The sequence below is a fragment of the Myripristis murdjan genome, chromosome 6 (assembly GCF_902150065.1).
Source record: "Myripristis murdjan chromosome 6, fMyrMur1.1, whole genome shotgun sequence".
NCBI lineage: Eukaryota > Metazoa > Chordata > Actinopteri > Holocentriformes > Holocentridae > Myripristis > Myripristis murdjan.
The window spans coordinates 20,900,745-21,186,688 of record NC_043985.1 but is presented as its reverse complement, the minus strand read 5'-3'; the positions used below and the strand labels follow the sequence as shown (position 1 = coordinate 21,186,688).

The 285,944-nt window shown below is 42.5% G+C and overlaps 15 protein-coding genes across 22 annotated transcripts in view; 9 read left to right on the top strand and 6 right to left on the bottom strand.

Moving 5' to 3' along the window:
* Positions 1–1,790, top strand: part of iqsec3b (IQ motif and Sec7 domain ArfGEF 3b) — a 31,826-nt gene extending 30,036 nt beyond the window's left edge. Inside the window, exon 16 of the mRNA XM_030053551.1 lies at positions 1–1,790. This exon is cut by the window's left edge and continues 1,369 nt beyond it. The gene's annotated coding sequence lies outside the window, so the exon portion shown is untranslated.
* Positions 1,791–2,414: 624 nt separating this feature from the next.
* On the bottom strand, positions 2,415–52,561 carry ptprq (protein tyrosine phosphatase receptor type Q). Its single transcript, XM_030053550.1, has 64 exons — positions 52,440–52,561; positions 51,816–51,882; positions 51,445–51,570; positions 51,160–51,304; positions 50,706–50,990; positions 50,376–50,593; positions 49,484–49,664; positions 49,005–49,379; positions 48,594–48,905; positions 47,632–47,925; positions 47,209–47,508; positions 46,460–46,590; positions 45,964–46,093; positions 45,700–45,853; positions 45,424–45,530; positions 44,768–44,865; positions 44,072–44,240; positions 43,581–43,841; positions 43,295–43,455; positions 40,765–40,876; positions 39,698–39,803; positions 39,284–39,395; positions 37,320–37,389; positions 36,984–37,183; positions 35,991–36,219; positions 35,640–35,768; positions 35,397–35,543; positions 35,039–35,202; positions 34,318–34,837; positions 33,951–34,109; positions 32,679–32,858; positions 32,452–32,559; positions 32,023–32,304; positions 31,630–31,911; positions 31,051–31,171; positions 30,787–30,941; positions 27,170–27,315; positions 26,894–27,065; positions 24,122–24,448; positions 23,704–23,976; positions 18,932–19,083; positions 18,432–18,573; positions 17,642–17,917; positions 17,130–17,501; positions 16,301–16,410; positions 15,535–15,721; positions 15,183–15,424; positions 14,878–14,947; positions 14,346–14,504; positions 13,790–14,072; positions 13,558–13,631; positions 13,358–13,457; positions 9,575–9,703; positions 8,536–8,580; positions 7,750–7,776; positions 7,464–7,545; positions 7,243–7,333; positions 5,781–5,857; positions 5,363–5,497; positions 5,083–5,208; positions 4,200–4,345; positions 3,845–3,980; positions 3,031–3,154; positions 2,415–2,946 (listed from the first exon to the last, which is right to left on the bottom strand). Exons 1-64 carry the CDS (start codon positions 52,559–52,561, stop codon positions 2,909–2,911), a joined length of 10,953 nt encoding a protein of 3,650 aa, XP_029909410.1. The 3' UTR covers positions 2,415–2,908.
* A 1,254-nt stretch (positions 52,562–53,815) lies between these two features.
* otogl (otogelin-like) lies at positions 53,816–81,358 on the bottom strand. The gene is made up of 58 exons (XM_030053976.1): positions 81,286–81,358; positions 80,939–80,981; positions 80,566–80,611; positions 80,233–80,311; positions 80,007–80,099; positions 78,432–78,586; positions 78,048–78,169; positions 77,536–77,741; positions 76,753–76,877; positions 76,206–76,312; positions 75,915–76,021; positions 75,238–75,363; positions 75,027–75,135; positions 74,887–74,933; positions 74,609–74,754; positions 74,291–74,417; positions 73,956–74,133; positions 73,758–73,882; positions 73,266–73,475; positions 72,555–72,723; positions 72,326–72,400; positions 72,077–72,120; positions 71,707–71,872; positions 71,123–71,230; positions 70,766–70,904; positions 68,837–68,971; positions 68,563–68,709; positions 67,808–67,927; positions 67,368–67,484; positions 66,426–66,582; positions 66,169–66,195; positions 65,462–65,641; positions 65,098–65,376; positions 64,884–65,001; positions 64,712–64,791; positions 63,317–64,284; positions 61,720–61,897; positions 61,352–61,494; positions 61,238–61,261; positions 61,014–61,106; positions 60,718–60,907; positions 60,194–60,411; positions 59,951–60,092; positions 59,640–59,825; positions 59,272–59,484; positions 58,832–58,936; positions 58,598–58,705; positions 58,352–58,453; positions 58,161–58,265; positions 57,945–57,985; positions 57,800–57,863; positions 57,302–57,480; positions 57,042–57,146; positions 56,778–56,897; positions 55,923–55,968; positions 55,023–55,094; positions 54,201–54,280; positions 53,816–54,016 (listed from the first exon to the last, which is right to left on the bottom strand). Exons 1-58 carry the CDS (start codon positions 81,356–81,358, stop codon positions 53,816–53,818), a joined length of 7,968 nt encoding a protein of 2,655 aa, XP_029909836.1.
* Positions 81,359–83,482: 2,124 nt separating this feature from the next.
* Positions 83,483–87,797, bottom strand: syt1b (synaptotagmin Ib). The gene is made up of 8 exons (XM_030053774.1): positions 87,644–87,797; positions 86,513–86,694; positions 85,905–86,018; positions 85,588–85,755; positions 85,269–85,436; positions 84,641–84,758; positions 83,937–84,070; positions 83,483–83,689 (listed from the first exon to the last, which is right to left on the bottom strand). The coding sequence occupies exons 1-8, from the start codon at positions 87,795–87,797 to the stop codon at positions 83,483–83,485; spliced, it is 1,245 nt and encodes a 414-aa protein (XP_029909634.1).
* Positions 87,798–91,021: 3,224 nt separating this feature from the next.
* Positions 91,022–95,549, top strand: bbs10 (Bardet-Biedl syndrome 10). 4 transcript variants are annotated; one of them, XM_030053576.1, is made up of 4 exons: positions 91,022–91,104; positions 91,936–92,134; positions 92,225–93,178; positions 93,277–95,549. In XM_030053576.1, exons 2-4 carry the CDS (start codon positions 91,944–91,946, stop codon positions 94,061–94,063), a joined length of 1,932 nt encoding a protein of 643 aa, XP_029909436.1. In that variant the 5' UTR covers positions 91,022–91,104; positions 91,936–91,943; the 3' UTR covers positions 94,064–95,549. The 4 variants fall into 4 exon arrangements, with proteins under 4 accessions (XP_029909436.1, XP_029909435.1, XP_029909437.1 ...); XM_030053575.1 differs by having other exon boundaries at positions 91,044–91,104; positions 91,933–92,134; XM_030053577.1 differs by lacking the exon at positions 91,022–91,104 and adding an exon at positions 91,132–91,361.
* On the bottom strand, positions 95,363–102,021 carry cd9a (CD9 molecule a). Of its 2 annotated transcripts, none has more exons than XM_030053579.1 (8): positions 101,810–102,021; positions 98,994–99,096; positions 98,626–98,723; positions 97,991–98,065; positions 97,473–97,574; positions 96,961–97,050; positions 96,499–96,582; positions 95,363–96,392 (listed from the first exon to the last, which is right to left on the bottom strand). In XM_030053579.1, exons 1-8 carry the CDS (start codon positions 101,876–101,878, stop codon positions 96,327–96,329), a joined length of 687 nt encoding a protein of 228 aa, XP_029909439.1. In that variant the 5' UTR covers positions 101,879–102,021; the 3' UTR covers positions 95,363–96,326. The 2 variants fall into 2 exon arrangements, with proteins under 2 accessions (XP_029909439.1, XP_029909441.1); XM_030053581.1 differs by lacking the exon at positions 101,810–102,021 and adding an exon at positions 100,473–100,913.
* A 1,588-nt stretch (positions 102,022–103,609) lies between these two features.
* Positions 103,610–127,406, top strand: vwf (von Willebrand factor). 2 transcript variants are annotated; one of them, XM_030054586.1, is made up of 53 exons: positions 103,610–103,886; positions 104,025–104,076; positions 104,274–104,417; positions 104,778–104,880; positions 104,982–105,190; positions 105,472–105,593; positions 107,267–107,483; positions 107,579–107,701; positions 107,786–107,897; positions 108,022–108,068; positions 108,160–108,296; positions 108,478–108,616; positions 109,461–109,561; positions 109,657–109,852; positions 109,948–110,163; positions 110,349–110,595; positions 110,732–110,829; positions 111,139–111,290; positions 111,390–111,493; positions 111,573–111,711; positions 111,851–111,985; positions 112,059–112,205; positions 112,312–112,452; positions 112,555–112,653; positions 112,759–112,915; positions 114,036–114,203; positions 114,327–114,462; positions 114,562–114,871; positions 115,097–116,252; positions 116,336–116,440; positions 116,510–116,653; positions 116,754–116,897; positions 117,060–117,224; positions 117,386–117,432; positions 117,587–117,764; positions 117,966–118,207; positions 118,577–118,766; positions 118,872–119,213; positions 119,310–119,548; positions 119,755–119,857; positions 119,997–120,068; positions 120,583–120,687; positions 120,787–120,992; positions 121,087–121,236; positions 121,363–121,479; positions 121,781–121,961; positions 124,659–124,699; positions 125,155–125,271; positions 125,569–125,667; positions 126,409–126,537; positions 126,642–126,681; positions 126,839–126,936; positions 127,082–127,406. In XM_030054586.1, the coding sequence occupies exons 1-53, from the start codon at positions 103,881–103,883 to the stop codon at positions 127,265–127,267; spliced, it is 8,553 nt and encodes a 2,850-aa protein (XP_029910446.1). In that variant the 5' UTR covers positions 103,610–103,880; the 3' UTR covers positions 127,268–127,406. The 2 variants fall into 2 exon arrangements, with proteins under 2 accessions (XP_029910446.1, XP_029910447.1); XM_030054587.1 differs by lacking the exons at positions 108,022–108,068; positions 108,160–108,296; positions 108,478–108,616; ... (5 more) ...; positions 111,139–111,290; positions 111,390–111,493.
* Positions 127,407–127,837: 431 nt separating this feature from the next.
* ano2a (anoctamin 2a) lies at positions 127,838–147,624 on the top strand. 2 transcript variants are annotated; one of them, XM_030054590.1, is made up of 29 exons: positions 127,871–127,959; positions 129,554–129,656; positions 131,862–132,031; positions 132,291–132,596; positions 134,959–135,054; positions 135,263–135,435; positions 135,938–135,992; positions 136,119–136,170; positions 136,312–136,367; positions 136,638–136,685; positions 136,901–136,965; positions 137,064–137,198; positions 137,328–137,488; positions 138,460–138,542; positions 139,114–139,125; positions 139,786–139,857; positions 140,090–140,146; positions 140,774–140,848; positions 141,284–141,485; positions 143,003–143,114; positions 143,320–143,377; positions 143,472–143,572; positions 143,686–143,852; positions 143,991–144,143; positions 144,412–144,464; positions 144,798–144,976; positions 145,307–145,412; positions 145,652–146,237; positions 146,373–147,624. In XM_030054590.1, the coding sequence occupies exons 3-29, from the start codon at positions 131,885–131,887 to the stop codon at positions 147,029–147,031; spliced, it is 3,969 nt and encodes a 1,322-aa protein (XP_029910450.1). In that variant the 5' UTR covers positions 127,871–127,959; positions 129,554–129,656; positions 131,862–131,884; the 3' UTR covers positions 147,032–147,624. The 2 variants fall into 2 exon arrangements, with proteins under 2 accessions (XP_029910448.1, XP_029910450.1); XM_030054588.1 differs by lacking the exon at positions 129,554–129,656 and having other exon boundaries at positions 127,838–127,959.
* Positions 147,625–148,858: 1,234 nt separating this feature from the next.
* Positions 148,859–154,526, top strand: cers3b (ceramide synthase 3b). The gene is made up of 11 exons (XM_030054693.1): positions 148,859–148,999; positions 150,531–150,707; positions 150,800–150,917; positions 151,422–151,540; positions 151,714–151,771; positions 152,237–152,287; positions 152,382–152,474; positions 152,769–152,897; positions 153,834–153,940; positions 154,036–154,189; positions 154,367–154,526. Exons 2-11 carry the CDS (start codon positions 150,535–150,537, stop codon positions 154,484–154,486), a joined length of 1,122 nt encoding a protein of 373 aa, XP_029910553.1. The 5' UTR covers positions 148,859–148,999; positions 150,531–150,534; the 3' UTR covers positions 154,487–154,526.
* A 739-nt stretch (positions 154,527–155,265) lies between these two features.
* Positions 155,266–159,872, top strand: cfap161 (cilia and flagella associated protein 161). Its single transcript, XM_030054694.1, has 8 exons — positions 155,266–155,337; positions 156,316–156,405; positions 156,897–157,114; positions 157,374–157,455; positions 157,852–157,887; positions 158,041–158,163; positions 159,054–159,127; positions 159,612–159,872. Exons 1-8 carry the CDS (start codon positions 155,266–155,268, stop codon positions 159,796–159,798), a joined length of 882 nt encoding a protein of 293 aa, XP_029910554.1. The 3' UTR covers positions 159,799–159,872.
* A 5,777-nt stretch (positions 159,873–165,649) lies between these two features.
* LOC115361313 (high affinity choline transporter 1-like) lies at positions 165,650–174,115 on the top strand. The gene is made up of 9 exons (XM_030054727.1): positions 165,650–165,749; positions 167,811–168,090; positions 168,195–168,308; positions 169,109–169,264; positions 169,372–169,520; positions 169,619–169,765; positions 170,592–170,745; positions 170,966–171,183; positions 171,317–174,115. The coding sequence occupies exons 2-9, from the start codon at positions 167,907–167,909 to the stop codon at positions 171,830–171,832; spliced, it is 1,638 nt and encodes a 545-aa protein (XP_029910587.1). The 5' UTR covers positions 165,650–165,749; positions 167,811–167,906; the 3' UTR covers positions 171,833–174,115.
* A 7,199-nt stretch (positions 174,116–181,314) lies between these two features.
* igf1ra (insulin-like growth factor 1a receptor) lies at positions 181,315–258,813 on the top strand. Of its 2 annotated transcripts, XM_030052797.1 has the most exons (21): positions 181,315–181,459; positions 189,983–190,543; positions 236,671–236,971; positions 238,114–238,250; positions 239,161–239,305; positions 242,523–242,731; positions 242,962–243,088; positions 243,356–243,591; positions 243,733–243,900; positions 244,012–244,219; positions 247,710–247,999; positions 248,137–248,279; positions 248,505–248,670; positions 248,778–248,880; positions 249,115–249,185; positions 249,282–249,511; positions 250,424–250,528; positions 251,258–251,417; positions 251,656–251,785; positions 253,380–253,514; positions 256,391–258,813. In XM_030052797.1, exons 1-21 carry the CDS (start codon positions 181,366–181,368, stop codon positions 256,908–256,910), a joined length of 4,239 nt encoding a protein of 1,412 aa, XP_029908657.1. In that variant the 5' UTR covers positions 181,315–181,365; the 3' UTR covers positions 256,911–258,813. The 2 variants fall into 2 exon arrangements, with proteins under 2 accessions (XP_029908657.1, XP_029908656.1); XM_030052796.1 differs by having other exon boundaries at positions 249,115–249,511.
* A 3,919-nt stretch (positions 258,814–262,732) lies between these two features.
* On the bottom strand, positions 262,733–263,884 carry pgpep1l (pyroglutamyl-peptidase I like). The gene is made up of 5 exons (XM_030053548.1): positions 263,854–263,884; positions 263,699–263,751; positions 263,486–263,602; positions 263,141–263,367; positions 262,733–263,060 (listed from the first exon to the last, which is right to left on the bottom strand). Exons 1-5 carry the CDS (start codon positions 263,882–263,884, stop codon positions 262,886–262,888), a joined length of 603 nt encoding a protein of 200 aa, XP_029909408.1. The 3' UTR covers positions 262,733–262,885.
* A 1,563-nt stretch (positions 263,885–265,447) lies between these two features.
* On the top strand, positions 265,448–273,809 carry synm (synemin, intermediate filament protein). Its single transcript, XM_030052798.1, has 4 exons — positions 265,448–266,356; positions 267,615–267,739; positions 269,578–269,657; positions 269,881–273,809. The coding sequence occupies exons 1-4, from the start codon at positions 265,559–265,561 to the stop codon at positions 271,899–271,901; spliced, it is 3,024 nt and encodes a 1,007-aa protein (XP_029908658.1). The 5' UTR covers positions 265,448–265,558; the 3' UTR covers positions 271,902–273,809.
* A 78-nt stretch (positions 273,810–273,887) lies between these two features.
* Positions 273,888–285,580, bottom strand: ttc23 (tetratricopeptide repeat domain 23). The gene is made up of 11 exons (XM_030052800.1): positions 285,263–285,580; positions 284,735–284,900; positions 284,296–284,419; positions 283,711–283,867; positions 283,408–283,533; positions 277,960–278,125; positions 277,692–277,797; positions 277,125–277,252; positions 276,225–276,374; positions 274,323–274,405; positions 273,888–274,170 (listed from the first exon to the last, which is right to left on the bottom strand). The coding sequence occupies exons 1-11, from the start codon at positions 285,319–285,321 to the stop codon at positions 274,053–274,055; spliced, it is 1,383 nt and encodes a 460-aa protein (XP_029908660.1). The 5' UTR covers positions 285,322–285,580; the 3' UTR covers positions 273,888–274,052.
* Between the last annotated feature and the right edge of the window lie 364 nt (positions 285,581–285,944).

The following is a 285,944-nucleotide window of genomic DNA, read 5'->3' as shown; positions in this document are numbered from 1 at the left end:
TGTGCCAGACGTGCGTGAGCAGCATCTTATTTGTGCCTGACCGTGAGAGCATGTGCACAAGGATGTCAGTAAATTTATGACCATGAGGATTGAGAGCAGGCTTTTCAGTTCCACTTGAAATCTGTGATGTTCTGCTCTCATGGAGCTCAGGAAAAGATGTGGTTCACATACTGTAACATGTAATATCTGCGCCTCTGAGTTGTATGGAGAAAACTGCGCTCATGTGCTGTATGTACAGTCTGCATTTTAATAGATGGCAGTGAGCAGGACTGGTAATTTATCCAACACCAAATTGTCTGAGATACTGAAACAATGCTAATTTAAGAGCCAAAGGACAGATGAAGTCTTATCTTTATGTTTACTCTTAAATGGGTATAATTGCTACTCTTGGATTTGGCAATATCTCTGTCCAGAAGAATCTACTTAGACTTGAGTTAATAATAATAATAATGATAATGATAATAATAATAATAATAATAATAGAAATAGTTCCACACAGGGTAAATGGTAACTCATGTAACAAAAATATCTTACCCCTTTCATGCAGTGTTTTCCTCACACACATAAAATATTATAAAAGCAGAGATGAATCCCATTACTGAATGTTACATCATTAGGGAAACTTGAGATGTGCATTGAATATTATTGATTTCATATCATGTCCTCTGTCCATTGTCCATATCAGAGGTGGCTCATGTTTGGGCCAGTTTGTGTAGAAGATCACAAGTCATCTACTAGAGACACACTGAATATGTGTTGTACCTTTTGCACCACAGAATATATTGGATATATTGTAAATAGATGATATAGATTTATTCTGAAAAAGTGATTGGTTTGCCAGTGTGTGTATCTACGTATGTATTTGTACAGAGAAGATCTAGTTTAAAAGAAAAAAAAAAGATATAGTTACTATAGTTATTACTATTCACATTTAATATCAGGGGGTGTCCTAAATCCTGTTGCTATGAGAGATGAAAAACAGGCAGCTTTTATAGAATACAGTCCAGTTACCATGGCAACACACACTGATATTATTACAGATCTACATTATCATTAAATTATCTTCTCATATTATTAAAAGATTATTAAAAGATGGCTGTGTCACCTGTTAAGGTGTGTTAAGGGCTATGCTGTATTGGTAACTACAGTAGATCACAGGTCTGTGTGCATGCACATACATAAACACACACACACACACACACACACACACACACACACACACACACACACACACACACACACACACACACACACACGCAGACATGCACCCATATACAAATGCATACACATTCCACACACACACACAAACACAAACAGACACACACACATGCAAGTAGCTGCCAAAGCCAACACAAATCCTGCTTAAATTCACCGTGGAAATTGCTTGATTTCTCAAGTTAGCAACCCCACTTTGTTTACTGTAAATTTTGGCCACAAATGGCTTGACCTGTACAAAATACAGCATGATTTATTTATTTTTTTCATTTATAGCACATGGGAAGAGTTTGATTATATCTTTGTATCATTATTGTCAGGGCATGTTGGGTTGATTGATGTCATTTCTTCCCTCTCTACTTCCTCCCACCCCTCTGCCCTACCCTGTACCCTCTCTGTGGTTGTCATGGAGACGCACCAATCTGCATCCTCACTGTGGAGCACTGTCATTAATTTGTGCACCCTCACACAATGTTTCTAAAGGAGATTTCTAAAGATCAACATGTTTACTAATGGAATATTTCTAAAGTTTTATGTTTGGAGAGAATGAAAGAATAAAGTAGTTTTTACTCTGTCTGGAGTCTCGGATTGTGGGGGTGTTATGGTGACCCTCGAGCAATGTCAACGTCAATATCGTCTCCCCGCCGCCTGCATCTGCAGCACTGCCTCACTCTCTAATGAAAGAATCTGCACCAGGTGTGAGAGGTGGATGGTGGAATGAATAAGCCTACAGGAAATCAGTCCACACTGGTGTTCCTCTATTCTCACAGCATACCAGGTCTGAACTCATTCATTAGAGAATGAGAACAGTAACTGAGGCAATATTGACATTGACAGTGCTTGTGGTATGCCACTGTGTTTGCATGTGTATGTGTGTGTGGGTATATGCAATACGCTGCACATACTCTCTCATGACTCATAAGTCTTATTTTGTCCTCGAAACAAAAAGAGCAGCAGGATAGCAGTGCGTCATTTCATATAACAATGTCACAGCAGCTATGTTTGCCAGATATACAAACATAATGTGCGAGATTTTCGTGGGGAAGACAGATAAGTCCTCAAAAGCTTCACCGCAAGTAAGCAGGCCAGAAAAAAATATGAGTTGCTTTTACTCCTTCAAATCACTCTTGAGAGAAGATACACAAAACATAAAGGCATTTAAACACAGACATAATAACATACACACCAAAAAACATAATACCATTTGGCTGAATACATCATGATCTTACAAAAACAGACTGTTGTAACTAAGTTACACATAAAACACACTGAAATTGTCCGTGTGAGATACCTGTAGGCTCTCGATGTGACAGAGCTCTCACTTCATTTCTCTTTCACTCTGACGTTCTCCCCTGTGTTTCTGAAATGCTTTGTCCCTCTGCCCCATTTTTTTCTCTCTCTCTCTCTCTCCCTGTCTTTTCAAAAATGTGGACAGAGGTGCTGTAAGGGAGGACTGTTCAGAGAGTTGAAGTGAAGCACACTGGTTCAGTTTGGGCTCCAGTTGACAAAGAGAGACTGACTTCCAGTTCAATTCAGACTGCTCTGTTCATTTCCTGTTTCTCCGTTTTTCTCTCCCTCTACGCCTTGCATGGTAGAGGAGGTCCTTCCCAGGGTCCGTGCTCGGGATGTGGTGCCATGACCCGGCAAATCACAAGTGCTCCTCCTCAGGCATTGGTATCAGTCAGTTGCCTAGTTACATAGTGGTCTCTTCCCATTCAAGCTCAACATCACCTGCAAACATGAGCAAATGAGTGGACTGAGCAATAACTGGCATGTTGTGATTTTTGTGAATGTGTGCGTTAATATGAGAATTACCTTCCATGGCATCCAGTGAGTCCATCTTGTCCAGAGCAGAGTAGTTTACAAACCAGATGGACTGGCTGTTGCCTTTGCAGCTCAGCAGCTCCAAGGTACTTTGGTGCAGGAACATGTACTGGGCCTGACAGCACACACACACATTGACATATATTCCATTTAAAGACTGCAATTGTTTTATATACCGTGATGGACATCCTTGCAAAAAAAAACAAGTCTTACGATGTGTGTTTTTCCTTAAAATTAATGAAAAGTGAGATAATTTCAGTATGGGGACCAAACTGCTGCCAGAAAGGTGATGTCACTCGCTTCAAGCAAATGTTTTAAACCAATATGTTTGCATTGAAAACAGCTGAAATGATCCTATCCAATTTGCTGATTTAACCCAGCTTGTTTCAATAATGTTGCTAATAATAATATGAAATGCTCAAAAAAAAAAAAGGAAATGCTGAAAACAGCCTTTTTTTGTTGTCCCCACTCATGTATATCCTGTTTTAGTGCTGCAGCAGTCAGGGCAGCTCTTGCTTTCTAACATGCAATAGAGCTGAATTTGCATACTCCAAATTAGCTGCTATTAATTAATCCATTGCCAGCTAATTCTCGTTGTCAAAATGTCTTTTCTCAAACTGCTGCCTCCTGGGCTTGAGATTATAGCAGGACAAGAAATAAAAAGTAGGACATCTGCTCAGCCATTTGTAAATCTTTTATCATAACTTGAGTGCACTGGAACAACATAAGAAACATGATGAAACGACTTGTTTTTTTTTTTTCATTCTCTCTAGCTGTGGCCAGGTGAAGAACTGTGTGAACTCACCAGATTCTGTACCATACACATCCTCTCGCTGCGCAGCTCAGCCACCAGGCCGTAAATATCCACAAAGTCGTGATCACTCACATGTTGAATGAGGTGGTCAAGGGCGATAAACACACCTGTCCTGCCCACACCAGCACTAGGACAACAGGAAGGGAACATGCAAAAGGTAAATCTTAAAGGAACATTGTGTAAAAATAAAGGGACTCTGATATAGAAATATGGGGAAAAAACAGTACTTTGTTGTTAAATTGGTATATAGTGTAACATTAACTCACAGGAAAAAATCAATTTTCAAACTGTGATGGCAGTACACTAATGTCATTAAAATCACTAGTACCACTCGTTGCTGCCATACCTGCAGTGTACCACTATAGTGGTGTTTTCATTCCTGTTGGCCCTGATGGCTTTGACAAACTGGATGAGAGTGCTACTGGACTGTGGGACTCCATGCTCAGGCCAGGATGTGTAGTTGAAATGGTGAACCACCATGTAGTCGCCATGCTACTCAGAAACACAGACAGGAAATAAGACAGCAAGTCAGAATTTTATTGTTTTCAGAAGCTGGGTTCCCACCATTTTTGTGCAAATGATGGTGTTCAGATTGTTATGATCAAATTGAAAAGGCTGTTCCTGCAACTGTACATGTAATAACTTCCCATCAGTGTAAAAAACATCAATTTAATATCAATATATAGCTGATAGTGTAATAATCCTCTTAATGTACTGAATTTTGCATTAAGGTCCTAAAGATTACATATCATTAAGGTAAAATAAAATAAAATACAAAAAAAAATCCTCTTAACGTCATTAATCATTATTGGGTTTTATTACAATGACAGGAAGGATTTTAGAAATCAAAGCCACTTGAAAGACTAAATATGTCTTCCATAGATGAAAAATGAAAAATGAACATCTCAGCAATGTAAACTACAATATTTCAAAAATTATTAGATCAACAGGACAAAAAGGTATGAGGCAACATTTACTACATTAATGGTAAAAGTTTATTATATTAACAGTATTATTGCAGTTATTATATCAATGATTTATTCCATTAATGCAGACATTAATGGTTGTACCAGGCTGGATGGAAATGGCTAATTTTGATCACATTTCTTCAACACCCCCCCAAAAAAGTTCTTATTGTTGTCTAAAGCATAAGTTATTTGCTGAAGTTATTTGCTGAATATAATGATGATGGTGCATATTTGTGCATGAGGAGTTGGTAGCCTGGTTACCCGTTCTACTTTCAAAGCCCTGACAGTCCAGTCAGGATAGCAGTCCTCTGTCAGTTTGGTAATGATGATGTCACCAAACACTGTCACTGGCTTGTTGTCCTCTGGCCAGTACTGGTGACACCGGATCTGAAATGTCACACACACACACACACACAAACACACACACGCACACTTACATCAGATCGTGGTGTCACACCAGAGTTCAAACCAAAGCTGACCCGTCCTCTAAGAGTTGTCGCTAGTAGTGTTTCATAACAGTATTAAATCTCCCATGACGTACCCTGCCTTTCTCATAACACTGTGTGAGCATGGCGATGGTGCGGGTTCCTGTCTCCCAGATCATCCTCCAAAAGTCAGCCACTGTGCCAGGGAGAGGACCCTGGGTGGCTATGAACTCATTGGGACACAGGTAGCCCTAGAAAGAGAGAGAGAGAGAGAGAGAGAGAGAGAGAGAGAGAGAGAGAGGGAGGGAGAGAGAGAATGTATTTAGCTTAATGTTGGAAAAACAGATGGACACAACACAAGATGGACTGAGAGAGAGAAGAGGCAGAGGGAGAGGGAGAGAGACTAAACTCCTCTAATTACAACAAATGGGTGTCATGACTGCATAACTGGTGTCATGACCTTCTAATGACTCAAGTGGAGGCAACCCTGCAGGTTAACCACTGGGCTTTTAGCAGCAGATAGCTGGTACTTACTGAGATGAAGCTGGCATTGATGTAGTCAGAGCCTGGCATGCCTGGTTCAGACAGCAGCTTCACTCGGTTGTTATTATCTGGGCACAATTTAATGAGAGATGAGTGGCAACAATGTGTGAAATACAGCAATGCAAACAATGTACACAGTATATATTACAACTACAATAAAGCTATAGATATTCTGCAAGTTAACTTTACATTTTACCCTCTGTCTTGAGGGAACCTTTCTATATTTTCTCACACTCTATCACAGCTGTGAATTGGGGGGATACAACAAATAAATAGCTTTGCTTCTGTGGCTCCTTATCACAATCAAGCAAGATGGCAAAAAGATTCTCTGCTCGGAGGGCCTTAGAAATGATTTTTTAAGAGAGAGAAACGACGAAGAGAAAGAGTTCTCAGAATATCAGGATCACATTTCTGTCAATTCAGAGTTTGGCAGTGAGTTTGAAGAGGAGGACTAGATTGACCTCATTTCATATTTGTTTTTTTCCATCCATATCGTGACTGTAATTCATTGGGCGGACGGCAGGGGAACACCCTGGACAGGTCGCCAGTTCATCTCAGGGCAGACAGGCAAACAAGCACATTCACACCTTGGGGCAATTTAATATATCCAATTCCAATTCCTGAAACCCATGCAGACACAGGGAAAACATGCAAACTCCACTCAGAAAGGACTCCAACCAGCTGGTTGGGAATCAAACCCAGGACCTTCTTGCCTTGAGGTGACAGTGCTAACCACTGTGCTACCGTGCTGCCAATAGTGATTGATTGTAATTAATTTTGTAATTAATTTTTAATTAAATTTTATCACAAAACCAAAAAGCACATATATTAATAAATGTGATCTAACAGGGGTAAATTGCAATTATCAACCATAAATGAGGTCTGTATTGCTTTTGACTGGGCTGAAGTAAACATCTGTTAAGCATTTTTATGTAAATTGTTATTGCAGTATTGATTAAAAAACCCAATAATGCGGTGGGTGCACCAGACCCATGAACATTGGCTGAATAACAAAAACATGAACACCATTCAACGGTTGAGTAGTTTCAAAACTATTAAAAAAAAAAAAAAAACTCTCCATATTACTAGACAATGCCACTTACTTATTCTGTATCTAGTGGTTGCAATGCTTCATTGAACTTGTACTGAGTGAAATATTCAAACCCAAGGTGCCATTATTTTATGGCTGCATCGTTCCATCAAATATAAAATATCTAACTAACTACATGTCTTGTGCATCATTTCATACACATTTCCCCCAGTAATTCAGTGTGACTTTTTGTATTTTCGCAAACCTTGGGATGCACTCTAGAAGTTAAAATTAAATTCTGCGGGTTGGACAAAGCTCGGCTGTGCAGCACGCGTTTGGAATGACGAACCCACCGACAGGATCGTCAAGAGTTGAAGAGTTAACAACACGTTAACAGTTTTACTGGATAGCAGCTGCACTTACAAGGTTTGATGTTGGTGAAGCGGTTCTTGGATTGGTTCCAGGGTAGGTCAGCGTCTGAGGTGGACAGGTCGTGTAGCAGCTTGGGGAGGTCCTGGGGAGGTGATGCCTCACATGTCAGTACGCACATGAACACACAAACATACATACATACAGACACGCAGACACAGAAATGTTCACTCTTACACACCAAGGGTAAAATATCAGGCTTGCGGGCTACTTACAGCAAACTCTTCATGGAACTGGGCATTTTCATTGGCACACAGATCCTCCACATGCTGCAGAAAAGACTTCTTATTGACAGGCCTGAGAGAGCAGAAATGTGAGAGATAGAGAGAGTGAGAGAGAAAGAGAGATAGACAAAAATGTACAAAAAAATCCCAAAAGCAATGTGTTAATTTCTGTAAATATGTTCCAGGTTATAATATGTAATGCCTGTAAGCCTGATAGGCCTACATACTGAGCTGTGCTGCAGCTACATAAACACATTTTTAATGCTGGGTGACTTACTTGAGTGATTTTCTGTAGCTGAGAAGCCTGGACAAAAATAGACAGCAAAAAGGAACCATGACAATCGGCTATAATTGTTTAACTATTACATAGAAGGAGCAAAAATGAAATAGTGGCATAATAAACAAATTAACTCAATAATCATGGTGTACGGCGCAGTGTTTTTGCCCATTACAGTTAAATTAATCCTCATTTAAGACAGCACTGTTGTAGTGGATGTTGAAGAAAGGCAAGTTTAGCTTTTCCACTATGATTTATGATTTAACTCGGGGAGAATGACTTTGATGTTTTCCTCTAAAAGGAAGTGTAAAAAGCAGAGCTAAATGAAGCACAGTGTGGCTGACATTTCTTTTCAAATTGTGAAGATCAGCAGCTCGGCAGATCCTCAGCAACAGATAAAGCTTAACATTTGTGCCCTCCACCACTGCCAAGCATTGCAAGTAATTTCAAGATAGCGAGTGGGTAAACAAATTAAAGGGATTTCAAGCAGAGAAGTGTCAGTGCAGATCTGCAGTCTCTGGCAATGAGCGAGGAAACAGAGAGAACTGTAGGCAAACCACTGAACTTACTTATTCATTCCAACTACAGCACAAATGATGTGAGCAGCATTTTAACAGCACACTCCAACAACAAGAAATCACACAGATGAATGACTTAATGCAAGCAGTCATAAATTAACATGATGATGATGGTGAAACACATACTGATGGATGGAATGGTGGTTAGAGCACACACCCAGGTGATGCACAGCAAAACGTGGCACACACAGACCAAACGCCAACTTACTGGATGACATATATTTCTTTCCGCCTAAAGAAGAAGGAAGAATACCTGGTGGGAGAGAGAGACAACCTGCGAGCTGAGTGAGAGGGAAGCAAAGCACAGGCAGCCTTGGGCTCACCAGTGTGTGTGTGTGTGTGTGTGTGTTATCAAGAAAGCACAGGCATGGCGAATTTGTGTTATTGAGAACAGTTCATGTGAGTGGGAAGGTGAGATATTAATACTTGTAACTGCTATTAACACCATAAATTCTTACAAAGATTGTATTTACATTTGAAACGTTTCAAATCACAATGTTATATATCCATTTTGGAAAACACACAAATAATAAAAAAACAAAAAAAACAAACAAACAATACTAACCAATAATGTGCATAACTGTCATGCAAGAAGGTAAGGTGCTGGGTATCCAAGGAAGTCAAAGCAGAGCAGAAAGGCAGTGGCACACAACCCAGTCTGACTAAATTCACATCTGTTGAAAAACCTCAAATCTCTGCACTGTTCGCATTAAACAACCGTCTGACGCTAACGTAGTGGAACGCGCGCTTAACGATGTGGCACAGAGGGGGGTCCTCACATTAAAAGATTATTCGGTTGGATTTTGTCGTGAGGGACCTCGAGCCCCTCTGTCTCACCAAAACAAAAATAAAACGGGGCTTTTGAGGGAAGAGCAGCTTGTAGTATTTACTGCGTGTTGTTTCATTTGGACAGAAAAGGGAAGGAAAAAGAGCTACACACCAAATCTGTAGGATATAATGGTTGGGAGGATGTAGTTTTGGCCTCCTCCTCCTCATTAGCTCTCATTGATTATCGCTGCTCACCATTCTCCAAACTTCATTACATGCCTCACACTACAATAGGATTGCAGATTTTGTGGTGATAGCCAGCTGTTTTATATCACATCACATAAAACTAAAGCAGCCCTAAAGCCTTGTAGTGCATGCTCAACTTAAACAGCAGAACATCAGTTTATGAAATCAGTGTTAAGGTGACTAATGTGCACACTGTGTGAGTCAAATGCTTTGACTCAGACACACAGACTAACCGGTTGAGCTTCTCTTCTTTCAGCTCCAGGTCAGCCACATTGATCAACTGGTCCAGTTTATATTTGGTCTCTATGATCTCTGCTTCTCTGGGCGAGTAGGTCCCGCCCTCGGTCTTACGTTGATGGATCCTGACATTTGATGGGGAGCATCAAATTTTGTTAACCGTACCTTTATTGATATTTTTTAAAGGATAAAATTCACTTGAATAATAAGTCTAGACATTTTCAATCAGGAGAAATCAGGAGAAAAAAAAGGGAAAAGAAACTAACAAGGCAGCCAGATATAAAATGTGTTACTTTGTTAGTATCCATTGCATATGCAAGATCATCGCCTTCATATGTTTCAAGGAAATAAAAAAAAAAAAAAAAAAAAAAAAAAAAAAAAAAATCAAAAATGAGCTCCAGCACCAGTTCTGGTTGACTTCTTTCACACGGTTTTCTCTCTTTCTCTTTTTGTCTCTCTGTCTGTGCTCAATGTTTGCCTGTTTACACATTATGTGTGCTCTGTTTGTCGTTGTCTCGAACCTAGGTCCTTCTTGCTGTGAGGCGACAGTGCTCGCCACTGTTCCTGCCCTGTTCTCTGTGTTCCCACCTTATTTGCTTGCCCTGCAAATCAGCTCCCTGTCTACAGGCTATATACAGGAGTCACAATAATCTCCCGGTAGGTGTGACAATGGCATATTTATTCCCTCTCTGTGATGAGAAAAAAAAAATACCTTTCCAGCTTCTACCTCTAAAAGTATTTAATTTTTCACCATTAGTAAGGTTTTTATCCATTTTACCTTTAGAGACCATAAATGGGGTGTCTCTTGTATGAGGAAATGGGGTAGGGCAGTATACTAATTGCAAATTGTGGGCACACGCATGACACATGGGGTAAGTATGAAACTGTGTGGTTTACATGTACTAAATCTGGTGATTATTGTGTATGCCCTCTTCTTCTGTGCATTAACTAAGAAGATTTCTTTGCACATGTCACTTAATCTGGTCTACTGATTTTACTCACTACCTGAGTCTGCATTTGAGTCCTCCCAGGTGAGTGACAGAAACGCAGAGTCATCCCTTTCAGCCACTGAGATATTCTAGGACTTTCTTTTTTTCCCACAAATGTGCTACGTGCTGTACTAAGGAAGGAGTTAACAAAGAACCATCAATTTTTGTGATTCAAAATCCGTTTGGGTGGATGTTTTGATACAATGTTTGAGTTTAAGATAAACGTCTTTACCTATAATTTGACTGACTTAACCTTTTCCCAAAGAAGCACAGTGCTTTGGATCATTACCACATGCAATGAAATATTGTGTCTTTGTTAAATTTACACCTAACACACAGAACATTGGAATACACTTGTGCACTAGTTATGTATTTGTATTGCAATAACTGAAGATGTATGTTGACAACAAAATCAGCAGACACAAACAAAATTTCACCAATTCAGAGGCGGCATTTTGACACTATAGAAGAATTAATATGGACCCAGAATGCACAGTTAAAAATCAGCACTTTAACCAATGTTAATTTTTTTTCAAGGCTAGAGAAATGTAAAAACATTTTACTCCCAACTGCATTTTGATTACCTGCATAGGAAATAAATGTACTATACAATTCCAAACTATTCATTTCTATTCTACTCTACAGTTCTATGCTACAGTGAAGAGAATATCTTGGTTGCTTTATGCCATATTTTATTTTTCAAATAGGTACTACATGAACACATTAACATACATTACATTAACAGTTCATGTTACAATAAGGCACTTTGTATGCTTTATCGTTGGCATTATTGTGTTGCCTATAAAAACTCTCAACTTTAATCTGGTCTGGAGCAAACTCAAAATGTGCTATATTTCTCCTCTATACAGTGTGTATGGAAGTCCTCAAGTTCAGACTCACTACACTGCAGGTTATATAAGCTACCACACTGCTTCTGTTTCTAGTGAAATTCTTCTTCTGGTTAATTAGCTTTTTACTATCTGCTGACATGTTGATTTAAGGGCACTGAAATTGGATTCTACCAATATACAAACAGGAAAATAATCTCCAGCAAAAAACATAGCAATTCTAAATTGTACTATCCAGTAATATCACTTTGAATTTGGTAGTTGTAACCCTCTTGGCATGGCAACTAAATTAATTATCTCCTAAATTTAAGTCTCTTGTTGTTCCAAAAGAAATTTGTGAATTTTTTTTTTTTTTTTTTTTTTTTTTTTTTGACAATTGATTGGAAAAGCTGCATATTCTTTGACAAAGTTGAAACTTTGAAATCTGAGCATGTACAATCATGACTTGGTATATGCTTAATTACAGTGTCTATAGGATTACTGTAGTGAGCTCGATTCATTTTATTGAGTGTAGAAATTATTGTAATATTAAGGTATTTAAAGTGATAGTTCATATAGTCCAGGGGTTGGCAACCTTTACTATCAAATTTGAGTCCTCTCCATATTTGCTGAAAGTGAACAAAATAAAAAGGAGCACACTTTGAAATAAATAAAATATGTAGCTGTGGGCCTAATAGCTTAAATAGAGTAAACATAAAAAAGGGTCAGTTTGTATTTAATTTCTCGCCACATATGAAGCATATAGGTAAACTAGCATTGCTGACATTGAGGGCAAATCTGTCCACGCAGAATTAAACTCTCTATTTTCCTCTTTTTTACTCTATTTTTAGACTTTTTTTGGATTTATCCATGATTAGCTTACCAAGGGCCGGGATGAGGGGTCAGAAAGTCAAGACTAGCCATGTGCAGGGAAAGGTGCGGGGATGTAAAAATTGTCCACTGTGCAAGAAAAATTAAATAAAAATGTTTACTGTTATTATTTATTTCCATGTTATGTTTTGTCAAAGCTACAGGGAGCCACTCCCTTGACTTCCAAACTAACAGATCCACTTTCTTTCCTTCAGCTTCCACTGTATCACTACACAGTGGTGCTACATCCCATTGCCATTCACCTATCTGGTGTTTACTCATGGCAAATGAATAAAGACTGTTGATTAGTGATACAGTGGCAGTTCTAGGAAAGAAAGTTATTCTGCTAGTTTTGAAGTGAGGGGGGCAGAAAGGGTATTGATAATGAATCACACATAAACCTGCGTTGCTGTGTATCCTTCAAAACTATTTTTCAGTTTTGGGTTGCCACTCAAAATTGTTTTTGTTTGTTGTGCAGGATCCACTTGTATTCATTTTAGAGAAGGAAACTCCTGGTACTTGTTCTTGCTACAAGGACGGGGTTGTTGCATCAAACTTGGATGATCTATTACACTCGTATGGAGTAGAAAAAATGACTATATGGGGCAGAGCTCGAACTATCACTTTAAATCCATGTCCTGAAACTGTAAAAGGTGTCTGAAATGGGTAGGTGGAGACTTTTATTCTCAAAAAGATGCAAAATGATGCAATTATCTTATGCCTCAAAAACTCAGCAACTTCTTTTTTCCATATGAGAAATTGTAGCCATAGACTGTTAAAGTTAGAATTTCTTTTTTAAATATATCATCTGTGTAAGGGGCTACTTGTGATCTGATTTCCAGTACCTGTAATCTGAGCATATTTATGGATTGCCATGGCTAGAGGCTCAGTTGCCTACATGAAAAGCAGTGGGGATAAAGGACAACCTTGCCTTGTTCCATGGTGTAGATGAAAGGGACAGGTATTATATAAACAGACATTGGTTAGATTTTCAGAGGATGTATTGGAAATAATATCTTGGAACTAAGAACACATAATTTCATAATTCCCATTCTTCAGTTAAGTTGTTTTGTGTGCATGCTGGCAGTCTTACTTGACTGAGGCACAGATGATGATGATGAGCAACACTGCCAAGAAGAAGGAGAGGAGAACTCCCAGAATGATCTGCTCGTCTCTGGTCAACACCCCTTCCGCTGAAGAAAGAGAGGGAGGAGAAACATTACATAAAGTGAAAAAAATCAATCCATCTATAAATCTGTATCTATATCTATCTATAGGGATAGACGTATTTACCTGCAGTTTTGACATGCTCAGAGTACTCTGAGTCTGTGTATTGGCCCAGTATGTTGGTGGCTCTGAACTTAAACCTGGTGAAAATATAACAGTTGGGGCAGAATGACAACAGTATGCACATATATACAGGGTTTGTTTTTAATTGGTAGGTGCATATGTGTGTGTGTGTGTGTGTGTGTGTGTGTGTGTGTGTGTGTGTGTGTGTGTGTGTGTGTGTGTGTCATATACTCACACATAGACAGTATTAGCTTTCAGAGGTCCGTTGCAGAGGTGTCGAGTGTTATTTTGCTCCATACAATCATCATTCGCTCCAATCACATATGTTTCTGCCTTTTCTGCCTTTGCCTCATTGCGCCTCACAAGTGAAAGGCCATCAGGCACACTACGTCCATTTCTGAGGCGCATTTCTCTGTCCTTTGGACAGTTTGGGTTGGGGAACCCCTCATCTGTCAGGTAAGGAGCGGGATGATGGAAAAATGCATTCTTCCAATTAGTCAGGTTCTTTCCATCCTTTACTGTGACAAGAAGGAAGTTAGAGATGGAGGAAACAACAAGGTCACTGGTTTGAATTTTTGTTGATATTGTGCTACTTCAGACTGATAAGTTTTGCTATTATATTACTGATAATTGAGTAATTAATAATTTTGCTCTTTTATGAAAAAAATGACAAAAAGATTATACTTGAGGTGTAACTTTTTTTTTTTTTTTTTACATTTTTAAAGTCTGGACTACTAGCCAAGAACATGAAACTAAAAGTTATGATTGTGAGTTTTTTGGTGGAATCATACCCCCTGACTCGGCCACGATGACCTGAATGTTTCTGATTGGTCCATTGTGGTCGCTATAGAAACAGACAGGCATGCGGATGGTGATGCTCCTATGAGTTACCACGGCAACTCCTCCATGGCCAATCACTGCCTGGGGTCTTTGGGTTGGCTTGGCTGGGGCTGGGACACGTGTGTGAGCACAGAGGTACACACACACAGACACACAAACACACACACACACACGAACACACATACATACACAGAGGTTGTGTTGAGTTTTGTGCGATGAGGAGGTTTTAGCACTGACAAACTTACACAACATGACCAGTTATGCTCAGAATAGTTATAATAACATTGCACCTCCCCAAGATCAGCACAAACCTGATTCAATTCAGATATCTATATTTTCACCCTAATGTACTGTGCAGTAACACTGTTACTGTGTAATAATAATCTTCCATTTATTGCCACAGTGGGATATGGAGAAACACTTTACCTGCAGTGCAAGTGTCATGTACACAATGGCCATATAATGTTGGCAGAGAAAATTTACCTTTAATCCCTGTTGTTATTTGGACTTCTGGGCTGGGGGGGCTTTTGCCAGCCCCGTTCACTGCTGCAATCTAGCAAGAGAGAGAGAGAGGAGCAAGATGTCAGAGAGATAAAGAAACATTGAAATGGATGAATGAAAGAGTCTGAATTGGTCAAGGTTACAGGAACTGCAGAGAGCTAGAGGGACTCGCTAGAGCTGAGGAACTACTATGTTGACAGAGGTGTTGACATCTGAAGGTGTGTGACCAATGACAGTGAGTATGACTGTGCATTCCTGTGTGTGTAAAATACGTGTTTGCTGCTCACCCGTATGCTGTAGTTTTGCCCTCCCTTCAGGCCATTTATGACAGCGGTCAGCGTGTTATTCTGTTTTTTGGTGATGTTAAGGTGACTGATGGTCATGACCAGCTGACCCTGGTGGTAAATCTGCACCAGGTAGGAACTGATGTTTCCATTGGGTTCCTCTGGGGGGGTGAATTTCATAAGCACATGGGTGACCTCCTCTGGAATAATTTCCAGGGTAACGTTCTTGGGTGGGTCTCTGGGCTCTGGGAAATAGAGTAGGAAAGGATACTGGTGACTATGGCAGAGTGGGAGGGAAAGAGAGAGCTAAAGATTTGGTCTTATTTACAGCAGCAAGAGAACTATTGTCACATACTCTCCTCAAGGGTTTGGATGAGGGTGATGTTACTGGCCTTCCCATCCCTAGTAGCATTCTCAAGTGGCCCAGTGAAGGCCGTGACCATCACAGAGTAAGTGGTGAAGGCGGTCAGGTTGGTCACAATGACATCCTTCAACTCCCCTGGAGCGCGGACCACAGAGTGGTTCAAAGCTGCATCATCCAGCTGACAAAAGAGCACAGTCATGCAGTGCAGCACAGTACATGGTAAAGATTAATACTTGTGTGTGCGTTTTGTGTGTGTTTGACTGTGTGCGCGCATTTTGCATCATTTAAGGTCTTCTACTTTTTGAGGCACCTTACATAAATCTGCTACAGGATAATATAAGGCAATAATCACAGCAACATAAGAATCATAAGCAAAAACTATTGAGGTCAGTAAGTAAGCTATTAATCTAATTTCTTTGCAAATAAACAGTTTTGTTATAAGATAAATATGATTTAAGAAAAAATGAAACTCTCAGTCCCATATTGACATATGGCATGAAAGTTAAATCCCTTATGTCTCAGCACTGAAGTTAGGAGTAATTTAAAAATGCTCACTTATAAAATAATTCATTTTCAAAACATGATTTTCAGATATTGCTGGAAGAATTTCCAGCATGTACCATAAAACCAGTCTGACTGGTATAGACACATTGATTTGTTCCTTAATATATCTAACTGTTTTTTTCATTTCTCTAGATGTATATAAGCATATATGCATTTTGTACACATGTGTACTTATGCTACTCACTGAGGTGACATGCACAAGATAGGAGGTGGGTCCAGAGAGAACAGCAGGCGCCTCCCATTGGATACGCAGGCTGTTGGAGGTGGGGATGATGTGTAAGCTATGGGGAGGGGCATCAGGATCTGAGGGGAGAAACAGGTATGATTGTATATAATGCCACTGAATGCAGAGTGCTACTGTGCAAAAAATTACAGCATATTTAACTATTCATATTGTTATTTAATGTACTTCTGTCTGACTAGCTGAATATCCATAAAAAAAGATATACTACTTTAAAACATGTGGGTTCCAGATAATGGACAAACACACTCTATAGCCCTCTCTGGACAGCATAACCATCACTAGGGGTTGTTTTGTTATTTGATTCTGCCCACGCACATCAGCAACATTAGCCAGCCATCCAGAATGTAAAATAATTTACTGAAGGACACGCCTGTGTGAATGTGTCACACAAAGCCAACCACAGAATAGCAAAACAGGCAAAACTCAGTTGAAGTGGTTCCACATTGTCCTAAGAGTGATGCCGCTCTATGCAGCCAGTGGTTATAAGGCCCTCGTAATGGAAACTGTCAGGTGGACATGTCAGTGATGTCATGAGACACCAGACATCCATCCAGACAGGATTAAAATGAACCTAGGACAGAGTTAGCTCAAAATACTGAAGGTAATTTCAAACATAATATTTACTGCTGTAGGCAGAGAAAATGAGACTGACATATTTGTTTTGAATGGGATACAAGTCCTGAGGTCCTGAGGTCCTGAGGTAATGATTATCAATTACCAGACCCACCCTGACAATACTAAGACCATCCAGAATGGCGTATGATAGTGATGTTCTTACTCCCAGCCAGGGTGCGTATATAGATCCAGGATGTGTATTCCCCTACTCCAGCGTTGGTCAGAGCTGCCAGTCTGAAGCGGTAATATCTGTATTTAGTCAGGGGCTGGAGTGTGAAGTTGTGGTTCCCGTCAGAGCCATCAGAACCATTCACTGACACCATCACATCAGCGTCAACACAGTCAGAGTGCAGTTCCTGCTCTGGGGCAGGCTCTGCAGCGTTTGGGATATCTGCTTCACATGTAGTCGACAGCATTTGTGCAGTGATGTGGTACTCTTTCAGCAAGCCTGGAGTGGAGAGTGGTGGAGCCCAGTTGAGTGTCACACTGTCGGGTGTGACCTGAGATATGGTCAGGAGGCGAGGGGCACCTGGGACTTCCAAGAGAGATAGTAGAGATTGAAAGAGTGAGTATTCATTTCTGTGTCACTGCTATCAAATCCGCACACATCACAGGACACCAGAATATAGTGCATGATTCAAAACAAAATGATACACAACGCAGAGGATGAGCTACCTGATTCAGGATGAGTGGAAGCAGTGCAATTTATTTGATCTCCTGGTCCTGCAGAGTTGACCGCAGTCACAGTCATTGTGTACTCCTGGCTCGGTGAAAGCCCAGTCACTGTGTATTCTGGTGTGTAAGCCTGGTGTGTGTAGTTTTGAGAGTCTGATCCCACTACAATTTGATAATAATTTATTTGTCCATTGGGGTTGGCCGGAAGGTCCCACAACAGCTGAATTGAATCCCAGCTCACCCCTGTGCAAGATAGGTTCCCCACTGCATCGGCCACTGTAGACAGGGAAAGAAAAATGTGAGGGAGAGAGAAAGAGACAGAAAGAAAACATTTTCAGTTTCTACTGACTGAAGAAAAGAACAAATTTCAAGCGTCTGAGCTGGTTATCATCGTACTTACCTACGGCAATTTCATTATACAAGACTAAAAACTGCAGCTATTCTGCACGTATGGTGTTTGTACAGGAATAACTGAAAATTGGAAAAAGTGTAATCCCACGAACTGCAGAATTCTGCAACCTACAAATAATAATGGTTGTCCAGATACTAATACTGGTTTGGCTTACTATAATCACTTCATTAATTACTTTCTTTCCCAACCTTCATTTCCTTGTCACTTTTCTTCTGCTATCAACACCTTAATTCTTTTCTAATGTAACAACCCAGTGTTTCCCCCAGGAAATCAAGGTTATCTTATCTTACACAATTGTTGATTGGTTGAGCAGCAGTTGAGGACTATTAGTAGCAACTTAAATCAGTGTTAGATAACCTTTGTGAAGGGAAAGTGTACCTGACTCGTTGGTTGTGAAGGTAACAGGGCGGCTGAATTGGTCCCCATGGCCGGCTCTGGTGTAACTGCAAACACTGATCTCATAGTCACTACTGGGCCTGAAGCCTGATAGATGTGCAGTGGTTGATGGACCAGAGGAATTCTACACACACGCACACACACACACACACACACACACACACACACACACACACACACACACACACACACACACACATACACAAATGGTACATTGGTCTAATCAAGAGATTAAATTATGGGATCATGAAAAAAATAAACCATGAAATGTGATTACTGCCATAGATAATGTCTTACTCTATCAGGCTCCACTTGTTGCACATGTGTGTATGTGTCTGTATGAGGGTATAATGTCACTGCTGAGTGGTATGTGGGGTGTGAAATTAGAGGCACTGTGTGACGGTTATTATTGTTATTGAGTGGTTACTGGAGTGTGCGTGTGTTGTTGTGGAGTAACTTTTGGTGTGTGAAATTAGCAGTACCTGGTGTGAAACGGTGCCTCTGATGAGCTCTCGGATCCTAAAGCCATAGTGTGTCACCACTCCACTGGGCTCTAGAGAGGGTTCCCAGCTAAGCCACACAGAGAAGGCCGTATGGTTATAAATAGTCAAGTTACGGGGAGGAGACATGGGACCTGAAACACAGAGACAGACACACACATGTGGTTTGATAAATAAATATGATCTTGTCAGGATACTGAGTCTGGGCCCGTAATCACAAAGCATTTTGGAGAATGAGAGAACAACGTAATTTTGGCCCTACTTTTACACTGAGGAGTAAGAGCTTTCAGTAAACGTCCTGACAGATTCCCATTGGTGCCAAAATCAAAGTTAGTGTAAACCTGTGGTCTCTAGCAACTACAAAGATGCAACAATGATGAAACAATGACATTTGAGCGTTACATGAATCCTTAAGTACCTCCATTCCTTAAACTTAAACAGTGCTGACAGCTCCTCAAGTTGTCTGTCATTTTCTTGAAATTTCCAACAACTGAACGCAGATGAAATACAGAGGTGTACTAATGCGGATTGCTGGGTTGTGTGTTGTGGATGTATGTCACTGATGGGACACAGAAACCAAAATCAAAGCTGTATTTCATTTCTAGAGTTATTCTGCAAACAGATATTTCTATTGCAAAATGCCATATGGAGATTAGCTAGTCCTGTCGAGTTAGTTTGCAATTACCAGCTGCTACCCTGTAATACTATAACCCACAAAATAAAGCAAGTTTATTACTCAGCAAGTATCCAGGAAGCAGAGGAGCTGTACTAGCTGTGGTATATGCTTTACTACCTGGTGTCCGATAACAGCAAATGCTGACTCGTTTTCAACTGCTCCTTCACGTGCAAGGCAAAGAGCAGGGAACATCTTCCGTCTGGTGGGACCAAAGCTGGGGTCCTCACTCCTGCTGGCAAGCACCGAGCAGTGGAAATCTGTGGAATGTTCCACCAAGTCTGAGGTTCTCCTTGCAGGACCTGCAACCCAAGGAGCCCTTGGATGTATTTGAGTAGCAAGTTGTCCCCCTCCAGCACCACTAGCAACACCTGCTGTGCCACCTTTGCCCTCTGGAGGCAAATGCTCAGACACAGTGAGCCAAAGGGAGCAGTTTTGCATACAGCTGGTAGGAAGTTGTATGCAAGGGAAGCAGTCTTGTATACAGCTGGAATGAAGTTGTATGTTGACAAGTACCTCTGAACACCATCATACTGGTTTAGGCGCAGACCCTGGTGGACTACTTAAGAAAGCTGTTGGTGCCAAATGGCTTCAAAAACAGGCAGTGGTCATGCAATGATGCTTCCATGGTTAGCTGTCTGCTGAAAGAGGAGAAATCAGAAAGTATAGAGCAGTGGAGTAGAGTTTCAAGTTCCAAGCAGATCCTCAAGAGCATGCCCTTGAGCTGGCCCTGTGCTCCAGACACCATGCATACTCACATACATAGTCATTTGGCCACATTAGCGCTAGTTTACCACCAGGTCTAATGTGCTTGTGCAACACCTCTGGGCAAATGGGAGAGAGTTGGATGACAGTTCTCACTTCTGAGCTCCTGTAAGCATGGAAGATTTGGGAAGGTAAGATTGAGGTGCAAGGTGCTATGTGACATCTGTCCTAGACAGAACCAAAGTGACCAGGGACCTGCGTATCTTGTAATGCCGGGAAGGCAGCCTATTGATCTGTGGCATAACTTGACAAGGAAAGTGAGCAGAAGCGGGTTTAGCAGTCTTTCATACTCGCATTACTGTGTCACCCTGAAAAAACAACTTTCCGGGCTCTAGTTTCGCAGACCAGGCGAGGCGGGGGCGTAGCGCAGATGCGCTTCGCCAACTGGGTGTGGCCAGGCGGATTTTCAAGTTTGGCACGCCGTTCTCGGTGGCGCAAGTACTCCGCCGTCCCTCCTACCGGCGGAGAGGAGGAGAGAAGGCGTGGAGTGGGTTTGACACAGCCGATTCACATTTAACCAATCAAATGAGCCCCTGTCCTTGCCTTTAAAATGCGCTGCGTGAAGGCGTAATGAAAGTTTACACAGCTGACATGGAGGTCTATTGCCGCAGGTGGAGCGGAGCTCAGGAGACAGGCGCGGAGCGGAGACCGGCGATCAGTGCGGACACGTCACCAAAACCTCACAGGCAGGCTTCCGGAATGTCAGACACATGAACAATGCAATAAATACCGAAAAAAAAACACTATTCAATGATACGATCACAATCAGCACATACATATATCTCCATATCAACTGTCCCGTCACAGCTGATGTCAGATCAAAGGAGATTGGCACCGTTTGTGCTGATTGTGAGGTTTTGGTGATGTGAGCCAGGCAGCCAAACTTCCACTGCGCCAGCTCCGCTCCGCCTTGCGCTGAAAGTAGACGTGGTTTCAGATGCTTTTGGCGCACCTCGGCGAAGCCTTTTGGCACGAAACTGTCACTGCGCCAAGCCGAATCTGTCGGCACCTCCCCCCGCTGCGCCACCACTCCCATCTCGGCGAACCTCCGCCTGCGAAACTTGGAAACTGTCCGCCTCTGCCGTTTCGCCGGTCGAAACTAGCTCTGCACAGGGTTCGCCTCACTGCGCCACCCCGCGCTGCGCCGGGAAACTAGAGCCCTTAATGTTGAAGTTAGAGCTCAGTTCCTTCCTCACTGGTGCTCAGCAAGCCTGCCCACTAAACAACAAACTCACTGTGGAGATCAAGAATATATCCTAATGGACAGACTCCACCAGTGCCCTCACATAGCTGCAGTCTGAAACCTGCAGATTCTGTGATTGTGGGAACTTTGATTGACCAACTTTTGAGGCTTTACCATGATCAACCCTTCCTCCTCAGGTGTCAGCTAGTGCTGCACCTTCCAAGATCTTGAAAAGGTGATTTACAGGTCACTAGATGAGCAGCTGCCTCATTGTGATGTCCCCAGAGTTTGACACTAGCACATGGTAAATCCATGTTGGGGGGCAGCCAGGGCACACAGAAACCCTAAGCATAGACTTGGTGCACCCAATAGTACTTGACCTCAAATACCCATTGACAAGACACCTGGTGCAGCAGTATAACAGCAAGCACTGACTGGAGTGCTAGAAATGGAGGGTCAAACAAAATGTGCACAAGACGGCCAACCTGCCCAAAGTCCAGCTGCATCTCCTGAAGCTAGCTTTCTTCTCCACAGGAGTAGATTGTTTTGGCTCCAATTCAATGAGACAAACACAAAGCACTGAAAAGGGGTAGGGGTAGTTTTTAAGTGACTTCACAGTGTATTCGCGTCAGCTTGATGGGCAGTGATTATTTCCTGTCAGATGCTTCGCTGGACACCATGGCACCCTCTATTGTACACAATACTGTCCTGTCTAGGGACAAACTTTCATGGAGGAGTTAAGAACTTCAAGAGAGGTTCACAGCCATGAGCGCCATTCTGCAGCCTGAGCTTTCCAAGCAGAGGAGCAAGTTCACATAGCCTAAACTAGCAGACAGAACTACACAGACATATGCAACTTGTTACAGCTTGATTTGGTTTCTAATAGGTGGTGCATCCTGACACGCCAAAGTGTTTAATTTTGTCAGCGAATAAGTTTACTGGGATTTCAAACCATGGTTACAAAGTCTGTCTGTTGCTGCTGTCATGTTGTTTGACACGAAATGAGGTCAGGTGATGAAAGCAAAAACAGGTTGTAAAGAAAACCTTAGAGCTGTTCTAAAGCAGTGTTCATTTTGACAGGTACTTGAAATTTAGTTTTAGTCTTCGTCAGATGTTATACATTTCTTTTACATTAGTCTTAGCCACAACGACTTCAGGTAATTTTAGTCACAGTCTTTGTTGTCAGTTTAGTCAAATGACTGGACAGTATTCTAAAAAAACTGTTGCATTATTGAGCTTGTTTGGCTTATTGGTCTGGTGAGTCCCCTTGCTTGCATTCAAGTGTAGTGCTTGCTCTTTACTGATATTTTATAAGTGAGCATCAGTTTTAACACTAGATTAACCTTACACCTGAAACAATACAAAGGCTAAATCATGCCTCAAGTGTGTCAACATTAAAGCTCATAAATACATTATGTCATCTCTCTTCTTAACTAATTTAATTGTTAAGAGCTTAAGAGCATTACAGGCAAGTTTATACCAAAGATTCATGACGACATGAGTTTAAACTTGCAACTGCTTGCAAAAGAAAGTCAATAAGTAGGGTCTGATCTCTTCCTTAGTATTCCCGTGGAGGAAATTGAGAGTACCTTCTTCTTATTAAAAGCATTAATTTCTCCTGAGGTTACAGCATGAGTGTTGTGTTATCGCCATGGTTAGAAATTTACAAAGGGGATATTCCTCAGTCAGACTTACCATGAAAGCAGCTTAATTGTCTGTTGGGTTCTCTGTCTTGTTGATGAAAGGAGGGCAAAATTCTGTTTATTTGTGCCTGTCTACTAGCCTACCTTTGACATTTTCACATCATTAATTTTAATTGGGGTAAAAAAAAACCAAAATATTTCATTTTCATTTTCATAGAGCAACTACTTAATGTCATCATTTCATCATGGTCATGTCAATGACTATTTTTTGTGCAAAAATTTGTTGACAAATTCAAAACTGCTCTAAAGGGAGAATACAACTCCCCACTCATAATTAGACGAAAAGGTTTTATGAATGAGTCCCAGCTGTCACTCTTAAGGAGGTGTTTATTTCCCTGAACATACCTCAAATGCCATTTCTGAGGCAAATTTTGAGATGCTTTATGAATACACACCAAGGTAACATGGATTTTTGAAACCCAAAACTAACCTGCTTCATCAGTGTGTAGCAGCAGCAGGAGGGCAGGCCCTGAGCCTTTACGTGTTGCAGCGGTGATGGTGAGATTGTAAGGGGTGTATGGAAGTAGGTTAGTGAATATGAACGAGGTGTTAAGAGAACGGGTGGTGTTGGAATCTTCCGGGCCAAACAGCGTGAGGGTGTACTCTGTTATCTCCCCGTTGGCCTCCAGGGGGGGCTGCCACACCACAGCGATAGAGGTGGATGACACGTTCCTGGTGGACACCAGCACCGGAGCACTAGGGACTAAAGATGCATGCACAGACACACACACACACACACAAACACACATCAGTGACAAAAAGTGAACTCACAACAAACACATGCCTATAGTCAGGCCTTCAAGTGTTGCTTGAAGGCCTGACAACGCTTTGTATGTACATAAACTCACTGCCTTCATCTGTTCTTAGATGCAATGTGCTTGTATGGTTGTAGGCGGGGCCAGCACCGGTTGCTGGGGTCACAGTGACCACGTAAGGGAAATACGTCCTGAGTTTGACAAAGAGGTAGACGTTTTCAGTTGTGGTCGTTTCAATGGTCTTGTTGACAGCTGGAGGCCTTGAGCTGAGCCCAGGTGGGCTAGGAGGGATGCCCGCCTCCTGCAGGGTGAGTAGGTAGTAGAGTTGACCATTTGGCTCCAGGGGAGGTTTCCAGCTGACTACGATGGCTGTAGAGCCGTACATTTGAAAGCTTAGGTTGCGGACTGGGCCACCGGGCACTGGGAAAGAGGTGGAATTGAGTTAATAGTACCTTGTGCCACTGACTTAAACTGATTGAAAACTGCAGCCGTTTGGATTTGGGTTTATAGTACAAGCCAGTAAATTGGGCCATCACTCAACTATATTACACTCTGACACTTGAGGGAAAATGAACGGCACACCAGTCATCATCATAATCACAATCATTATCATCATCTGTCACAAGCTCCGTTATAATCATTGCCAGCATCTTTGTAATTAGCACCATCATCAGCAGCCACAGCACACATAAGGGAGAAAGAAAATGTCGTGACAATCCTGTAGCAACACAGAAAACACAACACAGTGTAACAAACCAGCATACAGTCAGAAAAACAAAATTCTATAAAGTTACCAGTCCATTCAAAGAAATAAAGAGGCTTTCAGGAGGGAACTTGAACACTAGGGTTGAACGATGAGTTAAAAAAAAAAATCACATTGTGATCAGTTTCACAAACAATGCGATTGTAGTATAATTCACGATTTTAGTAGGAATTATAATTTTTGCATTATAACTTTTATTTCCGCTGGATAAGCTCGATACCTAACAAACATGTATTTTTACATTTGGAAAATACAATTCATAGGCCAGGGCACCTCTGTAGCACCATAACATTTTATTTACAACAATGTTGTCACACATTCTACCTTTATCAGGAATTGAAGCTCCTGTGATTTTGATATTGCACTTTTGATAATTTTTCAATTAATTGTTCAGCCCTACTGAACACCAAAAACCTTTGGTCTGCAAGAGGTGAAGCAGAAGATACTCATCCTGAACACACCCACGTTTGGTGTTCATCCTCTCAGCTCCTCGGCCAGTCAGTCAGCCTGACCATGCAAACTGAGAGAGTTCTACACGCCATCGTACACACAGTAGAAAAGAAAGATTAGGGGGAAAGGAGTGATTGAGACACTTGAGAGGCCCATAAGATGGACGGGTAGATGAAAGGGGCCAGGTGTGTGTGGGGGTCTGAGCCCAGGGGTGTGTGACCCTGCTGGGCTTGGCTGTGCAGGAGAGTCAGGGTGCAGTGGAAGTCCGGTGCTTTGCTGGGAGTGGAGTGGCTAGAGCACAGGCAGAGATACAGAGTCAGTATAAGCAGTAATCTGACAGAAACAGATATATACACAATATATACACTGTATGTATGTGTCAAAGTTAATGGAGGCTGTTCGCACCATTTTTCCCAAAATCACATAAAAACATCAGTGTGATACAGGCTTCACTGTACAACCTCTTGCACTGAAAAAATCAAAACGTTCAGCTATAACTAAATAATATATGCCAATGATGGTTTTCTTGGAGAGGGCAGAAAACAGGAAGCACCTCAGTTTTTCTGTGTTTACGTCATTAAGTCATAAAAACGTTTCTGCCCTGCCCTATGCTTTTTTCTTGTAACTTTCTTCTTGCTCAGTAAAAGGAAACACAAACTGGTTGTCTCCAAGGCACAGGGTCTCAGGAGGACAAAAACAGAGCCAGTTTGTTGTAGTTGTCTCCTTTCACGTACAGGTTGAACGTTACATCTTCAACCGCAGAGTTTTTATGTAATTTTATGAAGCTGAAGAGTTTGGAAAAAAGTGTGCAGACTCACTCCCAATAAGACCGTCAGTGTAATGCCTGTCTGGTCTCTGGTGTCCTATTTTTGTACAGTTTTGGGGAAGTTACTTTCAAAATGTGATTTAGTACTTATTACTCCTCATTTAAATCACTCCTTTCGATACACAATAACTTCTTATATTGTTACTTTATTACCTTAATATTGCTTCTACTATTGACTTATGCTGACAAATCTGAACTCTCTTTGGCTTTAAGAAGCGAAAGTCCATATAATGATTTAATCATAGCAGCAAATATTAATAGTATGGCTAAAATGCCAGTATGCTAATATGCCTTTAAACTTAAATGTGAAACTATAGAACACATGATAAAAATTGATGTGTAGGCTTAATTATTTTGAGAGGTGCTTATCAAAACAATAACAATAATCAAATTAAATATTGACATCACTTAAGCCAAAACATCTTGCAATCAGCGCCTCAACAACATAATGAACAGGCTGCGGTGCTCAGAAATAATTAACAGAAAGTAATCTCATTGAAACCTACCATAAAGATGAATAATGGCACTACATCTAATCTTCACAGTCACTTAAGTGTTAGTTGTATCTCATTAACAGCAGCAGCTTTACGAAATATTCGTTTGTCAGTCGCTGTAAATATCGTGCATTGCTCACAACTGTGACTGTAACATGACTCTATTACTCCATTATATTATTCCATTTTAAAAGTAACTCTGCTTTAGTCAGATAAGTGATAATATTATGTGTTAGGTTACGTGTTGCCCCCAACACTGTCTATGTGTGTAGTCACATTATGTAATGTGTACTGTTGTACAGTATGTGCACCTGTGTGTGTGTCTGACTGACCATTGTCAAGCGTAATCAGGGTTTGGGGCTCGCTCCTGACCCCTCCATCCCCCTGTGAAGTGCTGGAGGTCATCCATATGGTGTAGTTGGTGCCCCCAGTCAGCCCAGTCAGAGTGTAGGAGAAGGGCGAGTCAGGAGAGGCAGGGGCAGGTAAAGTTGAAACTGGTAGTCTCTGTGGAAAATAAGAGAGTTGGGGTACTTTCACACATCATTGCAAGGTGCTTTGAATAAGAGCTAGATGCCTACAATGTTTGTTTTAAATCTCAAATGTCTCACCTGCTCAGCGACAGTAGTATTGTCAGAGTAGTAAATGGTGTAGTGCTCAATGACTCCATTGGGTTCACTGGGTGGATGCCACAGCAAAGTAACAGAGGAGGAGGTCACATTTGCAAAAGACACATTCTGCGGAGGGCCAGATGGCTCTGGAGGGTACGCGGAAGAGAGCTCTGAAGAACACAGATACAAGGGACAAAAACACACCTATTTAGAAACTGGTGTAAAACTGCTGGTTGGTCTTGAGCTGCTGGTCTACTGCTGTGGGTCTGGTGCTCTCTGTGCCAGCAGGGAGGGCATTTTGGAAAAACTGGCAAGTTCACACAGTCATGGTTAACAGAATATGCGAGTAAAAGTGATATCTTCGACTATAGACTTTTAATGAAATTTTATGAACCTGAAGAGTTTGCAAAAATAGTTCCCTTTTATTATAGACACATGACTCATCACAGTATTCATTCATTCATTTTGCAAATTGGTTCTCCCAGTTAGGGCTGTGGGGTGCTGGAATGTATCCCAGCACTCATTGGGTGGAAGGCTGGGAAACACCCCAGACAGGTCACTGATCCATCACAGGGCAGACACACAGACAGACACATTCACATCTAAGGACAATTTAGTATCTTCAATTCACCTGAATTGCTTGTCTTTGGACTGTGAGTGGAAACCGGAGCAAAGACTGGGAGAACGAGCAAACACAGAAAGGGCCCTGGCTGGCCGGGCTGGACTCAAACCAAGGACCTTCTTGTTGTGAGGCAACAGCGCTAAACACTACCACACTGCAGCCTACAGCTAGTCTGCATCCACTGTTGTTTACATTCAGGAGTGACTTATGCTATAATTGTGAACATGAAGAAAAGTAGTAAAATATCTGTGTGTCTGACTGACCATCGTCAAGTGTAATCAGGGTTTGGGGTTCGCTCCGGACCCCTCCATCCCCCTGTGAAGTGCTGGAGGTCATCCATATGGTGTAGCTGGTGCCCCCAGTCAACCCAGTCAGAGTGTAGGAGAAAGGCGAGTCAGGAAAGGCAGGGGCAGGTAAAGTTGAAACTGGTACTTTCTGTGGAAAATAAGAGAGTTGGGGTACTTTCACACCTTGTTGCAAGGTGCTTTGAATAAGAGCTAGATGCCTACAATGTTTGTTTTACATCCCAAATATCTCACCTGCTCAGTGACAGTAATATGGTCAGAGTAGTAAATGGTGTAGTGCTCAATGACTCCATTGGGTTCACTGGGTGGATGCCACAGCAAAGTAACAGAGGAGGAGGTCACATTTGCAAAAGACACATTCTGCGGAGGGCCAGATGGCTCTGGAGGGTACGCGGAAGAGAGCTCTGAAGAACACAGATACAAGGGACAAAAACACACCTATTTAGAAACTGGTGTAAAACTGCTGGTTGGTCTTGAGCTGCTGGTCTACTGCTGTGGGTCTGGTGCTCTCTGTGCCAGCAGGGAGGGCATTTTGGTTCAAGTTCACACACAGTATGTGAGTTAAAAGTAACATCTTCAAAAACTGTGAAACTATGAATACAACTGTGACTGTAATATTACTCCATTACTCCATTATACTACTCCATTTTTAACTAAGTAAGAATATTATGTGTTAAGTTGTGTAACTTGCTGCCCCCAACACTGTCTGTGTGTGTATTCACGTCATGTAATGTGTACTGTTGTACAGTATGTGCATCTGTGTGTGTCTGACTGACCATCTTCAAGTGTAATCAGGGTTTGGGGTTCGCTCCTGACCCCTTCGCCCCCCTGTGAAGTGCTGGAGGTCATCCATACAGTGTAGCTCGTGCCCCCAGTCAACCCAGTCAGAGTGTAGGAGAAGGGCGAGTCAGGAGAGGCAGGGGCAGGTAAAGTTGAAACTGGTACTTTCTATGGGGGAAAAAAAGAGAAGAGGTCATTTTCTGGGGTATCATTGTGCAAGTTGCTGCTGATTACAGCATCAGCTAAATGCCTGTGATGTTTGCTGTATATCCCATGTCTCACCTGCTCAGTCATATGGTTGGAGTAGTAAATGGTGTAGTGCACAATGCTTCCGTTGGATTCACTGGGTGGATACCACGACAGGGTGACAGAGGAGGAGGTCACATTTGCTAAAGAGACATTCTGCGGCGCGTCAGATGACTCTGAAGGGTATGCTGAAGTGGGCTCTGAAGAGCACAGACAAAAGGGACAGAAAACACAACTGAGAAAAAACTCAGCAGACTCATACACAGCCACAGTGACAAGAGCATGTAAGTGGAGTGAGTTGAAACTTCACTCAGTATTTTGCTCGTGTGTGCACACTCTACTCTACTGCTACAAGCCCAAAGCTCCACTCCACTCTGTCTTGCATTAACAGTGTAATTGCTTAAATCAAGTATAAATGATATCTTATTTTTGATAATGAGATTTGTTTCATTATTGATAGACGGTTGTTCCTTCCTTGCCCGGTATCGTATAACTGTGTTTGTCAGTAATAACAACATCAACAATATTATTTCTGACCATTGATCCTCATACTTTTTAGCTTTATTTTTATTTTCCATGTACATATCATTTGCTAATGTGGTGAAATATTGCAAATTCCATTTTGAATTCACCAATAATGATAACACAGGCGCAACTACCTATTTCCTCATGCAAGACCGAATTCAGCGCCACCCTCCAAAAAATCTCATGGATAAAAGACTTAGGTGTTCATGTGCATGTCCTCATTTGTGGAGGAATATTTTAAAAAAGGGTTCATGTTTGGTCTTACCTGCTCTCTTTCTCCTCCTGCTCAGCCTGCCTGGTCTCCAACTTCGGCACCACCTGCTCCTCCCTGACTTCTTTACTATGAGTGAATATTAAAAATAACATTTAGGTTCCTGTTATTGGCACACTATTCAGCAAGTTACCGTAACACACCAGCAGTTTTCAGGTTTAATAGTTCATATGTGCTATGTGCTCCTATTATACATCATTTTACTCAGGTCTACCATAAGGTGAACCACAGGCAGTTACTGATGGTCATTGTTACCACCAACAGTGCGTCCGTAGCCACAGATTTAAAAGCTATAGCAACTAACCACAAACACCAGTTTATGTTCAACTAGATGATGACCACAGGAAACAGTTCCATGACCATTCTGTTCTAATCAAGTTCTAGTTAAGATCCAAATGTAGGCTAAACAAATAGGGATTTGACAGCAGAATTAGGTCAAAGTCTGGTATAAGGCTACATTTAAAAAGTGACTACATTTAGTAAGTGTCTGTTTTGACCTTGGTTCAGTGAATAGTGGTCTGTGATGTAGTTTTTAAACTCTGATTATTTTTTTCTATGAAATAATTACCGAGGCACAGACCTTGGTATCCTCAGAGCTGCCTAAGGCCTTAAATATAACCCTGCTTCAATACGGCCTGGAAGTTATGATAGTAGCCTAAATCATCAATGTGTCCAAGCACAGTTAACACTGCAGTAGCAGCATGACTACATTTAAAAAGTGCCTGTTTTGAATCTTCGAAGCATGTGTCGAGTAGTCTGGAAAATACTGCACAAGGTGACTATCGATGATGTATGTCCTGACACTGTGCTACACTCAAATGCTCTGTTAGTGAGGGAGATAGAAAGCAAACAAGTATTTATCGAGCACCTGGATCAATGGTAGTAAAACCGACAAATGTCATGGCTCCTCCATCTTCCAGTTTGGTGGAGGAGAACACAGTGGCGTTGTAGTGACTCTGTGGGTCAACTCTGATTACCGCTGATGTCTCAGTCACATTCCACCACAATTTAGTCGTCTCATTCCTAACACAGACAACAAACGTTTATGTTAAGTAAGTTTTAGAATGCCTGCTTTCTTGAGATTATTCAACGTAAATTGTCAAGCAGACCAAAGTGGTTTAGATAAACTCACCAAATTGTGATAATGTAGTAGTATTTGTCTGAAATGGCTTCAGGCAGATGACTCCACGACAACTTTATGTCATTGTCTGACAACTTCCTGGCATGGAGGAACTGAGAGGGTGTGTCTGGGGCTGAGATGTGGGAGAGACACTTCCCAGTTGATACAAAACACACACTAATAAATGCTGCAAATCCAGAGGCTGGATTGGATTGTGCCGGTGTTGTTGATTCATTCCTTTCAAATCTGCACTGCACAAATGAGGAACTGAGGAAGCCATCAAAAACATAACACAAACATAGATTTTGAAGAAAAAAATAAGAGAAATCAAGTGGAAAAACGGGTTAGTTCTAAGGATCCCCTTGTTTGCACGTCTCAGGCGGGACGGGGGGGCACACGTGACATAGATCAGGTACCTGTGATGTAACGTCATTAGCATTTCCTGTAACTTAAGATGATAAGACCAAAGGAAAGTTAGATTTAATCAGATGCCCTTCGAAGTTGATGGTGAATCGTGACGTAATCTCAGCAGCCTCCTGAAACGCTGAAAACAAACACTCCCTCACCCTCTTTACCCCCATGCCTCCTCACCATCCTCCAGTGTGGTGACGTTGAGTACTTCGCTGCTGTAGTTGCCTGGCCCGACACGTGTGTGTGCCTGCACCTTGACGTGGTAGTTGGCATACGTCCTCAGAGGCTTGATGCTGATGAAGTTAGTTAGGGAGGTGAGGTTGAGGTAGTGAGTGGAGTTCCAGAGGTCCAGGCTGTAGTGGGTAATGACCCCGTTAGGCACCAATGGGGGCTGCCATGTCACATTCACCTCGCTGGGACTGAGCGACTCATAGGAGAGACCGTACGGAGGACTACCAGGGACTAGAAAAGAGGGGGAAACACAGAGGCTGTACGACACTTTGAGCAGTAAGCTACTGGTAATGTTTGTCTATATCTATGTATCTATATCTATGTCTACATCTATGAACATACCATCCTCTCCAGATAACACTCGTAAAATCTCTGACGATTGGTTGCCATGCCCATAACGTGTGTACGCTCTGACAGACAAGTTGTAAAAGGAGAAGGGCCTCAGGTTGGTTAGGGTGGCTCTCGGGGAAGAAGTCTTCATCTCAGCAGAAAAGGAGTCGTTCCCATAGAAGACCTCATACTGTTGGATCACCCCATTGGCTTTCTTTGGTGGAGACCATGTCACTGTGACCGTGGACGGGGTGCTTTCTACCACAGTGAGGTTCTCAGGTGGGGAGTCAGGCTCTGCGAGTACGGAGAAGGACCATGAGAATAAAGACAGAATTAGAGGAAGTGTGTGGCTTACATTAATCAAAAGAACTGGAGGGATTCCAGTAGCTGCTTTGTCTGTTGTGTGTTTGCGCATTTCCACAATTTGTGACTAGCACACACCGTCCTCCAAGGTGTAAACAAAGATGTCATCCTCGTCAGACAGAGAGCTCTCCCCTACAGCTGTTGATGCAGCCACGCGCAGCTTATAACCAGTATACTTGTCCAAACCTTCAACAACAGAACAGAGAAAATAGACAACCAGTGATGTGACTTGTATAGCAACAACTTGCCGAAAATTGCTCAGAAAGAGTAAATGACGAAGAGAGTGCAGAGTATATGTAGTCTACCTGACAGCAATATGGTGGTGTTTTCAGTAGCCCAGTGCAGGGCCTTATTGTTATGGAGGTTGAGACCATAGACAGTGTAATGTGTGATCCGTCCATTGGGGTGAAGGGGTGGGGTCCAGCTCACCAGTATCGAAGTTGAGCTAATGTTCTGATAGGATACATCCAGCACCGAGCTAGGGACTAAACAACACATGCATTACAATATTATCAACACGGGTGATATCACAGGATTTAGCAGCTGTTTACAGCAGGGGCGAGCGGTCATAATAAACTATAAATGCAGCGCATGCCCAAGCCCTTCAATTAAAATCTTTAAAATGTTGGTCTCCTAGTGTGTCCTTTTATAATATACCTTATTTCTATCATTTTGGTTGCAAACCGCTACACATATCTATCTCAATTTGCTAGCGAAATGCTGGAAAGTTGACAGCTTGACGTGCACATGCGCTCTGTGATACCGAGTATTTACAGTAGTTTTGTAGCCAGTGTTTCCTGTACGTGGGCGTTTTCAATGGAAAATAAGCTGCTTGTGAATCTGCTTTTCAGAAGACGCATGCGCAACACGAGTAGCTACGTAGCAAGCTCGCTTGAAATGTTCAGCGGCAACTGCAAGTCATTCACTTGACAGCTACCGTTAACGTCGTTAGCTGGCTAGCTAGTACGGGAACGTTAACGTTAGTTTGTTCTTTCATCTGCATCGTGCCAATCAAAACAGGTGAAAATATAACTTCAATTGAGTAACCTGGCATGTTTCATTGATTTAGGCTATTGCAGGTGTTATGAAAAATAGGTGTTCTCTGACGTTTATCACTTTGGTGCGTAGTGTCATTTCATTGACCATGTAGGCTAGCTGGTGACATTGTTGTGTGTTTGCATCACCCCGGAGCACATGCGAATAGTTCCGATCTCATGGTAAATTCCAACATTTTGTTGGTAACATTGTGAGCATGTTCATGTGTCATTTGCTTGACTCTGTAACTGGTTATTACTGCATCATCTGTCCGTTCTAATAATTTCTGCTTTCATTTACACCGTAAATTCCAACACATTGTTGTTGGTAACATTGGGGCAAAATGCGCACGCGTGTCTATCAAAATCGAGTTGTCAAGTTGCTATAGTATAGTTAAAAACTATGCGTTTTTATTAATAAATAAATGCCCAAAAATTTTGGGATCATGGCTACAAAAAAACGTCACCGCTCGCCACTAGTTTACAGTATGTATAGTATATCTTATTAACAGTTAATAATTACTGCAAATGATGACCACCCACCCTGTTCACTGGTCTTCTCAGTGATGTATGAGGCAGGGCCTTCTCCCACAGGGGTGGAAGCAGTGACCTTGAAGATGTACTCTGTGAAGGGATTCAGATCTGACACCAGGTAAGATAACTGCTCAGAAAGATCCTCCACCACCTTTTTCACCATCACACCTGCAGCACGCACACACAGACAGAGACAGACACACACAGGATTTATAAGCATTTCAAGGATCTAATTCTCACCATTTGTGCCAGCAAAGTGCACACAAGGAAAACCAGGTCTCCCTTTTTTTTTTTTTACACAACATGTTCTTCCAGCACTCTATGAGCAGCGCACCTTTAAAAATATTTCAAAATAAAGTCATGTTTAGGGCTCTACCTCTTGGTGTACCAGAAACAGTCGAGAAGTAGCCAGTAACTGCAGCATCGCGGGTAGACATGCGGGGCTGGCCGGGGGTGAGGGTCAAGGAGGAGGGGTCAGAGGTGATATCCCTGATCTGTGATTGGTTTTTTAGCCAGGGTGGGAGTGTGGCAGGTAACACAGAGGTCAAAGAGAGAGCAGTGGTCACTGAAGCTGCAGGGTCAGTGTCTGCAGTCTGCGCAGAGGCTTTACTGATTCTAGTGCCGCTGGGATTCTCAGTGACTGACGTTACAGAGTCAACAGCAGAATTATAGTCTGGGTCAAGTTGAGTGCCAGTGTTGTATTCAGAGGCGGTGGGGTCAGAGTTTGTGAGGCGGGAAGCAGCCATACTGGTGAGCTGTGTGCGATCAGAAACGGTGGCAGTGAAGGTTGGCGGGGAGGTGGTGAGGCTGAGCTCAGCTGATCTTTTACGCCGCTGTGAGCTGTCATGATCAGGAGCAAACGTACCGTCTTCGATCAAACCCGCCTCATTCAGACTCTGATGGGAGGAAACATGCATAAACATGAGCAAAAGCAGCTTGATGAAAAATAATTTGAGTGCAGCCATGAGTGCAGTGAGTACAGACATTTGCATTGGCCTGATTCCACTGAACAGGCTCAGGCTTTCAAAATAAATTCTCAACAGTACTGAGTTGTGATGGGACAAATATATAAACTTACATACACAAATATGGCCTACCTGTTCTCCCATGATGGTAATATCCTGCTGGAGGGTATCGCCAAACAGGACCTGCAGTCTGTATTGAGTGATTGGACCATTGGGCTCAGCAGGGATTCTCCAGCTAACACGGATAGAAACTGAGTCCTCAGCTACTGCCCTCAAGTCTTGTACTGCACTGGGTGCTACACACACACACACACACACACACACACACACACACACACAGAATAACAGAAATAAAGATTCAGATAAAACACAGACGGCAAAGACAGATATTCAGAAACGGTTCATAATGCTTCTTAATGGCCTGAACGGACTACACGTGAATATAAATAAAGTTGTGTGTTCTGCATTTGTTTGTGAATGTCCTGCTTACCTTCAGCGGATGTGAGTACACGAGCGGTCACCTCTGGACCCACTTCTCCTGCAGATTTGGCTCGGACTGCCACTGTGTACATCGTGTATGGGCTCAAACCAGTAATGACAAACCGTGTGTCTGCCGTGTTGTTCTCATAGATGTATCCTAACAAAAAACGAGAAATGGAAAATGTTGATGTTGGTGTGAATTTAGGGTGCATGTTTTTCGTTTGTGTGTGTGACTGGATGGATTTTAAATTACCTGTAGGTCCGTAGAGATAGATAACATAAGTGAATCTTCCTGTCGTGATGGTGGGAGGATCCCAGGACATGGAGATTGACTTAGATGTCACATTCCCTATAGATAAGTTTTGAGGAGGATCCTCGGGGGCTGCAACACACACACACACACACAGAGAGAGGATAAATATGCTGACAGTTCTCATGTTTACAGCTCTCATAGATTACTGTGACATAGTTGCAAGTGTGTTCAGTACAAGCCGACTGAACAAAGGTTTCTGTAGCTCAAAGATTTGTTTTTTTAAACCCTTGAACAAATAAACAAAAATCTGACGCTGACGTTTCTATACATTTCTACATGCCATTCATATACCTGACTCTGGCATGCGGACCATAGTTGATGCTATCTGGCCCTCTCCATCGGAGGTGAAGGCAGACACTTCGAAGACGTAGGCTGTGTAAGGCCGCAGCTGATCAACTCCTACTGATATAGGCACAGTCCAAGACGCTGCGGGGGGCACAGCCGAGAGGGTGATGGGGGGAGAAGATGCTGTTACATCTGAGGGACTGGGAGTCCCCCGAGACAGGATGTCGGCAGCGTCCTAAACACACACACACAACAGAGTCATATATAACACTGAGAGAGACAATGAACAGAAAAAATGTGTTCAAAGCCTTTACTGTAGTTACTGTTGCGGGATCTAATAATACCTTAGATGGACTGACTTTACATAAAAAATATATAAATATATATACTGGCTCAATGCTGGATCTAAGTCACCCACTTCCCAACCTGGTGAGAAAAAAATGGATGAGGATTAAATAAATGTAAGGCAAGCCAGACAAATGCAGGGAGGAAAAAGTGTGAGGAAAGTTGGTGATAATAACAGGAAACAAAATAAGCAATGGCGAAAGGGGGCGGCAGAGGAAATTACCCGACAGAATTAGAAATGAGGGAATTGTTAAATGTTAAAAGATAGCGGGAAATAAAGCAGGGAGAACAGCCCGCAGTTAAAATATTTACCAAATCATCACTGGGTATCTCGGAACCAGAGGAATAAAATGTACACAAGAACGGGAAACTTCTTTATCATTTATCTCTGTTAGGATGTTTTTTCAGTTATTTCCTCTGATCAGTGTAAAGACTAAATACCATAGAAAAGGTGCTACCCAGACCTCAGATCTGGATTTTTTGCAGGCATATGCAGTGTAAAGATGGCTTAATGGTGAAGAAATTCATATGTTGGAAATAAATTATTGGAAAAGAAAAAATAGACTCTTCGTCAGAAAAGTAAAGGCAGAGAAAACATTTCTCAACAGGAATTCAGTCAGGAAGCGAGAGGACGAGAAGTGGAGAGTGTAATACATTGCAGTGAGGTAGCACTCCATTCATGATGTCCTCAGCTTTGAGCTCCAGCATACGGACCGACTGGCCCGTGCGAGCATGTTTAACTTTGACCGCAAACTTGGTGATGAGGCCGTTGATGCGATGCGGCAGGAACCAGGTGACCACAACGAAGGAGTGGTTCTGAGCAAACGCTGTCAGGTTTGTCACCAGGCCAGGAGCTGGATCACACACACAGACACACACACAGAGACACACACACACACACAAATTTGAATTTGAGATCAGAATGCACGAGGGTGTGTGTGTGTGTGTGTGTGTGTGTGTGTGTGTGTGTGTGTGTGCATGGATACTCACAGGCTTCAGCGGTCTTGATGTATAGAGATTTGCTGTATTCTCCAACACCACCTTCAGTTTCAGCTGCTACCTGGAGAGAGAGGGAGGGAGAGAGAGAGAGAGAGAGGGAGAGAGAGAGAGAGGGAGAGGGAGAGGGAGAGTCGGGAAGGTATTACTTTTAATGATTAATTCATGTCTGGTTCAATAGGGCAGTCATCAGATCCAGATTAAGTGCTGATCTCAGGTACTGATCTGTACTGGAACAACACAATGTTGGAATCACTGATCCCTGTAACAACCACAGTACACACTGTGTGTCATCAGAGAACAGCAAATACACTTTAGCCAATATGGTGGCACGTGGGAATGCACGGAGAGTACATTTGAATGGAAAATAATCACTTAAATTAAAAAAAAAAAAAAAAAAAGATATATTTGTCCTAATTTTCCCGTTCCCTTTTATACTATGCAGGTATGGAAACGTATGTGCACTTGCCTCAACGCTTCAACAAGTATGCATCATGTCAACATGCAAATATCAGAAGAAAAGCTCGCACAGCGACAAAAATCCACAGAGGTTCATCAGATGACAAAAACCAATTCATAAGAAGTGAAAAGTGTGACTGGGTGAAAAGAAGTGAATTACAAAAAAACAGCACTGGTCAACCTTGTCAGTTGTTGTTGGGTGAAAAATCTCCAAAATGTCAACATTTCAGGAGCTAAGAAATACAGCTATGTTTTGAGCTTGACCATTATGCATTTTTCAGTTGATCTAATTGGTTAAATAATTTATAAACCCTGATTTTGTAGAATTTTCTGACAAGGAACATGTCATCCTTCAACTGAAGTTAAAACATTGTTACTATACAGGTAAAATGGCCAAATAAATAAATAAATAAATAAATAAAAAAAATCAGAAGTTGGTCATAAGCTCAGTTCCATATACGGTCCACACAGGGTCAGAGGGAGTAATATGATACACACACACACACACACACACACACGCACGCACAGATACATGCAGGAATAATCCCTCTGTGTGTGTTGCTCTCATAGTCCATCTCTCTATGAAGGTCACTGTGGGTTAATGAATTCAGAAAACTAATAAGCGTGATCACATTCAAGCTCAATGACAACAGAGAGTGGAAAGAGCCAGGGGCGATCCATATATCTGTTTACCTGATCAATAATTCAATCAGGATCAATTATTCAGCCAGATCAAGAGAATAGAGCCTGGTCCCATGGGATCTGCTCTAGCTGGACACATCCACGCACTGTGTTATAAAATTATTACAGCCTAAATGATAATGGATTTTGGATCTGATATCAACATTGTTTGGGAGCAAAACACCTCCCATAATAATACATTGAACATTTTTTTTAAATGATTTTTTTGCAAGGCCCAAACGCCCATATACATTGAGAGGTACAAGTCCCCCCCAATGTTCAGGCCCTCCAAAAATGTCCCCCCCAAAAATATTGATGGAATATATTAGCAATTCAATGTTGTTCAATGTTTGGCCCTGTTTTTTGGCATGTTTGCTTCAAATGGTACACACTCTACACTCTGAGTCCCTGGGACACCCCTGACATTTTTTATATGTGAAAACACACATTTATAGCAAAGAATAATCAAATTTGGCAATCATATTAAACCTTTCAACATTTTAACACATCTGCCATGTGCTCACCATGTGCTCAGCTATGATGCACTTCTCTGCCAACTCATATGGCTGCCAACTCATTTTGACATATCAGCCAAAATATACACTGGTACTAATATACTTGTGATGAGCTGATATACCAGCTGATATATAGCATTAGTCTCAACAGTCATATTACAGCACATTTTCAGTGAATATTATTGTTTGGCACGGAGTTGATTAAGATTACCTGTATATATGTGGAGTAAATACACATAACTAAACTAAGACACTTTATGTTGTTTTTTCCTTTCATTTGTCACCTGTATATCTGTATGTTACCTGAATGCTGTATGTAGAGCCTGGGGTGAGGGTATTTAGCAGGGTCTCTGGTGCATCCAGATTGGTCACAAATGTGAAGTGGGAATCTGGGTAAGGACACACCTCCTTGTACCTATAAAAAGAAATCAGATCTTATCTTTTGCTGTGTTTTGTAAAGCGTCCTTGGGTGTTTTGAAAGGCGCTATATAAATCAAAGTTATTATTATTATTATCATTATTATTATTATTGAGCTGATCTAGCGCCTCCCATGATCATCAGGATGAAGGAGTTTTAGGGAGAATAAAAGCACATGGCATAGCACATTCTGCATCCAGTTCGATTCAGGTCCAAAAGTACATCACTGGAAGAATTTGAAAACAATAACATTCATTGTCTCAAACAAAGAGATACAGACAAATCCTGCGTCAGACTACCTTATGACATATCCCAGAATCTTCCAAGAAGTATCTGGCATCATCCAGGAGAGAAGGATGCCATTAGAGCCCACGCTCTCTCCTTCTAGGCCTGTAGGTGGACCAACTGGAGGAGAGGAGAGGAGAGGAGAGGAGAGGAGAGGAGAGGAGAGGAGAGGAGAGCTGTTAAATACCAGGGATATGAATATCTGTATTTATCCAGGTACCTATATATAGTAAATATGTTTAAAATAAGTGTATACTACCCATCAGACCTCAAGCAAACTGGTGTCTCAGTGGGCTAAAGCACATCCCATATATGTGTGACATGAGGTTGAATCAAGTTAACAAGCATCCTCCTTCTCTTCCTCTCTCTCTCCCTTTCTCTCTCAAACACACACACAAACACACACACACGCATACACACTGTATACAATAACATCAATAAGGCATAAATTCTATGTCAATCTTTTATAAAAGCAACAACTGTCAGAACTCAACTAAGCATCTTAATAGTGCCTTAAGATGAACAGTGTTGTTGTCTGCAGTGGCCTAATCCTTGGTATGTGTGTATGTGCTATGTGTGTGTGTGTGTGTGTGTGTGTGTGTGTGTGTGTGTGTGTGTGTGTGTCTGTGTGTGTGTTTGAGACCAAACTCTGATGAATAAGGCCTCACACAGCAGTGGCATTTCACTGACATTCACTGCGGACCCATTCATCCTGCGGTTCAAAAGCCCAGGCTAAAGTTACCTCAGAGGAATTAAACGGGGAAGGGAAACACACACACACACACACACACACACACACACACAAACACACACACAAACACACACACAAACACACACATGCTTAAATGAATGTGCACTTGCATACACACACACACAAACACACACATACACAAGCTGAGGAACAGGAATTGGTACAGATGTCTGTGAGTGCGTGCATGTGTGTGTGTGCGTGTGTGTGTGTGATACACGGAGAGTGAATTTAACAGCAGGGGGCACAAGAGAACACCCAAACCCTTTACAAGTACAACACACAACAATAAGAACTGCAGATCGCCTGTGCATGCGTGTGTGTATATCTCACCACCCTCATTGTTGTCAACCATGCGGCTGACTGCGGGGCCCATTTTGGAGGAGGCAGCTGCACTGACGGTGACCATGTACTGTGTTCCTGGACTCACACTGACCACATCAGCCTGGGGAACAGCAACCCACGGAAACACACACGACATCACAAACCTCAGCAGTCATGCTACAGTCGAGGGCAATCCTTAAACCTTAAACCTAACGAGGTCACATTTAACCTATGAGGCACTTAATCTTCACTGTATTAAAACTTGACCTAGACCTAGAAGTCGAAAAACCCTAACTTCTGGTAGCAATATGGCATCTGGTGACTGAAGTTGCCCAGAATGGACAGCAAGTCACTCCCTGTCAGTCTGTCAGTGTGACTGGCAGTCTTACCCATGCTGCACCGATGTCATGTCAAAATAAAATGAAGGCTTTTCATCTGAGTGCATGTCTGTCTGCAACCATCTGCAACTGTTTAAAATGCTTGAGATATCAGGTATTCCCCTGCACCTATGATAGCTGCATGCAGACTGATAATGCATCAGACCTGTCATATTTTACATCTCTTTACTTCTCTACGTATGCATGCCGTTCATTTTATTTGGCAGCAGCCGCAGCAACTACACCTACAATATGTGGATATGTGAGACAGGAGATTAAACTGACTTCTGTGTGTGTGTACTGCGTGCCTATCTTCATCAGGGTGTCTGCAGGTATCAGCAAGTTGCATTTAATGCTTTTTTGACTTTTTCAAGGTACAGTTTAACAAAATTTGAGACAATTTTTTGGAAAAAAAAATCAGCCTATTCAAATGGGTATTGCAGGTAAGCGTAAAGGTAAGTGTGATATATTTGGTCTTGTGCCGAGGTCAGTTTCAGGTAGAAATATGTTTGGTAATAGACAATATGATTTTAACAGACTGTTTTTAGCTTAGATATCTAGACGCAGGTAGAAAAAAAATCAGTTAGGCTGAGTCCATGGATATTTGTGGATTTCTCTAATAATTTGGTGTTTTATGTGCATATAAACATACATAAGAATGTATGAAGTGAGTAATCTGCAAGAGGCATTTTCCCAAGTGGTTAAGTGTAGCGTGTCAATATAAAGAAAGGATTAGGTTCAGCGGCAGGTTCAGTGTTTTGCAACATCAGAAGTGTTAAATTTCACACATTAGAGCTTGTCAAATTTTAACAGAAAGAAATGAAAAGATAACATGTTTATGTGGAATGGAAATTAAGGAAATTGTGGAAATTCAAATTTAAGACGTTTTAATGACTGTTAAGGTGTAATATACACTAAATAGAATTTAAAACTTCTTACGGATATGCAGACACCCTGCTTGATACGCCTCCCTTCAGGTAGACGCATCCGATGCAGAACTTCCCACTTCAGGAATAGCACCTACTCACAAACCAGTCAGTATTTGAACTCAAGCACTGAAGCACACAGACCTTTATGTTTTATGATCTATTTATTGGTTTTACAGTGTATTTATTTATTTTTTTCTTCAGCTCTTGTGGGTTCTTACACATTTGTGCATATTTGATATCCTGTCCCCAGATGCACTAAGACAAATTCCCATCAACTTTATCTTGGCATACCAATAAAGTATTGAATATCTGAGCGTATACCTGAGTGAATGCACACTGATGTCTGTCTTGAGTTCTTACCTGTGCGTGTGCCTGTCCCAAGCAGAGTATAAGAAGCAAGGTATGAGAGAGGGCCATGTTGGACAGCAGAGTTAGATTTAGTTAGACACAGCAGGGCTCAGTAACAGAGGCCTGGCCAGTGCTGATGGACCTGCTGTTAGTACATGTGGGTTAGCGGCGGTATACAGGTTAATCCAATGAGCTGGATAGAAGTGATCCAGAAGTTAACAGGCTGGCTGGTTAGTGGAGACAGTGTACGTCACGGGGTTAGTTGTCCGGGCAAAAGATGATGGAGAATCTTGGTCTTGAGATATATTCCATATATTAGTGGTTAGCCAGTGAGGGCCTCTTCATCCTCTCTTTCTCTTCCTCTTTCTCTAGGGAGAGCTGCTTAACCAAATGAATGATTCAGACTTGAGCTCATGAGGCCTGCCTAATAAATAATGAGTTCTATTACTCAACTGTGTGCTTTCTATGTGTGTATGTGTGTGTGTGGTGTGTAAGGTTACACTGGGTGGGTATCTGACACCTGATAGCTGAGAAGAGTCGGTATGAGGCGGGACTTTGTTCAATGGGAAAAGAGACCATGTTTGTGGGTGTGTATGCACATGTGTTCCCTATCATAACTAAATCTACGGTATACATCGTGGGCTCTACAGTAGCAGTCCCCTCCCCCCATTGTCCACACCTCACTGATGGCATTTATGTGTGTGAAGGCAACTGAGGCACAGACGCTTAAACTTGACATCATCCCTCGAGGACTACAAATATTGCCGGTTTCTATGCTTAGTTTATTGGGTTAATGAGTAATAATGTTAATCCATATAAGCCCTTATTATTAAAGGCAGGTAGTGAACATTTGACTGAGTATGGTTTGTAAATGTGAGTGTGTACCTGAATGTATCCATCATGTGTGGAGTGCACTGTGACATTTCCCTGGTTGGGCCACAGTTTCACTTGGTACTGGTTCACACACCCTGCTGACCGCTCCCAACGTAGTGAGAATGCACGTGCAGACACATTCACTACACGCACTCCCCGCACACGAGCTGGCACTCATGACAGACATGGAAAGGAGAAATAGAGTGAGAGGTGGAGAAAGTTTCTGTAACTCAATGAAGAGGCAATCAGGCCAACATAATGAGGCGTTGACTGTTGCAGCCCCGGCGCTATCGTCTACCTGTGGTTACAGTCAAAAAGGCAGCGCTCCCCGACAACTCTCCTCTCACTCTCTCAGCGCTCACATTGTAGCTGCAGCCGTCCTCAAGACCCGTAACCACGGCAACCCGCTCCTCCTTGGGGATGGCGAGTGTGCGTGTGACTGATGCGTTGGCCACAGTGACTCTGTGAAAGTCGAACTCACCCAAAGCATTGTCCCAGCTCACAGTGGCAGAGGAAGAGTTCATGCTAAGCAGACGGAGGACACATAATCCTGCTGGGCCTGAAAACAACAAAACAACAAAAGCAATTTTGTAATTTAAGACACAGAATAATATGTTTTTCTCTCTATTATGTGGGCGCTTCATTGTGATTATGGAAGCACTCAAGATTAAGATCAAAAACAGCTTTTTCTGCCCACCTATGGGTGCATGAGAAAGACCGTACAAGAGGCCTGTGTGTGTGTGTGTGTGTGTGTGTGTGTGTGTGTGTGTGTGGCTGTGCGTCTCTCACGTGTGTTGAACTCTCTGTAGACTGCTTGACTGGTGTCTGAGCCGAGTACGCTGCAGATGCTGACACCGTAGTCTGACCCAGGAATCAAATCCTTGATTTCATAACTTGTACCCTGGACAAGCACCTCATGCCATGATCTCCTGTCTGCCGACAGCAGGCCAAACACCAGCTGAGAAGAACAGAAACATGCCAAGAAGCACAACCATTTTTTAGGGTTTCAAAAGAATAATTCAAAGTCAAAGTGTTGCCACAGAAAATATTGCGCTATTTTGGTTTCACATATGCTGCACATCTAGTATAAATGTATTTATTTTATGTTGCGGGTTTGCATGTGTGTGCGTGTGGAGTGCTTAGTCATTTTTCCTGGCCACGGCTCTAATGAAGTCATACATCTTTAAAAGGCCAGTAACTGAAGCTGTGCTGTGTCGACAGCGGTTGCTAGACAACAAACAGTTAAGAGAGTTCATTGGGAGCTCACAGGTGCGGGTGAAACCTGACTGCTTCCTTCCTGAAACAAAAAAAATCATTTTGAATATGTATATTTATGTGTGTTTGCATTTGTTAGTGCGCATGAAACAGATGAAATCAACACGTCATTAGTGCCTCTGTTTGGTAGTTAATATGATAAACTAATTTTAAGGTTCTACTGTGAATGTTAGATTATTAAGGTGGAGAATGGCTGCACCAGTGTCCTACCTTATACCCCTCCACCTGCCCCGGGGGTGACCGCCAGCTGACAAACAGAGACGTCACAACCTGCTCTACAAGGACAACTTCCTGTGGCGCCTCTGGAACTGAACAGAAACGCCAAATATCATGTAACACCATCTACTGAAGCATTATTTCCATCGGTCATTCTGGGTAACATGTATTTGAACATAGCTATGAAAGTTAACTTTTTAAGGAGTTTATGTATTCCAGGAGGAAAACACTGAAGCCAAAGACACATAAACATCATTTCCTCTACTTTGTGGTTTAGCCTTGAACTCCTTATGAAAATCTTCCAGTGAAAAAGGTTTTATTTTATACCACTATCCTACTCTAACACAACAATGTAATAAAATGTTATCACTAAGATAACACTGAAACCAAATACACATCAACATAATTTCCTGAATGACATGGTTTAAAGCTTGAACCTGCGCCCCTTATGAAAATCAAAAATGTTTATTTTTAAAACATTACATTACCGACCACAGCCCACAGACCACTGCTTTACTTAGTAATAATGATTCATAATTTCCAGCTACATGAATTTGTGAGCCAAATCAGCCTGTCTCTGTATTTCTCTCTCACACACAATTAATATTTGGTGTGTGTGTTCTGTATGTGTGTTAGGAACTTTAACTCACTGGTATAAAGGACAATAGTCGTAGGTTTACTCCTCTTCTCTCCACTGGTGCTCATCATTTCAATGGTGTATTGGCTCCCAGGAGCGAGGCCTTCAAAAGTGTAAGATCTGTGAACATAAACAGTTCGTCTAATCAGTGTTTCTGTAGAGGCACAAATAAGTAATCAGTGTCATCGCTGTTACAAAAGATTGTTTGGATCATCTGAAATTCATAAGATTGTAATAGTTACCCCTCATTAAAACGGTCATTATATTGGTTGATGAAAGTGGCACGAACCTTGACTCCTGTGCGGAGAGGTTCAACTTTTGATTGGAGGTTCTGTTTTTCATTAACAGGATGAATCCACTAACAATTCCCCTGACCTTGCTCCAACCGATGGCTATGGAGGATGTTGTTTTATTGAAGATCAACACCTCCACTGGGCTGGGAGCTGACACATAAAAAAAAAAAAATAAATAAATAACCTGCTTGGCAACCAGTGAAGAAAAGTGGATAAGTGTGTGTGCATGTATTTGTATGTGTGTGTGTGTGTGTGTTTACCGGCAGTGATGTTGACAGTGGCGGGGGGACTGTCTGCGAAGGATTCCTTCTCTGTTCGTACTGCGAAGTGATAGAGTCTTCCTGGTGTCAGATTAGAAAACACTGCACTCTGACTGAACGTTTTCTGCACCTGTACCACACCACGCATAAAAAGACAAAAAAAATTCTTAACCTTGAAAATGACCAAAGAATCATATTACAATTCTTACAGTGACAGCCAGCAGAAATATTTACACTGATGTAATTAATGTAAAAACAGTCTTGACTACATGAGCAGCCGGTGATTAACTGCCCTGTTCAAGGACAATTCAGTAGACATTTCTATGGGTGGGAGTGTTTCTCATTTCCTCCCTCCACTCATATTTTCCCAGCTGGTCAGGAATTTGGATCCAAACTTCAATAAGCCTACTCCTCAACCTTCAGGCAATAAATGAAACTTTCACATCAGACTGGGTTACGAAAAACAGTCTACTTTTTTAATGAATTTTTAGGTTACCATGAGTGAATGGTCACAGTTGAAGCAGATGACCTCGTAGCTGTCAGACTGTCCTTGAGCTGGATCCCAGAGAAGCTCAGTGGAAGTGTCCGTCACCACACCCTCCCTCACATTGCTGGGAGGGGCGAGGCCTACATTCGAAAACCATATCACACATCGCATACTGTAATTACTCTTCAAACAAATTGAACATACTACTCAGCTTTGGTTTAACAATATTTAAAAACCATGTGATTGTGCCACGATGCCTGACTTCCCTGAAAATAGAATAGAAACAACTGTTAAATTTCTATAACTACAATAATAACAAATCTTATTTACACTCTTTTAAAGAAGCATACACCAAAGTGATTTAACAATCAAATACAGGCAAAATCTGCAAGCACTCAAACCAAAACTCATGTAATCATAAAAAAGAAGGCTCCACAAAGCAGGACAATGAGAATGGAAGGTAAAAATATCAGTGAAAACAAGCAGGGGAAAAAAAATCACATTAAAGCAAATCTATAAAAATGCTGATTGTGAAAGTCTGGGTGTAAAGAGCTGAATATCTTTATATCTTTGTGTTGTCAGTGTAGCCATGTTTACTAAGGATATAGCCAAATAGGAGTGTTAAGGTGGACCCTCTGCGTAGGGAGCTGCTCATGTAGTCAAGACAAGCTGTTATGATAACGCCTGGGAGTTAGAGGTTGGAGGCATTTGCGATGTGTGTGAATGCAGAAGTGACTTTATTAGCCCAGGCAACTCACTTGTTCTGAAGGGCTGGGCGTAGTACGGGGGTCCCGTCTGCTCTTGGCTGGTGCTATACACCCTCAGTTGGTATTCTGATCCTGGACTCAGGTTGCTAACGGTTACTGTGCGAGTGCCGGGATAGAGGCTATGCCAGTCACACCTATAGTCGCACACTCCATCACACGCATCATTACACACTCCTTGACACACACACACCCTCACACCATCAACCAGACCAAGCTGTGGACGCTGGACATACACTTGTGCAGAGTCTGTGCCCACTGAAAGAGGGATTGCGACCTGCACTGGCCATGGTTCTGCAAGCAGGTACAAACACACAGAGAGAGAAAGCAAGATGGACAAGGACATCAAACCAAAAAAGCATGCTGAAAGAAACTATTCAACTGCACTGATAGAAGCATTATGTGTGTTTGTTCTACCTGTGGTGTGTACGATTCTGGTCCCCTGGCTCTTGTCTTGTCCTTGCAATGACACCACTCCCACTTCATAGGTCTGGCCTGGAGTGAATGTGCCCAGAACAACACATACAGACCCATTTACCCAGAGTGCACTAGGATTCGACTGGTTTATCCACAATGCAGTTGTGCTGGGGTGGTTGAGTGGGTGGGATGTGATATAATAACCATCTGGAGGGTCATCAGATGGACTGGTCCAACAGGCTGTCAGGTTTCCCCCAGCGCTCCACACCACCAGACCACTAGGGGGACTCACCGCTGACAGAGACACAGAGCTCATTATCAGAGGTCAGCTGGCCTTGTTGTTTGTTTCAGTTTCAACCTTTATCATCATTTATCACAATTTTAGTTCCAACAATTATTAATTGTAGAATACAGAATCACTTATACTTTTAGAGTGATGTAACAGCGTAAGGTCACTCTGGATGGCAGCTAGTTTAAGTAAGTTTAATAGTAAAAGTGAAGATGCACAAAGAGGAAAATAAAAAAAATGCTTCTCCTAATATTGGAGATGAATAAGATGAATGTGTAATTGATAATTGTTATACCTAGCAACATAATCCAGATCATAATTATAGCCAGCATCATGCAGCCCTACTTGCAATCCCAGATGAGTGAATTTGATTACACAGACAAGTTGTAAATCAGGTAACTCAACTTTCCTGTGGCTGTCTTTGCAATTCAGACCAAACCTTATGAATTCTTTGAAAACACTATGCGAATCCATGTGAAGTTGCCAGTATGTTATGAGAAATTTGCCATCACTCATATACTGAACATGCAGCAATGCATTTCAGAACCTAAAGAGGTGAATTAAAACTTTATTTTTAAATATATGTTTGTATATATTTGTAGGAAAACAATAAGTATAAGTATATGCTCTCACAGATGTACTCCTCACAGTGTTGTTAACATGACTTGTTTACCAGTTTGTACGGTCAGAGGTGCCTGTCCGCAGCTCTCAGTCCCATGCTGTGTGATTGTGAAAACTCCAACCTTGTACTTCCTGTAAGGCTCCAGCCCTCCAATCACAGCGGTGTATGACTGAAATCCACCGGTTCCAGGTGACCTGGAGATGTTGGCCATCCCAACTATCCTCTCCTGTCTTGACATCATGTCCATATAGCGTACAACGAAAGTCCATCCAGTGAAATACTGGGAGTCTGGGAGCATCCATTGAACACTAACATGATTGACTGTAACAGGACCAACAGTGATATTCTGTGGAGGGAGAGGTCCTGGGAGAGACAGACCGCAAATGTATGTGTAAATTATATTTGTTTTGTGGAAAATGAAGGTTATTGTTTTTACTGTGGGTGTCTAAGTGTGTGACTCACTAGTATAGGCGGTGCGAGTTGGACCAAGGCTCCAGGAGGAACCAGAAAGGTGAGAGGCTCTAAGGCTGAAAGAGTAGACACTCCCAGGGGACAGGCCTGCCACAGTCACACCTCTAGATGAGAGGGACACAGGAACACTGCTGTGCCTCTGTGCCCCCTTTTCACCCTCGCTTATTAGTTTCCTATTTCTCTTCCTGCTTCTATCCTCCTCTCTTGGTCCTGGCTTTCCCCTTGCCTCCTCTTGGTACTGGAGGAAAATCTGAGAAGGAGAGTGGTCAAGTGAGTTCAGGGGTGAGAGGTCACTCCAGCGAAGCTCTACTTCTTGCTCTGTGACCTGAACCAGGTCGAGGGAGAATGAGGCAGGAACGAGGGGGACTGTAGCAGAGAGACAAGCAACATCAGAAAATGATATGAGAACAAAATGCAAAGATATGTTCACATATAATATGGTTAGTTAGTGTTTAGTCTTGGTTATTTACTCTTGTACTGGCAGATGAAGGGTAAGGGGATGTTACAGAAGAACGGAGTGAGAAAGTATCCTGGTCCCGTGGCGTTCTTCTGAAAGGCATAACAATCCGTCTGATTGGCTGGCAGCAATGATGTCACAGAGCTGGTCAAGTTGTAGGCCGAGCCATCAGTCCAGTGAGGTTGACCCTCCTCCTGTGGAATAACAGAGGAAAGAGATTATGTGAACACACACTAACAGACAGTATCAGCTGCACAGTCATCAGATTTAAAGTATTAAAAACAAACTCCTCTAAGCAGTAACTGATGCCTTGGAGCTTTTCCTGTTTATAGAGTAAACTCCACATCGCAAGCTCATTGCATTCCAAATAAACACCACTACTGCTCATTAGGACTTCAATAGCCACTTTTCCACTGCTGTGCCCTGATGGATTACCATCACACAACCTGTCTCTGGCACTGTGTCAAATCAAGTTAAAATAAAGTTGAGATTTGTTACGTTGTAACAGAGGAGATTCCCAGCTATTACATTGTTTCAGATTTAATGATCATGTGCAGGTCAGAATAATACAGACAAAATCAAATACCACAATATATTTGACCCAATACCTCAATATCAATATTGTGAAAACATTGTAAAGATGTGTATTATTGCTTTCAGAAGACATTTACATGCAAGATTTTTTGAAAAAAGAGACATTAGTAATGGGGACATGATGAACAATCAAACAGAACTAGAACAGTCTAAGAAGTTGCATTCTTTACTGTATTGCAGTGTTAAAATAAAGAAAAGACAGTTATATCATGACATCCAAAATCCATGGCGATACTGCAGTGTCATATCATTTTATCAATATAACACTGATATATCGCCTAGCCCTAATTATGTGTCTGCTGCAAGGCTACCTCTTGGTCATTGAGTCCAGTCCAGAGCAGCAGCAGGCTGTTATGGGTGAGCAGGTGTGAAGCCATAAAGATGAGATCTTCCGGGGTGTGCAGGTCAGCCAGGTGACCTCCTGCTGCCAGGTCTCTGCAACTTTGCTGGGCACTGCTCCAGGCCAAGCTTCTCCTTCTCAAAGTGTAGCAGCTCCTCCAATTTGCTAACCAGCCAGCTGGGCAGTGAGCTGGAGACAGAAACTGGATCAGAACAATTTCCGCTCCAATAACAGTCAGTCAGTCCTAAAGTTGATGGTCAACTTGTGGTTAAGTGTGTGTGAGATTGTGTGTTTCTTTTACCTGTTTCCATGCCAATAGTGAGACTCTGTATCAAGGTTACATGAAGGCTTGCGAGGGCTGTGGTCACCACAACTGTGGCTTTGTAGCGTGTGCCGGACTGAAGACCTTTGACTGTGTACTGGGACTGAGTCTCTGATGAATTTATGTGGAGGATGTGTGTGACGGATTGTGTGTGAGTGTTAAACAGGCTGAGTGTTGAGAGGTGTTGTCCGCTTTGAAGTTTCCAGGTGAGGACGGCAGTGGTGGTTGTGGTGTATACATGGAGGGAGGCGAGGGAGACTGGAACTAGACACAAATTCAGAAACAGCAGAGGATAGGAGAGAGCAGAGGAGAGGAGTCCTGTTTTATCAACCTTAAAAGCTCACTATGAATCACTCTAATCAAGCATGTCATTTTTCCTTGTCGTTTTTCACCACAGGCATTTGCTATTCAGGGTCAGAGGTCACAGACTCACTGAGGTGAAAGGTTTTTGCATCCAGTGTGGTTTCATTTCTGTTGGCTCTCAGTGTGATGTTATATCCTCCTGGATCCTCAACCAGTTGCAACAACAACTTGCAGTCAGGGGAGCATGCTGAGTGATCAATGGGATCCACTAACACCTGCAGAGTTGGCGTGAGAAAGAGAGAGACATGAAAAACGAAATAAAACCTCTACCCCTCAGAACTAATCACACTCAGACCAGAATAATTTAAACTCTGCCATAGTCCCCTTACAAATGCAGCATAAATTGTCTACTGACCGTATAGCTGCTTGGAGTCCTGCAGGAGACCTTGTAGACCTCTGGATCTTGACCAGAGGGGAAGGGCTGAAACACAACCTCAACCACAACAGGGACTGAATTCTGTTCACAGGTGAGCAAGACCACCTGAGGAGGGAGATAAAGGCAGATATTTGTTGAACAGGCCTAAAGGGATTACATTTTAGTATTCCATTTCTAATGCCATGTCACAGAAACCAAATTAAATGATTTTTTCTGCCATGTGTGTCTCAGCTCTATCAGGTAGTGTTACAATATCCCGTTCAGGATAAATCTTAGAGTTTGGTATTGCTTGTGCAAATGTTGACCTATAAACTGCTTTGCCTCAAGATTGAAAGTAATGCATTTCTTACCTGACATAAACTCGCAAGCAACCACAGGTGCTCTGTTCCGCCCATAGGAAATGTGAGGTCACTCCATCTAAACAGACTGCGAACGGTATCAATACGGTCGAATCCAGACAAAGTAACAAGTAATCATAGCGGTGTATAGTGCCATTAGGTACAGGAAAACCCCAAAACATCCATCATGGAAAGTCCCACTTGGTTTGGCACAGACCCACAACTGTGACTTGAGGTTTGAAATCAAGACAACGTGTGGAAAAACAATGGCTGGGCTATAGCTGTGATAAGTGCAAGTAGATTTTTTACCGTGCATGTCTATCTTCAGTCTTAATTTGAGTGGAACTCCAGTTTACGCAGAACCTGGGCTTTGAATTTAGCGCGCACAAGAGTCAGCGTTCAGTGGCACTTTCTCGAGAAGCGGAGCCTTATGTGGAGGGCGGGTGGTATTTGTGTGTGTGTGTGTGTGTGTGTGTGTGTGTGTGTGTGTGTGTGTGTGTGTGAGTGAGTGTGTGTCTGCGTGCGCACGCGCGTATGCGTGTGTATGTGAAGGGTGGAGAAAAAAGTGAGAGAGAGAGAGAGAGAGAGAGAGAGAGAGAGAGAGAGAGAGAGAGGTTGTGCACGTTTGCCTCCAACCCAATTTGTTCTGGCTCTTTGTTGGGATAAGAGCAGGTCGCCATGACAACCTGGGCCCAGAGCCACTCCAAAGCTGGGCTCCTCAGGACAGGAGAGGTGGGGAGACTGGGGATGTGGGGCATAATGAAGGGGAGAACGGAGGGATAAGGGATGAGACTGAAGCTTTGAGAGAAATTGAGACGTGCTCTGTTGACAAAGTCACCAGCTTCATGCGTCTGGACAGCCAGTCAACCATACAAGATCTTGCTTTAATGTGCTCCTCTTTCCCCCTGTGATGTGCATGCGCTCCAAACTGATGATCCAGGTCGAGTGGAGTGTGTGTGTGTGTGTGTGTGTGTGTGTGTGTGTATGTGCGTGCACGTGTGTGGATTGGTTGTGGGGTGTGGTGGAGCCACTGGCCCATGCGGAATGTGAGGAATGTGAGAGGGAGAAATGATTGACAGACAGAGAGCCGACTCCAGCAAGGGGTGCTGTTATTAAGAAGTGACTCCCACACAGCAATAACCTTGCAGAGGTGCAGCACAAACACGTCAGCACTATAGATGCTGAATCAGGAGTGTGCATGTGTGTGTGTGTGTGTGCTGTAGAAAATGATGAATTGGGGGAGGCTGTGTGAAGGAGACATTACAGGTCATGGGGCCACATACAGTGTTGTCTTTCCATGGTGTAAACTGAAGCTCTGCACCATATTAAGTACTGCAGTCGCAGACAGTAGAACATGAAGTCTTACAATCTCGAGACAAACAAAGACACTGTTGAATCTTTTATTTGCCTATCCTATTTCAAAATACAGATACAATAAAGGGCAAGGATCACATATTAGTAACTGATTAAACTTCCCTAAGGGGACAAAGCATTACATAAAACTTTTATTTGTACAAAAGCTATATTGTTCTGCTAGAACAAACCATTATGCACATACATTGTTTGCACACAACTGCAGATATAAAAATAAAACAATGGCCTGAACAAGCTGGAACAAGGCGATATAAAGTATTCATATACAGTAGAATAGTAGGCTAATGGCATCCTAACATTCAGTCGAAAGCACTAGACAGCAGACTGGGATGGCACAGCAGGTCTGAAAGATAATAACATTTGAAGTGCACACATAACTAGTTGAAAACAATCTCCCACTTTACATCTCTCTGTTATGTATTACGTCTCTCCATTACTATCACTCAAGGTCAGACAGGTAAAACGTACTACAGTGATACACACAAAATAGGACATGGCTGTTTTTTTATGCTTATCCATAAGTACTGTACAATCCTGATCCCACCCCAATCTTTTTACATCCCAAATCTCTCTCTCTCTCTCTCTCTCTTTCTCTCTCTCTCACTCACTCACTCTCATTCTGTATCTAAGCCCTCCATCTAGTTCCACTGACACGTACAATCCAGAGGCTCTTGGAAGTTGTATTCCACCACCGTGGCATTGCGTGAGCAGTAGAGTGTGATCGAGCGGGTTTGCAGTCCACTCTCGCGGCAGCACTTACAGAACCTGGCGTGACTGTTGATGTTGAAGTTGAATATAGTGGCAGACGGACATTTCCCATCACAAGAATACACTGTTACCTGAAAGAGAAGTGGGAGAGGGTAAAAACAGGGAGAGGAGACTTCACAGTGATATGTGATAACTCATAACTGGGCTTTTCGAAAATCTTTTTTTTCTGCAATTGATTTCTTATCCTTTCCCATCCTAAACCCCAAATCACTCTCTCTCTCTCTCTCTCTCTCTCTCTCTCTCTCTGTCTCTCACCGGTGCATTGCTCCTGCAGTCGTCTTTTCGAATGGTTGTGCGGATGGCCACCCGCTTGCACGTCTTACCATCCTCTTTACCTACATACATGTTCACACAGAATAAGATGTACACACAGTAACACTCAGAAATAGCTTATTAACACACCATACCTTGCTTATACCACCAGAAAACATGGAGATACGTGCAAAAACACACACACTTTGATCATTTCATAATTTGCCACGGAGGCCTGTCACTCACACACCCTGAAAGGCCTATTGAGCCGGGCTCTTTGTTGCCCAGCAGTAGGGGCTTGCTTTGATTGACAGCTGGGTGATGGGGGGCGCAGTTCTCATGCCAGAGATCCGGCTGTCCTATTGGCTACTGACCTAAACTTGACCTTACTTTTTAACCAATCAGAGTTAGTGAATGAAATGCCATGTAGGACTGGAATGTTTTTTTTTCTTTTTTTTTTTTTCTTAAGAGCAGTAAGATGGTGTCTAGCTTCTTTTCAGTAGACCACTGAGTTGCACACTGGAACTTGTTCTGCCTCACAGTTGGTGTTAACACTTATATTTGGTGAAGACCTTCACTGTGATTTAACATCATATACTGCCACATATAAAAGGTTACACGCTGGAGAGATAGGCAAAGTTCAAGTGTTATGATATGTTTTTGGGCTTAACCAACAGAAAAGTAGGAATTGTGATACAGACACACACACACACACACACATACACACACACACAAAGAAACGCACAGAAAGCTGAACAGTGAAAAGTGAATGAGTCAGTGAGTGCGAGAGTGATTGTGATTGCGAAAAGTACAAGGTGGTGGTACCTGTGTCACAGTTAGTACTACCAGTGGGGGTTACGGGATTAACGGTAAATGGTAAAACACCCACTCCAGAACCTGGGAGCATCGTCAGGACCGCAGCCGTCCGGTTAAAGGAACGCCAGGAGAACACACACAAGGTTACGTTTGGTTTAGAAAACACAGTTCACAAATTCACACACAAACACACAGAGGATGGAATCAGTGCAGCTGGCATGCACACAGATTTCACTTTTTTTTTTTTTTTTTGTTTTTGACTCTGGACAGCCAGTCAGTGGAGTCAGTTATTTGATGTACTACAAAGAGCAGCTCAGCAGGGCAGACTCTAACCCCTGCACCGTCTCACATCCTCAATGGTCAAATGCTCACCATGGAGCACCCCGATTGGCCAAACTGCAAGGTTGCTGCTAAAGCGGGCAAGCGGGCGAGGCTGCAATGCCAAATCCACAGAGAGAGAAAATGTCACCATTATATGTTTATTGATGCAGTTAAAAAGCACAGTTCACCCAACTTTCTAATGTCTTATTCCTATCTATCTGTAAAGTAGACACACAAAAAACTACAGAATCTTGAACCAGAAGTTCAGGAGGTTATGTATTGAGTTAGAATTTACTATTAACTGCTGAGTACAATCTTGTTTTATCCTGCTCTTCATTTATCCTTTATATGATTTCATTCGTTATTTCCTAACTTCATGACTTGTGTCTGAGCTATGGTGGCTCTCAAGGGACTCTGGGAAATGTAGTGATTAGACCAACGACAGGCTTTTGCTCCACCCTCTACGGCAGGCCACACCCCCAACCACTCAGCCAGTAAGCCCATCCACTGCCAGGCAACAAGGCGCTCACCCCTCTGATTGACAGCTGAAAGCGTTTTGAGAAGCAACTAAGACTTTTGGTGACTCACATGTCCTGCAGCAGCCGTCCACGTAGCTCTGAACCACACCACCACTCTGTAACAGCATCACAGCATGTGACAACAACGTTTATGGGAAACACAACGCAAAAGGCTCTGTTTGACTGGCCATCGCCTATAATTGACCGGTAAGTGTTCTGGAGGGGTCATTGGTTGATCACTGTTTCAAAGTCTTGGTCAAAAAACAGCAACAACTACTACATCAACAAAAACATCAATGGTGGCTTAAGGAGCTTGTAAGTGACATGAGAACAGAAAAAAAAAACTGAATTCCTAAAAATAGCCAATTTGTGTGCACAAGCTATCAGTTTGTGATATAACATGTTACCACAAATTATGGATCCTGTGGTTTTGTGCTATATTGCATTACTGCAACTTATAGACTTCATGGTCTCGTGGTCTAAGTCTACAGCATGAAATTTAATATATGGGAACAACATCCCATACATTATGGCAACGTAATTAATCGACTTGAAACCAGGCAGTCTGCAAGTTGCGTAGTTATATCTAAAGGCAACAAACTCATTTCTTTTGCGCACAAATTTAGTTACTTGTGGGGATGATATTATCGGCCTTGGCATGTCACCTCTGGGGCTCCATGGAAAAATAGTCAAACAAATGCTGCTCATCCATGTAGCACGGACAGTTCATTTCTTACTAAAATGTGAAATGTCAAACAGCATTCATAACATTGACTCTTTCATTAAAGTCCTAAAAAAACTGATATGGCCCATGAACATCTGATTTGTGCATTTTTAAAACACAGAAATACACACTAAGGCTGCAGGGTACTTTGAATGTTTGTCAATGTAAAGTCAAATGTACAGTATAGGCAGAGGTCCTGACCTGAATACACTCTGTGTCATTGAAAGGTGGGCAAACCACCCCAGAGCCAAGGACCACTGCTCCCACTGCTGTCTCCATACAGTCATAGCGTGTGCAGTTATCCACCCAGGAACTGCCTGCCTACAAACACACACACACACACACACACACACACACACACAGACATAAGCATGCATGCCGCATACACACACAATCAGAGTAGGCACTGATAAGAGTAGGTACATATACATGAGTACAGATGCATGTGAATGTGCTTTCTCTTACAGTGAAAAGTTCTGTGGTTCCATTCTCACTGGTGAAAGTGCAGGAGATGTTTTTACAGGAACCACAGCACACCTGAGGGTCAGTGGATGCAACGTATACCTGGTGCTGAAAAGGTAAGAAGAAAAGCAGGATAAAAAATAGGATTGTATGGAAGATGAATGCATGAAGAAAAACAATATATACATGCAAGCAACATGCATTCACAAGCATGCTTCTCAACATCTGTGTTTCTGCTCCACCAAACGGTGTTGCATACATACTGGTTCACATTTCTGAGAGCAGTTGACAGACGAAATGTCCATGGTGTAGAATCCAGTGTCTGGATCTTTGTGGTGCAGGCAGTGGACGGTGTAACACAGCTCTCCCTCAAAGTACTGAACCAGAGACTGGCCTGGGCTCAGCACCGTCATCCCCTGGAAAACACACACTTCCGCTTTCTCTGTACACACACACATATAAACATACACATATAAATGCATATGACAAATGATCAGTAATCATCCTCTAAATGACACTAATATAAGTGAATTTCCTTCGGGATGAATAAAGTATCTATCTATCTATCTATCTATTGAGGTTTTAATGCAATTTGGAAGTGCTAGTGAGCATGAAAAATATGAAGTAACACGCAGAGTAGGAAAGAACTCCTGTGTCTCTTAGCACACTGTTCTCAAGTGCAGGGTGTGTGCATGTGTGTGTGTCCGTGTGTGTGTGTGCGTGTGTGTGTGTGGGCATTTTTCTGTATGCATTACACGTACGGCATTTATGCAGAGGGCAGCCACAACTGGTGCTGCTGTCTGGGATCTCCACCAGCACTTCCCCCTGAGAGAAAACAAAAAGACTTAACTAGCTTTTGTTTTCCTCAAACAAAGACTGTGATGCAACTATCATTTGTTGACTTACCACCTGACAGACAGGGTGAGAGCTGTCATCACATTGGCATTCTGAGCGAGATGCAGAGGAAGTTTAAGAGAGAAGCAGAGTAAAGATTATGTTCGCACATGCATACATAATCATTTCTGAGACCAACTCAACTTCACTCAAAACAGACAGGGAATTAATACCAATGGGAACTGTGCATGTGTGTGTGTGTGCGTGCGCATGTGCGTGTGCATGTACCACAGTGGTGCTGTGGGCAGCAGTGTCCAGGGACAGCAGTTTGAACCAGAGAGAGACCAGGTGCACAGCTTACAGATGATTCAGGACACAAGCTGGTATCACACACTGCAAATGACACAAAGTATAAACATGACTTTGAAGACACACATACACACACACACACACACACACACACACCTCACACCACCTACCACAATGGTACCGTGGACAGCAGCTGCTGGTGGTATTCATATCCACAGCCAGGATTTCTCCATGTGAGCAAGTTGGAACAGGCTCAATGCACGACTCACACACTGTGTAGACAGAAAACAAAGACAAACCAAAATATTTGCTGCTGTAATGGATGGAAGGGCCAATAAATATGTCATGATGGATGCGCTGCCCTTGTATTGAAGTCTTCATTTTAGACAGACAGGTGATTGACAGTTAAACCTTACCACAGAGGTAAGAGTAGCAGCATGATTTGTCCTCTCTGACCTCCACTAGGAACTGATCTTCTCTGCACTCCGGGACAGAGACAGAAGGACAGGCCATGGGGTCACACTCTGACGAAGACCGAATACAATACAGTGAATGTTAGCGAATGGAAAAGAATAAGCCAACCACAATGAGTTTATGCCATGTTTGACAACTCCACAGGAAACAGCAGGAAAATGTAAGATAGGTCTCACCACATCTGTACTCCGGGCAACAGGACAGGGCGCTGTAACCAATCACCAATCTGTTTCCGTTATCACAGGGAGGAGCCTCGCTGTCACAGATGGTCATGTTGCACTCTGGGTGACAGGGCAAAGAGAACAGGAGAGAAATGATCACTGAATGCATCCAAAGAGCAAGCTAAGGCCCTAGAAATTCAAGAAAATAAAATATTACATATTAGTGTACCTTTCAGTACACTAGTTTGGTAGGTCTAGGGGACAAATGAGTACTTGCGGTGTAATTGTATTGGGTGTGAAAAAGTAGATATGGAACAAATATTTCAGGACAGGAGATACTTGAGGATTGTGTTGGGAGACAGTGCTGTGCAAGAACACCTGGCAGTAAGTCATTCTGACACGAAATGATTCACCACTTCAAATGCATAAGAAGTTAATTAAACTGGTAAACTCACCACAGATCTTTTTCGGGCAGCAAGCTCCTTCTTCCAGCACATCTAGTACATACTCTCCCTCCCTCTCACACAGTGGGGTAGGGACAGAGCTGCAGTCTGGTTCAACAGCCACCACGGAGCCATTCTCCATACACTTGTACAGACAGCAGCCTCGGGCTGAGCCATTCCACACTTCACCAGGGGCCCGAGGGTTGCCCTCGTTATCTGTGCACACTAGATAACCCAAAGCCAAGTAAATATGCTGATATCCAATATAGCTGTAGGAGGATCTAACACTCAACAGTATTAGGAATAATGTAAAAAGCAAAGTCAGACTCTCTGACAGTTTGGCCTTTGCTACATAGACACCTAATCCCTTCGTCACTCACCACAGCGATCCTCAGTTACACAGTATGCAGAGTCAGCCCGATGCAGGATGGTTCCACTTCGGCACACGCATTCCTCCCTGATGTAGGAGCAGGTGGTCTCCTCGTAGTACTCTCTGTTCTGACAGGTGCGACTGGTGCAGGTGCTCACACATGGCTGATACTCCTTACCAGGGGGACATCGCAACGCTACAGGATGACAGGCACTTAGCAATGCATGAGAAAATTAAAAACACCAGCGAATGCATCTGTTTACGCGTCTGACACGGTTCTGTGCGAGTGTGTCAGTGATTTCTTTGCTTGTGTCTCCTTACGGCAGAAATTGTGTCGTCTCCAGTTGATGCAGACTTGGTGTGTGTAGCAGACAGCTACGTACGCCGCCAAGAAGTCACACTGGTGATCCTTGTAATGCAGGTCCCCCGCCCACATTATGTCACAGAACTGCTCTGGAGACACCTGAAAAACAAACAACCAACCCCAAAGTCATGACAAGAAACCATATACCTGCTCTAAGCTACAAGCTTATAAACCAAAGCAGTTTTGCATTTTGTAGCTACATGGCTGTGGCAGGGTGTGAAGGCTCTCTGGCGAAGCATGGAGAGGCAGGTGGAGCAGTCCCCGGTGGTGCAGTTGTCTCCAACCCTGCGCGTGTGTTCGGCCTCATCGGTGGTGTGGACCCTCCAGGCCTGCAGAAACAGCCCCATGTCTCCCACCTCTCTGATCACCGTGCCATTGGGCAGCTTCAGGTCATCTGCTGGGTTCCCATCACAGCAACCTGTCAAAACAGGCATATGGCAAACACAGGCAATGTCACATTGACTGGCAGCTGTACTTGCTGCATAGACAGTGTTTCACTAAAAGACAGAGTAAGATAATGTGAATGTGAATCTCTGTAATTAAATCAAATGGCTCTCACCATTACAAATTGACAAAAAACATAATTACTTGAATCAGAGAGACGTTCCGTGTTACCCATTACGCCTTTAGATGCTGATAGCATGTACTTACATAAATGAAGCCGGCGTTGATGTAGTCAGAGCCTGGCAGGAGTGTGTATGAGTGTGTTTGTGTATTCACTCACCACACAAGCCTCGGGTAGGTGCAGATGCATTATGGATAGCAGTGTACTGCAGTACCATGATGCCAGTGCTGTGGTACCACTGGATGTTGACCCCTCCAGGTGTATGGATCAGGTACATACTGCCTGTGTCATCCACATAAAGAGACTGACGGGAGAAGGGAAGCCTGGCAGACCTGTAGTTCACTGACACCTGGAGACAGGCACACAGACACAAACAGATTCATTACTTACTTGTGAATACACTTAATTGAGTTGAGGTGGAGCTTCTGTCATTTAAAAAATGCAAGGAAGGTCACCGTGCGGTCCAGTCGGTTGATAATGATTCTGTAGGAGGAGGTAGTAATGTTCAGCTTCTTAAAACACAGACCAGAGGTTCCACCTGAAGGACTCTGGCAGAGAAAATGAGAGAAGGGGCCGACACAAGAGAATGATATTAAATGTATTTATAAAAGATTTTTCCTGTGATGCAAACATAACAACCTCTCTAATGAACAAGGCAGATGAACAGAATGGTACTCACAGGCCGTCTGATCATGTTTACACTCTGCAAAGAAAACGTAACACTTTTAACTGACAGCGTCTAATAGCATTCAGCTTGATTAGCACAGAGTCCATTTAAACTTTTATATGGTACCTGGCTGGTTGGACATTTCTCCACAGTACCGATAATGGTCTCCCTGGGCAGGTGCACCAGGATGTAGGAGCCGTTGTCATACAAAGCCACGTTGTTACCATCAAATGTGATGACACGCAGGTCTGACATCACAGAGCAGCGACCTGGTGTAAACAAGTAATTTAACATAGTTGTACTACAAAAGACCCTGAATGGTCGCAACCATAATTAGGTATTATGTAGCAAAATGATTCAAGGGACACAAAATGCATAATTAATCACCAGATCTGAGTTCATCCAGGTAAATGATGTTTTTTTTCTAATGACTCGGTTAGCCTGTTATTGAAGTATTAGACAAAATGAGTCTTTAATTTGTCATGTGTACTTACAAGGGCATTGCCACTGTGGGCAGCAGGGGTCTGTGTTGATGAGGACAGGCAGGCCCAGTAGACTGCAGTGGGGCTGGGTGGTGTTGTAGCGACAGTGGAGGGAGGAATTGTGGAGCAGCAGGTCTCCGTTGAAACAGATCAGCTCAGCACATTCATCGATACGGTACGAATATGGGGGCTGTGAAGCAAAAAGGACACTTTTTTTTACAATGTATGTCTACAAGCCACAACACTTATGCATGGCCTTTTGTAGTCATTTTCCTGTGAAGCATTTGCACGACATGCTTACTCCTGAAAATTAACATATCTGCTTTAATTAATCTCATATCTCCCTACTGTTATAACAGGACAGAAAGAATAGAAATCTTGGTTACATTTTCCCATTATATGGATGTGTTTCAAATAGCTTGTTACTGAATATTTTAGATATACTGATATTTTTACATATTTACATACAGCACATATGTCATATTTACTAATCCATATGTAAGAAAGCAGTTACAGCTGAATGAAACTTGTAATTAGCAGCCTCAAGAAACAACTGTATGTAAATTTGTACAGGTACTATAATCCTTACTCTCCCATACTTCCCACTCAGTCAACATGTTAAAATTTATGGGTGGGGGAAAAATTGATTCAGCATAAGATCACAAATCTTTTTTCCCACCACAACAATTTTTGATACCCTGATGCCAAGAATGGATCTTTTTATTTACATTTCCATGACTTCACTGACACAGACATTATGAAGTTCAAACCTTGGAAAAAGCCAACAGTGTTCGTCATAGACTGTATAGAAAATGCTGATCTGAGATACAAGTTATTTATTATATGTATTGCTAAAATATGTAAAATGCTGAAAAAGCCACTTCAATTTGTTGCTTATTGTCATTTCTTTTCACCATTAGGATTAACACGACAGGTCATTCTAATTGTATTTACGTAGACCTAAAGGAGATATGGTGGATAATTTGGATTCCACAAAACAGAGTATGGCGCTTGTTCTGTTCATCTATACAAATAAACACACAAGCATCACAAATGGCAGTTAATAACTGAATCCTGATCAACCCAAGAATTGTGACTAAATCGAACCATAAGATCACTGATTCCTACCAATAGTGAAATTATTTGTTTTTACAAGCCTAATTGTTTAGAAACTTTTTTACATTTAAATTCTATTTTTCCTCACTGTATCCTATTACCTCTGCTGTAACAACATCCCCATTTCCCAATGCTGATGATTAAAGTTTAGTTCTGTCCAATCCTGGCATGTCCTGTCCCACACCTTCCCGTAATGTCCTGTCCTATCCTATATTGCGCTGACCAATCACACACAAATGGGCAGGGAATAGCAACCAAAATAAAAGAAAATAACCCATCTGATATAGTAAAGGCCAAAATGCCTCAGATCACAGATCCAATCTTCCAACACATTCCGTTGTTATCTCCTCTGGAATGCTGGGGGAAGTCTAAGTCTGTGTCTGGGCCGGCACACCCACTCTTGACATGTAGATCCCAGGTGTGTGTGTGCATGTGTGTGTTCGTGAACTTTGCAGCAGTGTGCTAAAAGTCTGGCTAAAACAAACACACTCACTGTGCATGGGGTAGTGGGCCAGACGAAGGCAGGTGTGGTTGACGTTTCCTCTGTTGTAGGAGTCGTGGTGGGGCTTGTGCTCGTCTCTGTGATCGCAGGCTCGGTGGTGGTCGACTCAGTGGTCTCGGGAAGGGGTGTTGTGGTTGTCATGGCAACTGTCGAGGTCTCCATCGGTGTGGTGGTCTCAGTGGTGATGGTTGTATCGACTGGTACTGGCTGAGGAGTGGTTGTGGTGACGGGGATGGGGACGTGAGTAGGAGTGGTGCTAGGGGTGGTGACGGTGGTGACGACTGTGGTGGTGGGTGGCTTTGTGGTGGGGGTAGGTGATGTTGGGGGTGGTGTCGTAGTTAACGTTAACGTTGAAGTGGTGACCGTGGTGGGGGCTGGAGTAGTGGGTGTTGTGGTGGAAGCGAGAGTAGTAGAGGGAGGAGGGGACGTGGTGGAGGGGACAGTGGTCGCCTCGGTCACAGTGGTGGGTGTTGCTGTGGTCACCGCAGCGGTGACCGTGGTTACCGTGGTTTCGATGGGTGTTGTTTCAGTGGTACTGAGAGTGGTACTCGTTGTCTCCGGTGCGGTGGAGGGAGTGAGAGTTGTAGATACAGGTGTGGTGGAAGGTGAGGGCGGAGGAGGTGACGTGGTGGATGGCAAGGAGGTGACCCGCTCCGTGGCTGGCGCTGTACTGGGAGTAGTAGTGGGAGGGCGGGTGGTGGTGGTTGCTGTGGTGGGTCTGACAGTAGTGGTGGAAGTAGTCGTCCTTCTAGTAGTGGTGCGAGTAGTGGTGGTAGTGGTGGTGGTGGTGGTGGTGGTGACAGTAGTTGTAGGCCTTGTGGTGGTAGTAGTGGTAGTAGTTCTACGAGTAGGTGCACGAGTTGTAGTCGTAGTGGTTCTAGTTGTTGATGGCGGTGTGGTAGTTCTGTTGGAACGTGTCACATATGCAAATGGGGTCGGAGTTGGAGGGAGGGACACACCTGGAGCAGAGAATATCAGTTATAAATTGTAAGCTGTTATTGGTAAAATTCACCCAAAATCCAAACTATTTCCCGTAACCCAAAGGAGTACTAACTCTCTTAGACTGATACAGTTCTTTGGCAGGACACAGTTCCCAAAGATTTTATCCCTTAATCGAGGGCAGAGGATCATGATGGTTATCCATGTCATTGTTTTTGGAAAGAACTATTCCAACTGAGTTTTTCACATGTACGTTTTTGGCTCCACAAATGCGTAGTCATCTAGCTCAATGGCATTGGGGTGCCAGGAGACAGGTAAGATTGCAGGAGACTGGAACCCTTGCCAAATCACACAAAGACTATCTGGATGGATAGTGTTAATCATATCTGTCTTTTTTGGGGGTGGTAAACAGCCCCTTTTCTTTGAGACAGCATGAGTTGTACTCACAGTCCTCTGTGTAGACACATCTTCTGGTGACCTCATCAAGGACCATATTCTTAGGACAACGTGGAAAGCAGCCCTCCACACTGTAACACATACAAATACATTTTATATATATGAATGTAAATTAAATTACTCCAGTTGTATTGAGAGTCATTTCAAAAACCAAGTCTCTTACGGCGGTAGGAAGTGGCAGCGTGTGGCATCTGGGTCACTGCAGGTGTGGACACAAGGGCTTGCACAGGCCTGGTAGCGCCATTCACACATCATACGGTACGGTATCACGAAACTGCTCTCTGGCAGGGGAGAGAAAAGCACTTGATGAGTCAGTGTATTTATGTGTGTATATGAGAGCACGTGTCACTGTATGTGTACATGCATGTGTTTCTGACCCTCCAAGGTGAAGCTGCTGCTGGTTTTGAAGCCTTCTGAGTTATCATATCTCTGGGCTCTTGCTGCTGTACGTGTCAGCGTTAGAAAGACTCCAGGTTGGCCGACAAGTTCAAAAGAAGTGTGACCAGGCAGAAACAACCCCTGGTGCTGGATAAAGGTTGCTCTCCGACTAAATTCCTCCCCTCGACTCCAGCGCTCCAGCTGGAGCTGGCTGCGACCCGTCACAACCAGGAAGTAGTTTGGTCTCTCCGCAGACTCCAATGACACCACAGGGACACCTAGGAATATGAGTGAAACAGGGGTAAGGTTACCCCAAAGAGTGCAGTAGTGTCACTGTGCGACTATGTGCTTCTGAATGCTCACGTGATGTGCGATCTTTTTGCAGGCCAGCCGTGATCATGAAGTTGAACAGCAGTCCTGGGGCCGGCAGCTGCCCTGCTCTCTCCCTCACCAGGGGAAACAGTGAGCTGCTGGTGCGATTCACCCCGAACATGGTGTCATTATAGACAGCACTGACAAAGGTGAATGGGCCGTCACCCAACTCTACAGGGAAGTGACACAGAGGATGAGAGTGAGGGTGTTTGACGCAGTTTATACAGTTTGTAAATATTAAACAGCCTCTCCACACTAATGCTGGGAACAGATCACCCAAATTCTGACCTAATTTTGTCACCGCCAACAATTTTCCAGTGTTGTGCCTAATTATGAATTTTACAGTTCAGTGGCTTTAAACCAAGAATTGACATTTGTCATCCAGGATGGCCATAATTTATGAAAAAAAAATAGGTCTCACAGGTCACAGGCTTTTGTCAATTACTATGGTATTCCTATGACATCTGGACTATTATACTATTAATTTCTTCTCCCCCTCCCTATAATCACCTGCAGACATCCTGTTAATAAGTGAAGATGGCTGAATGGTTGGGTCAAAAGTGCAGTGTGGCCATTCTCTCAGCCAAGACATTGCAAGAATTTATGTCACTATAAATATATAATCTGGTGTAGTGACCATCCCCATAAACAGAAATACTGCATCATCTGATCTCGGGATAACACTCAGTCAAGCATACCTTGATTATAGTATTCACAGTCGTAGGCTGGAAGAGAGCAAGATAGTTCAAAAGTTACAAAGATGTTTGAAACAAGATATTATAAACTATGGATTACAGATTGAGATTAGATTATATAAAATTGTGCCTTGCTGCATGTTAAGATAGATGCTGTTGGAAGTGGGTCACAAAGGTGAGGGTGGCAAGGGTCACATCTCTCAGACCAACACAGAGTTGACAAATGTAATATGAGTGTGTGTGTCTATGTGTGTACTCACGACAGACAGAGGGCGATCTCCAGTGTATTGTGACCCCCTGCTGGCAGCATTTGTGAGCATAGGCGGCGATGGAGGTACAGAGACACTCACAGTCACCACCGCGGTTACAATTACAGGTGTCTGTTAAGCAGTTCCTGTAGAACCAGGCCACGTCCACCTGGAAAGGGCACACACACACAGACACGCACACACAGACACACACAGTAAACCAGGCCAAATCTCACTGGGGGAGGCTGGGGGAGGTCCTGTTTGGGGGGTTGAGTAGTTATCAATAATTCAGTCTGGAAATGAATGATGACATATGAGCACAAAGGAATGTGGGTCAACCTCTGGTGCAGAAGAGATCAGATGAGAGCCACGCCAGACAAATCGCATCAACAATAACTTGGTTAGTCCAAAGACAAGGCTAATTGGGCTTCTGGTGTCTTTTGGCACTGGCCGCTGAAATGCGGGTCACACTGACAGCGCAATTCATCACAATAAAGGAAACGCAAGTTGACCTCTACTGTATCCTTTTGACGATTTGAAAAGCACAGAAATTGTAGAAGAAGAGGAAGTGCACTGAATCCTGTCTATGGCAGCTTGCAACCTGCAAACTCTTAAATGTATATATGGCTCCATCTACTGGCCACACAGGGAATCTTGCATTGAAAACAGTAGCATTACCTGTGGATAATGCTGAGATTTGTTATAGAACATTTGGGTGTGCACTGGTGTGTGCATCGGTTTGTGCATGTCTGGCATGTTGTTGTGTTAATCTCTGAGGAGTAGCACTTAATCTCTGGTATCAGATAGGAGCGGTTCCCATACCTATTCACCAACACTTACCCACTGTTGTGAGCAAGATAACCTTTCCACAGCTGCACAGGACTCACTCCATACTGAAATTTGTGTGTGTGTGTGTGTGTGTGTGTTTGTGCGTATCAGTTTGTATGTACTCACCACATTGTGACAGGGTGCAAAGACATCACTGTAGAGAAGTGCACACTCCCTCTTGGCATACGGCTGTCTCCCTAAGTCCCCTTCACACGGTCGTTTAACGACATAGTCACTTTCACACTGACTCAGACGTAACACACACACACACACACACACACACAAACACACACACACACACACACACACACACACACACACACACACATACACAAAGAAAGTGATTGAGTGTCTGATTACTCTTAAATATCACGCTGGACTCAAGGGAGATGAGCACACAGAAATTAGAGGGGGAAACTGAGATCTAGAACGTGGATGAAAGAGTGAGTGAGAGAGAGAAAAGACAGAAAGAAGAATGAGGGTGAATCAGAATTAATGATGGAACGAGGCAATCAGACATTAATGCAATGAAGGAAATGACTGACTTCAACACAGCAGACTGGTACCTGTCCCAGGGCCCAGCTATCTCCGAACGTCTGTGCGTTGGTGACTTCCATGTGGCTGGAGGTGGTCATGTCGTTCGCAGTCACACTGTCAAAGTTTCCACACAGGCCAGAGAGCAGGCCCTGGAGGAAAAGGCATGTTTCCTTTCAAAATAACAGCCCAACTGAAGATAATCTCAATCACTGTTAAGCTAGGTTTATTAACACAGTCCTTTAGCAGGACTCAAATCCGGTCCAAATCAGGTGCAAGCAGGTCTCAAATTTACATGTCATATACACTACTATTTCACTATAAGCACTACATACTTGATGCCTTCATATACTGTATCATATACCTTACTACACCGAGACACTTGCAACACAAACAATATGTTTATGCAAAGTTTTAAAGAAGTGAAGTGTGTATTCAGTAAGATTCCTGTTTTTGCAGTGGTATCATTTCAGCACTGAGAACTGTGAGATGTCCCTGGTATTCATATGAATTACCAAAATTCTGGTGTTGTGACACCTTTTTATATACAACAAGTGCTATGTCACATGCATCATATACTGCAGAACATGCCATACTACATAAACACACTCATACTTACTTTAGACTGTGAGAGGAAAGCCAGTGGAACACATGTCCAAACATGCAAACTCCATACAGAAAGAACCAAGGCTCAGATGTGAACACAATGCCTCCTTGCTGTAGAAGTTGTGTCTACTAGTTTAAATTTATGTGCCTATAGCCTAAATTTATAGCAATGGGTCCAGACCTTCCACTGAGGTCCAGCTCTGATGTGCACAGTGGTCTTGCGGTCCCAGAGGATGGTCAGGTCCTGGTTGGCGAAGTAGACCACGGTGTAGTAGCCTGCCTTCCACAGCTCAAACTCTGACCCTCGACCCACAACACTGGACGGGCTCTGAGGCAGAACAAACAAATTAGATGTTTCATAGCAAGAATCACTCAATTTCTAAAGTGACATACACGAATAGCCAGATGGACAGAGAGAAAGACAGAGAGAGAGTGTGTGTGTGTCTGGTGCATACAGGGTTGCCAGAGTTGTCTGTGAAGTAGATCTTGGTAAGCCCCACATGAATAACCAGGATTTTCATACACACAATGCCACTCTCATAGCAGTCCTTGTTTTGGGCAACAATGGACACCTCGGTTTCTCCAATACTCTGCAGAGAGGAAACAAGAGTTACATATTGATACAGAGTTATATTCACATTAATTACTCATGGTTACACGTAATACTGTGATAATAACCTCTATCTGTACAGTAATTTTCAAAACCACAAAGTGGTTTTACAATGTTAAAATCAAGTGAAGAGAATAAAAACATAAACCAGAGAAGAATATTTGTTAACACTTTACAATAAGAGTACAACAATTAACGTTAGTTAGTGCCGTAATAAACATTAAGCAACAGGTAATAAACATTAAGTAACAGTTAACTAACCATTAACTAATGTGTCTAAGAATCATGTATTAATGCTGTTCATGCTAAGGTATTAATTTATATGTTATTTAGGGGTTATTGTAGATATTATTAACATTAGTAAATGCCATAATAATCATTAACTAACAGTTAATTAACCATTACGGCATTAACTAACGTTAATTGTTGTACTCTTATTGTAAAGTGTTACCAAATATTTTCAAGTAGGCCAAATGAAATTTTGTTCAAAACCTTAATGAACACGCACGGTTTCAGATTGTTTTTTAAAGCAGTGAGCGAGTCATCAGCTGTCAGATCAGCTGGGTGGGAGTTTCAGCGTTTGGGGCTATATTAACCGAAAAATGACTCCACACAATTTAATAGTGGTAGTTACAAACAGTGTGATCTACATATCAATACTGCAGTGGTATCCTTCACCTTCTCAAATCACAGTTTCATTTTTGTTTATTTGAAGGGTCCATAGCTGCCTGCTAGCCATCTCTTCTCGGGCTCAACAGATGTTACACAGAAACTGATAACGTGTAAGAAAAGGCGAACGCCACATGGCGGATTTGAAGTGGGAATCTGATTCTCCCTCTTCAGTTAAACAGTGTCAATGCAGATGAATAAGAGGTGACAAGTGGAGGAAGCAATTCTAAGCGATTAAGATACAGCCGTGACCTGCTTCCTCATTCTTTGGAGGTCTGCATGGTGGCTGGCAGGCGGTTCGGTCCTGAATTGGAATTTCTGTTCTGCTAATTCTAATTCTATATCCCTGGGAGCGCAGGAGCCCTGGGGTTTGTAGTGAACACTGGCCCCTTTGTGCCGCTACAGCTTTGCACGTCTGCTAGCATTACCTAGGCACTCACTCACACACACACACACACACACACACACACACACACACACACACACACACACACACACACACACACACACACACACACACCTCAATCTGCTCTAATTAAAACTGAACTCTTTCTTCCAAGATTAGAAAGTGAGCTTCTTGGATATGCTTTCCCAGATCCCAATCAGTTTTGGCAGGAAAACATCCAGGATGCTCCTCCTTTGCCCTTAAACACATACCACGTCTCACACACACTCCTCTGACACACTCTAGCACCTGCACTCTGACACCATCTGCCTAGCATTTCGGTGTCCCAACTGAATCCATACCTTTGTCGTCTGCAGAGGCAAAGTCAGGGACTGCAACAAAAAGTTTTTTAGAGTCTGATACCGATATCCAGTATCTTTACACCCATGATGGCTGATACTGGTATGTATTTTGTAATAACTGTAATACAAATGCAGGAGCAAAACAGGATAAACTTCTGAAACTGGACTGTCTTCAGATAATAGTTACTTAAACAAAAGACCGTCTTTAGTTTAATCTTAATCTAATTTTACATCTGTATTAGGTGACACACTGCTTTACAGATACAGACAGAAGCTGATACAGACAGTCTGCAGATATATCTGGCTATCCCTAGGACACACAGGCACTCTCAGACACTCACACACAGCCTTCACTCACTTTGAGCAGGTAGACCTGGCAGTCAGAGTGGTAGTCATACTCCAGACCATCAAACGTGTGGTAGTGTCTGTCGCTGTAGATTGTGCACACAGCTGGACACGGTAAATAGCTGCAGTTAAAATAGCCACGGTGACACACACTAGAGAGACGGAGATGTGGATGCCCATAAGAAAAGTGGACAAAAACAATAGAGAAGGGAGGAAAATACAGAATCATGCTGTACAAATTCAGCAATGTGATACACGCTAAACACAGTAAGAAACTGCATTATGTATAATGTGATTATATCTGAATGTCAGGGATTTTTAGTGTCCAAGGGAAAAAAAAACATTACGGAGCACAGTATGGGGGCTATACCATTTGTAACATGGACTGTCCACAGTTTCTCCCGGCAGATACTCAAGGCCCAACCAGGCACAAGGACAGTTGTCTGGATAGTAACACTCCCCACGGTGCAGCACCAACCTTCACAGAAAAAAGGTATATCAAGCAATATGCACCTAAAATGTAGACAGCGTTTGGATATAAACAACTTGTCCCTATACTGTGAGTGTAATCTACAAGTTAGAAAAGCATGTTAGTGACCAGAAGTCAAAATCCTGGACATACTGGCACGATATAGTTTCAGAGAGAGAGAGTATAAAATGCTCTCCCCTCCCTCAACAATTACTGCCAAGTTGCCAAATAGGAAAGCACTCAGCCCCAACGCTACACCCTACAAAAGTCTCATTTAGTATTCAGTCTAATAAAAAGATTTTTAAACAAGATATTAAGGCTGAAAAACAAAATGACTTTAAGATGAAAATCTTTTGGCCAACAACAGAAGACTGTGGTTGTACTGGGCAGCACACAGCACATGGTCAGTCACTCTTCCACGGATAAATAACAGTTTAAAATCTGACCCAGCAATCATTTTAGAAGGAAGCGAGTACTTGTATTACCCAGGAGGGCAGACACAGCCAGGGATGCACGGTGTGTTGGGTGGGCAGGTGAGGTTCAACATCAGGTTATGGCAAGTCGGCTGACAGGCCAAACCTCCTCTCTGCTCAGTGCAGCTGTGGTACACCTTCCCCTCAGGGCACTCCCCCTCATCTATGCTATCTGGCTCTGCAACACACACATGTACACACACACACGCACACATATCAGTCCCCAATAAACATCAGCCACAATAGCCAGCCATGAGAAACAAGTTCCAACATCAGACATAAAGTTCTTGATTTCAGCAAAAGGGGAAAACAGTCTGACACGACTCTTAGGCGCTGGAACGAGAAAAAGCGCAGGAACTGAAGGAAGGGTGGAGGGAGTTACCTCTTTCTTCTGGCATACACTCCATCTTCCCATTTTGGCAGAGACTGATGGAGCAGACAGGAAGGGAGAGAAATGGGGTGAGTTCACGGGAAAGGAACCAACATTATCAAACACAAGGTTACTTAAAGTTCTCCACGTCTCACTTGAAAATGTAAGCCTATTAGAGGATGTAACACTGTGTGCAAAACCGAGAGCAAGCAGAATAAATTTTCAGGCTGTCGGACTCGGTCAAGGCCAACTGTGACGTACCAGGGGCCAGAAGCACTGAAGGTCACCTCCCCTGGCTGCGACACACCACCCATGGAGTAACAATGACACTGAGACCTGAGGATACACTTATTATTTTAATTAATGAGATTTACTGATGATGATGATCTGTGTGTGGATGTGTTTCTGTGTGTGTCTGTGTGTGAGGGTTTCTACCAGATGGCAACTGATGACCATCATTATGATGATATACAAAGTGATGAAGCCTTACAGCTGCACGCAGCGCTGGCGCACATCGTCATAGTAACTGCCCTCCATGCAGCCACATCCCTCAGCACAGTCATCAGAGTCGCACGTCTCCGTGCTGGAGAGAGCACGACACGACCGGCCACAGGACGACACACAGGAGTGGTACAGCATGCCTCCCAGACACACCATCCCTGTACACACACACAGCCACACACCCACACACCCACACAAAGTAACAGACACTTTATCATACCTATGTCGCCACTGAGTCTGCCCACATGCATGCTACTGCTATTAGGTGAATACTTTATATCTTTTTTTTTTTTTTTTGGTAAATTCCAGCTTTTCAGGAATTAAGAGAAAAACACACTATTTCTTGGTGGCCATGCATTTTTTGAGTGTGTCAAACTGGTTTAGAAAAGTGTTACGGGATCTTCTAAACTGCATGTGATTCGTCAGTTGAAGTTAAAACATAAAAGCACCCAAACTGGAGTTACTAGATTTTCACCCAGCAGCTCCATGGGCATATTATGGAGCTGCTGGGGTTAGATTAATTTCCTTAGTTTTCACTTGATGTCACAACTCCAGTTCCAGGCCCAGTTCCAATTCATGGCCATTTTGAGCATCCATTTCAGGTCCTTTCAGCAATATTTATAACACAACACAGTGTGAACCACAGGAAACATTACTAACGATTATAAAAACAAGATGTAAAGAAGAATGGGAGACTCACCACACTCAGAGATGTGCGATCTGAAGTTAATGTTGACCCCATGTCTGGCGCAAAGGTAAGCATAGTGAGCCAGTGCGGTGCACAGACAGCTGTTCCCGCAGCGACAGGCCTGGTGGCGACACTGCTGCTGGTAGACGGTCGGGCTGACGTAGTCATGGCATGGAGCAAACAAATTCCCCAAAAGCACCTCACACAGAGACGCATAGAATACTGGCACACACACATAACAGGGTTTAACAGATTGTATCTATACAGTTCTGTGCAGTTCTGGTCTGAATTAGTCGAGAACCAAAAACCAGCATATCTTACAGTCCAGTAATGAATAATAAAGATGTTACTATATACAGTGCCGTCTGTCAGAGTTCTGCTGCTCAGTCTCAAGCAGTTTATCCTCCTTAAGGGAGCTGTGGGATTCATACCAGACTGTGGCAAATTCTGTGTATCCCAGCAAATGTCTTACCAGTACCAGACAAAATACAAACAAGAACATACCATTGTGCTGGTTCATCTCACATGGGTCTATGATGGGCAGGTTGACTGGAGCCACACAAGCTGACGACACCTTCCAAGCATTGGCATGGAGCTGAGGAGTACCCTCTATCATACCTGCTGGAGACCTACACAAACAAAAAACACAATTACATAGTGCAAGTTCCAACATTTACTGTTAAGTGTGAAATATTTTCTTACAGGAAGTCATCTCGCAGGTTTCCATTGAAGGTTCCACATAGGCCAAGCGTCAGTCCACGCCATTGGCTGTCCAGCTGCAGATAGACCCGCCCCCCTTGGCCATCATAATGCAGCCGCAAACCAAGCCCTGCCTTTAGTTGTGTGAATACAGAGGTCAACTTCCGTACCTCCACAGCATCTGTTACCCAGAACACAACATAACTCATGACTACACTTGAAACAACAGTATAAGAGATGTCAGTCCTGAGAGAGTACATTTCTTTTGATGCTATCACCTTGAGTTTCTGCATAGAATATAAAGTTATGGTGATATCTGAGGCTTTTGTGATCCCTACCGTCGAAATAGGGCAGGACAGGTGCTGGGTTGACCCCGATAAGCACCTCCCCCTCTCGGGTCAAAGTGACCTGGCGGCTCACATCCTCGTCCAACACCACCGTCACTGACTGGATACACACCTGCTGCTGGAGACACACAAGTCAGACAAAATAGGAAGGTTATCTCTTTATATGGAATGCCGCAGTGTGTGTGTGAGTGTATATGTGAGCGTATAGGAATATACTTGGGTACAAGCAATGTGTGCACAGTTGGTGTACTGCGGTGTGTGTGTGTGTGTGTGTGTTTGTGTGTGTGTAGACACAAGTGTGCACACTACCTCTGCACAGGTGGTATACTGCAGTGTGATGGTGAATCTGCTGCTGGTGCGGCTCTTCGCCAGGACGTACTGACACGCCCCTGGCTGGAGGAACATCCTACCATCAAATGTCGTCACAAAAACATCTCCTACAACAGAGCACTCCACTAGGGAAGGAAACACAAAGAAGAGAGGGAAAGTTATTCATACAATAGAGAAAGAGCGTGAGAGATGTCCTAATGATTCTAGAAACTTCCCTCCTGGAACTACTTGATCTGAACAGGAAAGGGTGAACTCACCTGTGCAGTTATTCTCAGTGCAGTTCCACACTCCCCCCATGCACACACTAAAATTAAAAGAGCACCACATACTGGGTTAACAGCACAAACAGACATCAATTGCGCTGTATGCTCACTGTGAAATGCAGATACACACTAACCAAACACTGCATCCCTGCTCGAGCACGTGCCCCTGTACATACGATGTCCCGTGGTACACACATGGACACTGAGAAGCAGCAATACATGTTCCATTCTGCAAGATAAGGCCTATGGGAAAGAGGATCGGAGAAGGAAAGCTTACTTGGAGTTCAACAGACTAAATACAGTTGACAGAAATTATGAGGACTGCATGCTTGTCTTTTTAAATACCATCAGGACAATAGCAGCCATCCAGGCAGTGCAGATTGGTTCCCAGACACTCTTTCTCAAATGTACAGGTGGGTGGACAGCAACTGATGCAGTCTCTATAGACAAAACTGTCCTCGCAGCCATCATCTACATATAGAGAGAAATACCTGTGTTTAACACTAAAGACAGATTATACCGGCATGAAATGACAGTAGTCCAACACTGATTTTGCCTGTTTAACTTGATTCATTTATATCTTCTGTGAACTAAAATACTGAATTCAAAAGGAATATCTTCACAATCAAATTAAACTTCTACAGAGACATTTAACTTAATCTTTTGTTGCTGGTTAATGTCTGTATACGAATACACCATTTACACTTACACAAATATATGTCAAAACATCTACCAGCACAGCACTATTAGAAAATGTGCTCAATATGCAGTATATAGAAAAATCAGAAAATGAATTAAGAAATGATGTTCTCTCAAAAGCATTTAAATGCACACTTAATCAAAGGTATGTTACAAATGTGGTTCCCATTGTTAACAGACAATATGTTTGTTGTTGAGACAATATGTTTTATATGCTGTGTAAATGTACTTTTGTATGCTTATGCTGTTGAATGTCTCTATTAATACCTGACTGCAATTTTCTTAATTTAAACATAAGTCTAGGAAATGTTTTAGTTGCTTACTACAGGAGGGGAAGCTGTCCCTCCACTCTCGCACTGGGTAACCAACATGTGAGCAGGCTCGGGTGTACTCAACCAGGGCTCGACAAAATGTTTCCTCATCATCAGACCTGAAACAAAACAATGACTGAGCAGGGTTTTTGGGGACTTTGCCTCTAGCCGTGCAGCCACTATTTATTATTCTGTGGAGTGTGTGTAACTGGGCTCCCAACTACAGCAATAACAACACTGGCAGAAGACAGAAGACACAAATGTAACACTCCAACACTGACACTAACAGGAGTTTTGACTTACACACACAGGTCGGAGACACAGCTGGCCACAAAGGGGTTTGGGTCAATGTTTTCATGACAGGACAGAAATGGGAAGAAGAGGAGTGCACTGCACTTCTCTATAGCATCCTGAACACACACACACACACCCATTAAAAATGTCAAGAATAAAAGGAAAAAAAAAAAAAAAAAAAAAAAAACTACCAGAGCTACAGCATAGAGGAACACAAACACTGTTTCTGTCACAAGAACACATGAGTCATTCTGGACAATGGAGATGAGTTAAAAATAGCCTGTGATGCTATCTGTCCCTACAGTATGACTTTTAGCATGATACAGTCATCCAGTCTTTATTAATTCATGTATAGTCTATTATTAGACAACATGGAAACAACAGTCAGCATGACTAACATTATGAGTGGTTGGCAGAAGTGCAAAACAGATCTCAGGATTTGATTCGCTGACTGGGAAGCTGAAAATTGAGAAGCTTGTTTTTTTTCTCTGAGCTTCAATAGTTGAACTCAGAGTAGAAGGCGAAACGGCAAAAATCGTGTTGCCATGTTTCTTACATCCATGTCTGACTCAGACTGGCACGGCCCACTGAAGTCCAGGTCTACTGAGGGACAGGCGCGTTCATGTGGCAGGTCCACCGCCCAACTGTTACCAAACACTGCAGGCTCGTCTGTATGAATGCCTAAAACACCAATTCAACACACAAAACACACACCCAACACATACACACACACACAAGTAAAAAAAAAAAATGCACATACACAGCATGAAAATACATTAATATGCAGTCCAAACATGAATGCTGATGCACAAACAAATACATTTCCTGATTCTCAATAGTGCCCTGATTCTCAACAGTTTGACAAAAACTAGCCCGATAAAAAGTCAACCAACAAGAAGAAGCCAAAAACTGGGTGTTTGTGAAAGCAACATGTTTACAAATTCAGAAGTTTATTTCTTTAAAAAGGCACATGGCACATTAATACATATTCATAAATGTGCCAGATTCAACCATTTGGGCTCGTTTTCATCTGCAGTTATGTAAACCAGTTCACTGCAGCTCTAAAACCAGAGTTGTTCCAGCCGTTGTGTATTCTCTTTCTCTGAGCTCATCCCCACTCTATTGGACATTGTGCAGTTCAGATTACTGGTCATCCGAGTAAGAATTCTTGCTCCTTCCAGCCAGACAAACACAGTCTATCAGTCTTGCCCCCCAACCTGAGGCACTCCATTGCTATAATTGGCCCAATACAGTGTTGAGTGTATAATAATAATAATTGTGGTGGGTGGGTGCTGATAGAGGGGATAAGAGGACAAGGGGCCGGTTGGGCCGGTCTTACCACGAGCAGTGGTGAGGTCATCGCTGGCCAGGTGGTTGAAGTTCCCACACAGGCCACAGGGGGCACCCTGGTGCTCCTCGCTCATCTTCAGGTAGACACCCGAGCCTCCGTCCCAGGCCAGAGAGAAGCCAAACACACTCTTCACCAGGAGGTAATCAGCCAACCGCTCAATAAACACACCGCCTACAGTCTGTGGCAGACTTAGCCTGACATTATATACAGACACAAAGAGGCACATTCACATACACACACACACACACACACACACACACACACACACCGTATAGTCATTTAAGGGAATGATCTGCAAAAAAAGAGCCCTATTGCTTTCGGTCATTCTTGTGTGTGTGTGTGTGTGTGTGTGTGTATACGTGTGTGGGGGCTGATGTGGTAGCGTGTTAATATTTTAAGGTATTTTTACTATTGTTTCCTCAGTTTCGCTGCAAGATGTATCATCAATCTCAAAAACCCATATCTGTCTTTTCCTCCCTCTTTCGTCCCAAAACACACACCTACGACCGCCCTGGTGGACCTGATACCCCGAGATGTGGATCTCCTCCTCGTTCGGGAAGAACAGGCTGAGGGCTCGTGGGCACGAATACACACTCCCCTCACAAACCCTGCTGTTGTGGACCTGGGAGAAGAAGTGAGGGTGAAAGAGTCATAGAGATAAAGGCACAGAAATTCATTAACAAGGATTAGCCAGTGGTGGGTAACTTGAACTAGCATTCCAAAACATACCAAATCACCATTCTGGTAAAGGGATTGCCACATACAGCCACCGAAACTTATCTGGTGTCTATTCTGACTCACCACAATGACTCTACTAACTGTGACTGCCTTTATCTAAAACTTATTACAAATGGGTAGTGTGTTTCCGATCTCCGTGCTCTTACCCACACTGTGTACTGTGGCGTGGCTGAGTTGCAGTCTTGGGCCAAAATGTACGAGCAGGTTCCAGAGAAGTAGAAGTAGATTCCATCAAATGTTTCATAGTGGTGCTGACCCCACGACCTGCAGATCCCGTCTCTATCCTGGCCCTGGTTAGGTACTGAGAAGCACACAGGCAATACCCTAAAACATTATGTTACAGGACATCAATACTGTTTACAGGCACATTCAAGGACTGCTATTCAAGGACTAACCCTAACCCTAACCCTAACCCTAACAGAAATTCAACCGTCCTTTGATTCTGTCACACCAAAAAAAAAATTAAAAATTAATTTTTTTTTACCCAAACAGGCCAAAGGGTTGTCACCTAAATTAGTCAATTTTTGTCCTTTCATTACACTGCATGCACATGCATGCCTTTGAAATGTTGTGTTTAGACGACTGTAATGTCATCAACTGGAATCTGCCTTCCACTGTCAGATGTTGTTGAATCTGTCACTATTTTTAAATCATAACTCAAAACACATTTTTATGGTTTGGATTTAACTGACTGCACTTTTCTGCCTGCGTAAGGTACTTTGTAAGCTTATTTTTAAGTACTAAAAGTGCTATCCTTAAGCTCAGACACTGTCTGACACATACCACAAAACCATACAGAGAGGAACAGGGATAAATAGTAAACCACATCTTCTTCTGATTACAGATGAAGTGTCAACAAAATCTTTGTAATGACCAGTGAGCTACTTGTCATCATGATGGTAACTGATAATTCCGGGTTAAGCATGATACCTTAAGGCTGAAACCCATTATATCTTAAATAGATGCCAGTCCATTCCAAAACACATTTTGAGCAAGGAGATTTTTCACCCTGATCTTCCAAACTTGTAAGAAACAAACTTCTCTCTTGACTTGACATCTACTGCGGCGAGTGACCTTGACAGTATGTCTGGCATTCTTTGCCTCAAGAAATTGTGTGCTCTTGGCCCTTTTTTATGCAATTCTTTGACTTGTTAGTTTCACTTACTTTTTGATTTTTTAGTTTCACTATGACTAAGTATAAATAAGAGAGAGAGACAGAGAGAGGGACAGAGAGAAAGGGACAGAGCAAGGGAGGGAGCAAGAGAGCGAGAGAGAGATATGGGGGAAATCTGATTATTAATGCTGGAGTGTATTCAGGTAATTAATGTTTGTTGAATGATTGGAGAGTCCGATTCTGCCTAATACCGTCGATATAAATGTGCATACATGTGCGTGTGCACACACATGCACACACACACATACACACACACACACACACACACACACACACACACACAAATAGCTTCACATTCACCACATTCCAATATCACTAAGGGTCTTATTGTATAATGCATTATTAAATAGTTGCAAGCTTGGTAACAAGCTGATCTGTTACATAGCAGGAATGGAGTTTGTCATTCAACCACAAGGCTTCTTTGACTTCATCACTGTGGATGAGACTCCCCTCCATATGACATATCAGAGAAAATCAGAGCTGACACCAACGGCAGATATGCCCCCGTGTCCGCGTATGTCTGTGAACATGTGTGTGTGTTACTCACTGATCTGGCAGCGGTCGCCCAATGCCTGGAACTGAGCACAGTCACACACACCTCCCTCCTGACACCAGCCGCCATTGAGGCAGCCACAATATTCTGGGAAAGACACACACAAAAAGTCAAACTCATTTACCCCAACTTTACTGGATAACGATAGTGTTAAGGTTATGTGTGTCCATTTGTGATCAGTTCATGAGTAATATGTGTGTGTATGTATGTGTGTGTTTACCTGAAGAGGCGTCTCTGGCTGTGTAGTTGTGTAGGACGCTGCGTGAGAGAGCGCCCTCGGACAGAAGTGGCCTGTATGTCTTGGAAAACGATGAATAAACACTTAGAGTACATCCTGCAACATATACTTAGATTTATCAGTCACGCTGTACTGTACTGTACTTTCGGTGTACATGTCCCTTTAAGTTAAAAGTTGCATCAGTGTGTCTGAGAGAAAGTACATTTTTAGTGAGTGTGTGTCACTCTCTACAAAGACAGCTTTGTGCCGGTTAGGGTGTTGTGCGCATGTGGGTGCCCTGACCTCCTCTGGTTCTCTTAGGTGTAGTGTACCAACCTCCTCCCCGAGGAGATCCCGTTTCCTCCGAAGTGCATTAGCCCTTCTGCACACACACAAACATGCACATTAGTGGGAAGGAACAGTCAGAGGGGAGACTTAAGTGCACTTTACACCACTCGAATTTAAACTCCAAACCCCTCTTTTCTGAACCCTCACACGCACACCTCCAAGTGCATGTACACACACATTCACACACACACATCCACACGCACACTAGTGACAGGAGCAGCAAGTGCAAATACTCTAAGCCTATAAATCATAGAATGACCACTACAACACGTAGTGTTTTTAACAGATGTTAAAATTAAAAAAATTTGCTCATGATATTGATATTTGACTGTCACTAATTCCCCTTCTTCCATTTAGTTACCTCTGTAGTCTTCCCTCTGCCTCTGAAAGCTGGCTGTGAGCTCCTAAACATAAAAATAAAAATATATATTGCACAGGAAAATCATTATCAAACAGTTAAGTTATTTGCCCAAATTAAGTTGATTATAATTTCTGAGGTACAAAATCAGTTACACACACTATCCAAGGGTCATGTTAAAAGTGTTTCGTACTGAGTTTATAGTGGCCTTGTCACAAGATTACAGGCATCTTTACCTCCTATGGCATCACAACATTCCTATACATTATTTCACACTTTTTATACTTTGCTGTGACATTTGTGTACAATATTTTTGGATTTATATTGGATGATAGAGTTGTCAGACTCACCCTCAAGTATCAGCAAGTGGGAGACTGAAAACGACATAAGAAGAAATCGTTTCACAGTCCACTTTACGTTCATCTCAGAGTCCGAAACGAAGCTCCACCGAAACGTTAACGGTGCATCGCAGTGGCCCGGGGAGGGAAGGACTGAGGATGTTTGCTCGCACCAGGACGATGCACGGTCGCACCTGAGAACCTACCTGGCGGCGATAGCCTCCTGAGCGGATGACGAGAGCACCTGTGTGGGCAGGTAAGCCTCCGTCACTCCAGCATCCCCAGCCAGTGACAGCAGATAAGTCTGGTAATCACCTGTGTATGTGTGTGTGTGAAGTGTGAGAGTCCGCAAGGCTTCAGTGCGGAAGTTTTGCCTCACTAGTATCTATGACCGACCACATGACTCGGGTGGGAGACTTAAGCGGAGTAAAACAGCACAACTTTTGAGCAAGGGAGGGAGCAGGTGACAGGTGTGCACCATGTTTTAGCTTTTCCTTTCATGAGCGTAAGGATTTGGGATTAAGCTTTAACGGTAGGCTGCACCACAGCTTTTTGCATGCATTTCTGTGTGAATTAATTTCCCTCAAGTAACTGTAGGCCGAAAATAATTTTTACGATGGTAATACGGCCAACTAATAATAAACTGCATGCTACTATACTGTTGCCAAACCATACGACTGTCGGACCACAGGAATTTGATGCAAATAGCAATATCAGGGCAACAGCTTTCAATGGTGGGGAAACACCACAATAACTCCCAATATTAATAACAACTCGCAGTGTTATAGGGGGGGATGATAGTCATTCACGTTAATTATTTAATAAACCCACGAAGCAAGCACGACATCAAAAATATACCCTTCATTTTCACACTTGCTGGTATGAATCATTGCTTCAGTTTTGTATTTCAACAAGGCCTCCTGTTTACTTGTAAAAGCAAGTAAAATCAAGAAAGCAACCAAAAACAACCTCCTTGTTGTTTTTGTTTGTTTGTTACATTCTTTTTTCTCCCTAACCTTTCCCCAACGTAGGCTGAAGGCTGTTTCATATGTTTGCAGTTTGTCATATTATTATGAAATTTTGTCATTTCAAAATTACCGGTAATCTGCCATCCACACTGGTCACTCATATGATCGCATACTTGTACACCAGTTTTTATTTAGTTTATGTTGGGCATTGTGTTGTGGGGCTGATGCAAGTACAAGACACACTGGAACATGTGGCTATAAATGGGGTGTGATGTCTCCTAAAGCATCTCATTGAGATGATGAGTAAAACACATACCTTCCCTCTGACATTGAAAAAAAGAAAAGAAAAGAAAAGAAAAAAGAAAAAAAAATGCCTGATGCCCCTTAACTGCCTATTTTATAGGATTATGTGGGATAGAGAATTTCATTGTTTTCTATTGATGTTCAAGTTAAATTTCTAATCAGCAAGGTGTAATATTACTGTGCTTACATTAGTGTGCTTAATAAAACAACTTGATAAAAAAAAAAAAAAAAAACTGAAGGGAGAAAATATTTGATTGTATTCCTGCCCTATAGGTCTTCACTGCACACAATGTGCATATAAACTGTGATGCCAGACACTCCTGAGTCCTGATATGGCTTCTAAAACTGAAATCAGTGTCACACTTGTATGGCCCAAACCTCAGATGGAGGATGTTTCTGAGCAGGAATGATTTGTCATATGTAAAGAGGTTGTTAAAATCAATAGTGCATGTGGGGATGAATTAAGAAAGTAGGAATAATTAAGTAAGAAAAATGAATGGATGGGACAAAATGTCATTCAAATTAAGGTCTTATTTAATTATTATTTGGATTGTCTCCCTCTGCAGGTAAACCATATCTGTATCAGGTGTGACTAGTATGCCGATGAACAGTACTGATTTCATCACAACCAAAAAAATAAAACACACTCATGAATAATAATAAAAAAAATCTCATCTTTAATAGTACTGTACATACATCTGCATTTAAAACAGTAGTTTGAGTAGCAGCAGCACAAGGAACATGTCAAAGGCGTCAAGCATCAGGATCAAAATAGTGACGGGGTAGTGTTAACGATGTGATTTGGGATTACTGGGTAGCTTTACGTGGTGTAGCATGATATGAGTGTTTTTCAGGAAAATTGGGAGAGAGGTAGGAACATATCTGTAGACGTAAATGGGGGCAAGGTTTTCATAGGAGAACTGCTGGGAGTCACAAGGTCATTTCTTGTTGGACATCAGAGCGTTGACCTCATCCTCCGGTTTCAGGCCGTGCCACTGGGCGATTGGTCGCCGGGGGTTGGCCAGCATGTCCGACCAATGGCGTAGCTCAGTGCCAGTGCTGGTACCGCCCAGCAGTACCTTCCCAATGGCATCATTCTTGCCAATTTTATCGTAGTCCAATACGGTCACTGCCACCTGCACCTTCTATATATGAAAACACAGACAGACAGCACCAGTGACGAAGAGACAAAAAGTACGACTGTATCTTCTCTGAGAACTAAGTGAACACACACACACACACACACACACGTTTGTTTGGTTTTTTTTTTCTTTTTTGGCATGAACCAACATACACGTCAATATGTGATGAGCTAATATCAACCAGTAATATCAGCTTAGTCGATACATTGGTGGGACTCCTATTTATTTATGCACAACGTAACAAATGTACCTCTATTTGTTCACATGGCACTTCAAAGCTGAAGGACTCATTGTAATAAGGGTTCAGAGTGTTCTTCTTTATGCTTGTCTTCTTCTTCTTTAGTCTTTTCCCATTCTGCATCAAGTGTATCTTCACATAGGGGTCTGATAGAGAGAACAAGGAGTTTTTATGTCGGAGCGGCACGCCAACAGCCTGGCACAGATGGAAGAGCTCCATCAGTGAAACACAACATCTATTGTACCAGTCAGAGTTTCCCCTAAATAGAAACTACAGCAAAGTGGACGGACTGCAACCAAAATGCGGGGAAACTTAATCATCAGGCCTCAAACAAAGCACATCTCAGGCAGTTAAATTAATGGTGCAGTTAGTCATAGTCTACTAAGCATGATTTAAGTATATAAACAGGACAAAATCCAGCACCAACAGTTGGCACAACAAAAGAGTAGTTTTTGCATTTCATTTACAAACTGATATCTGCATATTATTTGGTGAACCATCATATCTATTATATTCACTTTGCATTGTCAGTCTGCTGTGCGGCACTCACTTTTGTTATGTGTTGTGCAGAAAATGCCAATGTATTTTTTCTTTTTTTTTTTTTCATCTGTATTGAAAACAACTCCACCAATGTGCTTGTGTGGTTTAAAAGCTTGACTTTCTGGAAATAACCAGAAATTACAACTAAGTATAAATCCCGGCTGTCCTTGACTCACCTGACAAACCACCTACATCCATTTTCTTCAGGTTTTTAGCCTCCAAAACCACCACTGTCAGCTTCCCAGCAGTTGGCACATACCTCAGGGATAGGCATATATCCCCAAGGCGCTCACTCTGACACAGAGAGAGAGCAAGTTTAGCTTATTATTAGGTGTCAGTGATTCCTCAGTAACTTCAGGTAGGCCTCCACAGTTGCAATCAAAAAAGGTTGAAGTTGCAGTATATTGGCTGTTTGAATATTGAAATCGCGAGACTGCAAATTTTTCTTAGAGCGGACGGTGTTTATGCCAGCCTGCAAAAAATTATTCAATCTTATGGTGCTCTGCCACATCCCTTGCCCTTGCCTTAAAAATTAAAAAACAGAGAAGATCTTTGATTCTACTCAAACCAAACAAATCATAATCATATGAAACCTTTTTCCTTCTTGAAATGCAAACATTCTTGAACAACAGCACCAAGCAGAACAGAAATGAAAAAAAGAAAAATGTGTAGGTAATGATTAAACGTTTGTTAAATTTTTGATTAATGATTCCTGTATTAATTCAGATAATCTCATGCTAAATTGCCAGTTTAGAAAAACAGTTATTTTCGCTCTCCTGCTCTGCTCTTTGACTCGGTTCTCACCTCCTCCTTCTCTGCCTTCTGCAGGTCCCTCCACTCCTGAAGAGACTGGCTGAAGTCAACGCTGCTCATCGGCACCCTCACGGCTCCTATAGCGTCGTGTTTCGAGAAACGATCAAAGTCATACACTGTCATCACCAGAGTTTTGCCGCCCAGCTCGGTGTATGGTGCCTACACACACACACACATGCACATACACACACATCAAAGAGTACAGTATGAGACATGATGTGATATGTGTTGATAGGAGCCCCAAGGCAGTCAGCAGCAGTAATTATGATTTATATAGCTTACACTTATATCCTCATAACCTCTGGTTTACCTTAAACGTGAACGTCTCATTGAATTTCGGCTCGAGGGTCTTCCTGTGGACTTTGGTCTCAAACTTTTTCTTTTTGTCCGGGAGCAGGTAGAGTTTAACGTAAGGGTCAGAGCTGCCTCCTACATCCATGGCAGGAAGCTCAGTGGCCTCCAGAATACCTACTACCAGCTAAAGTGTTGTTTTTAGAGGAAGTGGAAAATAAAGAGAGAAAAACAAGATTTTGGTTAACTGAGAGGAAGAATAAATAAACTAAAACGTGGCATTTTTGAGTTAACAGAGTGAACAAAAACCTCTGAATGTGAATACTGGCGTCTCACCGTGTTCTCTGTGAAGTTGTAGTCTAATGAGAAATGTAGCCTGCCCAGCTTCTCTTCCTCCTTGGGCTCGTTATCTGACAGCTCCGTTTCTTTGTTACCTTCATCCTTCAAAGGCTATAATACACACGGGCACACACAGGCACATGCAGAACAGGCACACATCAGATTCAGTGAAAAATATAGCGTTACAAGCAATCAATTAAGGCCTTGTGTCACAACTTGTGGAGCAGTTGCTTAGCTATTTGTGCTGTGTGCCTACGTTGTATAGTATTACACGGCCACAGGCACTTAATCAAAGCTAGTGTTACCGAGCTAAAGTTTATATAATGCTTGAAAGGAAGAGGCAAATCTCAAAACACCTTTAGTGAGTGCTCCTTTGAAGATGGTGTAACGCCCCAAAATAACTCATCTCATACTTCAACCTATGCTACAGCACGAGCGATGTGCAAACACTCCATCAGTCTTAACACACACTGACAGTTTTACTAGCGCTGGGTGACTCCGGAGTCGAGACTTTGATACATTGCAAGGACAATGCATCTGCAGGGGGAGAGTGTGTGTGTGTGTGTGTGTGTGTGTGTGTGTGTGTGTCTGTGTGTGTAGCATACCTCTTTGTAACCTCCATCCATTTCAGTGTCAAAGCCTCCTTTGCCCTTCTCTTTTCCCTTTTTCTTGTCCTTTTCTTTGTCCTTGTCCTTCTTTTTCAGGCACTTCTTCCACACACACACGGCACATGACAGCGCCAGACACAAGCTCACAATGCACAGGGCCGCAACAGCCCATGATGGCACTGCACATACACGAACACACACACACAGTACACACACACACATTTAAACAAGTTCAATTTATATATTGCGCTAATGCAAACAGTATTGGCCATCCAGTTAGGAAAATTTGATTTTTCAATTTATGGTTTATTCTAATTTGGTGATCCGGAGATCCCGGGACCTCCAGGAGTCCTTGAGGGTTTCCAGGAGGTCCTCAGCAAAATAAGGAATAGTTTAATTTCACTGTAATTTAATTTACTAGCAAATGCTATGATACAAAGAATTAAGGATGCAGAATATTTGTTTTTTTTGCCAATATCTGATAGGCTGAACTCTTTTGGCCGACTGATGCTGATACTGATATATGCACTTTTTTTTTTCCATCTGATTGCAGAGAACATCAAGTCTCTCCTATAGTGGAATTAACATATCATTATGCCCAATCTTATTGTGATAGCCTCTGGTAGATGCAGACATAAACTACAGTGCTTTTCAAAATATACACAGTCACTGGGCAAAATAAAGCAAACTAATTCAACTTCGGTTAAGTGAAACATGCCATATTTATTGTTATACATTTTTCTTTCAAACAAAACTGTTAGATTCCTTCTAATTAAACAGGCTTGGATGATGCTCTCCCCTCCTCATTTTAAAGCTGATATTGGCCTTTAGTGATGACGTGCTGATATTATTGTGTATCCCTAAAAAAATATGAGTGATTATTTTAACAGTATGTTTTAATCTCACAGCTTTCGATCTATTTGTCAGTGCTCAGGTGCGACATTTAACGTTTAATTTAATACTTAACACAAACCAAAATATCTTTTCATCATCCGGCCCCCTTGGGCAAAAGCACTTCAAATGGGGGTCCGTGGCTTAATGAAAGTCAATTTGGGTTTGGGTTTGAAAACCTCTACTCCGTTTGGGTGAGTGCTGTTATTTGTCTGCTCTGATAGGTTACTAACTCACTGTGTATGTGTCGCAGCTCACTCATAAACTTCTTGGTGTTGTGTCCTTCAGATTGTTCCTGGCCAGGCTCCGGGGTAGCCGTGGCATTTGGTGAACTGGTAGGGGTAGCTGGGTTGCCTCGTGCCGCTGGGGCAGCTGGAAGATTCCCAGTCATTATGTAATGGGTGTGAGTGAATCCAGAATTAGACTAGAAGAAAGAGAGGGAGAGAGCGAGAGAGAGAGAGGAAGATGGATGCTCCCATAAAAATCACAGCTTGTGCAAAATATGAAAAATTGCAGTTCAACAAAAGAGAAAAGGTCACACCTGGATTTGTCCCCAAAATGCACAAAGAAAGAACTTTGAGACGCAAGTAACCATCCGAACACCACACACATTCACACACACTAGAGCAGTTTCCATAAATGCCATTGATCAGGTGTATTTGATGTGCTTATGGTCTGTGTATGATGATCAGTGTCAGATGGCCTCTCCTGTTTCTGCTGGCCTGGCACTAAGTCTTGAACACAGGATATGCAAGCCTGCTGTCTCTGCCAAAACCTGCTGACAGGGAGGGGAGGGATGGAGGAGGAGAGAGGGGAAGTGGAGTTGAAGCGTCATGTGTGTATTTGCACTTGTGCGCTGATGTTTTACAGTATACCAGCTGCCAGAAGTGAGAACATGCTGTGTTCAAGGTCACGTTCACTCCGGGATACCGGGCTATGTGATAACTCCCTCTGCCAAAACTTGCTTCATAATTGCAAAAAAATGGTTTGATATGTTGTTTTCTATTCTGCAGACGTCCTAGGTATTGAGTATCTGTGTCTGACTCAGCAGATGTGATCTCACACCCAGACGCACACTGTCCTCTGTACAGTAGATCTCTGCTTTTTTGGGATTATTCACCAGCTTTTTTTCCTGTAAGGACAGTATGAGCTGCAATGAAAGACACCGATGTTGATTTACTAAAAACTGCAGGGGTAATTGGAGATATCAAGGAAAATTAAGCGGAAGGGGATAGTAAAGTTGAAAATGGAATTGAACCAGTATGCTTTAAATGCTATGCTCTGATGTTAACCATTTTTTTCCCTTTTCAATAACAAGAACATGTGAGCCACATACGCATCCCTGCTTGCTTCTTCAGAATATTATTGCATGATAGTGACTATTATGAAAGAATCAATTAGTTCTTTTATGTTTTTCTCAAATACCATTATAAAACAAGGATTTGACAAAACTTGTTTAAGTGCAGATAAATGTTAACCTCAGTGATTAACTTATGATGTCAACACAAATAAAACTATATACTGTGAGACTGATTCACACCTAATACAACATAACAAGTACACCATATAAACAAATAAACTGTCACTCAGATAAAAGGCATGCATCTCCAATATGTCCACTCTTCAGGAACAGACTTGTTTTGAGCTTGACAACAACGCATTTACGATTTTACCCAACAGGTTTTGAAAGACTTTCGTAAAACCAGGAGGTCAGAGAATTTATGTCAACCCCTACAGCAGCGTATAATCTTTCAATTTCAGTTGGAGTTGCAAGGTTTTCACATGATATCTCCGGTCAGGATCCTGTATACAACAGATAACTGTGATGTATCACCCTTGCTGATTGTACCGCACTCTAGTTAGTGTCCGGTTAACAGCATGACCTGCACAGACCTGATTAACATAGGTAATTTTTTATGCTTTCATGGCTGCACATGCAATTAATATTCATTGACCTCAGTCAGGGCAGAGAGAGAACATGAAAGTAGTCCAGATGGAGGGTTAGATAATGGAATAGATAAAGCAATGCAAAGAGACATACCTCTATTCAGTCGCCCCAGTGCCAGTGTCGTCCCAGGCTCACAGGTACTCCTTTGCCTCCTTAGACAGAGAGGAGAGGAGGAGGAGGAGGAGGAAAGGATGACAGGACTGGAGAGGGCGGGAGAGGCGGAGGAAAAGAGTGAGGTAAGGAGGAGTGGCAGTGTGTTGTCCTTTGTTTTATATCTCTCATCAGACTTTAGAGATCAAGACGTGGGGCACAGGTGTGGAGAAAAAGTTAGGGCAGGACCAGGTGGAGTTGGGATTCGTCGTCACATCTCGGTAATCACATGTGCCCTGTTTGTGTGTGTTTGAGTGTTACGTGTCGGTGCGAATGCGTTCATTTCTGCACACTCAGATCTCAAGGGATCGCTTGTCCCTGTGCTTGATGCCCCACCTCTTGTGACCTCTGTCCCATTCCTGCAGGTCACCCTCACCAGGCCAGTCATGAATATTCATTCGTGTAGTGACATGGCTTTTTAAAGGCTCGTTAGCATAGTGAGACTTCAGCAATAGAGGTCATTTACATTCAGAGTGGACAGCTCTGTGTATATGTGTGTGTTTGTGTGTGTGTGTGTGTGCGTGCGTGCGTGCCTGCAACGTGCGTGTGTGTGCATCTGGCAGACGTTGCAGACCTGTCTCATATTGTCTATGTATAGATGATGTTGCCTGAATTAGAACCTTAGGATGTGGTTTCTGCAGCAACACGGAGATCAAGTTCTGGCCCCGCCCAGTTCACCTTGAGATCCCGGAGATGAACGGAGATACTGTACAGCGGCAGGGACAACGGGACACCCAGAAGTTTGCCTCAATCACATAACCTTTCCCCATGTCATACAAATGAAAAAAACACACACTCTATCTGTTCTTTTCTCACTGTTTTTAAAATATTTCGCAGAACATCTTCAGTGATTAATTCTGTAAAAATGTTTGTTATTTAGAAAATGTCTTGCAGCCTGGATAGGGTGACTCCCATTCAGCCTCAGTGCTTTTATATCCGTCCCACCTTTATACAAGCAGTGCTCAAACAGAACGAACCTGAGAAGAACAGCCTGTTTACCCCCAGATGTTTATTTGTAGTACAGCTTGAAGAAGGATATGTGTGCAGATAATATACCATTCTGCAGTGAATCTGCTTTTATATTTCTTTAGGTGTATGTTTGCATGTATTTGTCCTGCAAAGGGGAAAATATAACAAAAAAGAACATGAGGCATCTTAAATTTCTTAAATTTTGCTGTCCACATAAAAACCACATATATGCAATTCTCACTTACTTATTCACTGATACATAGCATATGTAAAATATGGCAAATGTAGGCTACTATAAACACCCATACATAAATAGAGGTTATAACACTTTGACATAAATAGGCTACACATAAAACACTTGTGAGAAAAAGAAAAAAAAAACAGCAGTGCAAAGCCCTACTTTGTCTCATAAAATAAATAGACGAGTGCACTGTACCATACTGGAGAAATAAATGACTGTGTTTTCATTGATTTATGTGGGAGAGACTGGGACCACGGCTTCAGAGACAGAGGTAAGTCTCTCCTCCAAACAGAAGGTGGCGATGTGGCGCATTGCGGATCCATAGTGCACGCACGCAACGACAGAAGAAACGTCGTTGCTAAGATACCAGGGGAAGAGTTTCTATCGCTGGTGAGTTCTCACAACATTTTGTTTTTGTTTTTTAAAGGCTGCCTTGTCTGTTTTGGCATTGAAAACACCACTTTGATAATATCTAGTGAAACTGAAAATACAGCAGCTAAGGAGCTCAGTCCGTCGGCTAACGGTAACGTTAATGTTAGCCTGCTAGCTGCTAAGCAATACGCATCGCCGGTCGAAATTCAACAGCAAAAACAATCTATATAACGCAAGCACATCGCCGTCAAATATAATTCAAAAGTGTGATAGCGGTGAGTACATAGCACTGAATTTGGAAAAATAATGTTAGCGTATGCATCATTCACTCAAACCAGATGCCATACACCGTAGACAAAAGTATTGGGATACACCTGGCAATCATATAAACAAATAAACTGGAGTTCAGGTGTTTCATTCAGTCCCGTTGCCAAAGGTGTAATGTGTAGGTTGCCCAATACTTTTGTACATATAGTTTAGTTTGCGTAACATCCATGTAAGGGTATAACACTATTATAATGTGAAAATAAAGTATGATTGATTGATTGATTAAAAAAAAAACAAAAAAAAAAAAAACTGCTGGTTAAATTTGTTTTTCCGTCAGGGATCGCACACATACTCGCTGAAGGTCCAGTTTGTTCAGTTAATTTATGGAATTGCTAAAGAGTTTTTAAATTATGCTAATGCATGAAATAGAAACACACAACAACACATAAAATATTTGTATAACAATGATCAACTAATTTAGCAGGTTCATGTTTTCTAGTTGACCAGCCCTGGCAGGTCAAGACTCAGTTTGTTTGTTCGTACAGTTCTTGCCCAACCTTTCTTCTCTCTGTGCCTCAGCAGGTCTGTGGATGTCGCATGTGGAGCGTCCTCACCTTAAACATGTCCTGCACACGGTGTCCGTGCTGGAGGCAGTGGTCCTCCGCAGCTTTGGCCCTGATGGGGGTCAGGTGCTGTTTACGCGTGATACCGGGCAGGTAATGTTGAGCCGCAGTGGGACACGCATCCTCACAGCACTGCGACTGGAGCACCCACTGGCTAGGTAATGCGCAGACAATTTTAATTTAATTTTAAATGCATTTCATTTCAGTCCCTCTTGTGTTAAATGTGTGTGTGTTTGTGTTCATTTTAGGATGGTTGTGGAGTGTGTGTGGAAGCACACTGCTGTAACAGGGGATGGATCTAAGAACTTTATCTTGCTGCTGGCATCATTATTACGGGTGATTCATACAGCGGCCTGCAAGAGGTGCAATGTATCTCACACCTATAGCTCCAGAGAGGCGATGGAGAATGCCACTGCCAGACATTTGGCTGACACACTTCTGGCATTCGGATTGGAAGAGCTTGGTGATGTCATCAGCACAGGCGTGGTCCCTTACGGAGGTGTTCTTTCTTGGGAGGATCCATCTGCACATGCAGTTCCAGCTCACACCAACAAAGACATGCACACTCTGCAAAAGCTGTTGACAGCCTTCTTTCACACTCGGCTGGGGCACACCTACTGTGACTTCTTCAGCCGCCTCACCTGTGAATTTCTCTCCTGCTGGAAATGTGAAGACAAAGCCCCTTCCTACTTGCTCCATCTCATAGATGACAACTTCTCTGTGTTGCATACACCCGTATCAGGCTTCCCTGTAAGTTGCTCACGTGTGATTGAGGGACAGGTCATTCACAGGGACTTCTCCACACCTTTCTCTTGGACCAACAACCAGCCAGTTAAAGCTGTTGTGTTTTCTGGGCACCTGCATCCAGATGCGCATAAAGCAGGAGCAGTGCTGGAGCTACGAGGTGGAGAGAGAGGTGTTCTGCGATACACTTCCTGCACAGAGAGGTCACTGGAGTGTGTGATTACAACCTTGCAGAGTCTGGGTGTCTCCCTGCTCCTCTGTGCAGTGAAACAGTCTGAGGCTGTTCTGGCTTTAGCTGGACTGTCCGGGATGTGTGTGGTGGAGTGTGTCGGTGAAGACGAACGTTCTCTTTTCGCTCAGCTAAGTGGGGCAGTGCCTGTCTCAGACTGCTGGCTCATTGAGCAGGAGCATGTTGCTACACTGACCTTCTGCCGACCAATACTGCTAGGAGCCCACAGGTTTGAAAACACAAATTGCTCTTTTTCACATACATGCACTTACACACTTTGATTTGATTCATGTAAAAAATTGAATTTAAAAGTTTTCTCTTCCACAGGTATATCCACATGTCTTTCCATGACTCTGAGATCAAACCCCACAGTCTGGTGATTTGTGGCGCAGGAGAAGGGCAGACCGACCAGTGTGCATGTGCATTTCAGGATGCTCTCCGGATGCTGCATACAACCTGGGAGCCCATGCATACCACTGCAACTACAGCAGCAAAGAGCATCTTGCACTCAGGCAAAAGCAGATCACCCAGCAGCAAACCTCCCTTGCAGAAGAATGTGTTGAATCCAGGCTGTGTCGTACCTGTTGGTGGGACATTTGAGTTTCTGTTACACCACGCCCTCCTACAGCATGGCCACGCTCACTTAGACTCAGATCCACACGCTCCTTTTCACACAGATACGGGCATTCCTGCTCTTTCCCGTCTGCTGGCGGATGCTCTGCTCTGTGTGCCCCAGCAGATTTACTCTCACAGTCCTCGACGCTACCTGCAAACTCAAACCCTGGTCACGAATTATATGCAAAATCGTAGACACCCTTTCAGCCCCATGTGCGAACATAACCACAGAAGCCCGCAGAGTAATAACGCTCTGGAGGATAGCGAACTACGCGTGGGCCACTGCAGAAAGGTTGACTTTAAATCAGATGTTTTTACGTTGGACTCCGGCGTTGAATCCGTCTCCTGTAAATACAAACTGATTCTGGCCGTGCTGCAGTGTCTCAGTAGTCTTTTACGGTTGGACGCAGTACTGCACACACACACGCCATTGCACAAACAGGCATGCAGACACTCCAGCAGTTCTCTTGAGGACACAGAGGAAGGGGATGAGGACTGAGATTTGTGTCTGGAGTCAAATACCATTAAAATAAATTCTGTCAATACTAACTCAGGTATATCTCTAAAGTTGGAAAAATTAATTTACCCTCAGAATGCTACAGCAGATGATATATATTTGTTTTTTTTTGTTTGTTTGTTTTTTTTTTACCTCAGTGCAATATTATTTGTAAAAAATAATTGTTTATAATACAGGTATTCCATACTCCCACACACAGAGAGGAAATAAATAACATTTCATGGCAGTGCTCCCGTGTTGTGTAGTTTATTGGCCTGTAAAATGTTTAGTTGGTGCTGTACCACCCTGTCCTGAATCAAGGCTAGGTTTGGCAAAAACACCATGAGAGAAAACATCGAATGACTCAGAGATAATGTGCGTCTCAGTCAGAACATGCCTTTGTTATCAAATAATTTGGTCATCTCCTGCTCTGTGATCTATTGTGTGCTAATGTGAATTTGTATGAGAGTGTGTAAATGTTTATATTAGCTTGTCTCCTCTTGAGTTCTCATCGCAGTTCTCTCTTTTTTTTTTTGTCAGCATTCCATTCTCTTATCTCAGGTTTCCTGGCCTGTTCCTCTGGCCAGTACATACTCTGTTATATAAATGGCATACACACAACAACTTGGACACAGCGTCTCACAATGACACACACTCTTTTCTATAATCAGTGTTATCTCCGTTATTGAGGTGGAGAGTCATAAAGGGCAACACCCAGCTGTCAGCACCTCAATCAGAGTTCACTTCCTGCTTTCAACCCCTTCGACTGAAGTGTCAGAAACACTTGTCCAATCAATGAACTCTATAATGAACCCTCACTGGGGAAGCTGTGACTCATAAAAAGACTGTTCAAAGCATAAATTTGTCCTCATACAAGTATGCACACGATAAGTGGACGTGTAACTTCAAACAGTAATTTTCCATAAGTAACATCACAGAGGTGACAGTCCCTGGCTTTGTTTTTGTTATGACTCCACAGAAAGAAACGGTAAATAAGATGATCAGAAATAGCTCTTGAGAAAAAACGGGGTAGTGGAATCACAGTGTGGGCAGGTCGTTCTTTTCCACTGAGCGTGGAAAGAAACTGGAAGTTGTTTTTAGTCTATCGAAGGCACTCCAGGATGTCTTTCACATCCTATTTGATAAACCTTTCACAGTGGCCACCTGAGGATAGACCTTGTGAAAAATGGCTGTTGTTCGTTTGACTCTCCTGAACTGTGCGGAGTGCTGCAAAAACCAATAACATGCATGGCAAAAAAAAAAAAAGAAAAGAAAAAAAAAAATCATTTCTCATACTTAGTCAGTAGATTGTGATTTATTTGGCTTTCTTCGTAGCATCTTTGTTTCTGTGCAACATACAAGTGCATACGGTATAAATCAATCCAATTTCTGTGAGATGAAAAGGATATTATAAAATACATTACATCATTCATCAAACTGCATGTACCGTACAACCATGTACATTTAGAAATTGTTTACAAATGAAAAAAAATACAGTTACAAAATGAGTCAGAAAGTTGAAGGCGTTTTTTTTTCAGTATGGGCAAATGGGGAAACAGAAATAAAGAGAGGAGAGAAACAAATGAATTGTGTTATTACACTGAAGGAACCAAGATGCTACTTTAATACCAAGCTGGGAAAATCCACATTCACCCCAGTTCACAGCCAGGCATTTCATTGGCTACTAGTCACCATGGTTTGATTTCGGTGTTATTAGAGAAGGAAAAATAGAATTGCATTGGTTATTTGCTGCATCGTGCTGAAGTGGTGGTGGTTGTCTTTTTTTTTTTTTCTTTTTTTTTGGCCCTGGACCATGACTCCTCTTGCCAGTGGGTGACCCGCAGTGATGTCAGTAGAAATGTGCATAAAATACATTAATATGATCTTTTGTTTAGATAATTAGCAGTTCACAAACACTAATTTCAATCAAATGACCACAAATTACACATTTCTGTACTACATTTCCATTGAAACACAGATGGCACCCATTTTATAGTTGGGTCTATCAACCACATCACATCTATCTAGTCCAGGGAAGTTGGCCTGAGCGTCGAGTGGTATAGTTACACCTGACGTAAATCATTCTCCTCCACATTACTCAGCAGGTCTGTGCGGTGTAACAGTCAGGGATATCTGTACCGAGCCTAGCTTAGGTTATTCCTCCTGAACAAGCAGTGTTTCTATTGGCAGTGGAGAGTCATGTGACTCTGGGGATGACATCATGCACATTAACAAGGACTTAGGGGTGTGATGGTGGGGGTCATCATCACACTACCTCCCGAGACTTCCTAATGGCGCAGCACAGGAGCATGCTGAAGATCATCCCAAACACCTGCAAGAGAGGGAGGTGGAGTGACAGCTCTGCCTTTCTCTGTCCATCTTCCATGTTTGTATGTTGACATTGCATGACATTCTAAAATTAACCATCAGAGACCTACCATAACAACCCCGATAGTGACGCCCACTCCTCCAATGATGTGTAGCTTGGAGTCAAACACCTCATCGATGGCGTCACGACACCCCTGCAACACACAAGCATGATTGCTGTCATTCTCTCTCTAAACCAATATCAAACATGTCTCATGGCACACACAAGAGACTGCCTGTGAGCATGCAGTCGTCCGCAGGCTTCAATAAACCATTGTTGCCATAGTAACCCCGCAAGGAGGGAGATGGAATTAGTCTGCAAACGGAGGACTGGTAAACTTGTGACACAAAGTGCAATCATTAATGCATTGACAAGACTGCCTTTCCTCCCGAGGAGCCGAAGCATGTCTGCTAAATTTTTGATCTCTTGGATCGTCTCTGAACCTGAAAAATCATTTTTCATTCTGCACCTCTGAGCTTAGGTGTTTGAGTCTGTTGGCATCCATTCAAAAAACACATGCAAGATAACCTACCTTGGTAATGAGCTCCTCCAGCAACTCTCGCGGCGGACAGGTTTCTTTGGCAGAGTCTACGACAGTTCCAGTCGGACCACAGCAGTTCAACTGCAAACAAACACGCATGCAAGATGGGCTGTGAGAAGGAACTTGGTTAACGGCTAATCTCATACAAAATGAGTGTTTCAAGGTGAAATTATTAAAACTACAATTGCTAGATATCCTGGGCATTATAATTATTTTTTTTAATATGGCCAATATCAATAGCCTTACATAACTGGCTGACTTTGTAAAAATATTTCACTTTCATCACCTAACAGTGAGAAAACAACACAAAACAAAACAGTCTACTTAATCACTAATTATCAACTTCCTTTTGGACTGCATTAGCCTGGGAATACCTTTTTGTGCTAAATTATCTTGATCAGAATTGACTTTGAGTTCAGAGCAGAGTTGACTCATAGCAGCCTGAATCAGAATTAAAGCACAAACTTTGTGATTCAGTGTGTTTCCGCTGAAAGATGGCTCACCCCAGTTTGAATCACCCGCAGAGTCTCGCGGAGCCGTTCATCTCCTGTGCTCTTGTACTCGTTGTATGTCTCCATGTAGAATGTGGTGATGTCGCTCACTATCTGCAGCACATCATGAGACATGTAAGATTTTAACATGACATCAGGAAGCAGATGAATGTAACTTCTCTTTTCATAGTATCTTTTTATTCACTAAAGCTCGTGAACAGACAACACTTCAAATTAAATTTGATTCAGAGTTTTTCTCAACTCTTGTGGTTTCTTTTGCTGTCATTTCTGCTTTGTCGTTTTCGGTTCTGATTTTCTTCTGCTGAGTTCTAATTGTTTTGGGCGTTTTATATCTTTTTATACCCTGTTTTATTTTTGTTTGTTTTTCAGGGTTTTTTTAAACATATTTTATTACATCTGTTTCACTTCCTTGTCCCCGTGGATCACTTTATAACTTTGCTGAAACATTCTGTATAAACAAAAATTGTAATACTAATAATAATGTAAGATATCTTGCCTATGTAAATTACCTTGCTTTGGTTGGAGAATCCCCAGATTCCTGCTGCAACTTCAACAGCAAATATGATGAGCAGGAAGAAGAAGAACTGCACAAGAGATAGATAAAATCATAGTCAGCTAGGGATGTGTGTGTGTGTGTGTGAGAGAGAGAGAGAGAGTGTCAGCGTGCGTGTGTGAGTGTGAGCGTACGTGTGCATGCATGGTTTTGCATGCGTGTGCGTGCATGAACAAGTAAGGTCATTTAACTGCAGCTGCCCCCACTTTACATAGGCTCCTCCTCCTGAGAGATTTAGTCCAAGAAGATTAGAGACAGACGGGGAGGGAGGGAGCAAGTGTGAGGCAAACAAGAGACACTTCTCTGGCCTTGAGACTGTCCAGTAAACACTGATGAAGAGAGACATCTCATATTTCTCATGTCGCCGAAGGTCTGTCCACAATCCACACTTGCTAAAGCGGGAAAGCATGAGCCTAAGTACAAGATTTAGCCAGTGCTGCTCGGTGACAGCAGTGGTACACTTGACATTACTCACCCCAAAGAGAGTTAAGCTTCAAATTAGAAGGTGTGTAAGAGTATTTATTATGTGCTTTAAGTCAGAAAAAGTCAGAGGAAGAGACAGTAGGATTAAAAATAATAGGTTGTACTGACCAGTCCCAGCATACAGGGAGACTCCTGGATGGCTCCACAACATCCCAGAAAACCCACCACCATCATCAGTGCTCCAGCTCCTATCAGGATATATACACCTACACACACGCACGCACGCACGCACGCACGCACGCACACACACACACACACACACACACACACACACACACACACTTATTAAGGATTTCATTTCCATAGACTTGACACTTTGCACAATATTGAGCCTCCATGAACCCAAATCCTTACTTAGGCTGTTACAGTAGCATTCTGTTCAAGTAAATATACCAAGTAATGAATAATTATTCCCTCAAGGAAGATATTTTAAAGGGTTTTAAGACTCAAGGACACCGGGGCTGAGAGCACCTCACCTGTGTAAAAGACATATGGAGAGTCTGCTCCTTCAAACAGGCCTTTGGTCTTTGAGTCAAATCGTAACCACAGGCCTATAGCCAAGACAGCTGTGCCTGCAAGCTGAAGCACAAAAACAAACAGAGATGATCACATACAGCACACTAATTCAGTTCATTTATTGTAAGTACTTGATGTATAAGGTGTAAGTAGAATAAATATTTAGACAGGCCTTAACCCAATGACAGCTACTATTGATGATTTCAGTCACAACAGCAATGCTACATGTTTTCTACTTTTCGATGAAGAAAGAATGGCATTTTCATTCTTAAATCCCTGCAAGGGCAAAGCTGCACTTTGGGCAACCCCTGCTGCCTTCCGTTTTAGTAGAAAAGCACATTTCCAGCATCACATGTCCAAGAACCCCCCAAAAACGATCTCACTCAGCCTCCCAACTCCTGATAAGGATAAAACTTAGTGTGCAAACTGAAGTAAACAGGTAGCAGAGAGACAGAACCTACACTGCAGTAAATGCACTGTTTTTACCAATCCAGTGGTTTAACATACACTGCAGGGGCAAGCAGGGTATGATGTAATGTCTGTGTATTTTGTGTGTGTGTGTTTGTGTGTGTGTGTGTGTGTGTGTGTGTGTGTGTGTGTGTGTGTGTGTGTATGCATGTGTGTTTCTGTGTATGTGGGTGTTTAAATAATTGCACGCCTGTGAGTGTGCTCTTGATGATGTAACAGCCCAGATGCAACTAGACCAGAGAGCAAGACTAGTCTCTCAAAATCAGGGAAGATGTAAGGATGAGAGAAAGACAGCAATATTCCTGGGCTTGTTCTGCTTGTGTATTTTCATACACATTCCCTGGTTCAGCATCATATGTCCTTCAGGCTATCAGTGTTTTGTCATGACATATAAACAAAGTAGCATATGAATGCATGCACATAATGTACACGCATTATCTTATTCTTGTGCAACATCATGTATATGCAAAACAACCCTTCCGCTTATTGAGCTTCCTGTTTGAAAATGGCATATGAGCAGAAATGGAACAGGTCCTCCACACAAATAAATGTGTATGTTGTAATACTGTGTAATGTGTATACACATGCACATACTCACTATCTTGGTCAGCACATAGACGGGCCAATTAATTATTAACTAAGCCTGAGAGCCAAACTGAGAGAGGGTGATCTGCTTCACTGTGTCTGCATGTGTTTTGTGTGTAAGTTTGATTGACCTTTTCCCTTTTTACTGTGTTTATTCTCTGCTGTATAATCCTTTTGTGTTCCACTGTTTGGATAAAATTGCAGACTGGAGCAAAAAATCACAGGTACAAGCCAGTACTCCTAGTTGAGGAAGTATGCCCTTCTTCTCACCTCTCTCTCTCTCTCTCTCTCTCTCTCTCTCTCTCTCTCTGTCACTCTCTCTGTCTCTCTCTCTCTCTCACATGAGCACACCCACACACAAATAATAAAAAGTAAAGTCCACCTACCCAGAAGACGAGGTTGAAGGCAAACATGAGATATTTCACACACTTGATTCCCCCTGCCACTGCCATACTGACTGAGTTCAAACTGCACCACTAGCGTTTAGGAACAAACTCCTTTACATGAAATGAGAGCAGAATTGTTGTTGGTATAAAAAATTCAGGAACAGAGGGAAAGAAAGGGGAAGTCTGTGTAATACCACGCCTTCCTACAGTCACCTGATGCAGATATGGGCAGGGAGTGGCACTGGTTACATGAGAAAGTGCAGTGTTGCTCCTCAGCTTGAGAACCTGTATAGTGTATGTGGTATTCATTACTGTTTTTTTTTTTCTCTGGCCGAGCCTGTGTGAACACATAACTGTGTGCAGGATGTGTGGGCATGGTGTGTTCACACCTGGCATGCAGCAGCACAGAGGGATCTGCTGAGGCATGCTAAAATATGACCATAAACTACCTGCTTACACACACACACACACACACACACACACACACAAAATGGGAAAACCCTGTCTGCCCTGTGAGCAACAGTTACCCCACTGGGTTATTTCTCTATTTATAGTTGTACAAATTAGAGACATCCACAACTGCTGGAATAGTCCTCTGAAACCACACACACAGACACACATACACATACTAATCATATACAAACAGACACAGAAAGACACACCCTGCAGGCTCAATAGGACATAAATAGTCTACATGGGATATCCAGGAATCATTCTTCACACCCAGTAGCTGGCTCCCAGTCACTGACATGCGCAACTCTTCACACCACGTGACGGAGCAGAAGTATAATTATTCTATCAGACAAATTCGCCCCACACCGAAATAAAGCGACCCCCTCCCCATGCCAATTATTAAAATGCCGTGCGCGCAAACTCCAGAGTACGCTGTGGAATTGGGTCACTCGGCCACTGGGGATTATTCTGCCAACCCGGTTGGTCTCGGCACGCATTGGGACACTTCTTTGGCATTTAGTGGTGGCCAGTGAGAAAATAAACACTCCAAGATCACCACTGAAAATAACAACCAGTGGCCGATTGTCGCGCGTTTCAATAACTCGAGAGAGCGTGTACTAAGGTTGACAATGTGCGTTCAGCATGATTCTGCATATGGGACAGCCTCCTTCATTCACTAGTGGCCTGCTCACATATGAATGCGCATCTACACACACCACGCGTGCACACACACACACACACACACACACACACACACACACACACACACACACACACACACACACACACACACACTCACAAAGAGAGGGGGGGGTCACAAACAGGATGCATTATTTTCTACGAGAACAATAACTTAAACCATAGCCACGCTTCTGTAAACTCACCCAGAATACCAGGTTGAAGGCAAACATCAGGTATTTGATGCACATTTCTCCTCCCGACAGCGCAGCCATAGCGATACTTAGACAGTAGCCGACACTTTTCCTTTTATCACCTTTTCAAACCGACGGCCGAACGGAAAGAGGAGAGCTTCCAACAGTATGCAGAATGAGGTTATTCCCTGACGCGCCGGCACTGATACGCGCTTCGTGCTGTGCGCGCCTGTAGTGGTCCGCCCCCACAGTATACCGAGATAACGGACCGCAAAGGCAAAGCCTCCTGCTTGCATATTTCTTTCGCTCCTTTTTCACTTTCTTTCTTTTTTCGTTCTCTCTTTCCTCCTTTATTTGCATTTTCCATTTTTAACATTATGCTACCTTGACGAAAAAGCACCTGGCTCATAATATTACCGCCCCCCCATTCCTGTAGTGATTAATTTTAAGTTTGTTGTACTCAAAGTGATCTGATGACATTGTTATACATTACTATATCATTTTAATATTCTCACTATTCCTATAGCGACTTGTGGCTACAGTGGACTTATTATGACTTAATAGTATTTTTTTGTGTGTACTTGAAGGTTTATTTCCTTAATTTCCTATCGTATTACTATTCCTATAGGGACCGAGATATGTGCCGTGATATTTGCACAGTGCCCCATATGTAGTCTATTATAGGCTTGCTGGAGCTATTGCATCCCTGCATGAAATGGTAAAAATGCATGAAACAATAGTCTACTGTGAGCTAGGCTATAAAATAATCCCTGTTGCAAGTTCCCCAGCACCCTGGGCAGTGCGATGACGTAATCTCCTAGAATAAGGAAAGCGCGTTCACGGATTGAATATACATGAATGAACACAGTGCACGAGCATGTCTTCGGTACGCCGTTCCCATAGAGGCCGGCTCGTTTCCAGCTTACACGTGCACGCACAAAGTCAAACGCGCGCACGGACACACTTAGTGGGCAATCTCATATTACTGAAATTTCCAATATGATCTTTTGTAGTTTTATTTAGGCTGTGCTGGTAATAAATTTTTCATGGGTGCTGAGGGTTTTGTTCTCTGCTGCATCCGAAAGAAAAGAAAGAAAGAAATGCCCCTAAGTTGTCTGAAGCTGCACACTGCTTACATCATTTCACAGCCTGGACTCAGAGACAAGGTTATAATTTAGTAGTCTTTTGTGTTAGTTTAAATTGGCAGCATGTTTAACGATTTGACAGAAAACCGGAGAGGGCTGTGTGGCCTCTAGGTTAATATTTATGTTGGTGAGATCCTGACACTGTGTGTACGTGTGTGTTTGAGTGTGTGCAAGGCGATAATATTTCTTTTCTCTTTCTGTCTGTCTTCCTGAATGATCTGTAAAATTTACACCTGAGACCCTTGATAGGGACAGGTTCCCATTGTTCGTGTGTGTTTCTCTGCATGTGATACTAGTATTTTTGTACATGAGTCATGTGTTTGTGTGTGCATCACGTTCTGCAGTGTTATTGCGTGCAGTATCTCCAGCAAATGTGTGTTTTCCCCATGAGATGTTTGTGTTGGCATTGATACACATGCGTATACGTAGACTAATCATTCAGCCAGGCGATCAGCGGGCACATCCTGGTATTGTACTACAGGGTGTGTGTGGTGGGGTTTGTCTGGAGGGCACAGAGTGGTGGACAGAATAATACTCTCTCTCTCTCTCTTTCTCTCACACTCACGCAAACTCTCTCTCTCTTTTGGCTTAACCTGGAAAGAGGAGGGGTGCAAGAGGCCAGGACTTTCAGGGAAAACCAAAGGGGCAGACCTCAAAAAGTGCACACACACACACAAACACACGGTATCAAAAGACATGTGATAGCAGGGCTGGAGTGCTATAAATCAGAGCTTTCAGTGTAGTTGAGTCTTTGTGTCTGCGCTTAAGTGTTTTACCCTTTCCTCCGTTCAGCCTGTGTTTGACAGAAGAGATTCCACTGTTCACCATGCCTTGACTGTGCACAGTCTGAAAGTGCATCCTTTGGATTTACCCTTCTCCAGTTTGGATTTTGTTTTGTGTTCTCTGGCCAACTCTGTGGATTAGCTGCTTCTGGAGCCATGGAGGTAGGGGGAGGACGAGGTTCACAGAATAGGCCAAGCACTCTCATACGGCTGAATAAGTGGAATTTGAAGATGGATGATAAAGTTTGCGATGATGATAGATTATGTTATTGACTGAGAGCATATTTGTGTGTGTTACAGGTGTGTGTGCGTGGATGTTGGCGTGAACTTTGGATTCTCCTGCATCTGACTGGCAAGTATTGCATCAGGGTGCATTTATATTCTTTATCCAGCAAGGATTTAGTGTAATCAACTTTTTTTTTGGTCAAATTTCTGTTGACATCTGCAAAAAGACATGTTGTTATATAGCTCTTAAGAATGTGTGATGTGTTGTGAAGTCAGCTCCAGTCCCACTTTTACACCGTATACTGCTGCATTTTGTGTGTCTAGCTTTTGTAACAGGCATGACTGGGAGATGCAGTCTGTTTGGACGGCACCACGTTCACACATTTGATGGTGTTTTGTATGAGTTTCCCGGAGATTGCAGCTACTTACTGGTAGGGGACTGCAACCATCGCTCCTTCACACTGCTCGGTGAGTCACCCGCAGACTGGCACAAAGAAACAGATTTGAATTATAATAAGTGGCCAGTGCATGTCCTGCTTGGCATAGCACTAACATGGCCACTGTCAGGGATTTGATGCTCTTTGAGACCATGCATGCAAAAACTGTTTATGCACTCACAGCATTGTATGGTACTTTGGACATACCTGTCAAGCAAAACAGCATTTTTCTTTTACGCTTCCATTTTCATACGCTTTAGAGTCAAAAACTAGTGTATGTTCATATAGTCATTTTTTTTTTTCTTTAATAAACCAAAATTCCAGTTTAAGCTCAGTTTTTGTGTAGCAATGCCAGAGTGGTACAATTACTAAATGTGTGTTGTATCTGCAGGTGACTTTGTCCATGGGAAACGGAGTGGGGTCACTCTGTTTTTGGGGGACGTCTTTGAGCTCCACCTGGCTGTAGATGGACGACTCTCCCATGGAGAGAAAAGGTAAAAGAATATTTTAGGGACATGATTGTTTTTGTGATATGTATTATAAAAACATAGCTTAGTGCATCATGACATTCTACTGTGTGTTCCCTTCTGTGCAGACTCTCTCTGCCCTATGCATCCCATTCTGTGTTTGTGGGTTCGGAGCTGGGTTTCTATAAGATGTGGAGTGAAGAGTTTGGCTTCACAGTGACCATTGATAATGCTGCCAACATTGCTGTGACCCTGACCAAACACCATGCCAACCGCACTTGTGGCCTGTGTGGCAACTTCAACTCTGTATCTGCTGATGAATATACTGCCCAAGAAGGTACATGCATCAGCAAAAATGGGCAGAGTATGGGAAAAAAGTGTGTAAATGCTAGAGTGCAAAAGGTGTATTTGTGTGTGAGAAAGAACAGAAGGAGACAAAGTTCATTACAACTGGAATTTAGGAAATGATCTGAGTCACCACCACTCAGCAGCAGGAAGAATAGCAACCCCAAACAGGAAAAGATAAGAGGGAAAAAAGAAAGGAAGAAAAGGAACAGTGGTGGGAGTGAGATTAAGAAGAACTTTGTTATGATTGCCTTTGATATTGTGTGATTTCAGGATTCATAACAGAGGACAGTTATGACTTTGCAAATTCATGGGCAGTGAAGGGGGCCGGGCAGTCATGTCGACGAGTCACAACTCCCAGCCAATCCTGTAACAGCACAAAGGAGACTTCAGTGGTGAGAGGACAAATCACGGTCTTGTGTGTGTCCACATGTGTGCACGCATACATGCATATGTGTATGAGTGCGTGCATTATAACATTCAGCTGTTCATCTGTTAGGATGTCATTACATTTAGTGTGTAGCTTACCAATATAAGAGTGCGGGGAAAGTTTAGCTTTCAGAGTATTTACTGAAAGAAGCAGCACAAATAGAGATAGACAGACATTAAAAAGGGACAGGATCTGAGCCTTGGATGTGAAAGTATTTGGCATCCAGCGAATATTGTTTGTACTGTGCAACAAGCCTCTACACAGCCTCACCCACCTCGCTCTTGTTTAATCTAACCTCTTCCTCTCTTCTTTCACTGCATATTTCTCTCTGTCTTCTCTCTGTCATCCGGCACTACTTCACAACATTTGATATGAGACTGCACTATTAAGGAGAACATTTGGACCTCTTCCAGATGGTATTTTCACAAAGGACAGACCCTTGCCCAGCAAACACAGCACACAAGACAGACGCAATGTCAATCTCGCTGTCAGTCTCCTCATATAGATTGACAGAGTTTTCATAGAGTCAGAAAATACTCTTCCCACGTCCTTTTTAGTAGTCTGTCCACAGTCCCATATGTTTTTGGCTTTGAGAAGTGTCAGTAGAATTGATCCTCCGTCTGTATACTCATTCTTCTATCAATGTGCCTTTCTCGTCAGACTATTTTCCCTGTAGATTTGTTTTAGTCAAGGCAGATGGTATTCCAACATGGGAACTGAACACAATCTCTCTCTTAAACATGAGCAGTCTCTGTCTTGGTAAGCATCCAGATCTAATGAATATGAACACACTGCTGCCAATCCAGCCGAAAAAGCCTGTAACATCTTTGGGTCTGTGTGGGTGGGGTTGGATATGAAGAGACGGGGCCCGTTTCAGCAACATTAGTCTATACTTCAGGACCATGTATGAGGGAATTTTAAAGCTGAATGCTGGTGTGAAAGCACTGCATTTTATCACCACCTCGCAGTACTGGGCAGCTTTGATACATTGCCTGAATAACCGTCAGCTGTGAACAAACAAGCGAATAGATTCTGTTCTAGTCGGTAGTCGGGTTTCACGTCGTACCTCATGGAGTGTATGTTAGTGGGAAGTATTTATTTGGAGAGGAGCAGATTCTTGGTACAAACTCAACCTTTAGTAAGTGCAGTGCAATGGGAGTGGCACAAATGATTCTAATAATTACTTACAAGATCTTCGCAGGCAGATTCCATTATTTTTAAAAGCTATTTTTTTCCTTTTCACTGCAGGATTTAATCATTTTCTATTAGTCTTACTGAAATTGATTTGTCATTTTGCAAAAAACTGTAAAAAACAATGTTTTCCATCATGATGTCATTGGTGCCTGTCATTGTCGTTGAAATATATTCCCCCAAATTAAGCACCTCTAAACACACCCACCCACTAAAATGTCTCTCTAGAATCCATCATCCTTTCAACCATAAAATATGTTACTTCAATCATCATTTATCAATGTCTTTTTTATATTGTTACACATGTTAGTTTTATTTTTAAATAATGAAAACTGGTAGCTGTGACGGTGGTAATGACAGACTTGAACTTGACTATAAGCTTTGAGATGAATCTTTTTTTGCTGAAATTGTGGACTAACCACAGTGTGTGTGTGTGTGTTTGTGAAGATTTTGTCCGGCTGCAGTGTGTTGCAGACCTCCGGTGTGTTTCTGCATTGTGCCCACCTGGTTTCCCCTGAGGCCTTTCTGTCACTGTGTGAGGAGGAGGTGTGTCACTGTAGGGGGGACGGGCCAGACTGCTACTGTCCACTCTTATTGGAGTATGCCCGCACATGCCACGCCCACGGGATCCTTCTACAGGGCTGGCTGGAGGAGAGCCAATGCTGTAAGTCAGTTAATCAATAATGAGGTGGTGACTGACTATTTAAGTCACATTCATAATCATATTGTGTGTGTATGCTTGTGTGTGCATGTATACAGCCCCCAAGTGCCCAGTAGGGATGCAGTACAGTGAATGCAGCAAGTCCTGCTCGACAACTTGCCAGAGTCTCAACATCCAGGAGGTCTGTAAGGAGGACTGTGTTGACGGCTGTACATGCCCTGGTAAACCCCAAACTCTGTCTCTGTCCTTTGTCCTATGTATCCCTGTCTGTGATTGCAGTTAAAACATGTAAATGTGTGTTTCAGTGGGTAAGGTGTTAGACGGTGATCGCTGTGTGGAAGTGTCCCAGTGTTCCTGTGTGCACATGGGGCGGCATTTCCCTCCAGGATCCAGTATCTCTCAGGACTGCAACACCTGGTGAGTGGGTAATGTACTGTACATTTCCTGACACATCAATACATTCAACATGCATGAGTCACATAATGCAGTAGACACATTGTCATACGGAATGTGTAAGGTAGGATCTGTCTCTCCTCTACAGTGTGTGCCGCCATGGTTCCTGGGAATGCACCAATGAAGGCTGTCCTGGTGGGAACAACTCACAAATTCAGTTTAGTAACCACTTTGCTTGGGTTGATCATTTATGACTGATGAAAATGCATTTTACATTTGTTTGCAGGTGAGTGCTTGGTGGTTGGCCAGTCACACTTCAAGACCTTTGACAACAAGTTCTTCACCTTCACTGGTCACTGTCAGTATCTGCTGGCAAGAGACTGTGCAGAAAGTCAGTTTTCTGTCATCATTGAGAATGTACAGGTAATGGCATCCAGTGCTGCTTTTTTATTGTATGATCAGCATTTTTCTTTACATTTCTCTATTTGATATTACAGCAATTCCATGCATGATTATCTATACTTTTTTTTTTTTTTTTTGTTATGTTCATTCCACTCACGTCTTTGTCCACTACGGTAATTTGATTGTTGGTGCTTTGTTTCAGTGTGCAGACGATCAGGATGCTGTGTGCACGCGCTCAGTGACTCTCACTCTGCCTACTCTGGAGGACATGACAGTGAAGCTAAAGCACGGAGGGGTAGTCTCTGTCAATGGGATGGACATCCAGACCCCAATGCATCATGGTATGCCAGTGACTTTGTGTGTAACAGCATAAAATATGTGGAGGAGGTCTATTGTTTACAGTGCCTCCAGGATTTTGCAGAGTTGTGTTTTTTTGCAGTAAAACTGCAGGATAAAAACTGTCAAGCCAAAGGAAAAATGGTACTAAGGAGACAATAAAGAGAAACAGTTTCTTTACAACTACCCCTCCACCCCCATCCCGTTTAGTGAGTATTCATATGTAATCACTTTGTGTGATAATATGCATATGTCCACAGCATAACAGAGAAACTACAGGAAATATTTAAAATGTTTTGTTAAATGTTAAAACAAAGGAAAATACCTTTTTTGTTTTTTTATACACACACACACAGACACAGACACACACACACACACACACACACACACACACACACACACACACACACACACACACACACACATATATATTTAAAGACACATAGCCTACCATCAATTCAGTATCAGCATAGTAAGCACATTCATTTAAATACTGTATCTTTCATCACTATAAAACTGTTATGCCCAATCTATGTTTGAACAAGACATTGTGTTTTTCTGTGTAATACTATACAAACCAATGGCTCAGGTAAAATAGAAGGCATAAAAAATTAGGTTAAATGAAAAACAAAAAGTCCACTTTTTCCACCTGTAGAGGGGAATAAAACGCACATTTGAACCCTCTGAACTACCTGTCCTCTGAGTCATCCTGCAGGCTCCACTGTGGAGTCGTTGGTTGCTATCTAACACGACAAAGTTGCATCTGATTGTATTGTAATATGTGACATTTCACAAGCCATTATCTGTTTCCTGTGTGTGTGTGTGCATGTGGGTATGATGTTTTTACAGGCCGTCTTCGAATCCAGAGGTCTGTTCTGTCCTCAGTGCGTGTGAAATTTGGAGATGACCTTCGTCTGGACTGGGATGGGCGCGGCCGTGTGCTTTTGAAGGTCGGACATGAGTAGCTGATAAAGAATTTTTTGGAAAACAAATATGTAAATGCTCGAAAACAAAGTGAAATTTTGAATTCTGGCCACTTCCCCAGCTGGGACCAACATGGGCAGGACGCACCTGTGGTCTCTGTGGTAACTACAATGGTAACCAAGGTGACGACTTCCTGTCTGGTGCTGGACTGGTTGAGGCGGAGCCGCAGGCGTTCGGGCAGTCCTGGAGGATCAACGGAGACTGCGAATCCACCCATAAACATGAGACCGATCCATGTGCAGTTAACCCCAAAAGAGGTACATAACCTCACGGCCAACACACAAATACATACACATTCAAGTCATCACAACACCTCACTAAAACTAACCTCCAACGTTCGTCCTCCTTTAAGTGCGTTTTGCAGAGGAGGCATGTTTGGTGATGATGTCAGAGGTGTTCAGCCCGTGCCACTTCCTGGTGAACCCGGGTCCGTTCCAGCGGTTCTGCCGTTACGATGTGTGTGCCTGTGTGGACGGCGAGGAGTGCCTCTGCTCTGCTCTGGCTGCCTACGCTGCTGCCTGCTCTGCCAGAGGGGTGCTGCTCAACTGGAGATCTCCCTCCCTCTGCGGTAGTTCAACACACACACAAAGGCTCTCACACACTGAAATAATGTGCATGCAATCAGCCATAATCCACTTATATATATGTAACATATATAACCCCTAGCCCTATATATAACATAACAGATCTGGTACATTTGTCTTATAAAGATTTGTGGGTCAACATTTGTGATGTGTTTAACACTCCTTGCAGACCTGGAGTGCACTGGAGGCCAGGTGTACGAGGCCTGCGGGAGTGTGTGTGACAGGACGTGTCGCTCTTTGTCTGGAGCTGAAGCGGGCTGTGATGGAGAGAGGGTGTGTGAGGAGGGTTGTTTCTGCCCTGTCGGACAGTACCTGAGCGACTCTGGAGAGTGTGTGACAGCCGACCTCTGTACCTGCCTGCATGACGGGCAGCTCTACCAGCCTAACGATGTCTATGCTGATCATAACAGCATCTGGTCAGTGTGTGTGTGTGTGTGTGTGTAGAAGCTAGTTTGTACAGTATATATACAAAGACATATCTTGTTTCTTGAATGTGCTTTGAACTTTTGTGTTTTTTTTGTTTTTTTTTTTTGCTTGTGTGCATATGTGTAGTTACTGTGAGAACGGCTCCATGCGCTGCAGCTCCAGTGAAACGAGTGACACCATGCTGTCTGACCTCTTCTATGATGATGAGCTGACACCGTCCAGAGGTACAATTTGAGTAAAGTTCAATGATGTGTGTGATGCTGTACGTGCCATATCTCAAACTGCCCCCTTTGTGTTGCATGTGTAACCCTGTTGTCCTTGTACCTATGCACCAGTATGTACTGAAAAACCAATATACTGTATGTGTCTGCACCACTGCTGCCAAAAGTTCTTGTAAATTTAGTTGGCAAATAAAGTCAATCTGCTTTTGTGATTCTGCTGAATACCAACAGTTCTGCGTTTTAGGAATTGCCCTTCGCTTCACCTAACTGAACTGCATGTTTGTGTTTGTGTTTGTGTTTGTGTGAGTGCAGAGAGGCGGTCAGCCCCCTGCCCTCCTCCGCTGATCCGAGCAGAGTGTGATGCAGGAGGAAAAGGGCTGGAGTGTGCCAGAACCTGTCAGAACCTGGATCTGCCCTGCGTCAGCCTCGCCTGCATCCCTGGCTGCCTCTGTCCGCCTGGCACGGTAGGCATTATTTGTGTTTTCCTGTGTGTGTCTGTATACGCGTGCCTGTTAGTGGACAAAGCACCAAACCTGTACAAACCTGTAGCTGATTGATTTCAGGTACGCCACCGCAGAGAATGCATCGCACCAGAGCAGTGTCCCTGTTACCATAACAACAGGCCTTATGCGTCAGGACACAGCATTACTATGGACTGCAACACCTGGTAAAGAGCCTGTTTATGCACATGTTTGCAAAGGTGGATACACACGCTGCACTTGCTAAACAGGCTTCCTCTTGTACAGTGTGTGTGAGAACAGGAAATGGCGTTGCACAGAGAAGGTGTGTGATGGAGTATGCCGCACTGTGGGGGAGGGGCATTACATCACCTTTGATGGTCTGAAATACTCCTTCCCTGGCCTCTGCCAGTACGTCCTGGTCCAGGTGAGAGTCAGAGACATCCGAAAGGACTCTGGAATCGACCGCAGAATACACTGTGGTGTCAAAACAGCAAACGACAATAGCATTTCCTTTCTCTGCTGCTCTCTGTCCTTCTCCCTTTTCACTCTTGCTTTACGTGCAGGATATGTGTAATGGAGAGGAAGGTTCATTCCGTGTGATGGTGGAGAATGAGGCCTGTGGAATTGTGGGTCATCGCTGTGCTAAAGCTGTCACAGTCTTTTACAAGGGAGGATTGATTACTATGCAGCATGGAGAGGTAACACACAAACACACAAATAACACACACACAATTCAGAGACATTCAGTACTGTAAACTTCCATTCCTATAGGTGAGGATGAAGAGGCCAGTATTACAAGGCACAGGGGTGGAGATAGTCCGATCTGGTCAGTTCTACATCCTGCTGCTGGAGAAAGACATTTCCATCAGCTGGGACCAGGGCACCCGTCTCCTTGTCCACATCTCAGCTAAATACAGGGTAATGATTTAGTATAATATTGCCCTTGTAGTAATTACAACCATACAGCACTTTCAGTTTATCTTTAACATGTCCTCTTATGTTGCATGCATTGTGTTGTGTGAAGGGGCGGGTGTGTGGTCTGTGTGGTAACTTTGATGGGAACGTCAACAATGACCTGATGAGCAGTAATAACCAGCTAGAGGTGGACTCCTCCCACTTTGGGAACTCCTGGAAGGTCAAACCCAGTTGTGCCGATGTAAAACAGGTAAAATCTGGTCATATATTAAATACTAATTCTAGTCCTACTATCACAGGACGGGATATGTGATACTGATAGAGACTTTAATAATTGTATGTGTGTGTGTAGTTGCCTGTTCCCTGCAGTGATAACCTTATGAGGCTGGTAACAGTGGAGCAGTCATGTCGTGTGCTCACTGGCTCACTCTTTAAGGAATGCAACAGCCAGGTGAGACTTAATACAGACACATTATGCATTTTAGCAGCCATAGTCAGAGGCCCTGTTCATTTTATTCATTTAGCCTTCTTTCTCCCTCTCCCTGTGTGTTTTAAGGTGGATGCCGAGCCCTACGTAGAGATGTGTGTGGAGGCAGCATGCTCTTGTCCTTCAGTGGGCGACTGTGTGTGTTTCTGTGATGTCATCGCGGCATACGCTCAGGCTTGTTCTGAGAAGGGTGTGAACATCAGCTGGAGGTCCAATGATCTTTGTCGTGAGTTTTGAAGACATCCTATTGAGATTATAACATTTTCAGTGCCCTGGGGAAACTCACAAACTTATTATACGACATCATTTCCTTTTAAATGTTTTTTTAAATGAATGTTGAATATTTGAATATACACATATATAAACAAAATGCATGCACATACAAAAATTAAAGCTGAGTGCTACACTGAAAATAGTCCATGGAATGTGAAGAAATAGTCTGCACACTCGAATTGGTTGGTGTTTTACTGTCAATAACACCAAAAATGCTGTGAGAGCCAACTCTAGTGTGCAGACTGTTTATTTATTTATTTATTTTTTTCACATTTCTAGGTTTGAAAATGCACCATGGCAGTCTGGCCAAGCTAAACCTTTTGACAGTGTCTTATAAATTGGCAAAATCACATGGCTGGGAAAGTAAAAACAAAAACGAAGCCTTGCTGAATATTTTAGTCGTAAACACAGACGTTTAAGGTAAACATTTTTGCCATGTGCCTGACCAAAGAACACACAGTACACTACACGACTTCTGTACCGCTTTCTTGCTTACCTCTAACTTGGAGTTCATACGCTCACCCAGCATGTAACAATATATTGTAACACAATATATTGTGATGGAAAAATTCACAGCACGTATCACATAGCTAAATACAGTATCACAATATCATTGATCTCCTGTGGATATGATCATATAAGTAAGTAAGTACAACAGAAAAAAATGTACACAATCCGGTGTCACAGCTTCACACCCTGCTTTGCTGATTCATTCATAACTTGAAGGAAGAAACATGTAGCTTGAATGAAACTTCTTCAGTCACAGACCACATTTATCACAGTTTCTGTTGTATTGTGAGTCCATTGTTGTGTATTGAAAAATCGTCAATTCTTGTAGTTCTGCCAGCTGAAACATCAAATTGTCTTTAAATGTTTGTCTCACTCTTTAGGTTCAGTTGTAGTAAGAAATCATAAATAATATGTAATGGCATGTAAATGTATTCCAAATATTCCTCAGTGAAAAACTTTTTATTCATTCCTCTTTACTTGATTATGCAGGACACAAATCACGTACAGTTGAAGAAGTAAGTGTACATACTATACATCCTGACCTATTTTTGTGTGTTTCCTAGCTATGAGCTGTGAGCAGCTGAATGCTAAAGACCCAGTTACAGGGGAGGAGCTGTGTCAGTGGAGGTACAACACTTGCAGCCCTTCCTGTCCCATCACCTGCCAGCACCCAGACCCCCTCCACTGTTCGCTCACTTGTGTGGAAGGTTGCCATGCCAACTGCCCCCCAGGTGTCAAAAAAATATTGTACCTGTTACATGCAAATCTATTCAATGAGATTTTATTTATTTTTTCTATGTCTCAGACTGGATGCATGCAAGGGTGAGTTTAACCTTTAGCCTTGTAATGCTTAGGCCAACTCTTGGATGAGGTGACCATGCGTTGTGTAGAGCCCTCCCAGTGCCAGGTGTGTATCCATGAGGGTCAGAGAATCTCCCACGGCAACAAAGTCATCCTCAACCACAATGACCCTGAGCACTGCAAAATATGGTAATACTGTAGACTACAATACTCACACACTGCCTGTTTTTCTGTCAGCAACACATTTGGATATTAAAGACTGGTTATTCTTGCTTTTGTTTACTGCAGTCACTGTGAAAACAACACCCTGAGCTGTGAAGTTTGTACGTCCTTGAGCATGTCCACCACTCCCACGCCGACTCCTCCTTCAACTACCCCGACTGCCCTTCCCTTCTCCACCATGATGCCTGAAGGCACCTGTGACCGTGCCATGGATCTGGCTTTCTTATTGGATGGTTCAGCAGCACTGAGCGAGGATGAGTTCCAGGCAACCAAAGAGTTTATCCTGGGGGTGGTGGAACGCTTCCGGATGGGCTCGGCTCACACTCGAGCCACAGTACTGCTCTTCCACTCTGGAGTCAAAACATACGACCTGCAGGTAGGTAGACATATACTTCACATCATCTTAGCATGCATGCATTCATGGATGAATATGCAGTGTTGCATTAAGTATTCTGTGGATTAATACTTTATTGATCCAGTGATCTGCAGAAACTAGCTACATTGCTGACATACTGAAACTGAAAGTCATGGCAAAGGTCTGTATCTCTCTGCTTGATCCCTACTCTGTGTCTCCCTCCTCTCTCCCCAATTCTGCTTGTAGGTTCAGAAGTGGTTGTTTAAGAAGACTGTGCGTGAGCTGCATTACACAGGAGGAGATGCAGCATTCCTGGATGAGGCTGTCAAATATCTGGCAATCAACATCTACGATAAGAACAAACGTGAGAACGCAGGCCGTGTCGCCATCATCTTGACAGCCAGTGCCAACCCTCGCCCAATCCGTGCCACCGCCAAGATGCTCCGCAAGAAGACCATCACCACCCTGACAGTAGCTCTGGGTCCTGGGGTTAACATGGGGCAGATTAATGACATTACCAAGGCCAACCCAGAGAACAGGGCTTATGTGCTAAGCAGCACCGAGGAGCTGCCTGATCGTCTCCTAGAGCTGACAGATTACCTCTGCACCCTGGGAATGGAGCCTGAGGGGGCAAAACCTCCTCCACCCAAGCCTACGCAGGGTAAACCTCAACAGAGTACAACCACCACTCTCCAGCCTCCTCGCCTGGAGCCCAACCCTACACAACATCTCCCCAGTACCATTAATCCCACCTTGCCATCTGGCCTGTCTCCAGTCACCACATCTTCCCCCTCTATCTCACCAGCCAAAGATGTGACATTTATCATTGAGGGCTCTGATTCAGTTGGTGAGGTCAACTTTAACAAGTCCCTACTCTTTTTGGAGGAAGTTATCTCACAGCTGACAGAGGAGGAGGAGTTAATTCGTATCACTGTGATCCAGTACTCAGTAACCGTCACTGTGGAGATTAGTCGCTGGGAGTTGCGTCGGCAGAGGACCGTGTTGCTACAGAGACTGAGGGAGATTCGTTGGAGAGGTGGAAATAAGACAAACACAGGCACTGCTATCACCACAACCCTCCAGCAAATGGCTACAGTGCAGCCTTCCCCTGGTCCGACCCCTCCTCAGCTAGTCTTCCTTGTGACTGAGAACCCACCTACTGATACAGTGACACGCCCACCAACCACAAGCACACAAACGCATGTCTATCCCATTGGAGTTGGACCAAAGGTTCGTGAATTTGACCTGCTACCCTTCAGCTTACCCCAGCGCCCACTGATGGTGGATGACTACAGTCGTCTGACATCTATTGTCCAGCGAGTTGTGAACATCACACACACCACACTCAGGCCCCTCTCCCCTACACTTCCACCACTTGTCCTTCCAACCCTGCCACCTTCAGGTACAGCAGACACACTGATTTCACTTATTCAGCCTGCAATCAGCCTGTAGCTGATTTTCATTTGTGAATATGTCTTTGAATAGTACCGTGTAAGAAGCCCTTGGATGTGTTGTTCCTGCTGAAGGCTGGCGAACAATTTGAGGACATGAAGACATTTGTTAAAGCCTTCATCAACAATGCTGACATAGGTAAGGCTCAGCCCTTAAATTTTTTAGATTAATTTTAGGAGTGTACTGACTCTTTGTTTTTGTGTGTAGGGCAGAACGGTACCCAGGTTAATGTGGTTCAGTACGGAGACCGCAGCACAGCAGAGGTCACCTGGAAGGACGAACAGAGCAAATCGCACCTCCTGACCCTGGTGGAGGGCATACACAGCAAGCCCAGTGCACCTCCTGCCCTAGGTGTGGAACACCTACACTGATGCAAACACACACACACACACACATACACACGCACATAAAGACAAACACTCACGCTACCGTCACTGTTGTGTCTGTCCAGGCTCTGCACTACGATTTGCTGTTCAGACAGCCATTTCACCAGCCAGTGGTGGAAGAGCAGGCGTGCCCAAAGCAGTGGTGATGCTGGTGACTGACAGATCAACTGATGACATCCAGGAAGCAGCAAATGAGGCACTGGCAGCAGGTAAGCCATTGTTTGACATGATTAACATGGGCACTGCTCTTCTGCTACAGTTTAGATCAAATGGTATGCTGCCCTCCATCCTCATTTTCTCCAGCATATACAGTACCTCAAGTGGTTTCATTCATATGTCAAGGAAGTGATATGATTTATCTCTTCCATTAGGTGTATCAGTTTTCCCCATTGGAGTGGGACCAGACTATGACAAGACTGAGCTAAGTGTGCTTGGTGGCAACGGCAACCAAAACAACATTCTGCACTTGCAGAGCATAGACCAACTACTGATGCTACTGACTCTGGACCATGGTTACACAGAGAGGATCTGCAGAGGTGCTTACACACACACACACACACACACACACACACACACATGCACGCTCATGCTGCCTCAGTGTTCCAGGAAAAGTAATTGGCTACTTTTTAAATTATACTGTGTCAAGGTTGTAATGATGATAATAATAATGATAATGGTGATTTGTTTTGGCTCTCAGCTGGTCCACCAGGTGTGTGTGTTGATGATAGTGGACATGAGAGAAAGGTGAGTAATGTCTGCTGAACTTGTTTATCTTGACCTATTAAAAGTTGTGATAGAGCTCAAACAGATCTTTTACACAGCATTTGTCATAGCATTACCTGTGTGAATTGTGATGTGTGCATTTGTGTACGTGTGTGCCTGCTTGTCTGCGTTTTAGCCCGGTGAAACATGGCTGCTGGAGGACGGATGCCACTCCGTCCTGTGCCACCCCAGTGGGGCAGTGACAGTACAGAACCACAAAGTCAGCTGTGACAGACTGGAGCCTCCAGCCTGCAGAAACAACCTGCCGCCTGTCAAAGTCCAGGAGACCTGCGGCTGCCACTGGGAGTGCCCTTGTAAGTACATCAGATGAACTAAACAGCTTCTGAAGTCGTCAGGCATTCACTTTAGCCTTTCTCTATTAAGTGAGCATCACTGTGCCCTTGGGCTATTAAATATAAATGCTGACAGCTATCAGCTGCCAACATTAATGGGTCAAATGTTGACCTTGCTCATTTACAAACACTTGTTTCTTTCTGTGTGGTGTGTGTTGGCAGGTATGTGTATGGGTAGCTCCACCAATCATGTGGTAAGGTTTGATGGAATGGCTCTGAGGCTGGATGGGGAGGGTTTGTGCTCCTACACACTTCTCACTGTCAGCAGAGGCATCAGTGCAGGGTCAGAGGTCAAACTCCACAGCGGTCCCTGCCAGGGCTCAGCCAATCACAACCAGGTCTGCATGAAGTCGATGGAAGTAATCAATGGAACACATAAACTGCTACTGAAAGATGACATGACGGTAAGCTATGAGTGTTATTGTGTTTTGTGTGTGTGTGTGTGTGTGTGTGTGTGTGTGTGTGTTTGTATGTACAATATGCTGCAATAGAGCTCCACTGTCTGATGCTGATGCTTTTTTTTTGTGACTGATACTGATATTGACATATTGCTGTATAAATTAAGGATTGTAATAAACAATAGACTAACTGTTTAATCATAACACTTTAAATTATCTCAAGTGCTCTAACTGCAGTATTTCCTGTCTTTTTTGTATCTTGGCCAACATATATCCAAATATTGATTATGTCTGTGATGCCAAAATCGACCAGCTGATATATCACTCAGACTCTAATGTGTAAGCCTCATAATAACTATGTGTGTTCTTGAGTAGGCAGTTCTTGATGGAGAAGTGCTGGCACTGCCATGGCGTTTTGGTGGACTAGAGGTGGTGCGTTATGGAGGTGTGATGCTGCAGCTGAAATCAGAGAGTGGCTACGTGCTGGCTTTCACTCCTCAGAGCAATGAGTTCACCATCACACTGCTCAGCTCCATCTCCACCAGCCACACTGCTGGACTCTGTGGTAACATACATCCACTCCAATGCATTACAAAAACTATGCATTTGTATTGGAACAACTGTTAAATAAAGCAGCATGCAAAAAATTCTCTATTTTCCTTCCTGTCAGGTGCTTGTGGGGAGGAAAAGGTTAACGACCTCACCCTTCGTGACGGTACCTCAACCACCGACCAGCAAGCTTTCATGTCTGATTGGACAGTGGCTACAGATGGTGGTGTGTGTCTACCAAGACGGAAGGCAGTGTGTGTGTCTGGAGCAGCGCTGGGATGTCAGGCTCTGCGTTCTGAGGTGTTCGAGCCATGTCATGCACATGTTCCCATCCAGATGTTCCTTGCCAAGTGTGAGGAGCAGGCCTGTGAGGAGTCAGATGTGTGCGAGCTAATCTCTGCTTATGCACACCTCTGTAGACAGAGAGGGGTGTGTGTGGACTGGAGGAGCCCTCACCTTTGCCGTAAGTCAGTGTTTGATGTGTGGTGGTATGTCTGTGTCATATCGTGTGTAATAGCAGAGCCTTGACCTAAACTTTTGTTTCTTCTGTGTGCCGCAGCAATACAGTGCCCCAGCTCCATGGAGTATGATGCATGTCGGACAGGGTGTGTGGAGGACTGTGGTAGCATACGAGCGTTGCCAGGCGACTGGACGGTTGCCAGGGGTAACGAGTCATCCTGTATGGACACGCCTACCGAGGGCTGTTTCTGTCCTGGAGGAACTGTTTTGCATCATGGAGCGTGTGTATCACCAGATGCGTGTAGTCAGTGTGTCGACCAGCATGGACACACACACATGGTGAGGCAAAGAATATGTGTCTTATCATATGAGGGAGCAGCGGCAAATCTAAAGCAACTTCTTAAATAGCGGACGCTGATGAAGTCAGTGCAACCATTACTTAAGGTCCCTATAAGCTAAATCATGCTGTGACTGCCCTCTAGTGGTTATTTTTTAATATAACAAAATGCATACACTGAAGTAGAATGTGGTTTGTGTTTGTACAGTATATGCAGAGCTGGGTACCTGATGAGAACCCATGTTTGATTTGCATGTGTTTGAACCAACAACACATCAACTGCACTGCCCGGCCCTGCAATGATGCCAAAGGCAAGCACCCCTACTGTTATTGAAACTTTTGTTTAGAGTATCTACAGCTAATTATTCTGGTTATGCTAGACTTAAATATTGCCAATGTTGCATTTTATGCTTTGACATGCCACATTTACACATGTATCTTTGTCTGCAGCCCCAGTTTGTGGACCCTGTGAGATCCCGAGGGAGAAGAGAGAGTCCAAGTGCTGCCCTGAGTATGAGTGTGGTATGTACCATATCATCATTATAGCATCATTATTATTATCATATCATTCATATCATCAAGAAAGGCAGAAATGTGACAGACAAAATATCCACCTAAAATATTTAAATATTAGTATGTGTTGTTGAGTGGATGATATATTGGTAGTGTTATTTTCACAATGAAAAGTAAGAGCTAATCTTAAAATGAGTGAAGCAGACAAGCATTTGAAAACAGCCTCTTTTGACACTGGTACCCCTATATTTATATATGTTTATCTCACCTATCTCACTCACCTAAATACTATTTTATAATCATAGCGATTTTTTGCACAATTATTTTCCATCACATTGCAACAGAGCTGGGTATTATTTTATTATTTGCCCACACCTCTCATGTGCATTCTGTAATGGTGCACTGATTCAAGTGAGTGCCGCTTTAATCCGTATGCTTTGTGGTTATTGTTTGGCATCCAAACTCATTGTCAGTAAGTGAGTCAGTATAGTTTACAGCGGACTGTGACACTGTGACTTTATAGTGTGTGATCTGGTGAGCTGCGATCTGCCTGAGGTGCCCCGCTGTGAGGACGGACAGACTGTGGTCCTGAAAAACCCCGGGGAATGTCAGCCCGTACATGAGTGTGGTGAGCCATTTACACACATACATCGAGGCAAGGATGGGAACATACTTCGTGATTGCTTCTAGATTCTCTTATTTAACCACTGCATCTTCTCTCTCCCAGTTTGTAAAAAGGAAGAGTGTGCCCTCCAAGCTCCCCCTGCTTGTCCCGCTCACCGACGCCTGTCAGTCAAAAAAACAAATTGTTGCGATGTGTTTGAATGTGTGTGTGACTGCCAGAACTCCACTCACACCTGCTCTCCTGGGTTCATCACCTCGTCCTCTACCGATGATTGTGGCTGCACAGAGACAAATTGCCTGCCAGACAAGGTGTGTGTGTGTGTGAGTGAGAAAGTGTGTTTGCATTCATGTTTTGGTGCATATGAGCTTTTTGCAGCTCTCTGATTACTGTGTGTGTGTCCAGGTGTGTGTGGTTGGAGGTGTGGTGTATCCAGTGGGGAGCGAATGGGAGGAGGCGTGTCAGAAATGCAGGTGCACCGAGTTACAGGACAAACACACATCACTGCACGTCGCTCAGTGCACCCCGCCTGTCTGTGATCAATCCTGCCCCCTGGTGAGACACACGCACACACATACACACACATACACACACACACACACACACACACACATACACACAGTGATTGTACTTCAGTGGTTGTACTTCAGTGGTAATGGGAGTATATCTCTTATATTGCAGGGCTCGTCATACACCCCATCACAAGGAGAGTGTTGCGGGAAGTGCACAAAGACCAGCTGTGTGGAGTCAGAAGGAGAGATGCGAGGGGACACACTGATTGGAGGACAGCTGAGACATGTATGTGTGTTAGATGCCAGGCTCGAATCAAATAATATCTGCAATTAGCTCTTTGTAATTATTTCTTTCCTGTCATTATCTAAGCTTTCTGGCTCTGACTGTAGCATTTAGCATAAAAAACCCTATTCACCTGGTTCTCCAACTGGTTTACAGTGAACATAAATTATTTATAAATGCTATTTGACCTTGGTACGCCATACACAACTGAATGTGGCTACAAATCCAAAAAGATAAATTTCTTACTTTGGTGCCTCTCTTCCCCTCCTCTCTGTCATTTTAATTCCCATCTGTGTGTGTGAAGGTGGGTGAGGTATGGCAGTCCCCACAAGATAAATGTGTGTTACATGAATGCATACGTGTGAATGGTGAGGTGTTCATCTCAACGTCGAACGTCAGCTGCTCAATGATGGACACGCCGTCCTGCCCCCTGGGAACCGAGCTACGCTGTGACACGATGGACTGCTGCCCCAGCTGTCACTGTGGTAAGCATCATACATAGATGGATGCATTCAAAGCACATGTAGTGCAAGCAAAACCACACCGTCCAGGAGTAAGGAGACCACCCTTAAATCAAACTGCTTGGGTTCAGCACCAGCGATGACATGGGCCAAAGGAAAAGCAACTTTCCCTTAAAGGACCATCAGTTTTCATCAGCAATCGTGATCATATTTGCGTGTCAAAAATATTAGATGCACAAGTGTGAACTGAATATGCTTATGTTGCTTAGAAGTCTGACTTAGTGGCATAGCCCAATTTAGTCCCATTCATGTGAAAATAACGTGGAAAAACTGCTCCATGAAGTTGCCACACATTGGTAACTCCATCTCATGAATACTTGGCTGGCATATACAGTACAGGCCAAAAGTTTGGAGACACCTTCTCATTCAATGCGTTTTCTTTATTTTCATGACTATTTACATTGTAGATTCTAACTGAAGGAATCAAAACTATGAATGAACACATGTGGAGTTATGTACTTAACAAAAAAAGGTGAAATAACTGAAAACATGTTTTATATTCTAGTTTCTTCAAAATAGCCACCCTTTGCTCTGATTACTGCTTTGCACACTCTTGGCATTCTCTCGATGAGCTTCAAGAGGTAGTCACCTGAAATGGTTTTCCAACAGTCTTGAAGGAGTTCCCAGAGGTGTTTAGCACTTGTTGGCCCCTTTGCCTTCACTCTGCAGTCCAGCTCACACCAAACCATCTCGATTGGGTTCAGGTCCGGTGACTGTGGAGGCCAGGTCATCTGCCGCAGCACTCCATCACTCTCCTTCTTGGTCAAATAGCCCTTACACAGCCTGGAGGTGTGTTTGGGGTCATTGTCCTGTTGAAAAATAAATGATGGTCCAACTAAACGCAAACCGGATGGGATGGCATGTCACTGCAGGATGCTGTGGTAGCCATGCTGGTTCAGTGTGCCTTCAATTTTGAATAAATCCCCAACAGTGTCACCAGCAAAACACCCCCACACCATCACACCTCCTCCTCCATGCTTCACAGTGGGAACCAGGCATGTGGAATCCATCCGTTCACCTTTTCTGCGTCTCACAAAGACATGGCGGTTGGAACCAAAGATCTCAAATTTGGACTCATCAGACCAAAGCACAGATTTCCACTGGTCTAATGTCCATTCCTTGTGTTTCTTGGCCCAAACAAATCTCTTCTGCTTGTTGCCTCTCCTTAGCAGTGGTTTCCTAGCAGCTATTTGACCATGAAGGCCTGATTGGCGCAGTCTCCTCTTAACAGTTGTTCTAGAGATGGGTCTGCTGCTAGAACTCTGTGTGGCATTTATCTGGTCTCTGATCTGAGCTGCTGTTAACTTGCGATTTCTGAGGCTGGTGACTCGGATGAACTTGTCCTCAGAAGCAGAGGTGACTCTTGGTCTTCCTTTCCTGGGTCGGTCCTCATGTGTGCCAGTTTCGTTGTAGCGCTTGATGGTTTTTGCGACTCCACTTGGGGACACATTTAAAGTTTTTGCAATTTTCCGGACTGACTGAGCTTCATTTCTTAAAGTAATGATGGCCACTCGTTTTTCTTTAGTTAGCTGATTGGTTCTTGCCATAATATGAATTTTAACAGTTGTCCAATAGGGCTGTCGGCTGTGTAGTAACCTGACTTCTGCACAACACAACTGATGGTCCCAACCCCATTGATAAAGCAAGAAATTCCACTAATTAACCCTGATAAGGCACACCTGTGAAGTGAAAACCATGTCAGGTGACTACCTCTTGAAGCTCTTGAGAGAATGCCAAGAGTGTGCAAAGCAGTAATCAGAGCAAAGGGTGGCTATTTTGAAGAAACTAGAATATAAAACATGTTTTCAGTTATTTCACCTTTTTTTGTTAAGTACATACCTCCACATGTGTTCATTCATAGTTTTGATTCCTTCATTGAGAATCTACAATGTAAATAGTCATGAAAATAAAGAAAACGCATTGAATGAGAAGGTGTGTCCAAACTTTTGGCCTGTACTGTATGTTCACAAAAATTAGCAGAAATCCATTAAATCCATTTTTTTTTTATCTGTGTCTGCAAAAACTGCTAATGAGGGTGACCTCAGTTTTTTCAACAAGACAAAAATAAAGGTTTGAAAACGTTAAATTTTACACATTTAATAGGATTTTTTTTTTTTTTCTAAATGCATTCAAATTCTGGCCAACAGTTCTCCTTTGGCTTTGTTGTGAGTGGTTATGATCGATAACATGAAGGGGAGAACCCAAGTATAGTGGACCCAAATACCTCTTGAATCTCCCCTGAATGTAAAGTGATTACAGTGAAACTATATATTTGACAAAAGTAATTTTAGCCATTGTATTTGCTCGCCAAATATTCCCAAAATAGAATTACCTATGAGTAGTAATTTTCAAGTTTCACAAAACAGTTTTTCACATTTTTTAAGCATGAAAGGCAGTCATTTGGGGTAACTTACCTTTGACTCTTAAGCTACCAATGCATATTCTGGACACAAATGTTAGTTTTGACGGACATAAGTCATATCTCTCACACTGGTCATCATGAAATGCAGCTTCAGTTTCTTGCCAGCAGAGGGTATCAGTGTCAGGCCTAGTGCTAGTGCTGCTGACCTGATGTGACCCTAGAAAGCTTCAGGTTTTATATACTGTTGAATGTATGGTAATAGAATTATCCCTAATCTTGTTTGTGCTATTCTCTTACAGCTCCAATGGATGCCTGTGTCCTTAACCACACTGTGATTGGAGTAAGTCATGTAACACTAGGGCTGAGTGATATGTACAAAATCAAATATCACAATATTTTTTGGCTGAATACCTCAATATTGACATTGTGATGATATTGTGTGGGTTACTGCTGGTGCTTTCACAAAATGTTTACACAAGAGATTTTTGATATATAGTCATCCGTGATATGAATATGATGACTAACCAGGTAGAGTCAACTAACAGAACAACTAGAACATTTTAATAAGTTCAGGAAGTCACATCCTTTAACTGTTATGAAGCCTTTAAAACTAGGAAATGACAACACATATGCCGTAACATGATACGGCACTATACAAAATCGCAGACATTTTGTAGTCTTATATCAATATATAGATATAGTATCGATACATTGCCTAGCTCTATTTAGCACACTGTATATATACTAAATATATTCATGTCTGTGCTGTCACTCAGTGTGTGTGCTTGCTTCCAGGTGGGCGAGAGGCTGATGGTGGATGTGTGTACACACTGTGAGTGTCAGGCGGAGCTTGGAGCTGTGAGGAAATACAGACTGGCCTGTAGGAGAATCACCTGTCCCACCTGCCCTGAGGTAACTTTTATCTATTAGCAATAATAAACACCATTATTATCATCATCATCATTGTCATCACCACCTTCATCATCATCATCTTCCACTGTTTTCATCAAAGCCTCTATCATCTTACAACTACATTCTCACCCAACCCATTACCAAGTTCCGGTCACATCATTTACTGTGATTTGCTTCAGTCATCTTGATGGAGGTAACTAAGTTTAGTGTCATTAATTTTCATGAAAGGGTCATTTGCATTGACAGCATATATCCTCTTATATGAAATAATGTGTGCTGCTGATGACAATGTTTCAGGGATACACTCTGGAGAAGGAGCCAGACGCTTGCTGTGGTCGCTGCGTTCCCACAGCCTGCATCATGCAAAGGCTAGATGGACACGTCATCAGTCTGCAAGTAGGTGCTACACGGAAAAGATGTTAATGTAATGAGGAGGCGCCCCTGTGGGTCACCTTAGAAGTGCACATACCACCTGTTAAAGCTTAGTCCTGATTGCAGCATCCAGGGCTCGAAACTGACCTTTGACCATTTGTTGCATGTCGTCCCCTCTCTCTCCCCTGCCCTTCCTGTCTCTCTCTACTGTGACTGTCAAATAAAGCAGGAATGCCAACCCAAGCACATGCACAATACTTGCTGCAGAAAAAAATAATTATGATTTTGATGTTTTTGCTAATTTTTTTTTTTTTTTTTTTTATCACATTAACTTGGGTATCAGGGTGTTGGTAAGGGGAAACAGTCCATCAACTTTGGTTCAGTCCATTTTACAGCAAGAATCCGTCCTGCTGAAGTGTCCTTGAGAAAGATACTGAATCCTTAGCATTAGACATTGTGCTCTGCAGCTAACCCTACAATTTGACCTACCTGTGGAGGGGAGGTAGGAATAAAAGAAATATCTCATTTTTCCTTTAGAGATCAAAAGAATTCTGTCACATAAAGACATAATCCTCTATGTGCTAAATAAGTTTTTGTAGGAACAGAGGGCCGATAAAATGCTTTCAAAAACAGCTGGGTATGAATTAGAAACTATATTTTTTCTTCACTGCATGAGTAAGGATTTTTATGGCACCAGCAACAGAGATACATATCATGGACGCACACATGTGCATGCATACATCACTCCTATCTCTCTTTCCCCAGGTGAACACTACTCACAAGGATGGCTGCAACCTGTATAGTTGTGGTTTAAATGTAAAGGGAGATTTGGTCCTGCAGACTAAAGTGACTACCTGCCCTCCCTTTGATCGCCAAGCCTGCCTGGATCATGGGGTACGGTACAGCCAAAGTTAAAACTTACATCCATCCGACCACTTAAACCTGTAGCTACAGCAAACTGTTCTTAAATTTCTTTTTCTCCATCTATTGTTTTTCAGGGGAAGGTCAGCCAGATTGGGACCAGTTGCTGTGAGATGTGTGAGTAGCACTGTGTCCTATAAGTCTGGTGTATTTGAGAATATCTGCTTGCTCTGATTATAATAATCTCTCTCTCTCTCTCTCTCTCTCTCTGTGTGTGTGTGTGTGTGTGTGTGTGTGTGTGTGTGTGTGTGTGTGTGTGTGTGTGTGTGTGTAGGCACAGAGCCAGAGTGTAGGAAGACAGCGGGAACCCTCAACTATATCAAAGTGGATGACTGCCAATCAGAGCAGCAGATAGAATTGCACTATTGTGAGGTGAGATACTACACACACACACAGCCACGCCCAACATTTAAGTGTAAAGGTTCATAGTTAATGCCCAGGTTGGTTGGCCTGTAAAAGTTCAATGAAAGTTCTCTGCCCCACCCCTCTGTTCTCCACCTGTGACCGTGTCCTCCAGGGGAAGTGCCGCAGCAAGTCCATGTACTCCCTGGAGAGGGCTGCAGTGGAGCAAGAGTGTGTGTGCTGCACTGCCGTGGAGACGGAGCCTATCAGTGTGCCTGTGCTGTGCGTCAACGGCACCCGTACCCACCACACGGTCCTGTCCGTCACTGCCTGTGACTGTCTGTCCAAACACTGCACCTAGTGAGAGAGAGAGAGAGAGAGAGAGAGAGAGAGAGAGAGAGAGAGAGAGAGAGAGAGAGAGAATTATCATGTATTTTGTGTGTATCCAAATAAACATGCACCCTTATAAAAATAAACACTACAAATTTCTGCAAACACTATCATCTTGTCTGTGTTGATTTTAAAAAAAGGGATCTATGCATTCAGGAATTTTGCCGTGATCGTCGTATAGTCCTTATAAAAAAAATGTATCATATAATTCCATTTTTTTCGTGTCACAAGCCTGCTTGGGCACAGGTGTATTTATTTGAATTATTTAATTGTTTATTTATATGTTTATTTATTTTGCGTCAAATCAGGGGCCTGCAGAGGGTACACGAGGATCAGATTCAAGTCCGGTGTTAAGCTCTTTCCTCCCTCTCTGGTGTACACACGCCCACACACACACACTCACACATACAAACACGCACTGGCACTGTCTCTTGCATCGATAATATGCAGCACACCTTCCTGTCCTACCTTATGGAAGGGTCAGGGAATTAGCCGCCCTGAGTGTGTGTGTCTGTGTGTGTGTGTGTGCGCGCGCGCATGTGTTAAGCCTGGGGTTCCGGGAGCGCGCGCGGATTGTCCACCATCTCAGCCCCCGAGCCTTGTGCGCCTCGCGCGTCTTATCATCCATCTCCAGAGCGACGACCTGATCCTCCACGGGAACTGGTAAGTAGGCCGCACTTTTTTCACTGCTTTGCACCTCCTTACACCTAAAGTAACCTTTCCTGAATCGAAAACACATTTCCAAAGGGGGCTTGACATTCATCACGACTATGTAAATACTCCGGTCACGCTTGTTGCTACATCTTATCAGACTTTTGCGCAGATTTGATTCGAAATGTCCCGACTGCGGCACGGAAACTGTAGCCTACCTGCGGGGCTTGACCTTTCTGCTGCTTTTATTTAAATTTCCTTGTGACCGTTGGGATTTGTATCGGATAAATATGGAGTTTTACGTCAAGTGCGTGGGGACAACTGTTGCGCCGGAGAGCATTTAATAAACAAAATATTTATCTACAATAGGACGTTTGCCATTTAACTAAAAGTTAATTGGTCAAAATGGAAATTAATAACTCCACTTAATGTTAAAATGCTTATTGTATTAGTATCCAAATAGATTTCTAAAACTTGGAAGCACTGTTTGCAAGTCATGCGTGTGTTGTTAGTGTTGTGTGTGTGTGTGTGTGTGTGTGTGTGGGAGGGGAGGGGGGGGGGGGGGGGGGGGGGGGGGGGTAATGTTCTCTAAATTATGGCATTCAAACAGCTGTTATAATTAGCGATGTGCAATCTGCTGTTTTCCTGGAGAGACATTTTTAGATCGCCTCAATTCTTTTCCCCAGTTGCTCTGCCCTTTTAATGTGTGGGTACCACTGACCCTGTAGTGCCTGTGGTGTTGAGCCGTCAGCAGGCTTACACACCCTAAGCCCCGCACTGGCCGATAGATTGCTTTTCTTTAGAGGAGAGAGGGAGACGCACGCTTATCGTCCGCACTTGGACGCACATGCACTTTCTCTTTCTATGTTTCTGCCTGCCTCAAAGGATACCATCCCTTTAATGTTGGCCTTATGGTCTCCTGTCGTTTTAATTCAGATTTTGCCCAAATTGTTCATTTGGGTTTACCAAATTTATGAAATGACAGAGAACCCAATATCTAGTGGCTGCATTGATTTTTAAATAAGGTAATGTTAGCTTATCACATACGTTTTAGAAGGTGGTTAGTATGTAATAGTGTTTATATCATTATGCAAACTGACAAGAGCTGGGTTATCAGTATGCCCATATTGTAAAACTAGAAATATCTGATAGACTGAATGATTTGATCGGGTCAAAAAGGTACAAATATACCTACATCCCAGAGGATAACACCTAAAAGTAAACTCAGCGTTTTATTCCAATTTGGACCTCGATAGACCACAAACCAAGGCCAACAATACATAAAACAATAATTGTAAAATATTGAGCTAAACAATGTGGTGCATTACTTGGCACATTACCAAGTAATGCACCACAATGTAGAGTCTGTGGCCAGCAATATACTAAAACAACCTCTAGCTGTTTCTGAGAAAGCAACTGGCTAATACTACATGTGTAAATATAGAACATAATTGAATAGAACACCTTTACTGTCATTGTGCATGTGTGAGATCTGGTTTGCAAACCCCCAGCAGATGCTTAAAACGCACATAGATTGAAAAGAAATAATAAGCGAATATGTATTCCTACACAATAATGGATATAAATATGTCATTCTGTGTGCCAGGTGTCAGTGTCGTCCGGCGAATCCGGAAAATCTGATAAGTCACAGACTGAACGTTTGACCTCTTGAACTCTAACCAGAAGGCTATATTCTCCCTTTCCATCTGGGTACTATGTTTGCTAACACAGGGTAAACTGGGATTACCGTGGACGTGTGTGGATATGTGTGGGGAGTTCACTGTTACTGTGTTAATCAGTGTTTGTTCAGGAGTATTTACATATATGTAATCTCTGCCGCTACCTATGGCTACTATCGAGCAAGCTCAAATGGATGTTTGAGTGATTACCTATGGCTGTTGTTTACATGCTTCTTATTTTAATCAGGATATAAGAGGACTCTTCTTAGAAACATGTATGTTTTCCTAGTGGCTCCATCAGCTACATTATATACCCTGAATCCACAGCCTCGTGGTTTTGAGTCTGTCCTGGGACCTCTGTTCCATGACATCCCATGTTTCCCCTCTCAGCCATCTCATTTAGTCATAAGAAAAATATGTATGAAAGACAAAGAAGCTGCCATATTCAGTGATGGTGAATTTCAATAAATCTACATATAAATTCTTAAACACAAGAACAAAACGGTATTGTTAAGGCTGAATAAGTGTGCTTGGTTAGGAGTGACAGTTTCTATTCTTTCTTTTGTTTTTTTGCATTAACATTATATTCTATTTTAGGAAATAGTGAAGGAGTCATAATAGGGAAAGCTGGAAGGATTCAATCATATGCTAGTGGGGACATGTGCTTCCAAACATGGTTAACGTAACCACTCAGCTGTCTCTGGGCACTTTGTTCTTCATCTCAAAGACTCCAGAGTCCAGTGACAAAATTACCCCAACAGATTGTAAACTGTGCCGCTTGGATTGCAGTGTGAGCTTAATCTCGGCAAATAGAGCCTGCAGCCTCAATTGAGAAAAAAACACACAAGACAGCTTAACTTTCACCGCCAGATTTGATGTGTCACTCGCAAACAGCCATCACAGTTTACTTTTCACATCATATTTGAAGTGAAAATCAAACTAAATGTTCATATGATGCAGAAACCTACTGTTTCTGGTCATGTACACATACTGGTATTTGATTATTCAGGCCACAGGGCTTTACAAACTCCTGTGTAAACCAAAAGAAAATCTGTTCATTTTAAAGACATTTTATTTATATGGGAAATGTTAATTTAAGGTACATCATGCAGAATTGCTGACTGAAGGTAAGACCATTTAGACTCAGCTGACAAAAAATGTGGAATATACATATCATCTTTTAGTGTGTTGAGTGACAACTGTGTAGCATCACCTATTAAATTACATGCTATTCTTTCTTTCTTTTTTCTTTTTTCTTTCTTTCTTTCTTTCTTTCTTTATTGGTGTTTATTTATTTATTTTGTCAGTTGAGTCTCAATTGTCCTCACTTCAACAGTTTTGCATAGTATACTTTTAATTGTTACCTGAGCCAAAAAATATGTCCAGCTGCACTTTTTTTTTTTCCAGAAAACCTAAAAATGCCATATGGGGGAATTAGACGCTCACATGTAGATCATATCAGGCATTTATTAACGACCCCGGGTCATACAACTATACACTGGTGTGGATAGCATGAGAATGACAGATATAGAGAGATAGATAGAGAGAGAGAGAGAGACTTTATCTTATGTCACAAAGGCAAACCACATCTGATGACTTTCAGTCATCCTAAACACACGTCAAAGACATTAACTTGTTACATATGAAAGCGATCATATGTAACATGTTTTCCAGCTGGTACTCGGCTACAGAGTTGGGATAACCATATTTGAACATGGAAACATCATGACCCTATGAACTCTGGAAACTCACGTCCTACAGTATTATAAACTGGTTATACATTGATTATAAACGCATACTATCAGGCACCAAAGTGAAGTGTTTGCATTTTGAAAGCTGTTGTTCCCATAGAGCATATTGGTTCTATCGGAATGTAAAGGAATGAAAAGTAAATTTTGGGACAGAATGTCCTGGGCTTGACAGTGAGTCCCGTGACAGCCCAGGTTTGAGCCCAGTGTTGTCAAGCATCTGCACCGCCAAAGTGTCTTTGAGAAAGTTACTGAATCTATACCAGCTGCAGGGGCAATGTGGGTGATCCTTTACTCAAGCTTTCTATAGAGAGAGGGCAAAAGAAAAGTTGATAGATTATGTTAATATTAAACTCCGGTATTCAGGCCTGATTGATGTTAAATAATTTCAACATTTCAATTTAGTGTTGTCATCAAGATGACCCAGTCATCCCAATTTTAAGACAATGAAATCCTCTCTGTCCCTTATCTGTTGTTTTTCTAACAGAGGGATGGAACGGAAAAGGAAGTATGCCTGTCACCACCGCAATGAGTGAGCCATCGTCTCATCACTCGGGGAGGCTTGCTTCGTTGGCCCGCTCACTATCTGGGCTAGGGCTGGATGCCGCCAATGGAGGCCTTATCAACCTCTCTAATGATGACGAGCCTCCTCCCCCGGTACAGTATCCTGAGAATGCTGACACTCGCTTGTCGCTATAACTTGCAGTAATATGTCATCTCTCACACCTGTGATATAACCTCTTTCCGGTGTTTCCAACCATAAATGCCATCTCCTCAAACACAGCTTAATAAATCATGGGACAGACACTATAGAGAACTCCACAGCTGACACATACACTTACAATATATCCTGAAATCTCTACCTGCCATCCGTTATCCCTCTGCTCATTAATTGTGCTTTTGTGTGTTTCTTTAGGAGTCTGGCATTGAACTAGGCCCTGGACTGTTCTTTGCTGATGGCAGGCGAAAGGTGGACTACGTTCTTTGCTACAAGTACAAAAAAAGGCGAGGATCCAAGTCACGCCTTTCCATTTCATCCAATGGAAGTATACCAATATCAGTCTCAGGTCGTCGGGATACAGAACCGGAGATCGCAGAGGCAGGCATGGTGGCCGCGGATACGGAGGAGTCAAAGCTGACGGAAGAGGAGAAGGCCGTTATGAGGGAGGAGTTTGAATCTGGCCTGCTGGAGGCTGGGCTACAGATAGAACGTGATAAGGAGGTGTGTGTCTGATTATCCTGATATTACGTGCATTTTGGTTTGCGCATGTCACATTCTTTGTTTATTGTCGAGAGGAGCTCACTCCACTGTTTATGGTGTACACATAAAGGAAAAACTAGATGCTACACATTTTCAAATACCGATTTGAAAATGTGTAGCTTCTATTTTTATATTTTTACATGCCAGGAAGTCTGTACGGGCCAGGGCTGTCCCAAAGTAATGTGACTACAAATCCTGTGATTGAATGGCTGCCATACAGGTTGAGAATAATACCCTGTCCTGAAGCTGGAGGACACACCTGCTGTCTAATTAAAAAGAGAACTTCCCTATTAAAGTTAAATAGAACAAATGAAGTCTAGAGCAATAATGTAACAATAACAATAGAAATACAATATGTGCCCTTTTCTGTGTGAATGTGTTTGTTTTTGTGTGCAGTTGCATGTGTATACATGTGTTTTTGAATGTGTGTGTTGTTTTTGCACATGTGCAGGGTGTGTGTGTATGCGCATGTGTGTATTTGGGTGAGAGAAGGTTGCGTGTTAAATCAGCTGCTGTTTTAGTTGCGGATTAAGACCGCTGACAGTAACTGTGAAGCCAAAGGCCAGATTAGGGCCTTATTAGAGAGTGATCCACTCCTCAGGAACGTGCCTGCAAATGGAGGACAGTTGTTACGCTGATAGCTTTAATTGAGGTTGAATGGGAAGAATGAAGACGTGAGTGTTAGTCATTGTGTACAATATCAGTGTGAGTGTCTGTCTGTGGCGGGATGTAATTAGATTAGGTGATGATGTCTATACACAAACTAAACTTCAATTCAGTCAAAAATATCTTGCAGAATTAACAAATTATTAGAGGTCTAAGGGCCAAAGTTGCTGGTGCCCTTTTATGATTGCTCGGATTATTTCTGTTTCTTTCTTGCTTCTTCTTTGCGTCAAATTCATGGTTCATTCATTGGTCATGATTTGTGTAAAGAGGCATGGTTGACTATATCAATATTACAGCTTGCACTGCAAGCTATAGTCAATTCAGAAGCCTGTCATTCTATATTTCTTTTATAATATGCGAATTGATTCATGTGTATCTCCAAAAGCTTTCTTTCAAATGCTCCAAAAATTGACACAGACATTCCTCAGATGGTAGATGCCACGTATTTAAAATAGAGTTCAGATCGGTCAAGCAGTGACTCTGCATTAAGATTCATTTAAAACATTTAAAGTGTAAATCAATCACAATACCCCAGTTTGGCACATGTGATGTCATTGCCTCAAGTTGTAAGAAAGTGTATAGCAAACCTCCCCAGTCTCCCCAGTCACCTTATCCAGGGATACAAAGGTCTAGCGTTTGAATCCCCAGGCGACCAAGCCCTACTTGCCACAATGTGCCAGTTTATGCATGTGGCATGTTTTCAAATTCATCTGAAGGTGATATAAAGTCTAGTGTCAGCAAGGTAGTCTTACAGTTTACAGGTGATGTGCAGTGATCTCATGAATGTGCAGTCATTTTTGTGCAGACTCACCCTGCAGTCTAAAAGTGGAGTTTTGCTGCTTTGTACTGGTAGAACAATGTACCATCTTAGAAAGCAAAAAAAAAAAAAAAAAAAGGCTGCCCTGTAAGTATTCTTATTCTAAGCCAAAGCTGGTGCTATTGACTGTCATGCTCAATGGTAGAGGAGTGTCTGGTACACTTGAAAAGGCTGTAATGAGCCTTTAATGCCGTCACTGGTGTAAAAGGGTTAAACTGCTTTCAGGACATATGAAATTCAGGCATGAGCAGACAACGTTAAACCTGTGCACTTGTATGTGCCTTTCTCTAAGGACACTTGAGGAACTTTATAGTCATTTTGTATTCCAATTTTCCAGAAGCTGTAAGTGGTGATGCACTGATTTTTCAGATATTGCACATTTGAGATGATGAAAACTGATAATTGACAGGTTTATGGTCAAGTAACTTTCAGCTAGCGATCCCACTAGTTAATTTTTATCTCTGTATTCATACCTTCTAGCTTCCAGGACTGTGAGGTTCTGGACATGGACAAATTGGTTAGCCTACAAAATAGGGTCCTTATCGTACATTCTTAGTATTAGTGCTGGCTCAGCAGGCTGTACAGGGACAACTTGCAGGAACAATCAAATGCAAAGACAGAAGGAGACAGAGAAAGAGACTGGCAGACAGATGCAGGTCACAACTGTCAACTTTGGCTCAGGAGAAAAGGCAGGGATATGATCTGCTCAGTTTGGTTTATTAAAACACAAGCCTATGATAACTTTGAATTAGCTTAATTAATGGGAGCTTGATGTGATCAAATGATGCATGGAGGGTTTGTGTTCACAATTCATGTCAATATGTGTTTTTTTGTTTGCAGAAATCACATGGTATAGGGTTTATTCGGCTGCACATCCCATGGCCAATACTCAGCCGGGAAGCGGAGCTTCAGAAGATCAAAGTTGCTGTGAAAAAGGTCTGCTTCTTTCTGTACTTCATTACACATTCTGATCATTGTTATTCCTGTTTCACACAGAATATATTTTCTATGTAGAAATTTTTAGCATTTATCTGGAATAGTGACAGGCAAGATAAGGTTGTGTAGTATGTGTGGAATGGAAAACGATGTATTACGGAGTAGATTTGATCAAGTTTTGCATGCCTTGTATGCTTTACTTGAGCAGAAGTTTGAATTGCGGGAACGGACAGGCGTCGCTGGATTGTGGGATCGCATGATGACCCATATCGTCAAACCGTTTCAACCTGACGTTCCTGATTTTGACATACACAAAGACGCGCAGACACGCGTCCGCCTCAAAACCCTCAAACACCCCTTTATCAGAGACAAGCTCCACCTGTGAGTACTTGTGCTGTCTAATACATACGCAGACACACACACATACACAAACATGTGCCTTTAGTGGAATAGTAAATGTAAATAAATAAATAAGTAATGGCCCACTTGATAAGAATGCACATGACCTTAAAATAACTCCAGGCTAAGACATAAATCACTTTCAGGCAATGTGCTTCATCATCATTATCATAAACTGGTGTCGCTCTCATGTAACTGAAGCAGCCACGTTGATGAAAATATTGCCGTTTACCTAAGATGACTAACAGTAACAGTAACTTATGTTTGTTTTAGCACAAGCACAAAAAAGCAAACCTAGAATTGGCGAGGGTGCGTTTATACAAAAATATATTGAACAGTGACCTCAATACACACTGAATCAGAACCACTTGTACCCTTAGGATTGCAAACACACACACACACGCACGCACGCATGCACGCACACACACACACACACACACACACACACATTTGGTCAGTAACTGCTCTTTGTTATTTTCTGCAGGTATGACATCAAGTCAACAGAAACCCTATTTGACAATGCCACACGCAGCAGAATAGTGAGTTCACAGAAGAAATCTGATGAGAAATATTATAAAAATATTTGTAAATCTGCTGAAATAATTTGTGTTTACATTTTAGTGCCGAAGGTATGTATCATACGTTATTTATTTTTTTATTTTTAGGTTGCTGAGATTATGTCTCGCACTACCTGCACACAAACTTGCCAAACCACTGGTGAGCTCTGACTTTTGCTTTGGTTTTAGTGTCTTTTTCAAACTTGTATGCATGCTCATTTGCTCACATGCATGCCATCACTCAGATTTCATTCTATACATAACATTGTGCTGCACTGCCTCTTTGCCTTTGTCTCAACAGGCATCACGTCATTATTGGCTCGAGGTGTCTACGACTCTGCCTTCCCTCTGCATGACGTGAGTATAATAGCAGTGTCCAGACAGCAAGGAAGTACATTTCCCATATTTGAAAATGCATTTATTAGGGATTTTTCTGATGAAGTACTTCATTCCATATATTGGGATGTAAATTCTAAACATTTACAGTTTTGAAGGTCATGGAAGTAAATGGAAGACTCGTAACATCAGATTTGGCAGCAAGAAAGGAAGAAAAAAACATTATTAAAACCTGATGATTATGAGTAAAATATGTCTTAAGGCAGTTTTGTTCATATGTTATTTTTTCAGGGGTCATTCACAAGGAGAGGGCAGAGAGATCAACGAAATGACAGACAGGTGAGGTCTACGATAAAGGGGTCAATTCCAACTAATAAAAACTATAACATTTGCAATAAGACAGCTCTTGTTCATTATACTAGCAAACTGTCAAGGTTTACTGTGTTCATAGCTGAATTAGTTCAAAATGATATCTCCTATTTACAGCTTGAAATATTGTGCATCATGTATAATCCTTTAGGTATTTAATTGGTATATGTTTTGGTGTCTTTTAGCTCCTTCATGAGGAATGGGCCAACTATGGGGTCATGCATAAATACCAGCCCGTGGACCTGATCAGGTATGGCGCAGTTAGCATTAAAAAAAAAAAAAAAAAAAAAAAAAAGAATCACAAGCAAATCCCAGCAGTATGCTGATACATGAATTTTGTGTTGACAGGAAGTACTTTGGAGAACAGATTGGGTTATATTTTGCCTGGTTGGGTGTCTACACCCAGCTCCTCATCCCTCCGTCTGTACTGGGGATCATTGTCTTCTTGTATGGCATATTTACTGTCGACGCCAACGTGCCGAGGTAGGTAGAAATTCATAAAATATTCTTCAATCTCTTTAGCTGCTTGGCTGCTGATATCCATTTTCGACCGTTACCTGTTTGTTTCTATAAGTTTGTTTATACTTTCTTTTGTATGCATGTGTATTTCAGTCAGGAGACATGCGATGTCAATGTGAACATCACCATGTGTCCACTGTGTGATGGAGTGTGTGACTACTGGCTTCTGAGTTCGGTGTGCTCGTTGGCCCGAGCATCATACCTGTTTGACAATGGAGCCACTGTCCTCTTTGCGATTTTCATGTCTCTATGGGGTAAATATGCACTCCAGCTCACTGCCCTGAATTCTCAAAACAAGGATATACAGATAGACTTATTAAACAGCCAGACTTTGGAAGTCGGTGGGTCTTTTTTTTTTTTTTAAAATGAGCTCTGACCAACAAAGCAGCATTGAAAGTTTCACCTTAAGCCATAGCATCCCTTTGAATTGTTGGTTTAGCAAAGTACATACACATACATATTTACACATACAAACACTTTTTGCACCCACTGCAAAAACTGTTATGCACGTCACTAAATTATTTGTATACAGTTATTGATAAATTTCATCTTGGTAATATGAAATGTACTATGTACATATATGTATGTACTAACTTGAAAATTTAAAAAAAAAAGTTTGGTGACTAAGTGTCGTGTAGGTCTGATAACAGTTTGGCACCTTATGATTTTGTGGGTTATTACCTTTCTTGTATACTGTGATTTCTGTCCCATATTCTTGTCTTTGTGTACTCTACACTACATAAAACAGGAGCAGAACTAACAAATAAGCTTTGAGAAGCTTTGAGTTCTGGTTTGAATTATGGGAAGTGGCATCTTGGGTTTGAATTTGAGCATTATTATACATGCATACCATGAAGCCAGCTCTGAGCATAGTCTTTAAACAGCAATCACTATCAGGCGTCTGGGTGGTTAATGTTTGGTATATACAATGTTAACATATATGTCTTAAAAATGTTACTTTTGTTGCATTTCGTTTTTAAGTGATGATAGCTGCTTAGGAAGGACTGTTTCATTTTTGCTTCCCACACACAGATTATTAACACTTTGTAACACACTCAAGGATACTTCACAGAAGCTAGTTCTCAGGACTTTTTCATTGATTCATTTTTATATACAAGATATTTTTCCTTGCTTCTAATCAAAGACACTGTTGCGTTGTGTGTGTGTGTGTGTGTGTGTGTGTGTGTGTGTGTTTGTCCCTGCATGTGTGTACATATACGTATAGCTGCCTGTTTCCTTGAACACTGGAAGAGGCGGCAGATGTGTCTGAAGCATGCTTGGGACCTGACAAGCTTGGATGTTGAAGAGGTATAATCACAAGAACCCATCCATCCCTATATAAATACAGCACATACATACATAAAGTAGTGCACACACACAGTGCCTGTACCACTTTTTCTTTATGGATATCTGTCTTTGTCACAATCCTTGTTTCCATAATCACTGTTTTTTAAGTGCCAAGCAGTAAGGGTGAGCGTTTTTACCCCAAGTCCTGGGTCAGGTAGAAGGGCAGAGATCAGGGTGATGTGTAGCCTTGTAGATTATCGTTTCCCTCAAGCAACACCCCATACACACACACACACAGTAACACATGCCCCTGACCCATGCATACATGCACTGACACTGCCCTTTAGTCATGACTGTAATGGGATTGGGCTTTTCTTAAAGCAGTGAGCTTGCCGGATGAAGCAGCAGCATCACAACACACGTACCCTGAGACTAATACAAGTCTAATTCTCTCTGTCTTCTTTCTCTTTTCCCCTCACAAACCCAAACACATGCACATACACACACACACACACACACACACACACACAAACACACACACACGTCTTAATGTGGTAATGTTTTTTACTGTTTCTCTCTGTGCTGCCTGAAGGAGCGAGTCCAGGTGGGTGGCTCTCTACACTGCATAAGTGTACCTACATTTAAATCACAAGTGAATTACACTGTGCTCTGTGCAGCTGTAGCTCCCAAGTGGTGTTGTGTTATGAATTGCATATGACAGGCACAGGACAAGTAGCCTTTTACACTCTTGATGGTCATCTTGTGATAATATAATGAATTTGTGACAAAGCAGCCTGTGCTACCATACATAGAGTATGTAATTTGTGACAAAAATATAACTTAAATTTCTCCATAAAAGAAAAGAAACAGTTTATCTCTCAGAGTTGTTTGCCATTCCCAGTGTCATCCTGTTATGAAGCTAAATCTTAAATAACTACATCCCCAAAGTAGTGGTCTGCGGCACTATCATCCATAGAGGTATGAGGACATTTAACAGTAATTCATGTAGGCACATAGGGAGGACCAAGAACTTATACAAATATTATGCAACTGCTGTCAAGGATGTTGCGCAATGCAGTTGTGTGGTGTTAAGTCAAATTGTAATTTTTTAAAAAAAAATGGATTTTTTTTTATTTTTAATTTTTATTTTGTGGCTCTAACTGTAACAGTAAGTGAATCTGTCTCACAGTGCTTGAGTTTGTGTGCACCCATATTGTTTAATAGGGTATATAATATATGCATAATGTTTGTATGGCTGTTGCAGGAGGAGCTAAGGCCTGAATATGAAGCTGCCCTACAAGAGAAAAGAGAGAAGATGAGAGCAAAGAATAAAAAGGTAATGGATCAGAGTGTGGTCTGTGTGTGTGTGTGTGTGTGTGTGTGTGTGTGTGTGTGTGTGTGTGCTTGCACGCGCTCCACACAGCGCGCTCCTCTCAGAGGAGAGCCGATCACTTAGAGATTAATTAGCTCATTGTGCTGGAACACAAGTGATGTTGCACAGGTGTAATTAAACTAATAATACTCCTGCCTAATAAACTCTGTCTCACTGCGTTTGACCTCTCCTGCAGCTGAAGCAAACTGCGGCTGGTGTAGACGGAGAAACAGACAAGATGCTGGCCACCAAGGTAGCACTGCACCTCTCTCTCTGTATGAGAGGTCACTACATGGTTAGAGTTGTTGTGGGAGAAGGGCAGGGGAGAGGCAGGGCGGGTAGAGTTAGGTGATTTAAGCTTGCTTCATGGAGGATGTTAACATGAATCTTCTCACTTTGCAGCTAGTTAGGTTTACCCCAAACTGTAGGCAAAACAAATGAAGACAGCCATTAGATTACAGTCTGTCTGAGTCCTTAAGCTACATTCATGTTATTCAAGATTAACTCTACGTGTTTATGTATGTGTTTGGGTTGGTACATAGAGAGGAACCCCCCCCCCCCTCTTCTACTGTGAGTGGTTGAGTCCAAAGCTGCTTACCTGCCTGAGATTAGCCCAGATTACTTATGGAGAAAGAGAGGGGGAGGGAGAGAGGAAAGAGAGGAGGGGATTTCTGTCCTCTCAGCTGGCAAACATGTACCTGCCGTGCAGAAAGCACATGCATGCTAATAAAACATATCCTCAACATTTATTAGCCTGAGGACACATATTGTTCATACTGAAGCACATAGCAATGTGTGTGTGTGTGTGTCTGTGTATATGTTTGTATGTGTGTTTACTTATGTTTTTTTTTTTTTTTTTTTTTTTTTAATTTCCTGACAGCGAGAGCCAGAGTCCCTGGACATTGAGGATCACCTGTCAGGTTACCTCATTAACGTGTCCACCCTACTATTTCTGGTACAGCATTCATACTCCTTCATATTATCATTTTTCCAGTCTCTGTCACTTTATATCTTTTGATGCACTTATTACACTTTTATAACGCTGTCACACCACAACATCTTTCATGATTCCTGTCATTTTCTTAAGGATATCAGGCAATTAACAGCACCAACACTAAGTCACCAACAATGATTTTTTTCCTCTGTATCCTGATTAATTCCATCAGTTTATTCCCCTTATTATTATTTATTACTATTTATATATTATTTTTCTGTTGCCATGATTGTGTCCTTCAATTCCATCCATCCATCTACACTGTCAACACCAGTGGCATTAAATTATCACAAGTAACTTTATACACTCGCAGCTGCTGTTTTGTATGATTTTAATGTTGTTTGTATGTGCTTGTGTGTCTGTGTCTGTGTGTGAATGTGCGTTTGCATGTGACAGATTGGAGTAACCTTCTCAGCAGTGTTTGGGGTGGCAATGTATCGCATCTGCATGTTGACCGTGTGGTCCATGAACCCCGATCCTGAGGCGAAGGCCAGTGTAAGGATGACCGTCACCACCACAGGCATCATCCTCAACATGTTGGTGGTTCTGGTGCTGGAAGAGGTTTACGGAGCGATTGCTGTGTGGCTGACTGAACTGGGTATTGCTATTCTTTATATACCACACTTCTGCACTGTAACATAATGTCTCTAATGCAAAAACACCAGTGCCATCACTTACCACTTACCACGTCAATGCTGTTGTTGATATGTGGTAGCATGCCTTTTGCCAAAAGGCCAAATGAAGTCATTGTAATGGTATAATAATAATTAATTTGATGGGCAGTAACATTATTTCTCCCCTGGTTCTGCTCAAGAGCAAAATACAGAAAGCTACACAAATACACTACATCTAATTACTTATTCATAACTTCTCTATCTAGTCAATCAGCTAAACTTAGTCATGGTTAGCATAACAGATAAGTATCTTAAATTTTAGCAGTGCCATGGCACTGCAACGGCAGAGAATATCAGCAAATGCAAAATTAGTCATGTTAGCTCTGTATATATTACTGCAAACACATGAATTATTAGATGTGGTCAGTCAGGCTAGACTAGAAAACAATCAGTGGTAGAAAACCAATGTTAGATTAAGTAAATTGTGCCAAAACAGCCAACTTGAGATTTCTTTCCTTAGGTGTCAGGTTCCTCCATGTTTTACCATAAATGCCAATGACTATTCTTGTTTTTGACCTTGCTTTATCAAAGACAATTCGGGAGGCATAGGGATTTTATTAACGATTACCTCCACCATAATTTGCACTATTCTCCCGCTAAACCTCAATATTTGTAAGTGGCGGGGGTTCTCTCAGCTACAGAGTAGTTCTCATATGACCAAAAAATCATACACTGAGCTAAATGCGAGGCACAACAACAAAACAAATGGGGAGCAAATGAATAAATGAATTAGATGTTCATCCTTCCACCACATCTTTAAATGCACCAAGTAGAATGCAGGGCAGAATAAAGTGTTTTTTAAGTGTTATTGTCCTTTCTTTTTCTCGTTTTCACTTGCATCTTTTTACAATTTATTTTGCAGTAGGTTTTTTTTTTTGACAGTGTGTGGAATATACTTACTGTTCTTTTAATCTAAACTACAATTCATGGACCTACTCTAATACTGGATAAATAAAACACAAACAGCATCTCTCTTTGTGCACAGGCTACCTTCAAACTTTTAACTTCTACTACACTACCATAGCCCATTCCCTCCTGAAAGAAAATGGTCTCACACCTGTTTCTGTATGCTGATGACTATCTTCAGTAGCTGCAACCTACTGAAGAGAAAAGTCATATAGGCTATGGCTGCTATTAACAAACATGTGTCCCGTAGAGAGGCTTGGGCAAGGATTGAACGTTTGACCTGTTACTGGGAGGGTGGAATTTCTAGCCACAAGGTCGCTGACCTTGTTGAGAAGTAGGAATTAGTCAGGACAATTTTAGCTTCACAGCACCACTTAATGTTGTTTCCAAACATATCATAATGTTTGGTGTAGTGGCTGCACTGTTTGTAGAGATAGTTGCACTTTCAGTAGCCGGTTGGTTAATGTCTATGTTGTGCTCCGAATTGAAATTGTGTCTTATAATGACCGTATTGTTGGTGTCTCCTTTCCATCAGAACTCCCTAAGACAGAGGAAGAGTTTGAGGAGAGGCTCATCTTCAAGTCTTTCTTCCTCAAATCCATGAACGCATTTGCACCCATTTTCTATGTGGCCTTCTTCAAGGGCAGGTATGAACAGTTTGTTTTTAGTTTTTATGACCCTGTTAATAAACTGTAAAGAGCTGAAACACAAGCCAGATATCACACCATACTGTATATGAGTGCATTTCTCTTATGGTTTAAAGTATCATTGCTTTTTTTAATATTCACTCATTCTTTTCCTTGTACCTCCTTTGTCTGTCTCTACTCTTGGATTGGTATTTTCTTCATACAGGTTTTCTGGACGGCCTGGCGATTATGTTTATATCTCTGGGGACTATCGCATGGAGGAGGTGGGTTCAGTTACACACACCACTGGTTGTTGTGTGCGTTTGTGTATATAGGTATGCAAATGTGTGTCTAAAACACATTTTAAATAATTCACAGTGTGCTCCACCGGGCTGCCTCATCGAGCTGTGCATCCAGCTCAGTATGATCATGCTAGGGAAGCAACTCATCCAGAACAATGTGTTTGAGGTTCTCGTACCGTAAGTATTTTAAGTTCTAGCATTCCTGACAACATCGTACTGCTTACTAGAAACACCGTTTATTCTGCCATCTCTGTCTTGTTCACCTCTTTTATTATTTTTTTTATCTCCAGAAAGCTGAAAAAGATGTACAGAACGATGCAGGAGGAAAAAGGAAAGAAGAAAAGAGCAGCCGAAGGTGAGGGGGGTGACATGGAAGAGGAGAGGCCAAAGCAACAGTTCAACAAAGATTTTGCCCTGGAGCCCTTTGAAGGCGTGAGCCCAGAATACATGGAAATGAGTGAGTCTCTTTCGGACCGGCTTGTTCATTCATTTAGTCACTTGTTCATTCACTCAGTTACTCACTCACCATAACTATGAGTGTGTTTTTTCGTTTTTGTGTGTGCTATCATGTGTGCGTATGTGTTCATATTTGCAGTCATTCAATATGGATTCGTGTCCCTGTTCGTGGCCTCCTTCCCTCTGGCACCAGCCTTTGCTCTGCTCAACAACGTCATTGAGATTCGCCTCGATGCTGCAAAATTTGTCACTGAGATCCGGAGGCCTGACGCTGTGAGGTGTAAAGACATAGGTACAGAACACAAATGCATGAGAGCATATCCAACACCGTCTGTGTGAGCGTGTAATGAGCTGTCCTGGAACTTTTACTCACTTTCTTTCTCTTTTCCCCGCTCCAACCCTCCGTTTTTGTCTCTGTCTCAATATCTGTCTGTCTGTGTCTTTCTTTCTCACACACACAAACACACACACACACACACACACACACAAACACAAACATGCATGCACACAACCACTGTCCTGTCTCTCTTTTTCTCCTTTCATACACACGCGTTCTCCAGGGATTTGGTACAACATTCTCTGTGGAATCAGCAAGTTCTCTGTCATTACAAATGTAAGTGTGTGTGTGTGTGTGTGTGTGTGTGTGTGTGTGTGTGTGTGTGTCTTTTGTGTCCATAACCTTTGACCTTTGGCAAACATTGGCCAGTTGAGCCAATGTACCACACATCCTCTGTTGGATGTGTGGTACAAGCTTTTATCTGCTGATAGAAATCTAATAGTCTATCATCACAGTTACATCAGAGCAGAGGTGTGTAGAATTCACAACAATTTTGAATTGACACTATACATTTTCAAGTTAGTACAAATTAGATGCTTTCAGTGCTATTTAGTGTTATATTATTTATATGACTGTCTGTCAGTTCCATTCATTGCTTTTGTCTCCTAGGCATTTGTCATCTCCTTCACGTCGGAGTTTGTTCCAAAGATTGTGTATCAGTTCATGTACAGTGTGAACGGCACGATGAACGGCTACACAGAGCACTCGCTGTCCTACTTTAATGTTAGCAACTTCCCAGCGGGAACCGCCCCCACAACCACACTCTTCACTGGAGTCTCCATGTGCAGGTCAGCAGTAAAGCTAACGCCTTAACCTTGACAAACCTTGACCCTCCTTTAACTTTTAGAGTCCTGCAGCTAATCTCCTGTGCTCACTAAATCCTGAACTCTTGCTTTAACTGCAAAAAAAAAAAAATTGCGCAATGAGGCACCATGAGCACGGATTACAAGGATTATTTGCTATGCTAAAATTTGCTTACTAAATATAATTATTTAAATTGTTGAGTAAGCTTACAAAACATGTCTTTAATTTTTTTTATTTTCTTTTTTTTTCTGTTAAATGTGGAATAGACGCTGTTTCCTTGCTAACACCAACTTAATCTGTTTTTGTGTCATCAGGTATAAAGACTACAGAGACCCTCCGTGGGCACCAGAGGCCTACACCTTCTCTAAGCAGTACTGGTCTGTCCTGGCTGCAAGACTGGCCTTTGTCATCTTTTTCCAGGTATGAGGCAGACAATAGCTTTACAATCCTGGTATATACCTCCACTTATAATGTAACAGTGGCAAAATGGGATGTATTTTTGCTTATACTCCAAAAACTCATGGTGCACAATGAAAAAAGGACAGGCAAAATTAGGTCCAAGCACACACATGTAAACGTAATGATACACTGTAAGAAAAACATCAGGAAATCTTTAGAAGAGTGTGTAGTTATTAATTCCCCTGTCTTTTGCCCCATAGAACCTGGCCATGTTCCTTAGCATGCTGGTTGCATGGATGATCCCAGACGTGCCGCGGTCTCTGCGGGAACAGCTAAAGAAAGAGAACATGATGCTGATGGATTTTCTGCTGAGTGACGAGCAAGCAGGAAGTGGCAAACCTGGTTCCCAACGACGTACCACCGTGTGCTTCCCAGCAAACATAGACATTGTAGTGGAAGAACCCCTGGAAGAAGCGAAACAAAAGCAAATAGAAGTGGAGGCAGAGGCAGAGGCAGAGGAGGAGTTGGTGGTTGAGATCGATGTGGACAAACCCCGAAGGACCAGCAGCAGTGATCCCGAACTTGAAAAGTCAGTCGAAAAATCTGAAGAAGACAGAAAAGGAGTCGGAGGAGATGAAGGTGGAGGACTAGAGGAGGGAGAAAGGAAAGAAGATGGAGAAATGACTAAAGAGGATGACAAAGGTGACAAAGAAGAAGAGGGAGAAGAAGATAAAGAGCACGGAGGAGAGAGAAAGGAGAAAGAAAATGAAGCTGAAGTGAAGGCAGAAGAAGCGCAGCATGTCACTGTTGATCTGGATGCCTTCATGAATGAAATGGGCCTGTTAGGTGAGAGGAGTTAACTTGTATTTTCCTTTTAGTTATTAAGCTTTTTTCATGTAGAATTGAAGTATTTATCATTGTATGGTACTGTCTAGGCATGCAAATGCATCATGACTGACTTTTGACTTTTTTTTCATGTAGGTGAGGAACCTTCATCAAGCACAACTAGAGACACAGAGCTGCCTCATTCAGGCTCCAAAGAGGAGTATCATGTTGACCACGAGCTCCCGAGACCTCCATCTAAGAGAGGCTCATCCCAGAGTCTGAAATCCAAGGCAGATCACAAGCTCTTCTCACTGATTGGTCCTCCGCCTCCCAGAGAGCCAGGTTCTAGGACAAATGCCCGCTGCTCCACCCTACCTTCTCGCCACAGAGGCGTTGAAGCGACATACAGCCTGCCACGCCCCAGCCACTCCACCAGCCTCTCTAAGGTCCAGCAGATGGCCACGTTAACTCCCGTCCGTGTTTCATCCTCATTATCAGCTTCAACTAACCCATTCTGTCCGGCCGACACATCAGTGTCATCCACATCCCCACATCCCACACAGCCCCCAGCTGCCCTCCCTGATCTCCCCCAGCCCACAGCCCCCTCACGCAGTGAACTCTTCATGCTCAAAGGCCCTCCACCTCAGCAGCCACGCTCCAGGGCCAAAGGCCGCTGCTCCACCTTGCCTGCCCGCCCCAGAGGCCCCAGCACTGAGGAGTGCTCACCCAAGCCAAGCCACTCCACAAGCTTTTCAAAGCTGGGAGACCGCATCCCCCCATCCCCCAGTGAACTGAGGCGTGACACCCAAGTATGAGAAGAGAGACAGCGAGGGAGAGGGAAAGAGGGTGGCACAGGGAGGGGGAGGAATATCCAGATTAGCCTCACCTTTCTTTGTGCCTGGAGCCTCACCCCTCCCTCTGCCCTCCCTGTCTTCAAACCCATTACCTGGGGTCTACAAAGGGACTGTCCAGATAAACTGAACTTTGTTTTTATCATGTTCATATTTGTGACATTTATACTGTTCAATGGTTTAGTATTGATCTGGACAAGGGGAGTCATGGACAATTCAGAGCAGCACTGCAATGCTCTGGAGCTCTCTTTGCCATGCCTGAAGAAAATACCATTGAAAATCAAACTCTTTCTACTTTTTTGTTTGTTGATTGATTGGTTTGTTATGTATTGGTTTGTTTTTGCCCACAGCTACAGCTCAGTATCCACTGCTCCTCTGTTAGTCTCAGTCCCACACATGCAGCAGTGCTGCCCTGTAGACCTGAGGCAGATGGAAGCTACAGTATATACAGCACAACTAGTATCACTTATGCTTGCATATCTACTATTTATTTTTAGTGTTTTGATATATAAAATTGATACATAAAATGATAATAAAATAAGGACATGTTTTTGATATTTGTTTTTCCTTGTGAACTTTGAAGATCATGGGGTAGACTTTTTTGATGGTGTGCACTTCAGTTTTCTTATTTCTGCCACAAGTACTTAGATAATGGAAAGGGATGGTGAAATAACAGGAAGTCCCACTACATGCATCGCATTTTAGATTAAGAGCTTATCCAAATCAAATGATTAAGAAGTGAGAAACACAACACATACCCAAGAAGTGTTTCTATTCTGAGCCGGTGAGCCAAAACATGCCGAGGCGATGACAGACAGCCTTGCCTAATCAGTTCTCAGGACAAATCTCATGTCCACTAACAGTAAACATGAGACTAACCACAGCATTAACGTCATCTCACCATTAAGTCCTGGTATAAAGATGGCGACAGAATCCACACTGGTACTGTGTTGACTCTGTTGCCCCCTTCTGGTTTATAGCAGAACATTATTATCCTGTGTCTCACATTTAACACATGGGTGCTGAGAGATATGTTGCTTTACTTTTATATTGTCCTGAAAGCTGGAACTTTCATTACAGTACAGCACAGCCACACTTTGTCATACACATAGCTGCACTGGACTCTAATATTCACAAATGAAATGTCCTGTTATTTTCACCACAGTCATGTTTTTTTTTCTATTGACATTTGTTATCTTAGTTACTCAGCCAACAAATTATGCAGACTGATATGATAGTTTCTCTCTCTGTAGACACTCTCTCCCTCTCTCTCTTTGTCAATGTTCCCTTTTCTCCTCTATCCATTACCTGTATTAGCCCCTCCTCCCCCGCCCCTGCAGTGAATGGGGCCTTTGTGGGGGGCTTCCCAGCATTCCAAGGGAATTCTTGCAGGTGAGGGTATGCAAACAATCCAGTGCTCAGATGACTACTGCAGCAAACCCTATACAGCTGTTTTGATGCAAAATGCTCCTTGGACATACAGCCAGAGGTTTTGAGCGCTGAGGACTGAACTACAAGGGTGTGACTGCAGCAGCAGTCAAGAGACAGAAAGGGAGGGAAAGGGAAAGAAAGAGAGAGAAAGGGGAGGAGGGAGAGAAGTGGCCCATTCCTTCTAACCAGGTGAGCCACCACACACGCATGCTCAAAAACACACTCACTGGAGCATGCTGCCTCACATAGTACACACACATAGTATGATCAGTAGATTAGGGAACGTGTTGGAGAACATAAGTAAATATTTGCCTTCCATTTTACTTACTACTCTTCAAAGGATGGCTACACAACTACCGAAGCTCTTACCTAAAGTATAGGATCTCACAGTACTGTTATCTGAGGTGAATGAATACATAACAGTCTATAAGTCATATATCAGCTTCTTAGTGACAGGTCCCTGGAAAACACACTGCACTATCCACACTGGGTGCACTGAAGGTGAGTTTGTGTGTTTTATTTGATTTGATTTATTTATTTAGCCTTTATTTAAACAGGTAATCTTGTTAATTCACAGGATATCATTCTCAAAAGAGACTTCTCTAGGGCAAACGCACCAATACAATACAAACACATACAACACGTGCTTAAAATGTGTGCGTATGTGTGTGTGTGTGTGTGCGTGTGTGTGTCTGTGTGTGTGTGTGTGTGTGCTTGTGTTCTCACAGACATACTAAAAGGGACTGGATATGTGTTCACGTAGCCACTGCAGATCATCTGATTTTGATCTTTAAACATGAGTCTGAGGTTTTTGCATGTGAAGAGCAGAAGACTGAGTCTAGCTGTGTTTTCATGCATTTTTTTTCAGAGAGTTTCATTTGACTGTCACACACTCTTTTTGCACCCTCCTCCTGCCCAAACTTCCCCTCTTTCCTCTGTTGGAACTTGCCTATGCCAAAGACAACACTGCCTGCAGGTAGGCTGGTTTTCCCATGCAGGCTCATTACCTGACTTTGGAGTTTAAAGAAACACTAATGTATACATAATGTACAGTATCTACACACATAAAGATTACATACAACATATACATTACACATACTGCTGTGAGTTCCTGTCATGCAAACATATATCATCCTTGTTTACACTTGTTTACACTATTTAGACAAAAGACCTCCGCCTTGACTTCACACATTGGGAAAGAAGCCTTCTCATTGTTCTGCTGGGAAGAGATATTTTATCTGCACTGTCTGTTATGGGCAGAGTCCACAAGAGCAGGGACTTTACTTCTCTCTAATCTTCAATTACTCCTCACCCATTTTATCTCTCTTGGCCTTTGACATCTCATTCTCTATCTCCAAATCACGCACTTCCTGTCACGTTTGCATGTTCACAGTACAGTTTTACGGTAAAGACGCTCAGCCATGGCATAAATTGAAGGTTTTAAAAATAGTACACGGTAGCCACCACAGCTTGAAGCGGGCATGAGCCACAAGCCAAATAGCGTCAGATTTTGGCTGTGACTGGTATTTGTCAAGTATACAAGCTGCTTCTGTCAAGAGCCACTCGTTTTTCTAGTTTGAAAATTGTGTTGGCTGCTGTGGAATTAAATCAGCTGAATCCACTTTTTGCTTTGACTGGTTTACATAGATTGATGCTGCACATTACAAAAATATATATCGATGTATATTTGTGTTAACGTCACCTAATTAAAGTTGAAACATAAGCATATTTCTCTCAAAACACAGTGGAAAATCTGCCATTGGGATATGATAATTTCACCTCTGTCTAATATAAATCACCCTGTTTCAACAAGTCAAGTCAGTGTCTCAATAAAGTCTCATCTCCTTAATACCAGTGCCTTATTTCACCTTGGAAGCATGTGGAACTACATGTGAAAATCTCCCCCTATCGCCAGAATTTTACACTTGTTTTAGGAAAAATACTATTTTAAAATTGAGAATGAACCTAAATGATGTTTTATTGTATGGTACCGAAGCTCAATGTTTGATTCAGTTCATTCCATGTTCCCCAGCAGCATGTTGGCGATGGTCAGCGAGTGGCTGTGGTGGGAGCGTCTGTGGCTGCCAGCAAACGTCTCCTGGTCTGACCTGCAGGACCACGAGGGCCGGGTCTATGCTAAACCCTCTCACCTCTACGCTGTTGTGCCCTGCGCCCTCTGCCTGCTGCTAGTCAGATACCTGTTTGAGAGGTGAGGATGTGTGAGTCATGTCAGTGTGTAACTATCACCAGACTCACGGCTTTAACCCGCCCTTATTTCCTGTTGTCTGTGGGCTGTTGCAGGTACCTGGCCACACCACTGGCTAATGTTTGGGGAATTAGGGATCGGGTGCGTCTCCCGGCAGAGCCCAATCATATCCTAGAAAACTACTTCTGCAGCCATTCGCGAGTCCCATCACAGGTACATTAAAGGGGCAGTACCCTGAAACAAAAGAGGTTATTTTCTGTGCACACAATCTCACACATCTTACAAAACTGGTGAGACCGACATACAAAGCAATTTAGTGAAAGTGAATGAGACTGAAGTTGCCATCTGAGTTTCCTTTTTCCTCCATTTAGTGATATGCACAATGCAGTGATATTATGAAAAGTAAAAGCCTAAGAATCTTTCTCAGAGCATCATGTACGCCTTAGGTTAGAATTAAAATTTGATTAAAATCTGATTTAATTAGTGAATTCCCTGGCGTCTTGCAAAGTTTGCTGATTAAGTTAAATATTTGTTCTCTCTGTTGCCGAAATAGTGAATCACCTGCACAGTAAAGGAATAAACACTTTTATTATTTTGCATCAAACCTCGTTTACCAAGGAGCAAAAAAATTGGTGCTGGTGTGTAACTTGGCTCTCAGCGAAGTGAGGCGGTGAGTGGGAGTGTAACAAGTATGTCTTTTTCTTCCTTCTGTCTCAGGCTGATGTGAGGTCTCTGTGTAAGAAGACCAGCTGGCAAGAGAGGAGAGTTCAAATCTGGTTCAGGAGGAGGAGGAACCAGGAGCGACCAGGGCTTCGCAAGAGGTTCTGTGAGGCCAGGTGTGTATGTGTGGTTCATCTATCTATCTATCTACTATCTATCTATCTATCTATCTATCTATCTGTCCAAATCTGTCTTTGACATTATCTCAGTTTTTTTCAGAGGTGAGTGTCAACATTGTGACAGAAGGCAAAATCAGGCAGCTGACGTTATGTTTTTTGCATGTCAACAGTTGGAGATGTGTGTTCTACTTATTTGCATTTATTGGGGGAGTCGTAGCCCTCTATGATGTGAGTATTCCTGCGTCTTTTCCTTGTTTCAGCACAGGGACATGTATGTTGCTCAGAGCAGCCAGTTTTCCTTTGCTTAAAATATTTTGCTTTGCTCTCTCTCTCTCTCTCTCTCTCTCTCTCTCTCTCTCTCTCTCTCTCTCTCTCTCTCTCTCTCTCTCTCTCTCTCTCTTTCCCTCCTTTCTTCCCTTTTCCCCCTCATAATTTGTGTGTATCTCTTTACTTTCACTATCTCTCTCTCTCTCTCTCTCTCTCTCTCTCTCTCTCTCTCTCTCTCTCTCTCTCTCTCTCTCTGTGCCTCTCTGTGCTTAAGGTTTTTTTTTTCTCACACTCTGGCAGGCAGTTGATATAGCAGAAAAACACACATGAGCTCATTGGCCAATGTTTACCCTCAGCACTGCTTTCAGATGAATCCTCCATCCCCCTCACACAACCCTTCTCCTTTTTTTTTTTTGCTTGCTTTAGAAACCTTGGCTTTATAATCTGAGGGAGGTTTGGGCAGGTTTCCCTAAACAGGTGAGCCTTACCTTTTACTTTGACACCAACCATTCCTCCTACAATATTATAATGTTACCATCTTGTCATTGTGTGTGTGCATGTGTCCATGTAGTCCATGCTACCATCTCAGTACTGGTATTACCTCTTGGAAATGGGCTTCTACCTTTCTCTGCTACTCAGACTTACAGCTGATGTGAAACGGAAGGTGAGTGCACAGGACGTTTGTATCTATTTCAAAATAAAGCATAAAGTCCTTCACTTTACAAAGAGTTTCATTTCAAAAAGCTTTCACCTTAAATTCATTACTCCATGTGTTAACACAATTTTCTAAGAAAAAAAACTCTGAAACAACTTAAAATAGTAAGTAACTAATAATTACTAGTAATTTTCAGACACCATGTCCATTTTGAAATGAATCCTTGATTTTGCCTATCACATTACAAACATGCAACAACAATGCTTATGTGTATGCATACATACTCATGTGTTATTTATGTAGGATTTCAAAGAGCAGGTGATTCACCACATAGCCACTCTGACTCTTCTGGGTTTCTCGTGGATCTCCAACTACATCCGTATTGGGACTCTTGTTATGGCGGTTCATGACTCCGCTGACATACTGCTAGAGGTCAGTTCTACTCTTACATCAGAGCATGTGCATAAACATAATCTGTGATAGGCTGGTTCCTCACTGTGGTCTACAGAAATCTGTGGGCTTAAAGGAATAGTTCACCCACCCAACAGAATCAGTCATCAACTTTTATGCAGTTTTCTAGAGCTGTGAAAACATGTTTCCACTGAATTCTGTAGTTTGAGTGACATGGGCGTGAGTGTTTGTTGCTCTAGGCAGCTCTTGAATAGGTTTGAAAACAAAAACAAACGCAAAACAAAAGTTCTGCCAAAGATGCATGCCTATTGCCCAAATATTCATGCCTGCCTGCTGGCTCCCTCTGACCCACTGCTAATGCTCCTCTGTCTGCATGCTGCATGCATGAACAGCTACCATAGAGGTAAGGATGTGCTGTGTACATGGATTACTGACAATCTCTGGCCATGCACTCCTGCCGCAGAGTGGATCAACAGCATTAGTAATATTGCTGAGATTTTGATATCTTAGCATAGGACTGAAACATTTGGACTTGTCACTTTTTTGTGCCAGTGTCCTGTACTTTCCCAAATAGCAAGTTTTTTTTTTTTTTTTTTTTTCTTCTAAATATGACTCCTCAGTCTTTTTCATATTCCCATGTGTTGGTCCTACTTCACTGAGTTTTACCTTTTTTATTTTTTTTATTTTTTTTGTCATTCCTGCTTTATTTGGCTGTGATAGTGTAGAGAGACAGGAAAGGCAGGGGAGAGAAAGGGGATGGCATGCATGATAGACGTACACACTTGGGTTAGAGGGGACTCTTTGGATATTTTTTAAGCAGCAAAATTAGTTTTGCTCAAAATGCCAATGTAGAAATCCTGATTTAATTGCTGGATTTTCATTTTGGGACAAAATATTCCTTTAAGGCAAAGGGTCTAACTTGTTTCCTTTCACTGTTTTGACCTTATCCTCTCACAGGGTGCAAAGATATTCAACTATGGCAAGTGGAAAGGGACAGCCAACGCTATATTTGTGGTGTTCACAATTCTCTTCATGATGACAAGACTTGTCATTTTGCCTTTCTGGTAAGTCTGCAAAATAGAAGTAACCATAATTGAGTATTTGGGTGATGATCGCTGTGTGATGTGTGGAAAAAGTCATGTATGCTTACCTTCTACAGGCTGATCCACTGTACATGGGTATACCCAGTAGAGCTGTTTGCTCCCTTCTTTGGCTACTACTTCTTCAACATCATGTTGCTGGTTCTGCAGATGCTCCACCTCTACTGGGCCGCTCTTATTTCACGAATGCTTTACAAGTTCATCTTCAACAAGGTGCTGTGCAGTAGTATCCACATGTGTATAAAGAGAAGGGGGATTTGTGAAAATGATGTGATGTCAGTTCTGCAAGTTTCATGCCTCTGAAAGTTTGTTATCTCACCATTTCTTAACTCTTTCTCTCCTCCTTGGTTATCATTTCCTACATCTACTGTGTGGCGCATCATCCTGCAGCTGGAAGGGGATGACAGGAGTGATGAAGACGAGGATGACAGTGACCCACCTAAGAAGAGAAACCACCGACAGAGTCACATGAATGGCACTGGAGCCAGAGGCCGGGCCAACGGGCACTGATGCAGACAAAAAAGCAGAGAGAAATCTATAAAAAAAAAAACATGGACACATAAACGGACAGACTCACAGTCCAGATGCCAGTTGTCATTGGCAGGAGCCCATCGATGGAATATAATCGTGTTGCAAAGGGGACGTTATACTTGAGCAGAAAGTATGATTTTAAAAGGAACTGTGAAGGATGATGCATAACATGTAATGCAATGCTGGTCTCTGGAGTTCACTGAATCCAATGATAAACTGTAAAAAATGTATATTATTAATAATAATAAAAAAGCAACAGACACCTTTAGTGTGTTGGTTTTGCCACTGATAATGGCGATGAGGCTAAGGATGATGATGATGATGAGGCTAAGGATGATGATGATGATGAGGATGATGAGGATGATGATGATGATGATGATGATGATGGCAATGATGAGTCCTACATGTGTGGGTGTGTGCCCACGTGTGTAAGTGTGCATGCAGGCTCATGCTTCTCTGTGTTAGTGCCAAACACAAACACTGTGAGGGAATCTGTTTTTAAGAGAGTGTAGGACTGTGTATAATTAATTAAACTGAATATATCAGGATGCTGAATTCATGGTTCAAAGAAGAGAAATTATACTGTAGGCGCGCTGATGGTGCTCAGGATTATTAGCTGTATCAGCGCGCCCTCTGGCGACAATCGACGGGAACTGGAGGAAGCCAAGACGCTGTTACCATGGACACCAGTAAACAAACCATGCTTGCTGGTTAAAGTAGCGGTTTGGAAAAGTTAATACAAGTAGCTTAAAATCAGCATGGCTTATGTGAGAACTTACTGTCCAAAGGTGCGAGTCGGAAACTGGGACATGAACCTGCGCTTGGAAGAGGTTTGTTCAAAACTGACAGGCAGGCAACTTTGTGGTGTAAACTGGCGTCTGTAGAGCAAACATCCATTATCGGACACACCTGTCGTCGCTATCTTTTTCCAGCTGTATGGATGAAGAGAGATTTTTGTAGACAAGCGGTGTATAAAATCTAAACGTGCACCATCACATATAGCATCTTTTGCAATGACGCGCCCATATTTAGCCTAGTTATTTACACCGAAATCATACAGGCACCTAAAACACGTTAATATTTCTGGAAAAAAAAAAAAAAGTGGAAAGAAAAAAGCACATTTTAAGCCACGAATTACACAACGTTATGTCTCTGTTTCCGGCTTCATTTTGTTGTTTGGTTTCATTTTTCTTCCTGTGGATAACTGTCCAAACATTAACTGGTCTGTTAAATCAAATGAACTGAACATAGAGGAACACATACCTGCATGCACCTACGTCCAGTAATCATAACCTCTGCTACTACAGCTCTGATTGGCTTGTGCTGCTCACAGTACTTAATTGCTCTTACTATGTGGTGGATGTCAGTATCGCTTTTTCCACAACCCACACTGAGAGAAATTAGTTAACACTTCCTTTGCTGGTCACCAAAAGTCCTTCTGGGAAATGTAGGAAATCTTATCTGTGGATAATGAAGCAAGTTGAGGGAAAGTAAAGTAACTTTTGCATTGCATTGAAAGTCACAGACTGATGATACAGTGCTTAAAAGGACTGCACAGTGCTCCAGGTTTTTAGGCCTGTGCCCCATAAGCATAAATCTCATGACAACACACTGCTGCAAATGAATGATGGATGCTTGATTCATTTGGTTGTAGGCCGACCATGACCTTAATCTTGTGACTGATTCTGATTCTGTCCAAAAATCAATCTGTGATGATGCTAGAAGAGTATTAAAGTACTGGCTGCATTAGTCCAACTGGTGGAGTGATTTTGATGCATCGACACTTTTCATATATTTTCTCCCTCCAGGACGCAGTCAAAGAGTTCCTGGAGAGGAAGGAGAAGGGTGAACTCACTGTGCAGAAAGTAGACTTCCTGAAACACAACATTTTGAGACAGGTATGAAGGGACAACTGATCTGAGTCTACTACTTCTATGTTCTTTCAAAATAGTGTAATATTTAAGGTCTGGCTAAGATGTTACTTAGAAATCTAGATGTATTTCAGTTGATAAACAAACAAACAAAGAAACACAAAACCCCTGTGTTTGATGCCTGCTTTCATTTTGTGCATGCACTGAATAATCAAATATGTTAGCCCAAAAAATATTTACTTGGAAAAGTAATGACTATTGAAAAAGAAAAAAAAAAGACTAAAAAAGAAGAAAATACTTTGAAACAACTTACACTGCCATAAAACAGAAATGGAACACAGGGAATAAGTGAAAACTTCAAAAACAATAACTTATATGATGATGATGATGATGATGATGATGATGATGATGATGATGATGAAGATGATGATGATGATGATGATGATGATGATGGAAATTATGGTGATTATAAATATCATAATGATGAAACTGGTTATGCTGTGGGCTCCTGTGTGCAGGTGAATCTCTCTGTGTCGAAGGATGGTGGATTGCACTTTGGAGATGTTGTGATGTTGGTGAATGTGGGCGGGCCGGACAGAGAGTGCACCTCCATCAGCATCAACGCCGACATCAGCAGTTTGTCGAAGACCTCTAACCCTGTCATTCAAGCCCCATGTGCAATTAGTGCAGGACGAAGTTTGCAGCCCTGTGCACGCAATGCCTTTATCATCACCAGGTGCGCACTCACATCAGCATTACACACAGTAGTGTAGTGCCTGTGCATGTCACACACACAGATGTAAGCAGTAGTCGAGTTGTAAAAAAAAATTCAGGGGGGATGGTCAATTTTTTTCACTTGATGAAAAGTGAGGATGTCAGTTTTACAGGGGGGAAGATTTTGACCATTTTTATTTCAGGAGGGATGCCATCCACCCTCATCCCCCCTCAGCTTGAGTAGTGGATGTAAGCCCATAACACCACATGTGTGTGTTTAGTGTCGATGGCAGTCCAGAGGGATCGGCTCTACATTATGAGCAGAGTTTTGCCCTGAAATCAACAAGTGGCTTTGCCGGAGGAGTGAGTAACACACACACACACACACACACACACACACACACACACAGCAACTTCCTTAAACCATGTTCCTATGTCAATACTTAAAACGGTCTGATTATATAAAGTTTAAGCCCCAATATGTAAGATGTGAGACAGTATGAAGCATCAAACAATGCTTTTACAACCAGAAAAAAGAGAGTGTCCTTTAATTACAGAATTACATTTACTAGAGCAAGAAATGTAGTGTATGTGTCCTCTTTTTTATACATTTGACACAGGGTTCACTTTGTGTTGTGTCTACCAGTGTTTCTTAGCTTTTCTGAAATCACTGTAAAGTACAGGCTTTTTGGCTTAATGAATCACACACTCCTTCTAACCTCTCAGTGTGGTTGTGCATATGTTTCCTTCTTCCTTCAGCTTTTTTTGACCAGTGACCTTCGGACTTTTCAGAAGGTAAAACAAGTCTAACATTTATTAACGATGAAAAACTTAAATGGTCATGTGTTCTATAACTTGGCCATAAACCAGAATCCGATGTAAGGAAATGTGTTACAAGGAGTCTTTGTCATGCTGGGAGTCTTGAAAATATTGTGACTTCATTTGAAGTGTGCAAAGAAGTCCCGCCTCCAGGAAGTGAATTTGGAGGAGGATAGCTCTTTTGTGTCATGGTGGAAGATATTGCACTTTGATCCCCAGGAGAGGCTTGAATACGAGGGTCAGCCTATCCCTGTAAGTCCACTCCCTGATAACTAATAACACCAATAAATGTCCTTTTTTTGTACTGTAATAAATTCAATAGATGATTCAGGATAGCTGTGAATTGGTGTAGCCATGGTCCAAGATCATAACATGGCCAATAGATACAGTCAGCACAGCCAGAAATGCCCATCCAAAATATGGACCCATGCCCCTCATCTAATATAGTCACTGCAGTTTAGTACTGGAGTGTTAAAATCTTGCAATATCTTATATTAGATATGAAATGGGGGTGGGGTGATGAGGGAAAGACAAATGGATAGACAAAACAGACTGCTGAAGACACAATGGTGTGGCTCCAGAGGTAGAGCAGTTGTCTGGGAATTGGAGAGTTCCTGGTTTGATCCCCGGCTCATCAAGACACTGAAGTGCTAACTGCTCCTGATGCGTTGCTGGCACCTTGCATGGTAGCCTCTGCCATGTGTGTGTGAATGGCTGACTGTGGGGTAAACATTGTAAAAAGTTTCATACCATCATATTTTGACAAAGAAATGCCTGGTTGGCATGCCAAATGCAGGTTGGCAGGTGTGGTGTAAAAGTAAATGTTCACTCCAGCAGCTTGCCATCTCTGGAGCTGCATCAGTTGCACTTGATACCTTGTCCAATTTTCATATGTTTGGGATTTAAAATCTGTTGTGTCTGTCTGTTTTCTGCCTCACTACAGTTACAGTGATAGATTCACTTTGTTTTTGCTTACCGTGACCCCACCCTCTCACAGATGACATGCTGCTGACTGTATCTACGCTCACCAATTTTTTGTTTGTTTGCTTGTTGTTGTTAGTGTTGTTTTGCATTGTATTACCTGCAATATTTTTATGTTATGTTTAAAAAAAAAATCGAATCCCTTCTTTATACCCTGACAGGCAAACGTGAAAGTGCTCATAACACACTGCAAGACAAACCAGGCTCTTGCTGTTCTGGGCAATCAAGTTCTTTGGTAATTTCCTCTTAACTTTTAAAATATCCTCAAAGTGGAACATGTTATACAGTATAGACTTTGCAGCTGCATCTCCTGGCAACCGTGTCTGACCTCATTATGGAAGTCCACTAGGGAATTGTCGATGCAAGTGGCTAAATGATGGCTGCATATATATCTCCTGGTCCTGGACTGGAAAGAGAGATACCTGACATAGATTGTTGTGCTGTGAGTGAAGGTCAATTCAGAAATGGTAAATCCTATGTAAAAGTAAACAGTTTAATAAGATGGATTTGTCCACCTTATTATTACTTATTACTGTCATGTCATTGGAACTTAAATTATGTGTATTCATTGCTGTTGAGACGGGCAAGTTCTAAGTTTACAGCAGAAACACAATCAGTTGTTCATATCCACTGTTATCAGGGACTGAGGGCCCCCATAATGTCTGTGTATCACTGATAAGCTCTCTATAGTGCTGCGGGTAACACTCTTGTCTCTGCAGGACCACCTATGGCAGAGAATATGAAGTGACGGCCCACACCTTCTTGGATTCCCACAAAGCTGAGCAGGACAACAATCACTGGGTGCTGTCCACTTCTGACCCTGCAGGGGACGGGCTTTTACTTCTTGAACGCTCACAGCCAGTGGACAAAGCCACTGAGCCAACACAGACAGACCCTGGCATTTAAGCCAAAAATATAATGACAGAAAACAAAGAGATACAACATCGTTATCAACAGCAATACTGTTTGAAATAAAGATGTGTCTGGGTCACTGATTTTTCCCTGATTTACACTTGATGTTTTTTTTTTGGTTTTTTTTTCATTCCATACAGCTTTTTACTGTCAAAATGACGAGATACAAGAAAGATGGGTAGACAGAGTAAGTGATGACAGGGGCGCCGTATATGGGAGGAAAGTTAGGACAATTCCAAGGGCCCTTGCCTGGCAGGGGCCCCAAAAAATAGGTAAAAACTAATATAAAATTATTAAACCATCATTGAGTAAATATATATATCTATATCTTTTTCATGGGGCCCAAAATTCCTGGCGGCACCCCTGAGTGATGATACTATGTCTCAAGCCATACTCAAATCCAGGACACTGCATTAGCCAGCTGAGCCATCAGTACTCCCTGCATGAAGAAGCAATATGATATGTTTCTTCAAACAGAGGAAGAATTTGACTTTCTTTGTTCTAGTCAGACATTAGACATTGGATTAAGCAGCCATTTTAAGGGTTTACAGATTAACATAGATAAAATCAGCGTCCATGTGGGTCACTCTAAGGAGCACATAGGAGGTTCAAATGCTCTGCTGTATTTTCTGGAACCTGCCACAGCTTCAGAGGTATTGTTAAAGGCAGTTTGAATAATGTGACAGATGAGGCTGAGGAAGGATAAAACCCCTCAGGTTCATGCCAAGAGTAACAACCCATAGAATTAATGGAACACTTTTGGGATTGAACCTAATGTTTTGATGTCAAATGTACACAAAAACATAATCAGTGGTGCAAAATGCTCTTACATATGGGATTCTGATGGGATAAAAGAGTTGCCCTGAATTCCTGAGGCATTTCTAAGCTCTGTTATTTTGAGAATTGAGTGCCATTCATCATTCTTTACCACATCATAACAAGGTGGTGTGATTTCCCATTTGAAACCACATAGTCTGCATTTAAGGACTCAGCTTTATCAGGTCACTTTGACATATTATTAATGGCCTATACCGGGCTAATGACTTAATACATTACTTGTCAGTGCTCGGGGTTTTCTGTTCCAGGTCTGTAATTACTAGTGCTCGAAAGAGTTCTCCTTGCTCTCTGCAAAGGAATGCACACAATCTACACGGAGTTAGCTGCACAGTTGGTGTTTAGTCTATTGTGTCATGACTTTGTCAGAGCTGCTGTGTCTAATTTACAGCGTTTCCCACCGTTGGAGGGTATTTTCCTTTTTAAGGAATGCAAGCTATGTGTGGGCAGTGGGAGAGGACACGGATGAGGTGCTGATTTAACTTAAACACATATTTCACAAATAATTACAAGGGTGTTTCTCTTCCTGTTATTATTATGGCAAAAAGGCTATCCCTAGTGTTAAAAGAAAGCCTAGACATTAAGGATTCTGAAATCCCTGTGTCTCAGAGTAACTAGAGGTGCAAGTAAAAGATAGCTACATGCAAAATGAATGAGACTGATGAGAGGGGGATAGAGTTACATGAGGTTATCATGGGTTATGAGAAACTGGATGGATCCAGTATGAGTAATGCAAATGGTGTCAAGGTGGAGAAGTTGTCTCTGTTCTGTGTGAGTCTTGATAACAGTGCACCACGTGACTCTGACCACAGTAGGAGAGTGATCTATATTCGAGAGACTTTAGAGCTGGTGTTTCTGGGCAGAAGAGACACGTGCAGCTCCTTGATAGGGAATGCTGAAAAGTGGCTCTGACCTTGCTCTGAAAGCAGATACATGACATATTACCTTTGTGTGTGCGTGTAAGTGAGCCCCCTTCTCTGATCCTTCATAACCACTGGCCCATTCTTTTGGTCAGCAGGTGGTGTATTTTTTTTGGTCTCTTGCTGAAGGGAAGAGATGTCCAGATGGAAATTTGGCCTCCTTAAAACACAATTTCTATGTATCTAATTTTTGTGTGTCAATAATAACCATTGCACTTTAACTGAACAAGGTCAGTAAAAAAAAAAATAATAATAAAATGTGACGCTAAACACTGGGGGAATCATTTAATGAGATAAAACTATAATATTATCATTATACTGGTAGTGTTTAATCATGAGCATCGCTCATGATTAAAGAGTCTGCAGTTTTTAATTTCAGCCAGCAGCTACATGAGGTGATTTCACTGATTGCCACACCTTCAAACAGGTAGGAACAATTAACTGATGGTGTAAGTGACTGGCTAAAAAGACCACCTGCATCTCCATGGCCCAGCTCTGCCTTTCTTACTGTCCAAACAGACTAAACACCAGCTGTTCCTTGGTGGCATATGACACCACCACCATAAAGCAGTAGTTGCAAAACTGGGATTCAGGAGCCACCAGGGGTCCTTAAGAGGGCTGCATGGAGTCCACCGCAAAGGGTGGAATAGATTAATTTCACATTTATGACATCCCTCGGAAGAAGAACAAGGCAATGTTGTCAAAACTGAAATTTCAGTAAGATTTAATTCAATCTTGAATAACACAAACATTCAGTACTTTCGCGAAATTCGTTCAGCAAGCTGAAATTCCATTTCAGATTGGATTAGTGTGGATTAAAATGGTCTAATGAAAAATGACTGGATGAGACAGAACTGCAGTCTGGCTTTGTCAAACAACTGAAAACATTCAACAGGGCCAGTGCTCCATGTCCTGAACTGAACGTAGGGCAGGGTGGTACATCGATATTATATAGTTTGATTTCGTGATATGAGCTTATTTGATTTTGTCCATATCACCCAGTCATGACCGAATCCCAGTCGGCCTAACGTTACTAACAGAACTGATGGCTGGAGTGAAAAATCGAGCCATTTCAGTTACAGAGCAGGTAAAGATGGACACCAAACAACAAGCTTTATCAAGCAGAAGAAAGAGAAACGGGATGGCATAGAGAAAGAGAGGTTGACAAGCAAGCAGATTAAAACAGCAGGAAGACAGAAAACTCTTGACAGCCTCTGCTGCCGATTCAACCTGTTGAGTGTGAACCACCTTGACCTGGTAATCTCCGTCAGAGTGAAGTATGAGAACCAAGCCCACAAAACAGCCCATTAGAAAGGTGTTAGACTTGGCAAATTAACTATCTCATGATCTGGCCACAGCAACTGCCAACTGTAGTGCAATCCCTCAGCTGTCCTCAAAGTGTCCAAGTCAGGCTTCTCCAACTGAGCTCTGGGGGTAAAAAAAAAAAAAAAAACGCTGATTCATATGAAACCAAAAAGCTCCAACCATGTTTAGAGGGTTCATCAATCCTTGACCTCCCTCTTGTACTTCGAGGAAAATTACAGTTGCCTTGGAATTTGACCAGCCTCTTCTGCATTTCCTCTAGCACGCCCCTTGTTGGCCCTTGTAGGCAACCAGGTTACATTAGTGATAACAACAACCACTGCCATTTAGACAGTGGAGCGAAATCCTTGTCCAGTATCCCTTCCCAGTTTCGCTCCTCAAAACCCTCATTGTCTAAAAAAATACGTAGCACCTTTAACTATTATTTAACTATACAGAAGAGGTTTTCTCGAATAGACTGAGGCTATCAACAGTTCCTGAATATGATACTGATGATCTATAAGGACAGCTATGTCTCAGGCAAGGCAGCTGTATTTATATAGTACATTTTGTTTACGCATTTTTACACAGATGCGTAAGAGCCAATGCAGGGCTATATGCGAGTCCTGGTATGAACAGGTCTAGAAGCCTGCCTCTGAGCCTGCACACCAAGAGCTCAATAGCCAAGCAATAGAGGTGCCTTGAAACAGGGGACCACTTCCTGAGACCCCTGCTTACAGCTTAACCCACTTTGACACACAAACCAACAATGACATCCTTTCAAAGGTGCTGAAGGCAGAGAACACATAATAGTGGTTTGACTAAGACAACATTAACTATTTGGATATTTCATGGGAAATTCAGGGTTATTTGTTTGAACTTGAATATAGAGAGGAAGAAATCTGGCACAGCAGATACAGACAGTGATGCGTTAAAGAATGGAGGATTAAGTGTATTCCAAAATAACTGCATCTGTGAACAAGGAATGCAGTTTTTCCACCAAACTCCTGAAACAATCAGTCTTTTCACCTCTGAAAACAGCCTGTTCTGAGTCAAAAGAAGACCATTATAAGACCATGATAATAAAACATATCAAAACATGAATGAATATAAGATATGCATTTGACCACTGGATTTTACACAGTGCAACAGTGCAAATTTAAGTCTATTTGCCAATAAACAAGCCAGGTAAAAAAGACTTTGAAGAAGTCTAGTACCAAAGACCTGAGATCGATAGATACTCAAGTCTGTTGTTAATGTGGATGCTGAGGTACTTGTAGTCCTGCACTATGCCAGCTTCCTCTCCCAGAATACACAGGGGCTGTGTAGCTGTCCTCTTCCTTCTGAGGTCAATCACCATCTCGCTGATCTTGCCCACTTTCAGAAGCAGGTGATTTCTACCAGACAGCTCCACAAAATTGCCCAACAGTGTTCTGTAACTCTCTCCAGTCATTTATACACCCAACCACTGGAGAGTCATCAGAGAAATTCTGCGAATGGCATGATTCAGAGTTCTACTGGAAGTCTGAGTTGTGCAAGGTGGAGAGGAAGGCAGACAGTTCTCACCACCATTTCTGTCAGAGCACTGCCCGGTCAAAACTGCAGTCTGCCTGTCAGATAGCAGCGGCTTCTCCCTCAGTAGCAGTGGCTGGATGGTGTTGAATGCACGGGAGAAATCAAGTAATATGATTCTCACAGTGCAACCGTTACATCCAGTTGCGAGTGAGCTCACTGCAGCAGGTAGATGATATCATTATCCACTCTCAAATGAGGTTGGTAGGCAAATTACAGAGAGCCAAGTGATGATTTCACCTGTGGTCTAAGGTCATCAAAGACCAGCTTTAGGGGAAATATTAGGGGCAGTGAGGGAATGTGGAGGCCAGGGTGCGTACTGCCTGCTGGTCGTTTTTCTGCTGGAGTTAGGCCTCCAGCTTCCTCCTGCAGGAGTCCTTGCACACCCTCAGCTTCCTCCTCAGACCTGAAGCGTTTTTTCTTATTATTAGGAAGTATTTTCAGGTCACTGGTGATCCGGGGCTTGCTGTTAGGATATAGATATAGATATAGATATAGATATGAAGCTGTCTAGATGCACTAACTAACTGGGAGAAGGTTGCGGGTTGTTGAGTTAGAGCAGTTAGACTGGACATCAGCATGCACGCACATACATGCACAAGAATGTAGCTGCCCAGAGCTGTAACATATACATTTTCTCTCTTTGTCTATCGCAATTGATCTTTCAATGAATTTATGTTGATTCTACTGATTTGCAGTCTCTCTCTCTCATAATAATGGATTGTTAATTGTGGAGTAGGAATGTGTAAAATATTATGTTTATGAGATTATGTGATGTTTTGTTTTTCTCTTTCTGTGTCTATTTTGTATTTATTGTGTTGTATTGAGATTTTTCTTAACTAAGGTGGCTGTACTGATAAATGATTGATTAAAGCTCTCTCTCTCTCTCTCTCTCTCTCTCTCTCTCTCTCTCTATCCCTCCCTCCCTCTCTCCCCCTCTCTCTCTCTCTTTTTCTCCTTAGACAAAGCAATGGCAGTTATGGAGGGCAGTAATAAGGTAATTTGCTGTCATTCTTAATGTTTCTGCTCCCAGTAAGGGGACAGGAGTTAACTGAGGAGAATAAAGAAAGGGGAGTTGGAAAGACTCCTTTCTCTTGTGCTCTATGCTTACACAACACGCTCTCTGTGCGAGGCTGAGTGACGGTGTCTCATTTCAAGCTTCAAACCTACTATATGTTGTGGGAGGTCCTGCCTGTCCATTTCAGAGACAAAGGCTAGTAAAGGAGAGGAATGGACAACTGAAAGCGTTACCAAACCAGAGACACACATTTCATAAGGAGCACTTGTAATCAAGAGACATATACAAGTAAAGTGCAGGTAAGGCAAGCCTTTTTATTTATTTATTTGTTTTTCATTTTGTAAAGTCGCTTATTTACACAAGGGAAATATTCTGTTTATTCTTTTTGTTTTGATACTTGGCATATTAAGTAAGAACTTAAACAGAGATCAACATCTGCTTTTAAGATTAACTGAAATAACAAAACTATATTTTTCAAAGCCTTAAACCAGTCAGCAGTAAGCAGAGATGGGCAGTACTTTAATCAGCCTAGAAGAATTTAAATATGTACAGCCTACTTTTTTGTCATTTGTATTTGATCGGTCTGAAAAAATATAACATACTTTGTGATATGTTACTTCTTGAAGCAGTAAGTTGTATTTTAAAACAGCCTAACCAAGCCTATCCAAACTTGAGATTAAAGAAGAAGGGTGTTTTTCTAGCTACATCATAGACTCCAGAAAAAATTTAATTGTGCGATTGTGTTTTAATTTTAATATTTACCCCTTAAGTGATCAATATTATGACAATACACCGTGTCAGTTTAAAGTGTGATGCTGTGTGCCTGAATGATGCTGATGGAAGTTGTGACTTGTCAGCTGATGGCTGTGGAAATGCTTAGCCAAATGAATTGCCCGGTGGATGGATGAAAGCCAAAGTGATATTGTGGTATAGCTAAGCCTGCGAGGAGTGAGGGCTGTCCAAATCCACAGTACATCCACTCCATTAAGAGTTTCAAGCACACTTTGTGCAACACACAATTCACTGCAATTATAAAAACACATCACAGTATATAGAAATATGTAGATGTATGGGCTGCAGAAATAAAATAATAATTAAATGTGCTTACAATTGGAGCCTATCCTATAAAGCTGTGCAGTGTAATGCCAAATATACAGGCTAAGATAAATGGCTGAAAAATATTGAAACAAGTTCTCCCAGTGTAAGTAGGCTAGTGAACAATTTAGTTAGTTATAAGCCAGTCCTTATCTATAAATATTTCTGTATGTGGACGTGTGAAACATACTTGGGGCATGTCTTGGGTCCTGGCATGCTTAAAATGTTGATGGCCAACAAGTCGTAGCATGTACGACTGAGGTCCGCAAGGGTCAGAGTGTAACTGCAGTGTTGCCCTGCGTTCCAAATCGCATACTTATACTTTTTACTTTTAGTATTTACTGCAGCTGCCCTTACAAAGTATGTAGTTTAATATGTATTGGGACATACTAATTATTTTTTTCCCTACTAAATAGTATGGTAGTATGAGTATTGGAACGCAGGGTTGGGCTGTGACAGGGTTTGCTGAAAGTAGGAAAAGCTAAAAAGTGACATCACAGTCATGTGATGTCATGATTTTCATGTAGAATCACATTCAAAATATTGTAATACAGCATCTTCATTTATGGTAATGTTATTATTATATGATTTTTTTTTTCTTTTTCTTTGGTATTTGAAAATTCAAAATACATGTGCTTAAATTCAGTGCATTGTTGACATCAGCATTTTGTAGTTTATTTTCATACATTTGATGAGGATATATTTAGATTTTGTGTCATGTTAGATTATGAAGTTTATTTGCCCATCTCTGACAGTAAGAGATACTTAAAAAAAAAAAAAACCTACAATGAAAAATTGAGATTAAACTGAAATTAGCCACCCTTGAGTGAAAACTGAAATGAAATTTGAAATTATATGAATAACTAAACATAATGAAAACGAAAAACACGTCAGGAAGCTATATTTGTGTACATAGTGTAAATAGCACTGGCAATGTATTGAAGGGTGAGCGCGCGTGTGTGCGTGCGTGCGTGCGTGCGTGCGTGTGTGTGTGTGTGTGTGCATATGCATGTGTCCCTTTATATTTTTGAGCAATGATATGCTCATTTTGAAGGTATAATCCTTTTCTTTTGTCTCAAAGACATTTATCATGCCCTTTGTATTAAAGATGAACCTATCAGAGACATTATTGAGCAAATGGCTCCCAATACAACAGCACGGACACTTCCGCTGGGGTTTTCACATGTGCATGGAAGTGACGTCGTAAATAATGCCGTTGTAAGAACGCAATGTTGGTATATTTCTCTTTGTGCCTTATTGTCTAGGTCATTTTAATCGGGTTTTTGAACGGTTGCCCCTCTCGATGTGATTCCCCGACCGGCTTGAGCGGAGGTGGATGCGTTTTGCGTAACCAAGAAAAGATGGCAGTGGATATCCCCGGGCTGGTGGCCGTGGTGATTTTTTATATTGCCATTCTGGCAACCGGGATCTGGGCGTCTCGAAAATCCAGAAAAGAGGAGAAGAAATGTATTGGCAGCAAGAGCGAGGTCACCATAGTCGGTGGTCGCAACATTAATGTTCTGGTGGGGATATTCACAATGACAGGTAAGATTTGCGAGTTTAGAATTTACATTTTGTGGCTCATGTATGTGCTCATTGTGCAGCTCTGCTCTACAATGTACTTTCCTCTGGTCTGTGCCTTTGTCTAGCCACCTGGGTTGGAGGAGGTTATATTATGGGTACTGCTGAGGCTGTTTATTCTCCTGCTCAAGGTCTCATCTGGGCCATGGGACCTCCTGCTTATCTCATCACTTTTCTTATGGGTAAGCACCACCATGGGCTTGTATGTTCAAACAGCAGGTCAGACACACACACACACACATATATTCCAGTGGTGCCAGCTGTTAATGAGGAAAACTGATGTAAAGGAGGAAGAAGGCAAGAGAGAAATTGGTGAGGTTCAGTATTAGGGGCTCATACTTCAGAAGCTCAATCAGAGGGGAGATAGAGCAGCTCAGACAGGGGATGGACTACAGCCTGGATAAGGAGCTGGGCAGCATCCCAGGAGAAGAAGCATGTGATTCAATAGATGTCAAACCAGTTTCAGTCATAATATGGACTTCATACCACGTGGACATAGCCTTGGCAAGCCGCCATGCTGAAGAAGATTAGCGCAGTATTTCAGAAACAGAGAGAAAATTACGGCAATGCAGTTTCTGACAATTGATAATCGATGTTTGAGTTTGCTCCCAGTGTCATAAAAAAATGCATCTCTGCATACCAGCTGTCAACATCACGTTAGTTACAGTAAAACACTCAAGTAGCAACATTGGTGATAGGAGGTATTTGCAGAACAAAGACATTAAAGGACCACACCAGTGATTTTGTATGTTTTTTGTAATATCTGCAAAACTTATGTACTTCACGTTTCTGCTAATCTATTCCCAAAACAAACAGCAAGCATCAATTCTATGGCCTATGCTTCCTCAAGTAATTAGTAAATAGCAAGATCCAGTTTAATGTAAGCTATTTTAAATCATCACATGGCCTGAGGAACTGTATTTTTAAAGTATTTTTTCTCCCTCGGTTCTTGTTTTGTCATTGTTGTCCTCTGTGTCTTTAGGAGGATTGTTTATTGCCAAACCTATGAGATCAAAGCGCTACTTGACCATGTTGGACCCATTTCAGCATCACTATGGCAACTCCTTCACCACGGCACTGTTGCTTCCTGCTCTCATCAGTGATATTTTGTGGGTTGCCTGCGTCCTTGCTGCTCTTGGTAGATAAATGTTCAGTCCTGTGTCTTTATGTCCAAATTAAATCTCAAATCTCAGTCTCCATGTTGTGCTTCTGTTTCTATCGTAAGTTAATGTCTGTAATTTACAGGTGGAACGATGAGTGTCATTCTGGGGCTGTCCTCCAATGTCTCCATCATTGTCTCAGCAGCCGTTTCTATCACCTACACATTTCTGGGGGGTCTCTACTCTGTGGCTTATACTGACATCATTCAGCTCTGCTTCATCTTTGTTAGCCTGGTAAGAAACAGCAAAGGCACGGGGGTGATGAGCCGAGAACCTTAGTAAAGTCTTAGCTTTGTCTTACTTTTGCTATAAATGCTGTTTTTGTTTTTCAGTGGTTCTGCATTCCCTTCATGCTTCTCAGTCCTGCATCTGCGGACAACGCACACACAGCCTTTCACAACCAGTCAAATACTGGCCCATGGCTTGGTGAACTGAAGCTGGAGGATGCAGGGAAGTGGGCAGATGAGATGCTGTTATTGGTCAGATTTTAGATTTTTAACCGTGTTTTTGTGAGTGTGTGTGTGTGGTATATAGATAGGTACATTATTGCCCATGTTATTCGAATTTTTTGTCACAGTTTGCACAATACACATAGATAAACACAAAATAACAACTCCACATACTGCGCACGCCTCATGACATCACATATAAATAGATACATTCACAAATGCTCCAATTCACCATCATAGTTACACTAGACTTTAATAATCGAGAGTGTGTGAATTAATGTGCGAAAGTAAATGTGAGTTTTGTGATAATAAGTAAACCTTTATAAACCTTTCATAACAATAAGTAATAAAAGCATAAGAGACATTAAGACATTTTCCCCCGAAAGTCTAATAACATACAAGTGCTTAGTTTCTATATATTTCTGTATTTATTGATGTAATATTTTTGTAGGACTAATGCACATATTTATACATAATATACACAATGCACATAATGCACATACTTTTTTGCAACTAGGATTAATGCACAAGTAGGTTTAATGCACATATATACACATAATGCAAATAATTTTTGTTAGAAATTTCTAATTCACATGTCTCTTTTTCTTATTTCTTTTTTCAATTTATTATAATTTCACCTATGTTTATAATATATTCCTCCCTTGAGAATTTGAGCAACTGCAACTGACCCAGCTTCCACTCAGGGATCAATAAAGTATGTCTGATTCTGAATCTGATTCTGAAGTGAAACCACATTTTATCCTAAACTATTTAGGTTAATCACATGAATTATAAATTTGTCTACTGGGTAAACTTGTTCACTGACAAAGCTTGTGTGTGTGTGTGTGTGTTGCAGGCTATGGGAGGGCTGGCCTACCAGGCTCTACACCAGCGGATCCTCTCTGCAGCCTCCTCTGCTCAGGCTCAGATCACCTGTTTTGCTGCTGCTGGTGTAGTTCCTCTCATGGGACTCCCTTCAGTTATCATTGGGGCAGTGGCTGCCTCTGCAGGTACACACCAATGCAACTTCTCATTTATGCACAAATACGCACAAAGACATGCAGACAAGTTTTTTTTTTCAGATGTTACCACACCCCTCCTCCATTCCCCTTGATCGTAAATTCCTTGCAGTCTTCACCCTAACCTTTAGCACTTACTCCCCTCCTCTGTTGTTTCTGCCTGTTTCTCTGTATCAATCTTGTCCTCTCTCTATGTCTCCTTTTCTCCAAGACTGGAATCAGACAGAGTATGGTCTACCCTCTCCTTATGATCGCGGGGAGGCAGGAAGGATCCTGCCACTGGCCCTGCAGTACCTCGCACCCTCCTGGGTGTCAGTGTTAGGAATTGGTTCAGTGGCTGCAGCCGTTATGTCCTCCATGGACTCTGCGCTGCTATCCTCTGCATCCATGTTTACCCAAAATATATACAAGAGGATTTTAAGGACACAGGTGTGTGTGTGTGTGTGTGTGTGTGTGTGTGTGTGTGTGTGTGTGTGTGTGTGTTTGTTAATGTTTGGTTTAGCTCCATGCAGAAATGCAAACCTATTTTAATTGTCCCCTTCCTCCGTCTCTGTCCCTGCAGGCGTCAGAGCGAGAGCTGCAGTGGGTGATCCGTGTTAGTGTGTTGCTGTTGGGCCTGGGAGGGACAGCCCTGGCCTTTGGTGACGACAGCGTGTTTGCCTTCTGGCTGGTGAGCGGGGATCTCGTCTACTGCATTATCCTGCCGCAGCTCATCTGCGTTTTGCACTTTCGCCGTGCCAACAGCTATGGTGCTATCAGTGGCTACTTAGTGGGGATGGTGCTGCGTTTGCTGAGCGGGGAGCCGCTGCTCAGGATCCCTGCTGTAATCTTGTACCCTGGCTGGAGGGAGCAGGACGGGGTCATCATCCAGTACTTCCCCTTCAGGACTCTGTCCACGCTGGTATCTCTACTGTGTATTCTTATAGTGTCCTACCTGGCGGAGCTTGTCTTCTCACATAGACTGCTGTCTCTCTCCTGGGATGTGCTGGGTGTGTTTGGAGAGAAAGAGGAGTCAGAGGACGAGGATAAACCTGAGCACCAAACAAAACCGAACAATATCACAAGTACATTCTTATAGGGTTAATATCAGTACAACACACACCACAATCTACTTCTTTCACTGCAGAGACCATGGACATTATACACTCCCTGACTTTCTGTCTCTGTCTCTCTCTCTCTCTCTCTCTCTCTCTCTCTCTCTCTCTCTCTCTCTCTCTCTCTCTCTCTCTCTCTCTCTCTCTCACTCACACACTCACACTCACACACACACACACACACACACACACACACACACACACACACACACACACACACAAAGCATTTACACCATAGCTTTAAATGATAGGCCTTTGAATTACTGGAATCACAATGATACAGATGCGATAAAAATACAAAATACATAATTTGATATCAGATTACATTGTCTCAAAATATTAAAACCATCCACTTTCCATGGTAAGTTTTTCTAAGAAACAAGTTTTGTAATAGACTGCAAAAAAAAAAAAAAAAAAAGTTATTTATATTTAGACAGCATAAATAAATTCAGGGTTATTAAAAAAAAATATGCACATGTGTTGGATTACCATTAGTGTATTTGGCAAATTACTGATCGTGTGTAGCACATGACAGACCTTTGTGAAAAATCTTGTTTTAAATGCTGTATGCTTTATATATATTTATATTTAGTTTAAAAAAAAGATGATTCTGTCCTCCACAAACATTTATATGACGGCGTATTTGTGCCATTGTGTTTCCTTGTAACCAAATCTGCTTACTGTTATGTATTTGCAGGGGCGCCGTATATGGGGGAAAAGTTAGGACAATTCCAAGGGCCCTTGCCTGACAGGGGCCCCAAAAAATAGGTAAAAACTAATATAAAATTATTAAACCATCAACTAGTAAATATATATATATATATATATATTTTTTTTTTTTTTCATGGGGCCCAAAATTCCTGGCGGCGCCCCTGTGTATTTGTATGAAATCATTTATAATGTCACAACTTCATTTTCTGAGTGCTATGTCTTACATCCAGCTTATAACCCTGCACACAGCAACACTTCCTGTCTTTTTCATCTCTGTCTGTATAACAGCAGTTACATAGCACCACCTATTGCCTGGGTAGGATTAGCTTTCAGAACACAACAATTGTAAAGTATGATCTGACTAATTTGATTTGGTCATCAACTGCAGACTGGATACACAGTAAGCTTATACATCCATGAGTAAAGCAGCGGCGTCTGCAGTGTGTGGCTGATCCAGCCTTGCAAAGCAAAGCAAACTTTTTTTTCTCATACATTTGTGACTTTTTAATGTCTGAAATTTCACGTTTTGTCTCATCAATTTGCGGGTATTTTTCTCGTAAATTTATTACTGTAATCTCAGAAATTCTGACTTTTATTCTCCCAGCTCTGTATTTGTTTCTTTCCCTATAATGGCCCTATATGCCGTCATACATTTGGTTGTTTTATAAGGAGCAGTTTTAAGTATGGCATATAGCCAAAGCAATAACCCTCAGGCAGGCAACTGAGTGAACTTTTTGAAATAATAGATATCTTGATTTAGATAAAACAATTTTCATTTTTTCAGTATTCCTTTAATTTCTTTGTAGCTCTGTTCTCAAGGACTCTCAGTTAGCTACAGATGGGAAGTTATATTGTTTTCTGGTTATTATCTGTGCTCATATGTGATTCTGCATGCTGTAAGTGTTCATGTGGAAAAAAAAACATGTGATAGCAGATACCTGAGGCAGTGTGGTTGACTGCACCTTCCCAGAGTTTCTTCCCAGGTGTGCCTGCTAAACCAAAAAAAGAAAAAAGAAAAAAAAGAAAAAAGAAAACACTGCACAAGCAGATGATATCTCTAAAGGTGGGATTTGATAAGGCACCTTGAAGTAGAACAGGTCAAACACACAGTTTTTGAATCCATACAAGAAAAGAAAATACAAACTCTCTTTGGTCTTAGACAAAGATTGATTGAATCACTTGGTGTTTTTTGGGTGTGTGTATGAGTGTGAGAGACATACAACACATATATAGTCAAGGACATACTCTTTTCATGTGTTATAGCCTACAGTTTTAGGTAGAGTGACTAATAATGCAAAGGTAGGTAGACTTATTACCACTGCTTTTGTTCAGAAAAGTACTAACAGAAAGTGTCTTTCTTTGTTGCCTTTAGGCCACAGTTCCCATTATTTTGAAATCTCCGTGGTAAATACCCATAAAACCACAATGCAATTGCAATGCCACCCGTGCAGCAGCAGATGGCGGCTTTTAAACATGAAGCGGACCAAAACCAAACACGACACCAACTTGATAAGACATGGCTATTTACAGTCAAAAAAAAAAAAAAAAAAAAAAAAGGGCTGACAAGCTGCAATATGGGTGTACAGATTTTAATTGAAGAATTCCATGATTTATCAACATACTTTCACATTTCATTTTTTGCCATTCTGATCATTTTTGTTTTGCATTAGAGTTGCCATTTATCCCGTGTCATAATGTATTAGTAGTTAACAATAAAACAGTGCAATTTCCAGGCTATTATTCAATTAAAAGTCTCTGATACTGAGGTCCTGTCATTGACGCATCTTTACTGAGTTCTTCAAAATGATTTCAACACGGCAGCAATCCAGGATTCCTGTTTATAAACGCAACAATTTTCAGCACGTTAATTAATTTCAGGTTTTGTAGACTCGCTCTATTTGGGATCACAAAATAATGTGCTTTTGATTCGTATTTTCTGGCGGGGCCCGAATCTGCAACGTTACTGGAATGAGCAACAGAAAATAAATAAATAAATAAATAAACAAAATACAAAAAAAAAAACAAAAAAAAAAACAATGTATCACAGCAGGATGTAAATAGGCTCATGACATTTGCAAGAGAAACAGAGGTTATGTTACTGTCTGTACAGTTTGCGAAATGTAGGAATGGTCTGCAGCTTACTGATTTATGTTGAAATACTCCTTTCACATTTTATGCGTTCTTATGCCATTTTACCTCTGCCTCTGTGCCACGGGAAAATTTACACATCTAATATTTGATTGTGATTCAACAGTAGTGTGATGGAATTAGAAAAATATTCATCTGAAAATGAAAGGAGCTCAAAATGTTTATATAATAAATGCTATCTTATCAGCAGTGAAGTGCGAGCACATGACATGCACCTGGTTGGTCAGATGCACCTGCATGACCGGCAAATGCTGCCGGTGCCATTAATAAAACTGCAGTGAGAAACACGCAGGATACGGATTTCCAGCGACGCCCATTCCGCTGCGCCGCTGATGCTTCATGTATGGGGTGAATGGATGATAATGCAGCTCTATCCGGTTACTCGAATGAAGCTCCATGTCAGATTTTCCTTGAGGCCCGTGACGATGGTGTCCGGAACGTAACCTATCGCAGCACCAGTGCACAAAATAGACTGCATGGGACTGAGGGATTGAAAATTCACCTCGCCTCATTAGCAAGTAGGCCTAAGGTCTAAAAAACAAACAATATTTTTCTCAAACAGGCGAGGCCACAACCTTGGAAGGAATTCATGATCCTTCTATGGGCCGAAACCAGCTGTCAAAAACAATACTGTGTGCAAATATTCTTTGTTGAAATTTAGGAAATTAGAGGTTATTTGCCCCAAGTTCTATGGCTATAAAACAATTTAAGTTCCTTTAAACTGCTTATTTGGTCCATTTAATGTTATTACAGCCAAATACTCAATACAAAAGAATACAAGTTCAAAAGAATGATTGTTAAACCACTTTATGAAAGCCTAGTGAGTCCTATTCATATTTTATAGCACAGACTTATGTAAAGCTAATTAAAAAAAAAATCCCATCAGCTTCAGATTAGTGGGTTAGCTAAAAACTGATCTCATAGCCTTACTAAACTGATGTATTAACCTATCCCTATGCCAGTTTATGTTTACATAATCTGTAACAACTGAGAAATAGCCTATATGTAATTTAAAATTACCAGGGATTCCCATGGCTCTTCGTGTCAAGGGCCCATAATTGGATGTATGTTAGGCCATGTTCCATGTTCGGTGAGGAGACATTTGTTACAGAATGTGCTCCTCAGAGGTTTTAGGCGAGAACACAGCATAAAATGTGGAACAGAAACTCAGAATAGTCGTTCCTTCATGCTCTCATTGGGATGACTTCCGGAAAATTAAATTATACCAAAATTCAGCTATTCCTTATGTTGCTTGCAGATCCCCTTGACACCCCTCAGTGACCCCCTAAGAGTCCCAGAGAGAGTTTTTTTATTTTATATATATGTGTGTGTGTGTGTGTGTGTGTCTGTGTGTGTGTGTGTGTGTGTGTGTGTGTGTGTCATTGTTAGTTCATATATTAACCATTTGAAACCCAGGAGCTGGTCTTAAATAGAGCAGCCTTAAATAAAGGTTTTATTTAAGGCTGTCAAATGATCATTTTAAAAATTGTGTTAATCATTAGGTAGTCATGGATGAATCATGATTAATCAAACATTTCAATGCTTTAAGCTACTTGCTTGCTTACTCTTTCACTGCTGCATAGTGTAATAGTCCTCATATAGTGTAACAGGGTGTATATGATGGATTCTGTAACGCTGTATGTTTTTCAGCTCACTGTCTCCAATGACGCTGATGGCCAGACAGTCCATGCTAATCCAATCCACTGACTGCATCGCTCAGCTTAGTCTGTTGATAGATTTGCCCCCTGACTCACTCCACAAGTAGACCAGCGGCGTGTGACAGGGGCACCATCTCTGAATGCACGCACCTGAACTTTAAAGTAGGCTTTATGGCTCCCTGGCCATGACTTTGATTGGCTGGATGGCCGTTCAGTCAAACTGAATCAACCAATGGTTTTCATGTATGCGGAACTCAGTTTTGTTCCATCAATGACTAGGTGGTGGTGGTCTTGTTGTGTGTGTGTGTGTGTGTGTGTGTGTGTGTGTGTGTGTGTGTGTGTGTGTGTCTTTCTAGGGGTGGCCATGGGGGAGGGGCACGTAAAACCTGCGGCTTTGACGCTCCTGGGGGTCCCCAACCCTCACTTTGAGAAGCACACTGGCCTATTACTGATAAAACTCTCAACTTGAAATCAGTGGGCTGCTTTCATTGCTTTCAGTGTGCTGCTGAGGTTTTATAAGCACAGGCAAGAGTGCTGTAAAAATGAAAGATCATTTATAACTTCCTGTACTCCTATTTTGTCTAGTACAATGATTTCCCTAAAATTTGTCCAAAAATAACCAAAACTGTTTGTGGGATTTCCAGTATTGAAAAAAAGTTACTATTCTTCTTCTTCTTCTTCTTCTTCTTCTTCTTCTTCTTCTTCTTCTTCTTCTTCTTCTTCTTCTTCTGTTCACCAATGCACTCCCTATAAACATATGAGAAATGTGTATTGTGTATTGTGTTGTTCAGCATATAGGCAAATATGTATTATCTGTACAAAGTCCCAAAAAAAAAAAAAAAAAAAAATCTTTTAACCCAGTAGTAAGGGAGGCTGGGGTTGACTGGAGCACAGAATATTTGTAACGCTCTCAGTTCCTCCAGCTGATCAGCTGTGTAGCTGTTTCACTGCCACACCCACATGGAAAGAAAGAAGCGCTGAATAAGACAAATTTCTGATTTGGAGATTAGTAGGATATAGGTCTATTTTTAAAACTCAGTATATTCTTTAGATAGCATTCTATGCTGCTGTCAAAATTAGTACATTTAAATATACATTGCACTAGACAGTAGACTGTGGAGGTAAATATCACATGCTTAGCTTATGCCAGTGTCAGTGTTAGAAGTATTTTGGACTGAAGATGAGAATTTTGGCCTCCATCAGCCCCCTTAGGACAGAGGACCTAGCCAAAGCTCTCTGGGGTCATCTCAACAGCAATGTGCCCAAATGAAGTTAAGCCCAATTCTTTCTCTCCATGAAGACTGGAACTATACTAGACACTAGATACTAGACTGAAACTTTTTAAATGAAAATTTGACCAAAATTATATTTATAGGTCAGCTGCGTCTTATTATAATCAAATATATCTTTTTTTTTTTTTTTTATAAACAACTAACTGAAAATAGTACTTTAAAAGGGTATCAAACAAGTTAGTAACTTTTTATGATAAATAAAATCATATTAGGAGAGTCTTGTGATTACATGAAATTTAAAACAATTACCTGGAAATACAGTGTTTGTGTCTGTGTGTTTTTCTCCTCACGGTAGTTTGATGAAAAAGTGAAGTCACCTTGGAGATCACAAAATATGACATTTATGATTACTGACTACTTCCTTGGTTGTTGACAGCTGTTTTTAATACATCTATTTATGTATTTATCATATCGTTTCTATTGCAAGGTATTGCTGACTATACAGACTATCACTCATTTAAGAGAAATGAAGACTATTTTCCTCACATTAATCGAATACATCATACTTCATATCTAGAGCCAGCTAACTCTGACATATAATATAAATTGATACATAGTGTTAATATCAAATAATCCAATAAAAAAAAATAAAAAAAAAATAAAAAATACTCTAGCCTATCTACCATCTCCGGTGCTAAACAATGAACCCAGACTATAGGCAGTTGTTTAATGTCTGCTATGTTTGGGGATAGTTGTAACAGAGCAAACATCTTACAGCTTAACTTAGTTATCACATGACTCAGACAATGCATACAAATTCACATACACAAAAACACACTTCCTTTCAAAATTGAGGCCATATTATGTGCACATTGCCTTTATTTGTTTATGTTAAAACTGCATGTAAAATTGTATGTTCACACACACACACACACACACACACACACACACACACACACACACACGCTTGCAGATAATCTGCAGACTGGGTTGGCCGGGTCATAAAAATTAACATTCTGATTAACAGTGGATGGACTGTGGATGAGTGAAATTATACATCATTCATGAGGAAAATATTAATTACGTTCTCGACAATCTGAACATATTTTAAGCTTCATTTTTCGTCAAATGTTCATGCAGGTGTTGGTCTTATAGATATTGGTCTTATAGGGTCTTATTGGGTCTTATAGATATCTATATTGTTGCAACAGCATCTATAAATACCTTATTTTAATTTGTGAAAACCCATGCATAAATAAACATATACATAAATTTGATATATGACCAAATATGTAACCTAAATATGTAGTGTATATGTACATAAATAAGATACATACATAGATAGGATGCACTGCTTCCACTGATGTTGTCCAAGCTCTAGGTTAGGCATGCTGGTGTGTAGGTGTATAGGCGTTTGCAGCAGTGTGCTGAATGTAACATGCACTCCATTTACAACACACACCTTATAATGTATGTACACCTAATTATCTATCAACGTGTAGTGTGTTGATGTGGCGTGTGTGTGTGCATGCAAAACTAAATGTACAGGTAGGTGTGTCATGCATGTGGCACATAGGCCTATCAGGTGTAACAAACGTTATACACACGTGCCTCCTCAATTTGTGTGAATGCCATAACTATGAAAACAACCGTCGCTGTGTGACACCTAGGTCACAGGTGTCTCCGTTGTGAGTCCATGTAAATTGCTGGCGTGCGTTCAGAGGTTTGGTCAGATCTTAGAGGTCTTAGATAGGCTTTTGATGTTAGTTTGCTGGCACATTTCACACCACATGTGCACACACACACGCACACACACACACACACACACACACACACACACACACACACACACACACACACACACACACACAGCTGTTCAGTTATGAATGAGCATCAGTGAATTTTATGTCACACAGCTTTGCTTTCATCCACTTCATGCATTCCCCAAGAATGATACATTTTACTAATTGCCTTTATGATAAAACTGGGTGTAACTTTCCTCTCCCTATCTTTGACACAAGCAACTCCCTTTTTCCTTAAGAGATATTAATTAACACAGCTTGGCAGTATATCAGACAGACTGAAGAAACTGGCTGACATCAGATTTCGAAAAATGTGAAATCAGTTGAGCAAGATACGGCTAGAAATGCGAGAAATGTTAAAACCATTCCTGGTCTCCCCTATGAAAAGGGGCTCCTTGGCATGAAAAAAAAAACTGGGCCCCTCTTCTAGTACACAGGTCCCCAAAGCAGGGTTCAGGGGGTCTCACAGTGGGGTCCGAGTGTGTGTAGGGGTGGTGTTGGGGGTAAAAAGCAGGGTAGTAAATTTTCCTCCCTCTCTATAGCAGTTTGCACAATGTGTCCCAAAGATCAGGCTTTTCACTCACTACACTGTTAGCTCCCCACTCACTGCATAGAGGGTTATATAACTCGGTATAACATGACAACATAGCTTAAGTCCTCTCAGAAAGAGGGGTTCCCCGAAATACTCTCTTGGGGGGTCTGTGGTCTGATGTGCATCTTGTTTGGGCGAGTGTGTGTGTATGTGTATGTGTGTGTGTGTGTGTGTGTGTGTGTGCGCGCGCGAGCGTGTGCATGGAGGGGGGAGGGTCCTGCATATGAAAAGCGTTTGGGAATCCCTGGTCCAATCCACTCCAGCTTTTCTCGCAGGCTCTCAGCCACCTTATCCGTGGCACTGTGTGCTTCTGTGCGAGAGAAGCCGACTCTTGTTTACAGCAGTGATTCTACGGAGGAGCGGAGACGCACAGCCTACACAACCGAGGGGCAAGTCGGACGATTTCTGGCGCTTGAGCTACGTGCAACCGGAGTTGTTGATTGTGTATTTTTTTTTTTTTTTCACTGAGAGGATGAAAAAGGCTCTGAAGGGCAGCTCCTGGGACATAAAGTATTCTCCCTCCACCCTGGCTGTGGTCGTCTAGCTAACTGGAGCTGGAGACTCATTCTCTTGCGTGGCACAAGTCTGGTATTTTCTTTCAGCTGCAAATCCGACAGACGGCAAAGATAAGTCCGAGCTGAGGGGGTGGAAAATTGGTTGAAAACGATTTTCTGTCCGGGCCAAGATTCTTCGGTGGCGATCGGATGCCTGTACTGGCTGAATGGCATAGGCAAAAAGGTTTTTCATTCATTTCTCATCCTCCCAGCCACCACCCCTGTGGACCTGGACGTGTTTTCTACCAGTAACCTACCCCCCCTCTCCCTCGTTTACAGTCATTCACACGGGGAATTATTGCGAGCGACATTGGTGTTATTATCGCGTTGGTGGCCCACACTAACAACAAACATCTCGTCTGTTATTTCCATCAGCAAGCCCGCTCGCACTGCGCGAATCTCGGTGTTTTAAGAGATGGAGACTGAAGATGGGGATTACCATCATTTATCCAGTAAAATCAGTGGCTTGTGTGCCCTGCCAGCCGACGTCAAAGTATTGTGTGCTTGGCAAAATAACAAACTGTTTTAGCATTTTTTTCTCCCTCCTTCATCTGCAAAGAAGTACCTTATTATAACAATTTATATATACATTTTAGAGCAAGCACTGATAGACGGGCAACCACGCATTTGGAGGCTACCACAGAGTAGCCTGTTTTGGGCTATAGCCTAAAACACACATCCCCCTTCGCCTGTTTTTTGTTTTTTTGTTTTTTGTTTTTCTGATCAAAGCTCCTTGTGTCCACAGCATCGACAACTTATTATTTTTTTCTTTTTTTCTTTTTCTTTTTGGAGACGGGAATAATTTCACAGAAACAGGAATATGAGATCGGAGACACCGAGGGGTAGCCCGACCTTGTTTTTGGGTCTGATGCTGTCTGTCTCCGCTATCTGCATATGGTCTGCATATGGCGAGAGTAAGTATTTTATAATGTTTTGTAAAATGTTAAAACATATGCTGATCTATATCCAAGCCTCCCCCCCCAGTAGTCTATAGCCCATTATAAAACACAGAATTTATTTAGGGGCTGGACTGACAGAAACACTGTGGTCATTTTTTAACATGTATTTTAAACCTTATTTAGGCAATAAAAATTTTTGTAAAGTCATATATCAGTGTATGAGGGCTGTGCTATTTAATACTATCAGGCAAGTGCACATAAGAGGGACGTATGCCTGTTATTTAGTATATATTGAAGAAGACCATGCGGTAGGCTATCAGTCAGTAGCTGGATAATTAACCAAGGCTGATTTATTATTGTTATTATTATTGTTATTATTTTTCATGCAGAATAGGCCTGTGTTATTTTAAGTTGTGTTGTGTCTTGAGAAATAGGGAGAGATGGGGAGCACATGTCGCACATAATCTTCACTTTAGACATCCTGAAAGCAAAGGATGAATCCATGGACCAGTGGTGAAGGTTACTACGACCATGTGGCCATTTTGCATTTCGTAGTATGGCGTTGCTGCGCATGAACAGCTTAGATGAGATAAAATCTTCCTCTCTCTCTCTCTCTCTCTCTCTCTCTCTTTTTTTTTTTTTTTTTTTGTTTTTTTTTGTTTTAAGACCATGCAGTGATAAAAGCAAGTGGTTAAACAAAAAGGTGAGCGGGTAAATAATGACCTGATCTTCAACAGGCAGACGAGCAAATTCGTTTATGACCCCCTCCCTAATTTACATAGGATATTAGTCTGTTCCACAATGATGTGCTCTGTTTTGTTAAATTATTAAATGTGTATTTATGTTATCCTAAAGCGGTGGGTAAACTTAGTTGGGTTCACCTTACACGCCATTCCTGACACCATGCTATTAAAGAAACCTTGGAAACATGACGTGGTACGTTGCATTTAATAAAATAATAAATAAATAAGTGAATAAGCAACTTATTCACTAACCCATATTTTAATTGTAGGCATATTTTTCTAATAAAATGGAAAACACAGCATAGGCTATTTTCAGAAGTTCACAATAAACACTGAGGAGTATGTGAGTTTTTTAAACACTTAAAAAACAATTTTAATTTCCCTTGTTGAGCCTTGTATTTGACCAAATAACATGGGAGGTGTGTTTTTCTTCATTTTACACTTTTCAGTACGCCACATTATGTGAATGTATTAACTTTTATTCAAAGAAATTCTAGAGAGACGTTTCACATCAGTAATATGACCATGTAATATGTGTTAGGCTTTTGCACAGTTTATTGTTGTTGCTATATTTTACAAGCATATTTTAAGCTTAGAAATCTAATATATGTCCGTATATGCCTCACCGAGGATATTTAAGTTTTCCAATTTAACCTAAATGAACCTAATGTAATCTTGTTAAATCTGGATGTAAAAGAGCAGCCCAAATTATGTTTGTGTTTTGAAAATGCAAGAGGGGGGACAGTGAGGGTCAGAGAGAAACAGTGGTCCCATTTTTAGTTGCTTCTCCTTGCCCATTATAGTTTCTTTCTGTAACTGCTCATTGATCATGTTTTAAGCTGCTTAGTGGAATCTGTCAGACACTGAGCCAAAGACACTGACAAGGCCCGAATCTGAATCTGTCCCGAATATATAGCTGGCCAAGCCAACTGGATTATATAGGTGATTTCGCAAAGCTTTGCTGTTTGTCTAAGGAGAAATATTTAGCGTTTATGGGAAAAACAACAAACAAGTAAGCAGGTTTATGAATTAGGTTATAACGTTTGCAAAGGCAATAAGCTCTTTATTATTTGTTTCTACTTTAAACATGGAGAGGAATACGATTTGCGTAACAAGAAAAGTGAGTTTTGAGTTGTACATTGTGCCTTGTTCCACCTGTGGTACTTCCCAGTTGCTAACTGGAGTGAAAAGTCATGATCATTTGCAGTGTTTGGATATTTCATGCGTCAGGCTACTGTCTTGTCTCACACACTGGAGGGTCATCCTAAGTTGCACTGTAGTTGATAAAACAGGGGGAAAAGGAGTTACAAACTCAATGTTGCAAATACCCACAAAGAATTAACAGATTATTCCTGTGGCTGGATATTAGCATGATTTGTGTGTGTGTGTGTGTGTGTGTGTGTGTGTTTGTGTCGTGTTTATGTTACCGCCGTCACATGACATTAATGAATCTGTCTCCTGAGACGAGACGTGGGATGGTGACGATAATTTGACATGGGAAGGAGGCATGGGATTGACCTCAATTAGCATTCAAATGAAAGAAAAACTTAATTCAGTCCCATTGACCAGTAGACTGACCTGAATCACGCGGGGGTGCATTTCTCTGCACCCCGCTGAGCTAAGGGAGAGACCCATGAACCCATTTTGGGGGGCAGGAGAGAAATGGTTTCTCTTAAACCTTGTGATTGTTTCTACACCAGCCTCTCTGGAACAAAAAGTTCAAAGACACAGACCAGAGTCGGTATCAAGGCAAGGGATGGCTTTCTCATCACTCAGGGCCGATGTTCCCTTCTCAAGACTGGAAGGTCAGAATTTCCCAGTCTGTCATCACTTGGAGCTGCAGAAAGAAAGACGGAAAGTAACATATATCCAGGGCCATAACAAGAGCTCCATTAGGGATCGAAAACTTTTCGCTGTGTTCGTCTTAATAATCTGTCCACGCCTATAAAATGTAATTAAACTCCCTTTTAACTCTCACCACAGTAAACTTTCCATGCCATGGCTTCCAAGCATGCAGCAAACAAGTCTCAATGAGAGAGAGAGAGAGAGAGAGTGAGAGAGAGACTTACTTGGTATTTGGAAATAGAATGTGCAAAAATACACTTGCCAGGGAAACAGACATGGTTTTGTTGATTGGAAGAGTAGAGAGTTTGTGAAGTGTTTTATTGGCTCTTGCTGTTCACATGGGCACTAGACGGCCCGGCAGTATAGGCTGACGCGCCCTCTCACTTAACTTCATCACTTGGCACTGCAACTATTACAAAGGCATTTTTAAATAGATATGTCACCAACAACAATGGTGCAGGGGTTTGTGTGAGTACAGGCAGCCTCTGTCCTGTTCCATGAGGACACACCAGTGTTCCTGATCAATTATTTAGGAGAGGACATGTCGCACTCGAAAACCTGAATGGCAGGTGGCGGCGTAAATGAGGGAAAAGTGAGAAAGGCAGCTTTGCGTTTGACAGGCACCCCTTTTGCCTTCCCCTGTGGCGTACAGCGTGTTGCAGTATAGCACTCCTCACGACCAAGTGACTCAGATGTGTACGCTGTCTCTCTGACTCCGAGGCTCCCTGCTCCATCTCGTGACTAAGGCTACATGGTTTCTCTCTCTCTCTCTCTCTCTCTCTCTCTCTCTCTCTCTCTCTCTCTCTCTCTCTCTCTCTCTCTCTGCGTGCTCTGCCCATTTCCCAATCCTGGCTCGGCTGATGGAGCGGTGATGCTAGAATGCCTTGTCTCACCCCTGGCGAGAAAGTGTAGTCAGTGTTCATAGCCCTATGGTGTGTGTGTGTGTGTGTGTGTGTGTGTGTGTGTGTGTGTGTGTGTGTGTGAGAGAGAGAGTGAGAGAGAGAGAGAGAGAGTGAGAGAGAGTGAGAGAGAGAGTGAGAGAGAGAGAGAGAGAGAGTGTGTTGTGTGTAGCTCCCTGCGTACTGCAGCAGGACTCAGTGTGACAGCCTGAGTCAGTGGCGTGCCCCTGTGTAAGGATGTGAAAGTGTGTCACTGGGCTAGTTTGTGAGAGTGCAGTCAAATGCTGTCCTACAGCTCCTCCAGGCTGCCAGCTGAGGTTTACAATGCTTAATTAAACACTTTATTTCAAGTGGCTCGTCATTGGATTTGCTCATATGCAGTCTCTGGCCAACCGCATATACATCATGGGGCTGCCGGCTTAATAGCCCATGGAGTATTGTACAATTTGCGAGATGATTGCAAATGTTAGCTCTTGTAATGGATGGCACTCCACTGTATCAATTGAAAGCTGTTCATCAGAAACTGAATGTGGATTCATCCTGAGTGGAGAATTCATCGACAGAGCAAAATTCTCTAAAGTGTTTCCAGCTTCCTTAAGGAGATACCTTTTCATTGCTCTGTGGGTCTCATTCAGTCATTCAGTCAAAACTTTGGCTATTTGTGGTTGTTATAATTATAACAAACAGAGGTCTTCATGTGTTGAGGAATTTTTCACAGTACCTCGACTACCCGAGTGTGCAGCTGTGAAGTTTGAGTGGTGTGAAAATGTGATCTTAGAGCATAAGCGCTTGAAATATGACAGTAAATTATCATAAAAGTTGGCAGGTATGTGTGTCTTTGCCCCCCTCCCTTCAGGTTGAGAGAGAGCGAGTCTTTGTGTGAGAGTTGTCTTGGTGGGGAGTGTAGTATTACTGTTTGGGGTGTGATATCTGAGCCGCAGTGTTTGAAGTGAGGTCCACTGAGGGGAAGTGGCCCACCAGATCGCTGGTCAGATGACTTCCAGTATGCAGGGGATTAGGGCCAGTTGAGGTGGCAGGTGTGAGGGAATACAACTGGGAAGTGACCAGCTCCCTCACTGCTGGAACTAGGACAGGCTATTAATGACATTTTTTTAATGCCGATATAGTTATTATTATTATCATTAGTAGTAGTAGTAGCATTAGTATCAGTACTTTTCTTGATGCCTTCCTTTTTAACCTTCTTTCTATGCAGTGAAGTAAATCCTTCCTGTGCAGCATTTGTTCATGATATCCATCTTTTTTAACACCTTGAACTCAGAATTTTACTCAAATTTCCCCTTAAGTATCTTCAAAGATTAAAAAACAAAACATTTTTTTTTTCTGTATTGTACTAAAATGTCACATACTTATTCTTTATCTGCTGGCTGCAGCGCTTCATTGAAGCTACATCACACTTCTACTGAGTGAAATAATCAAACCCAAGATGCCACTGTTTTATGGCTGCAGCCTTCCATCAGATAGAAAATATTGCAATGTCTTCTGCATCTGTTAATACACATTTCCCTGTAGTTCAGCAGGACGTATTTGGTATCTTTCGAAGCCTTGAGCTGTCTGCTAGAATTTGAAATAAAGTCCTGTGAATTTGAACATAGCTCGGCCGCACAGCATGCATTTGTAATGACAAATCCACCAATGGGACCAGATGGGTTTAAGAGGTTACATAATATTTTAATATATATTTGTTTTTACCCATAAACTAATGGAAATGTGAATTCCCACTGAACGAATCCAACATTTTACAGTGCTTGACACTTTTAGGCTTACTTTTTTTTGACACCTTCAGTGTGCATTACAGCCTGGCCTTAGAGGGAGAATGGCATCTCATCTGTCTAAAATGTGACATAGCCTTCAATGTGAGATATAGGCAGGAAAGCCATATATGTATTTGTTAATCAATGCTTCAGGCACATAGGATGCATTTTGATGGACAGGAACTATCACTTTAACGTGATAGGGCTCAGCCTTGGTGCTGCACTCGATCACATTAAATTTCAGACACAGGCAATGGGCTTCCTCTTCCTAGGATCCTTCCTGATGTTTACCGCTGGATGACCACAAAATGATATAATTGTGTCCTTAATCAGTGCTCTCTCTGTGGCCTCTGATGAACAGCACTGCAAACTATATGCACATGCTGTAGGATGATTTGAAAGTCTAATGTCAGTCAAACTTTAGATTTCAGTTTAAATATTCGATTTACATATATGTTATGTAAAGTTAAATAAACTCAATAAACTGGCTCTCAGGGTCACTTTTGACTGCGCATAGGTCTGGTGATGTCTCTGTGTGTGTGCGTGTGTGTGTGCGTGTGTGCGTGTGTGTGTGCGTGTGTGTGTGTGTGTATATATATTTGCATGTCTGAGTGTACACAAGAGTGTTTGTGTTATGACATTTCCACAGAGAGTTAGGGCAAGGTTTATCAATCATAAACATGAGCCGATGGATCCCATTACGCAGTGGAGATATAGTGTGTTTACTTAGCAGTGTGAAGAGCAAAGAGAGACGGGAGTGTGTGTGTGTGTGTGAGAGAGTGTGTGTGTGTGTGAGAGAGAGAGATCTACACAGGCTTAGTCCTCTTTATGAACACTAGCTGTAGACAGGTGCTGAAATATCCACATCAGTCTTAGGTCATTCTTGTCAGTGCTTCTATTTTTCTCCACCTCTTCTTCCTGTCTGTGTAATAATGAATAAAGGTTATGGTATCTTAAACCTTTTTGAAGCATAATTGGGTTTACAGCAAATGAATTGACTGGCAAGATTCAGAGATGCCTGGAGGCTAGCTTAAGGCAAATGCCTGCCCGATCCAAGGAAATGATTGGAATTCCTGGTACTTAACATGCCTAATGAGTAGAACAAGAGAATTACAAACAGGAGGTGTTTTCTTTCTTTCTTTCTTTCTTTCTTTCTTTCTTTCTTTCTTTCTTTCTTTCAGCATTTTAAAAATAAATAAATATAAATTAAAACACTTAGGCATATGTATTTTGGAATTTGAGTGCACAGACATATATATGTAATATTTAATTCATGTAGCAGTTTCTGTTTATCACCTGTGGTTTTATAGCAATTGGATGACCTCAGATAGCTTGGCATGGCAGAAATCTTATCTCTTCCCTCACCACAGTATCCCTCTGCTCCCCCTCCATTTTCTGGCCAGACGCCCCCTGATTTTATTATTGCCTTCATCAGGAAGTGAAGCCTAGAGTTTCTCTTTACTATCAAACAAATTAGTCTTTGTATTTGAGTGGCTCCACCCCTCCCCCCTCTCTCCTACTGCTGGAGGAGCTGGAAGAAAATTCTCAATGAAACAAAGAAGACATGCAGCTCGATGGCTCACAAGTGGAGCCCAGGGGCATCGGTGTCGATTGGAGAAAGCAAATACTATTTTCTACTGGAGTAATCATTTCCGTTCTAAATTTGGCGAAGTGAAAAACCCTGACAAGGGCAAATATAGCTCATTCATCCTAATAAACAATGGCAGGATATTTTTGGCAGAGTAGTTTGAAACAAAACAAACAAACAAAAAAAAACATGGCCTTTTTTTCATTACTGAAGTGGATCTAATTTACTCTTAGAGCATTTTGAGAGTGAATACACTTCCTGCGGTTGAGAATGTGCCAAGTAGAAGTTCTCTTTTTCTTTCTGTCTTTCTTTTTTTTTTGTTTTGTTTGGTGCAAAATTTCCACTACCATTTTGCCATTTTGGTCAAATCTATTTAAGAGGAAATTCGTGGTTACATAGTTGATATTACGGAGCTAGAAACAGTTTAGTGCTTTTCTCCATCTCTTTGTCCCTCAGTCTTGGTTTGACAGTGTTTGACAAGGATCAAATACTGTTACTGAAAACATGAGGGTTTGTCTTATTGGCCAGGCGCTGTGACAGTGCCGCTCGCTGCGAGGGCGTCCTAAGCCTCTTTAAGAACATAACAGGTTTAACCAAGGAGCTCATATGTCAAGGCATTTCCTGTGCTGACTGTTGAACCTTCTTGGAGGCTTTTCAAAACATTATGGGTCCTGTTGGTTGCAATATATAGCAAATTTCTAATTACATGAATCAGTCATTGTCTTATACGTTTTTAACATTATGCACTATAAGTGAATTTTACAGCTTATATCTATGTAGGCCTACATTGTCTTTTATCTCTCTAACTTTTTAGCTGTTACATCAGTATACAGTCACACTATCAAAATATCCTCTGCTGTCAATTCTCATTTGTAGTAATTGACAGGCAAAATTAAAAGCAGAGATTATTGTCATCAATAATAAATGGTATCTTTGTTGTGCTGTGGTGTCGGAGGGCGCTCCAGGCTCTGTGGTTTCAAGTGTTGTTTTCTGTATGCAGAGCGCAGACAAATGGCTTTTTCAAAGGCTGGGGTTATCCAAGGTGATGGAGACTAGATTTTTCAGAGAAATGAGGATTTTCCGTGTGGAATAATGTAGACAGCAGGTGTTTCACAGTGTTTATCCATGCCTTCGTGGCAATTTACCAAGTCGTCTCTATATTAAAAATGCATTCACCTCGGTTGACCCTGCTTGATAATGCCTCTGCCCTGTTACAATAACAACGCCTGTCTGAAATGGTGGTGTTTTTGTTCTACAGTGTTTTATTTACAGTACATGACACATTACTTGCAAAGTGCCAGCCTTAGCATCTTGACTAACAGGATTATATGCTTCAAGAAGATTAAAATCTTTAGGCAAGAGTAATCTACTTGCTAATCTATAAATGCCTATATATCCTGCCGCAAACTGCATAACATAGCCCACCACATTACATACATTTTGTCACAAATATAATTCAGTAATGCTCTCTATTGTGTTGTTTTCCCATACTTCTTTGATCCAATGTGATCCAATGATAGAGAGATGGAGAATGTGATTTTAAGCAAAATTGTATTGTAATATTCCTTCCAAGCAGCTAGTCCATTCAAAACAATCTCCATCTCTTACAATGTGTATAGCATTAGTTTTGTGTTAACTGTTGTTTTGGTGAACTTTTACTTGAACACCCTTTCTCTCTGCGTGTCCTCTAGTCTGTGGTCCAAGTATTGACATCCGCAATGAGATTCGTGAGTTCAAGCGACTGGAGAACTGCACTGTGGTGGAGGGATACCTGCAGATCCTCCTCATCTCTGACAAGACCAGCCACCTCAACCAGGAGCTTTTCCGCTCCCTCAGCTTCCCCAAGCTGACCGTCATCACCGACTACCTGCTGCTGTTCCGCGTCTCAGGCCTGGACAGCCTCAGCACGCTCTTCCCCAACCTGAGCGTCATCCGTGGGCGCAACCTCTTCTACCACTATGCCTTGGTGATCTTTGAGATGACCAGCCTGAAGGACATCGGCCTGTACAACCTGAGGAACATCACGCGGGGAGCCATCCGGATTGAAAAAAACCCAGAGCTCTGCTACCTGGACTCGGTGGACTGGTCCCTCATCATGAATGAGTTCAGCAACGTTATCAGTGGGAATAAGCAGTCCAAGGAGTGTGAGGACATCTGCCCAGGTATCATGGAGGACAACCCTCTCTGTCAACAGACCATGTTCAACAATAAGTATGACTACCGCTGCTGGACCTCCAACCAGTGTCAGAAAGGTAAGCTGAGATCCAGGTGCTTTATATTTCATACTCTGTCTAAATGGAGACTTGCTAAGTTAGAGTCAGGGAGGGGATGTGTTCAGGAACCATATTTATTTTGTTGTTGTTCATTTAAATTAACGTAGGTAGATTTGATTTCAATAAGGGCAGTATCTGCAATAAATTTTATATTCCTCGCGTGATACAAGTAAATGCAGATTTGTCTTTGATCTAGGTAGGTGGGTTTCACCCTCACAAACATTCTGAAATTGTGTATTTCTTCACCAGTGAACAAATCCCACGAATCTGTGTGGTGTTTTTCCTTCATTTCCGTCAGTCTGCAGAATTGTCCACGAGCCAGTGCAAACATTTCCTCTCTGTTCATTATAGAGACCTTGTCTTTAGATCAGGCTATTTGTGGAGTGAGGGATGGCTGTAATATAGAGCACCAGGTATTAGAAAGGCATACTCAGTTGAGGTTAAAGTTGCTCTGCCAAGAAATAAGCTAGTCTACCTGTCTGGACCATGTCAGTTAAATATTTGCCTTAGGGACTGTTTGCAATTTATGGAAAGGGGTATATGGAGGAATCTGGGGGAGTGTCATCCTTGTTTAATTTCAGCCCAGGGGCAGGGTCAGGCATTTTCTAAAACAGTTCAGGGGAGGGTCATATCATTTCTATATGATAAAACTTTAGTATTTCTTGGTCTGATTTCAGTTTTGCATAGTTTATCACCTCTGTTCAGTTTCTCCCAGCAATTGGTGAAATGCTAAATCCACAGCAGTTAGCAGCAATGTTGCACGTCTTCATCATCCTATTCCTCTTGGAGGTCAGAGTGAGAGAAATCTGTAGAAATGGGGACAACTAGGTCAGCTGTCTTGGGCTCACGCCTGTTCAAAACTACGGGGCAATTGTGTAAGCCTATGTAATACACACAGCCTGTTTGGCACAGACAGAACTGGAGACAGAGCGGTGAGCCGTTGATCAGGCTTTATGTGAAAAATTTATGTTACCGTTCAACATAAAATCCTACAGTGTTTGGGTTTATGGTTCGGGGTCATGTTGCCGGATTTTAATTTTATGTTGATCTTGTCTTTACTCAAGCAAAGATACTGAGATCTTGATGGCCTCCTTGAAACATCTAGCCAGTGTCTTTAATTTTCAGTTTATGGTGCCTGGGGGAGGTTCATTAATAATTTTCCAAGGTTGTGGGCAGGGTCACAGAAACTATTTTTCAAATGGAGAAGGAGCCATCAATGGGCTTTATCAGAAGTTCATATTCCGCCACTGATAGTGCATAACAAATAGTGCACAATGCCTTATCTTATCTGAACAGATGAAAGAGTTACTACTGCAATTTGGCACCACTAATTAGGTAATTAACAGACTTAAAAAGTATGAAATGACATCAGTAGCAGTTTTCATAGCAGAAATAAACAGGTAAAGAGACGCTGAATGAATCAATGAGTTTGTGGTGCATCTTACATTTCAAAAATAAATCAATAGTTAAAAAATTGTGAGGCAAAGATTATTTAGGTGAAGACAGTAGTTGTAACCTATGGAAAGTTTATAAAGTGGCTGGTAACACGATGTAATGGGAAAGACGGGCTATTTTGCTGGCTTTGCTGGTTTTGCTGCTTTGTTGTGCTGGTTAGCAGATGTGGTTGAAGTTAATGTGCGGGTGAGAGGGTGATATCAGTGCCATGGCATGAACTAGGTGTACTATAGCTCTTTATTTATTTGTTTAGTCGAGACTGTGAACACACTGTGGTGCTTGAGAGAGTCTGGCGCCTGCTTCCTTCTCTCTCTCTCTCTCCCTCTCTCTCTCTCTCTCAAGTTTCTCTTTGTCTAGCGACTGTCTGCCATATCTCAGTGAGTGAATCAAAGGTATGCAGATGCATGTTTTTGCCTGAGGAGCTGGCAAAGAAAACATGGCTTCTACTCCTGCTTAGTGTCAGCTCCCCCTGTCCTCTCATCAGTATGTAATGATGGTGGGAAAATGTTCCCCCGGCCCTCGTCTATTGAAGACGTGTGTACAGCTCCCATGGTCAGTCGGGAGTCTCAAACACCACCCTCCACCCTCCACCCTCCCACAAACCGTCCGAACAAATAGTGGAAATCAGCCTCTCGTCCCGTTCTTTGTAACCACTTCTGTTCCCATTGAACAGCTATAGTGTCTACTATTGTACTTTTGTTTTCCTCTGGACGCGCTGTTTAGCTGACTGACCATTTTCAAGGCGTGCTGCGGGAGCTCCATTTATGCTGTTTTTGATAACTGGAGCCATATAAAATTGGCAATTGAATGAACAGATTTGTCTCAGTGTTGTAGAGTGATATTTCTTATGGACATGTTTTAGACATCCTCTGGATCTTTTTCACTTTTGTGCAAAACAAATATTTATTTTGAAAGATGCATATGCAGTTAGGAAATAATTTCTGGCTTAACACACTTCTTACGTTTACAGAACGATGCAGCTGTGAGGGTGTAATCATTTGTATTTTTTACATATTGAGCAATGACCTTTAAATCACATCTGTTTTTTCCCCACATTAGATACATATCTTAGTGTTTGGCAGGGAACCCTCAGTTGTTTTCTAACATCAGACTTAACAGGCAGCGCAAGAGAATTGTTTGAACCAGTTTGCTTCTCCCTGAGGTCCAAGCAGAGGTCAGGGTAAATGCATTCATCCAGAGGGCCTTGAGGTCTCAAGGCTGCAGATAAAGGCTTTCAGGGACATACACAGTGGAAAGAAAGGAGGAGTAAGTGAAGTAATAATAGGACAGAGCGAGCCTGGGTGATAGTAGCAACAAAACAGGCCTGTGATGTCTGTTAATATTCCTGGCTTGATGCAAGAATGAGATTTTCCCTACTCTGTTTTTCTTTCTTTAGGTTAGATCTTTCTACCTCCCTTTTCCTCCTCAGATTCCTCCCTTTTCCCCTCCACCCCCTCTGCATAATTGCCTTGTTTTTCTCCGGTACAGATGTTCCTTCAAGGGCATGCAGTGGTTTTCTAGTCAATATGGACCAGTCTCCTCTTTAATTACAGTACATGAGAAGGGAGTGCTGTCTGCCTAGCCTCTGGGCCTTCTAGGCCTCATGGAGCACAACAGAGCTCCTCCTTCCATATGTTTGTTTGTTCACTACATAGAGTTTCAGACAACACTGCCCCAGCTAGAATAGTGAGTCCGGGTCAGAGCACATTGTGTCCGGTCTGCTCAGAGGTGGATGTAAATACAATGGCCACCGCTGGTGACGGTAAGCCAGCTTAATGCCGTACTTGTGGCTGGATGGCAGGCAGTGGGAGTGACTGTGTAGGGAGGTGGAGATTGGAGCTCAGGTTCTGGGTACTTTTTAGTGGCAGGCAGCGATGCGTGGAGAGGCCCTAACTGAGCAGCCATGTGGATGGGGAGGGGTGCTGAGGGGAAATGTCAGAGAAATGTCAAGTATACAAGCTCAACGGCAAACTCTCACTAACACACGGGCCTGAAGGGTTGAAATATACACACCCCTCCTCTCTCCTCCCCTTGTTTTCACCCCTCCTCCGTCTTCACTCCCATCCGTCCTCGTAATTCCTCCCTGCCTTCCCTGTCACTGCTTCCCTTTCTTCACACCCGCTGTCTGTCCATTTCCTCCTCACTTCATCCTCCTCTTCCATCAGCTTCAGCCAGCATTTCTTCTCTTATTGTGTGTGTCAGCTGTTCTACTGATGCTTCCTCCTCTCCTTTCACCCCGCTCTCTTCTGCTGGTCTTATCAGGGGCTGTTAACAGCTCTGGCTGTCAGATGTCTCTTGACTGTTTACTTGTCTGAGGCGTTCTCTCATCACTGTAGTGGTGGGCAACCTGCTTGTTAGGGTGGCCCTGGTTCCTGTGACATTGTGTGCTGTTTGTTTTTTTGAGTCGGTGGGTCTCGTGACTAGCTTGGAAATGGCCCCTGAGGTTTCTGTCTGCCCCCTAATTCCATAGCAGAGCCAATGCCAGACAAACCTGAGGCTTTCACAATCAGGCATGCCAAGCAGGGGAGCACACTGCCCTGTTCAGACGCTGTCTCAGACCAGGTTAGTCTTTGCCGCTACACAGAGAAGGCACACACTGTCACACTCTCCTGTCCTCACATAGCTCGCATTTCTCCTTTATGTGTTAGAATATTAGCTTACAGTATGCTCAGCATAGCAGGCACTCTGGTTACAAGTCCAGTTTCTCAACTGCTGCCCTGTGCCCATGTGATTTTAAGAACATCATGTCCTACATATTTTATAGTGAGGATATTGACAAATGGTGGAAGTAAAGCCTGCATTTGAAATTTTAATAAATCAAAATGTTAATTTATTTGGCCCTATATGTTTGTTTTTGCCTCACATGCTGTAGTTGCCTTTGCTTTTCAGTGTTACAGTTGAAAACGCTGTGGTGTTGGCTTCCACATTAGTGTCTGGATGAGCTGTAGCAATGTAAAGTGAAATTTGAGGTAAGGGGACCAGCCCTGTTATGCCATATAGAGCCTGTGAGCTCCGTGTGTCCTTATACTGAACCCAGCCGAGCTAAAGCATTTTGGAGCCTTGGCAGTTGGCAGAGCTCTCCACCAGCCTGGGAGACTTTTGCATTCGATAATATGTTTACTCCCTGCATGCCAGAGACCCACTTGATATCACTGCTGTGAAAGCTCTGACCTGAGCCTAATGTACAGAAGGGAAAAGTAGTCACGGTGTCAAGCAGGTTCACACTAGCAGACAAAACCCTGTACTGTACACGATTTCTGTCTTTTCTTTATGAAACTACAAGTATACAACTTCAAGTTTATTTGAAGGCTGGAGTTTTAACCCAGATGCACCAGCTTGTACAGCTATTTACCAGTGCAGCTGGTAAATAGCTGTCTGAAAACTGTGAAAATGGTGGAAATAAAATGCCCATATTTGTGTACCAGTCAAGTGTTTGCCTTATTTGCACTTCATTTTGCCAAACTAAGATTATTACACGCCAGCTACACAGTAGAAAATTTTCCCCTTATCTCCATTTTCACTATGATTTGTTTTTTTTGGCTCGGTAGGCTAATTTGGTTCACTAACGGTTGACAAGGAAATATGAATTAATTGTAGAGGAAATGGAATGCAAATCCTCCCCATCCTGCCGGGGCTCTTTGTAAATTGATTTCTCGAGCTACCACACAGCTAGTACTTCTGGTTGACAAGATTAGCTGTAGTGAGATTGAATTGTGTAGGAATTATGCGCCTAGTGTGCCGGCCAGAGGCTAGAAATTTTGATACTTTAGGTACAAGCTATATACGTGGGGTGGGATGGAATGTGTCTGCCCCTTTAAGTGAGTATATAAGGTAGAAATTCCTGCAGGCTTAGTCATTGCAGTTCTGAGGGGATAAAGAGGGGGAAATACACAGTGCAGGCTGTATGCGCAGATAATACGTGCTAGGACCTACAGAGACTATTTGTGGGGAGTAAGTAGGAGCTAGACTGACAGTGATGGTGGTGATGTTGATGTGGGTGCATTTTTGTGTGTGAGTGTTTGTCTGAGGGGGTTGTGGAGCAAAGGTGGGCTATGACATATGATCATTTGCCGGTAGTTTTTGTTTAACAAACATAATCCCGGACTTTTTTTCCAGCACATACAGTACAAGGAGACTTTTCAATATTTAATGGCTTTCCTGAGGCTTATCAAAGCGCTGTGGTGACGGTCAGGAAGCAGGGAGGGCTCCATTTCCAATCCTGAGAGCCTGGTGCTTTCCTGGGTCTGCATGGTGACTCAGTGCTCATACATCCCTTTCTTTCACCAGGCCTGAGCCCCTCTACCGTGCCCTGCTCCATTTTGTTCAGAGGCTCAGGCAGCGTGCCAGAGTTTGTGCCAAAGAGATGGCACTCGTTTTGATCAGACTCATTCACACACGCCCGCCCACAAGCCCCACACTAAAGATGGCCTAATCAGATCCATCATCTTCTCCTCCACTGCCACACTCAGCTTTGCTGCCTATTCATCGGGTCACCACCACTCCACTGGAAAGAAGAATGTGGGTCTGTGCTTGGTTACTGCCATGTTGCTGCCTTGATAGACACCCTAGTATGGTTACCTCTGCATGGCATTGCCTCACATAATGGCAGAAGGCGTCCGTATGGAGTCGATCTTGGAGGTGAGTGTGGGTAGATGTATTCAACATGTGAGGCATAATAGTCCTATTCAGTTAACCCTGGCCCTGCTGGCACACTATGTACTGCTAGTGTGCCCTCGTCTTTATTATTTCCCTGGAGGACTGGGGACTATTGATTCTCTATGTTACTACACCGTGTCATTGAAATAAATAAATTAAAGATGGCAGACAAAGCTCCCTTCATGGCAGCCTTATGCACAGACCCTCTTTCTCTTTGTGTTCTCGGATGCTTATGTCTTTTTAAACAGTGGTCCGGGGGCAAGAAAAGCAGCAACAAGCTGTAAATAAGGTTTTGTGTGGAGAGAGAGTGAGAGAGAGGGAGAGAGAGGGGGAGAGAGTGAGAGAGAGTGAGAAATAGGGGGAGAGAGCGAGGTAGAGAGTTGTTTGAGGGAGAGAGTTGTTTTCCTATCATTCCTTCACTGCTGCCCCGTTAGTTGTTAAATGTACCTCAACAGGAAAAGTGGGAAAAGTATCTACTATCTATGAATGGAGACACTGATAGATAGATAGATAGATAGATAGATTTACTTTATTGATCACAAAGTAAATCACAAACTGGGAAATTCCCATGTTACAGCAGCATCATGATTTATGAATTACATTGTGATACCATTATGAGTGTTACTTGGTTGATGTATGCACCATGTATGCGCACAAATAAATGTTGTACTTGTAGTATAGCTAGTATAGCCTGTATGTTTTGACACTTTTTTTTTTTTTGCACTTACATCCGTTACATTTTAAGAATTCCAGTTGTCTACTTATGAAACCTTCACTGTATTTTAATTGAATTACACAAAATCAGCCAACAAATTGCTACCCAGCTATGTGTGCATAACAAATGTTGGAGGGACTATTTGTGATTGCTTGTTTTTTGGTGGGTGTGTGTGCGTGTGTGCACACATGTGCATGTGTGTGTATGTGTTTCTGTTGGTTAGACCGTCTCAGTACATTCCATCTACACCCCTGCTCCCTCCCTCCCTCTTTCTCCTTCCCCCTCCTGGCCTCTGCCACATTTTCTCCCATCTAGGTCACATTCATAAATGTCATTCTTGGGAACTTTTAGCAGCCGATCTTAATACATTCATCCAAAACAGAGACCTTCTTCACTAAGTACCTAGAACCTGAGCCCTTTCAAAGCAGGGGGAAAAATGTGTTTGGTTACAAATAGTTTTTCTGCTCAATTGGTTTTATTGGCTGCCTTTGGACTTTGAGAGTCCTTGAGCATGAATGGCGAGTGTGATTGGTCAGAATGGAATTCTTTTTACCTCACACTTTAATTTGTTTTGAGTTCCTCCCAAAAGCAAAATTGTAACATATTCTATTTGCTTCACTGCCTGAGCAGAGTGTGGTGAGACTCATGAAAAGCCACAGACACGTGTCGACGGCTATTGCTAACTTCTGATGTCAACAACAGTGTCTTTCTTAGTGTAATTTCAATTTGATTGCATGTTAGCAGAGTTCATTCATGATGATATGCTTATACAGTGTGTTATTGTTCGTATATGAACAGCAGGGCTTGTTGTCCATTGATGGCGGGCCTGTGAGTTTATCCGACTCCTGTCCTCTGTGGCCTACAAAGGACTGCTCTCAAAGCGCTGACAGATTGGCCTCTTTTCATAGGTTTCCTCTCATAGACATGATTGACCAAAATAGGACCTGTGTGTCATACTGCTAGCGTCCAAAGAGACTGACTGACACACTTGCGCTCACATCCAAACACACAGGCACTCACACACACACACACACACACACTCCATCACTGCTCTCACGTGCCATTTGCTTTGACAAATTTTCCTCAACTTGTGCCCAGTTTGTGTGTGTGTGTGTGCCCACTGTGACTATGCCTGGTGTGTGTGTATGTGTGTGCCCGTCTAAGTGTCAGCCCAGTGTGTGGTGTGGAGTCAGCCTGACTGATGCCTGTTTGAACCACCCAGCGCCTCTGGTGATAGGCTGCCTGCTGCCTTCTGGCTGTGCAGCACGGAAGCTGTGACTCATCTTCTGCTCTCAACGCTCATTCATAAATCTGTGTGAATACTATAACTTCCTCTCACAGCACCGTGGGGCCCCCTGGCTCTGTGGTAGGTTCCCCTCAGCCCTGCTTTAAGTGGCAGGAAGGATGAGGGCTATCTCCGCCTCTTAGTGACGCTTCTCACAGAGGTGAGAGAGATGGGTGCCTGTGCCTGCTGCCTGTGCCCGTCCTTGGCGGCTCTGTCTGCCTGCCCCAGCTCTGTTCCTCCATACAGGGCAGCCAGGGCCAGTCATTTACCCACTGCTGGGCAGGCTTGGCAGTGTTGCCAGGGAGATAATGTGCCATGCCTGCAAGTAAGCTTTGAGAGCACGGGTTAATTCCACAGTGGGAAAAAAAAAAAAGAAATCTCCTGCTGACAAATCTCTCCTGCAGAGGTGAGGATATACGCTGGCATACCACAGCGAGAAGAGAGTAGCCTGCTTTGCCAGAGTAGTTAGAGTCAGAATCACCGAGGTCACAGAGTCACTTCTCTTCTTCATTTTCTTCCCTCTTGTTGTATGTTTGTGTGTGAGTGTGTGGGAGGCTGGCGGAAAATTTTCTCCCCCTACCTTGCCCTCCACACATGGCTAAAATGTGTGTGAGAATATTTCTTTGAAGACAGATCCGCTTCCTTAGGGCATGTCAGTGTATGTCAGTGTGGGCTGTGTCTTGTTTTAAACCAGGGAGTGTCTGTGCTGATACATCCAATGGAGAACCTGTGGGTTGTGACCTGGAGGCTTTGGCACAAGCTGGCAGGCAGACAGAGGCGGTAGAGGGTGATGCATCAGTACCTCACAGTAACTACAGACTAGTTATTGCATAGTGTAACAGCTTAGCTAAAGATGAGTCATGGATCTGATGGTTGTGCGGTGCTGCATGTTTGTGTGTGTTTGTGCAGTGTCTATAAAAGAGATTTCAAGCAGGCCACAGCGTGCCAGAAGTGTTCTGACATTTGTGATGTTCTTATTGGCTAGCTTTGCACACTGAGGAGATAAAAGAGCATCATAAAATTACAAAGGACATCTCATGAGGTTACTCAGCTAATTGAAATGCCAATGATAACCACACACGTTCTCTCAAATCCTGTCTTGAACTTTTCGCTTCACCAGTAAGAGGGACTACATGATACAGTACCAAACAATGAGTTTTGATGATGCCCATTTGTTACAAATCCTCCTATAAAACTCACCGGCAACAACACGTAATGCAGTTTAGCTTGTTTACTGACTGTCATTAGTCTATTGAATGAAGAATGACCTTGACCCTGTCTGGTGCCTCCCCTTCCTCTCTCTCCTCAGCTTGTTTGGGAGGGATCCCCAGAGCCCAGTGCAGTTGTCAGCACCCAGCCTAATGGGCACAGGTGGCTGGGGCTCCTCTGTCTTCTCCAGCCCTCTTGGCCTGGCTCTCTTGGCAGACCTGCAGCTCCTTGGCCAGCCGCCCCAATGGGCCACTCCAACACAGCAATCACCAGTTGGTGCTTTGTTAGCGTCGGGGTGGCCCAGGATGAAATATGGCTCTCAACTCTGACTTATGGCTCCTCCCATAGAGAATTCCAGCAGTGTGTGAGAGAAAGCATGAAGCACTGCTGAGCTGCAGAGACAGAATTCAATTTTTCTCTTCCCCGCAGATAGCGATGCGAATTCAGTATCATTCCTGATGACTCACGGATGATGACGTGTGCTGGGTCATCCCTGCCGCCCTCATCCCTGGCCACAACAGAGTCGTGTCCGAGCAGTGATAGGACGAACGGGAACTGTGCAGCTGTTCTGCACCATGCAGCAGTCACACAGCGGCTTGTTACTGTGTCAGATAAATATAGAGGTCTCTGAGGCTCCCCGCTGCAGCTCAATCCTCTGCCTGCTGCTTGGAGGGGAAGGAAAGGCCATATCACCTGGGAACCACCGCTATCCTCATTCATCCTAACTAAATTGGCTTTGGACTCGCAGGACACTAAAGATTATTGTCATTCTATTGTGGCATACTGGATAAGTTAAGGTGACATGGCAATTTTGTTACTGATAAAAGTTTAAGCCACCGGTATGACAGCCCTGGGTTGACCGATGTTGATCATAAAAATTGATTTATCATTTACTTGAAATATGCTTGACCTTTCCCAGCACATGCTCTGCTATTCAAAGATGAGCTGGCTTATAGGTCGTAAGAACTCACTCACCTCAGTAGGTACTATTGGTGTGCACGCGTGTGTGTGCGTGTGTGCGTGTATTTTGATACTATGCCCCTCTGCCCCTCCTAAGGTAGTCTGGCTCCTCAGGTCTGTTGCTGATAGAGCAGAATAGATGTGTGGATGGGGTGGAAGTGGAGGTGCATTAGCACTCCTTTCATCTGCTCCATCCTCTTGTGTCTGATGAGAGCGCATTTGTTGATAAGCGTCCAGCAAGCCTTTGAAGTCCCAGTCTGGACTAGTCCCCCTTCAGTCCGACCCCCCACCATCCTCTCCCATTAGTGCATCAATTACAGAGACAAGGCTTGCCGGGCTTGTTTGCACTTGAGTGTGCGTCAGGAATCGCTTCTTTCTGCGCCTGTCTGATAAACATGACAGGCGCTAGCCCACAGCCTGTATGTAAACACCGCCCATTCTCATTCATCTTTTATTAAGCTGCATTACTCACACTCATTTACTCAACTTGGCCTCCACTCGTTAGGCCCACGCTATAGCAGTCAGCTTGCTTTAGCTTTTGTTCTGTTATACCTCTGATTTGCTATGATATGGTTGGAAAGTGCGGTGGCTCTCTGTTGACGAACAAGGCAAAATACCCTGTTCAGTTCCACCCTACACTGAAAAATGCAGAAGGCAACACCTCTGTATCTGCCGTGCTGCGGTTGATGTCTCACTCCTATATGTACTGTTAGCTCTTTTCTAGGCCAGACATGTTCTTGCTTGTAAAAAGCTTGTTTTTGCATTCCACCCGCCTCCCTGTATAATATATGGTATTATCTTCTTACCTTTTTGTTTCCCTTTCCCCTCCTCCACTTATGTGTATCAACGACACTGATGCTTCTGTTTAGGAAAGCCCCTTGAATTTTATACAGCTTCTACTTTCTTTCTATTGTCTGCTCAGCCAGGAATAGAGACACTGAGGTTTTCTGTTTATCTGCTGTTTATGCTTGTAGCTACATCTTGTAAATTTGTTTTCATAGAGATTATTCTGATGTATCGCCTCATATGTAGGTGTGACTGCAGCACTAGTAAATCATAGCTGTAGTTACTGTAGTGTTTCTGTATATGAAGATAGCACCAAATAAAGAGGATTCTCTACTTGGGATTGAGAGCCAATTTATAGGTGAAGCCTCAACACACATACAGTGAGCACAATTGCAAATTGAATCTGTACTGTACTTGAGTATTTTCTTTTTTGGAAACATGACTTTTGCTCCACTATATTTCAGAGACAAATATTGCACTTTTGACTCCACTATATTTCTATGAAGGTTGTCATTACTCACAGGTGAATTTTTTTTCTCTCTTCTAAAATTTGATTTATCACATGCTGTGTTACTCACAGGATAAAAAAATGAACACAGTGCCCACTCTGCGTCTGATGTAAAAGTGTTAATACGTCATCCAGCATCTGTGAGACAAGCGGTGTTTAAAAAAAAAAAAAAAAAATGAAAATGACAGTGGCTGTCCTTTTTGTGGATTTGATTACATTTCTATGCTGACATTTTTTTTTTTATAGGCATTTCAATTGGTTTTGTGTAGCATAGTGGTTCTGTAAGCAAGTCAGAGCTTTCATTGGGTGGTTTCAGAGTTACAAGGATCTGTAGATGCATCGTGATAACAATACACCGATATGTTGATTAGAAAGAAAATATAGTTTTGAATACTTAAGTATTTTTAAAAGCAAGTACTTGTGCACTTTCACTTGTGGTGGAGTAATATTTGACCAGGAGTATCGAGTAAGGGGACTCTGTACTTAGTTAACCACTCTGGATAACTAACTGTGCTCAGTGCAGTGGCAGTTTAATTAGATCGGTGTTCACGGACTGGTTTCACTTATACATCACTTCAGGTCACTGTTCTAAAATAACGTACACTACATACAGCTCCAGATCCTCCATTTCATCAGCCGGCAGAATGAAACGCAACAACTGCTGCATTACATATACAGGATTCCGTCTTTGACCAACTGCGTCACTGTAGTTTTTCTTAGGTACTTCCTAGATGGAAATAGAGATTGTAATCGTTCACATGAGTCTGGAATGGCACAGAGCGGTCCAGTGCAGCCAGCCATTTCATCCAACATGGAAAAGAGGCTTTTCATTCCCCACATTGACAGCACTCATGAGCGTTGTGAGGGGGCAGACTTGGTCCTAAATTTTTGTCACTACTTTACCACCCCTTCTACTGGAGACACAGATAGAGACAGACTTGTCTTCTTATCAAGTCAACACTTAAGGACTTTATCGCCACCCCTGCAGCCAATTTAACAGACTTTAATGATTCATCTTTTTTGCTGTGTTTCATTTATTGTGCATTGCATAACATCACTTTTTCTACTTCATGTCTCGTTTTCAATTTGTAACATGTTTTTGTTGGTAACATTTTTCTCAAATCAGATTGGAGTTCTTAACTCAGTTTTAAAAGTCAAACTCAAAAGATTGATTGACAATCTATTTAGCTAGATCAACAAAGACACACCTTATTGATCAACAACAAGTGAGGAACTGAGATTAACTCTCTGCAGACTGCACACGTTTCAACAAATAGGCCTATACCCTTAAAAGTCAAAGCCCCACTCCAGATGCGTATCCTCCAGACACAGGCCCAGGGCTGGGAGGCGTGACATGATGGGGAGGGGTGTGTGTATATATGTGCATGCTCATAGCATGTTCTGAAATAACGTGGCCTTTGTTCAAGGGGACTGTAGCATTGTGATGCTATTTTTTTCACTCTGCGTAACATTCATCAGCACTGCAGAAAACCAGTTCCTCTCGCACAGATTTATGCATATTTTTTCCTCTACTTTAGCTTGATGTCATTGTTCAAATGAGTGGCTAATTTTGTTTACATCAGAGTAATTAAGAGAGCATCATTAGCTCTCCAGCAAGCCGTTGTGCTACACAAATAACCAAATGCAGCCAATACTGATCATTAGATTAAGCATGTAACCACCCACTTTCATCCATATGATTGTTTTTTTTAATAATTTATTTATTTATTTATTTTTTATTTTTTATTTTGCTAGCTGCACATTCATTTATTCTGTACTATAACCTCTTAATATGTGCTAAATTGTTAGGAGTGCTAAACTGGCTCTGCAACATGGAATGGGAACATGTTTTTCACATTTTTCACATGCTATGTATGTGTGAACACACACACACACACACACACACTCTCACATTGCACAGCTGACCTATTGCCATAACTAAGCCTCAGCTATTTGTGGCCCTTTATCTAGTCTCCAGCAGGGTGAAAGTTGATGGGAGGTGATACCGAGACAGTTGAGCAGACAAAGGGCTTAAACTGAGGCTAAACAGAGGATTGAGAATATCTGCTTGCCAGGTATTTTACTGTGTAGCCGCTTTAGGTGAATGTCCTGGCATGACATCACAGGAAGCTCTGTCCACACTTCAAGAAAGTCAAGATGGAGCATTAGGGTTCACAAGTTTTTTTCAACCCCTTTTTTTTCCAGGTAGTCACAGCTCCTTGTGGCTGCTGCACAGTCTGTACAGTACAGACAAACAGTCCACTTATAATTTAAAACACTTCAGACGAAATTTCTTGAAAGGTCAAGATGTGGAAATCGCAGTCAGTATTGTGCATTTTATATTTTCCAGGATACATTGTGTTGCATTACGCTGATGTGAAGTCATCTATAGCCTTGAACCTGTTTATATCTGTTCGGTCACGGTGCCTGCTTTCATCTTTGAGTTTAGGGAGTGTTGTGTAACTGGAAGCTTTTTTACCATGGGCTACACGATAGAGAGACAGGGTGTGTTGTGGCTCATCTCGTCACTCCAGTGACGGCTCACTCTGTCAACCAGCCCTCAACGTCCCTGCTTCTGTGATAGATAGAATGTATTGCTGTTGTTATTATTATTAAATAATTAATATTATTATTGTACTGCTTCTAAATTAAGTTTTACTGGTGAACAACATACTTTACACTAATTAAATGCTTGTGAAAAGATCTTCTTTCATGTGGTAGCTAATCCCAGAGAGGAGGACAATAATGACTGTAGGCACCACGAGCTGGTTTAGAGTTTATTCTAGGCATAGTGAGGATGATCTACGGGATCTGTCCGGTGTGTACTCAGTGAGGATGTCAACAACCCAGGAAGGAGCTAAGCCATTCATAAATTTAAAAATAACAACAATAGCCTATTTTAAAATCAATTCTTTGTTTTACTCGGAGCTAGTGAAGAGAAGTTAAAATAGGAATGGCGTGCTCAAATCTTTTCTTTTAGTTAGTACTCCTAGTAGTAGAAGTAGCCCGCAGCCGTCTGAATGAGCTGGAGTTTATTTAACACCTGCTTTGTCAGTCCAGCAAAAAGTCCATTAGAGAGAGACAGGGACACAGACAGAGATAGAAAGAGAAGAGAAGAGAGAGCGAGAGAGACAGAGAGAGAAAAGGAGAGAGGGAGAAGGCGAGAGGGAGAGAGTGGTGGGAGTGAAGGGAGCATGAGACAGACTTCATTTTATCACTGAGGTGTGGAAAGGTCTGCGAATGGCGGCATTAGCGCCAGAGAATCCGTAACTCATCCTGAAGTGTGGCGATGAGAGCAGTGGGGGTTCAATGGCAACACTTCTTTGGATAATTATGGATTATGGCTGGAACTGTGAACTCTGGCTTGCAGATTGATGTGATTGATGTCAGAAAGTATGACGCCTCTTTGCCTCTGTGAAGGAAAGTCTTGGGTTTATGAACTGTGGGGAGGAAGCAGAGTGTGAGCCACTGGGTGAACACCGCTGGCATGACTGAGAAGTTGTCAGGTAGGCTTGACTCTGGCCCATTCTCTGAGTTAGTTATTATTACTACTACTATTATTATTATTGCAGCCATGATATTAATAGTGCCCTGTCTCTCCTGAGGTCATGAAGATGTAGCTGCCCCCTCCTCGGCCTGGTGAGCGGTGAAGTTACCTTACTGTAGAGAACGCACAGACCTGGAATGTTCCTGAAGTTTTTACACCTTGTAATACACTGGCCAGCACTTTAATTAAACGAAGGCCTGAAGTGGCTGGCTTAATTACACAAGCATGTTGGCCCAAGTAAAGGAAATATTTCGGACCACCAGGGATGCTTTTTAGAGTGTGACCTTTTCTAGTCACTGCTTCCCCTCCCCTGATTAATACCTGATTTTAAGCTCCTGGAATTTGGGTTGTTTTTTTATTTATTTATTTATTTTTTTTTTTTTAACATAACCAGGATTTATGGAAAATCCTGTTTTTTGATGAGTGCATTTTTAAAATTTATTTCAACAGGCATGTATTTGATTAGTATTTTGTGCTTTATGAGTTTTGCTGAGAGTCTATGCTTCATTTGCTGCAGAAAGAGTCAGATTTCTGTTTATACAACACTTCGCACAAAATCCGTCTGTGCCTGCTCTTGACCAAACTTAACACTGTATATTAAAAGACCTCTAAGCGATCTCCCATCATTTGTTTCCTTTGAAACCACACAGCAGCACACACTACCTCATTGTGATTTTGCATTGGAGTGTATGTAAATATCAAAGGGGGTTGCTATTTCTTAGCATGTAAGTACGTGCTCCGGCGAACGTACTCTTTGGTGCTGCCATGGAGACAGACACCTCTGCATTCGCCGCGTCACTTTGTGCCTGCGGGTGTCAGAAAATGCTGCACACAAGCATGTGTTTAAACTCTTGGCTCTGGTGCAGTGGGAGGAAGCGGCCTCTCGGGGCACAGCAAAGAAAAGGCAGCGCTGCGGCCTCTTTTCAAGTGCACGACGGAGACGCCGCTCCTGATTTATGGAGTGAGTGTGAGCTGGGCGGGTCATGTCCTGCCAGAGAGACCGGCTACTGGAGGAAGAAAAGGAGAGGAAAAACTCAAGAGGGAGGAAGGGTGAAGAAAAGAAAGACAGAGGTTCACATATCCCCACCCAGCAATGAGGTCTCCGGGCTAGGGCACGTGCACATTGACATATATGTAATCCAAACTTCAGATCAAACAAGGCTGTCACCCCTATGGTCCCAGCAGTGGGCCACAGTGCTGATATATGACCAGGCCAAGCTGCAAATCATCCCATTCACTCATGACTGTCAATCCAGACTGCTGAGACAGTTAGAGAAGATGGAGCAGAAAAGACAAATAATTATGCAAAATCTAACAAGTGAAAATGGCAAAATCTGTCTCTCAATTGATTGTGTGTGTGTATGTGTGTCTTGTGTTTGATGGGTGTGTGGGTGGGTTGTGTTTGTGTGCGTGTGTGTGTGTGTGTCTGGCTGCACTGTGGAATAGTGCTCTTGTGTGAGTGAGAGAGAGACAGAAGCTGGAGAAAAGCGTCTCTGTCCCCTCTCTGTTGTGTGCCTGTAATTGCAGCGGAGGCATTGTGCTGGGAAGTGCGTTTGTCTGTGACATTCTTTCTTTTTCTCTCGTCTCGTTTTTTTTTTTTTTTTTTTTTTTTTTTTTGTAAACTAACTGACACACCCATTCCAGGAATCTCTGGTGGTTTTACTGACTTTAACTTTCTCATGTAATTACTTCCTTTTTGAATGGGCCAAATTAGGGTTATCATAGATTGATTCAGTATATTGGCAATAGTCCATTGTGGGAATGGTCTGCAGCGCGGCATTTTTGTAACGGAGCTCAGTGGAGGAGGTCTCGGCATGTCTGCTTTTGTGGTAGAGGGGGCTATGTGTTGTGTGGGACTGTGTGTGTGTGTGTGTGTGTGTGTGTGTGTGTGTGCGTGTGTGGTGGGGGTGGGTGTGTGTGCGCCTAAAGAAACAACAGGCGACTGCTCTTGGGTCTGTCGCCTGTTCCCTGCCTCTTGGCAGTAAACTTGATCAGTGAAGAAAAATACACGCTCTGCCTTTACAATGCAGGCCTTTGTCTCTGAACAGCATCGGAACCGTCAACCATTTTGGAAATAGTTTCCAGCTTATTAAAACGCTTCCAGACCGTGACTGTTGAACCAGTGAGTTTTCCAGTTAATTGCTTGGCATCCCTCCCCATCTTGGGCCTGTGGCGGGCATCCTCACAGAGCAAAGTCTTTCTGATTGGGATTACACTGCCGAGGATGGTGTTGTCACTTCTGTGCGTGGAGGAGAAGGGAATGATGGAGGGATGATTGGAAGACCACCTCTGCTTTCAGTGAGCAGACTCATATAAACGCCTTTTTTTGTTTTTCTGCCTTTTTTTTTCCATCTTTCCACTCCTCTACCCTCTCGACTCGGATGAACTGTGATGATCATAAGAAAGCTGAAGTGTGGCCTCAGTCTTCATCCCCTCATCAGAGTCCAGAGTCTATGCTGTAACTAAGCTGTGTTACTCAGCAGAAATGAATTAGCCTCTTTGTGCCAATGGCCTCTTACAACTGGGGATTAATGGTCTGTTAGTTTAGTTTGGACTGCTTTATCTAAGTCAGTTAAATCACTGACTCTATTAGGGACTGCAGTGATTCTGTAGTCTTTGTCCTCTCTGTTAGCACTGGACACTCAGCATCTGACGCTGGGCTGCTCAGATTAACACCAAAGCCTCGAAAGTGTCTCATTGTTTTCTAAATTGACAGTGCAATGGTGTTTACATTGGAAAAGTAATTAGATTGCTGATTTTGTGTATTGTGGGTCAGTCGATTGGCAATGCAGTGTTTTATTTAATCGGACTATTGATTGTCATTGCTGCTATCACTTCTGAATTGATCCCTAAGAGATAATTGGTGCATGAATACCCCCCCTCCATCGTTAATTAGATCCAAAGCTTTTCACTGTTCATATGGGCAGCCCTTACTTTCTGTTAACTGCTCTCGTCTATTCTCTCACTGTGTGTGTGTGACCACAGGCTGAAGTACCATGCATCTGCTAATTGAGTTTTCTAGAGCATGCCTCTCCATTAAATCCATGGACGAAAATGCCTCAACCAGGAATAAACAAGGGCTTGTGGATGTTACTGAAAAGGAAAGTCTCTCCCTTGATTGCATTTGGCCCTGGCTGGCTCTTCTCGCTGCATTTTTTTCTGCCCAGGGATCCACTGAGAAATTTTACGTTGGTTAAACATTTAAAAGAGGCTATGAACCTCTAGGCTAAAACTCAGCCGAATCGAGTTTAAAAGTGAAAGTTTAGTAGACGTCTGTGTCTTATGTTATGTCTTCTGAGATGTATGACGAAATGCATAAAGCATTATCCTGTACATATGAACTTCTCTGGGGCATGTGCTTGATATCAACAGCTCTTGTGCATTTGGGTTGTATATAGCCAAAAAGAACCTCAGTGAAATGAGCAAATTAAACCATATACACTACATGTAAATTATGTCTAGTATTACTTCAGCAGGTAGCCGTGGGTGTACAAGGGTCACTAGTTGCCTATGATGCCCTGCAGCTGGGGTCTTCCTGCAGCAAAGTGATAAACTAGGCCCTACATGAGCCCATTCAAATATTCAGAACAAAGGGAAATAAGTGTAATTTATTAGCTTGGCAGGGCAGTGCTGGCACTTGGGTCACCTTTTGACCCCTCCCTCGTAACATCTGACTTCCTCAGCCAGTCACCTCAGTTCATACTTGTGTCTGGTCTCCCTGCTGGGCATTCTTGCTGCATACTGAAGATTCCTCTGTCTATGAGAGAGATAGGGAATGGAGATGTAATGGCAATGGGGAATAGAGGGTGCCAAAGAAAGACTGTTTAAACCTTTTAAACAGTTAGACAATGGGTAGAATCTATAAAATGAGCCAATAGGCTTGGCATTGACTGAGGCTCGCTGCGTCTTACGCATTGTCACAGTGTTAGCATTATTCACTGGATGAGGTCATGTCTGCCTCATGGAATTGCCTGTAGTTCTTAATGCCCGGTATACGCCTTAGCTAAAGCTTGTGTAACCCGCAGACAGAACCTTGCTATTAATTGTTTTGTAGGGCACAGCATGGGGGGTTGCTCTTTTCACTGGCTGACCCTCACAGGGAGAATTGGAAGAATGCCTATTGTTTCCTCATTACTTGTCTTGTCTGATAAACTCCGGGGAAGCTCCATCTTGACTGAAAGCTGATGACACTCTGCCACCTCCTCCCCTCCTCCTCACATCCTCTTCATCACCCAGCTTTCATTCTATATGTTTTTGCCCTTATTTGTCCACCTCCCAGCATCTTCCTCCTCTTCATTCTCCTTCTGCCTGGCCAGTCGATCTTCACCAGAACAGCTGCTGAGCAGGGAGACCTCATCTCAGCCTGTGGGCACTGTTGGCCTGCTTACCCAGGATAAAAAAAAAAGCCTAGATCTAGACGGGGATTACGTAAAAAGCTACTGTCGTTGCTGTTGGTGCAGTTAATTTCTACTGTTACAAAAGGATAACATTGGTCCTTTTATGTAATTTCACAGACAGAAAGAGGACACAACCCCTGTCCTCTAAAAACCCCATTTCTCAATCCAGCACCTCTCAGCTTGTTCAGGCCTGCGGCGGCTCATCCGCCTAGCTTTTCCCAAACTCCTTTCACTGCATCAGTACAATTAAACAATGTAAGTTGGCATACTTACTGGGTGACTCACTACTTTTTCCTTGTGTCATTTTGCCCCGGTATGCCATCGCATGGAAAATATGGATGAGAGCACAAAGACTATCATGTTGAGTTTTCCTTGTTGATGCCAGAGCTTTGTCAGAGAGGACACAAGACATTAATCATTGTGCACTGAGCCAGCACCAGAATCTTTGGGAAAACAGCTTTTGTTCAGGTACACTATCACCCTGTAATCCCCATTATAAGACTTGCTCCCAATTTAACCCTATTCCTTAGCTCACCATGCATTACTAAGGTTAGCTAAGGCAATCACGGGGCACAAGCTCAAATAAAGAATGCATGACGGGAAGGGATCTGCTGAGACGTCACTTCCACTCAGCTCAGCTACTCCAGAATGTAGTGTTTAGCCCTAAGACCCCAATAAATCGGGGTATTTTTAGAACATTCCACTTCTTCTTATTCCTGTTTAAGCTCTTAATGGTCATGAGCCGATGATGAATGTTAACTGGGATTTCTGTTGTTTTTCTTTGCTTGGGCATTATTGAACTGTTTTGTTAAAGACCGCGCTACGTTGGCATACAGACTCTGCAGGCGCACTGGCATGCTTTAAAAGGGTGTCGCTTTTCGTGTTGTCTTTTCACATATTCTCGGCTGATGTCGCCTTGCCCCTTGTGTTTGGTCTGGTTCCAATTCAGGACATTGGGCATAGTGTGTGGGCTTGGCTCAAATCGTACATCTAGTGCTGATAGTCTCTATACCAAGCAGTGAAGTGGGACTGGTCCAGCTGTATTGCTGTTGTTGCTCTTGGCTTGGTCACCTACATTCTTTTCTAACCCCAGAGATATATGATCATGTTCTTTGGATGACATGCCATTACAACTGCTACTACAACTTGCTCTCATACAATCAGTGCCATGTCTCTCCACAATTTCCCAAGACCACACAGCTGACCCTCCAGTGTAAATAAGAATAAATATAGATTTCTTCCTCTTACTCATACACCACACAGCCCAATCAGAGTTTAAGTGTCTGTTTCATCAGAGGCTTTGACTAATGAGCTGGAACGTACTTACAGGTCAGGTGCAATTAAGTATGTTGAATTCCACAAATTTCTACAAATGTTTTGAGTGTTGAGCCCTTTGAAGTCCCTGCAGAGTTGACAAGAAGCTTTTCTGTTCTCCTTGTGATCTGAGGATAAGTAGGATGGATGCCTTGGAACCATTTCCCTTGTTTAAATCTGTAACTGGATTAGAGGTACCCTCTGGAGAAAGGTGCTATAATGATACAGCACTCAACAACATGCTGCTCAACAACATTATTAGGTAGACCCTGCCTGCATAGCTCTCCCACACAGTCTGCATGCCTGCACTGTACTTGTTATTGTGAATGTTCAGGAATGGTAGGATGTCCCAGATACATGGATAAGGCCTTGTAGCACTGCTAGACACCTGTAGTGCCTTTGACACTGGGGTACATTGAAATACTGTCCTGCTGTGAGCGTGCATCTCCTTGCATGTCCACTTCACAGGCTGCCCCCCATAGAGAGAGGGAAATAGAGGGACAACAAGAGAGGAGAGTGTGTGTGTGAGAGAAAGAGAGGGGGTTGTCTCTTCAGTGAGCTGGCTAAACAGACCAGTGTCCTTTGGGCCCTCTGTAACAGCTGCAGCAATCTGAGAGCCTGAGGTAGAGCTGTGGTTGCCTAACAGGGGCTCACCTCTGTGGAGAGGAGAGAGCACGAGACAGACACAGCCATGTGTCCGTCTTACAGAGTGGGGTTAAGAACCCACTGCCATGTTCCATTATGAGCTTCATTTGGAGCAGGAGACAGTGGGAGCACAGGGACATCTCACCTCTCAGGTGTGGTTGGACGTGAGAGTTTAAATTGTTTCTGTGAACGTGTATTTACACACAGGCATTCACATACACATAGACACTATAGCGCACAAACGCAAACACACGGGCACACAAACATACAGAATGACCCTGCTGAACACACATATACACAGTGTTCCCTCCTGCGCACAAGGCAGCTCTCTGGGCTATCACAGACAATTAATGTAGTCATTCATCTCCCACCAATACCTGGTTAACACCAGAGGAAATGTAGGCCGAGGGGGGCAGAGAGTACACTGATGACAGAGGTCTGACAAACTCCATCCCACTGAGTGAACCTGCTCTTTGCCAATCCCTAATGAGAAGAGTGTGGAGGAAAATGCACACACACACACACACACACACACACACACACACACACACAGTCTTCTGTCTGTCACACCTCAGAGTCGCAGTGCGAACAGTTTGACTGGAAGAATGCTTTGAATGCACTGGTGTTACATACTTTACCAAGGCCATGTCCACACTTAGCTGGGTAAATTAAATTTTTGTAGTTCTGTCCTTCTGTCTACAATGTTTTCCACCGATGAAAATGGGGCTTTTCAAAAATGCTTGTTTAAGTGCTTAAATTTGAAAACGTTGTAGTGTGTAGGGGGACTGACATAGGATTGTCATGTTATCTAGGCTGTAGTCTAATATTGACTATGTGCAGGCTGTGATTGTAAGACTGTCCATGCTCGATAGGAGATTTTAAATATTTTGAGCTGTTTCAGTATGGACGGTGAGTTTAGGAATATGTTCCAAAAATGTTACTGTGGTGTATTGGGGATCAAACACCAAAACAGCATTTTCCAATAAACCAATCTTACAACAGACAAGGCCTATGCACCTTCTGTGTGTCAGTGTGTGTGTGTATTAGAGTGGAGGGAATAAAGATGGTTACTTGATCCTCTGAGGTTGTAATGAAGGAAGCCAGCACAGGTCTTTTGTTGTTGTGATTTGAGTTTGGCGGTTGGTGCAGCAGATGGGAGGGGTGACAGGAGTCTGGAGTGTGTTTAGCGCTCCCTCCCTCAAGTGGGTGCGCGCGTAAGGCACTCTCTAGCCTGTCTTTAGACAGACAGACAGCTGGTCAAACAGGCTTAGGAGAGCAGTGGGCAGTCTGGGCTCTGACTTAAGCCCATTAGGCTCTCTCTACTCCCTATTGGTCACCAGGCCCAAGTTCAAAACTGTTTTGATACCATGGTGGCCTGGGTGCCTGGTGGAGCTGTGTGCTCTTGTGACTACGTGTGGGTCACAGTCTCGCCACAAGACAGGAAAGCAGTTATTATCAAAACTCTTACAAAGTATTTGTGAAGTTTTCTTATTCAAGCTCTGTCTTGTGCCAGTGTTTCTCTGAGTCTCCGTCTGCCTGTGGTGTTGTGATTGAGTGTGACAGGGTGTACTGTGAGGGTAGGGGCCCCCTTGCCCTGCCCCTCTATCAGTGCTGCTGTGTGGCTGTGTCCTGTAGCACGTAGGCCTGTGGAATGCCGGGCCCTTCTCCCTCCTCCCTCGTGGCGGGTGGCCTGGGTGGGTGGAGCAAGCAGAAGGGGTACCAGGAGGGCATAGGGGCGATGGAGAATGCAGCGTAAGCTCTCTGAAAATCAGTAGATACGTATAACAATATGGACCCTGGAAAATAAAAGGATAGCTTGCATACAAACAGAACCAATACTAACCTGTACTCACACTGTGCTCCGGAGTTCATTGTAGTGCTCCTGTTTGTATGCAAAGTGCCCTTTATCTTGCGTTCCCTATTCTGTTAGCCTATTAGTCTCTTGTTGTTGGCCACACCTTCCTAAAGTTTTGGTCTCAGTGCAAAAGGCACCTATACCATTGTATAGGCTATATGTTGTTGTGTGTGTGTGTGTCTGTCTTTGGGTCATTGCCTCCCAGTGATTGTCATCAAGTCATTCAGTTAAATGGACAACTCAGTTCAGCAGCAACAGGATGTCATCTATTAGCTAATGTAATACAACACTGTCCATGGCTGCCTTTGTTATTCTGCACTGGACAGAGAAATTCACATAACACTGTACCTTCAGAGGAAGCAAAAGGAACAGAAGGAAATATTCACTTACAAAAAGTCCTGATTTCATTTCAAGAAACCTGTTTATCCAATCTGAGGTGACATTAACGTATCCCTGACTGGTGAAATGATCTACTTTTATTACTGCCCCCTCTGCCATCCATATCACTACTCAGTAAATACAAGCCAGCAGCCACTGGTCAACCAGACAGTACTATTTTATTTGAACACTGGCCCTACTGTGGGCACCAGGAATGCCTCAGAGTTATTTGAGAGCAGACACATAATTATACCATTACACTGACAGTGATGCTTGCTGTGAAATACTGGTGTTTCATTTTGCTTGCTCTAATCAAAGCTGATCTCACTTGCTGTTTTGGTGGGCCGCAAATGGCTGTGACATCCGGATGGTGCGCTTTCCTTCCCATTCGGTCCCCCACCCCCCCCTTTTGAAATCAAGTTATTTAGGCGCCTGGTCAAAGCACACATGTGCTTACGTCACGCGGGCTGCTTGCGGGCTGACGTCGGTGCTCAGACTCGAGCCATATCAGAGGAGCAAGTGGGCCTCAGTGAGTGTGGTGGCCTAGTAGTGCAGTCCACAATGGCTCCTGTTCAGACCTCATGCTCACGTCCCATAACCACACACAGAACCCGCGCGTGCGCGCGTGTGTGTATGTTTACGTGCGCTTGTGCCTGCATCTGCTGTCTCAATGCAGGCCGATCTGATGCAACAGTGGATCAAGGGATCAGAATGTCATTTCTGAGAATACACTGCCACATCCATTCGCTGCAAAAGAGGCAAAGTGTGGGATGATAGAGCCAGATGTGACCAGATTAGTAGCTGTCCATGGCCTCTATTGTCTGCCTTGTCATGTCCACTGACTGTAAGAGCCCGACTGACACAGAGGACCAACCACAGCAGTCAGTGGGAAGCAGAGACAGAAGGACATGCAGACAGACAGACAGACAGACAGACAGACAGACAGACAGATAAACCGTACACACTGAGAAATTGGCTGATAGTATGACATAAGGGATAGACAGACAAGTTGCTCCACATGAGGATTTCAGTCAGTGCCCTCTGCCTTATTATCCCGGCCTAGTCTCCACCTCTCCCTCTCAGGGACCTCGACCCAGGGATTGATGATGTGTCATTGGATCCTCAAGTGGATCAATGAGCTCCTAGCCTAGTGGATGGGGTGGCTACTGGGCATCCATCATCAGGGGTCACAACACATTTAGCCCTGTCTCACAAGCACTGATTGTCATTCAAGTGCCATAGTTATGCAGGCAGAGGAGGAGAGGGGCTGCATTAAGCTATGTTAGCCATGGGAGCTGAGAGAGTGATGAGATTCCAGCTTTTAGGGTGATGGTTTGGCCGCGACCTTAGCCTGCCAGAAGAATGCCTCTTACCCAAACTACTTCACCCCATCACACAGCTATGCAGCTTGATCAGGGTCAATGAAATATTGAAGTTCACAGATAGCTCCAGAAATGGATTCAGACACCACAATCATCTTTTTTGACCTACATTCACATTCCTCCGTGTTTGCGTAGACGTACATGTGGCTGCTCGGACTTTATTTACATCCCAAGTATCTCTTGTGTGACCTGCAGTTGTGCATATTAGTGTATTATTTTCTCTGCTGGAATTATTTCCTAGTGTACTAAACACAAAAATTATAATATGGAATTCACTTTTTACTCCAGAGCGTGATGTCCAATCATGCTGAGGAAGTGCGATCTGGTGTTCCACCTCTAAGGTGAACGTAATCTCATCTTTGTCCTTGTCATAACGGAATAAAGCAGCTGTCTCTTACGTTACAGCACAGTAGCTCATTCTGCCCCCCTATGGAACAGTGGAGCCTGCATTGGGTCTAGGCTGCCACCTTCCAGTCTGCCTGCTGTCTGTCCTTCCTCTCACATCTGGATCCAATAGGAGCGGCTTCCTTCTCTGAAGGAGGGACACATATAAATAGCCAGGCAGCAGTAACCACACTATGCAGCACAGCCCGCATGTTCGTTCGTTAGGCCAGCCTTCTTTTGCACTGGCTGCTCAGATATGGATACTGATGTTGCCATCCCCCCTGCACAGGCCCCACCTCTATAGTGTCAAGCATTTGTCCCTTAACTCCACCCCTGTGATGGTGGCGGCCTCCGGTCCCTGGGCTGCGGTGTGGCTGACGCACGCACACTGAATGCTAAACGCACCACCACACAGTCCTGTGTGCCCATCTGTGGAAAGTTTGAGTGGATTGGGGCCAGGTCTAAAACACAGGCAGGCAGAGGGTGGGTGGTGGGTGGGCTGAAGGTGGCCTGCGTGGGCTGAAGGCTGTGGGCTGGGAAATGCAATATCCTGGTTATAGCCAAACAATGAAATGAGCTGCTTTTACGAGATCCAAAGTACAGTAACAGTACCAGTACAGAGATCATATAACCAGATCATACCTTTTCTTTTACAGATGGGTGTATATATAGTTGTAGATAAGTCTCATCGCCTGATTTAGATGTTGGGCTGTATTATATCACTTGCAGCATCCAATGAACTTGAAGAAGAGACAGATCATCTTAGCAAGGAAGTCTAAATCTTAAGGCTGACCTCTCGTCACTGTGTATGGTGTTTGTGTCTGTGTGTACACATGTGCATGATGTTGTGTAAACACATGCCCCTTTTTTTGGCACACATGGATGTCCTACCACAGAAGCCCAGGCTGAACCCCACCCTCCCAAATTAAAACTCACTCAAGCAAGAGGTGGGCCTGTTCAGCTTGGCTGTGGCCCCTCCATCCCTCTTGCCTCCCTGAGCCCCTGTCTACTTTGGGCTGCAGCAGGGAGTGTAGCGGAGAGGAGAGGAGTGTAGAGGAGAGGAGAGGAGAAGAGAGGAGAGAAGAGGAGATGGGGGTGCAGGGGGGCAGCCAAGCCTCTTGCTTGAGTGAGTTTTAATTTGTCTGCTTACAGCAGAAGACACTGCAGAGTGGCATAGTGGGGAACAGACGCAGTAGCGAACATGCACTCATTCACCTCGGACTAGACACACACACACACACACACACACACAATGACACTTATTAATGCACCCTGTGGCTTTCTCTGAACGATTCTGGCGCTGTTGTCTTTGCTTTCTCCCCAGAACCGAAGCCTGGTGCGCAGTCATTCTCTGATTGATCAGTTTAAGACTCTGTGGCATGCTGGAATGAGCTGCTCAGGGACACAATCTATTTGCTCTGCCTCATTTTGCTGCTCTTTTAGCATAGATCGTCCCTCCTGCACAAATACCACCTTGCAAAATGTTTCGGCATATAAAGACAAGAAAAAAAAAATCTAGTCCTATTTCTGGACTGGAGAGAGAGAAAAAAGAAAACATTATAAGCAATGAATCTCGTGTTGCTTTAACAGCATGCCCTGCGAGCCTGCGTGCGTGCGTGCGTGCGTACGTGCGTGCGTGTGTGTGTGTGTGTGTGTGTGTGATGTGGTGAAACTGCAGAAACATGGAGGTTGTGTTCCGGGGATGGAACGTGAGAATGTCCCTGCTCCCCTCTCACTGGCCTCTGAGGAGGAGCCACCAGCCCTTGCTCCTGCCCCCGCTCCGCTCTGCGCCTCCCTTCCCCTGTCAGACACATAGCTTCAGTTTCCCTCCCAGGCCATGAGGGTATCAGGTTTGTTTGGGAGGGGAGGGGAAGTGGAAGGGGATGAGGAGGGCTGGCATATGTGAGGAGGAGAATTAGGAGGACAAATCTTTACATGGTGCGGGATGGAATAAAAAGCGAGGCAGACAGAGATGAGCACAAGAAGAGATAGCAGGAAGGGATAAAATAGAACAAACAACGTCCTCCTGGCCCGTTGCTGCCCCTGACCCCTCATCCATAAATTCTGTGCCAGCAGCTGGAGTTGTGAAGCGGCCATTTTATGAATGAGGGCGGGAAGGCGAGAGGGACAGACAGAGAGAAATAGGGAGGGAGGGAGAGGGAGAGTGAGAGGGGAGACGGTCAGGTTGTGTGTTGTGTATGTGTGTGGGTGGGTGAGACGCGGCTCCGAGGCGCTTGTGGTGGAGTTGGTTATGTGTATGTGTGTTTGTGTGCATGTGTATGTGTAAGTGCATGTGTGTGTGTTTGGCTGTTCAGGCTGAGGAGGAGCCTGGGGTAGGCCCACACACATACACTCTGGCTCTTCGCAGGCTTTGTGTGTTTGTGTTTTGTTTGACTGCTCAGAGCCTCTGCTGAGGCTCTGAGCAGTCTGGAACAAAGGCCCAATTTGGGCTGTGCTTCCGCCTGCGGCTGCTCGCTTAACAGCCAGAACAGATCAGTCCTCAGTCGGAGGTGTTGGAGTCTCAAGCACACCTCAACAGATTCATGAAGACTTCACTTGCTTCAAGGAAGAGAGCTCTCCTGCATCTGATTTGCATTTGTTTATATGTGAAGTATAGACTATCTGCTCTGGACTATAAACACTATATATTTTTTCTTCTCTGCTGTCCCAGTCCCACCATGTCTTCTACCCCAGTGGTTTTCAATGTGGCATCCTAGGGGGTTCCCAACCAAACGCACAATAGCTGATTGTCACAATTATTTCATTTAGGCGTTTTACAAACAATACTTTTCCCCCCCAGATAGGGATATGTTTATTCTTTCCGCCTGGTCCTGGAGAATGTACATTTTTTTGGAAGTTGCCGTTCCAAAAAATGTTCTGGAAGCCCTGTTGTGCTGTTGTGCGTATAGCACATGAGTTATGAGTTGCAAATGTGCAATGAGGCAATTTTAATCCTGACTTGATTTGCTTTCCTACAGTTTCTTCCTTTGTGTTTATGCATGGATTTCTTAGAATCATTATGGTTGTTAATGATTACTGAAAACATCGTAATCCATGTTTACAGCCGAAGAATACATCAATATCTTCAAAGAACACAGTAACCAAGCAAGTCCGGACATAGTTGACTGCAGGAAAGGGTGTTAACCAGGAGCACACAGGTGATCTTTGTTTGCTTTTGTTGTTGTTGTTGTAGTTATTGCTTTTTGGATTGAACACTGTCACATTGTGATGTATATGGTGAGTTTGAGGTCATAGCGAGTTTAGCCTCTGTTCTTTTCTGAGGCGGTATATTATACGGATGTTCATGACATGTTGTGTTGAGCTGGCAAGACGTATTGATCTATGCTCCCATTGCGGGCTGACTTGTGTGTACCCTTAAACCGCCAACAATGCTGGCATGGCCGTTCCTGGGTCTCTGAGGGGAGTGAGGGGCGTGCAGCTCAATTTGATGCATGATGGCACTGAGGGGCCCTGTGCTAGGGGAGAGGGGTTGAACGTTCAGGCCTCGTTCACCCTCCATTTGTATTTCCCCTAGCTGTGTGGTGCTGCTCAAATAACTCATTGCTGTTGTTGAATAAGTAGACAGGACCTTTCTGAAGGCAGGGAGGGAGACAACCCACCGGCACAGGGGGGATGGGAATGTGGGGGGGATTAAACTTTAATTTAACTTGTCTTATCTTGACAGTATTTTGTTTTATTCCCCTTTTGGTGGCTATTCAATTGTCTTTCCCATCTCTGTGTTAAAAGGCTGATAAAAATGAGACCGCTCATGCTGAAATGGTGGACATGAAACCAAAACGTTTGAGACCATAAATGATAAATATTTTACACACAACAGCAAACAACCTTAAAATTGATTTCTCAGTTTGCATTTTAGGTTTTGTTGGTTAACATGATGATTAATATGTATAAGAGCTGGTTAGTCCTACATGAGCAAGGTCAGGGATAGCGCAGCCTCTGTGTTGTCATGGTGATCCCAACCCCCCTCTGTCAGCTGTACAGCAGTAGGTAGCAGGTGCCATTAGCCAGTCAGTCAGTCAGTCAGTCCTGGTCGTGTAGCGCTGTAGGTAATGAGAGCTGACACAAAGTGACAGTGCAGACAGGAGGACATGCTGTCACTGCGGCTCAGGGACACGCGGACGTCCTCTGGTGTTGTTTACTCCTCACCGTGTACATTAACTCCGTTGAACCTCCCCGTGAGGCTGGCCTCCTCTTACCCATTCCAGTTCCCCCAAGGGTGTGAAGAAGGAGCAGCTCAACCTGGCTACAGTTAAGGACTGCATGTACATGTGTCAGAGATTCCCTATGTCCAAGTAGGACACGGTGAGAATACATTGCATGAGCTATGGCGAGCTCACTTGGTCTAAGGGCAACTTGGCGAGAGTGTGTTCTTGTTTTCTTTTCCCTGAAGGAAAAGCATCACAGTAATAAAATGCTTCAGGTGTGCCTGATACTGCCTACATGTAGCAGGAATGTGCTCCTGCAGGCAGAATTGGGGCCGGGAAAGAATGGTGGAATGTGCCTTTGATCTGGCGAGCTGTCTGGTGCTGGTGCTGACATTCTGATGTGTTGTGTTCACTTGCTCACTCTGCCCCCTCTCCCGATCATTCCTTCAGGTACCAAATAGAGAACAGACGTGTGTACTATGTATGATTACTCCCGCTCCGCCCCAGCCTTTTCCCATCCCCTCACTGTCTGAAAGCTCTGCAAAGTACAACGAGGCCCTGGAGCAGTGGGCTAGTTAGGATGGCAGATAGCTGTTGTGGTGCAGCAGACTCTATAGGAGCTCTTTTGAGAGGGGTCAGAGCACTTACAGTAGCTCTAATCAAATCACCGCAAGATGAAACAGTGCTTGGAGGTTTGGCCCTGGAGAAAGGCCTAAATTCAGAGCCAGCTCTTTGATGGTTTTCTTTTGAGGTGTAGTTAAAGGATATGGTCTCCTGTTTCCTGTGTTCGCTCCGTCTCCCTGTGTGTGTGATTGATGGCTCATTGATTGAGCAGCGTGCTCCCACTTCCTCTCTGAGCCAGTTATCTGTCCCCTAGTTGCTAGCTGTAGCCAGCCAGCCCAGCACCCAGCTGTTACGATATGTGTGTTTGTGTGTGTTTATGTGTGCATGTTGGAGAAAATCATTGATCTAGCAGGTGGGACTCCTCTTCTTACCCTGGCTTCTCATTGTGGTCTCATTGTTCTACAGTAATGACCAGATAATATGTAACTCAGAGTGGTTCCAGGCTCAGCCAATATTTAACACCAGTTCATGTCACTTAGTTAAGATAATGTGATGTTGTGTTCCGAATTCAAATGGCACAAAGGGTGCTTTGTTTAATCAGTATGGCTTTTGGTGCAGTTAAATGCTAGATACACAAATATGCACTGTTATTAGAATCCAACATAGTGATGTTTTCTGAACCAGCTCCAGAGCTGCAGCAGTAGCATGGTAGAACAGTAAATATAGCCTCAGGACTTCCATTTGTTACAGTTTATGATGTGCAATTTGGCGCCTTTCACACCAATGGCAGTTAACAAGACATTTATGAAATAACTCCAACAAATTACTGCATTAGGGGAAAGCAGAGATATAGTATTTCTTGAGTAAATATAGAATCACCTCTTCTTGTGCATGCAGTGAGTGTGCGCTTGGTGCAGTGTCCTCTTTCCTCAGTTCCATGCATGCATATCAGTGGAACAAAATACTGTCTTAGAGTAGAATAAAACTGAAGCACAGTCATCTGTTTGGGAAAGCCCTCAAGCAGAATGAGATTTAGCTGGTGGAATGATAATAAGTCCCAAGTCGTGTGAGCAATAGGTCACACTGAGAAAAATTATGTGGATTTTACTGAACAGAGGGGACTTGAGGTGTACCTTATGTAATTTATGCTGCACTTCACGTGTTTTCCATGTACACACACTACTGGTTGAATAAATCTAGTAAAAGAGTCAAAGGACCACATTGTGTTATTTGATATGCTGCTGCTTTACTGCATTTATCCACAGTGCTCAGTTTTAAGATTCATCAGACATTCATAAGATACCACAGAATTAGGGGAGTGAGAGTTTGGGTCAAAACAAGGACCCTCAGACATCTTTACATTATCTTTGTGAATTTGTGTACATCTGCACATGTCTGCAGTGCAGAGTGCCTTTCTCCCGCAGTCCTATGTCCCAGGCCCCCTGTTGGTTGAACAGTGTCAGTGCAGGCTGCCCCGTTCGAGTTGTGTGAGGTCTGTGACGGCAGGAAGACAAAGGGCATATTTTTCAGAGCAGGGGGCTCCAGAGTGGGCTGTGGTGTTACCTACCCCCATCCATGTCCCAACTGAGGGAGAAAGGGGTCGGTGGAGTGGAGAGGAGAAAGTGGGGGGAATAAAGACCAGCGTTTTAAGACTGTGTCTTTATGTCTTCCCTGACTGTGAGTGTGCTACAACATTCCACAATGGAGGCCATTGTTTGTTTGGGAGAGAAAGCGTGGGTATTTTGTTTCAATCATTTCTGGAAGTCTTATGTTTGACATGGTGGGGGCTTAGCACTTCCTGCGGTTGGAAGCGGGCCTGTTCTCTATGCCCATTTCTCTTCCTCGCTGCTGGCATCTCCCCTTTCTGACGCCTGACAATGGGCACTATGTTGTCTTTTAAAAGCGTTCTCAGTTCACCCAGTATCATTTATATACACACCTGTGGAGAGTTGTTGTGAGGTGAAGCTGACACTGGCTGCAGCTTTCTGGATTACCTTCGTAGTTGGACAGACTGGGGCGGGGGGGGGCCATTCTGCGCTGCCATTCTGAGCTAGCCCAGGAGAGGGTTTTAGGGCCTGTTCCTTTGTCGCACGATGCAGTATCGTGTCTGTGGAAGTCCATGGAAAACAGAGCAGAGCCTTGGCCATCTGCCTCAGGGCCAGTAGCTCATCCCCACCTGCTGTGCTCCCGACCACAGCCCCCTTGATTCCTCCTATGGTGCTCTGATGACATTTCACCTCTCCTATGTGCACCAGCACTGACTCCTCCTTAATCCGACTAAGGGCTAATCTGTCATTGGGGGATGTGTGGCTGCAGGGCTGAACACTGCGTCTGATTGCTGCAGTATACAGTAGACGAAGGTTGGCTGACTGACTGGCCTGCACACTACTTTACACTCATTTCCTTGTCCCTTTCCCTCCATCCTTCACCCCCTCATCAGACACGGAACACCTGTTTGGTGCAGGGATCAATCCTTGTGATGCAGAGCTTCTGAAACAGCCACGTCCCTCTGCCTCTGCTACATGTCTGGTTTGCTTCAGTGGATAAATAGTGATTTCTCTTTTTCTCCACATCTTTTTTATATTAAGCAATTATTTCTCAATATGTCTCTTCCTAAAATTCTCTCTCTCTCTCTCTCTCTCTCTCTCTCTCTCTCTCTCTCTCTCTCTCTCTCCCTCTCCCCTTTGAGCATCCTTTTTTCATTACTGGAGACATTTCAAAGTATGTTTGTGAAGCCCCGCTGGTAATTGAGTAAGTTGTCTGCTGGTAAAAACGTCAGACCTAGAGTTTCACAATAACACATTTTGAAGGGTGATGCATCAAGCAAACTGCTCACTTGACTTGCGAATAGTGAGAAAGTCTTGTTTGAATCTTAGAGCCGTAAAAAAATCATACCATGTGTGCAGCGTGTTTGTATTTGTGTGAGTGAGTCCGTGCTTATGTAGGTATCTTACTCTGCCTCATCATAACAGACTGCACACTGGCCTGTAGGAGCCCACACGGTGGACATTAATGGTAACTAAGTGTGATGTGGCACAAGGGGGATCATGAAGGGTGGGCTCTGCAGCCCTGTGCGCATGCCACGTCCTGTGAGTGTCACGCACACAGTATGTACTTTCCACACCAGTGGAATAAGCCAACTCACATACAGTCCAGTTGTTGAAGTCCAAGGAAGAAGAGATAGAGAGAGAGAGAGAGAGAGAGAGAGAGAGAGAGAGAGAGAGAGAGAGAAAGAAAGAAAGAGAAAGAAATGGGGAGGGGGGAAGACAGAGACAGCAAATGGCTTAGGTAAGCCTCTTTGCTGTACATGCTTTCATACTTCTAATGCCCATAATGGTGTTGCAGTGCCTGTGACTTTTTTTTGTCTTTCTTTCTTCCCTTCTTACTCTCTCCCCTCCTCCTGAACAAGGGTGGCCGTGTGAGCTGCTGAGGTCCCTAAAAGGGGCAAGTGAAGCTTGACTGACTGTGTGTGTGTGAGAGAGAGAGAGGGAGAGAGGGAGAGAGAGAGAGAGAGAGAGAGAGAGAGAGAGAGAGAGAGAGAGTGAGAGAGAGACTAGTTTAGTGGAGAGAGAGAGGAAGGAGGTAGAAGGACTGAACTCTCCTCCCACTCTGAAAAGAGGAGGTGAAAAATGGGGATAGAACCATGATGTCACCAGCAGCCAATCGGAAGTGGGAGCTAGGGACTGTTTAAGGCCTGTCAGCTGTCCTGCTCCATCCACATCAGCTGCCCTTTTCTGCTGTCGATACAGGACGACCAGCCCAGGCTTTATCCTAGCTCCACCCCATCTCTGGCCTCTGGCCTCTGGGCTCTGGCCCCAGTCCTGGACCCGTCCAGAGCCCCATATTCATACACAGTCCACATATATAATATTAAAGCTTTCTTGCCTTTCTTGCTTTCTTGCTCTCTATGCTTAACAACTGTGTTTGATTTGTTGCTGAAACCCTGTCCATAAACAAAATATGGTGTAGATTAGATAGGGAACTGCTGCCTGTCAGCCCCATGTTTTTCACGCTCTCTGTGTCAGAACTCTGCTGCTTGTGCCTGAGACCAGGAGTGAATGAAAGAATGGCGTCATTGTAAAATCAGATTAACACAGAAACTTAAATTCAAACTACAGAGCTGCGTCTGGGAGTAAAACCTAGGTGACGTAACCCCCAATTTGTTCAGAGACTTGTAAACAGTGACGTTTTTTACACTCCACTGCATAGGAGTGTAGCAGCAGAGCCTTATTTGGTGCTGTTGTTACCCCAATTGCTAATGAGGGCAACCTATTATGAGTTCATTGTTTACTGCAGTATAATAGCTTTTCAGTATAATCAAAGCCCTTACATCTGCATGGTAACCTACACCGGCTGTTTGATTGTCACCTTCCACAATTGGGAATAAAGCAGATGCTTGAGGTAATATAGCCTCTACTTTTGAAATTTGTTTGTACTGCGGCGCACCCTTTGATGTAACAGGATCAAGTGAAAACCAGCACAGGGTTGAGTGCTGCCAAACATTTCCCGGTATAAACTATACAGACGAGTGGATTCCCATCGCTGGTCCTCTCTAGCCTTATCAATGTGTAAACATGAGGCAAAGTCAGCATAAGTGCCTTTATTCTCCTGTGTTGTTGTTCAGCTGTCCATGAAGGTTCGGCAACCTGCAAGCTTTTAATTCAGTGAGCAGATAGGAAATTGGCAAAACATGCATGAGGTTTTGGGTGTTTATGGGGAAAAAGTAAACTTGTGTCAGGTCCCTTTCAGGAGAAATGGAGCTTTGAATACAACAGATACTAGATCAGTACAGTATCGCTCTACCATGTGATACCATCTGAGACCGCAGCATCTTATCAGAGCATTACACTTGAAAGACCTAACCCCCAAGCCTCAGTGCAGCCTCTCCAGTTGGAGAGAATAGTCTCAGTGTCCGGTTTGAACAGATGTTAACTCTGGGCACAACTGTCCCTGCTGAACCCGCAGCTTGTACTTTTTAAAGAATAAATGCAGCCACACAAAAAGCATACTGTGTGCACCCTCAAGAAACACACTGTGAAAATTAAATTAAGTAGAGGAAAAGGAAAGGGAAAAAGGAAAACCCTGGTGCCAGATGTCATATTTGAAGTGGCTAATGGGACTGTACAGAAAGCCAGCCTCCACTGAGGTGGTAGACACTGAAGCTTACAGCCAAAAGTGCACAAGAGATGTGCTGGAGTAACAGGCTGAGCAACAAAATTTCACCGCAGGCTGTCTAGGTGTGCCAGTATCCCAGTCACTGTCATCTGAGAGGGGGAGAAACTGCAGACATACAAGACAGTTTAGATTATGCAGCATAGCCATCATGACAGTCCCTGCTGTGTATGATATGATACCCAGTGTGGTAGCATGTATGTAAATATGACCTATGTTAGCGCAACAAGCACACACACGGCAACATGGATAAATTCACATACGTACAAATGTTCACAGGCATGCACACATACAACCCTCAGCTTACACACTCATGAAATGTAACCAAACTCAAGTGTAATTTTAGGATTTACAGTTCACTAACTGTCAGCTTAGTAATTGACTAATGGCCCTGCCAGTGTTTGCAAAGCACTTCCATTTCAACCCGGCAGGAAGGCTCACGTTGAATGTGAACTTATCCTCATCAGCATTTTAGCTCAGGGCAAATGTTGCATTGCTTAATCAGGATAAGGGCCTCCTTGAAGTCAATGTGAAATGCACATGTGTCATTTTAAATCCAAACGTCGTGCCAGCGGAGAGAATGTGTGCCGGACGGTATGCCAGGATGAAGTCTGGGCACCGTGTGCCAGTGGTACTGAAGTCTGTATGCCGCAAAGCTGCAGATGGTTGTCTACAGAAATAGGCCTTGGCACCAGAACCACCACTGTTCTGATAGAATGAGGCAAGTTTGGATGCACAGTAATGTGGTTACCTTGTATATCAGTGGTCAATCATCCTGAGATATCGACGCTGTGCTGCCTATTGTCTTTAACGACAGAAATGGTTTATGGTTGTCTCTTCAACATTAGTAGGCAAGGTGCAGCAGGGGAGAGGAAGTGAGGGTGTGACACTCAGTGCTCTCACTGACCCCAACCAGTCAGGCAGCCAGCAAACCAGCCGGCCAAACAGATCGCCAGCCAGCCAACACAGGGCTGCCAGGAAACACACTGTATTTAATGAAGCAGATCTGGGAACTCAGGTATTTTTAGAATCCACTCATAGTGAGAGGAAACACCTCAGAATGGGTGAGAAAAAAACATAGCCTGAGTTCTCCCAGAGGTCATCCTTCCCCTACTAATGTCTATCTTAGCTGTTGCCTTAGCTACCGGTTACAACCTTTGGTGCCTGTGATAGACTGTTGATGATCTCTTTGAATGCCATTATCAAGTTTAACCAAAGGGAAGAAACAACAAAATCAAATTTTGTCCCCTGCAGACAGTGTTAAATCTCACAATACGTTTTTTTTCAATGAAAAGATCAGCCTCAGAAACGCAGTGGGTGATGCACCCACTTGCCATTCATTGGTTAATGAAAGTCATAGAACAGTCATCTCAGAAATTATATTTGATTTAGATTCCCTTTACAGAATGGAACTAAAACTATGCTGTTTTTTGAATTTGTATGATAGTGGGCAGGTTGTGAAAGGTGAGGAAAACAGGAAAAGAAGCAGCGGCACTGAAAGATAGAAAGAGATTCCTGTTTTCCACACCGGAAAATGCAGTCTGTTTTTCGCCAAAGCTCCAAATTATGACAGCTACATGCAGCCACGCTGAGCGAATCCTCAAATGAACTTGAAGCATTTTCTGAATTAATGAGGAGTGTTGCTGAGGAGGCCTGTCTTTAGGCTAAAAATAAGACTCCGGAGGGTTTTCTGTCCAGGGGTGAGTGGAGAGACTGGGACTTCAGGCCTACCCAGTCACAGGGATTAAAAACTATGGCCTCAGTCCAGGCTAAGCGACGGGGCTCGACCCCACTGGTCAGTTCTAGTGACATAGCTATTCAACTACTCCCTGAAACAGCTCTCTGTTCATATGTATCCTCATAACCCATTCACAAATACTCCTTTATACATGAATTACCAGAAACATTTGGTAACCCTTTACATCACATTGGCTTTAATCCAGTGTATTAAAGGAAAATTCCACCCCAAAACACATTAACACTGTCTAAAAATAAGTATTAGTAACTTAAATTGCCTTTTCAATGCTGTTTTGTTGTTTTAGGGAGTAGTTCTATTTTTTTTTTTTTTTTTTTTGCAATTGGTGGTAAACTCACCAATTGCAGTACACATAGGGAATAGCTGCAGCATGTGACAGCATGGCTACAATAGAGCCTAATGAGAGAAAAAAAGTATGCTTTCTGTCTTCTGTGATGGATGTCTCAGAAAAAACCTTGCACATTTATTTTGAAAACTGACAGCTAACATTTCTGTGTTATGAATGAATTTTCCCCTATGAAACACCATTCCAGGAGCTGAGAATGTGTCACAGTGATGTAACTGGATTAACTTTGGCTAGAATAGCAAAAATACAACATCCAACAACAAAATGAGACCAGAATTGCAGTGTAAATCACTAATTTAGACCAAAACATGGAATAAGGACAAAATTTGAATGTTGTGTCTACATGGCTCACATTGATAAAATATTTCCTTATTCCACATTTTTTTGTCAGTTGAGTCTAAATGATCCTTAGGTCAGTCAAATCTCATTTTTACATGGTGCACCTTTAAACTATGGAGAGGTATTGTAAGTACAAAATACTCCTGTCCTGTGGTAGGTCCTAGATAACGTGCTTATAATGATGTACCCCAGTTTGATTAAAATAGAATGTTTACACCATTGTAAGTACATTGTCTATTAGGGAGATTTACAGAATTTACAAAACAAGAGTCAGTAGGATAAAGTGTTCACATGCCTCACATTGTTAATATCGGCATATGCCAGCTATCATTCAGGATTCTAATAACCAGGGTATCAGGCTTATGAGGGGAGGTGATGGTTACATGCACCAATTTGTAGATGGATGGCTTTCATCCTCCAAGTAATATTTGAATATATGTACATTGTGTTCATTGTGTTGTGAAAATGCCAACTGAAATCGATCTTCTCAGCAGTCATTTTCTGGCCCAGTTTCGGTTTAACCATTTCTGTAACAGCTTACTTACATCACCAGTTATTAAAGAGAACGATATCCAGTGTTTTCATGTTGGGTGGTACTGCATACCTGTGTACTCTTAATAAATGCAATCAACAACACAGCAACAACAGCAGCAGCTGCAGAGTGGCCTGAGGGTAGAAGGAAGGGGTGTGTGTGTTGTTGTGACTGAACGCGAGTGAGGGAAAATGCCACGCATGCCTGAACACACAGAGCAGCACATAGTTGTGTGAAAAACACAGTGCTGGTCTTTAGTGGGCATGGAAGTGGAAGAGACCCAGAAACACTGGGACAGGGAGGAATGGGCTCACACACACCTTTGTGCGCAGTACTGAACAGAGATTTAGCCAAGCTCTCCTGAGCCAGCTGTCTGCATGAGAAAATCACATCATGCTTGACACCACTCTATGTTTGCCTCCCAAAAAAACAAAAAAACAAAAAAAACCTTCTGATCAGCAGAACAGTCGATTACCCCGAACACGCACAGCCACACTCACTCTGTCTGGAAAGGTGAAAAAATCTACTGCAGATTAGATCAGTCGTCTCTGGCACTTGAGACTCTACTGTTGTAGCAGTAAAACAGTATTAGAATCTGCGATGTGGTTTGCCTTTGGCTGTGACTGGAGGAAGCATCCTCTCTCCGGCTGTCTGGGCTGATGTGGTTTAAACAAGTGTCTGGAGTGATCCACTGGGGGCTCCCAGGGAGGATCGGGTTGCCGGATGAGGATGTGGCCTGATGGAGCCCAGGGAGCTGGGGGGTCGGCCTGCGATCCGGGCTGTAGCAGCGCCTGATAGGCCTGCCGGCTGCTACTGTACTCCTGTTCAGATACCTTACTGTCTGCTACTGCTGTCAGCTCTGGTAACCTGAGCTCACCAGCTGTGACTCTGCATACAGAGTAGGAGGCTTCACATCCCCACAGTGCACTAGATTACTTAGGTGTGCGGAGTGAATTCTTCAGTAAATGGAGGTGATGCAGTGATAAATTTAATTATCTAGCCAAATGGAACTATGGCCCAGTTTATAATGTACATCAATGAAGAGAGCCTGTGTGATTGACATTTACTATACAACTACTATACCTTCTTTCAAAAAGATGCAGTTACAGCAGATTATGAAATTATTATGCAGTCACATCTGTAATCTATACAAATTTATGAAAAAAATAATACAAAATATAGCATCCAAAACAGAAGCATAATAAGTGTCAGTGTGTTACTACTGTTCTGTTTTGACTCTAATGGATTTGTTATATTAAGTAAATAAAGTGTATGTTAAGTAACAGTAAACTGACAAATTATATTATTGATTAAATGAGAATTTTATTACAGCCCCAGTATAATCTACTAATCTGTTTTTACTTTGACGCCCAAATTTTTCCAGTTAAGGGTCATCCTTATTGGCTAGAGTAGTTTTACTAGGGTTTGTTCCCTGCCTTGTATGAGTAAGCTGAATCTGTTCAGGTTTTTCCCTCAAGGTATGGTTTCTCCGAGTCCGGGAAAAAGCCATGCTTAATCACTATGGTTACGACTCCCCCTCCCAATGCCCGCTCCAGAGAGGACTTGTTTACCATCTCTGCTCCAGACTCAATAACATGTCAGTCATCGGGATTAGAACCTCCCCTGCACGCCTGCTATTGGTCCAGCAGAAATCTCCCAGTTTAAACACCCTCCCTCCCCACCACCACGCACACAGACACAGACACACACACACACACACACACACAAACCTGACTCCAAGCAGACAGTGTGGAAATCTAGCCATTTTCTTATCAGATTGAAGCTGCTTTTTTTCCTTGATACACAGAGGACCGTGGGTAGAGGGGAGGGGCAGGGCATGGTTGATGGGTTATGGGTCACATGAGTCTGAACCCCCCTTGCATGCCCCCTGTAAGAAAGGGAAGGCCAGCCTGACGAAGGAATATAGCCTATTCAGTGCTTGCTCTCACTGCCTCTCTCGTATCTGCTTTCTCTCCGTTGAAGAAATATTTTTTTTTTTGTCACAAAGCAACATTTGTATCCTTGCTGTGTTATTTTTAGTTATTTTTGCAACAATCTGTTCTTTCTCTCATATCTCCCATTTATTCCTCCATAATCAGTTTTGTATTTCTGTTGTATTGCAGGTTTGAATTAGGACTGTGACCATAATTACAGTGATGCCACAGTCATGTGATCCCTGCTGCAGAGTTGAGCTCATCACTGTCACCACCGCAGTTTCACTATTTATTTATTTATTTAGCTGGTGAAAGTTACAGGAGTGCATACGGTGTGTGATATGAAATATAAACACAATAATCATAGTTTAGTTATGATCATTGACTATCTTCCTAAGCCTTCAAGGGCTTCTGGAGACTAAAACTTGTCAGTTGTTCATCACTTCAGTCCATTAAACATATGGGCCATAGAATAGGGATAGGATCTAACCCATCCTGTGCGATTCCCCAAAAACTCTCAGGGGGTTCCCAGTTCTGAATCTCTAGAAGATTCAGTACCAGAGATATGGGGCAAAGTCAATGAGAGAAGTGAAATTTTTTGAAGTGTCTTTGAAGTTTATAGGTAGGTAGTTATATGATATATGTCACTTGGACTGCAATGCCACCTGTGCAGATATTAAAGCAATAAATAGCTTTGTTCACAGTCTAAGCTATGCTGTTTTTACATTTAAGCAATACCACTTGTGTGTGTGGACTTGTGTGTGTGTGTGTGTGTGTGTGTGTGTGTATGTGTGTGTGTGTGTGTTTCCCCACCAAAAAAACAAAACAAAACAAAACAAAACAAAAAAAACGGGGAAACGTTGCTTTTTCACCACGGTAAGAAAAAAATCCATACCATCACAGCCTGAATTTCTCTGCTTCTTTTCCTATGGATTTCTGAAGTGACTCGTAAAGTTGTTATTGTGTTGGTGCAGGGGAACAAGGGATTAACATTCTCGCCCTTGATTCCTCTGCTGCCTGGAACATTCTAGAGATTCTTCACATAGTCCACGGACTGGAGGATACCTTTATTGCACAAAAACAGCACTAAGAAGCAGTGTTGTGTTTAAGCCTATTCCAGGCTGCAGGGATGCACCAGAATCTCAAAGTGACACTCCTCAGTGCTGACTGGTGTCTCGTTTACTATTGATGAAAGGGATCTGGCCACTCCTCATGTCGCAGTGCTCCGGCAAACAGCGGGGGCAGGCTGGGTGGTTGCAGTGTCTGTGGTGTCTGACCCGACTGTTTGTTCAGGCAAAGAGCAGGAGGGAGGGGGGTTGTGTAACTACTATAGGAGGAGAGCGACATCATAACCCTCTCCCCACCTTGGTTTGACTTATTTGATTCTGCCGCCTCAGAAATGTTGATAAATGTCCAAGTTTCTTTTTCTCACAAAACTTCCACACCTGTCTTTTTTAATTACCATAAATTGGGTCTGTGCCATGTTGTCTTTTATAACTTAAGTGCATTACATAATATGCACTTGAATACAGTGCAGTCTTGTGCTGCTGGTGCTTATTCTTGATTATTGCCATTCATGTTTAACATTCACAAAGGGATGATGATGAGACACATTCTCAGACTTATTCCAAGAGGAGCCCTTGTTAGGTAGTCCCTTTCCTTTGAAGTAGTGGAAACCCACAATGCCATGCATAGCTATGTGTAGAGAGCAGCGGCGTGGAATAGGGCCGCATTAGGAGCATCTATAAATAGAGGATTGTATCCTTGATACCACGGGTTGTTTGGTCACACAGGGAAACCGGGTTGACTTATATGGATTGTAAGGCAGCAAGTCCCCCCTCCTCCTTCTCCTGGTGGAAGGTATGCATGTTTGGAATTTCTCCTCATTGAGGAATCCGTTCAAATGATGAGGAAGGAAGGGACCTCCTCCAATGAGGCTTATTAGACTTTGCTTTGGCTGCCCCCTTTTGGTGGAAGTCCAAGAAATGAAGTCTTCCTGATCTTTTTTTGTTTTTTTCCTCTCACTGTCTGCAAATGTGCAATCGTGATCAGTGTCTGCTTTCAGTGCACTAATATCAGCCTCATATTTCTTATCAAATCACAGCTGTGATATGAGAACTTGGGCCTCTTGGCATTTGTTGTCCCTAGTTTTAAACAGAGCTCTGCCATTTGTTTTGGACCAGGTCCAGAATAGTCAGATACACTGTTCATGAAGTATAGAGCCAATCAGTTCTTGCTGACGTTAATACTGGAATGAACTTTTAGCGTGCAACTATACACAATTCAGGGAAAGGTCATAGAGCTAAATACTACTTACTCATGCCGTCATAACAAATATCCTTTTGCATGGCAGCTGCTGTGTGGGTTAAACATCTATCTTATCAGGAATAGGTTATAAAATTCCCGAGGTACTGCAGTGAATTGAACAGTAAAGATATTGTATCACATTTATTGAGTGGGATTGGACTTGTTTTTGTTGAGGAAATAGCCAGACATGTTTTGGTTTTTCTTTTGTCATAAAACCCTGAAGGAATTTTCCAAACAGACCATTTCACCTCTTCTGCATTATTTGATTTGACTGAATGTGAGAAAGAATGGCAAGTATTTGAGAAACTGTCAAGAGTGGGAATGATCATTCCCGTCCCTTGTGAAGCCAAACCGGAGTTGGCACTGTGGGAGTGTGTGTTTGCTCTGCGGCATTGCTGTAGTGCACTGTCACGTTCTTAACCTACACAGATGTTTTGTAAAGCAGCATGAAATATTCATCTAGAGATTAGCTCAGCAGCCGGCTTCATTTTCTTGACTGATTCACAAAGCAAACCGGCAATGCTCTGACACCCGCATTTTATTTACAAGCAAATAAACAAGGAGAGCTGCTTTCCTGATTTTCACACACACAGAAACATGCACGCATACACATACCCCAGCATGCCAACATGTAAGCGCTCATAGTGCACAGACGTACACACGTGCACTCCCACTCAGCTACCTACCTTTATGTAGATAGATGAAATAATGATGCTGATGACAATAAAATACAACATATGTGAGGTCACAGTTTTGCATACTAGGACTAGGCACATGAAAGAGAGTAGTTAAAATATGTGTGTTTGTGTCTGCATACTTGCAAGTGTGTGTGTGTGGGTGTGTGAGTATGAGTGTGTGTAGATGTGTGTGCATGCGTGCACATTTCCCTCCAGCTTTGGCTGTGCACCAGGAGGCGGTTGCTAAGGAACCAGGAGTGCTGTGCCTTTTTTTTTTTTTTTTCCCCAGTTCAGTTCAGTTCAGTTCAGTATAGTTCAATTCAGCTTTATTGGCCCTCTGGGGAAATTTGTCTTGCAGCAGTAACAAAGAGCATAACAATAAAGACAAAATGTTTCGCAAACACTTCAGACTTAAATATACAAACGGCACAAGGGTGTGGACTTTGCACAAAATGGGGGCAGAGCTGCGCAGCCTGTGCAAATTAAATATTGCTGTTATGCAAATTATGCAGATTTATTGCACAACGTATGAAGGATGTCTTTTTTTTTTTTTACCTATTGTACATTTTCCCCTGGGCAACTTGAACCCTCGCCTACCTCTTTCTTGGAGTTGCTCTTTATCTTGATAGAGCCTCTTCAAACAGGGAACAGTCATTAGCAGAAAACACCCTGTCACCAGGGCCCTCCAGAGCCATTCATACAGGGTCACACTCCAGGTGCTTTTCTATGAAGTGGACTTGTCTGAAACTAGGACACGCTTGTCTGCAGGGGTGTCTCCAGATTAGTTAGCAGTGGGACTCTGCATCATCACCTTCCCTCCCTTTACATCTGCTGTCCCTGATGTGCTTCTCTATGGCTAGGTTACAATAAAAGAAAGCCTCCTTTGGTACATTAGCAAGACATGTAATGTACTTCTTGTTGTGTCACTCTAAATGTTTTCTGTAAAGCAGATGGATTATTATAAGCAGTTATTCTAACTCTGGGCTAATATCAAGTAAGTGCAAAGATCTTATGCCTTAATACCTGGATGAGTTTGCGGTTGTAAACAGGCAGATTATGCTCCTTGTCATTTGTGTTTTTTTGACTGTCAAAATTTAGATTTAGAATAACTTATTCTTTTGAGATGTAGACAAATATTAATGGTGATTTGGCAACCTCTTGAAGATAAATTCTGCATGAAGAGACAGTTAGGGGTGAAAAGTTCAAGATTTTTCAATAAACAGCGTGCAGCTGGTCCTCTGTGTATTATAACAAAAGTCTATGTCTGTCCCAAGCAACGGCAATGTGTTGTGTGTTATTGATAACACATTGCTATGAAAGTTGGGTTCCTTACTGATGCTCAGTAAACAAAGAGAAGATTCTATTATTCATGTTGCTCAAACTTAATTTGAAACACCCCACTGCTCTCCACACAATCATTTTACTGTTGATTTTCTCACGGCTCTGATGGACGCAGTTCTCTCTTGGAAGCTGCTGTGGTACTGCGAGAGTGAGTTTTGTTAGAAGTGCAGTCAGCTTTGTCTCCCATTAACACAGAATATTGGTAAACTGATGGAATAGATAAATGTTGTTTTTTCCTCTCCAAACAATTAACTGAAATCTGTGATTGCAAAGAAGTTAAGATTTTTATTGGTGACTTTATGTTGGCTTTACAACTGATAAACATTACAGGCATGACTGTAAGGCCCTATATTATGGTAGTAAAAAAGGGGGGGTGGATTGGGTGAATATGTCATAAGGAATTTATGTGTGCTCATTGCTTTCATAGAACATGGGGATGACATAATGGGCGTTAATCAGTCTTTTCAAATTACTATAGGAGTGTGTTGTCCTTCCAGCATCCAACAGGGCTATAGAGGCTTTTGACTTAGAGGCAAGAATTTTCCCTTTCTCTCCAAACTACACTTCCCTTAGAGTCAATAGTGGTTCATCTTCTGACAAGATAAGCCTGTAATTTCTTCAATTTTCTCAAACCACAATATTTGCAGTTTTCTAACAAAGTAGAGACTCTTGCACAAAGATTCTGTACACTGCCGGCACGCCACTTCCTCTTATATCCGTGCTCTCTGACTCTGTTGGACAATTACAGTTTTGCAGCTCACTAATCTTAAAGCCTCACACCTCTTTAGCTCTGGCCACCACGGTCCAGTCATGCACACAACATACAATGGAAAGTTTGTAAACATAGTTGGCAATCATGAACATTTGTAAATGTGCGTGAACATTTATGTATCACTTTTGCACTTACAGTAAATGAAAATGTGCATACATACAGTACATACATATAAATGCATACACTATATGGTAAAAGGGATGCATTGCTATAGCGCTTTTCTAGTCTACCGGACACTCAAATTGCTTCACAGTACTTGCCTCCTATTCACACACATTTACACACTGATGCAAAGATACAAGATGCCAAGCTGCCCATCACAAGCAGTTAGGGATTCAGTGTCTTGCTCAAGGACACTTTGACACGTTCTGGAAGAGCTGGGGATCAAACCATGAACCCTCCAGGCGACCCACTTTACCTCCTGAGCCACGCCGCCCCACAACCTCATGCACCTTTTTTTAGCCTACCTGATTGCTCTCAGGCCTACTACCAAAGCAGATGATAATAATAATTTACTCACATGCTGCTCTTCCTCATCAACTGTGTTTAGAAATCATATTTGAACATTACACAGTTATAAACCATGATCTGTGCTTCATCTGCATTAGTGGGCTTTCTCTGTGACCTTTCTGATCCAGATTTGTTGTAATAGTGTTCAGCAGCGCAGACTGTTGACACTCGCCCAAAGTGACCTCTTCCCTGTCTTTTTCTCTGTCTCCTCCAGTGTGCCCAGACAACTGCAAGCATGCCTGTACAGACAAGGGGGAATGTTGCCACAGCCAGTGCCTGGGTAGCTGTACTGAACCCAACAATGACATGGCCTGCGCTGCCTGCCTCCACTACTACCATGAGGGACGCTGTGTGCCAGACTGTCCCCCAGATACCTTCAAGTTTGAGGGCTGGCGCTGCATCACCATGGACCTGTGCTCTCGCGTGCACCTGCCCGAAGACAGTCACTTTGTCATCCACAGAGGAGAATGTATGCCTGAGTGCCCCTCTGGCTTCACACGCAATGACACTAATAGGTAAAGAAATACCCTTCACTTCTAGTTTTGGTCCTTATGATTTGGAAGTGCTATGCCAGGTTATACACTAAAAGTACAAAATATTTGCAACAGCCTCCAAATAGTGAGTTGCATTCCCTTTGACACAATCTCTGTCTCAGATTTCTCAAGGCTTAAGAAGCTTTCTGTAATGTCGTTCATACCATCCATCTGCATCTTTCCTTAATGGCTGAAGTGGGCCACTAGGTGAAATCAATATGCAACTGTGGTTTTTGCCTGGATTCATTTTGTCTATTTGATGGAAAGAGGCAAGTTTTTTATTTTTTAACATTTTTTCCAGTGTATAACAATGTTGTTTCTCTTCAATATTCATTGACAGCGAAGTGCTACAGACTTTTTTTTTTTGGTTCTCTGTGTACTTTTGCATAATTAATTAATAATTTGCATAAAGTATCTTTGAGCTGAACTTTACCTGACCTGGCCCCTCATAGATTCCTTTCTTAAGGAGAAATCTCAGGTCTCAGCTGGAAGTGCCAGAGGCTAAAAGGCATATTAAGCGATTAATGATTGAAGCCTTGACTTTCCAGACTTTTTAGACTGAGTGGAATGCGGTGAACTTAGCTCCCTGTACACAACACTAACCATTGTAGCTTTCTATAGATTAGAATTGCTTGGAGGCTTTTAGAGGCAAGTCATCAGAACAAAGCTTTAACCGGCAACATTTTCTCCACTTGACATTTTCCCTGTTTGACATTAACCTAGAGGATAAGGGAGCGTCTGTGTGTGACTCACAGCAACTTTTCTCCGTATTTTGATTTGTCATTTTCCAAACTTTCCATGTTGAGTCTCTGCTGCTGTATAATTTTTGGCCACATCACTCATGTTTTGTCTCAGAGGTCAATATAGTGAGTCATTCTCTCACGAAACAGAGTTCAGATGAGGGCCCATAAAAGATTTAACTCTCCATGTGAGCAGTGACCCTGTATCACATAGAGAATTTATTTGCCTGGACTTTTTGGAATGCTAGGTTGCTTGGGAGCTAGGGAGTGGACAGATGATTTCAGAGTGAGGTATAGCTCACACCAGATTTTTGACCGTTCTTCCTCTTTCCCATGTCTCACATTTCTCAGTCACTCCTTTTTCTCTGCCTCTACTGTTTATAGTATGTTATGCACCGCCTGCGATGGCCTGTGCGATAAGATATGCACATCCTCGACCATTGACTCTGTGGATGCCGCTCAGTCTCTGAAGGACTGCACTGTCATCAAAGGCAATCTTCACATTAACATCCGCCGTGGAAGTAAGTACAGCTTGGCAGTATCACAATTCAGTGTATGCTGCGCTGCACAGTTGTTGATAACAGTGCATTGCAGCTCAGCTTAGCAGTTGATAACAGATTACACAACCCTACAGAAAACCTAAGACTGCACTACACCACTCACAACTGGCTGACTAGATGATGGTAAACCCTTAGCAAACAAAATTTCCCACAGGTTAGTAAACAACACTAGCCCACACCATACTAAGGATTATGTAACAACACTTTTCCCACGAGTCAGTAAATTTCCTTGAACTACACCATACTAAAGTTTCGTAGACTACACTGTGTGACAACTTGGTAGAATAATACTGATAATGATAACTGTATATGTAACTGATATATAGCACTTTTCAAAACAAAGGTACAAAGTGCCTCATAATCACTGACAGAAAAGGGAAAAGCAAAAGAGCAATAAAACACCTGCAAATTCACAACACCCAAGAAATGGATTAAAGACACAGATGATTGATTAAGTGATTAAGGAAAAGCTATATGGTAAAGATAAGTTTTGAGAACGTTTTTAAAAGACGATAATGACTTTGACAAATAAGCCTCTCAGGTAAGCTGTTCCAAAGGGTTGGGGCCCCAACATCAAATGTCATGCTGTAGACTGTAAACCTATAACTGCTGCTGGGATGTATAGTTTGGCCCACAAATCAACATTACATCTGCTTCCTGAACTCCAGTTATCACATTACAGATTTTACAGTACATTACAGTATTTTCATGGAGAGTGCTAACTTCCGGTATTGTAGTCGTAGTGGAGGTCCCATTGGATTGTTAATGTGTTTCTCACATGCTGTTCTGTGTGTGTGTGTGTGTGTGTGTGTGTGTGTGTGTGTGTGTGTGTGTGTGTGTGTGTGTGTGTGTGTTTATCTCCTCTCCCCAGATAACATAGCGTCTGAGCTGGAAACTTTCATGGGATTGATCCAGACAGTGACGGGCTATGTGAGGATCCGCCACTCCCGCTCACTTGGCTCGCTCTCCTTCCTCAAGAGCCTGCGTTACATCAATGGGGAGGAGCTCATGGAAGGGTACAGCTTTTCTGCTTTGCTTGTGTGTGTGTATGTGTGTGTGTGTGTTCAAGTGTGTGGTGACTACTGAGGGAATTAGAGGACACGATTAAACCACAGCCTTGCAGGGAGGTTGTCACCAACATATCAAGGAAGTTACATAAAGATCGGAATGAATTCTTGTTGAATGTTTGTTTCATAATCACAGGCCGTGTTTGCCTTTGGTGGAACTGTACATGAACATAAATGGAATGAAATGAATGGTCTAAATATACGTTTTCTAGTCTTTGATGTAGTGGTGCTTGTTTGGAGATACTGTGGCATCATCTCAAATGTTCACAAAGTTATTCATACAGACCAGGGGCCTTATTTTTAACTGTGCACAAAATGGGGCCTGGAAGAGGCATACGCCACTTCCCACGTAAAAAGTTTGGATCTATAAAAACAAACTTGGTGGGATAACATGTGCATCTGTACAGAGAGAAAATCTGTACAGTGTTATTTGTGCTTGTACTGCTGAGCCATAACTATCTTATATGCACTTTACAATTGAAGAGTTCATTTGCAAAAACAGATAAAAGCCATTCTTAAAATGAATACACCTTTTGCACTGATACTGCTTGGAGTACACACACACATATATATACACACACACAAAGCAATGATTTAGGATAATAAACATTATGCCACGCTAAATAAACACATAAAAAAATAGAAATAAATATAAAGTAAATTATAAATAAAATTCAAAAAAGTTTAAAAAGGTTTAATAGATATCTGTTTTTGAAAATGAGCTCTTCAATTGTAAAAGATATAAGTAATCTCAAATCTTAAATCAGCTTCTTCTCGATATTTCAGTGTTGTCTCGCCAACGCATTCCCCACCCCTTTAGCGCCGAGGAGAGGGCTGGACTATATGGTGACTGACTGATGAAATTATCATCATCTGTTGTAGAAATCCAAGATTACATTAAAATAGCATCACAAAATTGCAAAACAAGGCGTCAGTAGTTATTAATGAAATTCTCTACGATATTGTACGATATTGGTTTTTATGTGGATATTGTATGTAAAATCACTGCAGTGAACACAACTGTGCTGTCAGGTGCACAGAGCACACTGGAGACATCATGGTGGCTTCCACACACACTCTACCTTCTCCAGTCACCACTTCACCTGGCACATCTTTACCACCTGTACATATGGATTGTGTAAATTAGCAAAGTCTGGAAATGAAGCTAGTGACACTTCTCACACAATCTTCACAATCGATATACTCATTCTTAGTCCTAATCATAATGCAGGCCGAGTTAATCATAACAAAACCAATGTAAATAAATTCAGCTATCAAACTTCTATTTTCCAATGATATCCCAGGATGGAGGACATCACTGATTGATGCAATCATTTTGGCATGGTGTGAAGCAATCAGTCTGATTGCTGTAAACATATAAATACTGCGGTGACACTTGTGTGTAATACTGTATGATGGATGCACTGGCACTGTTAGAGGACTGTATGAATGGAAGGATTAGGAGGGGACAGGTGCTGAGGGACCAGTATAATTCCCTGGATCGTGATGTGCTCATTAGAAATTGCATAAAGTAACCTAATGCACACTATTGCCCGATTACTGCTCTTTCCTGATTATTCCTGAGTATTTTTATTAATGTTATGTAAAGAAATTTGAATTGACTTTTTGTACAAAATATACTATAGGCTATAAATAAAACTGCCTTGTTTTGCCTTGCCTTGCACTCCAATTGTGACTTTTTTTTTCCTCCAAAAACAAGATGAATGAACAAACCCTTAGGCATATCAGCTTTCATGAAGGCGTTTCTTGACCAAATATGGCTAATTGTGGGCGTTCACTGGGTGGAAGTTGAGGCTTGTGCACATGCACAACATTTCAGGTAGATTTGTGATTTATACAGGCGTGCGTACTTATGGTTTAATAAATTTGAATACTTTTTGGCGTGCGCACTTTTCCTATTTTGTGCTTACATGAAGTTGTGATGTGGAACGCACACACAGTTTTATAAATGAGGCCCCAGGTCTGTGTCTATTTCTCACTTGTTTAGATAGTGTGGTAAGGTTGGTGAATGGCAAGTCTCAGGTCCAACAGGGGTCTTCCCACTAGGATTTTAACGAGGGAAAGTTTTTCTGGTGACAGCCAGGGGGGTCATGGGAAAGCCTGTTACCCCTCTTGTTGTCATCTCTCCCCGGATAGGGTTTCAGTCGGTAGAATGCTGCTGAGAAGGGCAAGCATTCCCCTCGCTCTAGAGGTGTTCTGCAGCTCTGCAAGGACTCCTGGGACTGGGAGTGCTAGCAATGCACTTCCAATGTTTCATGTTCCCTTCTGTGTCTTTGCAAGCCTAGGCTCACTGTTAAACAGACACAAACCTGAGCTACCGTCTGCTCCCGGTAACACTTAGCGCTGTCACGCTGTCACCGGCAGGTGGAAAAAACAGGCCAATGTCTTTCTTTTTTTTTTTTTTTTTTTTTTTTTTTTTATCAACATCTAAGTACAAGCTAAGTAAGGAAATTATTAGTACAAGATTAAAAACAGTTACATTTGAATTCCCACCGACTGAATATCAAACAAATTTAATGAGTTAAAACAAGCTTAACGTCATAAAGGCATCAATTTTCAAAGTCCTTTGCAGTTTGTTCCAGGCTTGTGGGAAACAATGACTAAAAACAGTCCTTCCAAAATTTGAACTAAATCATGCAGTGTGGAGTAAAAGCCACTCTTAGACCGAATTTTATAGGTTCCTGCATTGCAGTCTGTCAGCAATGTATATACATGTATATATATATATATATATATATATATATATATATATATATATATATATATGTACTTAACTGTACGTCGGTAGCTTACTGGTAATAATTGCTTTGTAGATGAAGGTCAGCAGTGCTGATTACATCTTCGAGAGAGAGAGGGCCGACCCATTATTTTATACAGCATGCAGTCGTGTGTTCAATAATTATCATCAGCAGTCAATTGAAGAACAGAGTGATAGACATCTGTTATGCCATAAGCGTTAGTCTGTTGGTTTTCATTCCAATTAAAAGACTACATTGGGTGATTTTACTGATTAGCACGCCTTTTATCCCCTTTAAAACACCTGCTCTTTCTATTCTGCATACTCTCATCCTTCCATGGCCCACAGATGTCTGTCCCTTGTATGTGAAGTTCTTATAAGCTCATTATGATCTCCCTCCGTCATCAGGATATATGCATTCTCAGCCATTGACAATGAGCACCTGCAGTTCCTGTGGAACTGGACCCAGCACAACCTGACCATTCGGGCTGGACGCCTCCTCTTCCGTCTCAACCCCAAACTCTGCATGTCTGAGATCCATGAGATGTGGAAGAGGACAGGCATAAAAGAGAAACTAGATCTGGGCGACTTCCGTAACAACGGTGATAGAGCCAGCTGTGAGTATATCCACGTGAACTTTGCCTAATTGTTATTAATTTTTCATGGAGGTGATCAGTTATCATTTCAGTTTTTAAGTTTGGCTCTTTTACAATGATCTTTTGAATTCCAGACAATGTAAAGTTGTAGTATGTATGAACATTTACACAACCATATTATGTATTATCAGTTTTTCATTTGTTATTATCTGACATTGATTAATTTATGTGATCTTACGCTGTAATTGTAGGTGAAAGCCATGTCCTGAAGTTCAAATCCAACAGTACAACAAGCAACACGATCAAGCTGACCTGGGAGCACTATCAGCCGCAGGAGTATGGAGACCTTATCAGTTTTATAGTCTACTACAAGGAAGCGTAAGTAGTCACAAGACCGAAAACAACATCATGTATATGACTACATATTGTCATATTACAGTAGCCACTCTACATTTAGGCAAAAGGGGAATGTGTTTGAGGGCTTTCATGCAAAAGATTATTCATTTTTGGGAAAAATGCTACCTGAAATTTCTAAGTCAGTATTTCAACAACCTGGTAATTCATGATAAGATGTGATCAGCTCCACTCCCATTTTAAACAGAATTCTTCAAACCAACTCATGGAAATATTTTCTTTCTGTGCCAGTCCTTTCCAGAACATTACAGAATTTGATGGCCAGGATGGCTGTGGCTCAAACAGTTGGATCATGGTCGACGTGGATCTTCCTCCGGACAAAAACACTGACCCAAGAGTTCTGCTTAAACACCTAAAGCCCTGGACCCAGTATGCCATTTTTGTAAGGGCCACCACGCTGCAGGTGGATGACAAACACATTGCTGGGGCCAAGAGTGATATGGTCTACATTCGTACCCGCCCATCACGTAAGTCTTACTGTTATTCTGTTAGTATTGGTACTGTGGCACTGGGGGTTGCTTGTGGTGTAACAAGGTTGACAACATATGAGAAATACTGCTGTGTTCTTTTAGGGTGGCATAAAAGCACTTTGTTTGTCCTTCTTGCAGAGCCATCAATGCCGAAGGATGCCCGTGCATACGCTAATTCCTCAACCAAGCTGGTGGTGAAGTGGGCACCTCCTCTCGCTCCCAATGGCAATCTGACATTTTACCTGGTGCGCTGGCAGCAGCAGGCTGAAGACAAGGAGCTCTACCAACACAACTACTGTTCCAAAGGTCTGCGCTACTCATTCTACCACACTCAATTTCCAGTCTTTTTGTATAATTTTTAAATGTAATTTAGAATGCTGTCCATAACTTACTGACTCCTGGTTTCTTCTAACACAGAGCTGAAGATGCCTATCCGTGTCTCAGCCACGGGATTCTCAGAGATGGAGGACAACACTAAGCCCACCAAGTCAGACCTGTCCGGGGCAGAGAAGGGCCCGTGCTGTGTTTGTCCGAAGACCCCTGAGGAAAAGGACCGAGAGAAAATTGAACGACACTTTTTTAAAGTCTTTGAGAACTTCCTTCACAATGCCATCTTTCTGCCAAGGTAAAGCAAGCTGCTGATGGAACTGAGATTACGCAATATAACATCAGCCTTAAACTGACCTTAGTCACTGTTTACAACGCTGTCCCATGCCTATTTTCATTCTGCAGAGATGATCATCAAAGAGCTGAGCTCTGCCTTGTTTGCTTTAATGGGTCAAAATGAGGAATGAGGTGGCAGTTGGGGTGTAATGACTCCTCTGTGGTGCTGACAGGATCTAAGAATGGGGGTGTAGATGGACGGGACGGGGGCTGAGCCGGCCCGCTGGGCTTGGCCCTTTGTTGGGAGTGCTGATGAGGAGACACGCTGAGCAGGATCCAAAGCCTTCTTAACGCTCTTGTGGCTTTCAGTTGCTATGGCAACGGCGGCACCGGGATGTTAGGAACTAGCAGGCAGCAATTTAGGCAACACAAACAAACCCGGGAGAGAGATGTGATTAAGGAGTCTGAAGGGCCTAGTTTGGCTGCACACTCTGAGCTGCTTAGGCTTTTGTTCCCCACAATAGGGACTGACATCTGTGTTGTGTTATCATTTAACTTGCTCGTGGCTATGGATGTTTTACTGTTTCAAAGACTCCAGCTCCATCCTTCTCCCATACTCATTTTTTCTCATATATGCAGTCCAACAAATTGTGTGTGTATGTGTGTATTTGTTTGTGTGCGCACACGTGTGCATTTATCTTTGTGTGTTTGGGCTGTAACAGTCTGCTTAGCCAAGTCATTCATCTCAATACACTGTGGAGAGTGTTGACATGCTTGGTTTCCACTAAGAACACTCAGCAGGTATCAGATCAAGCCATATTTTTAAATGGTGCCCCAGTGCCTCCAGAGTTTATTCACTTATGCAACGTTATGATGTGCATCTCTTTTTCCTTCGCAATGGTGTTTTGAAATTGGATTGATATGTCTTTGGAGGAAGAATAATAAAACAAAGCTTTCCATTGTAATTGTATTCATATCTGCCCCCCTCCTCCCTCAGGCTGTGTTGATTTGTTATAGTATAGCTGTCTAGGAAACAGGCGGGTGGCAGGTCCCTGGCCTGCAGCGAAGGGCTCAGCCTGTCTATGCACAAGCTCTCCACTGTAACAGAGCCAGCATTATCACAAACCACTCCAGGGAAAGGCCGTGGAATTGGGGAGGTTTTTTCAAAAGTTCAGGGTTTAGAGAGCCGGGGTGAGGGAAAGAGGGTGGGTGAAAACAGAAACAGAAAGAAGAGGAAATGTTTTCCATTCTGTCCCCCTCCACTCTGCACCCTACTCTCCTCCTCCTCTCGCACGCTCTCTTTGTCCAGGGCTTGGTTTTTTTGGAGCAAGACAGCTGCCAGGAAATGTACAGTGAATCCATCTGGAATTTAAATGAATGAGGGAAGAGGGAAGATCCCCATCATGCTGGCTGAGTGAGCAGAAGAAGACAGGAACAGAGGCAAAGTGATTTACTGGAGAATTGTCGCGCTGGGAGGATAGCTGCCAGTCAGTCTGTCTTTGAGACTTTCTGGTTCCATAATTTTGAACATGACAACTTTTGCGTTCCATAATTTTCTACATAAAAGATGACTTGATCAGGGCTCCATAGATTTGCGCAACTCGCTGTCTCAGTTCTGTCTTGTTGAGAAAGCTTTTTGACATTTCAGCTGGTCTTTGGTGTTGCACAGCATTACCATCAACTAAACTTCCCGCAGATCCCTTGTCTGTTCCTTCGCTCTGGTATGTGAGACTGCAGTATGTGTTGCAGTGGTTAAGGCTTAGCATTAAATTATGTTCACTTCTGGCCACAGACAGTGTGTAGTCATGGCTCCTCTCTCTGGCTTCCATGGCGTAAAGGTGGATCTTTTTTTAGCAGGAGAGGGCAGGACACTATCTCTAGTCACTGGCTAGTTATAAGGTCATGCCTCAGTCAGCTGAGGATCTCTCTGAATGGCCCTGCATTGGACTACCGTGTCTAACCTAAGACTCCTATGGCACACAGAGAAATAAGACCCTAGAAGTTTCCGTGTCCAAGCCAGCTCAGGTCACTTACGCTCAGTGGGGTCTGTTCATTTTCCTTCATCTTCTTCTACCACCACTTTTCCCATGGTGTAGCCCAGGATTCACTGCTCACCACACATGCTTTGCTCCCATCTACTTTACTCGATTTTTATTAAAGTCAGTCCTCATAGTTGTTTGGTGTAGGCTACTGCTAACAGTAACTGATCGTTTTGGAAAGCTGGACTTTGGGTTCTACTGCATTTGTTAAAACTGTCAGACAGGAATGCTGCCAGAAGTGCTACTGGTCTGTCCCGCAGATCTGTCTCTGTGTAGGTTTTTCCACTACAAGTGCGTCCACTTTTCTGGTTTATCTATACTTGGTCACAAAAGCTGTACTGTCACATTGTACAGCTGCCTCTGTTAGATTTTAGCATTGCGTTATTGCCAATGTATTGGGGAGTGCACTTGGCAGTTTGAATCCTTTGCTTTATCTGATTTTGTCCCAGCAATTTTCCGCATATGCTTTAGCAAATAACTAACTACTCATTCACTCTTTCCTCACATTGTTCTAGACAACTGCCAAACATTAATCAGCATTGCAAGTGTTGTGTAACTATTTCATGTATCACCTGTTAGGTTTTAGCTGTTTCCTTGATGCTTGTTTGAATCAATACGCCTTTCATTTTCCAACTCACTCAGAGCCAGCTCTCTTTTCTTTCTCCATCTGTCTCTGTTGAGTACCCTGTGGGTTGTATTGTTGACTTCTCTCAGAGATCCAATCGTTTAGCATCTGCTAAAGGTGACTCTCAGTAAGGTGTGTGTGCCTGGCAGCCCATGCACCCCTGGTGTGTTGTGGCGGTGTTTAAATGGCTGTGTAGCGGCCGGTGAACTCCTGCTGCTGCAACAGCCACCGTCATCTCTGCCTGTTTGTCCTCAGTGGTGACAGCATGCAGCTCTAGCTGGCTTTACAACTTATCATCTAAAGGGCTGCGTGTCCACTCACCACATTAATCATAATTCAATCTGCTGTTTCATTACAGAACATGTTGGTTCAGAATAGTGTGCTCCTCCAATGTCTCTATGACTTAAATTTCCCATCCAGAACAGCCACTGCCCTGTCAGACCCTTTTATTATTGGGGTATGTGGGATAATAGTGTTAGTTTAAGTCAGTATTCATGTAAATGTAGATGATTACCTCTGTATCTTTCTCTCTTTTTCACTCTGTGCACCTCACTATAGTCTCTCTGACACACACACACACAATAACACTCCACTGGCTCCAGTGAGATTACTTTAGCTTTGTGTAAGTTGCTGGCTGTAAACATGCAGTATACAGTTATGATTTGTTATAACAGCATTTCCAAGTCATACTGTATTGACTGGCTGATCTCTTGCCTCTGACTGTATTTGAGCTTCAGTATGAGGAAAGGTCTCTTCTCCCTCTATGCTTTGTTGTCTTTTATAACAGCACCTGCTGTCACCTTAATTTATGGCTATGCTGTACATTTTTCTGTCTGTCTGTCTTTCAGACCTCCAGATCGTCGGCGTAGAGATGTCTTCGGGGTGGCCAATAACACTCTGTTGCATGAGGCTTTTGGTAGAGGGAACACCACCATCCCTGGCCTGGAGGGAAATTATACAGATGGTTTGCCTCCTGATAGGGAATATGCCTTCCTAGAAGACAAGATCACCACAGAATATATGGACATCTCCAACCTGCACCCCTTCACTGTCTACCGCATTGACATCCATGCCTGCAATGAAGAGGTGCGGCGCTGCAGCGCTGCCGCCTTCGTCTTCTCAAGGACCAAAGCAGCAGGTGAGAAACATGCTGACCAGGATATGGTCTGTGGTGGAAATGTAGCACATTAACTAGCAGTTTTTCTGTCTTTTGAACAATTACGTATCTGAAAAATGTATTATGTGTGTTTGTGTGTGTGTTTACATGTGTCACAGATAAAGCAGATGACATCCCTGGAAAGGTGATCTTTGAGATGGATGAAAAGGCTGAGGGTTGTGTGGTGCTGCACTGGCCAGAGCCCATCACACCCAATGGCCTCATTCTAATGTATGAGATCAAGTTTCGTCTGGGGAATGAGGTGAGTCTGGCCGCCAGTGTCCGGAGTGAAATGAAAGGTCTTGCAATCACTTCCCGGACACAAACAATGGTGACAACCTCTCACAGCCTCTGTGCTGGGTGAAACGTTTTTGAAAAACAGCACGCCGCCATTTTCTTATTATGTCTGGCCAAAGCCCTGCGACCTTGAGCTTGAACCTTCAGTTTCTGTCAAGCATTGACCCAAATGTGTTCTTTTTCCCCTTAGCCTGAGAAACATGAGTGTGTCTCGCGCCAGCAGTACCACGAGCACAAAGGAGCTCGGCTGACCAACCTGGGCTCAGGGAATTACTCGGCCCGTGTGCGTGCCACCTCCTTAGCAGGAAATGGCTCCTGGACAGACACCGTGTCCTTCTACGTACCCCCACCCAAACGTAATGCATAATTTCCCATTCATTAAATAATATGACAATTTTTTCAATACTTATTTCTTGTGGATATGAATTAATATTCTCCTTTATGCATCTGTGCTCTTTGACAGGAGACTATGATGTTACTTTCTATCTGGTCATTATTATCCCCATTGTGGTGATACTGCTCATCGCCAGCCTTATCACAGCGCTATTCTTTGTCAACAAAAAGAGGTAAATATATTTGTCCAAATTTCCCCAGTCAAAGGTTTTTGATTGCGTTGTAGAGGTTACTATGCACATAAAACTTAATGACCAGTATAATATTAATTAAAGATTATCAGTTATTTGTTTTGATTAACATTCCCCTGAGGTGAAAGAGTAGACTCACCTGCGCAAAATGATCTGTTCTATGTATCCACAATCACAGCTTCCCATTGGCTAACTGAGCTGTGTTTGTGTCCACAGGAATAGTGACAGACTGGGAAATGGAGTCCTTTATGCCTCTGTCAACCCCGAGTACTTTAGTGCTGCTGAAAGTAAGAACCATCTCAATGACAAATACCACAGGTCTGTTCACTTTTCACCATATAGTATTGTGTGTGGTGCTGACGCACTGTGTGTGGTGTTACCAGTGTATGTCCCAGATGAGTGGGAGGTGGCCAGGGAGAAGATCACTATGAACAGGGAGCTGGGCCAGGGCTCCTTTGGTATGGTTTACGAGGGCATCGCCAAGGGCGTGGTCAAGGATGAGCCTGAGACACGTGTGGCCATCAAGACGGTGAATGAGACGGCCAGTATGAGGGAGCGCATTGAGTTTCTGAATGAGGCTTCAGTGATGAAGGAGTTCAACTGTCACCATGTGGTAAGAAAGTCACGTTTTACAGGGTAACCATCAGGCACCAGAGTACGAAAGGGCCTATTGTAGTGATTCAACAGCAGAAGTGGATAATAATTTCTAAGCATAACATTTAGGGCATCTTCAGCTGCAATTCATCCATCAGTCCATTCATTTTCCATACCTGCTTTTTTTTTTTTTTTTCAATTCATGTCACACCTGCCCCAAGGTCTTAAAATCATGCTTTAACCTGTCTTTCCTTTCATCTCCATATGTCCTTAATAATCTGTGAATAATGGATAGTAATAAAAATAATAATAATGGATGAAACTTGCAAATGGTCCTGCTGTTTTTTTTTATACTCAGTGTGCTTAAAGTAGATTAATCAGTGCGGCTATTAAGAAACCAACACTTTGTCACATCAAACCCAGATGTGAGACAGAGCTCTCAGTCGACATTGTCGACATCGCTGAATACCCTGTGGCTGTCTGCTCAGGCAGCCAGAGCCCGAGGCTGCACTCAGCCTCCTGGAGATTGTATATATTTGCTGATGGCCGTGATCACAGCCTCATTAATTAAGTGAAATGGATGTGTTAAAGATTTTCCCTTTGGAAAGACGCTGTTACAACTCTACGATGTCTGGATGCTAAAAAGCGGAACACTTAATTATTAAATTCCGTATGAATAATTTAAAGGAAAAGATTTTTTTTTTACATTCTTCAAGGCTCCACCTTTAAAGAGAAACAGTTTTCCAGAGCCAAACAAATCCATATTACTTCTTTGAAAGAAATTGTGACATGTGAATCCTTAAAATAATCTCTCTAGAGTTACTGTCAAGAGTGCAATATTTAGGAAATACTGAGTAGAGCTGTGCAATAGAATATACTCCCTGGTGTAACTGGCACCCATACCAGCTTACCTGTGTTGTGATTGGTTCAGGTGCGGCTGCTGGGCGTGGTCTCTCAGGGACAGCCAACCTTGGTGATCATGGAGCTGATGACCCGTGGAGATCTGAAGAGCCACCTGCGCTCCCTGCGCAAAGAAGTAAGCAGCTTTTCCCTCCTACAACACAGGATCCAAACTATAGCAGGAAGGGGGTGGAATAATTAACTAATTGCATCAGATATAAATTCTGTTGATTCAGCTGCATCGATCAGGTAGGAGAAATGAACAGAATGAATTGCTCTGACTTTGGCCTGAACTGATATGAAACACTTTAAATTTAATCAGTCATGGTTCTTAAACCATGAGCCTTAAAGACAGAGCTAACATTGTGGTGAATACTGTTGTCTGACTTTTTTTTCTCACATTTCGGAAGAAAGGGGATAGTCATACATTGCATATGCTTATTAATGGATATCAAATTTTGGCTGAAACTACTGAAAAGAAGTGTTGACTCGAATTACGTTGACAAACTTAAATAAAATTGAGTTGTTTTAAAAAAAGAAGGCCCTATTCCAGATACAATCAGTCTCTTACAAAAATGAATGTCAGTGTGTTTCCTTAAGACATATCCTGGACAAACAAACGCACAATCAGGCACTCTTGTGTTGACACAGACAAATATTATGTCTCTCTCTCTTTTCTGCCACCATCTCGCACCTACATGCACCTACACTGGTATACACGCCGATTTCATCCCTCCGTTTGTGGGATGTGGCCTGACCTTAAGCCATTGTTGAGTGCTGTGGCAAGTAAAGAGACACAGTTGAGGAGCTGAATGGTCCACTTGTGCCCTCTTGCCCCTGACCACCTCCTCTCGCTTTGCCACAGAACTCCACCAGCCAGGTCCTACCCCCACTGAAAAAGATGATCCAGATGGCAGGAGAGATCGCCGACGGCATGGCATACCTGAATGCCAACAAGTTTGTCCACAGAGATCTGGCTGCCAGGAACTGCATGGTAGCCGAGGACTTCACCGTCAAGATCGGAGGTAAGAGTCAAGCTGATACAATGCCTTCAGTCTTTCCCGGATGCCTAATGCTAAACCCACTCTAAAATAAGTATTTGGATTTCAGCAAGCGCCTGAGGCAGATGACAGACTCTTAATGTAGATGGACAGAGGGAGGGAAGAGGTGAGGGAATAGGTCGGCTCTCAGGAGCTTCCTTTCCCTTGCGTAAGAGTAATATATAGTGGCTTCTCCAACCTCTGCTCTCCTTCTCTTCCTCAGACTTTGGCATGACCAGAGATATTTATGAGACAGATTACTATCGAAAAGGAGGGAAAGGCCTGCTGCCAGTTCGCTGGATGTCTCCAGAGTCACTGAAAGACGGCGTGTTCACTACTATGTCTGATGTCTGGTATGAGAACACTGTTGTCTCTTACACACACACACACACACACACACACACACACACACACACGTAAACATGCAGACGCACACTGTACTTGTGCAAGCCTGTCCTAATCCAGGGGGCTTGCACAGTATTTCAGAAATGTGTCTATCATGTGCATTTCTATGTGTGTACACACTAAAACCATGCATGTTGTGGGGATTTCTGTCTGTGAAAACAAGCAGATCGCATCACAGCTCATGCTTAAAAAGGACACTCTTCACTCTTCACAGTAGGGACATGCATTTCCTCCTCCCTGTCCTTTTTGTGGATGCTAATGATAGCTAATGCTTCCCAAAACATGTAATGTCTTCTGTTTTCCATCTGTGTTTTTTTTGTACATGACTGAACGGTACTGAACAGGATTAATCCTCTTTTCATGACACCTCTGTTATAGCAAGTCGCAATGAAACCTTGATTTATGGTTGTGCCACAATTATCAAGGGGGCAATATCGATATAGTATAACAATAATATCTTAGAAAAATAGAACTGTTTACTAGCTCCCTTGCAAGTTTTTGTTTCCCAACTCAAAGTGTCCCATGGGTCAGTCCCTACAAGCGGGCTTAAACTGCTCCAGATGTTCTCAAATGAGAGGTTGGAGTGCCAGCACAAACCCACCTCCACATTGCACATTATATCTTCCCCTTTGATGTTGCACAGATCAAGTTCAGTATAGCAGGAGGGAAGTGATTCTGGTCTCCCAAGGAATCTACCAGTAGGTGACTGTTATTTTGTTGATCAAGACAAGCTGTCTGAATGTGGTTTTGTCTTTCAACACAAGACTCTTTCAGCCAATTACATCCAGTGTTGTAATAGGCTGTTTTAAAGACTATTGAGTTTACTCTCTGATTGCATGCCAGTGGCGAAAACATGACCAGCAAGAGTGAACCAATACTGTGTTCTTTGTTTCTCAAGTGAACACTTTTTAGTTTCTTAATAAATAGTTTCAGTGTGGTATAGCTTGTATTATCAGAGGTTCAAGTAAGGTGACATATATTATACATACTTTTTACTGCCGTAATGAAATCGGTGTGATGCCTCTGCCAGCTTCATGTACCATCTCTCTCACATGGTGCTACACAGCCTACATCATTGTTCATACTCATGCTGCCAGATTTTAGGTTTTACATGATGCAAAGAACATAATGAGCAGCATCTGCAGGGTAAGCAGAAGAGAGTCCACACACTGCAGACTCCATATGTACACCTATACTGACTTGACAAACACAGGATTGAAACTTCGTATTCCACAATAAAGGTGGACATATGGAGTATGCAGTGTGCAGCCTCTACTCTCTTTTACTGTTAATCATCAAGCATGGTACCTCTTTTTGATGTGCAGATAAATACCCACTTCACCAGCATCTGAAGGGTGTCAGCTCTGCCCATGAATCCCATACCATTCTCCCACATCTTCTCTTACTTAGTATTGTACCCCGAGTTTCACTATTGAACATGTATGGGACACAGAATGTTTCTTAAATCCGCCGTCATATCGCTGTGGCTCTGAACTTTGCAACATATTTCAAAGGTTGCTTGTAATGCATGTGATGTTGCAGGTCATTTGGTGTGGTGCTGTGGGAGATTGCCACCTTGGCAGAGCAACCTTACCAAGGAATGTCCAATGAACAAGTGCTGCGTTTTGTCATGGAGGGAGGACTCTTGGACAAACCTGACAACTGCCCTGACATGCTGTAAGTCCCTTTTTACGCCTGTGTTTTTAATCATGCTTTAATGCCTGTGTATATCTGTCTTAATTTTGCATTTCATTACATCCTTAGATTATCTTTACCCATTTTCAGCTCTTCATGGTTTACGTCCCAACACCCCTGACGGATGCGTTGTTTTGTCCTCTACTGCCACCGTCTCATAGACCCTCTGTCCCAGAAATGCGTTGCCCAGCTTCTATTTCAAGTTGTGGCTGTAAGCGTGTAGGGTATCATGTGATGTGTATGCCAATGTAGAGCCAAGCTGAGGCATAACTGGTGACATTGACGTCACAGGTTAAATGCAGTCCACTGACGACACAGCCCTGGTGCTCAGCTGGCAGCGAGAGTCCTCCTCACCCGTTAGCTCAGGCCCATAGAAGGGATGCCACGACCCGTGTGTGAAAGATGCCCCTCATTCCTACCGCTGAGACAGGGCATAAGGAGGGAGATCAGTGTCTGTTCATCAGGAGAGGGAGGGAGAGAGAGACAGACAGAGAAGGAATTCATTAATGAATCACCCAGAGAGAGAGAGAGAGAGAGAGAGAGAGAGAGAAAAAACAAAACAGCACAGCCTGCCTGTCGGCCTGCTCTACTGCATACATGCACTTCTCCTCTCCTTTCTCTGACCTCAATAAGAAGGCATTCTGCTGTCTCCCCTCCCTCTCTCCATGGCTGACCTCACCTTAGAAGAGAGCGTGAGTAAAAACAGGAGACGGCTGTGTGTTATGCAGATACAAACCCCTGGTTTCTATGGCAGCCTGACTGTTTTGTCCTGATTACAGGAGTGTGCGGATTGTGTTACGGAGGTGGTGGTGGTGATGGTGGGACTGGGGTGGTAGTAGCCCCCTGGTCTGTGAGCAGCACACAGGCAAGTCAGGCTGGACACCCCTGCTGCAATGCCTCAGTGAACTGCTGAAGTGAACCCTGGAGTGCTTACAATTGTTGCACAGAGAGATACAAGGAGAGGAAATGGGCAGGATAACAGAGAAACGATGAGTCATATTTGGAAAGCTCTGAATATGTTCCCCCGCCCCTTTTACTGTTTTCCCATGGTCAGGTAGCTCTGGGTCAGTGATTGGATTTCCCATGTTTCTTCCTAGAGTTTCACATGGACAAAAGTGCACTCTCTCTGGCTGGGTTGGGCGAAAATGAAAGACAGATCACATTAAACATTGTGATGTACTGTGGAATGCGTAGTATCGCTTACAGCACTATTATCCATCAGGGGTTCATGACACAAGGGATGTTGCATGTATGAAGAGGGGGTTTGATCGCGTTATGTTCTCCTGCAAGACATTTGTTTGCTAGTTAGATGTCTATTGATGTTTTGACACCAACTTGCATCTATGCTTTCCTGTCATGTCTCCCATTTCTGGTTTTATTTTAATCTGTGTCTTCTGTCCAGGCTGTTGCATTGCTCGTTTGTGACACCCATCATGTAATGCATCCTGGTGTGACTGCAGGGCAAACATATCAAAAACAAATATCAATTGCAACAAGGATTGCAGTTTGACTTTATGGTGCTTTAGCTCATTCCGGCAGAAGAGCCAGGCTATAAATGTGCATAGAGTGTGAACAGCGCCATTAACTTATCTATATTTACTTATTTTACTCACATTACTCATATTACTCGAGTCAGTTTTGCCTAATGGAGATAGCATGTGTCTGTGTATCATGATGGGCAGGATGCTGACAAGAAGGCAAGATTTATTGCAGTGTTTGTTTGGTTTTCCAAACGCACATGAGCAGGTATTAATGCACAGCAACAGATGGTGGGGTAAGAGTTTTTAGCAAGACTACGCCAAGCAGACAGGTTACTTTGGAGCATGGGCTTGGCTCCAAGCATTACTCTCCTTTTCATGGGAGGTCTCGCAAGCATCCGAATGTCAACTTCATGATTCTTGCTGCACTGCTGAAAAACCAGGCAGAGCTGCCCCCCCTGCTGCTTTAGAGGTTGAAGTGAGGCGCATGCTTAGGAAAGTGCTACCCATAATTCTTTGGTGCAGAGAGGAGCTGGCATAGGCTGTTGTAGACTGCAAAGCTGGGATAAAGAGAGAGAGAAACGAAATAAGAGAGGGAGAAGAAAGAGGGAGAGATGACTGAGGTGTTTATGTCAGTCGGCCTTAGAGGGTATTCTTAGCTTGTTTGTGTATAATTGAAGTTGTGGTATGTGGTAACGCACCACACCAAACTGTAATAATTCTCTCTTTTATGATGTTGTTTTGACATTCCCCAAGCTCTGCTGTTGGCCTGGCACAGCAGCCTTATGCATGATTTATTGTGCTGCTGTATACATGCTACATTATTGATCTTTTATATTCTAAATCATGTTGTTTTATATTGCAATAAAGAATAGAACTTCCAACATCTGAATTGACCAGCAACTGCCCAAAAACACAAACTAAGTGAATAATTCAGTTTTGTGAGTTTGAATGTTGTGTATATTTAAATTTTTTTAAAAAAATATATAGAGTTTGATACAGGGAATTTTGCCCTTCATGTTTCATATTTTGAATAGACTACCATTATATTAAATTTGAATAACAACCATTCTATTAGGTGTCAAATGGCAAGGATTTTATTTTAATAGTGTAGTGTTATTTGCTCTATTTATGCAATGTCTATATTTTGATCCAACACGCTGCCAGTATAGTGACTTCTGGAACTTTGATGGCATTGGCAAAACAAAGTAATGAAATGGGCTTCAATTACAGTGTGTTCTGCCACCTGCTGGTGTTAGAAAGACTTGAAATACATAAACTGAAAGCTTACATTTCCCCTTATTTATTTTTTCATCAGTAAATATTAAGTCTGATAAACTGAGAAATAGAACTAATTTAACTTTTGTGTGTTACTGGCAGGTTTGAGCTGATGAGGATGTGCTGGCAGTATAACCCCAAGATGCGTCCGTCCTTCTTGGAGATCATCAACAGCATCAAGGAGGAACTGGATCCTCCCTTCAGGGAGATGAGCTTCTTCTACAGTGAGGAGAACAAGCCGCCGGACACCGAGGAGCTGGATATGGAGGTGGAGAACATGGAGAACATTCCACTGGACCCTGCATCCACCAGGCAGCCCTCTGCTGTCGTTGCCCCCTCAACGGGGTGTATAGGAGGCACACCGCCCCCTCCTACCCAGCAGTTATCCCCCATACAAGGCCCTAGTACTCCTTTACTGGGACCTGCATCTCCCTCATCCCCTGCCCCGGCTGCCTCGGCGTCTCCGAGCCAAGCCATGGACAAGCACTCAGGACAAGTTTCGGCCAATGGGCCCATGGTAGTGCTGCGGCCTAACTTTGACGAGATGCAGCCCTATGCACACATGAACGGGGGCAGAAAGAACGAACGGGCTTTGCCACTGCCCCAGTCGTCGGCCTGCTGATATCAACCCCCTGTGGCCAGACCAGCCCCTCCTCCTCCTCTTACACAGGGTAACACAAACCTCTCCCCCATCTCCTAAGGAGGAATGGGATGAGGTAAGGAATGATGGACATTCTTCTACTGTATGGCAGTAGATGGTCTCTCCACTTCTTCATGATTGCATTATCAAGGTCAAAGATGAATCCTACAAACTATGAAACAGCACAGAAACCTGCTAAAGCATTTGGAGTATGGTGGCTCAGACTCAACACTGGGGAACTCTGCGGTCTCCTTCCTGTGCAGCCTGTATTGTACAGTTTTTGTTACTTAAGTCCTTTAAGAAGGAAAACAATACAGGCATTTATCCTGACTTATAGATATAGTGAGATATGAACTTAAGAAAATAATTTTTTAGCATATCTGCCAGCAAATCCAACAGAAAGCACTTTTTCTGATGATTTCAGAGAGGATGCTGTGGATATCTGAGTGTATTTATACCATAGAAATTGAATGGTTCATTCAATTCCTATGATTTATTCAAACACATGATTCTCTCTATAATATGGTATAGCTCCATTTCTAAAATAACTTTCTTTCATGAGTGTCAGACTAGCTCATGTCATGTGAGGAAGCCTCAAATATGAATTTTGGATTTATGGTCATTGTTTTATTTTCCTGTTGATATTTCTATGCGTGTAGATCCCTTCAGGAGTGGGTCAAATGGAAGAGGGCCTTTTGTGTTTCTGCCAAACTATTGCCAAATCAAGCTTTCTCTTAAACATAGTACAGGTCTCCCTTCTTGCGCTGAAGGCTGTGATTCAGAGTTGAAATACTGTAAGTGTGTGCAACTTGGAATGATACCAAAATTGTCACGCTTATCTTTGCTACTAGCTGCTCCTTCAGCAGCTGTGTGTGTGGGGTGGAGTGAACACAAAACAGAATACAGCGTCTTGAGATGCACTGCCTGTTTTCAGACCTTGAAGTTCTTGTAGAATTTGCAGTATCTGCACCACAAACAAATGTATTTTTTTGTTTTTCAATCCTTATAATCCTTGTAATAGTAACATTGTCAGACCATCAGATGGTCTGACAAAAAGATGTTCAAACCTGCAAATTACAAATTTAAAATCCAGAAATCCAACTTTATTTTCGGTCTTGACAAGCAGAGGACATTAGCTTCTGTTGGGAGATAGTGTTTTATTCGTGCACTTGAACCTTAACAAGAGTATTTTTTTTTTCTTTTTTTTACAAAGGATCATTTCTCATATACTTTCAAATGATGAAATGCAGGCTGCTCCTAAAAATGGGCTATGAGAAAATTTCTGAGCCCTACACAAGTACAGAGGTAATCATCCACCCAGATCTGAATATGAGCAACTTCCCTGTTGATCTGTTGTAATGTGCACATGACTTCAGTCGGCCAGCTCCGAATCACAGCCTCAGCCTGTCTTTGTTTCAACATGTCAGAAAAAAAACATCAAAGCATCATAATTCTCACACTGCTTATCACTGAATTTCACAATCAAGGGATAGGATTTTGCCTGTTCTGTCTCCACTTTCATTTACCCAAACCCCTTATCTGTCACCTTTGACTGTACATTTCATTTGAGATGCTGTTCAAATCAAATGGACGCGGCACCAAATACACTACAACAAAATGCAGATAAAGACCTGAGACAGAATACAACAACGTCATAGGCCAGTGAAGATTTCAGGAGCCTAGAGAGAACTTTAAAGTCACAGCAGGTCTCTTTTAGAATAGTTTCAAGTATCTCTACATTTCAAAGGTCTTACAGTTGTATGTTAGACTGCAGGATCATTTTTATACACATCATTGGTTTGTCACTTTTTTAACCTTTTTACGGTTCAAATGTTCGCCTCTATGTCTGTACAGAACAAAGCTGCTATTTAATTCTTTTTTTCTCTTTTGGATGTTATATATATATATATATATATATATATATATATATATATATATATATATATATATGTATATATATACATATATATGTACACATGCACACACATATATATGCGTGTGTGTGTAAAGAAATCCTTCAGGTTTGGTATTTTATGGTCTCCACTACAGTCCATTTCTTATATGCTCTGTTCAAAAATAAACAAAAACAAAAAACAAGAAGACAATTTAGATCTACTTTTTTTCCCTGTTACCCCAAAAGGTTTTCTGTAACACTAATATTTGTTCATTGCCTTTAATTTTTTATGAAATATTTCCTCCTGTATTCTTTTTGTGGATGTCTGTGTTGTTGTTGTTGTTGACGTCATTATTATTATTATTATTATTATTATTATTATTATTATTATTATTTGGAATGGACACCTTAGCTCAATGTGTGAGCGTCTGCACCCTTTTTCTACTTGTTGTCTAGCACTGCGCCTAGCATTGCCCTCTAGGCGCGACTCAATCTCAGGTCAAAGTAAAGGCTTTGCTCTCTCCACACATTCACGATTGTCCCACCTTGTGCCCCCCTCCCTCCCCCATGCTTTCTCGAGTCCAATAACGCCCTCTGTCCTTCCTCTGGCCCCTCACTGACATGCACAGCATACCCGCTCCCCCGGTGCCTCCTTTAGAAGTCAGGATTATTTCCAGTATACAGGATGTTTTCTTTATACCAGACCTGGCATTTTAACCCATCCATTTCCTGCCTCTCCGACTGATAGGGCTAATTGGGTTGTCTTGTTTGCCTTAATTATCCTAACCATTTGTCACCCATTTGAAATCTAAAATCATTCTTTTTTTTCTTTTTTTTTGTTTGCTTTTTATTTATTTTAGTTTTTGGGGTGTTAAAACTCTCAAGCGCAATATCATGCCACTTCTGCATTCTGTTGACACATTACTTCTTCTTAAAACAGGTCTTATTATTTTGTCTTCATAATCATAGCTTCTGTAAACCAAATACGGGATGGGTTAAAGTCCAGGGAAGGGATCACATTTCAATGTCATGAATGAAATAGGTCTTACATGGAGGCTGAACATAGTACAAGTGTTTTGAAGGATTTCTCCTCATCTTTTGAAAATGTTGCTTGGTGATTTTTTTTTTCTTTCTCTGAAGTTTTTTTTTTCTGTAGGAGTGTTATTTATTTATTTTTTTATTTTCCTTTTGTGATATCAGTTTAAATCACTGTATAAATGCCCCATGATTCAGTATAAAGTTGGATTTTTTTGTATGTATTTTCTTTGGTGTCATGACTGGGGGACTTAAAACTTTATTTTTTTTTTCCTTCAAGTATATATCTACCTCACTCTTTTTAAATATATGTATGCGTATAAAAAAAAAGTACATCTCACTCTTTCTCATTAGTTTGTATAGAATAACCTCGTAAGTCTCTGGAGAAACCTCATAATCTGGATACACCCACAGGGATCTGGATAAACCTCACAAGTGGACTAGGACGGGAGATGGAATCTCTGTGTGGAGGTTTTGAGTGCTGATGTGAGAATGTCCTACCAATTTCTGGCCCGCTGGTTTTCAGAAAGAAAGCGACAGTACTGAGAGTACAAAGAACACGATGTATAGGTCTGTGGTGGGGCCGAGCGAAAATAGAGGCCTTCAATATGGTGTGGTTTGTTTTGTTCTCTGCAGAATCAGGTCAGACCATTGTTGGGTTCCCATACGAGAGCAGATTAACAAAATCTTAACCATTATTTCTGACTGGATAGTTTTGCGGTGTTGTAAGACAATGAACAGTGCAATATATAGCGTACGAGAGGAGGAAAGGACAAAACGTCAGCATCAGACATTCCATCTCCACTGACTCCCAACACATTAATTTCCACAACCTCAAATCCTCAGACTATCAAAAAGAGGTTTCGCAGACACCTTCATTTTCTCATCTAAAATGCATTTACGTAGATAACAAATCTGTTATCGAGGGGAATATTTAAAAAGGGAAACATTTTATTGACCTCCAATAATCACTTTTATTTTTTTTTTTTTTTATTATTTTTTTTTTTTTTGGCAAGGTGTACATCCTTTGCTGTTTGGCTGCAACCTGCATTGAGGTAACAGCTCAAATTAAAAGTTCAACAATCCTTTTGAGTTATTCCAAACTTGGAGATGTCACTCGTGCTCTCAGAAAATATTTTCTAAGAATACATTCTGTTGTGTATCTGCATCAGTACTGTGAAACCTGGTAAGGAGTTTTCTCAGCAGACAATTTACTACACAAAACCTTCACAGCGACAGCAGTAACTCCACCTCCGATATGGTACGACCCTGAACAGGATCTCCCAGCTCTCGTTACTAGATTTATTACAATTTAGAGAAGTATTTGTTGCTACTCCATCTATTTTTTACCGTTAAACTCACTCTGTGGCTATATGAATGCCAGCATTTCTCATGACCACCGTGTCTGCCTGCTGACTGCCGTGATGATCTCGCTCTAGTGATAGCCAATGTCCAGTATCATCAGAGTGTATCACCATATAGACCCTTTTCATAACCATACTGGACTTGGAGGGGCTTTACTCAGCATTTTGATAATTGAGAAGCAAACTGTACACCGTTTCCTGCCTACTCTATTGCTGCTCAAAATAATGCTGCTGGTTCAGAGTCACCTGAGCGGATCTAAATGATCTCAAGCATCAAGTGTAAAGGTGGCGATGTAGCTTTTAGATCACCAGGCTTCTCATAAAAATGCCTTTTTCGCTTTTTTCCCCCCACTTACGGTGGTCATATGGAGGGCACCATCTCAGGGCAAAGGCTCCTGGGCTGGAGGCATAAAATGGCAAATGATTCGAAAAATGTAGGTTGAAATTACAATCCAAAAGTAATAAAAAATAAGATCATAAACATAACAATAGTCAACTTCTACAGTGATATTTGAGATTAAAATTTTGGTGGCACAGACTAGGTTCTTTGCAATAGCACTGAATCCATGTGTTGCCTAGGATGATAAAAATAAAAAAGTAAACCTTTTTGGTAGATAAACAGGCAGTTGGAGAGCTGTTGGACATCATGCCACAGATTGGTACATAAATCACCACTGATAAAGGCCAAATGTGCTTGTGTTGTTACTTAATATATTTGTATGTTATTATTATTTTTTTTTTTTCAGTTTGAATGTATGTAATGACACAATACAGACATGTGTGATATATTTGCGAAAATAGATATAAAGTTGACCTGTTGTGAGGTGAATATCTGTTCATATGGAGTGCTGCCACGGTTCCTTAGTTACCAGTAGACCACAAACCTGTCAAAACCACAGCGTAAACAAACACACAGACATAAATAGGACAGGGATGTCGAGTAGATTACGGGTAGTCATGGTCAAGAGTAAACAGCATGACTAGAATCAGAAGATAGGCCTATGTTTACAGTAGAAGACTAGTTGCTTTTTTGCATTGCCAGATTGCAAGCATAAATATAGAATGACTGAAAAAAAGGATACAACTTAATCATCTTTTATCATTTCAATTTAACTTCTTCAGAATGTTCTTCATGCAAACCTCGGGTTTATGGAGGATGCATCAGCGCATTCAAATTGCAATAATGAGTTTGAGGTTTATCACTATCATGCTTCTCTTTCTATTATTTGCATTCCTATAACTTCAGAGGGGGCCTTGATCTACTATTATTTTTAATAACTTTCAGAAAACCTGAATCTATGTGTTAATTCAATTACGGGGCGGGGTCATCAAAAAGCTTGGCTAGACTCTTGGCTGTCTTCTTTCAAGTTCTGTAAATGAGGCCTCAAGTTTTTTCACACCTATAGTTTAGATGGTGTATTTTTGACATGCCATCTCCAAATGTGTATCTGAGAATTTCTTGTATTTTCTTTTTTCCTGAAATTTTGAATAAAAAAGTGAATGAGAACTGCTACTGTTATGACTACTTTATTATCAGTCAGGCTGTTCTTGCTGTACAACATTATTCAATGACAAAAGTATCTTTATGGTGCATTAGGTGTAAAGTTTATATCCCTGAGGTCGCCTTGACTGATGTTTTCAGGGAATCCACTATAATCCGCACCTCATGCAGTTTCTGATGGGCCATCTAGCTGTTGAAGCATGGCCTGGATCAGAGCCCGGAGCAGAGGCACCAGTCTGTCAGCTGATGCCAGGCTGCCAGACACGGGTATATGGATGAGGGCTGCCCTCCGCTGTCCATGATACAGTGAGCAGTAATATGCAAAATCACAGAGGTACCTGAAAGGACAAGATGATGCATTATCTTACAATCTGAGAGTCTTTCAGCGCACAGACGCACCGGGGCAGCAGATGCCTACCTGCCAGCGTCCCTTGAATAAATAACATCCATCCCTGCTCTTCTGAACTGCTTGGAGATGGGCTTCATGTTTACAGCGGAGTCCAGTTTCTCTGGTCCTGCTTGCACACAGCAGCGACTTTCAGGACAGAAGCCACACACATCTTTGTCAGAGTATCCACTGTTCTTCCCGGTTTGCTCCAAAATAATGACTCTGGAGCCTCGGGCTATCCCAAGATGGACAGCAAACTTGGGCACACACACATGCAGTAAATGATTTAACTTACCATAGCATAAACCACAACACACAGTGTATTTGCATAGACTTCATTATCAAGTATCCAGCCTTGAAGAGCATATTATTTACCTTTGAGTTGAGAGTTTGCCAAAGTTCAGCGATCATCTGTTGGGCTTTGACATAACTCACTGGCACCTCCTTGATGTGCACACCGATTCCCTCTCCCAGTCCAACCAACTTCAAGCCCTTGAATAACAAAATGTGTCACATGTTAAGTCGATAGCGTGTGCTGTATTGTTCATAAACACACCAAATAAACTGGCCTGTACACTTAATGTTTACCTGGGCTGCTTTCCAGCTGGGGTTCACAAGGAATTGCCTGAAAGGTCCAAACCCTCAAAAGCAGATTAGGAGGTTTTCATTCCCACCGCTGCAGAATAAACGCCAGTTTTACAAGCTCGAAGCCTCAAGTGTGAATATGTAATGCCCCAATTTACCTGTAACGACCACAGTTTCCCCTCCGTCCATAATGCGTTTGAGTGTCCACCGTCTATAAGCGCAAAGGAAAACTATATAACGACTAAACGCCACGTTGTGTATTAAATGACTTCGGCTAAATCTGATAGAGAAGGGGAAACCAGCACAGCAGCTCTCTGTTTGTCCACTTGAGAGAGCTATTCCCCTGAAAATGATGAAGTCGCCGCTCGGAAATGCTGCATTCAAATGCTCCTCGTAACTTTCCACGGCCAAATGCAGAACCACCCGATCAGGAGGTATCATGAAGTGTGACAGCCACGAAAGACATAAATCCCGACCTAAAAACTGGAGGCTTTTTGGTAGTTAAAGAATATAATTTTTTAAAGTTACTATTTATTTTATTTCTGTGTATCTTCTTGCTAAATCGCGGGATAATTGGGTGTACTGATGGATTATTTATATTTCTATTTCAGCTATGCAAATGCAAGTGATAGACTGCCTACTGGCTGTAAAATGAAACTTTTTTTCTGTATTCCAGTGTAATTTGAATTAATTGTGACTGCACTCTGGGGGCTGTGTTTTGCTGTGTTAGTGCTGTGTTTATGACAAAACCGATTCAATAAAGTAATTTTGGGCTGTTGAGGTTTTTTAATAATACAACACAGATCATGTTGTGCTATTATCAGAATGAAGGGACTATCATTGATTGAAAACAAAATATGCCTAAAATATGGATAAAAACAACAACAAACAACAACTTTTCAATGGAAAACCAATTAATGCAATATAATAATACGTTAATATCACATCCGGGCTATTGTCAATTGTTGACATAGCTTGTTAGTTAGCTCACTGTCGCAACCAATTTCATCAATTCATCTTTTAAAATATTTTTATATTTTTATGTTAGATTGGTAGCTTCCGTTTCTTTTTTCTAGTGTGTGACTGATATTAGTTTCTTTTTCCTCTATCCTCTTTCTCTTTCTGTTTTTTCTAACACTTTTTAAGGAAGGCCTATGATGACTGAAGGTGAAAGCAGGTATTTAATATGCCTGGAGTAGCCTATTTGTTATACAACAATAAATTCTGCAAAAAGTTCATTAATATCAATAGTGAGTCATAAATTATTTTTAAATGCATTACTTTTTCAATGTGCCCTAAACTAACCAAGCCCCGGGGCCACATGGTTTCACGCTGTGTAAATGAAACACACCATCAGCCTAAAACAAAAATCTGACAGCAGATCATTTAGTAAAAAAAAAATAAAATAAAAAAAATAGCTGGGAGCGTTTTCTCCCAGCTATTCTGAAAGCTGGCAAGCTGGCAGCACCTTCACTCCGTAAAAATAGCCATAATTACTTGACCCAAAATCCTTTTCCCCCTATTGCACATACATAAGAATACAAGAAAGTATAAGTAGATGAAATAGTTTGATTTGATTTGATTTGATTTGATTGATTTGATTTTGTAACATTGTATTCAGCTCAGTCATAACACTGAAAGCACACATGAAGGCAGCATAACATCTGCCAGGGACACGCAGCTGACCCGCTCGGGACGCTCCTCAGGACCCGCCCACCTCCTGCACTTGTCAAAGGGCAGTGATCGCAAATTGCATCACATTTCTGCTCACAGTCGCACTCGCAAATGACTCCGGGGGACCCCATCTTGTGAACTCACATCAAAAGAAAACCTCAGAAATATTTTTTCCCTACGAACGCAAAAATGTTGCAATTCAGAAGAACTTTTGAGAGCGAAAAGCATCAACTGCAGGAGCTCAACGACAGGCTTGCCCAGTACCTATCAAGAACCAAGCAGCTGGAGCAGGAAAACTCATGTCTAATTGCCGAAATCAATCAAATCAGGCAAGCGAAGACGTCGGAGTGGGAACAGAAATACAAAGCTGAGATGCGGGATCTGAGGAGAATGGTGGGACAGCTGTCGTTTGAGAAGTCCCAGGCTGAGATGGAGAGGGAGAAGCTATGGCGAGAGTTACAGATGGTTCAGTCTCTGTTCAGCCAGGAGACTGAGGTGTGCAGAGACATCGGAGGCGAGCTCAAAGGCTGTGAGATAGAGCTCCAACACGCCCATAAAACCAACACTGAACTCGAGCAGCTTTTACTGAAACTAGACAATGAGTATAAATGCTTAGAGGAAGCCCACAGGCACGAAATTGCCAATCTCCGACGTCAGGTCGACTCTCGGGTGGTACCCATCATCACGCAAACTTACCACGGGCCTCCGGCGGTCTCCCTGGAGGAGGTCCAGCAGTATGCACGCGGTCTGTCCGAGGGATGGATTGAAACCTTTGAAATGTATCAGCAAAAGGTTGAAGAGATGGAGCAGTCGATTAAAGCGGACCAGGCAAGACTGAACGACCTGCAGAGGGAAAAGGTGCAGTACGCCGCAGAAATCGACAGGCTGCGCGCCGAGGGGGAGAAGCAAGGCCAGATTCAAATGCATCTTGAAGAGCAATTAATGCATATGCAGGAAAAATTCCGTGCGGATTTCACAGAGTATCAGGTATGGAGGATCATGTTGTGACTGTGTAAGATAGACAGGGGCTTGCTTGTGCTATTTAAGTGATTTAAATTAAATCACAAATGTAAGAAATGTGGTTCTCGCCAAATGCATGCCTAAATGATGGTGATAAAACTGTAAAATCCACTCAAGCATCTTCCTTTTTTGTCTCCCTAAGCCCTGGGATACTCCCTCTTTGCTGTGCCACACCCACTCTCTTTGGCAACTGGGAGAAGCGCAGTGATGTGGCTGCAGCTGTTAGTGGCAGCAACAAGCACATTGTTTGGCATTTGATCAATCTGAAGCTTAAGGGGGGGCAGTGATACAAAATAATTTGTTGAATTCAGAAAACATAACATCACAATGCATCCACTCTTTAAATAAGTAGAGATAACAGAAGGTTGTGTGAGGCAAAATAAGACACCTTGTGTTTGTCAATAAAAATCTGTCTGAGGAACAAATACATGACACATTTTGTCACAGGACTGGCATTCTGTAACTTGTCTTATTTTGGTTTTAGGCGTAAATTATCTCCTCCAGATAGGCTGTCAACACCAACCTTTGGTGGTGGTTGGCAGCTTTGTGTTGTCATAAATATCAAACAGAATGTGGATCTTGCAGCATTTGACTCCAGCATAAAATGATTGAATATCTTCAGTAAATGGCGTTTTACCTCTCCAGCACTTCATGGCTGGTAGCTGCAGCAGCCACTTAAACCAATTAGCTGTCAGACAGACAAATCCTTATTATCCTCCTCAAGGTGGAGCCCTGAGCAGGCCAGCCATTTGTAAATTACTGTAGTACTCAGACAGAAATGCTTTAATATTGAAAAAGTCATTTTTTCTTACAGTTTAACCCCATGCGAGGCTTTGTAATTGAACATGACGTGGGATGTCAACTGTCATTCTAGGGGACAAGCTTCAAGCAAGAATTACAGGCAGAGTCACTGGCTTAACTGGTCCATGTGGTTAATGCAATCTGTTAGTGGGATCTGACTTAAATGTCAGGAAGTGCTCTCCCAATTCAGCATCTTTCTGAAATTGAAAGAGAATATTACAGAATCAGATAATTCACCCCCCCCCCCAAGCTCCAAGTTCAAGCTTCCAAGTTGAAAATTTGTGGGCCTTAACATGATGAAATTTTGTGGTCTCACTTTTCATGGTAGAAAAGGAGATGAATAAGACCCATGGATACATAAAAAATTCTAATATCCCAATGGTGAGAACTGGTGAGAACTTGTTGGTTTTTTTGTTTTTTAAAGATGATTATTGAGCAGCTGCAGCATGAGCGGAATATGCTGACTGACAGCATGGCAGAGAAGCTGCGGGAGCATCAGCACCTCCTTCAAGTCAAGATGGATCTGGGCATGGAAGTGGCTGCCTACAGGTGAGGGGCGTTTTTTTTTTTTTTTTTCCACAGTTCTCCCTTCTAATTAGATTTTTTAAAGTTACATTAGACTTGGGGTACACTTGAGAGTTATTATTATGTATTCAGTATGTATTTGCCTGCTGCCGTCAGGCAAAAGATACAGAAGTATTCGCTGCCGTACCACCAGACTACAGAGCAGCTTCTTCCCTCAGGCTGTGAGACTACTACATGCACCATCTGAACTCCTCCAGGCTTAATAATTCTATTTTCTACACAATCAATCAATTAATCAATCAAGAGGGAACCACACTTAAATTTCATTATTCAACCTGTTGTATAATGACGAATAAACTTCCTTGTATCCTTGTATCCTTGTATTCCAAAGCAAGAGTTGTTAGTGTACAATTAAACAGGGGTTTCACATCCCAAGAAATTGGTGGAATTTTTACTGAAGCATTACTTTGTTCAGCATGTGTGAGCTTTTTAAACTGTCCTCATGGACCAAATTGAAGTTGAAAGCTGAGGTGATAAATTTGTGCATCATTTGCTCTGATGATGAAAATATTATTGCTTGAGGAAAAACTTGGTCTCTGCATGCAGTTACAAGCTCTACTCATGGCTCCGTTGAAGTTCCAAAGAAATATTGATTTTATTTGAAGTGTCATTTCCATAGGCTATTACTGATGCTTTTGAGAGAGATTGCAACACTAAACAAGTCCCTCAGTGCCCCTTCAGAGGCTCTTAGTTCGATATGTGATTTCATCAAATGCATTACAAGAGAGTCAGCTGCTTGCTTCATAGATCAACTCCTCTGTGCACCAACTCATAGTTTTATAAATACACTTTTAAACATTTCTGTTGTTCATGTTCAAGTTATAGGGAACAAGGCATGAAGTACCTCTAGCATTTCATATCCTACAACAGCATGAGATGTTGAGTCTTTATACTCATCACAGCCCCTCAGAGGCCCTGATCATAACAACAGACATGCTATTTTTACCCAAAGGCACTCTTTGGATCCATTTACATAGCTCTAAATGTGTTGGGCAGTAAAGGGCATATTTTCATTTGTGAAGGTTATATTTACTTGTTTTCATCCCACATTTCCACAAGATTTAATAACTTCTTAACTCATATCACAAATCATCTACACAGCCTTAAACAGCTTTTTTGCAGGATGATAACTTTTTCTCTGAGAGTATCAAACTGAATTCCTGGATGTGTTTGTAGGCATTATCTACTTCAGCATTTCTTTATATGGCGAATTCTCCAGTGGCACATCTGGTTTGTTTTGAATTTTTGGAATAGGCAGAATGGTTCCGTAGAGACGTGGTTGTGGCTTGTGTTGTTGTATCCATGTCATGTGTCTGCCTTTACTTTGGGATTCATAGCAAAGTGCCGACAGCAGTGCATTGTAGCTGTTATTTTTAGGTCAGTCTTTCGGGAAGCACCCTTCGGAGAGGTTGTTCCTTTTTGAAGGACTAATACTTGCTCTTGTTGTTTTCTTCTATTTAAGCATGGCTAAGGAGAGTTGAGCTGTTTTACCAAAATACTATCAGGCAATTGTGAGATGACAGTAGGTTGTTTCATTGATTCTGACCATTACCCTATGTGGCCAGATCCCTGGATTGAAATCGTCTTGTAAGCTTGTCGTGTTAATGTTTGAGGTTTGAGATGGCAGACCTGAATGATGTGCATCGTCTTGTGAGGTATTTGTTTTTGTTTTTTTGTACAAGCAAGTGGGAAAATATGACTTTGAAACTGGGAGATGTAATCACATTTAATGTAATGATTTACAATCAATAATTTGCCTTTTACCTGAATGTTTTTCTCTTGTGTGTTTTTTGTTTGTCCAGGGCCCTCCTGGAAGGCGAGAGAGTAGATCACCAAGGATCACACAGGAGGATAAATCAACACCAAAGAGAAAGAATAATAGGTATTGGAAAAGTATTTACTTTATTATTGTTGTTACATATTGATCGCACAATTGTGAGTCATTTTAGGTATTAATTTTGATAAGTGAGAAAATACTGGACTATTATTTGCAGAAACAGATTAACTAAACAGTATCCTTTACCAAATAGTCAGTAGTAAGTATTAGAGCTTTGATTCAACAGAAAATCTTTGTGTATGAAATGTTAATTAATTCTCTGCCTCAGATATCAAGATGCCTTCCCAACCTTACACTCCAAGAGTTTCCACCTCCACCAGACAACACCTGGATGTCAGGTACACAGAGCAGACTTCAAACCTGAGAAGATCTCCTGTGCCTCACTCTGGGTCCATTAGTCCGTCTAGAGTCGTTCCTATTTCAGTTACAGGCAGGGCTCAGCATCAGAGTCCTGCATCCAGGAGAGACATGATCTCCTTCACAAAAGCTCGGGCTGAAGCCTCTGCATCTGCCACCACCAAAGAAAAACAAGAGCAAAGTAGCCAAAATTTGCAGAAAAAATCAGCAGAAGAAAAAACTGTGACAACCAGACAGGTGTCACCTCCTGAGAGGGAATACAGCTCCTTCAACTCCACAGCTTACCCCAAACCAGTGAGGGTGGTGTCACCACCAATGATGACCCTGGGCAGTAGCACAGAGGTGGAGAACAAAAGGAAAGTGAGTGATGAAAAGGAGCAGACCTTTAAAGAGAGTGATTTCAAAGGTAAAGACAAAATAGAGTCTAAAACAAGCCCAAGTGAGAAAAACATATTAGAGTCTACAGCTGTGGAGGAGATCATCGAGAGAGTGTTAAAACCAGCAGGTTTAGATGCCAAACTGAGCTCACCTGGAGACTCGAAGGTCACATACCATGTGGAGAAAACCAAGCACGAGGATGGCACAACTAAGACACAGATTGTGTTGGAGTCCAAGGTGGAGGAGGAGCTGGATGTCTCTGAGGACACTGCCCTGGAGGAGCTCCTCAGCAAGGGGGTGAAAACAGTATCACTGGAGGCCATCAAAGACACAGCAACAGGAGGTATGATCCAGAATTTGCTAAGTGGCCTGCATGGAGCAGATATCTTGGAAAGCAAGTCAGTCAATGTAGAAATCATTGAGGAACCTGTGGAGTCTCACAGTGATGAGGAGTACGAGATTGAGCACCAGTCCATGTCGAGTTTTTCTCAGCCCTCCTCAACATATTTCCAAATTGAAGAGCTTGAGAATGTCTCTCAGGACCCTAAAGAGCAAAGAAGTGCTGATGATGATGCCTTGAAAACCTTCATGGCAGACACAGGTTATGGCAAAGGTGGATCTGTTAAAGTTCAAGAGGTTTCTAGAGAAAGCGAATCACCATACTTCTCCCATGACCAGGAACCTCATGAGTATTTTGTCTCTACACCAGATGAAAATCTGTCTGAACCCGAAGAAGGTGGTGGCATAACCTCATATGGCCATTATGGTGTAGTAGATGACCTATCAGATGAGAGATATTACCAAGACGAAGGTCCTCCACTGAATAGAATGACTGCTGAGGAAAGTGACGAATATAAGTTCATGTCAAGTGATCACTCATTTGTAAAAGAGAGTTTCCCAGAGTGCATAATTGAAGAGGAGATTCATGTCTCCCCTACAGTCCAGGAGTCAGTGCTTGAATTCCTTAAAGAGGACTCTTTGGATGCCAAAGATCAGCTAAAGGGAACTCTAGAGAAGATACAGGACTCAGTGTCAGGTCCACTGAAAGATGAATTGGCTTTCTTCACAAGAGCAAGTTGTGAAAGTCCTGAAAAGTTGACTGTCGATATCAAAAAAGCGCAGCAGTCAAGCAACAATGGAACCATGACAATTGTTGCAGAGCTGAATGTCTCTCAGTCTCTGGAAGATTCTGGGCTGCTGGAGGCAGAAGGGGATGATCTATCTGAGGAGCAGATCATGGCAGCTCTTCAGGCTTCTAATCCAGGGCTTGAGAAAGCCCTACGGGAGGGAGCAGGGGGAGGGTATAGTGTGAGGGTCTCTAGAGATCAGGATGTTACACATGGTGAATGGGCAGAAGGCTTCACCACAAGAGAGTCTGTGACTGACATCACTGAGAGTCATATCAAGTCCACCTTTCAAATGGATGTAAACAACAGCCAAGCTCAGGCCAGCTCAGAGCAAGAACTGCAAACCCAGATTTTGGATACTCCACTGAAAGTTTCTCATGAGAAGAGAGTTGCAACAGTTTTCCTGGAAAGCCCCACAGATGACTGATAAAGAGTCAAGTCAATAATGTTACTTGCCAATTTGACACTTGCTGAACAGGACATCCACAGGGTGTTGTCATGCAGCAGTCCAAACACTTAACATTACATCGGCCTCAGCCTATCTAATTATGCTGTAATTCTTACAGTAACAATATACTAGATAGTAATGCATTGGCTTAGGTGTGTTACTGTAGCTGTGTTTCTTATGGATTTGGCTATACCCAGTTCATCTTCAGTGCTACTCCTATCATTGCAAATAAATTGAGTTGTTATATTGCATTGGTGAATACTCACTTTAGGGTTTTAATTGCAGCATTACTACACAGCCATAAAATACTTCATGGTACCATACCATACCATGTAGATTAGCTTCAGTTAGGGCAGCAATGTCTAAATATAGTAGCAACCTTTTATTGCAGTATTTTGATGGAATATTTTGTTGGCATTAGTTGACTCTTCATAGTTTTCAGATTATCTTTAAACAGATTTCTTTAATATTCTCTTTAGATTTCTCTATTTTTGTACTAACCTGGGCTACACAGATGAAATCTTTCTTTTTGATAGCAACACTGCAACCATACTGTATGTAATGATGTTAGCATATATACATATATATATATATATATATATCCTGGAAGAGAGTGGTTTATGTCAAGTAGTAGTAACTGACTTGTAGAGAACATAGTGAAGCTTAGCTGTGGATGAGAAAAGGTATATGCAAGTTTCTTAGAAACGTGGGGGGAAAATTTGATTTGAAGAGGTCCCTAGACTTTTTGACATTTAACTAGAGCTACTGTGCAAGTACAGCCAAGTTGCATCTTCAAAGAGATAAAGATGAAAACTTGGAAATATGTTTAAAAAAAAAAAAAAAAAAAAGAACGGAGACCTGTACTTTATTGTTGTAGTCACCGAATAGCAATTTGTTTTTACCTTTGAAAGGTTTAGGGAGCTTGATGGAATCCCCCTTCCTGAATTCCAAAGAGGATGAAAGCCCGCAAGTGGTAGAGGATGAAATAAAGAAGATGGAAAACAATGAATTTAAAGGGATGCAGCCTTAGTGTTGTCAGGGAAAATAAATAAAATCACAGATTTTCACAATATATCTGGTTTGAACACCTTTTGCCTGCCTTGTACACATACTGTAGCTTGATCAGTGTTGGCCTGCAGGATTCACCTTTGCTCTGAGATGAGAGTGTGTTGATGACCTGTGGCTATTTTTGGATCATCAGCTTAGTCGAGTGTTCACATGGGTGTGTTGTGTACTAGCTGTAGATACAAGAAGTGGTCCAATAGGGTTGCAGCTTGTTGCGCATTTTGTGCTTTTTCCTAAGCTGCTGTGGATCTCTCACTTGGTAAACCCTGAGGAGTGTCTTCACAGATCAGCTTATTGGCACTGTCTGTCATGCTAAAGAATAGTGTAGCAAGGCAGCATTGAGTGTGGATTTCATTCTTTGAAACCGAAAACACATTTTTCACTTTGTGAGATGGAAAAAAAAAAAAAAGATTTATTGCATATTGGTGCCAAGATACAGTACATTTGCATATTATATTTGCTGTTACACAACTTGCAATATTATTTGAGATATGACTCTGGAATCCCTTTTGTTTTATCAGTGCACTTAAAGAGTGACGTAATAAAGCAATCATTTGTTAGATTAGTTTTTACATAATCATTTGGACCATGTGTGCCATTTCATAGTGTAAACTAGCGTGCATCCATATGCACAAAATACATACATACATATATACAGTAACTAGCATGTTTCCAACTTGGCACCACAATATCATCAGTTTTCTTGAAATTCTAATTTCTATTGAAAAAATGATAATTTTTGTTTTGATTAATATAGATTGCAGCCTTAAATTGGACACTGACTCATATATTAAGAACAATTAAATACCACTGTGACTGAAATCTGCTTTCTGAGTGTATTTCTTCAAAAACCAATTTATTCCACAGAATACACAAAAAATGGTTGATGTGAAATGAACATTAAAATGAAGTACTAGCAGCAGCACCTGCCTAAGTAATCCTGCCAACATACAGACAGATAAATTTATTAAAGGATAGTCAAAGATAAATCAAGACAACTATCAGCAGCCTTTAGTCTAATTCCAAATGATCTGCCTTCTTGAAGCCACAAAGGAAAAGAGACTGTTAAGAGTCAGAGGTGTGGGAGTTGCTCTCTTTTCCGTAGGACGGTACAGCTGCACAGAGAGTAGGTCTTGGTTTCGCACTGCCTCCCTTCAACCGTCTCTCAGCCACCTCTGGTGCCCTGGAAAGCATGTGGTTGTAGCATGGGTTGCATTTTTAAATTTACACCCACATTTTTGTGCATTGCATGAAAGTTGTGCATTTTAATTTTTGGGTACAGTTAATTTTGCAGCACATATGACTCAAAGCTATGAACATCATTATCAGATTTACCGGGCCAGCATGTCCACAGCTTTCTGTGTAGTTTTTGTCTTCTTATGCTGAGGACCATACACAAAACCCTGGACCTCCAGGCACTAAAACATGAAAAACAACATAATGGTCACTGGATTACAGGAGGTGGTATGAAAACTACTTGCAACATCTTAATGGAGCTCTTATCCTAAAATAACTGTTGTACCAATCTGAGGTTTAGATAACAGCTGTGCTGGTCACTTGGGTAGAACTGACCAAGTGATCATCCGGATGTATTTCTAGGACTACAAAAAAAAAAGAAAAAAAAAGGAAAAAAAGAAAAAAAAACAACAACCCAGGAATCTGAGCTGGTTTAACCACTGAGTTAAAGAAGCAGCCTGTGGGACTTTCCATTCTACAATTAGTTTGCTCTAATCAAAAGAGAGGAATAAGCCATGACTGCTTAGCTCTATGATGTCAGAACATACTGACTAAATTTAACATAACCCAATAATATTCAAACACATGCACACACACACTCAGTCACACACAGTGCTGTAACTCCCACAATAAACGACTGTCAACTATTTCCACAATCACCATAAATTATCAGATGTCAGCACAATTTAGTTAAAGGAGGGAAAGAAGGAGCAAATGTTTCCCTCTTGACCAAGCGTAGTAAAAAAAAAAAAAACTGGAACAGATCCATTTGGCGTGATGGATGTTTTCACTGTTGCTAAGGTTGATGTAATGGAAGGCTTTTTTTTTCAGCAGCACGACAGAGGAAGGGGAAAATGTCAAGTGTGTGCACCATTGTTCTCTCTCTTCTTTGCCTGTGGATGTCATGTATGTATGAACCAGCCTCCCGTTGGAACTTATATGAGAAAACAAAACTCAGATGCACTTGTTGTCATCGCAGGAGGAGGAACATGACTGGACAGATCTGCTCTGTGTTACTCGGAAAGGTTAACAGCCTGGCGACATGAAGAGAGTGGGAGCTCTGATGCACCCTCTGGTACTTGGGCCCCCTCTGCGCTTAGATACAATAACAAAGTAACATAGCAACCATGCTCCTTCACTTACAAGCATGTCATTACTAGTGTGCAGAAACCCCCCTTTATTGGTGTATTTTGATCTGTCTGGTGGGCAGAGGGACTAGGGCCCTAGCGGCAGAGGGAGTGAACACCTGCCAAAGAGTATGCTACTTATAGACTGCTTAATAGTTGTGAAAAAAATTCTTAATCACTTTAATGCTAATTGAATTCTTTATGATGTTAAACGGAAGAACAGTTGTTGATGAGGAATCTGACTGAAACAACTGAAAGGCTACTACGGATGTTCATGCAGACACGTACGCCGTGAAATGATTTAGTAATGTCACATTTGCTTAGGACATAGTGGCATGCCCCTTTAATTGGGGTCGGTGTCCCTTTAATTGACAGCAGTTAGCAAAGTGCCACTCTCCTTCCAAACTTGTGTTGCCCATCTGTCTGGCTCCATCCAGACTGAGAAAACACAAAGTCACTCTGTGTGATATTTTACACCGGGGAGAGTGGCTCTGCACACTGCACCCTTCCAAGATTAGCATGCTACTCTGATGGCTCTGAGCCTCAGAGACGATGGCGGAAATAGCATATCTCAATATGACAGGGACTCTTTGTGTATATATATTTGAGAAGGACTCTCACTCTCTCACTGGTCAGTGCTGCTGTAATGGGGCCACACCTTCCAAATAGTGACCTTATAATAAGATCCTCCCAAATAGCTTGGCAGATACAAAGGTCAATATTATGTCTCTGTTGTTTAATACAGCATGCTCAGGATATCCAACCACTAGTGCTCTATCTTCATATAATAGTATTTCCAATTCACATTCATAGTTTGTAACCAGCATTTGGCATAATCATAGCATGGTATTTGTTGTAGATATATTGTGACTACCTTCCTCATGGTCCTGTGGGCTTGCTTGATCCTTCCCTGGCTCATCTCCACACTTCCTATCAGCTGAAGTGTGTCTGCCACCTCAGCACTCAAGTCACCGAATGTCAATCTCTTCAGAGCAAGGGAAGATCTCTGGATCTCCACACATCTCTGCAATGGTACATACAAATAATACAACACACCACAAACACCTGTTGCCCTCGGTAGACCTAGCCGCACCCCTGTTAGCAAGTGGAAATATTCCCCTGACACTGAATATAAAGTAGTGTTTCCATGGTGCAGCTCTCTGAGCGAGGTCAAAATCCTCTGAATATCTACCCACAAAGGCCATAGCATCCTCCACAATTGGTGCAAATTGCCATGGGTGGAATTGTTTTGTTTGTGTTTTTTCTGTGTGTAATGTGCACTGTCTGAGACACTGCTGCTTGAAGCTTGGGGACTTTTTGGTGTGTTGGTAGTGCTGTGGTGGGAAATTCATGTTGTGGATGCTAAAACTGCATCATTCCACAAAGATTCCTCAAATTTAACCCAGCAGTATCCGATATATTGAGCATGAAGCTTAGGGTTATGTTGACCTGATGGTAGGGCTGTGCTGGGCCAATCAGGTTTATATCCAGCATGCTGGACCCCCGTGTCAAAATCCATCATTCACCCAGGTTTTATTCAAAACAGACCAGCAGCAGAAAATAAGGGATGGTGGACAGATGGGCGAATGGATGGAGCCCAATCCATAGTTCCATCCCCAATTTTCAATTGTGGTACAGAAGAATTGTGAGGCATAAACAGATATCTATGATACTCCTAACACCTGGAGGACATCACTGCCATGGCACTGTTTGACTGGTGATATTAGTGCATGTTGTATGGATGTGTGTGTACATGTGTGTATGTGTGCATGACCTCTTGCTGTCCGTTGAGGAGGAGGAAGCGACAGAAATCATCCTGGACTGTGAGAAAGGCTGGATCTTGCGGACCTACAGAGTTCTTGTACGCAGTCAGACTTTGCTCAAAATAAGGACCTGCAGAGTCTACAACAACATGGGAAAAACACACAAACAATACAGTGCTCAGTATTTAAATGAGGGCAATAAATGGTGACCTGTTGATTCTGAAAACATGCACTTCTAGAGAGCCAACACACTATATGTAGGCTATTCCTCTACATAAGCCCTTCTAATTTGTCTCATTTTCTAAGCCGTATGCTTCACATAACTGCGGTGGAAGCTGCTATATTTGTCTTGAGATAGTTGAGCTGGGGGATCACACACTGATACGTGGTTGAACTTAAACTTGAGCTGCTGCACAGTTGCTATGTCGTCAATAAAGCCATTATAGGGCTGCTTTAAAAAATATCTTCTGAAAGGGCTTGACATATAGGAGGACAATGAGAGATTCAAATCCTAATTAACCCTTCCTACAGTGCTGGCTGTGCCTATAGCCGTGGCCTGTGTCTCTGAATAGACTCACCATTGTGGTGGGTCTCCGCTGCAGCAGAGAGGACTACAGCCAGGCTGTGGGAGATATGAGCCTCATCCAGGCCCCCTAGGCTCTGACTCACAGCTATGGCATGAGCCTGCAGAAACGCCCCCATGAAATAAGACAGATCACATGTCACCACATAAGAACAGCAGGAACATTACCTAACAAGACTCAGCAGCCTCTAAACAGTCATCTTGTGTTTGTGTGCATTGTGTGTATGTATTGTGTGTATATGTGCAAGTCATTTGTCCCTTGCCTTGGAGAGATGCTCTATGGCTTTATCCAAATGGCCTTGGTTCTGCTCAATTGCTGCCATGTCTTTATACACAGAGCAAGTCTCCTCTGGCTTACCCTCCAGTAGATGCAGAGACTTCTCACACTGGCCTAACGCCTCCTCTGACCTGCCCTGCCTCTGATACACCCTATGGAACAGAAAAGAACACAGAAAGAACCAGATTGTTAGATACAGTGAGACAAAGATTAAAGTAATTTTCCACAGCATAACAAGAAACAAGAGCTGGCTCAAACAGGAAGCAGGATGTTAGATCCAGCTCTGGTTCTCTTCGCCAAATCCAGATGAAACAGTTAACAATTGTAGGGACAGCAGAAAAAGGCATCATTGCAGCAATATTTTCCTGTTTACATTGTAGTTTCTTTTTATTCCCTCAAGCCTGTGTTGAATGTCGTCCTCAGACCAGATGATGATGAGAGCTTGGACCTCATCATTGTGGTATGGTTCTGTTTTTCTCCATTTGGTTTCTTCAAATGCTCAGTTCAAAATAACAAAATGCAACAAAATTCTCAACATGAAGTTAAACATCGCTGCTACCGAATCTCACGTCACTCATTTCAGTGACATACAGGTGTGTAACTAGTGATAAATACTGCGGTAGTCCTGCCCTCAGGGTCCCTGGTTCCTGTTTGTCCCACATGAGCCGAGGACCAAGAATTCAAATGAAATTGGAAATGGAGCCTTGGATGAAACATTCAAGCTGCCTGTTTTTTTTTTAGTTCCACAAAAGTGCCAAAAAAGTTTGGTACTGTTGCAGGTGAAAATGTCCCAAAGATAAAGATAGTACAGCCTGATAAGCAAAGCAGCAAGATGGAGTGATGAGTAATGAGTAAGTGGAGGGTCTGGGTCCAAGCCCTGTGGTGGCAAGTGTCTGCACTGCTAAACTGTCCTTGAGCAAGACACTGAAACCTTACCATCTCCAGTTACTGTTCTGTAACTGGAGATGGAAATGGATAAATAAAAAGAGAAATTTCCGATGGGGACCAATATAGTATTACATTACACCAGAAGAGAGGGTGGATACAATTTAACCTGTTTTGATCACGCAAGCTGTCTATGAAGACAATTTTATTTACAGCTGTCTTAACAGCATAGTTATTTGAATGCCTGGTACTGCATTACCAGTGGCCTGTTGTGCTGTTGAGGCTACTGCTTGGTTCCTTGCCAACTGAGGGCTTTGTAGTGGAGTGAAGGCTTTGGCTGGTGGCTGCCTTTGAAACCTGGTGCAGTGCAAACTATAATAGGGAAAGATGCACAAAGCCCTTTAAACTGTTTTTGGTTACATCCTCCCACAAGTCTCTAATGGTCTGCTTTGGGCCTGGAGGTCATGCTGATCCTAACCTCCTTATTATTCATACAGCCTCTCAAACTCTGACAAATATGTCCTGCAGTGTGCTGAGCAATAACACTGCGCTCAAAGTCTCATCCCGGGATGTCTAAATTAGGTTTGCCCTTACAGTCTCCACACAGTGGAAACCAGCTAAGCAAAACTGAGGATCCAAGCATGGTCACATGATGAGGCATGCATAGCTAAGAGCTCTACATCTACGGTGACAAATTTTATATAAGCCGTTGATGACATTTGTGAGTCTTCACTTTGTGCTAATACATATAGCTGTGTTTACATATACCTATACGTCAAACTATCACTGTCATTCTGTGCCATAAGTATGCTCAGGCTATTGAGCAAGAGAGAGAGGGAGAGATGGGGGGACAGAGGATGAGACAACAGCATTATCCTCTACAAGGAGACTGAATCCATCAGGCTACTCTGCTAACAGCCTCCAACTCCCTACAGGATTCAAATGATCTAATGGAGTCTAAATTCAATTTAGCTCTTCAGTCAAGAGGTGGCCTTTCTCAGAGGGCACTGTACTCACCACTAACCATCAGTAGCTACAATACTATCACACAGCTGTAGTGGAAACACCTCTTCACAGTCTTTCCACATCCACACACTGTGCAGATAGAATACATGTCTGGTTATCTTGGACAATGATTTATTTACTTATGAAGTGTTGATGGCAACCAGGTTTAATTAAAATATTGAACTAACTGTAACCTTGACAGTGTCAATGTTTTGCTGAACCACCTGAGACACAGGACCACATGAATTTGGGTAGTCATGCTCAATGATGAAAAGTTAGTGGCAGAGACTGCAAAAAAATCCAAAGAAAGAAAGGTCCCTTTCTTAGGATTTTCCCATGAATATACGATTATCCTAACATGATTTGATGGGCAGTAGGAGTGCCCCACCCCTGAGCTGAGCAGCGCAGTTTTCACTCCAGTTCCTTTTAGGGCAGCAAGGACGGCTGCAGCAGAGCTACATTCCAGTGCCCAGAGCTCTGCCTTTCTGCCTGCATGAACTGACCTGGAGACAATACCCCTCTATCCTCTTATTCACTATGCATCCTACCACACTTCCTGGCAGAGGGGGAATATGCCATATGCCACCGAAATCTACTCAGAGTCCACAGGGCAGGGAAATAATACAATTAGGGATTTAAGGATGTGTTGCCAAGAAAGGCACACAGCCCTCTTTAGTAAATGTTACCAGAACATGGTTGACGTAACTTTGCTCTGGGCTTCCACTCAGGGAAAATGATTCAGAGAGGCCAACACTGGAAAGAGTGAAGTGAAAATAGAGGGACGATAACATAACAGGCCTGTTCTGTGCAAAACTGTGTGGTACTTTGTGTAACTGAGAGCATGCTGACAGAGGACACTTTTTATTGTATGCCTCTGGTAGGTTAAGTTAAACAACGGGTATCATCTAGACTAAAGTTATATACATGTATTAAGCCTTCTTCATGTACTCATTGGAAAGGAGAGCTAATGAAGCCATCTATTTAGTTTTGAGGCATAGATATCCTGTGGCTCCATGTTCATGAAATTACTCCACAGGCTACGCATACATAAAGCAGGATGTGACAGGGAGAAAAACAGGTCCAATAATTACCTCAGCAAACCATGGACAAATTATGGAAACTGTCAGTACAAAGTTGGCACCCAAGGCTTGCAGTTCATAACAAGAAATATTAAGCAATCAGGAGAATTTCCAAAACTGTCCACAGGTTAAATTATTCTACTGGGCAAAATTTTATTAAAATAGTCACTCATTTTTTTCCACTTAAAGATGTGAAATTTATAAACTGAAATGGTTTGTGAAAACCCAGCCTTTCATTTGTTAAAAACAAAAGAAAAAAAAAAGGCAGTGAAAGCTTTGAGCAATGAAACCCCTGTCTAAGAATAAGCACATGCATGACTAACACAAACCTAACAATCAATCTTCTAGTATGCTGCCTTGAAGATAATATCCCATTTGGCTGATCACAAGCGCACACCTTGAGTATGAATCTGGAACTGAGCAGAATGTTTGGACCAGAATCTATAGCAGGGCTGAGCTTACTTTATTGTTCCAGGCTTTGGTGGGAACATTCCCCTTCATCACAACAGTGTTGACTGACAGAGCTATAGAAGCATGCCAAATTCTTAGTCATCACCAAACAAAAGAGATTTAGCAAGCTTACACACCAGCCAGAGTCTGCACATTTTTTCAATTACACATATCATGTCAACAAACTCCCAGTGATTAAAACTGACCAAGGTGGCTGTATTTACAAATTCCTTATAGTGTAGCTCACCTCGGCACCTGATATGGCTTGTTCAGATACTACTTGAGTGTGGTTTGTCTTTGTTTTTGAAACTTTCTTTTGGGTTTCTGCTTTTATAGTCTAAGCCTTAAATGCCTAGTGCATCACTGAAGAGAGCAGCCCCCTGTTGAAACACTGTCACCCCACTACTGCTGTTTGCTTAGCTGGCGATTTACTGGATTGAAAACTTTTTTTCCACTCTAATATTTTATAGTTGTTAATACAAATTCTGACACCTGACAGATTTTTATATGGACCATGATGCTGGAAAAAGTTTACAGATAGATGTAAGTTAGAGATACACACTTGTATCTTGTTATGATGGACTCAGAAAGTTCCAAAAAGCTTACTGCAGAAATGTCATGTTGACATAATTAGGTGCTTATTATTAGAAGTACATACAGTATGCACATATACCTGCTCAAAATAACCTCTTTGTAACTTTCATTTACAAAACTCAGAAAATGCAGAAGAGGCTCAAAACAGGTTCAAACTCATTTTTGCTGTCATACACAATGATTAACAGTATCAAAAATAAATGCCATTAGGGAGGTGATCTCATTAACATGGGTAAGACCACACTCTTATTCTGGGAAGTGCCTTTAAATTCTCCTGCAGTGAATAACATGATCTTTCTAACCTATGACAATTAGTATTTTGCATGTTGCCAGGCCACATGGGGCAATAAAGCTCCCCACAGAGGCTGAGGATCAGATTCTCTTACAGTATTAATGTCTGTGCCTGGTTTCTGCATCATGATTCTTCACTTCTTTCATCTTTTCCTGAGCCAGTAATGCCCCTGGGACCTCTCTTGTCAATATCACCATTAGGTTACAACCACATGCTGTGACGGGGTGGAAACAAATCAATAAGATGTAAGCTGTATTGGGTGTAAGATAAACAAAATGATCAATGTGGAGTAAAGCAAAAATAAAGGTGTCACTAGATCTCAAGCAGCGAACAAGATTGTATGAACAAGATCCGAGAGGGGAGGAAAACAGTAATAATGCTCAGGCGAGGTGAAGATAAAGACAGACAAAAAAATAGAAAAAGAAATAAAATACGGAAGGCAAATAAAGAGAGAGAGTGAGGTAGAAATGCTTATGAGGAGGAATGCCTCTGTCCCTGTTGTGTCTCTGCTCCAGCAGTGGTGGGGTTGAGTGGGACGTGCAGAAACCCCACCCAGCAGGCTTGCAGAGCCACACACCACTGAGCACTTAATGCTCTGTTGACTGGACTGGACCATAGCACAGGGGGAAATCCTGCTGTTGCATTTCATGTTTTTTCTTGACAATATAAAATGTTTTACCATTACAAATGGTAAAACAAACCAAAACTAAAAATCACAGCACAACTTTATCTAAAATAGTCAATTAAGGATGTGAAGAGACCTTGTAACAACATAATACACTGGTTTTACACAAATTTGCTGGAAAATATTGCCATCTTGTGGTAAAACTTCCATCTACGTTATTTAGCCTCTCAGCAAGAACATTAAGTCCTAAGAGCTAAGGTAAGAAAAGCAGATGCAATGTCATGGAAAAGCACGCAACTAGGGCAAACGTCTTATTGACAGACAACACTGCAAAGTATTACCTGCTTTCATGATATAGCCTAAAAATGACAAAAAAACAATATATTCCTCAAGAATTTTGACTTTTCAGTTGAATGAATTTTCTGTTTTGATAAAAGATTTGTGGTGGAGTAACTCTAATTTTCCAAATAAATATCTACAATTCCTAGGAAATATTTTTCAAACCTGGAGAGACAAGTTGATATGTCCAGCTCAGTCCTTATTCTCTCTTCCTGGTTGATGCCGCCCTGTTGATGAAGCTCCTCATGAATCTCTTCTGCCGTCACATAAGAGGACTGCGCTTCCTCAAGAGTTGGAAGAGTCAAGGGCATTTTCTATCACCATTAAAAGCAACCCTGGAAATATTTTTTGATAGTTCTGCTCATTCAGTTGATGCCTCAGGTCTGTACTTAACTAATTCTACCCTTTATACTCAGTTATGTGATGGCAACTCTTCACCATGGCATGACACTCATTTCAAAAGGATATTTGTCTGTAAGCAGCGCAACACCTCCCTGTGTGAGGTGTATGCTCAGGAGACACGTGAGGACCTGGATCCTTTCATCTCTGCTGGAGGAGACAGGCGAGCAGAAGGGCAGCAGCTCTCTGGCCAGTGTCGAGTGCTGCAGGGCCTGTGATGCCCAACCTGGAGAAGTGGTGAGCCACCTTTGAGCTTAAATCCAACTGTGTTTTAACTGTAATTCTGAGAACTGTCTTAACATCAACATTATGCACAAATTACAATCCTGTCATGATCTGGTATTAACACTAGAGGGGACAAAATAATGGAAGAAAAAAAGATACTAACTTTGAAATCGCAATTACGAAATCAGCTACACAGATGGCTCCTATTGAGTCAAATGTCAATTTTGCATGTGTCAGTTTTACAAGACAAGTTTTCACAGCAATTTGATGCAATTAACAGAGGCACAAAGAGGCCAAATAGTAGGTGCCTGAAATATAGATGCATAGATGATTATCAAAAAAAAAACCTCTGACCTTACTGAAACTTTGTTTTTAAAAACACATAGATGCAATCTGCATTTTCTCCCAGCATTACCTTTTTGAAATTACCTTTAAACTGGAGGTATGCTTTAGCCAGCCTGGCATGGGCCTGGGCGAGTTTCAGATGCCCCTCTCCATACACCAACTTGGTCAGGGCAACACAGCGCACCAGGCTCTGAATGCAGGCATCAAACTGTGTGGATAAATGTTTATGAGTATGAACACCACTTCAACTGACAGTGCCATGCATCAAATTATCCTATAACACAACATATGTAAGAGATGTGAGGTAAGAAAAATTCATACCACCTCTTAAAACACCTTATTTTGCAATGGCTTTACCCACTCTTTTATTCTTAGTTTTACATTTTTGTCTTCTGTTTAAGTTTTGTTTTGATTGCACATACATATTATGCATTGTAGACAAGTCTGCAGGATAAGCTGTCTGAACATTACTATAGCCACAACACTAATGATTATCATGTTAATTTGTCATCAGACTGCCAACCTGTTGGTTGTCTGCCTGGGCTTGAGCTTGGCTGTCAAAGTATTTGAGCTTTTCCTCTGGACGCATTAAAACTGATTCCTTCCTGGTAAAGCCTCTTTGTGGGGGACTCAGCACACCATCACAGACAGGAGATGCTCCGCTGGTGCTTCCTATGCTTTCAGTGGATCTGCAAGAATGAACAGTGGCACATTCATTATCTTTGTCACCACTTTGAGCCTCATTTGTCTAATTTTAGTCTAACAAGGTAGGTCTGCAGCCTACAGCCTAACTTTTGGAGAAGGTGGGGGGAAAACTTTTTTATAACTTTACTTTGTAGTTTTTTTTTTTTTTTTTTTTTTTTTTTTTTTATAGTAGACTGCTTCTACCATGTCTATTTACAAACAAAAGCACGTTTTACACTGACAGCATTTGAACTCCACATGCTTAGGTGTAGCACTGTGACAAAGAAATGTTTTCCATCTCTGTGGGAAGAAAACGGGCTAACAAGAATGCGGTGCGACAAAAAAAAAAAAAAAAAAAAGCACTTACGATTCAGTGATATCGGAGGATTTGGGTCGTTCCTTTGTCCTGCAGTGATCATCATCCATTTTTTTTTAATCCTGCAACATCTCCTCACGTTTGTTTTTTTTCCCGTTTCCGAGGAGACAAGGCGCTTCCTAGCTATCATGACCACCTCGGTAGGAAGAAACCCAGGTTCATTGTTTAATCTGTGCAAATGACTGGGCTAAGAATACAAATCCACAAAAGCAGCATCTTTATTGATAAAATTAAGTTGCATAACCCTCGATGGAGCAACCATCACCAGCAAACACGGTCCAAACGGCATGCTCATTGAACTCAGGGTAAATAATTGTTGTTTCCTAGTGTATCGTATTGCAAAGAAGGGTGCATTCAAGAACCACACTGTTGTTGCAGTTGAAGGTTTTTCACGACTCCGGTGCTACTGTGCTGTTTTATACCAATTACGAAATGGTATCATATACTGTATGATACAAGCTCAAAATAAGCCGTGTAATAAGTGTTTAAAATGAGTTAATAAAATATCGTTAATATTTCCCATAGAATTACATAGGAATTTTTCTTTTACTTTGTCTTACTCACCAACTAGACATGTCAATCAAATATGACACCTGTTATACAGTGGTTGCGTTAAAAAACAACAAAACATGATATATTAAGGTTTTAGAATTGTTCACTTGTGTTTTTTTTT

Bases quoted from the DNA above. Each gene is read 5' to 3' on its own strand.
- ptprq (XM_030053550.1), bottom strand. From the start codon at position 52,561: ATGCCCCACATCCCCAGTCTCCCCACCTCTCCTGTCCTGAGGAGCCCA. The intron at 51,571-51,815 runs GTAAGAAATGCA...CTCCCTCCTCAG, and splicing joins TGCTTGCGAGTTTATGTCAG to GTGGTCTTGCTCACCTGTGA. The intron at 15,425-15,534 runs GTATGTGACAAT...TCTATTTCCCAG, and splicing joins CATCCAAACCCTTGAGGAGA to AGCCCAGAGACCCACCCAAG.
- otogl (XM_030053976.1), bottom strand. From the start codon at position 81,358: ATGAACGTAAAGTGGACTGTGAAACGATTTCTTCTTATGTCGTTTTCA. The intron at 77,742-78,047 runs GTGTGTGTTTTG...ATATAATGTCAG, and splicing joins GTCCACCAGGGCGGTCGTAG to GCTAAGTCTGCCACAGACTG. The intron at 58,266-58,351 runs GTAGGTGGTGTG...TGTCATTTGCAG, and splicing joins CTGTCCACGGTACCATTGTG to TGTGTGATACCAGCTTGTGT.
- syt1b (XM_030053774.1), bottom strand. From the start codon at position 87,797: ATGACTGGGAATCTTCCAGCTGCCCCAGCGGCACGAGGCAACCCAGCT. The intron at 86,695-87,643 runs GTGAGTTAGTAA...GTGTATGTGCAG, and splicing joins TGAGCTGCGACACATACACA to TGCCATCATGGGCTGTTGCG. The intron at 84,071-84,640 runs GTGAGTCAAGGA...TCTCTCTATCAG, and splicing joins GGATGTAGGTGGTTTGTCAG to ACCCCTATGTGAAGATACAC.
- bbs10 (XM_030053576.1), top strand. From the start codon at position 91,944: ATGTCGCATGTGGAGCGTCCTCACCTTAAACATGTCCTGCACACGGTG. The intron at 92,135-92,224 runs GTAATGCGCAGA...TGTTCATTTTAG, and splicing joins CTGGAGCACCCACTGGCTAG to GATGGTTGTGGAGTGTGTGT. The intron at 93,179-93,276 runs GTTTGAAAACAC...TCTCTTCCACAG, and splicing joins ATACTGCTAGGAGCCCACAG to GTATATCCACATGTCTTTCC.
- cd9a (XM_030053579.1), bottom strand. From the start codon at position 101,878: ATGGCTGCGCTGTCGGGAGGAGAAATGTGCATCAAATACCTGATGTTT. The intron at 98,724-98,993 runs GTGAGGTGCTCT...GCGTGTGTGTAG, and splicing joins TCCATATGTCTTTTACACAG to GTGTATATATCCTGATAGGA. The intron at 98,066-98,625 runs GTCAGTACAACC...TCTCTTGTGCAG, and splicing joins CTCCCTGTATGCTGGGACTG to TTCTTCTTCTTCCTGCTCAT.
- vwf (XM_030054586.1), top strand. The intron at 110,164-110,348 runs GTAGTTCAACAC...CACTCCTTGCAG, and splicing joins GAGATCTCCCTCCCTCTGCG to ACCTGGAGTGCACTGGAGGC. The intron at 125,668-126,408 runs GTAGGTGCTACA...CTCTTTCCCCAG, and splicing joins GACACGTCATCAGTCTGCAA to GTGAACACTACTCACAAGGA.
- ano2a (XM_030054588.1), top strand. From the start codon at position 131,885: ATGCCTGTCACCACCGCAATGAGTGAGCCATCGTCTCATCACTCGGGG. The intron at 132,032-132,290 runs GTACAGTATCCT...GTGTTTCTTTAG, and splicing joins ATGACGAGCCTCCTCCCCCG to GAGTCTGGCATTGAACTAGG. The intron at 140,147-140,773 runs GTAGCACTGCAC...ATTTCCTGACAG, and splicing joins ACAAGATGCTGGCCACCAAG to CGAGAGCCAGAGTCCCTGGA.
- cers3b (XM_030054693.1), top strand. From the start codon at position 150,535: ATGTTGGCGATGGTCAGCGAGTGGCTGTGGTGGGAGCGTCTGTGGCTG. The intron at 150,918-151,421 runs GTACATTAAAGG...CTTCTGTCTCAG, and splicing joins ATTCGCGAGTCCCATCACAG to GCTGATGTGAGGTCTCTGTG. The intron at 154,190-154,366 runs GTGCTGTGCAGT...ATCATCCTGCAG, and splicing joins ACAAGTTCATCTTCAACAAG to CTGGAAGGGGATGACAGGAG.
- cfap161 (XM_030054694.1), top strand. From the start codon at position 155,266: ATGGCTTATGTGAGAACTTACTGTCCAAAGGTGCGAGTCGGAAACTGG. The intron at 158,164-159,053 runs GTAAGTCCACTC...ATACCCTGACAG, and splicing joins ACGAGGGTCAGCCTATCCCT to GCAAACGTGAAAGTGCTCAT. The intron at 159,128-159,611 runs GTAATTTCCTCT...TTGTCTCTGCAG, and splicing joins CTGGGCAATCAAGTTCTTTG to GACCACCTATGGCAGAGAAT.
- LOC115361313 (XM_030054727.1), top strand. From the start codon at position 167,907: ATGGCAGTGGATATCCCCGGGCTGGTGGCCGTGGTGATTTTTTATATT. The intron at 168,091-168,194 runs GTAAGATTTGCG...GCCTTTGTCTAG, and splicing joins GGGGATATTCACAATGACAG to CCACCTGGGTTGGAGGAGGT. The intron at 170,746-170,965 runs GTACACACCAAT...CTTTTCTCCAAG, and splicing joins GGCAGTGGCTGCCTCTGCAG to ACTGGAATCAGACAGAGTAT.
- igf1ra (XM_030052796.1), top strand. From the start codon at position 181,366: ATGAGATCGGAGACACCGAGGGGTAGCCCGACCTTGTTTTTGGGTCTG. The intron at 239,306-242,522 runs GTACAGCTTTTC...CTCCGTCATCAG, and splicing joins GGGGAGGAGCTCATGGAAGG to GATATATGCATTCTCAGCCA. The intron at 243,901-244,011 runs GTCTGCGCTACT...CTTCTAACACAG, and splicing joins ACACAACTACTGTTCCAAAG to AGCTGAAGATGCCTATCCGT.
- pgpep1l (XM_030053548.1), bottom strand. From the start codon at position 263,884: ATGGACGGAGGGGAAACTGTGGTCGTTACAG. The intron at 263,368-263,485 runs GTAAATAATATG...TGTGTGCCCAAG, and splicing joins GGCAAACTCTCAACTCAAAG to TTTGCTGTCCATCTTGGGAT. The intron at 263,061-263,140 runs GTAGGCATCTGC...TTGTCCTTTCAG, and splicing joins TATTCAAGGGACGCTGGCAG to GTACCTCTGTGATTTTGCAT.
- synm (XM_030052798.1), top strand. From the start codon at position 265,559: ATGTTGCAATTCAGAAGAACTTTTGAGAGCGAAAAGCATCAACTGCAG. The intron at 266,357-267,614 runs GTATGGAGGATC...TGTTTTTTAAAG, and splicing joins CGGATTTCACAGAGTATCAG to ATGATTATTGAGCAGCTGCA. The intron at 267,740-269,577 runs GTGAGGGGCGTT...TTGTTTGTCCAG, and splicing joins ATGGAAGTGGCTGCCTACAG to GGCCCTCCTGGAAGGCGAGA.
- ttc23 (XM_030052800.1), bottom strand. From the start codon at position 285,321: ATGGATGATGATCACTGCAGGACAAAGGAACGACCCAAATCCTCCGAT. The intron at 283,868-284,295 runs GTAATTTCAAAA...CCACTTCTCCAG, and splicing joins AGCATACCTCCAGTTTAAAG to GTTGGGCATCACAGGCCCTG. The intron at 276,375-277,124 runs GTCATGCACACA...GTACCATTGCAG, and splicing joins TCCTCAACGGACAGCAAGAG to AGATGTGTGGAGATCCAGAG.